At 42.0% G+C, this 288,358-nt stretch overlaps 9 protein-coding genes across 15 annotated transcripts in view; 5 read left to right on the top strand and 4 right to left on the bottom strand.

The window, feature by feature from the left end:
• abr (ABR activator of RhoGEF and GTPase) overlaps positions 1-94,162 on the bottom strand; it is a 122,420-nt gene extending 28,258 nt beyond the window's left edge. Inside the window, exons 1-16 of one of the 3 annotated variants that reach the window (XM_084564068.1) lie at positions 93,126-94,162; positions 48,000-48,166; positions 38,078-38,176; positions 35,777-35,962; positions 29,751-29,858; positions 28,761-28,821; positions 24,511-24,563; positions 23,534-23,674; positions 22,784-22,905; positions 20,331-20,499; positions 18,610-18,729; positions 18,365-18,440; positions 18,142-18,246; positions 15,135-15,209; positions 10,003-10,100; positions 9,772-9,903 (exon numbers count right to left, since the gene is read on the bottom strand). In XM_084564068.1, coding sequence (XP_084420194.1) covers positions 9,772-9,903; positions 10,003-10,100; positions 15,135-15,209; positions 18,142-18,246; positions 18,365-18,440; positions 18,610-18,729; positions 20,331-20,499; positions 22,784-22,905; positions 23,534-23,674; positions 24,511-24,563; positions 28,761-28,821; positions 29,751-29,858; positions 35,777-35,962; positions 38,078-38,176; positions 48,000-48,166; positions 93,126-93,939 — 2,526 coding nt within the window. In that variant the 5' untranslated portion in view covers positions 93,940-94,162. Of the gene's footprint in view, positions 1-9,771; positions 9,904-10,002; positions 10,101-15,134; positions 15,210-18,141; positions 18,247-18,364; positions 18,441-18,609; positions 18,730-20,330; positions 20,500-22,783; positions 22,906-23,533; positions 23,675-24,510; positions 24,564-28,760; positions 28,822-29,750; positions 29,859-35,776; positions 35,963-38,077; positions 38,177-42,587; positions 43,415-47,999; positions 48,167-71,865; positions 72,558-93,125 lie in introns of those variants that run through there. The other 2 variants (XM_084564069.1, XM_084564070.1) reach the window with 2 other exon arrangements.
• Positions 94,163-96,958: 2,796 nt separating this feature from the next.
• Positions 96,959-108,358, bottom strand: aspa (aspartoacylase). Its single transcript, XM_084564411.1, has 6 exons — positions 107,786-108,358; positions 105,069-105,267; positions 101,823-101,916; positions 100,661-100,768; positions 98,593-98,702; positions 96,959-98,433 (listed from the first exon to the last, which is right to left on the bottom strand). Exons 1-6 carry the CDS (start codon positions 108,025-108,027, stop codon positions 98,242-98,244), a joined length of 945 nt encoding a protein of 314 aa, XP_084420537.1. The 5' UTR covers positions 108,028-108,358; the 3' UTR covers positions 96,959-98,241.
• Positions 108,359-108,655: 297 nt separating this feature from the next.
• LOC311502268 (uncharacterized protein) lies at positions 108,656-115,390 on the bottom strand. The gene is made up of 5 exons (XM_084564410.1): positions 114,994-115,390; positions 114,640-114,886; positions 114,424-114,548; positions 112,254-112,299; positions 108,656-112,171 (listed from the first exon to the last, which is right to left on the bottom strand). The coding sequence occupies exons 1-5, from the start codon at positions 115,182-115,184 to the stop codon at positions 109,886-109,888; spliced, it is 2,895 nt and encodes a 964-aa protein (XP_084420536.1). The 5' UTR covers positions 115,185-115,390; the 3' UTR covers positions 108,656-109,885.
• Positions 115,391-115,918: 528 nt separating this feature from the next.
• On the top strand, positions 115,919-119,199 carry cUnh11orf54 (chromosome Un C11orf54 homolog). The gene is made up of 8 exons (XM_084564510.1): positions 115,919-116,089; positions 116,183-116,281; positions 116,447-116,520; positions 116,616-116,717; positions 117,591-117,767; positions 118,029-118,178; positions 118,260-118,376; positions 118,489-119,199. The coding sequence occupies exons 1-8, from the start codon at positions 116,023-116,025 to the stop codon at positions 118,660-118,662; spliced, it is 960 nt and encodes a 319-aa protein (XP_084420636.1). The 5' UTR covers positions 115,919-116,022; the 3' UTR covers positions 118,663-119,199.
• A 1,343-nt stretch (positions 119,200-120,542) lies between these two features.
• akap10 (A kinase (PRKA) anchor protein 10) lies at positions 120,543-137,421 on the top strand. Of its 3 annotated transcripts, none has more exons than XM_084565081.1 (15): positions 120,543-120,748; positions 123,947-123,994; positions 124,753-124,938; positions 128,515-128,997; positions 129,907-130,005; positions 130,219-130,303; positions 130,461-130,584; positions 130,826-130,962; positions 132,216-132,360; positions 132,766-132,933; positions 133,147-133,253; positions 133,567-133,649; positions 136,005-136,057; positions 136,150-136,242; positions 136,327-137,421. In XM_084565081.1, the coding sequence occupies exons 1-15, from the start codon at positions 120,727-120,729 to the stop codon at positions 136,330-136,332; spliced, it is 1,839 nt and encodes a 612-aa protein (XP_084421207.1). In that variant the 5' UTR covers positions 120,543-120,726; the 3' UTR covers positions 136,333-137,421. The 3 variants fall into 3 exon arrangements, with proteins under 3 accessions (XP_084421207.1, XP_084421206.1, XP_084421208.1); XM_084565080.1 differs by having other exon boundaries at positions 133,144-133,253; XM_084565082.1 differs by lacking the exons at positions 120,543-120,748; positions 123,947-123,994; positions 124,753-124,938 and adding an exon at positions 128,177-128,222 and having other exon boundaries at positions 133,144-133,253.
• A 1,397-nt stretch (positions 137,422-138,818) lies between these two features.
• On the top strand, positions 138,819-243,179 carry lhfpl7 (LHFPL tetraspan subfamily member 7; the record flags this gene model as incomplete). Its single annotated transcript, XM_084565446.1, has 3 exons — positions 138,819-140,043; positions 168,997-169,135; positions 242,953-243,179. The coding sequence occupies exons 1-3, from the start codon at positions 139,675-139,677 to the stop codon at positions 243,177-243,179; spliced, it is 735 nt and encodes a 244-aa protein (XP_084421572.1). The 5' UTR covers positions 138,819-139,674.
• A 2,181-nt stretch (positions 243,180-245,360) lies between these two features.
• spata22 (spermatogenesis associated 22) lies at positions 245,361-248,284 on the bottom strand (the record flags this gene model as incomplete). Its single annotated transcript, XM_084564270.1, has 7 exons — positions 245,361-245,848; positions 246,097-246,194; positions 246,279-246,402; positions 246,514-246,877; positions 247,202-247,379; positions 247,901-248,032; positions 248,245-248,284. 7 exons carry the CDS (start codon positions 248,282-248,284, stop codon positions 245,657-245,659), a joined length of 1,128 nt encoding a protein of 375 aa, XP_084420396.1. The 3' UTR covers positions 245,361-245,656.
• Positions 248,285-252,543: 4,259 nt separating this feature from the next.
• Positions 252,544-259,945, top strand: stip1 (stress-induced phosphoprotein 1). Its single transcript, XM_084565515.1, has 14 exons — positions 252,544-252,694; positions 254,874-255,083; positions 255,180-255,321; positions 255,641-255,782; positions 255,982-256,147; positions 256,231-256,357; positions 256,643-256,745; positions 257,312-257,432; positions 257,549-257,645; positions 257,734-257,858; positions 257,970-258,006; positions 258,127-258,230; positions 259,289-259,461; positions 259,583-259,945. The coding sequence occupies exons 1-14, from the start codon at positions 252,686-252,688 to the stop codon at positions 259,653-259,655; spliced, it is 1,629 nt and encodes a 542-aa protein (XP_084421641.1). The 5' UTR covers positions 252,544-252,685; the 3' UTR covers positions 259,656-259,945.
• Positions 259,946-260,094: 149 nt separating this feature from the next.
• On the top strand, positions 260,095-275,906 carry rps6ka4 (ribosomal protein S6 kinase, polypeptide 4). Of its 3 annotated transcripts, XM_084565513.1 has the most exons (18): positions 260,095-262,570; positions 263,459-263,530; positions 264,216-264,283; positions 264,590-264,740; positions 264,877-264,992; positions 267,675-267,782; positions 267,928-268,008; positions 269,485-269,588; positions 269,754-269,904; positions 270,004-270,165; positions 270,337-270,462; positions 270,965-271,098; positions 271,209-271,302; positions 271,451-271,621; positions 272,649-272,840; positions 272,933-273,092; positions 273,298-273,461; positions 273,569-275,906. In XM_084565513.1, the coding sequence occupies exons 1-18, from the start codon at positions 262,483-262,485 to the stop codon at positions 273,788-273,790; spliced, it is 2,364 nt and encodes a 787-aa protein (XP_084421639.1). In that variant the 5' UTR covers positions 260,095-262,482; the 3' UTR covers positions 273,791-275,906. The 3 variants fall into 3 exon arrangements, with proteins under 3 accessions (XP_084421639.1, XP_084421638.1, XP_084421637.1); XM_084565512.1 differs by having other exon boundaries at positions 267,931-268,008; positions 269,754-270,165; XM_084565511.1 differs by having other exon boundaries at positions 269,754-270,165.
• The last annotated feature ends 12,452 nt before the right edge of the window (positions 275,907-288,358 follow it).

Here is a 288,358-nt window from a genome sequence, read left to right as displayed (position 1 = left end):
GCAGCATGCAAGAAACTGCACAAAGTAACCCAAAAATAACAGCTGCACTACCTCAAGCTACTGATTAAGAGTCAGCTACCGTTTCATCTTCAGGTGGTGCAGAGGAAACACGAGCTCAACACCAGGTATTAACCAGAGATTTGGGAAACTTGGTGATTTCATGGTTTTATCATATTGTCTCATTAGAAATTCTGAATACTCTTGCAGCACCAATGTGCAGATAGGAGAAGCATTGTATTCTTCCTGTTATTGCTCACTAAAGACTGCCAGCGTGAGAGCTTTTGAGGCTTTAAGGGCCAGGCAGATTATAGAAACTATAGAAGTAATGGCTCATTGAGGCTTACACACAGATACCATATTGGTTTTTCAACAAAGACCGAGGGGTTAAAGGACAAGGAGCACCTTTGGAGTGAGTATACACCCACTGTTCTTGGTAGACAGCAGGGGTGAGGCTCATCTTTCAAAAACTACTGGAATTTTAAACAAGGACGTCAATGAAGAATAAAATGGAAGTGTGACTGGAAAGTACCGACAGGCAATATCAAAACCTCATGACCACGATGCCGTTCCTGCAACCTTGTTGGAATAAAATGTATGTAACTGCCAACAGACTCATGGGGACTCTTCTGGGAAGTCAAAGCAAAAAATAACATGTACTGTTTAAAGTGGATTCATGCCTCTGTGTCAGATCTACACAGGAAATGTGTTAGCTTTCGCCAGTGGCCTACATGCTAATAGCATTTATGCATCTATGTTGGTGTTGGCATTGTTCTTTAATTACACTGTTAAAATTCGAGTTGGATGCTAGTCAATCATGTTGAGTTTTTTGGTGCACTTCAAATGATAAACTGAGCGGCTCATGTTGGAGCGACAACAATTCAGTCTGCATAGTTACATTATTGGGGACATGCTTGTCAGGCTAGGGCACGGAACATAATCTGTGTGCTTAACCAAGATCCAAGATTTATGTAACATACTGTTTGATAGATAGGGATGCTCCAATCAGCGTTTCTGGAACCACTCAACGATGATCAACCACAGATACCAATTACAGAGTTTTCTCTGAAGCATCTTCAAAAAGGGCTAAATAGACCACTATAATGTGTTTCTTAAACATCAGTTTCTTTGGAATACTGAACCTGTGGATAGTTGATGGAAAGTTTGTAACGCATAAATGTCATTTGAGTTCCTCTGGGAAGTCAGGCCACCATGTTCTTCTGCTCCTGTCGGGTGGCCAGGACGTTACAAACATATGAGGATTGAGTTCATAGTTATTCTTGCTTCATCTGATTGCCATTTACAGATGTAGTCGATCAAATTATTTAGTCTGCTGAAAACCATTGGTGGCTGATTGATCAGAGCTCCCCAACTGATAGATAACCCTAAATTCCTTGTTGAGAGGAAAAGCCATAAGAAGCAATGATGCCATGTACAGTACCTACCTACTCATTTTAGAAACCCAGTTTCTTCAGTAGTCATGTTTAAATGTCTACTTGAGATACTACAAATGAATATGGATTACTATGACATATTTCAGGTTTAGACGGCTAATCCACTGTCTTCTCCACCAAATCTGGAATTCCTAAAAGAAATCAGACCTCATACAGGCCCCAGTGAGGATCAACCATTCTGCATAATGGAGTGCAGAACCACAGTGGGCAAATACTTGCTCAATCTCAGACTCTAGCTCTAGCCATGTGGAAAGCATTGAAGTTGCAGTTAAATCATCATGTCTAAACAAACAACTGAGGAGGGCATTTGAACAGAGTGGCATTTGAGTAAACATTACAGCTTCATAACCATCCAGCCCGATCAGCCCAGCTTCCACAGGGTAGTGTGGGATTCAGAAAGCAGCCCAGGGCGAATGTCCGCCTCAGATGGATATCCATCACATTTCACCACTGCAGGAACGGCTCTGGTGCCCTGACTGACCACTTGAAAGCCAGAACAGGCTCTCCAAGCTGGGACACAGTGTGTTGCTGAGCCTCATTTACTTTAATATTGGCCAGGAGGCTGCCAACAACAACAAGAGGAAAAGGGAGAAAGTAGTCTGGTCTCACTGGGGCTTTGGGTATAAAAAAACCCAAAACAAAACAGGGTTGCATCTGGTTTGTTTAGAGACTTGGTTCTGACAGTGATGTGAAATCTGAGGGATGGACGGAGCAGGACATTTAGAGGACAGAGGGGAGGATGTATTGATGGAAATATCCTTATTCACTTTGTTGCAGAGACTTAGATAAGAATTATGTTAGTCCATTAAATATAAGTAGTGGTGAAGAATACAGCAAGCCACTATATAATAGTGACAACATGGCTACTTGGTTATATCTGTAGCTAGAGAAGAGCAGCAGCCATGGATAAGAGATCAGAGGCCAGAGTCATGATTATCATGCCTGCTAGACTTTACGATTTAAATACCAGATTAGAAAAGCAACAAAAACAGTAAACTGTGGTAACAAACTAAAGTGGACAGAGCAGACCCAAAGTGCACATCTCTAGGCAGACATTACCACACTTGTCCACTGACCACACAGGGATTTGACAGACCAAAAGCCGAGGTGAACCCCGCACAGTCCATGGCGTAGAGCCTCGCAGTGCGCTGGCAGGCAGAGCCAAGCATGAAATGAGCTTTATCCCTCAGAGAGACTGGGACCGTGATGAGAGGGATGAGGTGATTCTTTCCCCCAATGTCATCTGTTGTCTATAATTCCACAGCTTGAGAACAGCCAGGGGATGTGTGTATGCAAGATTTATATGCGTACTGGAAGAAGAAAGGAATACCCTGGACAAAGGTTACATTTGTTCGCATGTCCTAGGATGCAAAGCAAGAAAACGGACGTTTCAGAGAACCACCTAAACTAAAATGTATTTTGTCACCATTTACTGCTTTTCTAACCGTTGTCCCATAGGATGAAAACTGGATAAACGCTGCCTATACTAAACACAGCAGGGGGACAAAGACTGCACGAGGTCGGGGCGTTATCTAAGAGTCTACTTGTCATTACTAATGACCACTTCTGGTTTCTCTCTCTGCTCTTGTCTCCATCTGCAGTATTGTTCTCTTCAAGAGTCCAGTGTTACTTAGCACGTGAAACAATGAGAGAAGAACTGGGACATTTTAATAACACCTAAGTTAACTGATCCCGATTAGCCACAGAACGACAACAACAGAAAAACTCAAGCTCTAACGGTTGAACTAAAAGGCTCTCATTCCTCTCAGGATTTTAGCTGAACGTGGCATTGATGGCCTCTGTGTTCAAATATGACACTCTTTGTATTATCTGAAACCCCCACTTCAGACTGTTACCAATTATTTCTGAACCCTGACTCTTCAATGAGACAAAAGGGCGGTAGTAACCTCGCGGAGAGATTCACGGCGTCTCTCTGGAGAGCATTTCATTTCTCCGGCTGTGATGAGCTCCTTTGTTCTCACTTTAACTCCCAGCATCATATAATTGGCCACCATCTGGGGCTCTCATTCCTATTCTCTTCCTCCATTGCTCTCTCGCTTCTATGTCTCTCCGACCGCCTTCACCACATGTGCTACATGTGCACGTTCATGGTAGGAAATCATAAATCTGTTGTCAAAGCCTTATACTTTCCTGAAAGATTATGTAATGTTATAATGAAGACCAATTACCCAGCCACTCTGACATCTCAGGGGCTCATTGGAAAGCAGTGTGTTTGTACTTTCTGCTGCATAAAGAAAGAAAAAGAGCGAGAGAGAGAGAGAGATGAGATGGCGAGGGAAAAACAGGCAGAATGTGAAGGGATGTCCCAAAGAGATCCTCTGTCCTTTAAGTGGCCTTTTCGTACTGTCACCCAGTCATCAAAAAGCTACAGCAAAGCTTTTCCGCTTTGCCCTTCCTACACGGTTCACAGTTCAATCTTTATCCTTAGCCGAATCAAAATCTGTCCAACGCCTCCGACTGGAACAGACACCAACAGCTTCTGGCATCTCTTCACTTGCTCAGAGATGCAATTTAACTGGATATTTATCATCACCATCAAAGCTGAAAACCATGTTTTTAACATAAAACAAATTAAGCAGAAAATAAATACAAAAATGAATAGAAACACAAATAAATACAGAATATAGAAGCAAATTAAAACGAAAATATAAGATGATGCTTTTATAAAGGAATTGACCCGCTGTGCTTCCTATGCTTACCCAGCTTAGACCATCTGAATCAACACACACAAAAAAAGAAAAGCCTCTAGTTGGATGACAAATGGTGCTTACATGTGTCCGTTTTGTCTTCATCCTCACACACAAACCAGCTTTGGCAGGTCAGGGGCTTTCCCTATTCTACTCAAAGAGGAAAAAAGTGGGTATCTGCACGTTTGCACAATCTAGGAATGCGTGTAGTTATTTAGGGCACGCAGATCCCAAGCGGCAGGGAGTGAATTTTTTAAGTGGGAACAAAGGCTTTCCAAGTGAGGGCCGTGACGGAGGAGCTTCTTTGTGGGAAGATGACAAGGAAAAGATAAAAATCCATCAAAACGGCGCTATCAGCTCCACTGATCAAGGATCGTCTGATGAGGAAGTCGGCTTAACGCGGGCTCATCAATAAAAAAAAGTGCCATATGTTCAAACACGGAGACTATGAGAGATGAAACTCATTAAAAACTGTGGATAAAAAAAAAAATACATATATACAGAACATAAAGAATAAAATAAACAGGATAGGAGGAAAAGAGCAAAACGAGTGATCTTACTGAATGAACATACACACTCCATCTATCTACAACCCTCGACCCCCACTACACAAACACATACCTAGCCAGACAAAGGAGGCATAAGCTAATAACCACCAGGTAATATAGCAGGCTGAAGTTATTGATATCATTTACAATGCATTAGCCCATCACCCAGTAGTGCGTGTCTGTGGTTTATCCCCAGGGGGCCTGAACACACACACACACACACACACAGAGCAGAGCCCCATCTGTTAGTGCTGCAGACAGCTGTATGTGTGTGTATGCATGTTATGTCCGCAGGGGGTGTACGTAGTGGAAACATGACAGATCGCAGCCCTAAATGACAGGGGGAAAAAAACAAAATAGATGACACCATCTATTAGACATTTATTTATATGAATGCCTACACACTGGAGCATGGAGACACACACACACACACTCACACTCACACCCCAATTAAAACCACTAAGCTCCATGTTCAAAACAAACACCGCATGAAACAGCAGAACCCCACATGGCCCAGAGGGAAGACATTTTTTAACAGAATTACATCCCAGAAAAAAAAAAAAAAGCTGGGCGTGCTAGGCATAATTTCCATAAAAAAAATAAAGGAAAAAAACTCATTTTGTTCTCATCAGTGTTAATAATATGCAAGAATACAACAGAAACTAGAAATGTTTTTCTTTCTCATAAACAAGAAATAAAGAATCCTCTAGTCTTTGCTAATGGAACCATTTGCTTACAAGCTGTTTTCCTGGTAAAAGTCATTTCTCTGTTAGAGCATAGTGTACATATTTCTAAATACACTCACCACGCTGTATTTTATTCTCATGACAGCCTAATGTTGGCATGATGTCTGATGCAATTCTTGAGAGATTAGAGCTCGAGGCCTGCACTTTTTGCACTGGCTCGGTGCCACTGGTCCACAAACTTCACCACTAATTCTCCAGATGGCCAGCTTACTATTATCCCAAACAATGGCACTTTCGCCAATAAACCTTTCACATAGCATGTAAAGATCAAACTTTGCGTCTAATGTCTCATGTGGAGGGAAGGGCTTTGGCTCTTAAGTGGGAATGAGAGTGCATAGATGCTCGCCTCAAAGTTTACAACCCCTCTGCACCCGGAGCTTTACAGTAACGGCGGGCTAATGCGCGTACCCCTGTCCAGCCCCTCGGCCTCCGAGAAGAAACTAAGAGCTGCCGGGAACAAACAACTTTATCGCCCCCTTCTCTTTTTGTGCTTAATGCCCAACTTCTCTGGCTCCCATTATCTCCGGGAAACAGTTCAAAGCTATCAGGTTACTGCTTACTGAAGCCTGGTAACTCAGAGAGGCTGACACGCGCCCAACCTGGAGTACAAACCAATAAAAACAACCCCCAGGATCGTGCAGCAGGAGGTGGGAGAGTGTAAAGTGTGATGGGAGAAGAGGATTGGAAGTGGGTGAGGTGGAGCTTCTCTGCTGGGAACAACTCTCTGCTTGAGATATTACAGGACTCCTGAGCTTAATAAGATTAACAAATATGGATGCAGCAACAAAGTATGTACGGGACATGCAGCTCTTCTGCAGAAAAAAAAAAACACACTGAGGAGGACATTTAGTACAGCACTTAAGAGACAGAGTCTCAGTGAGAGCCAGCAATGTGTAAATAAAACTTTTCAAACTGTGGGTCCTCCTCAGACAAAACTGAGGACGAAGGAGAATCCATTTTGAGGGTAGCTGCATAAATGGGCATTTTAAAGTACTTTAATTGTGACAAAATGTCTTACCCACAGCTGACTAGTTTACAGAAGAGCCAAACTGAGATATCTACCTTCCCGATGGTTTTAGAACACCATCAATTGCCTGTCCCTTTCATCTCACACTTACATGTAAACCTCCAAAGGCGTCAAACTGGAGCCTTAAGAAAAAAAAAAAAGGATCCCATTTCCTCTTTTATAACAGTCCTCACCAGAGCGACATCCGACAGACTAAATGACGGATGGTGCTGGTGGGTGTATGAAAGACAACAAACTCTTCCCCCGATAAGACAAGAAATAAAAGCCTAGGATGGGGTTACCAGATGAAAGCATTTCTGCTACACAAAGCACTGCAGCAGTTAACCTAAACAGTTACATAACCGGTCCTCTGAAGAGTATTACAAGCTATGCTTAGAAGAACTTGTCCAGTGCAAGAGGCAGAGGATGAATAAGAGACCAGGAGAGTGCAGGGCCTGGTGTACTGTTCTAACAAGACTGAGCCGAATCCTGGCATCCAGAGATTTGTGAAGAATCACCACATGCTATCAGAAAACTACAAAATCTGATAATTAAAAAAAAACATCCATCATCACTGTTGGAGCATTCAAAATCATGTGCTGCCGTTTGACAGCAAAAATAATCAAAGCCTGAGTTCAAATAGTTTTCTTAGCCAGAGGACAATCGATGGTTTCGGAGCATAAATATCAGTGACAGCATGCCAAAGAATCTTTCTTTAACTGGCAACTTCGGGAGCTGATACTGATCAATTTCCCAAATCGCCTGCTCAGACACTCAGAGAATCCATTTGTGTTGCCAGTTTGAAAGACACAGAGCGTAACCCCGAGTTTGTTGCCATTTAATGGAGGATTAGCAATGCGACCTCTGAGATCAGAGGTTATCTGGCCGGGGGATGGCTGTCGGGCGTCGGGCTGGAAATAAATGGTGGCATTCCCCATGTGGACAAGCAATTCAATCAGGCTAACATGAGCTGTGCTACTTTCAATTTACTCCTGAGTTTTCTTTCATATTGTTTAAGGATGTATGTGCAGACACAAAATATATCTCCTCTACCTTCAGTAAAACTATATCATGATTCATTGAAATGGCTGTAACTATAACCTTAAAATGAAATAAAAAAATCTCTTGCCCAAATGACGATCGACTTTCTCATCAGTAACAAAAGTGAAGTAACAGCAGAGGGTTAAAAAAAAAAAAAAACTTCCAGCCCAATATGCCCATTTACGGTCCGTCAGTATTCCTTGTAAAGCTTGTTAAATAAATCAGAGGGTCTCCAGAGAGGAAAGCAAAACACTGAAGGCTCCTTCTAAACTCAGCTTCACCAGGAAAGCAAACAGCTCAGGTCCGAGTGGAAGTCTCTTTAGGTATGCGCTCTGTGCGATTCTCGGGCTCCCTGGCTGCCATGTCCACATGATATATCTGTTTAATGTGATGAAACACAAGTCCTACCGTGTCTGAAGCATTCCATTAACAGTGCGGTCAAATTAGAAAAGCTCTTTACTCAGGATTTTCATCTTGCTTTAGTGATAATAAACCAACTGTAAACCAGACATAACATATATCTTTCTGGTTAATGCAACACATGTCCATACATTCAGAGACGTAAGAAGGCATAGGTGCAGATACACTGACTGTATGTTGTTTGTCGTCACTAGCGTCAGTTTTACAACTACAACCCTTGACATCTGTGATCCTCTGTCATCTTTAACAGCATTGATGACAGCTTCTACCAGCTACACATCCACGATCGCATCAACATCCTTTATACGACATATTCTAAACTATTCCCACCCTCTGAGAGTCTGGGAGAGAACATGCCATTCTTCATTTCTATCCCCCTCCTCCTTCTCCACAGCGAGCCAGTGCACATGTGGCGTATTTGTTTGTGTTTTTTTTTTTTTCTTTCTGGGCTGTTGCTGGCTGGAAGTGGACGTTCCCAGCAGCAGCAGCCGCATTCGTCTCGCTGGCTGGCAGCCTCAGCAGTGAGGGTGGGTTTTTACTGTCATGTAAGATATTAAATACTATGGTATTCATCTGTAAGGTTCTGTGTGAAACACTGCACACATTCAGTACATATATGCATGTACAAAGTCCAGTAGCTGAGCCTCTTAACCCAATCACAAAGCAAGGTACAGCAAGTTGGTTAAATCCTAAAGTCTAATTACTGCCAAAAACAAGTAAGGATAAAGATTGTTGTTATTTTTTAGTTATTTTAGTAACTCTGTGCCTCATGGCAAGACACAAAGATTCCATATTAACAATGCCATGTGTGGTGAAGCCTCATTCTCAGTCCTTTATTGCTTTTCAGATGGAATCAAGGGCGACACTCAAGGACACAAATCATCAAACTGAATGAAAAACGTGGAATGTGACAAACAGGAAATGATACAACAAACAAGTCATGGGTGGGATTTTTCCCCCTGAAGTCTGTCTGAAACATGCACGGCAGGAACGTGGGGTCTGAGGAGAGACGACAAGCTTTAAGAAGGAGTTCCAAGATATTTTTGAGATTTCCTTTAAAAATGCATTATTCATGCGGTACATGTTTGCCCCACTTTTTCGATATCTGAGACAGGAGATTTGTATTCCCAGAGCAACTTGTCACTGATACTACTTTTACCCTTGACTGCGGCAGCCGCAAACAAATCTTTAACATTTTTAGCTGATTTGTATCTTGTGTTGAGTCTAAAGAATATCAGGTTCAGAAATAACCTGCAATACCTCTGACACAGATATACGCCACTTGAGATAAACATGAGGGCATTAATTGATGGTAAGAGCACTTCTTGGAGCTGATGTGAAGTAATAATGTGAAGCTCTATCGATTACAGTGGAGCAGAAGAGCAAACTGCAAAAGCAGCAATTTGACTGAATTGCAGGAAACTGACAGGAGTCAAGCTTCACTTGACCATACAGATTTTCCAGAGAAGTTCTGGAAAAATGGAAATATGATACCTCTGGAAGCTGCATAACCTAAACAATGCTGCAGAGTGGAGAACAGCATTTTGCCTCAATACAAGAAACCACAGATTCCACTCTGTAGGCTGTATCACATTAACAAGACTGCAAAAGGGATTTTTATAGAAACATTTCTCACAAAAAGACAGAGGGAAACCCCCTTAGACAAACTCTCCTTCAGACTATTAATCCAACCGGCGTCATTAGAGGCCACCATAACAAAACCACTCAATTGTGCACAGAGGCTAGACATCTAATTAAAATGAGTCACATGCTGCACAAAATCTCCCCAAGAGGACACAGACATCTGTCTTTGTGTACGGCCTGTTTTGTGAGTAGAAGCTGTCCTCTTACCTGGACCTGGCCTTTGCCCATGATCTTGTCCACAATCTCGTTGTCGTCCTTGTTGAGCATGCTTTTGTCGTAACACTTCTCATAGCACAGGATCCGCAGGTACTGGGAGCCCTCCAACTCGATCTCAAACTCCTGAGTAGGGACAGAAAAGGGAAAAGATGAGTAAGATGCTTTACTTTGCATGTGGAGACAAAACAGTGCGCTGTAAAACAAGATGTCTTTGTGACTGACTTCATTCCACTGAGGCTCTGCGGTGTCTCTGAAGACTCTTGTCTTGGCCTTGCTGACAAAGTATCCATACGAGTCCACTTCAAGGGTGCAGTACAAATCTAAAAGGAAGCACAGAAGATAGACAGAAACATCAGATAAAGAAATAACCCTGGATACTAGAATGAAATGTGGGGCACGGAAAGCACCAAACAAACATTTAGATTTATTGACAGGTTCATCATTGTAAACTAACACATCTGAATAATCAATATATATTTAATAATATATAATGACAACCGTGTTCAGTAACCCAGTGCAGTCAAATCACAGGCCTCTATTGATTCCATGTTTCTCCTCTTGTAAAAACAAAGCCATTTAACAGGCACTAAACACGCTTTTAATGGACAATGATGTCACCGCATGGAGATCATTTCTTTTCATTTAAGGTCAACATAATTACAGACTAATGATATTTCTTGTTAATATGCCTCTCAACACTGAAGTTGTGCTGCCAGCTGCCACTAATAAATCTTTTCATTACTGAATTATCGACAAATGTTGTTGTTGGGTGTAAAAAAACACCAGTAAACAGCGTAAAATGCGACTCCAACAATTGATTGTGTTAAAAGGTTTTCGCCAAGCAGAAGTTAAAAAAATCCAAGTTTAAAAGAGAGAAAATACATAGCAGAATACTAGCAAATCATCACATTTAAAAAGCTGTAATAGTGAAAGCTGGAATGACTGAACATTTCATTGTTACTACGTCACCCAGTAAATTAACTGCTGCCATCAACAGCAGTCACACATATAAAATATAAATGCCATTCATAACTGAAGCTATTTTCAAGCAGATACGTCTAAAAGTATAATTAACTTTTAAAAGTAAATTTCCCAGTGGCAGTCTTTCTAAGTAATGTGCATTTAAAAGATGAATAAGGTTACATTCCACCACAGTGAAATAGCCCTTCACTTTGTCAATATGTTTTAGTTGTAGTAGTCAGCTGACAGACATCAATCTCCTGTCTGTGTACACAATCAGCACCACCGGCACTCCTCCACTCTTAACATCCTCACACGGCGGCCGTGGCTCCCCCGGGACCGGCTCTCGCTCGGCTCCTACACGGAGCAATTAAGTCTGTTAATGTGTTTCTTTAAACGCCGCTGAAGCTGTTCCCGTGGACCGCGCTACTGGCTGTCTGTGAAGCGTCTGCGGTACGTCCCGAAGCCGGGACCCGGCCCCCAGGGCTAACCTCTATGTGACAGCATGATGGATGGGTGTATGGTTTCGACCTTTCACCAGGACAGTCACTAAGACGGCTTGATGGGGGGAGCTGGGCTTGTGGTGGCGGTTGAATCTCACATACATCTAAATACACGCTTGCAGAATGACAGAGAACGTGATGATCAGAAACAACAGCCTGACCTGATCCTGTTTAAGGATAAATACCAAGCACACTTGGTGATTGCCTCTAGCAAACATTTACACGTGAATCAGTATAATGAACAGGGCTTTACAGTATAATGGAAACTCATTCCATCTGGTTTCATTCCTTCTCTGTTTGTTTTCTCAGCATCCTGAAAGGTTCTGCCATAATTGCTCCCAATGAGGAAGAGATTAGCAGCAATGGTATGAGGGAAGTTCAGTGAAGGGGAATTCAGTGTGACCATCTGGGGGTTATTTATAAAATGAAGCAGTTATCGGACGCTTCCGCCACACACGGAAGCATAACAGCTCACGGCCGTCGCTTCTGGTTTGACATCCGGCATCATAAAAATATACAAGCTACCTATCAGGGTTTGATTCACAGGGGAGCTGGGATGACACATTTTGTGGCAACACAAGCGATTCAGCGAGTTTAGTTTTTACAGCAACAAAACAGCTTTTGTTTGTCTTCAATTGAGAAAAAGCAGAGCGGGCGTTCGCTTGAGACACTAATGTGATTTAATCCTCTCTCTTTCCTCTAGCTGTGGAGAAGAGGAGGGTTTATTCATAGTCCGGAGCAGCTCCCATTTTTCTCTGGAAGTTGATTTCCTCTCCATCTGAAGTAGGTTTTTGTGCCCAGACCTAAAATTTAAACAAGGCCAGGGAGAGCATATTTAGAGAGGTCTTTTTGTGTCCTCACAGAGGATCCAGGAGGGCGTTGAGAAGTAGGACACACTAAAATGAGGCCTGGAACTCCATGAGTTTTTATTTTCCTGGCAGGTCACCATCCCACGAAGAGTATGAGGGGGATAAATTGGTCAGCATGGGGTTTCTGACCCCTAAATGCAGGGGTTAATGGATACCATCCTTTTCCGTTAGCAGACAATCACAATTAGCAGAGGACTGCAGCCATTGTGGTATGTGTGTTCTTGTACAGGAGGCTAATCTTTGCTCGAGGCTGTGCCGAACGCTGGGTCAAACAGCGGGTTCACAGAATTAGGAGACAGAAAAAAATCAGTTAAACTAATCAGCGTCCCTACAGTTACAAGTCACAGCTACAAGAAGGGAAGGTTGTCTAGGTGGATTCAAGAGAAAATATTCTTCGCACAGAGCAAACAAAATAAGCAGGGAACAGGTTTAATTGAACTGTTTTTAAAAAATCCAGAAGGAGAAAATTATAAAAGCATGGCAAACAATGAATGGTAACACAAGCAGCTATGGCTGGATTGGATTACACACCAAAGCCACATGAGTCCTGAGAATATGTGAACAGTTACAGCAGCGTTTTGCTTTTAATTTGTATGGGAACAGCAGTGAGAGACAAAAAATGTTGGTTCTGACAAGCATAAAAAGCAAACGTAAGCTATTTAATATTCTTTTATCCTGTAGCGACTGTTCTAGTCCCCAGTGAGATGTGGGAAAAGCTCATGTATCTTTCAGCCTGTATCTTTTTATCTGGATCTGTTAATGCTGCTCCTTTAAAGTGCAGGCAGGCAACTACAGGTTATAGCACTGAGCTGTGGTAGCTACTGCATTCTTATAGAGGGAACAATGCGTACTCACACATGCACAAAAATAAACCAACTTAAAGAGACAAGAAATGATTTCCACCTCTCTACTAGGTCATGATTTCCACAGATTTATTTATTTATTTTTTTCAAACAGTTTTTTTTGGGAGATGCTCGACTCTCAGCTTCTTCCTCTGTGACCCAGTTTGACTAACTTTGCCCTGGGCTGAATTTAAAGCCCTTTCCCACTGGGGGGGAGAGATTGTTGTGACACAAATAACAGCTCCAATAAGATCTTCTATTCCATGCTTATGTGATTTTTCTATCAGAAAAGGAGAAACAAAAAGAGACCATTGTAGAGGATGCCACGTCTGCTTAACAATCTGAACCACTGAATAATGACCACTATTTATAATAATTGCACATCGATATGTTAATTACCATATGCAAAACAGCAGCCAATTGTTCTAAAATCCTTGAGAAAAATGCACGGCTTGCATGAAAAATCCACAGAGAGAAATGCTTTGAGCAGAGACAGTGAAGGAAACGTCAACAATGTAACTGAAACCACATCAGGCCTATAACAAACACAGGATGAATTACACAAGAACACCGCCGCGCAGCTTCTATATGAAAAGACAAATTAGATCCCATCATTGCTACATCTGCACTTTGACTAATTTGTGGCATTGGAGGGAATTATACAGGCAGAAGACACATTGCTGAAAACACAATGTGTCCAAACAGCTGTTTTCAAAAGCCTGAGAAATTCTCCTTCATAGGCAGGACTCCACAGAGACGACACAGGGGTATACGGAAAAATACATCCATTTCTGAAAGTGGTAAAACAGTACATCTTTAACCTGCAGCACAAACTGAAGTCAAGATTTTCAAAACAAAATTTAATACTGCTTGACCTAAATATATGCACTAGACACTACCTTAGACCAGACTATGCAAGAAGGCTTGAAGTAACATTATGCACTGATTGCATGATAATATATTAGAGGCAATACACATTTTATATCAAATGTAAATGATGAGCAGCAGCAGTGGTAAATAAAATCACCGTAATGCCTGCACCGACTCACTCAGCCTTTTTATGGATCAGAATATATTTTATGCAGCATGTTTTAAATACTCTCAGACTGCCACTGCCATGTCCGTCTGCTCCATCATCGTTTCTGCTATAAAATGATGGCTTGTTTGTTGCTGGTTTTTGCAAGCAACTTGTGAGAAAGCACCAATGTGTCTGTGTAAATGCTATTTTGGACAATGTGAGATTGATAAATGACATTTATTTGCTTTGACACTTCACTCTAATCTTGGTAAATTCATGATGTTGACTCCTGACCAGAGACGTTCTTTTTTGTTTAAGGGCATCTCTATAAACGGCCTGATGATCACGGAGACCAGAGTGGCCCCAGAAAATACCAACATACCCCCTACCCCTAAATACCTCCGTGGCTTGCATGCCACACCCTGCTTCTGTACACTCCACCGGCCACACTCACATCAAACCGTATCAGTGAAACTATCCAGCTTCCCTCCATACTCGCATAAACACGCACTTTCTTCATTTTTAAACCCCTCGGCTCTCTGTGCTCCATCGAGGATCAAACAGGCTTTCAGAAGAGAAAGCTTTCCAATCCATTAACCGGGAAATTCTAGTGCTACAGTACTGAAGGCTGTCATGGTAACTGGGGAAATCATATTTCTCTGTCTCCGTATCTTCTCCTGATATTTGATGTTTGAGCTGGTGCCTGTGCATCACAGGGCACAGAGTGTACCGGAGCAGCTGTCCACCGCTGACACATGTGGCACAGCCTTAACAAGGTTCTTCACACTTGGCTGATAATAAGCAAATACACAAAGCTTCCTCTACACACAGAGGCAGGGATTATCAGAGTGTGTGAACAAAGGGTATTTTTGTATAATTTGGGATGTCTGCTAAATGAATGCAACATCAGGAATCCACTTGGCTTCCACTGTTCATCATTCTCTCTCACTCCGTCCTGCCCTTTTCCTGCATCCGCCCATCTCTGCTTTGGCCATGGAATGATGGAAACTGCATGTGCAGGCTTTAGTGATTGACTGCATCATGTGTTTTGCTGGCAGACGAGTTTATGCACGGCAGCTATGTGCGAGGGGGATGCCGAGCCAGAGTGTGTGTACAAGTGTGGTGAAAAAAAAATAAAAAGCGCTGCTTCTGGCCAACTTACTGGCTGACTCCTTGAATCCCTTGGCAGAGTGGACGATCACATGCAGAAAGCCGTACAGGCCAGGAGTCTCCTCATCTGGAAAACAAGCACACAGAGCAGTTAGTCCAGTAGCAAGTAAAAATGTGGTGACACACTGTCTTTAAGAGTCAGAATGAGAGTTTGTGCACATAAATAAGCGCATGACTGTCCTGCTTCCTGTCTGCATCAACACTAAGATACTGGAAGAGAATGACTCATGGAGAAAAAAACAGAAAGGGAAAGGGAACCTTCCCACTGAGCGCTAGTGTACCTGCGGGATTAATTTCAATCACATTTCTGTCCTAGATTTTTGCTATATACTGCCAGTTAAAAAGAAAATCTGTAATATTTTGACAGAGGAAAGGATACAAATCCTGACACCTGACAGTGTAGCATCACATATGGTCTGTGTGACAGACCAGTTGATGAAATTTCAGAATATGAAAATGGTCACGATGCTCGTTGTCTCAACCTTCACTTTTGAAATTTGTGTAACTTTTGTGTAATTTCCGCCTCATCATCTACAACCATTCGACATTAACTGCTCAGTGGGGCAGGCTTGGATCAGATCAGAGGGAATCGTGGGCTTTTCCTTCCTTGGGTGGTCCAAACTGCAGATAAACTTTATTATTTTAATTATTATTCAATCCAATAATTTCTCTCACTCCTAACATGTTTGGTTTTTAAATTTTAGATGAAAAATGCATCATAAAAATGTCTCTAACAGTTACAACAACCCTTTGTCTGATCTGTATCTGACCACACATCAACAGGCACAGTCCTCTGCCATAACAAGTGAGCTGGACGCTGAGGGGGAGCTCGTGGGTGGACCCTTTGGGTGGCCCGATGTACCCCTCTCATCACAGAAACACAGAGAGAATACACTCTTGCTTTGGTTGAGGCCTGTGAAGCCTGGCTGTTTCCTGGTAAATAAACTACGATGGAGGGCAGCACTGGGACAGGACTGTTGTGAGCTCCACTGTAGGCGGCTGAGAGGACAGCAGTCAGCCCCCAGGGTTAACTTTGTGAGTGTAACACGAGTTTCACAGGGAGACAGTTCATAGGTTCAGCTTCGAGGTGGCCTGTCTGCTGCTTTTAAAGTGAAACTGAGAGCCGTTTCTTTCAACAATAATATTAATCTATTCCTTTCAATTAGAATCCAACTTGAACAATAAATTGTGGAATAACGATTATGTGATAAGAGATAATAATTCAACCAAAGGAGCCAGGTGAAAGTGTGTATTTAGGGGTCTGTTGTGTCATCCATCCTCTTAGTTATGAGAAACATTCCTCCAGCAGCTGGTCTCCATTTACACCACTACTGCACCCCTTGCATCACGTGGCGCTGAGGTGTGTGTGGATCTACGTTTGCTTTATAATGAGGAGTGGGTCAAAAGTCTAAGACGAGACGCAGAGCCCGGGCCGTGTTTCAAAACACAAGGGTATCACCTCAGTGGAAAAAATGAGAATGTCAACAAACTTAGGCAAAATGACGCTGTTGGAGAGGAGATGGTAGCAGTGAGGTAAACACAGTTAACATTATTCCCCAAACCACTTTCATTATGAGCTGCAGGGAAAATAAGTTTTGGGGGAACGTGGCGGACTTTCTGGGTTTTATAAATGCTTTCTCATTTGGTCTGCAGTCCCTTTTAAGTTTTTTTTTTTTTTTTTAAAAAAGGGAAAAAAAAGAAATGTAATATAATCTTTGCATTATTTATATATTAATTTGATCTTAAGCATTTTTCTTATATGGGCACATTGACCCACTTTATTTGTACAATATTACTGTTTTATTTTTACATTATTCTTTTGTATTGGGGTATAAATAGTGAAATAATTTTCTTTGGAACATTGGACTGGTATATAATAATAGTACTGTGAGAGAGAAGATTTTTACTAGTGTAGTGTAGTTTCTTGTGTATTTATTTATTTATTTTGGCAGGTTTTGTTAATTCCAAAAGTCCAATTAATAAGTCAGACCTCCTGCTGAGTGTGTGCTTACCTTGCATACCATGCATGTGGGACGTGGACAGTTCAAAATTGAATTAACCAAAATAAAACTGTACTCTGGAGATCTATTAGACCACATTCTTTCCTGGAAAAACTTTTGCAATGCCCCTGAAAAATACTTCTGGAATGTGCACTGACGTAGTAGGTGAATGTGAGACTTCTAATTTGCACTGTCATGTCAGAAATCCTGATTAAAGCCATTCATCTTCCGAAACCCTGGCTTATTTAAACAGCATGCAAACATGTTTTTAAAGTGTTAAGTTCTAAACCTGTAATCTGGTAAAACCTCACAGCACTGTTAGGTGACATTCAAGACTCTTGGACAGTGTTCAAAGACTAAAGCAGTGCACCATGGTGCACCAAAAAATGAAATTAGATTCAAAACCAAAAATTCCAATGATCACCACTTTAAAGGTATTCAGTGTCAAAAGAAAAGCTCAAATAGAGATCCCATTATGTAACAAGAAAGCACTGAGGTTTTTTGTTCTGTATGACGCGGAAATGTCTAAAACAATGTGCCTTTCAGTGTACTGAAACCTTCCTGTCAGTGCTGTGGTTCTGCGGTATCGCATGTGTACTGTGTGAGCACTGTGTGAGCCCCTCGTGCTATCCGAGGAGATCAGAGTAGGTCGGCCAGATGGCTTTAATGTCACCCCCCAGCCTCTGAAAGCGGTTGCAACGTGGAGATCTGGAGCAAAAACAAACATATAGAAGCTGAGAGCCCACCGCTGACACACTGCGTGGCACTGACTGCTACGAGCTAGATGAGAAACATATTGTAACCTAGATTCATCTCCTGCTAGGTCCCCCCCTCCTTTCATTATGTGGCTTTTTTTTTTTGAGCAGCGAGTGTAACAGGCACTTTTGTGTGAATGTAAACTCAAAGCAGAGCAGAGAGGATGGAGTATGAGGGACTGTGTGACTGCATAAGAAAGAGGGGTGTTCAAACAGAAGAAGGAAAAAGATGTGTGTTTCATACCGTCTTTGTTACTGGTGACAGGAATGTTGTGGACGGTTCGGAGCTTGAAACAAGAGCTGGTCAGAACCTGGAGCTCTACAGAACTTAATACACACGACTGGAGATCTGAAATAAAAAAAAAAAAACGTGGAAACGTTACCTTTTATGTGGTGAAGCAAGTGAAAACTACTTCAAGATAAACTACAAAAAAAAGGGGAACAACTCCTTTCAAGCCTGGCGTTACCTTTTTTCTGGAGTTTGTGGATACTTTCCTTCCACTCTGACCGCTCATAGTCAGAGGAGAGGAGGAACAGGTAGCTCTGGATACACACAGAAAATAAACTGTTAAAACACTTCAATGGTGTGAAATCACATCTCTCATTCGGTGAGATTTATGACTCTTTGAAAGGTACACATCTCCCTCTACTGGCGGAACTTGTGCGCCGCAGTGACATGGTGACAGGACGGATGGATGGATGGATGGAGTACCTTTCCGTGTTTGTTTTGGATGCGGAAAGGGATGGTGGGCGAGTGCAGGAGCAACCAGGACTCCTGCTCGTTCATCTTCTTCCTCAGGCGCTCCACGCGGCTCTGACCCTTTGGTGCTTTCTACACAAACCAAGACAAGAAAGTTAACTGAATTTTATCTTGTGCTCAAACCAAGAATTATTCATTAAAATGGTAGAGAGTAGAGTAGTGTAAAATACTAAGCATTGCTCTGTAGCATCTTTTAGATTGTGAGTAAGTGTCAGTTTCAAGGTAGGCTGAAGGTATGGGGGACGACGCGGTCTGACTTTGAGAGCTCCTTCTCTAAAATGTAATTTTAATTATGTTCTTACTTCAGTATGACTACAAAATGAATGACTTTGGGACTTTTTCTGTTAGTGGATAAAACATGGTTCTAGTAATGTCTTGATTAATCTCTAGAATCTACACATCGCTTCAGCCTTGGTTTCATTTTGACATAAACATACAAACATTTGGATTACAACGAATATTGTAAAAAATTAAAAGCCGCTTAAGTATGACATCTGATTCTTGGACTTTACAACAAGACTGTTGTAGCTGTTTTGTCCAGCTCTGAATGAGTGTTTTCCTTTTCCTCACCCCAAAAGATTCTCTATGAATATTTGGGCATCAAAACCATTTGTGCTTGGTTTGTTGGATATTTTCAGATAAAAGAGCCTAAAAACAAAATCAAACTTAATGTTGAGGATGACCGCATAAGCAGTTAGTGTGCAGATCCTCAGTTCAATTCCTGACCTGGAACCTTGTGCTGCACTCTCCTGAATTTCTTCTCTTCCCTTTCCATCTCAAAAGTAAACGCAAAAAACGTCATGAATAAAAAAGAACTAACACAAACCTGCATTTACAGTCCAACAGGAACAGATTTCTACATAACAGAGTACTACACTGATTAAATATGTTTACACTGAGATAACAATGGTGTTAGTATTGATGATCCACTTTACAAAACACTTCATAATGTCCTCTTAAATGAAACCAGCCAATATCCACTGTCAGTGAAGACTGACAGTGCTGGATTATTGATATTTTTCCCATTTTCCAGGAAAAGTCTGCGGTTGAGTTTCTCGTAGTGAGAACCACGCTGTGAGTCTTTATATATAATTCAGGGATCTCAGCTTCTTGTCAGTACATAAGGAAAACAAACACACACATACTTCCAGCCCTCACCAGGAAGCCATGAGTCAGAGCCTCGCTGGCTACAATCAGCTGAATCTCTCCCTGCCCTGACCTCCTGTGACTCTAAATACCAGCCGTGGTCACTGCTGTGCCCCGGGTGGGTGAGGTGAACGCAGCGTGAGGGGAATAACAGGAACTCTCTGCTCCTGAAGCCAGAGGCGTGGCGGTGTGTTAATGGGCGCACTTGTGACTGTAGGAAGCTTATAACGTCTTTTCTTTTAACCGCTAAATTACTAATAGCAAATCCCAATACCTTGACACCAAATGTTTCATATTTTCACTTGTTGGTTACATTTCACTGATAAATACGACTTTCCGAGACTTTTAAAATGAGCTTCAAACCGCGCACTTGCTGATTCTTTGCATTGCTATATGATTAAATTGGTTTCAGTCTGGTCTCAGAGTTAAACCCTCGATAACTGACTAAGCCTTTTTAAGCTGTAAGAATACATTAAATTTGGCTCCACACGCCAGAAAATAAATAAATAAACAGAATGCAGGATTACCCTTTCTTTCTGTATCTCGCTCTTTAAGACTGAGATCTTGATCTTCATCTCCTCGATCTCGTGCTCTGGCATGACTTGGATGCTGTGGCAAGAGTCGGAGTCGTCCAGGGCTGTGAAAGTTAAATCCGCCAGAGGGGTGTACCACTTGCACTCATACTGCTGTTGGCGACTGCAGATGGAAGGATGCAGGAGTGAAGGAGGAGAAAATAAAACAAAATCAGTCAGAAAAAATATAGGGCTGACATAAAACATGCAACAACCAGGTAACTAGTCTAATGAGAGCAGTGCCATAATCTGAAGCGATTTTTCATTCAGAAACGTGTCTCTTTGACCTTGAAGCTAAACTGACCCAAACACAATGAATTATTTTCAGCCTATTCATGTTGTCACAAAGCTATACTAATGAAGGTGGTGAATGCAGAGCCCTGCTTCCACCAGGCCAGAGGAAACTAATGTATATTGTCACTAATGAGACTTTAATTAGCATCTGTGAGTGCTGCACAGTCAGCTCATTAACAGTGTGAAACCTTCATCAGACGGATAATCTGAGCAGCTTGATGATGAAATTGATGCATACTGTTAGATCAGTGGCAGAATGTAACGTTCAACAAAGTACATTTGCTCGAGTATTGAATTTAGGTACAATTTTAAGGTACTTGTATTTCTTTTTATGTTATTATTGTTTTTGAGGGACATATTGTATAATATTGATTGACATACATGTGTAAATACAATCCAAATAACACACACAGGCCGGCATAATATTCATGTACTGAGGCCTTCAATACAAAAAATACAATAAAGGACATTTATTGTATTGTATTGTATTATACAACTACTGTTAGAACTGAGTGCATCTACCACTGACAGCCTAAAATTAAGTTTACACTCACTTGCCAGTCCATTAGGTACACCAGTGAAAACAAATGCATTCTAATATAACAGTCCTGCTCTAAACCCCCTTCATGACTGTTTTAATGTTCAGTTTATGTTAAAACAGCATCAGAAAGGTGGTGATTCAGCTGTATGATCATTGTGGAGGATGTAGTTTGTGGTCCTGAATTAAACACTAAAGTGTTTCTGTTATTCAGCCTACCCCAATGACTAAAATGGGGTTGTCAAAATAATAGAAACATGCGTCTGTACAACACAACACAATTCAATAGTTCTACAAACTACAGTCTCCAAAATGAAATCTCAGTTGAATCAACAGCTCTCGGTTATTTGAACTAATGCTGAATACCATAACATTCATGAAGCTAAGATTTAGTGCAGGACTGTTATATTAGAATACAATCGTTTTTTTTGTACCTAATTAACTGGCAAGTGAGTATAGTTTCAAAGAGATTGTTGGGATGGTTTCAGAGTGAATTGGGTGTATTTCAGATTAGAAGAACACAGATTTTAAATGACACTATAAAACACTAATCTTATTTAGTGCACATAATTATTATGTTCTTGCATTCCACTGGGACAGAACCTCTTTCTGTAGTGGCAGCAAAAAGAACAAGAACAATCACTTCTATCATGTGTAGTTGAGTCTTCGTGAGTTCTCCGAATGTGAGAGTTGGGCTTTCCATTTATTAATAACCTAAGTACAATCATCCCCCCCCCCCCCCCCCCCCCGGTTATATTCCCCTGATCACCCACTCTGTTATTGTACCCCTCTTGTCTCAGTGCTCTGGGGTCTTTTGGGAAATCTCTTTGTTTTACAGTCCACTCATTTCTATATATTTTTTTCTACACACACACTTAAACACACCGTCTTACAAAGATACAAAAGTAAAGGGTGGGGTTATGTTTAATACACGACTGAGCAGAATATGAATAAATCACCATAACCAATCCCCTGGCCTTTTAATAACAAACAGCGAGGGTGGAATATGTATATAAAGATAATGAAATATCCAGGATGTAGAACGTGTGGTAATCATTGTAAATATGACGGTTTCCAAAGCGACAGAGATAATCATGGGATTAATCAGGGATTAAAGCTCCTCAGAGATTTAACACAAGGTGATTGAGTTTCAGGATGGCTGCTCTGCGCTGTGTGAGTGCAGCCCCAAGGAAGCCTGCTGAGATCACATCCCAGATCATAATAGTCAGATTTACAGGTCTGGTAGCTATGGCAACGCTATAATCGATGGGTGGCTGAAGGTGACACAGACAAACGCATTTAGCTGTAGCATCACACACAAACACTCCCGACTCTGTTTTAGTCGCCTCTCTTTACTTTGCCTTCAGATCAAACACTGCACGTTTATTTTCTGATCAACACCTTCAGCCTCACTCTGTGTTCAGCTTGTGTACTTGGTACCATACAAGACAGGAGAAGGAGAGAAGATCTTCTGTGAGGTGCCAGGTTCATCGTTTCCGTTTCACAGTCTGGGTCTGACAGGGTGATGTAGAGGGTGGAATAAATAACACGTAGGTAGAAACAAAGGTGGACTCACCCCACAGACGTCTTCTTCATCTTGGCACAGAGCAGCAGGTCGGTGAAGAGGAAGACGTGCCGTAGCTTCCTGGAGCTTTCCGCCACCTCCACCAGAAAGCCATCCTTCACCAGCTGACGGGCCTAAGAGAGTATCTGGGGTCAATTCTTGCTTGATGTGAACAGAACGCTGGCAAACTGGAATCAAAGCTGATGTTGAGCTTTTGCAGACAGAGATAAAGAGTGGTGATCACTTTTGAAGACTGTAACCACTTGGACATGAACTGACAGCTTGTTTGAAGTGCAGGACAAAAACTATTTAAACTATAATGTGCTTTAGAGCAATAGCTGTTCTGTTTTAATATTCACTCAAAGAACACAACAAAATGCCACGTTTCAGGGGAAGCAAAGGAATGCCAGGCAGAGGTCATGAAGATGTGAACAGAATAGAGATCAGTCAAGGGAGCATACAGAGTGTAACGCTTATTAAGACTGGCTGCCTTCATATATGCCGAGGTCTTTTTTTCCTCCATTCAAGATCTTTGCATTTAAAGGCACAGCATCTAACATCAAAGGCAGTGATGAAACGGATCATTGACTTTGCCTTCAAGCTCTAGTTTATGTTGTAACCAGCTAAACAGAAAAAAATGTGAAAAGACAACAATTAGGTGTATTACCATATTCAAAGTTATTAGATAATTAAATGGTTGTAACTTTGCAGAGAAGATGTGACTCAAGTACATGTAACTGCACACAAAATAATCACACACACCTCTCCCTTGGGTGTAGTGACCGCGGTCCGTCGAGGGTCAATCTCCTCGTTGATGGAGGAGAGGAAGTTCTGAGATATCCGCAGAGCGTCCTGCAGGAGAGGGAAGTCTGGGTGGTCCTTAGGGGTGTGCTTCAGCAAGTCCTGTGAAAGCACGCAAACGTGCAATTGTTGATCAAAAATGTAAGTAGTTGACGTCTGGTTCTGTGTGACGCCAGGTGTCAGTTCTCGCTTTCTAACGAAAATCCATCCAAGCATAAACACGACTGCTAATTTAATTTTATCTTCACATTTAAAACGCAATGATCACTTATAGAACACTAAAGTCATCTCTGGAAATCTCATTTCCTTGTTTTTGTTGAGGTTGTTTTCCATCCGCGAAGGGGGTGAGGAACAGGGCAACCGAAAGAATGAGCATCGCCAATTTTCTTTGCTTTGTGTTTGCATAAGTGACAAGAACATGGTCTCTGTTCACACACACAATAGAATTGGATGCGCACAGCATGTTGTTCTTCTGACAGTTTTATGCAAACACATTCATGAAATACATTCCCAGACACATCCAGGCACCTCTCTCACTTAACTGGCAAATTTTATTTTAACATCACTCATCCAAAAAAGGGAAGCTTATTTAACACTGTGATAAACAACAAAAAGGCTTTGACTTTTAAGCACTTAAGCCGACATGTGGAGTATCTAACCAAGATATACAGTATGTATAAAACTCTAAAGGATGGATTTGCTGTAAAATCTGTTAATTTAGCTTTGATTTAAGTTTTAATTTGGTTTTATTTCCTCACATATTAAGATATCTGTCTCAGAAATGTCTGCTTTCACACTAATGTGACAGAAGTAAACAGATTACAAAGATTAAGTCTCTAATATTCTGCAGCAGCATCTACGGAAGCAGTGTCGCTGTGATTTGTAATTCGAGTTTGGTTGATCCTTTGAAGCCGTGTAAGACTAAGCTGCGTACTCACATGAAGGACCAGGGTGCTTCTGGTAACGCGGTCGATCGGCTTGTAGAGGAGAGCTGTGGGGGAGGAAGAGGAGGGCTCTGAGTCAGTGTTGCTTACAAGTCAATAAAAGCAGACACACACAGTACGTCACAGTTTCAGTGCTTAAATATGGACAAACACTGCTCACACTGAGCTAAACACATCACTTATTGTCTGACTGATGATGAGGTTGACATTCAGCTTAAGGGCAACAAGAGTTCACACTGCTCAACGCAGCCGGCGCAGAACTTTGACCTTGGTGGAGGGGAGAAAGCGAACAGTTTCCACGTGGGAGGATGTTTGATTATTGTTAAAATGTGACAATATATATGTCGTTAGAGGAAAGGGCATGCAACATGCACACACAGTCTGTACACCGGCTGCTTAATATGCAGTCCATCTCTACGGTTGATGCTGCAGCCTTGTATTGGTTCTCAAACACTTCCACTGTGTACTCAGGCTGTTGCGAGGTAAACTACACTCTCCCTGGACAATGGACTTACTCTCTCTGCAGCACATGGATGCAAATACAACACAAACGGTTTGATGTATCTATAAAAAGTGCATGAAGACTGACACATGCCACACGCCAACGTTCTTATCTCTAAGTCACGGTTTAAGCCTGCACCACCACACTTGGCAGGGTTCCCCAGGGACGGCTCTGCCGCCGAGGTAGCGCGAACAGCAGCTACTGACATAGATGACAGCTTGAGGTGAGAAACTCCCACAGACAGGGCAGAGGGAAAGTTGGAGAGAAAACGGAAATAAAAGGGAGTTCTGGAGACAGGAGGCAGGAAAGAAGCAAACACATATATGGATGTAGGAGGAGGAAAGGAAGGTGGGGAGCTGAAGGAGAGAACTTTTCTTGTAAGTATCCTGTCAGACCTGGGCTCCAGCAGCCGTGTAATGAAAAGCCAAAACACGTCTCAAGGTCTCAAAATAATAAAGCCACTGGCGCCATGGGGTATTGTAAAGACATGTTTAATAATGTTGCTCTGCACATGTACATGTAAAGAAAGGCAACTAAAATCCAGATGCAGAAGGGTATAAATATTTGGAAATGGCTGATGTTCTTCACGGTGATCAGTCTCATTTATTATAGTGAAAATAGCAGATAAAAAAAAAGTGACTTTCAAACTGAGGTGAAGAAAAGCTAGTCAAGTGAAACAGAGAAGCTCGTCCCAGACAGATGCTCTTCTTCCAAAGAAACTTAGGACAACTATAGAAGGACAACTATCCTTCCCATTAAATGTTACCCTCATCTGTTTAAATCTAACTATGCTCCCTTCAGCAGCACAGACACGTTATCTCTCTCTTATTCATTCCGTCTCTTCTCTTACTTTGATGTGTTCATTCTCCTTGTCCTTTTTCCTCCTTCCGCTATAAGAAAGGAAAGCGTGAGCGCAGATATCTTTACACGCTCCATGCTCGAATAAACGTGCACACATGCAGCTACTGTATAAGACCAAAGAGAATCTTCTAGAGGCCCTTGCTGATGCTCTTTGAAGTTTCTCCACCCTTTAGTCATTTAAAATGCGGCCCCCATCAATGGTCCTGGCTCAGTGAGCCAATATTGCCACCTCCAGGAGGATTTACTGCAGAACCTGCACTGACTGCAGGAGCAGTGACCATCTAATTATGTGTGTGTGTTCAAAAAAATAGGTGCTTCAGGACAGCTGAGCTCAAAACATTTGAGCTAATGCTGGAGCTAGATGAAAAGTTAAGGGATCATGCAAGCTCTGCGTAGAAGGGCCCCAGCCGGCTAGATTCAAACCCAGAACCTCCTTGCACTATACACCATGTTTAGGCATATAAAACATACAAGGAATTAATTCTCTACATGTAACCCGTTTGCACACATAAAGATTAGTGAGCATACTTAGAGCAGTGGGAACCATGCTAAGCCCCCTAGTCTTTTAGGTGCTCTGTCAGGGCGCCTCAGCCAGGGACATTGAGGGGATTCAAATCAGTCCTACAGTTGCTTCTCTGACTAGTCCAACATAAAATGTGATATATGAATGATCAGACTGGGTTATTGTCAAGGGTAACATCATATCAAATACAAAGATAGGTTAAGGATCATAGCCAAGATGTTAATGTATTGTAATGCACTAGGGCTTTTCCTTTTGCGTGTATTTTACAAACAAGGACACAGCCAATTTCAAAGTCCAGCCAAGAGCCAGGTCGAAGGGGGTAAGACACAAAGAGAGAGTCAGATAGACAGAGGATTATTGGAAGTCGATGTCCTGTCACAGTGAGGTTCCTCTGATTGGTCTCGTCCTCAAGGTCGCCTCCATGCTTGGCTGACGTAGTTCATGTTTTGCTAACGAGGGGCTACACCGTGCGGGCATGGTTGAAATTGAAAAGGCTCCACATGCACACGGCTTTGGGTCTACAGCCAGGACACAGGGGCTGCCAGCTTTCAGCTCTCAGAGTCTGGCAAGACATTCTACCAGTGTCAGGCCCGAGCCGTGAAGGAGGAGGAGAAGGACAGGACAAGACCGATAGGAAAGGGAAATGAAGAAGGCAGAATGATAGATAGGGATGGGACATGTATGAATTAAGGAACAGAGAGAATCAGGAGCAGTGCAGAGCAAAAGCCCTTATCTACATGGAAAGCAGGATATCGGACGCTTGTTTGATTTAGTACTTGTGGCTCAACTTGCATCCATTTATCAAGAGGAAGTTAGGAGATGACACTATATGTAAACAACTCTGACAAACTGACTCACTTCAGGGAGGAAAATACACAAAATCAAGATGAAAAATGTGGAAAGGTGGATGGATGAGGTCTCAAAAGAAAGGCAGGTAGCATGACAAATTAAAAAACAGAAAGAGGAAGTAGAGCTGAGGTGGAGAAATCCCTCGACTGCATCGCCTGGTAATTAAAGAACTGTAATACAAACAGCAATCAGGGCAGCTGCCTTGGGTGCTGACCAGCCCTGATTGTTGAGGGAGTATGAAACTAGTTTCATGCTACTTTACCACCATTTTAGACCAATGGTAAAGCAGGCACATGGAATAGTGCACTTGTATAAAATATTATGGAGTTAGAAAGATGAGAAAAGAATAGAATCAAAATAACCTAATTTACGATGCATAAATTAACACTTCACAGGTACATGCCGCACGTATAAACACTAACCCAGCCTCTCTGAGCATAACAAAGCCACACCATTAACTCATCACATCTCATAATAGTTCTATTATTCAGACAGCCCTCAACATTTCCAGCACAAGGTGGTTTAATTGAGCACGGTCACCTCAGCTCCAGGAGAGTTCAGACTAATAAAGACACAGAGATCAGACTTGCCCCGATCCTCTGGTGGTAAGTATTCTCTGTAAGGGGCCAGCCGTCCTTCTACAGACTGAACGTGCCCTGCTTTTAAACAGTGTCACGCACACAGAACATGCTCTCTCCTTGTATATTCTATATGTTAAAAGACACCGTATTCCAGAGGATCATCACACAGTAACCACACAGAAGACATGACGCTTCAAAAGACACTAATTTCATCAGCACATAAACGGCAAAAGCAAATTCAAGCGACCAGACGTTAAATTCACATCCGTGAGTGTGAAGGTCCGGATGCCAATCTGACAGTTTATCAGTAACTGTCCCAACTTCACAGAAGACGCAGCGCGCTAACAATCTACTGTGGAATCAAAGGCTTACATATCCTGGCCCACAGAACAAAAATGACAGCAAAGACAACACTCCAAGTTGCCCACATGAATCGGCGGCAGCAGTCGTTACCGTATGTGCAGTTACAACACAGCCTGAGGACCAGAAGCACCTCCATATCCCTCTTCTCCTTTCCTGACTCTGCTCTCCTGCTCAGTGCCTCCTTTCTCAGGCATAGACTCAGAGTGAGGTACGGAGAGAGAGAGAGTGAGGTACAGAGAGAGAGAGAGAGAGAGAGAGAGAGAGAGAGGGGGAGAGTGAGAGAGAGAGGGAGAGAGGGAGAGGGAAGGCTAACACATGCACCAGAAGCCCACCACTGCATACACAAGTAGAGAGAGGCAGGACCAGATTCTTAAAGCAGCAAACCAGCCTAGACAGACATATATTTACACTCACTCTTACATACATACACACACACACACACACACACACACACACACACACACACACACACACACACACACACACCCACACACACCCACACACACACAAATACATACTTATACACTTATACACATACCATTTAGAGACACACACAGAAACTTACCTTCCATTGAAATGTTTGTGGTACAATCCTTGGAGTCTTTAGGACCTTTTACTTTGAGGTTCTGAAAGAAGCAGGAGTGGAATGATCAATTGAATTCATTACGCATGCACACGCACACACATGCACACCCATACACACACGTTCTGTACTTGCTTGGCTGAGGTTGATTAAACTAATAAATTAATCACTGCAACAGACTGAGACAGCTGAAGTAGGGCAGACAAAGCAAAGTTCACAAGTTTCCCCGACAGTTAATGATGCCACATACACAGGCACACTCTATAAGGCATGGCAGGGAAATAATATTGATCAGGGTTTTAATCAGAACCCAAAGAGCTTCAGTTGAATAATTGCATTGGTTTTTAGTTTAGAAATATAATTTTCTTCCTCATGTTTAAGTGCCTCATTATTTTTGACCACATCTACCAGCATACAACACGGTAACTGCATCTTGTGCAGATTTTTCCTGTTCAACAAAACTATCAAGAAGAATTACTGTCATTACCGGCCCCTTCTGGCACATAGTTTCTGTTATTTCACATCTATAACAGCGTAGTAGCCACCAGGATGATGTTTAACTATCCTTCTAAATACTAATTACATCCACCACACTACAACTATGTGCTGAAGCACAGTAAACCTTCAGTATAGTCCAGACTGTCTCTAGTGAATGGCTCAGCACTAACAAGTGTCAAACTGCTAGCTTGAGAATATTTTAAAACATACATATGTCTGTTAGCTGTGATTTCTACAAATGTTCATCAAAATAAGACCACACATCCCATAAATAAACTGTTGTTTCCTGTCTTCTTCACTTTACGAAAAATGATTAATATGATTGTCTGTTGCACTAATTATGATATCATGTTATAATGCAACACAGAGCAATATTACAGCAACCAAATTCAAATGAATGCGGCACATTTGATATTCAGACATGTTCTCTGTCCATCTGCTCCCTGATCCGCTCATTGTGAAGGATGAACTTACCTCGGATATCTTCTGGAACTGGCTGTTGGCTTGGCTGCATTTCTCTGCCGTCTCTAGTGCCACTTTGTAGTTGTCCACAAACGCCTTGTACACTCCCAACCGGCTGGCCTGCAAAGAGAGACAAGAACATCAGGGTAAAAAGTGAGACAAAAAAGGTGTGAGGAAACGAGTGACGATGACGATGAAATTAATCCTGCTAACAAACCTAAATACCCCAAATACAACTTGTTATCATCTTCATTCATCACTTCCATATTTTGTGCACCGCATAGTTAAATTCAATTTGATATACAGCTTTGGCAAATGACTTCATTTATATTCTCATCACAACTCTGCCTGCAGCGTACACGCACTATTACACACATACTGTATAGTCAATGCACACAGTCTAATCACATTCCCATAGTGCCAGTCCACTGGTGGCTCTGTGCAGCCCTCCAGATTCAATAGAGTCCCTCTTTTCCTCTTCCCTTTCATTAACAGCCCTTCTCTGCAGCACTGTATGTGCATTGTAACACAAGCTGCAGACCAGCAGCGCATGAATATGCATCCTGCTACTGCTATGGTTCAATGCCTAGGCTGAAGAGCTGACTGCATCCTATTAAATTAATGAGACTGGATTCAGCTGAATGGAGGGAATGAGCAAGACTTGTTACTTTTGTCCTTAAACTCTTGTCCTCCTATTTTCATTTCCTGTGCTTCCACTTCCCCTCAGAGTGTGAAGACATGAGGGGCTCATCCGGCCTATTTAATATTAAAAGATGTTGTGAATCAATATGTTCTTAATAAAAATAGAGGTAAAGGAAAGTCAAACTAAAAGTTTTGTGTGATGTGATTTTAGCACAATCCCGACAAAAGCATTCTAACATAATGACTTAAACAGACTGGAGGTCAAAAGTGTCACTGTCTCATCATAATTAGAGGCTTCATCATGAGCAACCAGAACTTTGGACAGAGAGGAGAAACTGACATTTGTGATCACCGAATCTCCAAAGATAGATTTTGGCAGTCTGGCTGGAAAGTACAGACCAAGCTGAATGACGTTATGATATTTCACCAGTTCATCATGTTGCTTGGACACGCTCGGTCCGTCACTCCGACACCGGGCTTTGAGCTCCACTCTGAGCTAAGTGCTTTCACTTCAGACAACAACAAGCTCACAGGTCAAAGTGAAGAGTGGGAAAACAACAGCTTCTGTTTGAGAGCGGAGGTGGGACAGAGAAGATGATGAGGCACAGAAAACATTAGGAAACAGAAAGAGCTGATTAGAAATAGCCCTAGCTCATCTTAATGCGTGTAGATAATTTATTACTGACATACTGGATCGTAGAGAAACCAGCAGTTCAAACCATATGTGGCCGTAATCCTGATCACTTAAAAACAACAAAGACAAGCACTTAAGCAGCAATTAAACTTGTGGACACTGAAGCTACCAAAACCAAAACCGAAAGAAATTTAATTGTTTTAATTGCCTTTTACACATTTAGCACATACATTTATACCATTCATTATCATACCTAACAGTCAGTCAGAGCGGAAACACATGTGAGCATATACATATATTTAGCATCTAGCTACCATGCTGCATGTGCTTGACTGCAGCTTTCCGACCTGTATTTGAATTTCAGAATAAAATCCCAGCACACGGTTAGTTTCACAATCAAATACTGCATCGATGCGTGCAGCATTATGTGGGCCATAGTTCCTCCTGTTGCTGAAATACATTATTCCCGCTTGATATTTAACTCTCAAACTTCAGTCAGTTGTGCACATGTGACTGCAGAGTACAATTAAACCAGTGAGATTTCGCCATAACACTCACTCTGTAATGGTGTAACCACTGGCGTCTCTGAGCAGCCACAGCATAAATTAGCCATAAATCCAACTATCGAATGATCTCTAACCCAAAGCAGGCTGTAAATATCACAGCCAACGTTCTGACATCCTCTGCTCACAGTTTTATTCTGAATAGTAAATAGTAAAAGACTAAAGAGCAAAAAGTCTGCATCATAGGATGAATAAACCTACAGTAAGAGTCTACAGCCATTCCAGTTGCTTTAGCGTGCCAACATGCCACCAATGCAATGCTAAAATGCAGAAGTGTTTATCATGTTCAGCCTCTTACATCTCTGTGTGTTAACATGTTAGCTGCTGATTAGCGCTACAAGTGCACCCAACCACTCATCCGAGTGGCTTCTTCAGAACTGAAGAAGCCACTCGGATGAGTTGTGAAACATCTTCTCAACTCTACAAGTCCAGTTGCCTTTTTTGGATATACCATGACCTGAATGACTGAGAACTTTCACAGACAAGTTTTTTTCATGATTTGCTCATAAAACCTAAAACAGTACTTGAGAAATAATCAAATGATGATTGATGAATAAAAAGACATCTCTCAGATTGTAACAATCTATCCTGTGAGGGACAACAGTAAATGTCTGTAACAAACTGATTCATGACCAACAATGGTCTTCTATCTCTTAGCACAAAGGTCTGTGTAAAATCTGGCAATCCATTCAACAGTTATTTCATTCAGGACCAAAGAGTTAGTGCTCACCATTAGCATGACACTCAAAAGTTTGAAGTTGTGTTTTAAAACTAGAACCATACTGAATTTAAACGCTTATGACCTTCTGGCTCATGGGACTTTATTCATTTCCTTGTCCTGACTGCAACTCACAGGCTGCAGCTGAGCCCTTCCTTTGACTGAGAAAGGTGAGAAATCTTGGAGCTTTGGCTTGCTTTTATACCCTTCCTGCTTGTTTTCCCCAACTCTGTCCCTCTGTGTTGCTCCAGTGGCCTCCATGCTGCCGACAAGTAGCGGCAGGGAGTAGACCAGCTAATTACACTGCCATCTGTACTTACACGCTGCCACGCTGACTAAATGTTTTGCTGCCACATGACATGTTCATGTACGCACATATACGCAGCACAGATGGGAGCTGATGACTACAGTAATAGGTGTCACTTGGTGGTGCGACTCCAGCGATTCACTAAGGGGGGGTTACTGAAAGGAAATACTTTCTATGTGTGAGCTGCATTCATGTGCTCAGCTGGTAAACATAAGCTCATGGAGCACTTCCAGTCAATCTTCCTGAGTTACTTAAACATTTCCCAGTATGAGTGTTAAATACAATCAATTATTGATAAACTGTTTCGCAATTTTAACTGCTGCTTACAGTTGACTCACGGGCTTTCACGAGAAGTTTAATGGCCAAACAGAGACCACAGCTCTTGAGCCAAAATACTTAGCTGTGGGTGGGTATGATTTATGATTCTTTTTATTTTACACCTGACTTTCAGTACCAACACCAAAACAATACTCAAACAATCAGACCATCCATTTGACTGTTTTTAACACTCACAGTTAAAGTATTGTAGTTTGACACAGCAACATGACTAGATGTGGCATGTGGCAACTGTACAGGAGGTACATCTTTATATCAAGGCCTAAAGTTATGCTAACAAAGGGCGTGTTTACTTTTTGTTCAGCTCCCCAGCTGTCTCCCTAGACGTCACCCACCCACCTCAGCAATTCTTTGTCTATTTTTGAATTAGTCCACAGCTCTGCCAACATGGCAACAGATTGAGCCACCACAGTGCCACAGAGCCACAACAGCTCTTCGGGGAATCTGTAGGTGACATCATGGAGGGATCATCCACCGTGGTTGTGACTGGTAACTCATCATTTGGACAGTTGTGTTAGCTAACTTGGGTAAATGTGTTGTTGCAGAGTTGTTGTTCATTGCAATATTTACAGTAACTACTTGTTACAGATACAGTTGTTTTCTCACTGAAAAAAAAACCAAAACATTAGCTTACTACCTAACAGCATCTACACCGATCCGCCACAACATTACAACCACTGACAGGATAAGTAAATAACACTGACCATCTTGTGACAATGCAATGTTCTGCTGGGAAACTTTTGGAGCTGGCAAAAAACATAAAAAAAACAGCACAAGGTGTTGATCTGGCCTCCAAATTCACTAGTTCCCAAACTGATCAAGAATCTGTGGGATGATCCACAGAGGCCCCTCCCCTCAACCCATAGGACCCAAAGGCCCCCACTAACAACATTCTGTTGCCAGACACCACAGGACACCCTCAGAAGGCCCATGTCCATTCTCTGATGAGTCATAACTGTTTTGGAGGCACAAGGGAGACCTACACAATATTAGGAAGGTGGTCATAATGTTATGCTTGATTGGTGTATAACCTAATGCATCTTAATCTCCAATATATGGCACATACCTTAGAAAAATGGCAAGGTGTGAGTTTTGGGCCATAATTCAGGCCAGATCTTAAGTTTGTGGATGAAATAAACAAGATCACAACAAACCTCCACCTTTCACCTATTACAGGTGAGTATCAAGCACTAGTCGTGTGACTTTTAGGTGGGCACCACCCACAGATGTTCCTACTAAAAACATAAACTTAACCACCAGTCATTTAGAACTGAAGAACCTACATGGATGAGAAGTGAAACACCTTCATAGAAAATCAGCTCTGCTTGGATGTTTAAGTTTTATTTTTGGAAATAACATGATTGACTGACTGAGAGCCTCTACATACATACTGTTATATACAGTCCTGCTGTGTATACTTTCAGGACATTTTTGTACAAAATCTTAGATAGAAAAAAAAGATCTAATATTAAATAGATATTCAGACTTGTTAGGCGCCTCGATGTCTTGAATAACTGCTGAATTGTAAGCTGCAACCTTTAACCAAGTCATTGTGGCTTAGTGCTATTAATAAGCCTGAGAGCGTTCTTTAACTTTTCAAAATGCACCTGAAAAACAAAACTGAAAGATGAGATCAACATGGCAGAGAGGCCTGCGAACCAGGTTCCTCATAATGACACCATGCACTTTACTCAGTTATTCTTGCAGGATTGTGTTGTGTGCACATCTGCCACTTCAGTGACTAATGCCTCTATGGCATTATAAATATACTGTATTTACAGCTCTAAATCAAAGCTGTCAACTCACAGAAACAAACTGTGAATCAGAGATCAGAGGAGCCAGAAACATTTTACAACTTCATAAAGTCACTTCTCTTTTTTGAAAGACCAAAAGAGACGACAATGCCTGGGTGGAGCTGACAAAGCGCTTAACAACAAGGTGCTAATGACTTTGAAAGACCACAGATGATCTCACAATGGCACATCTGATTACCTCCCAACTGATTAGAAAGCATAAAGTATGTCTTTATGGTTTTAAGGATATGTAATGCTGTGAAATAAACCTAGAGAGAAATAAAGATATATTGCTCTCTATCTTCTTGTCATCTGCTGTAGTTCCCAACTTTAGAGCAAACCCAGTTGTTGTCGTTAGGTAGCAGGAAGTTCCAGCAGCACTTTTCTAAATATAGACTTTCGAGTTTCCAGTGCAGAAAAAATTAAAAACCACAATATTCTGCTACCCCAGCCCACGGTGGGATGCACTCTGTTTGAACTGACGAGTCACTGCCTATTTAGTTCACTCATACTGACTACACTACCGGCTGTGACACCAAATTACATTCAAACTGTTCGACTGGGCCGCTGAAGTCATCGGGATAACTCCCTCATTAGGTTAATTTCTATGTGGTTTCATTTTTCCTAATATAACTCCAGCTTCTCACATTGCAGTTAAACGTCTCGATTACAGCATGTTGCATCAGCCTATCTGACATTTGCTTAACAAATGCACATGCAATGTACTGTATATGAACATACACAGGATGTAACAAAATCCACAGTAAATCTGACACTGCACTAATCTAACAGTCTCTGAGACAAGCTTATGTCTGGACCCTTTCTAATTCTACACAGATACATTTACACATACACAGGGGTAACACACAGTCACTTACACGCCCACAGTCTAAATTAGGCAAGTGATTCATCTAGTCAAAACAGTGTGAAGCATGGAAATCGTGGAAATCGTGTGGAAATTCTCCTTTACATGCAGTCTGCAAATGATGCGGCGGGGAAATAAACCCACGCACAGTGTAATATCAACGGGCCACGTCAAACTCACCAGCTTCTGGAACAAATGTCCCACAGTGACCTTCTCGTCCCACTGCTGGATGTTGGGCTGGAGGGCGTCGTAGAACTCCTTGTGGATCTCAAAGATGTCCTGGATTTTGTAGAAGATGGTCTCGATCTGCTGGATGGTCAGGACGGGCTGGGAGGTGGTGGCCGTGGCTTTCAGGGGCCGCATGGGCTGCATGGGGAAGAGACAGAGGGAACACAGACGGCAGACTCAGTGAATGTGGCTGGAAAATAAGAGCGCTTCATTAAATGAATCAAGAATTAGAAATCATTTGTCAACAACATGAGGTTTACAAATACCGCTAAAATGTGTTGAAGTCACGTCTAATTTCAGAAGAGGCTGTGAGCACAATTTACTGTTTATCGGCCATCGGTGGTCTGATTGAACACGTAGACTGAAAGAAGACAGTTCCAACGTGTCACATAGTGTTAGGTATGTAACTTAAGCCTTGCTGTTCCGCAGCGGGGTGACTCTCGTCTCAGTTAATCATAGAGATGCGTGGAGTGGTCAGAGTGTGCCTGAATTAGAGTGAAAACGTAAGGGCTTTCACGTCAGTCCTCTCGGGCTGCTGATGAGTCAGTCTAACAGTGATTGCAGGGGTCACATGAAGGCGCATCAGACAGACTGGCTCATGTTCTGAAACACTAACAACGGCAGCAGACTCAACACCCCCAGTGTGGTCTACATATACAAACAACACCGGGTTGAAAATTCGGGTTCAAGTTAAGAGCAGGAGTTAAACAGATGTACTGATACGCAGACATGTCACCTGCAAGAATTCATCTTTCCTGTTACATTACAGTGAGAGGTTAGTTTGTTTCAGTGTGTTCAGAAACAAACCAACTGTTCAATAGGTGATAAATGAGACATAAATATTCCTACTGGCGCTGGAGTGAGACACAATGTGTCCTGAAATGTTGTAGTTTCTGTTCAAGCACATTCCTAGAGAAAAATCATCATCCTCTCCATACAGGACCTATACCTGACACGCTGTCTTAGCATAGCCAGCAAGATAGTCAGACACTCCACCCTTCCTGCCCATGGACTGTTTAACCTTCTGCCCTCTGGAAAACGCAATATTGCCAGTCTCAGCAAGAGCTTCTTCTCTCAGGCCATCCTCAATTCCCTTTAACAATATACAAGGACGGAGGAACTGCTGAACACACACAGACTGACTGTGTGAACATATTTATTCAGCTCCAAAATACTACTTCTAAAACATTTCTGATTTGTGCAATAATTCAGTGTTCTTCACTGCTCTGTTGCACTGCGCAAAAGCCAACCACTTTGAACACAGTGTGGCTTAGCTGGTCTTTACGTCTGTCTGTGCTGTCTCACATGTATTTGTTTGCATGTTTAGGTTTGCACATTGAGCTTGTTGAAACATGTTGTATGGTCTTAATAACAAGAAAGTTGACTTGATTATTATCAGTGAAATGGAAATCTTTCTTGCGGATTAAAAGATCAACAAAGTGTTTTATCCCATCTAAACTCAGGAGTTTCCCTACCAGAAATGATGCAACTGTTCTTGGGAATTCTCCTTCTTAATCTCCGGCATTTAATCCTCTGTCACTCCTTTAATTTGGGGGATTTGACAGATTTAAACACAGGTTTGTGTCTGAACCACCTAACTAAATCCAGTTGTTCTCGTCCTGATCGGTGCAGTCAAATTCACCACCGTAATTGTTCACACAGTGGATTGAGATAGTATACAGTAGATGGTTACAATATACTTATACAACACATGAAGTGCTTCTCTCCAAATCCTGATCCCGTCTAATCTTTTATGGTAATCGAGCCAAAGGGTGATGACCCTGTATGTTTGAGACATTGTCTCAATGTCTGAGGAAGTGGAGAAGGACAGGAACAAGCTCTTTATTGGTCAAACTGTAAAATGACTCAATGTGTCGTCACTGAGCGCTCAACTGGAAGGAACTGAGAGTCAGACCAGTACTGCTGCCGTCTTTTGTTTAACTCACCTCTAACTAAAGCTTCTTGTGTTTTATCAGTGGAGGTCTTGTGCTGTAGCTGTTGTGTGTCTGAACAGTTTGACGGTGTACTTGAATTTGGCATTTGATGGCTACATGTTGGTCAACTTGCAGCATGTGTGGCAGGATATGACATAGTGGCTCAGCATGGGGAAGCAGTGTGTTTTTAGTATGACCATTAACCACCAACAGTTCACATGGGTGTGGAGCAATGCAAACAGCGGTGGCTGCACAATATGGAGGTGCTGCTAGAGTTTGCTTATGAGGCTTTTTGTGTGTGTGCACCTGTGTGTCTCACCAGTAGCAGGGCCTCCAGTTGGTTAATGTAGATCTCCTCACTGGCCAAGAAACCAGACAGCACCAGTTTCTTCATCTCCAGCCCTTTCTCTATGTCCCCCTGCAGAATAAAACACACATTTCACACACGTGAACATATATACATACACACACACACCAAAAATTGTATCCAGGGTTCCTTCTTTCACGAACACGACATGACTCAAGCTCATTTCCTGAATGATGCCAGACCAGTTACCACATCAGGTAAACACAGGATTAATACACACACAGTCAAAGTGCGTAGGACTGCACAGCAGCTGTGTGTTGGGAATCTCATCTGAAAACATCTAAATGGCTCGCTTCCTCTGTGGAAAGTGTTATTCCTATGGCTTCCAGGCAGTTGTTGTATTTTGACTTCAATATCAGGGAAGTCACCGCCCTAATTGTGTGTGAGAAAAACACAGAGCGGAATGTAAGCAAGACACTTTCACTTTTATGTCTATATTTTGCTAAAATGTAATGATTTGATCAACATAACTGAGACATAAAAAGAGAAACCCTTTGGGAATATAGCAATGAGTGCTGTACATGATCATGGAGGACACCTCAAAAGTCCCGTTCAAACAGTGTTGTGATACATCAGTACTTCCTGAGGGTATTTTTGACATATTTGGACAAGCTAAGTTGGAAAAAGTAAGCACACACTTGGCCTTAGAAGAATTTCCTCCTTGAACAGTAGCAACTTACAGTAACTCACATATGATATAGAAATTATAGTTGAATCATGCTGAAGACATCTTTTTGCATTAAACATTTGGGAGACTAGTCATGGACAGACCGGCCTTCTGAAGCCCTAGAGAGTTCTTTAGATCTTGGCATGACAGCACCGCAATGTTCAGGACCAAGAGATATCAATATCATTAACTGTTAAACTAAGGATCAAAAGATCCTAGATATCAAAGGTTTAAACACTCTCTAAAGAGGTTCAGATGGCATCTAACCTGGTACCCTTGATTCTAATTTTATGGATTTGAGAAGTTTTTTACAGTTTTATAATCATTTAAATTATGAAAATGACAACAGTGTTGCAGTGACACTCTTTTGAGGACTACCACACGCATTTTAGCCAGAGAAAGCAGATGGTTTGAAAGGAGAGTAAAGTCAGCCACCTATGCAAAATTGAAAAGGCCTTCTCTAACAGAGGAGGTAGGCTGAGACACCAATTATCAGCCACTTACAAAACAGTCTTAACATCTCTGCCCAGAAACTTTCAAACCCCATTCACATCTTGGGTTTGTGGGCATTAAAAGGTCATTAGAGTACCGCTAATTGTGAAAATCAGGTTCTCTAAGTCCAGGTGAGCATCTGGTACTTCCATTTCTTGTTACATTAGTTTCACACAATCGACGGACGCTGCACATCAAAAGCTAAACTCCACCAAACCACAGCCACAAACTCCCCACCAGTCATTTAGAAGTGAAGAAGCCACTAAATGAGTGTTGAAACGTCTTCAAGGAAACTCAAACAAGTCCAGTTGCTTTCGTTTTAGCTTGGTTTCAGATATATCAGGACCTGGACGACCAAGAAGCTTCACACATACTCACTCCCATTCATACATCTCTAGTCCACCTGACTTATTTTCCACTGTGCTGTGAATTGTACGATGGTGGCGTTATGATGCTTTACTTTAATTCCTGGAGTGCTTATTTATAAAGCAAGTGTTAGAAAGTTATTGACTGAAATGATTAACAAATCCTCCTCCTTAATAATTACGCAAACCTTAACAGTAAATGAACATCGTTCTGTCATAAAGCACCATTTCCCGTCCAGGCAGTCATTCAGTCTTTGCCCTCTGCTGCAGGGGCAAATATCTAACAGCAGTTAAGTGGAGAAAGTGATTCATACATGTGTACTTTAGGCGAGGCCGAAGAACAGCAATGAGAACTGAAATATTAATTATTAACACGGCTGGATCCTTACAGTGATATCAGCACCACGACGACACTGCCTGATAAGACGAGGAAAGGTCCATGACCTCATTGCTTTAACCCAATCATGACTGACATCCGCCTTCTGACACTGATGTCAATCCTCAAGGTAGAAGGTGTACCCTATCACTGCATGTGCATTAGATACAGGGTCATATATGAACATGTTGTTAGAATTGCACCAAATCTAATTGCAATAACAATGTGTTTCTATAGCTGGCTGTTAAGATGTATAGAAGCCGCTGTGTAAGTGTCACTTTATGTTCAGAGCCTCTTCCTCAGTGATTTCTTCTTCTGTACACCTTATACACTGCCTGGTGCAAAAAAAAAAAGTCACCACCTGGATTTAACTAAGCAAATAGGTAGGAGCCTCCTATTGGATAATTACTGCATGGGTGATTATCTTTCAGCTGAGAACAAGTTATTTAACCCCAACTGATGCAATGAGTAGCTTCTCATTTCTTAAACAACCATGTCTAAACACACATCCTGTGGTCGTGAAAAAGATGTTAGTCTGTTTGAGAAGGGTCAAATCATTGGCATGCATCAAGCAGAGAAAACATCTAAGGAGATTACAGAAACTACTAAAATTGGGTTAAGAACTGTCCGACGCATTATTAAAAACTGGAAGGATAGTGGGGAACCATCGCATCAGTGTAAGAAGAGAGGCAGATGAAGTAATGCACCCATCATGCCTAGTGTCTACTGTACAAGCCTGTGGGGGCAGTGCTATGATCTGGGGTTGCTGCAGTTGGTCAGGTCTCGGTTCAGCAACATTATGTGTCCAAAGAATGAGGTCAGCTGACTACCTGAATATACTGAATGACCAGGTTATTCCATCAATGGATTTTTTTCTTCCCTGATGTTCACGGGCATATTCCAAGATGACAATGCCAGGATTCATTGGGCTTAAATAGTGAAAGAGTGGTTCAGGGAGCATGAGACATCATTTTCACACATGGATTGTCCACCACAGAGTCCAGACCTTAACCCCACTGAGAATCTTTGGGATGTGCTGGAGAAGGCTTTGTGCAATGGTCAGACTCTCCCATCATCAATACAAGATCTTGGTGAAAAATTAATGCAACAGTGGATGGAAATAAATCTGGTGACATTGCAGAAGCTTATGGAAACAATACCACAGCGAATGAGTCCTGTAATCAAAATTAAAGGAGGTGCAATGAAATATTAGAGTGTGGGACCTTTTATTTGGTGGCAACTTTTTTTTTGGCCAGGCAGTGTATATTCTTTTCGCCCCTTTTGCACACTTCTGAGGTATGTGTCACGTTTTTAATCACGGTTAGCAGTGTGTCACCTCAGCATTATTCAACACAACGCAGAAGCTAAACAGTTACATAAGCCAAGATAAGAATTAGTTCTGGAGATAAAAAAAAATTCTGCAGAAACTATTACTACACTCAACTTTTAAGATATTTATCTACATTATGAACAAAATATAGTACAGAACATGTAGCAACCATGCAGAGAGAAATGATGTGAGAAGTCTTATGTTGATGAATGTAACAAACACATGTGTAGACCCTCTCAAGTTTATCAGATGAAGGACTAGGATAGGAAGTTGCAATGGCGATATACATCTTAACACTCCACTCAGAAAGAGAATCAGTCAGGTTGCGTGGTTTACATTATCACCACGATAAGTTAATGCAGGATCTGAACAGCACATGTGGAGCTTTTTGCAACGTTTGAGTTTTGTTTTAATGCTGGGTGTTTCCTGAGAGAAAGCGTAGCTGAAAACAATAGCCAAACACTTCTTTTAAGCACCACAAAGCTTACAGGACATCTCCAGACAAGTCACGCTTCTTAATAGCTTGTTCAAGTTATGGTGCCGTGTAGAGACACTCCTTTAGCGATTAATGTGTCACAGCAAGATGAAAAAAGAAGAAAAAAAAAAATGGAAAAGAATATTTTCCCTCTGCTGTACAAAGAGCTACTGTGTGGCGAGAGGCAAGATGAGAAATGCATGAGCAGCGAAAGGAGTTTTTCCACAGTAACCTGCTCTTGTGAGCGCACTTCCCAGTTATGCTTTACATGCAGGGAAAAAACAAAAAACAAAATGCCACACGCTTTCCTGTGGTGCCCGCTGTTCTCATTCTGCGTGATAACAGAGCTGATATCATGAGTGACGGGGAACAGCGTAACGCGGTCCTGCTTTCTGTCACTTCATCGACTGGGAGGAGCGCACGCAAACAAACACACAAAGACAGAAGTTAGCGTGAGAAACAGAAAGCGGCCGCTTTTCAGAAAGCGGCAGAGTGAGCAGACATGTGCTCCGGAGTAACTCCTCATCAGGACGCGCCGAGATGCCGGGGGCTGTCACACAGACGCATTTTGCAGCACAGATGGTTCATATGTAAACGGAGAAGCGCATAGTGACACCTCACATCGTGCCAAGAAACCAATGAATACTTCGCCGTGTGTTTATAGCCAAGCTTTCAAGCCTGGTCAGGATAGTAGTACTCCTAATGTGTGTATGTCTGTGTGTTTTTCCTGCATCCAGCTGTCCTACCCCGTCCTCACCTTGAACTGTCTATGCTTCGGAGTGATTGGATCCAGCTCCCCATCTCCATAATCAAACACCTCCTCCTCCTCCTGCAACACTCTGTCCAAGTAGCCCAGCACCTCCTCCTCTTCCTCCTCCATGGTTCCCTCTTTCTTTCTTCTCCTTCCTTTCCTCTTTCTGCCTCCAATTTGCCTTCTTCAGGGCCTGCCTGGACACATCAGTGTTTTCCCTTCAGAGCAAGTCGTCTGGACACCGAGAGAGGGAGAGAGAAAGGGGAGAGGACCCCGCCTACACAACCCCACCCCCTTCCTCTGCTGGGCTTCCTGGTGTTAGCGAGCGTCCTCCGTGTGTGTGTGTGTGTGTGTGTGTGTGAGCCACTGTTCCACCTCGGTCGATGAGGTCTGCCCTCCCTCTACATCCGCCCCTCCCCTCACAACAAACACACTATCCAGCCACTTCCTTGATGGCTACACAGACCGTTTCTTTCTGTGCCACGGTGGGAGAGTCAGTCTGCCTCATTCTCATTATTGCTTCTTTAATTTTTTTTCTTTCTTCCGTTCTATTCAGGCAAAAACCACTTCCTCATTGAGCAAACACGCAGTTTCTCTCTTTCTCACACCAGTGCGTACTACAGAGTTGATCTCTCTCCCCTCATCTCTGACCACCGTTTCTTTATTGATCTGCTGAGAGCCTTGGATGTTGCGGAGGGAAGAGCTGATGTACTCCTAGTGCGGCTGATTCTAATTACAGGTCACATAATTCATATACATGGTATATATTCTTGTTAAATTCTACTATAACAAGGAAATTTCCCATATGTGGGATAAATAAACAGTGTCTCTTATGTCTTATGTTACAGCAGAACATAGTGTTAAAAGAAATCAATGACCTGATTACTATAAATTAAATAAAAAAATATGAAAAATAAGTCAAACTCCTAATTATTCATCTTTGTGGCTGTGTGTATTTATGAATGAATGCAGTAGACTTCCCGACCTCAAGGTGCAACCATACAGGAAGCAAGACCCACCACTGCTCTACAGAACTCTTGCTTTCCAATTTCTCTGGCTGTCACTTCTTCTGCCTGTATGTGGACACGCTAACCTTGCTAACCTTGCTAACCTTGCAAAATCTAGTTGTTCAAGTCACTAACTTCCTAGTCAACATTATGTAGGTCAGGCATATTTTACAAGCCAGTGGTTAGTGTTTGTGGCTCGCATTTGTACGTCCGCAAGGATTTAATATTGGCAGAAAAGGTCTTTTAAGCAGAGGACAAATTAAATGAAACAAAAAAACAGATGGAACAAGCAGAAAATGACGAGAAGGACAAAGCGACTAAATAAATTCAACAACCTCCATCCTTACACTCTCCAGTCAAAGACTTCTTTAAGTTGAGTATATTAACGATGCTCTCTTATGCATTTACACACAACATGCTGAAACGCATGCCTTTTGACGGGGAGGTGTCGGCGCTGGCGCTCTCATGTTAGCAGATGAAAGACCGGTGCCAACTCAGCGGAAAGGAGAGCCATCTTAACAAGCGAGTGAGGAGAAGAGTTAGAGCCTGTGAGGCAGCAGCGTCAGACATAAATCCTCCACAAACAATCTTTTACTGTGACCGCCCTGTCTCAGTTTGGGAAAATAACTCAATACTGCCCAGGCAACAAAGAGCTTCATTTATTTCAAGAACATTAAAAAACAAAAAGGGTGCAAAAGTTGTTAAAAGCACATGAAGTCATTTGGACTTGTAAGGCTACACCTGAACACTGGCCAGGGTTACCAAAACCTTTAAGACACCATCTGATCTAAAAATCTGGATAGTACATTTTGCCATTTTGGAAGGATTAAAATGTGCCCTAATGAAATCCCTATGAGCTCAAACCTGGTGATTTTCAATCATAAATATAGTTAATTTATAGCTCAAATCCATTCCTGATTTACTTAAATGTGACTAAAGAATCTTTTCTCTAACCAGTTTATTTATATTTTCAGAAGAACTAACCTTTTAGAAGGCTTTATATTATGTTACACTGTTGCTCATTTAATTATATAATTCTGAATAAGTTGACTCAGGTCCAGAGGTCAAGCTTCTAAAAAGAGGTAATTGAACCATTCTTTCCAAATGCCGTTACATTTGAAATATTTTTCCTCATGTGAAAAAGGCTCCAGCTCATCTGTCCTTACCGCAGCTCGCCACTAGATGGAGACATGTTTTCATTTACATGAGCTGACACCACAACAACTCACAGTGAATCCAGCACATTAATAAGCGTAAGAATTCTTCCATCCCCTCTGTTAAAAGAAAACCAATTACCAAGGCAACATTGTATTCGCAATACTGTGACCCTACAGTGATAATGTTTGGAATAGAGATAAAAAATAAAGAGCCAATGAAAGAGAGACAGCAGGAAGATTTACAGAGGAAGAAGAGCCGGTGCTGGATGAAGAAAAACTGAGTTTGAGATCCAGGATGAGAGAGACATTCTTTAAAAAAGAAGCTTATTTTCTGGGGCTATAGATAAACACGTCTCATTCCTCTAGAGCTATGAAGGCATAAATCACTCACAAACATCTAAGTGCAATGCTCATAATTGGCTTTTTCATACTGTATAAAATAACTGCTGCCATGTGCATGAAAGCCTGCCAGCCATTCTTTCTTTCGGTGAGCGTGAGGGTCAGTTAAGGTTAGGGTCAACATGGCTCCTCCCCAGGGTGCTGATGCACCCACTCACACAGGGCACCCAGTGAAAGTCATACAAACACATAAACACCGCTGTGAGGCATGAAAAGATAACTGCTAACCTCCGACGTACTGATATGAAAAGAGCTAATGACTACACGACAGCGCCTACTGAAATATGCAGGGATACACATTCAGAAAACATTTTTATGGAAGTAGTACATGTCTGTACTCTCTACCAGAAATGGATCATGAAAATAGCTGGGTGATGCTTGGGTGGACTTAATTGTGAAAATCCCCTGCAAGTGTTTCATTTTTCTAGCAGCAGTAATCAGAAGAAGCTTACTTGGAATAAACACAGCTACATCTATTTAAATTCCAAGCCATGCAGTGTGCAATAAACTGCAATTTCAAATGAACTTGTCAACAGACAATAACACTAAACGCTGAGGGAGTGACAAAAAGACGATCAATGCAATTAATAGTTAAAAAACATTAGAGCTTAAAACAAAAGTAACTTCCATTTCATCACAACCAGATTAGCAGATAGTTGTGGGTGGCGTTAATGCTCATCTGGGTCAGTGTTCACTTCCTGCTGCTGTGAATGCACCACCTGCAGTGCAGCGTGCTGCAGGCAGTCCAGCTGTTGTGGCTAATCGTTAACAATTAAAGGTCAATTCTGGCAACAAACCTTAGACAGAGACAACATTTCCAACACACTATTTTAAGTTTATTTGTATTCTCAATCACACTGAATATTAATTAAAGTATAGTTTAGATTTAGGTTAAAGTCACATGACTTTCACACACCAAATGATTCACATCTATTTTTAAGTTCATCTCAAAAGAACTTTGACACACGTATGTGTTGTTTGGTTTCTCTACTAGTCAGAGGTGTAAAACTTTGTTACTATCTCTGGACTTAGTGGTGGCTTCTGACAAATCTAAGGACAATGATACTATGATGGTTCAGGTCACCCATTCTATGGGTAAATTAACAGCAGATTAACCAGATACTGTCACAATTCACTGAATAATTGTTGTTTTTGCCGTTCAGCTTAGCAATACCACAGTACATCACATTTCATTTGAGGCGCGGATGATCCAGAATTCAGGCAAGTGGCTCTGGGCTTGATCATGTCCAATGAATTCAAACATTTACAATCAAGCTGCAATAATTATATATAGTGTATAATAAGTGCAACACATAACTCCTTCATACTGTATTACACACTTAAATAAGCAGTTACCCTCTGACTGAAATCAGGCATGTTCCTGAATAGTTCATGCTCTTTAGAAAGCAAGACCAGTACATTCATATGTTGCTGACCCATTACGTTTCACAGGGATGACTTGGTTAATGGTTTAACTGTCTGCACCAACGATCATTGCATATGACTAAAGCACATTAGTGCAAGCCCAACAGGAACTCATTCAGATTGTATTACAAAAAAAACTGTCTTAATATGATGCATGTATCTGTGAGAATGATCTGGGTAATTTGCAGCCGTATTCAAATCACCCTAATCTCTCCCTATCCATCTCTCTATGTATCTATTTTAATATGCAGCATTCAAAGGAACACAGCTTCATGCTGGCTGGACTATATTCAGAGACACAGGAACAGTCTTCAACAATGACAGTCATTAACAGCTAGCCAAGCACCGTGGTTGGAAGAGGTACAACTCCTTTCCTTTTCCCAACACTGTCCAGGGAAACACAAGAACAGATAATGCAATAAGAACACCAGCTTTGGAAGACAGCCCCTTGATTTGACTCGGTTTAGCTGAGCCACAGAATGTGTACTGGCACAGAACGAGGACAACATGCATTCTTTAGGGTCAGTACAAGCAGGAATGATCACAGCGACCAACCATTCTTTAAGTCCGTACAGATGCATGCGAGTACTGTATCAGACTGGAACATAATAGGGACATTGGAAAGAACTGCTAAAGCATTCTTTAAAAGATGCATCTACTAGGGTGAAGTAAATGTCAGAGATGCTTTGCTACAATCTGCAACTGCAGGAACTAAACTATGGTAATGCAGATCTTCTTCTGAGATGGTATTCCTCTCTCTATCCACATTGTTGGAAACCCTTCCGCATTGTCATCTCAGGGTCACAGGTGTTTCGCCCCTTAACCTGTACACCTCGCCTGAGTGGGGCAGCGAAGACTGACGAGGCTTCACCTGCACGAGGGTTCCAACTGTGGGCTCTCTTCAGCCACAGCAATCTTGAGCTGGACTCTTCAGCTGTTGGGCTTCAGCCCAACCCTCTGGAGCAAGTAGCGCACCGATTTTGCTTTGAAAAAACATAACATGACTCCGGATTTACATGTTTTTGCATAGAAACAGGAAATTAGGTCATATGCCAAACACTGGACTTTCCTGCTACCAGCGTCCACTGATTAATAAACAGATAGATGAGCTACTTCGAGTGTCTTGTGTCATAGCAAAATAAAAATTCAGTTCACTATAATGTAGAATTTCATTCAAGCAACGTAAGTACTTAAAGTTCATGTGAATATACCAAAATAACTACCTGCAGGACTTTGTCATGTTCTACTTCAGGAGGAGAATCAATCATCTTTTGTGTAATCAAAAACATGAAGCAAGTGATTTATGTTGCACATTCCTCCTCTCTCCCATCTGTTTCTACTATTCCTCTGTCAAGCAGTGGGAATTTTTAAGTGAGGAGGACTGCCACTAAATAGTACCTTCATCTGTATATGAGTGCATGCGTTCTTACCCCCAGGTCTGGTGGTGTGGGGGAGACTCCGTCGGGGCCTTGGGGCGTGCACAGCTGGGGCGACATGGTGGGCGATTCATCTATAAAGGGCAGCGTCTCCGAGCCATCCTGGGACTTGCCATCCTCTGCTCCGTCCCCCTCGTAGCCATCTGTGTTATAGTTAAAGTCTGGAGGACGGGGAGACAGAGACAGAGAGGAGGGAAGGACAGGCAGTGAGGGAGACGGGGGGGAAAAACAGAGAGATAGATGCCAGTTAGCATTTCACTGGAAAGAACAAGGCCATCGCTCATTTGACTCACAAGCACGACTCAGTAAACCACAGAGAATAACCCAGCATTGCCTCAATGCCATTTTTAAGTACTGACATCACTATCTCAGGCAATGACAGAAAAAAGGCATGTTGTGCAGGAGTCATTTTAAAAGTTGTAATTAGTTACGGTGCTAAAGATAGAACCAAAACACAAGGAGAGTGATATTTCCAGATATTGTTCATACATGTTATTTCATACAATCACAGACTGATGCATGACAGTAGTAGCAGGTGTAAAGCTCAACCAGACTGAAACCCTGCCAACGGGAATATGAAACAGACTAGAATTGAACTGGTGCCAGGACCAAACTATGACTGTCAACACGGTCAAGTATCAGTAAACACAGCTGACGTTGACTGATAGTATAACGTATCAGTCTACGCCGGTGTTGGGGAATATTCAAAGCAGCAAATTAAGCATGTAAATATCCAGATTTAGGGTCAGTTTGTGTCCGTGTTATAGCAGTCTTGACATTTCATTTATTAGGCCTGGTGTCAGCATTCAGGTCGAAATGTCCTGAGATAACGCCGACGTTCAGGCCTGAGTGGCAGCGCCAGCGCCAGAGAAAGAGAGCAACGCTGAAACGACTCCTGGTCTGCCTTTAAAAGAACACTGGTGGAGAAAACACGGAATAACACAAAGGCACTGTGTCAGATTGAAAAAATAGGCTGACATCTTTTATTAGAGTACATTTTTGACAAATGGCACAGCACATACTGTAAGAAAAAGGAGTAAATAAAAAAACATTCTGTAGTTAGTAGCTCAAAAACCCACTGTCCATCAATCTGTCAAGCTATCTCTCTATCTCGATCCATCTCTTTATGTACCTCTCTTTATCTATCCTTCTCTTCCTTTCTCTACCTACCTATCAATGATGATCTGTAGATGCAGTAAGGCCATGTGCACTGCCAAAAAAACAAGACTGATATGGAGTTACTGCATGTGGGTTGTGTGTGTAGGTGTGCCTATCTGCCTGCATGCAACCCACACTGAGCACAAACCATCACTTTAAAGCAGGGCTGTGTGTCCAATCACCGCCACCGCACAAATATGCGCGTGCCCCAGAGGGCGTGTGTGTTTCTTCGAGGGTGAAAAGAATACCAGACAACTCTAATGAGACACAAATGAGAACTAATTGGAAAATAAAAGCAGGGGTCAGTCCCCACTGGGATGACACACACACACACCATCGAGCTAATGTTGCTGGGTGCCTCTGACACGCACCACAACCCACAGTCACTGGACCACCCACCTGTCAGTCAAAAATAACAAATAATAAAACCTCCATCTGTTAGCTGCATGTAAGTGTGGGCCGTGCAGAGTCACAGCTACCATATGGTTGGTTTGTAGCTACTGGAACCAAAGATCAGTGAGGCATGTGCCCAAACCGCTGATTATGCTGATGTGCTGTAAGATGATGCGAGTACAACATTAAGTCGGAGAGAGAGGGTTAAGACGCAAACGTTAAGTCATTTTCCCGACTGTGCTGTTATCGTGCCATAAAAACGATCCGCTCTTTCAATAGGAAAGCCTGCTTGTATTTGTTTTTTTTCTCCCCTCTTCCCCATCTGTTCATTCTCTGACTCTCCTGGACACCTTCTGGCCTCCTGTCAGGCTCATTTATCCTATATGTGAGAGAAAAACAGAGAATTCTAAGATATTTACCTGGTGTAATAGCACTCAACAGTGTATGCAAAACCTCAGATTTGCTCCCAGCTCATGGCTGCTGTTTTTCGGCTTTACTGTGAGCTGGCAGGATGGATGGATAGCTCAGAAAGCCTTACATGGTGCACTCAACAAACGATCGTGTCTAGACAAGTGTCAAGGTCTGTTCCCTCTTTTACAAAGATGTAAGCCAGGATTTCTATTTGCAGAAATATCAATAGGCAGCAGAAACCATTCAGAAAGACATTGGCCTTGGTGTACTGAGCCAGTCGGTCAGAGAACAGAGTTGGTGCAGCGGAGACAAAGCAGAGCAAGTACCTCTGAAAGAAGACTCTTTGGCTCCATGTGCTTCTGATCTATGTGCTGAACTCTTGTGCATTTGCTTATTTAATGTTGGCTATAAATGCAGAGTGTGTGTGAAGCTGTTAATGTGCGTTATTAGAGCCATTTTGTTTTTCTATGAATCAGTCTGAGAGCAATTTGTCGTGTGAGTGGTCATTATTCTTTCTCATTATCTCTGATTAGCCAAATTAATGCCAGACAAACGCAGACAGTGTCTGATTTGCTTGGACGAGCTGGAGCTGGTTCCCCTTTCAGCAAGGAGATCAGGCTAGGGACCGCACCCAACAAAGGTGATCAGAGAGATATAAGTAAGGGTTACAGCCATACACTGTGTGAGGTGACCACATCTGTAGGTGTAGGTCATATTTAAGTCATATTTAATACAAACTGCTCCTGCACTAAGGTAAGAGGTCATTCAGGGACAATCACTGCAAAATCACACTATTTTTACATTAATATATTTGATGTAAACAACAGCAACACTACTGCTCATACACTAGCATAAATGCAAAGTTAATGTGCATGTCACTGCGTCTACTTTTGACAAGGCCACAGGAACAGCTGCTTGGAAGAAACAAATAATTGGTTTACAATAAGGAGGCATGCAGCAGAGCACCGCTATAAATTTGGTTAGGCTGCATTCATTGGGTCATGTACAAGAGGTGAAACACACGGGAACAAAAAGGCAACTGTGCATCAAATTTTAGGATGATGGCCAGTCACAAAAGATGTGGTTCACTCCTAAACTAGTTTTTTTTCTTTTTTTGTCTGCAGTCATGCAAGCTCACAGTGATTATGTTAGCATATACAGTATATATTTTAGAACTAAAACAAAGTAGAGCAGCTGAGATGCTGGGTCAAAGGTCGGGTGATCAGCATTTACACTGCTCCCTCTGGGGACTATTAAAGTAATGTAACAAGATTTCAATGCAATCCATCCTACACTCTAGCTGGAGGTATATTTGAAGAAAACGTATTTTGACTGTAAATCAAGTCACTCTTCTGACCTATTATTGGTGTTTCAGTTAAAGTCAGGAGATCACCACAGTCATCATTAGAGCAACGTTACTCAAGGTCACTAAACAGCAAACAGTTAATAATAATAGTCCTTTTTAAGCCAAGCGAATCGCCTTTTTGCATATCTCCTGTTAGAAAAAAATAAAAATTACCCAGCACTTTAACAATCACACAAGTATTGTATGTAGTACTACTATCAGAGTACTCTTATCAGAGCAATATTACCAACGTAAAAGAAACAATCATTTTAATGTACATTTGTGGACAGTCTAAATTCTAAGTGAATGTCTGTGCTATCATGTATCAGGATTTACATTGCAATCTTCATACATCTCTGACAGCACTCTTGTCATTTTACAGTAACTGAGCTACAAGGACAATTAGTATACTGTTAACACATGACCTCTGGTTTCTTCATCCCATCAAACATCAGTTGGGTCCCTTGTTGTTTAGCCATCTTTCTACCACACTCCAAATGTTCCCATGTGCATGAGCCAAAGACACAAGAGCCCTCACGTTTATGTGAACACTCTGACAGGGTAAAATGTGGGTTGCCTCGGTCAGCTAATGCACTCTGACAATCCCCATGCGGGATAAACACAGAAATCAATACTGCAGTGTCAGTCCATGGCGAGGGGATTTTTTCAGTGGAGAGGATTCATCAGCGCTAACCTGTTCTTACTGTTCCCCCACACTCTCACACACGTTTTTTGTCAAGGAAAACGACTGACTTGCACAGAGGGAAGTGAGTATTAACACACATATCCACACACCAGAGAAACTTTAAACCAGCGATTTGACTCACCATTGTGGGAGAAGAGAGAACGAACAGCACACACAGCCTCAAAGAAGAAAGCCATGAGTGCGTCAGTGGTTGCCTGAGTGTAGTCTGACCAAAACTCCTCAACCATCACAGTTGGGCAAACATTATGTCACATCTGAAGTCCCACTGATCCGATTTCTTCGACTCAAATCCAAAAGAGAAAGCAGGACGTTTAAATGTAGCCTACCGCAAAAACTGGAAAATGAAAACAAGAGAGCCAGCCTGGAGCTGTTCAGCGCTCAGCGCGTCCAGTGTATTCAACCTTTCAGATAGCACTCATTCAAATGAAGGCAACAATGTTGTATTCAAGAGCAGAGCCTAGGAGGAAGCCACAAACGCACAAACAGCGGTTACTGCATGGAAGCTATAAAATGAATTCAGAACTTCAACTTGCTTCTCTGTGCGCTGAATATTGTCACGTCACTTTCCAGCCAACCAGCATAGACCGCCCTGTTAAGGTGTCACAGGGCCATGCAAACCTCTTAAGTGTGTCTATGTGCCTGAATTTCAGGTACACCCTATGTATTCTATCACAGGGAATCAACCAAAACTGGATCTCTGGCCCAAATACTCAGCCATTCACCCACGTGTCAAACAGCACGATAGAAAGCCAACTGCCCAAATCTAATTCTGAAGCCTACAAGCTGCAGCAGTGAAGCCAGCCCCGGATTACATTTTGAAATTATTCAAATCGCCATGTCATTGCAAGTTTCTGTCCAGTAAAGACACAGACTGATGAAACAAACTGTGCGTAACTATTTGTAAAAACGATTTGAATATGTTTTTCCAGCAAATAAAACAACCCGACTCTCCTGGCTCTTATTGATAGTGAACAAGGTACATCATATAGCCATTGACATTCTTCTGTAGAAATTAAAAGATTATACTAAGATTATACTAAGTGAGATGGCAAGAGCTGACCTTCATGGCCTTGACGGCTGACCTGTTAGTCGCTGGGTAGATGAACGTAAAGCTAAGAGCTTCACACGAACATAAAAACATATTCCTTCAGTGCCACTAAAAAGCATGACTTGAGCTGATGGCCATTACGGTACCATTAGCTGAACTGAGAGCTTGGATGAGCAAACCAGCAGTGGAGACCACAGGAAGATAAAACCACATACAGCCTGTTCCCAGACTGCGTGTGCTGACAAAGGAATAACTAGCGTGCCAAGAGCTTTAAGGAATAAAAGCTTTCATTAAAAACAGGGATTCAAGCTTTGCTGAGGATTCGACTTCAAAACCTGACATTTCCACTGATGTTTTATCCTAGTCACGTTATGAAAATGTGTGGCCACTATAAATACATCATTTATTACAAGTATCGCAGGGTTTATTTCTCCTGCTACTACTACTCTGACTACCAAACACACTAGCCTGTGTGCTTCGTGCTCTGATGCTGCTTTCTCACTGAACTTCCTTTGCACTTCGCATAATGGTTAGGGAAATTAGTGCAGCCCATGAGGAAACACAGACACTCTCACTGTGTCAGTCACACCACGGATACATGCTCTACACAATTACTCATAGGCCCTGTTGCGTGTTGATGGGGTTGGATCAATGAGGCCACAGTTAATATGGAATGGCTTGCACCGGAAAGCCTTTCAAACTGGGCAAATGCACACACACACACACACACAGACCACACTGATCTGCAATTTGAGAACTGCTCACTTCAGCTGCTGAGTGAGTGTGTGTGAAAGTGTGCAAATGCAAAAGCCAAATCTGCCATCTGCACACAGAACTACCTCTGCAGTTTCAGAGTAAACTTCCACATGTGCTGGGAAAAAAAATAATTATGATACAGGAAACAAATCAAAAACAATGATAAATATGCTGAAAACTGTGCCAAAGAGGCCATCAGACAAATTTGCTGCGCAGTCTGCTTTATTAAATGTAGAACGGCGACCATCAGCCCAGATGTCTATGAGACACAAACTATTTTTATGGTGCATTCAAGAAAGCTCTGAAATGTGACATTTAAATGTCTCATCAGTGGAAATAAAAATAACTCTTTGGTTATTGGCAAATGTAAATGAAACACTTCTCAGGTGCAGTGCCAAAAAACAATAAAAACTAAATAGCAGTCTACATGTTCAACGCCAACGGCCATACCAACAAAGTACTTCCTGAAACCCAGAAGCCATGAATTGTTTTCACCGATGTTTGGAAGTAAAGTTACATTACTAATAGATAAAGATATGAATCCAAACATAGGTAATCCTTTTAAGAGGTCATGGGTGAAGGGCTGAGTGGCAGATTAATGTTCAGACACCGTAATGAGGAAGTGCTTTCTGATGTGAATTTGTTCACTGGCTGCTGGCTGCAGAAAAACAATAGATGGTGGCCTCTCCAGAAAATCCCTGCTGTCGTGTGTGTAGCAGCAAAGATTAGTCCACCTTTGTTGTTGCATAACCAATCACTGCATTCTGTCCCCGCCACCCCCGCCACCCACTCGCCCACCCAAAGAGCCCGACCCGATGTCAGCTCACGTCGCTCTCGCCGTTAACCTCTCCTGACAGACAGCTCTAAATCCACCTGTCACTCTCAATAACCGGCCCGCGTCTCCATGGCAAGGACAAAGGCTGCCATGACAACGGGCCAGGTTGATGAAAATGCTTCCTGCTTGCCAATAACCTTCTGTGATGGTGTCTGGAGGTAACCAGTGTTCTGGCAGGACCAGTGGAAGTTTTAAAACTGAACATCCTGAGTCATACCATAGCTGAGGGCTCCAGAGAGAGAGTCTGCTAGGGTGTTTAAATCACCCCAACCTCCGCACTAAACAATAAAACTCTGAAGGGATGTACTAATAATAATATAGTATATATAGTATACTATAGTATATAGTAATATAGTAATAACATAGTATAGTGAACCTCTCCTTTATGCTCCAGATGTGTACATTTTATTATCTCTATTTTTAAGAGTGAGCTGCTGCTGTGAGTGCATGCAAGAGGGGCTACAGAGAGCTGCTAAAGCATACATCACACAGCCAACATGTCCACTGGGCTACCTGGAACTGACAAAGGCATCCATCACACAAGCACTGAGACACACTGCAGCAGCAATACACAAGCAGGCAGTTCACAAGAGAATAAACGCACACATATAAAATTGTCTGTCAGAAAGAATAAGATATTTACACCTGCAACTGCCAGCCATCCTGCTCTGTGGAAACATTATAAATCTCTAAGACATGTTGGCTTGCATGTTGAGGTAACTCACTTTTTTATAGCTCATGTCTGACTGGACTATTTGACAAAGTTATGATGAACTGTGCCTCACCTGGAAAGGTGGCGGACGCAAAAAGCTGAACTCAAGTCAGACAGTTTCCTGCAGCCTTCAGTCTGTGCAGGAAGTTACAAAACACACACATATCCTGCGAATATGATCCTGATTTAATAAAATGTTTCCAGAGCCATACTAAAACTTCATTTTACGTGTATTCTCACGTACTGCACATCAGCGCTGTATCATTTAGCCGCTGTCTGTAAATCAGCTGAGCTCACCTGTAGCTATTCAAACTTTCTATTGATCACGTATTTAGACTGCCAGCTGTATAATCCTCACATACCAGATTTATAAAATTTATATACAACAGACTGGAACTGTGCTACATGCTGAACAACACAAAAAACAATACAACAAAAATGAAACAATTCCCTAAAATGTCATATTGCTGAGCCGCCATTTAAACAAGGAGCCAGCTAAGCATTTCCCATCATGCCCTGAGGTCTGGGTCACATGAGGTTATCGTTGCATGACATCAAAGATCAAGCCAGAAAGAGAGAAAGCTCAAGTCAGTAGACAGAAATCAAACGTATTGTGATGTGATCGCCGTTAATGGATCCTTCCTGGCTAATGTCGAACGACCCTGAAGTGTTGACACTGATGGCACTACATTAGTATTCCCACGTGTGGTGTAACTATACTATGTTGTGACCCTTCGACAGATCAATCAGAACTAATGCAAACATATTTTTGTCCTCTGGTAAAGTAATTTCTTCTCGCCTCCCTTAACAGGTTTCTGATGATAGAAATGTTAAATGATGCAACTAATGATTATTGTCATTAGAAATTAAGATGATCTTTATCTTGTTAATAAATGACATAATTCACCTCTGAGGGACAGTGGTGCAGTGGTTAGTCTGTAACCTCACAGCAAGAAGCTTCAGGCTTTGAACCGAACAGCTGGCTGGGGCACAGATAATGAGTTTGCATGTTCTCCTTGTCCCCGTAGGGAGTCCAAAGACACGCTTGTGGGGTTAACTGACGGTTCTAAATTGGCCGTAGGTGTGCATGTGAGTGTGAATGGATGTCTGTCTCTCTGTGTTAGCCCTGTGATAGACTGTCGACCTGTCCAAGGTGTACCCCGTCTCGCCCAATGTCTGCTGGGGTAGGCTCCACCCCCGGCGAGACTCTAGAGGATAAGCAGTTATCGATAATGGATGGATGGGTGGATACGTCACCTCTATGACATGCACAAATAACTGAAAAATCTCTATAAGGTCTTTTATTGCAAGGTGACATCTTCATGTGCATTTTTTTTCATCTGGCCAGCAACCCAAAATATTTAGGTTGAAGAAATTCTTCTCATCTGAGAAGTTAGAAAAGAGAACTCTGAGAACATGCGTTTAAAAGTGACTTGATCAAATAAATGCTGTAAAATGCACCACTGGATCAAATGTTGCGGGGGTGCTACAGCCTCTGAATACAAATGGATTTAAAGAGAATTCTTAAAAACGCATGTGTCATTTTCCTTTTCATTTGTCTCAAAGGAATTATTTGTAAAAGAAATCACAAATGAATGTGAAATAAAATCAATGTATTGATTTCTTACATTAAAAAACACTTATTTGGTCAAAAACAGAAACACAGTGGGCAGTCAGATAATTTAATAAAAAGTAAAAATCCACACAGGTAGTAAATAACTGATGCCTTGTAACCAAAACCTCACAGTGTGACATAATGTAAATGGCCTTCACCTTGGTGTAATGCTGCCCAGCGGACATGCAACTGCATGTTGGTATCAGCAGGAAGCAAAACTGAAAGAAAAGTCAATGCAGAATAAATACACCGTCACCCTCCCAGCTGTCTCTGGCTTGTCCATCTATAGGAGTTTGGACTCGCTGTCCCCACTGCAAACTAATAAAATCAGGGGGAGAAAAAGTTGCTGCTGCAGTGTGAGAATTCAATCAGGGAATTGCACTGCCTTGCTCAGCAATTTTTGCAAAGGAAAGGAGGATTACATCATGCCCTGCAGTCAGCTAACACTGTGTGGGCACCGACAAGAAGCCTTGCGAGCCACTTCTGTGCAGGGGGCATGTCTGCAGTGAATGAGCACACACACACACTTTTTTACAACAGAAATGTAAAAAACCTGAGCTCTGTTTATGAGCCAGAGCTCAGGGTAGTAATAAAAGAAGGACAAAGCGTGTGTGTGTGTGTGGGAAAGTCTCAACAGGCAGTTTATTATTCAATTTTAACTGTACATATACCGGTACACGGTGTATTCTGTATTTGTGAGTGTGTGCGTTTTGTGTGGATGACAGGATATTCCTCTGTGTCTCCGGTGCCGCTCTCAAAAGATGTAAGTGAGCTCAGCCGTAACAGATCCAACTCTCCAAAGACCAGATAAAAGACAGAGAGGTAGGAGGAAAACAAAAAGACAGCGTGCAGCCTCCTGTGGTCTCCTGCTCAGCTACTGGCCTCACCGGCCTCGTGGAGCCATGACAGCGTGACAGCACATCAGTGGCTTGACAGGTGTGTGGTCACTGTGTGTGTTGACGTTGTACATGTAATCTTTTACACCTCCCTGTCCTGCAATTAACAACCAGGGGGTGACACTGGGGAAATTAAAAGCCTTTATGAAAGTCTATCTTCACAGCCTGGGCCGGCTACTCCAAGTATTTCAACAGCAGCAACATGACATGAGGCTCTGACGACAGAACCAGCAACAAAAGAAACCTCTTTATGAGCTAACATACGCAGATCCTTCAAATAAAAAAATAAATAAATCCAAAATAAAAAGGTAAGCTGTGTATATAAACTAATTTAAATGTTCATATCTATTCAAAAGTTCAAAGTTAGCTTCATCTATTTGTACAGTACTTTAAGTTGAGAAATGAAAAACGATGCTCCTGATTTTCTGCATCATTAGCTTTTAGAGCCAGGAATAATCAGGCCCTCACAGGCTTTTCCGTTCACACCATCAAGAAACCAAATCTAAAACTGTTGGTTGAGAATTAACAGCTGCCAGCCACAGAGGCAGATGTAGAGCATTGAAATGAGGTTCTTTACTACGTGCTGCTTCACCCTGAGCCATCTCAGCTGTGATCAATCAAGCTTAGGTAGAGCAGACACTCCCATCCTATTTCAGAAGCGCGCACACACGCGCGGATCTCGCACAATTATATGCACTGACGTTTGAGAAAAAACATCGCCACATGTTCACACGCCGACAGATGCGTGGAGAGAGCATTAAATTTGAATTTTATTTGACAAGGAAGTCGATAGCTCAGAAGTGACTGACAAATGGGTGACGCAGAAGTGTGCTGCACAGTGATTTACAATGCAATCTTAAATCTTAAAAGAAGAAATACTCAATACCTCATTTATTACCATGTGCAAGACATTCTCTAAACCATGTAGGTTTAAGTTTGTAATTTAATTTTTTATTAATAAATGCATTCATGGCTCACTGCATCACCACCGGGAGATCTGTAAGAAAAGCAGGCAGAATGGTTGGAAGTCTTATCTTTCGGGGAGCCCTTAATTGCCAGATCTGCTTGTGTTCACAGGTGAGTTCAGCGATGTTTGGGTGACGACTGCCAAATATGTAAAAGAAAATTCCAAAAAGAAAATAGATCAAAGCAACCTATGTCCTCTCCCATTCCATTTGAGTCTTATATTTTTGTCACATGCAAGAAATGAAGCGGCAAACAAAATGGCATTTAATGTGAGGTTCTCTAACATTAAGGCAGAAAAACAACAGCAAGTATTGGAGTACACTTTCCTGACAACACACAGGATCAACTTAGGAACATGTTTGCTCCTAAGCTGAGGATGCAGTGAACATGTGCAATACAGCGAGGCGTTCACAAGCAATTCAATGACAATGGTAAAGAGTATCGGATTTCTGGTACGTGACATCTCTACAGCCTACTCTACTCAACAGCCCTACATTCATTGTTGCAAGTATAATAGATAAAATCCATATGTATCGTGCTGTAACTGAATAATGAGGACCTGTACACTGATGGCTCTCCAGCTGCAGGCATCCACTCCAGAGTGGAGGATCAAACAATCTATACAGAGCAGGTAGTGAAGATGTCAGCAGCAGTGTGCGTTTAGGTCCTAATGCTTTAAAAATAACCCGCTTCGTGAAGAAAATAACCAGCTTCATGAAGAAAGCCGGATATGGCAGGAATGCACGTCAACAAACACTGTAACACCGTAAAGAGGTGTGAATGTGTCACCTTCAGCACACACTAATAACAGAACATCAACGGTGCATCGTCATTACAAAAAAGGTGTTTTTTTTTGTTCTTATCTGTAACTCTGAGTTTAGATTTCTATCTGCAAACTCAGTTTTGGAAGGTTGCTCATTTAGTTTCACGCTTGCAAACTAATTAGGTCACTACATGGCTGCTGCTAGCTAGGGCACCCAAGCTATAAGCTAATTAAAGTTACGATTACGCTTCAGTGGTCTGACCACTGAGTGGGCAAAGCTTACGACATTAGTTACAACACTTTCTTTGATGTAAAGGTTTTTCAATGGGGGGGTATTGCTTTTTTTTTTTTTTTTTTTAAACTGTGGGTTCTATTTTATTTCATATTAAAAGTCAACTAAACATGTTCAGGTCTGTCTGTTTATTCAGACCTGTTGTAATTAATTCTCCCTTTACTGCGCCATTGTCCACACACCTGCTTCCTTCAGCCCTTAAATCAATTGTTTCCATGGGTGCATTAATACCAACGGCTAGTATTGGAACAACTGACATGTGGTGGCACTGGCAGTGATGAAATTTACATGAAATCTACATTCGAGTCTTAGTTTGCCGCTAGCCCGTCTAAAAGTGCTGCCCCCACAGCTGAAAACACACAAGACGGATAAGGTAGCAGAGACAAAGGAGACAAGTGAGGCAGCAGGTGAAGCCAACAAAAAGTGTACATGAACGGTTAGCAGAGTTTCCTTGGCTGAGATACAGTCAGGAAAAGAACAACATGCCTTGTGTAAACGTGTGGTGCTGGCAACATATAGTCTTCTAACACCCTCAACAAACTAGAACCCCAACAACTTCAAACGTGCACAGTGACACCATGCAGCTCAAGTAAAGCACAGCCTGCAGTAAGCAGAAACTCTTCCCTTTAGCTGTCAGTATCAAGACAGCGCTAACCTGGGGAGTGAAAACAGAAGGAAGAAAATTCAGCACAGCATACCAGATCACCACTACACACAACATTTAACAATTCCTCTCCAAAAGCAAAACTGGATGCCATTATGCATTTAAAGTTTGTCCAGGTATGCGTTTCCGTTCTCAGCTTGACAACCTACGAACTGACTTTTGCTAGTGATGCATGTTAATGGTGTAGCACTTCGTTCATGCCTCTCTCTCTCAGTTTCATTATAAATATATTCATGTCTAATGGGTACGTTTTTACGAATTGTAATCCAATTTCACATGAGACACGACATTTTTATCTCTCACTAGTAGCAACTTACTATCAAAGATTTTCAAATTATAGAGATTAGTTAATATAATCTCTTTACTGAGCTTAGTCTCGTATTAGAACGCATTTGTTTTCACTAGTGTACCTAATGTTTTGGCAAGTGAGTGTACGCCAAACTTGTGAAGAGAACAGCGATGTAAAAATGTCAACATGCACACCTTCTGTCTCAGCAAACATCATCGTCCCGTGACTTGAGGCTCCAGTGATGCTGAGTGATGCTAACTAAGCCGTCGTCCAGAGCAGTGAGCAGCTGCGGTCTCAGAGACTGAGTCATCCAGTTAAGCTGAGGTCTTTGTTCCTCCTTTCCCTCATCCAGCCTGATCGGGATGATAATGCTCGGCCTCTGATAGAGCTAACCACTGTGCTCAGGAAGTAGGCTGCGCACACTTAAAAGGTCAATAAGCTGCAGGACTCCCACACATTAGTTACTTGAGAGAGAAAGAAAAGCGGAAGGAAGCATGGAGAGAAAGAGAGAGTAAAAAACGGAGAGATGCTTCAACGGAACAAGAAAAAAGAGAGACCGTATGAATCTGAAATCAAAACATTCCACTACAAATGTACTCAGACGAGGCTAATGTAGAGGTCTGCCCATTATCTGCTCCACAACCTGTCCGCACACATCCAGAGCTCTATCCAGCCAGGAGAGAGCCCAATAAAAGGCAGGATTGTCCCTTAATACCTCAGATGAATGCCAATTCTACTACTGCTGCATATCTTCATGTGCCATACGCCTGTAGGTAGGAAGAGATAAGGACCCCCTCCACTGCAGACCCACATGCATGAATTGCTGTTACCCCCTTGTCCCTAAAGCCCCCAAACCCAACCAACCATGTTACCATGGCAGCCAGCCACTATACATTGTAATTAGCTGGCCTAAATCCCCAAGGTTCACACTGGTTGGATATAACCCACTGCTTCCATAGATTAGGGCAACCACCGTCACACTAACACATACGCAAAGCCCGAAGCTGTACCTGCCTGCGCACGCACAAACCCAAACATCTACACAACCCTTACCAATCACCTATATTTCACAACCCACTACCCAGATTACTCCCCGTGTTTGTGAGCAGGTACAAACACAATCCTTCACATGGACTGTAGAGCCGTTCCCTGCCAACACACCCACCTTCAGCACAACAGCTCTAATGCGTGGGCATCCATGCTTCAGCGTACCCTGTGCGTACCCTGTGTGTGTTCGTGGGCATGTGCTAATGGAAAGTGTATCAAACCGTGCAGTGAAACAAAAGAGCTACAATGAGTGATGCTATTAAAATGCAAGCAGTTGTCAATGGCCCTCGGGGCAACCCTTACCAGTGATTGTAGTGTCTATTTATTGCACTCCGCAGCCCAATTAGGCGAATATGATGCAGATTAAAGGCAGCCAGCCTGATGCTTTGTAGGTGTGTCAGATAGAGGCGGACACAGTGAACAGCGGCTCAGTGAGGTCATCCAAGTGTTTTACATCATAATAACACCATTATTATACTCTCGATATCAAAAGAAGAGACTGTGTGTGACAGAAAATGGTGAAAATGTTTGTGACAAGGAATGAATTGATCTTGACACGAATCATACAAAAAAGGAGTGGTGAAGAAACAAACTTAAATGCCAGTGTGTGGGAGTACACTCTAAGCGAGAGCACATGAAACTTTCTGCTGGATCTAACTTGCCATTTCAGCAGAGCGAGGAGATACTGAGATGGTAGTTTTCTGAGAGTTTTTTTTTTTTTGGCTGAGGAGAACATAAGGGCCAAACTGCTGGTGAAAAAACTAAGCAATTTAATTTTGAAAATGTGTCAACATCCTGTTAAATTATGTTATTCAGCTAACTCTGAAATGCCACACAGGTCTATGCATATCAGTCTTACTAATGTGAAAACAACCATACCAAGCCAGTTCCTTTTACTTTCAAGCTTTAAAAACATGCAACACAACAACGCATCCACTTTCAAATAAGGCTGCTGGAAGTAAGTTGTCTCTATGAAACAATATCAAACAAGGAAAACATCCCTGCATTTTGGTGTGACCTTGTTATAAGACAATAATGTAAGCTAGAAAAACAGATTACTGCCTCCAAAGGCTTTCCAGATAGCAAAACACTGCGCAGTGGCTGGGATTATGCTGCTTTCAAATGGAACTTGTAATCTTGTGGTTACAACACGGGGAGTTGTGTAGACAAAAGGCTTGGAGCTCAAGTGGTAACATCAGCCGGAAATTGCAAGAGCACAGTTGCTAGGCAACTAATAGCGTCTAGAAGTCAGAATGGCTAACAAGGCTAACAATATAGGAAGCTAACAACCAGGTAACTTTATGCATGAAATAAAAAGGCATTAAAAAAATCAAGGATGAGGCTGCTGGGGCAACACATCAGAACTTGTGAACCCGAATAGCTATTTTATCTTTAGCAAAGACAATATCTATTTAAATACACCCACATCTTGCAGAAAAAAAAAGTTAAATTCTTTATGGAACAAGACTTAATATACAGAATTAAGTTGTTTCTTCACAAATGTAAAATGTACACAATTTACAAAGGTAGGGGTTGACAACAATCCCAAGAAACACCTACATAAGAGAAAATGGCAAAAATGCAATTAAGTACGACTCCTCCAAAATAAACTGTGAAACTAATTGAAATGGGGTGCCTGCAGATTTCTATTCTCCGCCCATACGCACCAACCATTAGCAGACTGTTACCGATTTATATGTGCCAAGCTGTAAAAACAACAATGCGTCTCACACATCACCACCCATCCATGTATGAATGTAAATGTAGCAGAGACTATGCAGACAATGAGGCTGACCTTAGCATTTGTTGTAGGAGTTCATTGGAGGACTTTTCTATTAAAAGAGACACTGGAGAGAGTGACAGGAGAGATAAGAGGGGGTGCGGGGATGCAGCATGACGACTGATAAACCGAGAGAGCACTCGGAGCACAAGGCCAGCTGGCACGATGTTTGTGAGCACGCTTCACACACACGCGGAGTGGAGAGGGGCCTTGCGGATATCACTCCATTGATTTTGAGTTTAGTCTATCCGCTAAAGGTCACCGTTAAGTGGTAAATAAAAAGTGGACAGGGATTTAGAAGAGTGGCCTCGCCATAGAAAGGAGATGAAGAAGATTAAACAACAAACAGCAGCGAGATGATGGGCCAATATTAAATGAAACTTCACGGTGATAGCAGAAACATTTTATTTAATCTATTTTACTCTGGATTACAAGATCACTAACTGGAGTTGCTGCTGCGAAGCTAGCATGCAGAGAAGATATAATGGTTTTCCAGCGCCAGCACATTAGTCCTGGACAGGGATGAGATGTCCTAGTGCTGTTTGGATGGAATCGTTTTCATTACTCTCAGACAGCTAGAGGACAGTGAGGAATACAAGAAGGGACAACAGTGGCTTACTCCGTCTTCACCTCAAAATATCCCCTCATGTCAAAGGGATAACCAGGCTGAAGGTGAACATCTTCTTTTGACCCCAGCAGAAAGACAACATACTGAGAGCAGAAGGCCAACGCTTACTGGGGTCGTTAATCTTTTATGACACACACGAACACGTATACACAAAGACACAAAGAACGAGACAGAGAGAAAGGACGACCTGCATGTTAATGGATACAGTCTGAGGGTAAACATGTAACCGCATGTGTTTACAGTCAAATTTATACCCATGATTTAGGACTGTGAAACACGCCCAGTTTAGAAAACCTGAGGGAATATATGACCTATATTTGTTCACCTGAGCCTGAGTGACCGGTTGTTGCTCGAGTGCATCCATCAGCCCTCTCAACTCATAATGGCCTCATCACCCCTTCCTGTCTCCACCTCTCCTCCATTTTTGTTCCTTCTCCCCTCGCTTCCGCTCGACTACCCTGAATGCTTAATGATGGCCCCTGCCTTCCGGGAGCATGTAAACATGTCAGCCGTACCATTGGTCGAGGCAGAGGAGTCAGTCTGCGACGATTGGCTGAGGCGAACAGGGCATGGGTGGCAGAAGAAGAAGAGGTTGGTGGTTACCATAGCCCTGCAGGATGACTGCAGTCCATAGAAACATACCAGACACACACACACACACACACACACACACAGCTCCAACCCCTTGGGCCATAGTGAAGGTCCCCACAGACTCCCAGAACACAAACACACTCAGACACATGACACACCCTCTAACATCAAGCACAACAAAGGATTTCAGAGGTTCACCCACATGAGGTAGCAAGACGTTTGACACTGAAAGTAACACTGCTAGGTTATAGCTCGATCATAGCTCAGCTTAAAGTAGTGATCCTAGTCAGTTTGTAATGTTGTCATGATTAATTGGATCGAATCTGGAGTCAACCAGATATTAAATACCGTACACGCATGGGAAAACGCCAGTTAGGAAATCCTAAAAATTATTAAAATGTCAAACTGCAAAAGCTCTAATATCAACAGCATACATACCAAGAGATGACAATCTAAATAGTGAGTTTTGCAAGATAAACTGTTAACAAGTTTGGCACAACAAATCTCGCAAAACTGCGCAACGAGATTTGTCCACGTGTAAGGGAGATGCAAAAAAAAAGAGGGAAGCTGCACGATGAGATGAGCTTTGAAAAGCAGTTTGCTAGATGTCCCAACTAGAGGTAAAATATTGCGGTTAAGTTTCTGGAACCAATAACAACATTAGTTTTGAAAGTGATATACATATAAAACTTAGACAAAAATAGTTGATTTTTACATCAGTATTGAAATATCGGTCCACGTGTCAAACAGCATGTGGATGATGTTCATCTCTTTGTCATACATTAGGTCTTTGCTTCAAATTGTTTGCCGTATGTGAAAGAGCCATAACAACACACTAAGCTGAGCCAAAAGCTTCATAAATTATTAAGATGTCATTGAATGAACCCACGCCGCCATCAGAACCCCAGCAGAGACAGTGTTATGACTTGATGCCAGATCTCTCCTTCATTCTAGTCAGCTGGACTCACTCAGTTGAAACGATGAGAAATTAACCATATCCACATTTTAATGTTTCACTGCAGATGCCCAGTTACTGTAATTGTGATAACAGCTTTTGTTTCCAAAAATATCGAAATGATTGAATGAATGCATCTGTAGTTACTGTATGTTAATGGATTGTCAGGGTAGTGGTAATGAGATGTGCTTCTCTACAGCACAAAATGTAACATGGGCTGTCTTCTGAAGTGGATTCTGACACAGTCCTTAACTAAAACCTATGATAAAATATTTGATGGCTCTATATATGTTATGTAGGTTAGACATTCCCATCAGTGTTTCCAGCATCGTGCAACATTACATAAGCATGGAAGTGCAATGGGAAGAAGATGCCTCAAAACAAAGCAGAGAAGCATGGCATTGTAGAGAAACTGTATTACATAACGACAGCGCTTTTGGCTGACTCAAGATTCTTTCTCCCTCACAGTGTGTGTGCGCATCTGACAACAGTACTAAAAGTCTGTTTCTATAGCTACAGTACAGAGGAAGGAATGAACAGATTGTGTATTGATCAGTATGATGGAGGAGACAGTGGGAAGATACTGTTTCACTCCTACAATGCAAAACAGCAACTGAATGATTAATAATGGTTTGATCAGGCGTTTACTGACATTTATTGTTGTCACAGAAGGTTAGTTACACTTTTATTATTATTATTTTTCAAATACAGTTGTAATTGCAGACAGATTCTTTAAGTGTTGTCCTTGTGACCTTTGCTTCTTTGAATAATTAATGTTACATGAATGGAAAATCGCTCCAACTTTGTACCCACAAAGAAACCATGGCATCTTCATTAAACAATGGGGTATTAGGGACACTTTTTGTGCTGTTATTTGCGGTTAAGCCACAATTGGCCTGTTTGGAAACACTATCACATGCCATTGATTTGGATTTGTTCCAGGCACTGCGGGGACTATTGGAGCATGGTGAGATTGAGACTGATAGAGGTAGTGTGGTCAAAATAGATTTGTAGGCTGTGATAAATGACACATCCCTGGTGGTATTAAATTCACCCAGGACACTGTGCCAGAAAGCTATCCAGAATCACTCCGCTGTGGCCCCTTTTGCTCAGGCGAGCCTTGTGACAGCCAACAAACTACTAACATTAAACACTTAAAGACAGAACTGGGGCTGGGTCGGAGTCTGTCAGGAGCTGCTAGCCAGCAGTGATGTCCATCCATTACGGTTTATGTGCTGCAGAGGTCAAACAGACCAAAAACTTTAACAACGTGAGAAACGCAGCGTAATGGAATGAGGAGGGACAACCAAATAAGTGGTATTATTTCATTCTCATTAATGATTCATTTTGAATAAGCAACATAATCCTTTTTTTTATTAAAGCATCTAAAGTCCCAACTGTGACGTGTTGAGTGTTGAATAAGTTGGTGTCCAATACAATAATTAATACATGTTTGTTTAGATGCACAGTTACCAGGTATCTGGAGAATTCGCCATGGGGATTACTGCTCACTTGTCCAACATTAACTGCAAACATAATCCACTTCAAACCTAGGATTTGTAAGATTCACGAATCAACACTACATCAGTTGTCTTTATTTTTGTTTTTTACAGTTTATGATTAGAGTGCAGCAGAATATGCAGCAGATTACCTCTCATCCATGTTTTTCTATATTACTATGTGAAAGCAGAAAGAAGGGATTATGCAGCATGTGTTAACCCTTAAAGCACTGCTAAATGCCCCATCCTTACATAATAATATTTTATAATGGTTTGCTGGGCAGAAGCCAAGTACTTCCCAGCAGTGACAGGATGTACGAAACTGAGATTGGATTTGTTTTAATGTTCCCTCAGTGCGACCCAGATTAGGGAAATTCATTTTGACATATGTGCATGCATATGTCTCTGCATGCGCACGTGCCACCTTCGCTCTGCCATGCCAAAGTGCCCAAATTCTGGCTATTACATAATCTAGCAGTCCTTTGATGTTGCTTTGACAGCACGAGGCACTGGAGCAAACCAGAGACGAGCCTGGCTAATTCTCTGAAGGTTACAGGCTGCCAGTCAAGAATCAGAGTCCGTCTGGCACTCAGGCTGTGGAGGTAGAGGCAGAACTACAGTTAAAGCACATATATGATGGACTTGAGGCAAACATGCCTTTGAAACTGAAGGTTTCCAGTGAAACAAGTGAAAATCAGGGAAACTATACTAATCCCACTGCAAACCAGCGTAAAAGCAAACTAAACCTAATGTAATAATTCATCCATATGGATTCATATCCAGATATCTGTTCATAAAGATTTCATTCACACTAAGTTAATACAGTATTTTTGGTGCAAAAGTAACTACAGACTCATTTCATAATAGTGGAAATACATAAATGCTATATCTTCATCAGCTGATCATAGGTTCAATCAACATAGTCTAATAGTCTAAGATAGATAATGACCTAACATTTGCTCTAAATGACATTTTTTTGAGATTTTGTTAAATTTTGTGAAATTTCTGTGAAATTTGTTGCTATTGTCCAAGAACTGTACTGGTCTAATTCTTGGGGAGATTAGGAGAAACACATTCACACTTCTAACATTTAAGAGCAACAAACAACAGGACTAAATAGCCACTGTCCACAGACTGCTAACAAAGAAATAAAACAACCAATATGATACACAATACCAGGCTAACTGATTGAGTAGGGATTTAAGACAGAAAGTGGAGACTGCACCAGCAACGAAATGCTTCGAAAATCAGATCATGGGTAGAAAAAAAAACCTTTTACCACACAGCGAATTATGAGAAAAGTGATTAGTGCATGTGTGAGAAACACACTTGAGACAGCGATGAACCACTCAGATAGAGACGAGAAGAAAAATAATAAAAAAAAAAAAGAGAGACCGACAGGATGCGAGGGAAATAGGTGTTTTTGTTCAAGTATTTGTAACTGAAACACACACAAATACGCACACACACTAATAGCCGTCTGGGAGTCTACCACTTATGCTGCTGACCGGACAAATGGGGCAGAAGATGAGTGATGAGAGGTCTGGGCTGGTGATTTTGTTCGGAAGTGTATTTGTGCACCTTCCCTTCAGCTCATGCAGCATATTCATTCTCTATTTACTTTTGCTGTGTGTAAGTACGTGCTTGTATTTGTGTTTCAATAGAAGCATTCGCACATCAAACACAGGGCTCCTGAGAAGATGCTGGGGAAAAGAACAGTGGAGCTCGGCAGAAAGACTGGAGGTTCTCGGGGGAACAGTGTTGCTGTGGCTCTGACCACTCACCCCCGCTCTACTCAGGGAGTTAAGGACGTGTGGTCACTGTTTAACGCTGAGCCATTAACATGGTTAGAAGGCTTTAAAAAAAAGAAAAGGATGCAATTGCAGCTCATATTTAGTGATCCACTACAGCAAAATGCCTTGTGAGAATGCAAACTGGTGAATAGGCTGTTTCAGGGTCAGTGTAGTAGCACAGAGGAAGCACACTTAACAGTAGTCCCTTGAAGGCTCACAAAAGTGGAGGAAGAGGATCAGTCCTTCAGCCCGAAATGCACCAACTTCATATCACAAAACACACAAGGACTCAAGGGATTGGGGAAGCAAAAGGATGGTGAAATGACAGGTGCATAAAAACGAATGTGCCCTTTCCTCTGAGAATAGGTCATTGTTAATCCTCCATCAGGTCTGTTGTAATGGTAATGGCCCTGTCTCTTAGTGTGCACATCCTCTTACAGAATTACCAGTGTGAGAAAACACCTCAGAAGTTAAATGATGATATTCTCTTCACAGAAACACCCAAATAGAATATGTGAAAATAGCACAGAGACCGAGTATACAGCGCAGTCCCTGACGGCAATAATTCATTATCATTCAGTTACACTGACCTGATCCATTTCTAAAAAGTGGACTAATGAGAATTTCCACCTTTGTGATGCGTTCACGGTTACCAGTAACTGGCAACACTGACCGGAAAACGGTGACATTTGGGAAATGAAAATGGATTTTTATTTAATCCAATTTTATTTACATGGCGTCAATAACAATGTCGCCATGGGAGACTCAATTATGACCTGCAAGTTAAGGGTCACATGTTCAACTGTGGTAGCCTCCAATCAGGTAACATACTGTATAGTGCAGGCTGACAGCTGCTGGCTGACATGACGGTCTGAGACATTACAAAGTCACCTAACAGCTGACTGTAGATTGTCTTATTAGTTTTAAGCTACACAATAATGCACAATGGACGTATTTCAGTAGGAATAGGATATTTGAAATTGTGCTTGTTGACTTGTAGAACAACTCTGTAATAATATAACTGTAATATTTCAAATGTATCTTATTTTGAAAGGATCACTGTGTGGTTATCACACTAAGACAAACAAGAAATAAAGTTTCTATTTATGTTCTTAATCAATATAGACTTTGAAGAGAGATTGGCTTGCTACACAGATAGTTTGTCTTGTGTTTTTTTTATATATATATTAAAATTTACATTTTTCAAACCTCAGTTTGTCAGAACTAAATAAAGGCAAAAGAAAAATCCTTTACTGTGTCTACTGTGTCTTCCTTTCCTGGCAAGACTTTCACTAATTAAAAGTTAGCTTCAGGCATCAGCTTGGATTAAACTAAAGATTTATCATATTAACCAGTCAGCTTTAAAGTTGGGTACAGGTGGATTTTTTTGATTTTTTTTTCAGGCATGCTCCTGCTTTTATACTAAACTAAAACTAATGCTGCTCTGCTGGATCTCTATACAGCATCAGTGTGTAGGCATGACAGTGGCATCAATCTTCTCCTCTTGGCAACAAAAGGAAAAGTGTATTGCTCACAAGCTCAACCTACTCTGACTTTAAAGCTTCTCTGAAAATAATACGGCATCATACAAAATATGTCTTGGACACGTGACAAACCACAACCACATGTGTATTTTGCAGTAATTCATTTTCATACATCATTCAGCTACAAAGGTTAACATCCAGGTACAGTAATAATAATGTACCAAATCATACACCTGTTCAGTACGGTGCAGTGATTACATTATTGCTCATGTAGCTGCCTTCAGCGTGTTTACAAGAGTTCTAAGAACTTATCAACAGCTGGCCAGCTAATACACTTCTGAGAACACTATTGTACATTGTGTTTCTTCTTTTTTTCCTCTCCCAATCACTAGCGCTCTGCAGATTAATGCAAAGAAACAATGGTCACACGGCAGAGCAAATCCCAAAAGGCTGTGTCATGTGCCTAATACTCCCAAAGCACACACAGCACCCAACACACCAACAAGGAATCACAGCTGTGCCTGGCTGGATGTGTGTATCCTTTCAAAGAGCGTCACACAGTCACTACTCTGAATTACAACACGCAACATGATTCTTCATCTACGTAAATCATCCTCATTCAATTGGTCGCGCTTATATACGATTTTAAACAGTAGGGTCTCATTAATCAGCATTGCAACTCAAAAACAATGTCAACAGCTGATCTGATCTGACCCAGCGTACAGTATGTGTAACATGTCACACTGTAGCAGCACAGGATGAAGACCACCATAAAGAAAAGATTAAAAATTCAACATTAGACAGCTTGCGTCCTCGATAGGATGGAACATAAAGTTCTACCTCCAGGTTGTAAGTATGACTCACACTCCGTCGCGCTATACATCTCCAGGCTTTCCCCTGCCTCTGTGCCTCAAAGCCAGCAAAGAGCCTAACAGCATCCGACACGAGTTGTTGCCACTATCAGGGAACGGAGGCAATAAAAGTGCGTGTTTACGTGGGGGGATTTGACCGTCTTGTTATAGACAGCCACAGTGATGCACACTAATTAGAAGTCCTGAGAAAATGCAAAGTGTTCACTGTGTGCATGCAGCTGTGGTTGTAACGAGAACAGGCAGCGCATGAGATGGAGAAGAGGGGGGTGCAGGGGAAAATGGCTAGAGGTAAAGCCGAGCGCGCAGATAAATGAGAGGCGATGAGTGGAGAGGAGTAAATAGATGGATGGTGAGATACATACTGCTGTAGAGGGTGTCGATCCAAGAGAGCCGGGGCAGGCCACGAGCACTGAGGGGCTCCATCCTCCTCTACCTCTCACTATCTCTGTTACTCTGCTTCTTCCTTCTGTCCTTTTCTGTCGCTGCTTTTCTCGTCGCCTCTCTTCTTTTCCTTATCCTTGAAAAACAGCTTTCATCTCGCGGGGAGAAGCAAAAAGGACCATTTGTCACCAAAAAAAAAAAAAAAACGTTAAAAGACACCCCGGGGTCCAACAGGCTGACGGGCGAGCGAGTCGAAGGAGTGTATGAGTGAGAGTCCGTGTCTGTGTGTGTGGGAGAGCGAGAGAAAACAACAGGCTGGAGACGGACACCGCCGACCGTTGCTAGGGGAAGGGAGAAGCACTCCCTCTCTCTCTCTCTCTTTGGCTTGCTCACTCCCATCCACCCCTCCTCTCTCTCTCTCTCTGCGCGAATAGCTCTTCAGACTCTCTCTCTCCCTCTCTCTGAGCAGAAGCAGGAATTCAGAAGAGGTGCATATTAACTGACGAGGTTTGTGTGAGATGTGAATTAACTTACAAACTCTCTCTCTTGCTCTTCCTGCTTCTCTCCTCATACTATGACACGGATTCACAATTTATTTCGCTATCTAGACCCTTTTCTTTCCAGGTTTCACTTCACACTCAAGCTTCTTTAAAACTTGACAGTGGCGCAACTCTTTGTTATGTTCCTTCTCGTTTTAATTAGGTAAAGGTCACTGAGGTTTCAACAGAACACTAGTGAGGAAGAATGCGTAAAACCAAGCATTAAACGCTGAGAACAAAGACCAATAGCTTCTTCCTGTAAGTAAACATAACTGTCACATGCTACAAAGACCATAAATAGCTCCCTGTGTGTTCAGACTAAGACCAAGAAGAAGATTCTATCAAACTTACAAGAATTTAAGCACTTTGTGCATCGTGCCATGTGTAATGGGAGGCACTGTTTTCAGTCACTAATGCAAAACAATGAGCAGCTACTCAGTTTAAGGCAATATTATTTGGGATTTCTAAAACATAATATGCACAGGAAATAGTGAGTCTTCCTAAAGAGAGTGTTGCCTTCTCTTCAGGGTGGTTTGATGCAAATTGTATTTTATTTTGCTACAAAATAAAACAAGAGAATAGACTTCTCACATGTATCACGACGCATGATTATCACTAGGTGCACTACATGATGAGCTCTTGATTGCTGCTGCTGCTTCACTGCCAAACACAACAATGAGCTGCTTTGTGTGAAACCGAGTCAGTCATTGGGGTCAGTGAGACAGAGGAGAAGAAAGTGAGAGAGCCAGTCTCTGGTTCACATGTCATGTTTTAAGCTAGTCCCATTTTCTGTTCCCGTGGTAACTGACTGTGCCCCCAACTCAGCTACACAGACACGTGCGAGAGATGAGAGATGCACACACGAGAGCTTGTGTGTGGACTCAGCTGAATACTGACTGCTGTATCAGCTGATAAAATACAGAACTGTACTGGCAAACACCAAAATTATGTACACTCTCCAAGGTATTTAAAGGGCATGTTGCAGTCTGTATCTTCTCTATATGTATATTATTAAATGATAAAAATGTACTTTCGGGATAATCTCAGCGTTAAAGCTATAACCATATACCCAGAAACTTGTGACTGTACAACCAAAGCCGACAAACAAGTCACCATTTTATCACAATTCAGTGCAATTCAAAACTTTATAGTCTGCGCAAATGATTTTCAAATGATCTCTGTCACGTTTTAATTGGTGAATTAGCTCGTTTGGCACATTAGTTCTCCTGTTGCACGTGATTCATAGAAACAGCACTGACAGCATCGCCACACAGCACCCTTTCTTTTCATCTGGCCTAACTATCTCTGTCTTTATGAACGCATGTGATACAAAGGAGGGCAACGAGAGACAAGCATCATGCCAGCGGCAACAAAGCCCGATATGAAAGCCTCCCCTCAAACCTCTGTCAGGTCCTCTCCTCCCCCCCCCGTTCGTCCTCCTCTAACCAGCATGGGGGAAGGAAAAAACGGGAGGGTTGAGAGGCAGAAAAACTTCAATTAGGACACAAAGGCTGACAGGAGGAACCCCGCCAACACTCCCCACCACTTCACCCCCCTATAACCATCGCAGGAGGAGGACGGGGCCCCGAGCACCTCTCTTTGTCTGAGCTGGTATGTGCCAGCTGGGGGAAACGTACACACATTTAACGACAAGGTACCCCAAGAGCTCATCTAGCCAGAGGTCGTATCTTTGTGTGTGGGGGTGTGTGTGTGTGTGTGTGGGTGGGTGTGTGTGTGTCTCAAGGCATTTAATGCATGTGTTAATGCATCTTATGATTATTAATGACTATGAATGTGGCAGTATGATGGCGGAAATTCACATAGGCATGACAAAAACACACACAAACCCACATGCACAGCTTCACGTAAAGCGAAAGCCAAGCAGACGGAGGTCGGTGAGTGGCACTTCATCAAAAATAGATTGATGTACTGTACAGCCTTACACCTCCTTTGTCTTAAATCTGGGACAACACACACCCCCACACACTCATACACACTCACAGACAGACACCTGACTTTGGGCTTTTGAGAGCAAAGCTGCCCACCGCCTCCTAAATACCTCATCATTCAAGGGGAATAGCCAAACAAAGGAAACACAAGTGCCACACACACAATATTAAAAAAATAAAAAAAACACAAAGCTGCCTGCTAGTCTTCCTGGAGCGTCACAAACCTACATTTATCAAATATTAATAAGCCGTCAAGCTGTGTGGTAAAAAGGGCCATTACTAACTGTCTCTACAACTCTTTGCACCCCCAACAGAACACACAGTGAATACATTTGGTTCAGGTAGAGTAGAAAGCAACTGAAGTGTCTGTATGCCTGCCTCTTTGGAAAACAACCAATCTCAACACATAAGCACCGGTTCATTCCCTGGAAAGGTCAACATTCAACAAACTGTGCACGTGTGTGTGCTTGTCTTGCTATCGCTGTGACGATCAAGCCTTGATGGAACACCAATGTTGTTAGGACATTTGTGGTTGCGAGGACATTTTAGCTTTTCCTCACAGGGAAGGGTTAACACTTCTCTAAGAGTTTTATTGTTCAGGTTACAATTAGGATGAGCTTCTGGTTTGGCATTTAGTTGGGATGATTAGGGTAAGGATAAGGGGCTAGGGAATACATTATGTCAATTGCGGGCCTAGGGTTAGGGTGAGGAATGTGTGTATAAGTGTATGTGTGTGTTAGCATTAATGGCAAACCAACTGGAAAGAGTGAAAGGATAAGATCTAGGCTTCAGGCTGTCAGACTTTTAAATGTCTCCATACAGCAATTGGTTTTTCCCAAGAGAGGTGCATTGTGTTGATCCAGCACAATGCACAAGCCCTAAAAAAATCTACTCATAATCTTCTCCTGTATTTGTTCACATTTTTAAAGAATAACATGTAACAATATGGCTGCAACACAAAAGGGCAGTACATCATTAGTCAGTAAAGCAAGAATTATAGACTACAGCACAAAAAAGCTGACTAAAATCAATGCCTGCCTTTGATCATGCATGTCATCCCACTGTAAGCGAATAACACGTGAACAAAGGACATGACTGGATCATTGTATTGCATGATGCTCAATGGCATATTTAGGCTTTACAAAATCAAAGTTGGACGTCGGCGTGGGATTTACTGATGTGACTTTCTGTTGGAAGCTTTAGTACGCCAACTTAAAACGTCATCTTTTGACAACATAAACTGGAAAAGATTTATTATTAGATAATAATTTCTTGCGTAGGAAGATGGAGCTAAGGTAAGTTGGAGTTAAAATATGGATCTAGCCGACGCATCCAACATGAACAGGATGTAGACTGATCCATTTTTTTATCATATCAACTGGTGACTAAAGGAAAAATACAAAGACAGTTTGGGGGGGATGTTGGAGTGGTCACTGCCAGACCCTGCGAGTCTGTCGTTGAGTAACTAGGCACTAGCCAATCAAGCTGTCATCCACCCTGTTCTACCCAGATACCCCTGCCCCATCTCACTCAACAAACCCCACCCTCATTTACCCCTTTTAACCAACATTTCAACCCCAACCATAGGCCTGGGGGATGATTGGATGATGGGTGTGTTGTGGCGGGGTGGGCATATCTCAGGAGGGGTGGCAGTGTGTGACTGTGTGTTGTGAGCTACTCTGTTCCCCCTGAGTTGCCACAGGAACATGAACTGGTTGATGAGAATAAAGTGGAAATTAAAAAAAAACAAAAAAAACCCAATGACAACCTAATCTTGCATAACCTCCCACTGACTGTCTAACACTTGTTTTCTAGCATTGCTTGTTTGTATGTAAAAATGAGTAGGGCTGCACACGCAGGAAATAGACAGTTATGAACTGTTTCCATTTGAGCGGCTTAAAAAAAAAAATGCCTAATGAAGCATTGGATTGGAACAGACTTCACAAATATCAAATATAATATAAAAACAGCCCTCTCCAGAAAATAGAAAATAATGGATCTTTTATTGTATCTGTAAATGTACTTATAACATAGAGTAAAGCATGATCTAAAAAGTTTATTTTGTTTAAATAAAAGTTTAAAACACACCAAAATTAACCTTTTAATACTATGCTTTTTTCTGATCATTAAGGGAGGAATTTCATTTGAAAACACAGCTGCATCAAGTTACAGCAGGGTGTTATGGTTGGCACTGAACATGACTGCCAACCAATGCCAAAGCCAAAACACTTTATCTTATAAAGTACCTTGACTGAGGTAGTATGAACCTCTGTGAGAAAGTGTTGACACCGTCCTTCGAGATTGATGACGACATTCTCTAGCTGTATGTTTTTCCCACACATCCCTTTGTTTTGGGGGTTGGGGGAGATGGCGGCTGGGACGAGCAATGACTATGCATTATTAAAAAGCTCGGAGTGCACCAGTAATGAACGTCTGCTTGTTAAAAGGGAAAGACTGAAATCATCTGGGGCGTTGTTTTATTGTTGTTACTGTCTGATAGTTGCTTTGGAGCGATAAGCCCCTTGGGGTTTTCCTTTTATATCAACTGCACAAACATTTAGGTTGCTTCCAAACACTGTACACTTCCTCCATCAGTTCATCATTTTTAACAGTGTCAAATACACAAAGAGGGTAATCCATCCTGCAGCTACTACCTTGATTCCCCTATTCTTCCTCCTCCTATTCCAACTTGTGAATGTGTGTTATAGAATAACACTCTCACCAGCTTATCTATTAAATTCACAAAACCACTGTCTACACAAGAAACCGGGAGAGAGTGTGTGTGTGTGTGTGTGTGGATCACAGCATGTGCTCTGGCAGGCGAGATTCCCTCTCACCTCACTTGCCCTGGATCTCCCCCCTAACTCCTTCACCATCCAATTATGTGGAACGACTATGTCTAGCAGACTACTGTGAAATGGCTGTGTGTGTGTGTGTGTGTGTACGTACTGTTTCTATACGAAAGTTGCTTCTGATTTATGATAAGAAACAGCTTCCTTAAACACAGTCCTCAGCCTGTTTGTGTCAAGGAGAAAGACAGAGGAAGGGACAAAGAGATTGATATATATGTGTGTGTGTGTGTGTGTGTGTGTGTGAGACAGAGGGAGCGCTATAGAGAGACAGAGTATTCATCCCGTGCCAGCTGAATTCACTTTGATCTATTGAGGTCAATGTGGAAATCATCTGAATCATGCTGTGATTGGACAGACACCAGATAAAGAGCACTGCTCCGTCACACACACATGAACATGAACATGCACTCAAATGTGCACACACACTGTAAAATATTTTGCTCATCATTGGTGTTTGTTTCCTGCAGGCAAGCTTCATTTTCTCCGTTCCACAGATAAACATTTGCGCAGGGGGTTTATTTGTCAGCATGACACTATCCCAAAGAGAAGATAAGACAGCTCCATAAATGGATTATGCATATAAACAGCAAAGCTGCTATACGGTTAAGGGTTTCAGAGGCAAAAACACACAAATGCATACAAACACACAATGAGGTTAAACAAGGTTGCTTCAGAGAAGGGATAATGTATTGTTGTCTAAATAAAGAACTACTGCACTCTAGTGTTTAGCTTCTGTCAACACACACTCACGGGACCGAGCAAAGGCCTTCAGTCTGTGAAGTGTGTGAAGAGAGAAGTGTTATAAGGGAAAGAAGAAATTGATAATTATAAGTCAGAATGTGAGATTTTTCTTAACAGTTATTATTACAATCTGTGTCAGACAAATAATTCAGAATGTGAACAGCATTAATGGAAGAGGTAAAGGAAAAACTAGTCACTGCTATATGAGCAGAAATGTCTCAAACCCGTTACTCTGAACTGCTAACAGTATCTCAAGGTGGAACTCCAGCTATTTATAGCTGCACTTCCATAAAGATGGGGGACTCACAGGAGACAGATTGACAGCAGAATGTTCAGTCGGATTAGCAGAGGCTGAAATATCCTGACATTTAGTCCATATCAGTAGAGCTCCTACCGCAAGGTGCTGTTATGAAAGAGTGGAAGTGCCAAAATAGTTTATTCTATTGTATTCTATGGTAAAACACTACATTATGACATTAATTGATGTCATTTGGGTTTTGGCACATTCGAGCGAGCTTCTTCAGAGATATAGAAAACTTTTTACTGCTTACATTCATATTTGCTAACACATAAGTTGTAAACACAACCATAACCCATACTAAAAACACTGAAGCATTACAGAATGAAGACAACATATTATAGTTGTCCACATGAGGGTGCTGTGGTCACCTCCACAGCATCCTGCAGTCCAACCTTCAGATAAGGTGAGCTCTCACTGACATTACTGTAGGTCTCATGCAGATAAAGGAATATTGACCTTTTAATCTTTGGGGGATTGTTTGGGGTAACAAGGGTATGGTGGTACAGGGAAGGAAAGACAAATCAGCAGCACACATTGAAGGTCTGAGAAGTCAACTACTGTTTGCCAAAGTGATTGTCAAAGCTTCACTTTCAAAAAGAAAAGGTAATACGCTGCTCAACAGAGCTGCACAAATACAGACTATGAAGCACAAAACCCTGTGACAAAAAACCTCTGTGTCAGAGCCCTTTGGAACCCGGTTGGCCAACCTTAAAAATTGTGTTTAAAGACAACAACCGATGTTGTTGTGCTTGACATATATGCACTGACATTGTGGTTTTGAGCATTAAGACCTCAGCATATCATGGTCCTCTGGTGGTCTCTACCTCTTCACCACAACAGAGAGAGAATGAGAGAACAAACCAACAGGTGAAAGAAGCAACAAACACAAAAGCAAAGATCCACATGACAAACTCTTCAACACGGATAAATCATTGAAAAAACCAAACAACCGTTAAAATGAGTCCAATAAAACGTAGGCGGTGAAAGTTACACAACTATTGTGGCATCATATAAAATCCTGAGAGCGAACAGCACAACACTGCATAACTTTCAGTTCATTTGCCAAGGCCTCTGGGCTAGAAAGTAATTATGACAGCGCACTTTAAAAAAAAAAAAAAAAAAAGTGACTTGTTCTACAGGGAGCCTTCAACACTGAGCAAAGAGCATGGACTCAACCAAAGGAACTTTCTACTTTCTTTCTACTTTCTTCCTCTATGTACAACACTACACCTCTTAATCCACAAACATGCAGGCTCTGAGTAGCTTAGTAGTGTTTCCACATGGGACTATACACAACAGGATCTCCTGAAACGAAAGCTTCCAGAAGTTTGGACACATCCTCTCACTTAATGGTTTTTCTTTATTTTCATGACTATTTACATTGAAGATTTTCACTGAAGACATCAAAACTATGAATGAACACATATGGAATTATGTAGGAAACAAAAAAGTGTGAAATAACTCCAAATATGATTCATATTTGTAGCCACCCTTTATTTGTTTACAGCGCTGCAAACCCTTGGACTTGCCTCAATGAGCTTCACGATGCAGTCCCCTGAGAGGGTTTTCATTAACGTTGTTAATTATTTTCTAACTTAAGGATGGTTGACAGGGCAGGAGTAAGCTGCTGTAATGTTGCTCTCATCACATGTTTCTGAGTCAGCCTTTTTTTTCCAGGTACATAAATCCTGCGACTTTACTGAGGTCCTCTTTTATGAAGTCACCACATGAGGAAGCGTTTCCAATCTGCGCAATGACTTGAGTACCTTGGTATCAACTGTTGCGGTATTTTCCTGTGTTTTGTTAGCGTGGATGAAAACGGTTGTAGAGCTTGCAGACGAGCTGTCATTTGCTTAACTTTCTGCTCTTGTTTGGCAACAGTGTAGGTCTGACGTTTGGTTTCACAGTGCCGTCGTACAGTTTCATTGCATATCAATCAAACACACTTCTGTGAAGAAGTATACATTTTTCAACTGTGTCTGAAGTTTTCCACACTCACTTGCTATCTTGCATTTCTTTGGTTTCGGCCATTTATGGTCACCTGTGGCAAAAGTCCTCTTTGTTTAATTTTGTTTTGTGGAGAAGCTGCAGCGTTCAAGACGCTAGTGCCACCTACTGTCCATGTGTGGGCCATATTCCATTATGTCTTTAGAATTTCCTGCTGGAAATGGACCACGGGCCATAGTTTTGACACCCCTGCGACATACAAATTAAAACTCCAACTGTGTTTATTTGTCCAACTGTTTCTATTTCCACCGATAATAAGAGGAAGTGAAAGCGATGAGCGTGGTGAAGGATGTTCTCAAGACAAAACGAAAACAGAACAAGAACCAGAGAAACTGTGGATGTCTTTGTGTTCTCGGTACAGGTGTCTTAACACTTCACTGTTGAGTAACCGCCAGAGTGTCAGCAATTCCCTAGTGGGTAGCCAACAGCAAAACAACACTATCCTGAGAAGGTCACACAAGGGAAGCAGTGCCAAAGGCTGGCAAGACATTCTGTTTTACAGCGCTGAGACGTAATACCGTTGTGTTCAAGGGAAAAAGAAAGTCAGGTCAAAGAGAACATCTCCTGCTGTGACAGGTATGAACGCACAGAGCCTGAGCCAACCCTCCTTTGTTCTTTTGGCCTTTTTTAAATACTCATTTGTGAAGAGAGAGACCGGAAGGAATGAAGAAAAAAAGAGGGGACAACATGCCACAAACCTGTGCCTCTGAGGTGAGGTATGTACCAATCAGGTGAGTTATAGCAGTGCCCCTCAAAGCTTCATCTTTATTAAGGAGTTGATCCAGGACAATCTGTGACTACATATATTTCTTTCTCAGATTTCAACATGACACCGATCTGACACAGTTACCATGAGGACTTCACACTCCAGCAGGGAGAATGCAAGCCCAACCACAAGTGTGTTCACAACTTTCTACTGCCATCCTTCACATCTGAGATTTAGGTGTGAATAATGAAAATACTTCAAAATACTACAAGGATCAGACTATGCTGTGGTTTGCCCACATTTATTTTTTGTTTCACTGAGCTTTCTACTGTCCTGAACATGTATCTAAAAACATTGTTTATTAAGATTATGTTCTCCTTCCTGAAAAGTCTGTGTCAGCAGATATCGTTTGCATCCAACTTCCTTCTGCAACATGTGACTGTTAGACACTGGTACAAACCACTGATACAAAACCCTAACAGAAACCAAAATGGTATATAACATAGAAAAGTAGCCATGTGCAAAATGTTTCTGAAAGGAAACATTTTTCCAAGTTGTGAACCTGAAAAACATTTCGATTTCCTCTTCTCTCTGAATAAAACCAACAAGCTACGGTCCCAGATTGCATTGACCACGTTTTCCTGGCCTCCAAATTCACTACATCTCAAACTGATCAAGTATCTCAACCCCACAACTCATAGGACCCAAAGGCCGGCACTAACGATACTCCTACATAATATTAGGCAGGTGGTCATAATGTTATGCCTGATCAGTGTAGATGAATGGACCCGTGTGTAGGATTTAGCGGCATCAAGTGAAATGTTTACAGATTGCAACCAGCTAAACACCCCTCCCTCAGCCCTCACCATCCCCTTTCCCAGTGTGTAGGAGACCAAAGAGATCTAAAAGTGGCCAACACTTCATGAGTAATGAGTGCAACAACACCTAAGGAAATTCCTTGTATGTACAAACATGCTTGGCAATAAAGTCTTTCCTGATTCTGATTCACTTCAGCAAAATAATAAAGACCCTCTCTAGAGCTAGTGTTTGTTTGTCCGTTCTGGGACAGCACAACATGGTGACACCATCGATCGTGTAAATATGTCAACTGCATAGACGTCAAAGCGTCTCAGTGTTTACTAAAAAAACACATACCAGTGTCAAAAGTGAGAAAGTTTATTAGAGAGAGATCCAGATCCTTGAGACACAGCTGCCAGAAGCCCTAAAGAAGAAGACAAACTGGCTGCACACTTACTAAACTTTAAACTGCTCCCAACTGTAGCTGAACCGTTAAATATTTGGACCATTACAGTGAATTTAGTCTGATGGTTGGTTGGTGGTCCAAGTAATTTTTGTGTCATTATAATACTTGTTTTTGAGAAAAGAAGAGGCTCAAGAGGAGATGCTAAGTCTGATGCTAATGGCTAGCATGGTAGCGCTGCTTTCCAGCGCTTTGACAAGTTGTAAGCAGATTGTTTCCGCACATACAGACCTATAAAACTAAACAACATGACCTTCAGTCAACGTTACGCTGTAACTGGGCAAAAGCATTCTTTAGTGTTGCTTCACAGGAACCTGCTGGATGAGTTGGGTCTTTCTATGCAAAGTTTGCATGTTCTCCCTTTGTCTACTGTCTTTCCGCTCACATAGATATGCATGCTAGGTTAATATGCGTATGAACAGTGAATATCTACAGCTGCATTTCCAATTACAATCAGCACAAGTTATTGAGGTTAAATCACACTCAACACTATGTATGCTAATAATGACAGAGTATAATAAAAACATCTTATTTACATTCAATAAATCTGAACTTTTGTTGAATAGTATCATTCAGTAAAACTTCAATTATAAAATGGATTTTTCATTCATAGATATCATTTTCAAATATGTCATGTTTATATTTGAATAAAATCTAATAGGCATTCTGTTATTCTGTCATATTTTAATAGTTAACCAAAAGATTTAACAACTACTCAGAAAATAGTAGATACATTAATTGAAAAAAATAATCAATTGTTTGTTGAAGCCCTAATTAATATCAGGGCACTGATTTCCTGCATTGATTCCATTCTGATTCATCAACTCATTGTCGATTCATTTAGAGATATTTCTAATATTTCAAAACCCTTTTCCTTAGTAGTGAGAAGGATTTTCACAAAACCAGTGTGACTGGTTTCAGAGGTGAGGGGTATTTCCTCTGTCGTCATACTTTTTAAATCCAAAATGCTGCCACGTGGTGCTCTCAGCGTTGGAACTTTTGTCATGGTTTTGGATCTCCCTCACATGTGGACTAATCTGGTTCAATTAGTCTACAATTAGTGTCTACGTTAGTTTTACAAAGGTTTGGATCGTTCACAAAATTTCCACCACTTACAGCATAAAGTATTATTTACAACTGGGGTTTCATACACACTGTAAACTGAAATCTGAAACCAAAAACCAGTTCACTTGACAGATTTGGGTGATGTCTGATGTAACTGCCCGATAATGTGCAAAATCATTAGGGAGTAGTAAACTGATATATGAGGCCATGAACACTCACTGACAGTGTGCCAGAGAAGAATGCAGGGCCCAAGCACCAAGCTACAAGCACCCCAGTTCGTCACCACACATGTACCACACTGTGGTCTCCATAGCAGCAATAGATGTCAGCCAATCAGATGTGCTCTCAGTTCAAAGGAAATGTTTTGAACTATTAAAAAAACTGTTTTTGCAAACCTCTATATGCAGATATAAATACTTATTTTAGGTTAGGTGACAGATAGCATGAGAAAAGCAACCTTTTCATCATAAACATGTAGCTTAGCTTTCATTCTACAAAGATTTACAATGACTGAGAAATGCCTACAAATCTGATATTCGCCAACAAAATAAATCAAGTATCTATCTATCTATCTATCTATCTATCCATCTATTTATGAGAACCATATGTTCCCACAGACTGAGATCTGAGGGGAATTTAGATATTGCAGACCCTTCAGAGAAAGCAAGATAAAGTGGGTCCAAATGTAAGTGGTGACTTAAAACGATGAGCACATTAATCGATTGATAAATAAGTGCAGTCCTGCAACCGTCTTGGTTTACAAGTGGTTTGTACGTTTAGCAGAGCTGTGACAGAGCTACATCAATCAGTTAACTGACAGGAAAACCACGACTCTCAGGCGCTCCCCGGTCTTGCAGCTGCTCTTCTCATCTTGATTTCAGCTGAAAGAACTTCACATCAAGAATGAGTTTACACTTCCTGACCATGAACTCCCCTGTGTAAAAATCCTAGATGCAAGCCATAACCTGAAGGAAACTCAATGAGCGAGATACAGTGGCTGTTTTGTTTGTCTCGGCCTTTGTTTATAAGATGGAAGTTGATTCAGGGAAAGGCAGGGTGAGAATGACGGTCAATCTAGCACTGCCCTATCCCAAGGGAGACGGAAACAAAATCAGTAGCCGGGATTTATTTTTTATAATTATTAGTGAATGGCGCGCACAGCCGTATCTAGATGACCATCACATCCAGTAGCCTACAGCCTCTTCCTGTTTCTCTCTTCCTCTTTCTAGCATAGCCATGTCCCTATTACGAACCCCTGGGAGGTTCACACCTTTGTTAATTCTAGGAATGGACATGCGCACACGTGCAAAGGACACCGTCCTATAAACAATGACCTATGGGAACTCAGGTACAATTCACAACATTCTGCTTTTATGGCCCTAACGCCGTACTGTAATGAAGCCACTAATTATGATAATAACTACAGTCAGACACAGTCTTCACATTCTCTACTGAATCCCTGTCATAACAAAACCTCCATCATGCATCATCGGCCACCTCGCCCATTGTAAATCCTCGTCACAGTTTCAGCTGCTAATGGGTGTGGCTGCTGACGTGAGCAGACTTCAGGGTGACACTGCATCACAGGACTTTCTGTGAGGTAACAGCAGCTACACTGTGTGTCATTTACACCTAGGACTGCATCGAGGGGAAACCTGCAATGGTGAAAAAAAGTACCTCACAAGAAACCTCAAGTCACCAGGTCAAGTTGAGTGTATCACGAGAGACTGTGGTGACAAATGGAGCAGTCTCATGTGATTTAGAGAAAACAGAGTGATGAATGGTATTACCCCCACAGGGATCTCTATCCCCTCGATCTCAACAAAGGGGATTGTTGAAGGAGACAAGAGACTCAATAAATCCAAAGAAGACCTGTAACAAGTTCTACAAGGTGCTTGAAACAACAGAACTGCCAAATTCCCTGGAATATATCTGCAAATACACACAGGAGAACTGTCTTAAAGGCAAAGGGTGGTCACAGCAAACAGCAGTGTGATACTGTACTTTAAATAATACCTGATCAGCATATCAGTTTCTGTGCATATGCATGTGTGCATACTGTGCTAGATGAATACCTCCTGTATATGCACTGCAAGTCCCGGCTTTGCATTTCACACCTCTGAAATAGAACTAAGTTCAAGGCCTCTGTATACACACAGTATTTAGACCTGCATTCATCTCAGAAACCAAGGCTGATGCTGCAGAACCCACATCTCCTCCTCCATAATAGATATATGCCGCCTGCTTCCCTGTGCAACCACAACGACACTTTCAATAGCAAAGTAGCATGCAACAAGTCAGGACATAAATAGTGTAAGTATTTATTTGAAGATTTAAAGATAAGGTGACTTTAAGTGGCTGCATGATGGAAGAGAGTTCAGATTTCAAGAATTTGAATTGCTGCTCCACAGGAGGATATAGGGGTATAATGGAAAAACTGGATTACATGACGATTCAGTATACAGAATTGCTATGCTAGACTTCCTACTTAGGTGGATCCCAGCAGTATGAAATCAAAGTTTGCCAGTGGGTCAATAAGCTACAGTAAAACTGCACACTTGTTTAGGCTACAAGAAAAACATCAACATTAAGGCCTGAGCAGTGGACCCTCAGTATCACTGCCAGCTAGATGGACCATATGCTGCATAACATTCCCTTATACAGTCTCACAGTTCCCTTTATCTAGTTGTTGTGCCTTTACAACGAAGACGAAAAAGGCCAAAAATCAATCTTAAAGGGAAAAAAAACAACAACACCAGAGCTGTCTTGAGAAAGGCCTTAGGAAATAATGCTAATTCTAATTATTAAGAAATGTAGATAAGGAAAAGCGCCCATGACAATTTCTCCAAGGCCGGGTGATGTCTTCAAATAGCTTGTTTCCTAACCAACAGTCCAGGGATATTTAGTTCACTGGGATATCTGACAAAATAAAAAATTCAAAATGCACCATACACTCATATTTGAAAAGTTAGCACAAGCCAATGTTGAAAAAATAACACTCATCATCTTCCACCCATCACTACATAAAGCCTGCCAAAATGATTTGAGCAGATTTTTGCCAGGGCATAATCTGTTTGCAACAGAGGGGTTCCAGACTAAAATAATGTAAGCAGGGAAGTTCTGGCCTCAAGGCTACCACAAATTAGCCAATATTTCAAACAGGTAACTGGTGAGTCAGTTAGTCTTGTAATGCCAGAAAATAGCTCCAATGGACAGACAAATCTAGAGAGGCAAGGGTGATGTGTTTTGTTGGATAATTCTTTGAGCTAAACTGAAAACACAAAGAGGAGACGTTAGATATTTGTCAGAGCTCTAGGGTAGCATTGCCAAGGAAATGACTATGATGAGCCAGAGTTTGGGGAGAGATTTACTCTCATTTGTGGGGATTTTCTCGCCTACATTCTCTGTGCCATGGCGTAAAAACCTTCACTTGACAGTCAATCACTGGACTGACTCAAGATGTGAAACAATGCCGTAATAACTCATACGAACCAGAAGTGAGAACCCAGCTTATACACTGAGGCCTGAAAGCTGTTATTCACAGGTTTATGAGAAAGGCACAAAGAAAGCAAATGTCTGAGCTCCCATTTACACCACAGACTGCTGAAATGGAAACAATATGACAGGCTCATAGTTCCCCTGCCGCACATGCTATGCAGGACGGGCCTGGACAAGCCCTGCTTTTCTGAGGGAAGACAGAGACAACTCAGGAAAAAAGAAATATGTGTGTCACGTTCAACAGTCACTGTCTAGCAGAGTGACAAAAACCTGCCTTTACTCCAGGTTGAGCATTTGCTTTTGATATCAACCAGACATTCAACAGCTTTTCTAAAAAGGATCCATGTTTTCTCTTTTATATTACGCCTAACATTTTGTATTTATATAAACATGGAAAGAGAAACTGTTAGCAGCATGACGTGACGTCGAACCTGTCTGGAGATGCAGATGACTTCATTACACTACAGCAGGGGTTCATTGTGATACGACGCCCTGCTGTAGAAACATGTGAGATGATTTCCTAATCTTATAAAGTACTTTCTGAGAATGAGTGATCTCATTTTGAGGGAAATGGCAAATTATGAATTCTTTTCCTCATCAGTTCCGACTCAGTCATCTTGAATTTATCATCATCTCAGTCTGTAAAAATACCAACAGTCTCTCTGCTGACACTCTGGGTTTAATATTGTTCATAAATAAACCTATACTGTATACTACAGTGCTAATGTATGGAACTTGTTGGATTTTTTTGACATTTGATTCTCCTTAAAACAGTCCCTGTTAAATGTGACACCACAAGGATATAATTGATTCAACAAAAATATCAATAAATAATATTCTCCATAGCCAGATTCAGGTCTTACCAGAATAACAGTCTGGTAAAAAAACATTTGGATTTCATTATGGGGCGTGTTTCAACCAAAACAGAGAAAAAAAAATACCTCTGCACGAAACTGGATAGTCTACAACCAATCAGAGACATTTTGTTCTATGTAAATTCCACTCCACAGTGCTTAGGTGACACATAAGACTATGTTGTTGTTCTTCTGCCCATCAACATATAAAAAATATTCAACAACCGGACTGGCCTGGCAGATCTATGCCAGGGGGTTCCAGACCTACTTACTTTCTTTCAAAAAAACATAACAATAAAACAAAAAATTCCTTCGGATGGAAGGTCTTTTCTAGTATTTACTAGCTCAAATTTGCTTACACCATTTCAATAGGACTACCTCCCATGCAAGTCCAATCTGTGCAGTCTTTTCACAACTGTAGATACATGAACACACCCGACACCATGGCAAGAGTCGCCTGCAGATTCTGGTGGGATTTTAACACTGCTTTTTGTACTCTTTAGCCCGATCTGGACAAAATGGTAGGCCTCAGAGAGCTTTTGGCATCTTGGCATGATGCCCACGCAAACTTCAAAAGCAAGGTGGCATGGTGAGGTTTAAATAAAACTGGTAACCCATCACTCCTTAAGGAGGTTTTTATCATGTACAACTCATCTAGAAGCCCTGATTTAAATTCAAAGGATCTGGATGGATGTGGATTTTTATGATGAAAGGTTTTCACTGAATCATAAGTACATTTTCAGTAAGAGGATAAAGAGTTTGTTTGTCTAAATCTGTCTAAAAATGTAATTGCATATCATGTGACGTTGGATACAAAGACTTTAATTAGAAAATATATGCGCACAGTCCAGGACCAGAATAGATAAGGCCACAGAGTATCTCTCATCAGTGTTGGTAGTTATTATTCAGTGGCTCATCTTATCACGTTGTCCAAAGGGTTTTTAAAATAGCAATTCCTATATCAGGAATATCACATCTGAATACATCATCTTCTATCAAACACATTTGAATGTAACACCGTTTCTCTCCTGGCTATTTTCTGAGCTACCGGCTGTTTAACAGTGAAATGTGTTATAGGTAACAGAAGGAGGAAACGGCGCTCTCAGCGTGGCCATTCTGTTGGCATAGTGACTTACGTTGATTAACCAACAAGTCACTTAGCCTTGCTGTGAGAAATAAAAAGATGTTTCTCTGTTGGGACCAAAGTTGCTTTTAGCTAAAAATAAGATTTCATATCTGCTGCTTACACTGCTTAGGTATTTCAGAATTGAAATGCTTTAAATGGTGTGGACTAATTTCAGTTCTGAGTTCTGATTTGCTTCTGTAAGAATTTGGACCTTCCAAAATCCTTAAAAAATACAATGTTTATTGCTACAGTCTTGAAATGACAATGGAGTACTCTAGGTTTATACCAACAATGCAGTGAATCAGAGGTGAATCAGGGACCATACAGAGAGGCCAGAGCGACGGCCCCAGACTCACATGACCTGATGGACGACCTCTTCCCAGCAAACGGAAGTTACACAAAGGCATCGGCATGAGCAAGACCCCTGGCATGGGCTTGTGTCCGTGCAGGAGTGGGAGTAAAAGAGGAATTCATCCCATAAGGCTGAGTGACCAGGAGGCCAGATTTCTTCTGTTACTTCAATTGAAATACCTCAGAGCCAAAGAGGCAGAGGCCCCCGAAAAGGCCCCCTGTTCTTCCCATAGCTACACACCCTCCATTGTTTTTAGCGACAATTAAATTCTTTCCACTGATTATCCCAGTTGTCAGAGCAAACATCAATATCCTGTTGGATAACAAAGATGGAACAGATTAAAAGAGTAAGTGCTGTCCCCTGCTGACCTACAGGGGGGTTTATGGGAAAATACGTCCCCTCACCAACTACAATAGAAGAACCAACAGTCTGACAAGAGAAAACCCAGGGGTTTTCCTTTCTTTTTCCTAGTTTATCTATTTTTATATTTGAGATGCAAAGCCAGCTATAGAGACAAAAGACGCAGTCCACTTACTTTTACTGGTAGATCATCTTTCCACACATTTTGTCACTTACAAAATATAATATCAAAATTAAATTTCCCACTTTTGCATAAAATGATTTCAACAACTAAATAAACAGAGTGCCTTAGAGCCAGCTTTAACAGCACTCATGCCTAGTTGTTTCATTTACTTCTCTATTTCAAGGCTTTTGACCCAAACTGTAAGACTCGTCAGTTCCCCATGTCCTTTTTTCATTCAGACCAGTTAATATGCAACAAATCACGTACAGGTCATCATGTGAACCTTAACTCCAAACTAAGCCAACCATAATAATCTGATATTAAAAAACAACAAGACAGACTGGGGAATGGGACGTGTCACTGAAGAACTTTGCTCAGAGATCCTTCCTCAATCTTCACATGTTCAAGTTAGTCATTCCCTCTTGACTCACGATACGCAAACAATCTCAGTCGATATTGCCACACTTTTTTGAGGAAGCCTCAAAAGTGACTTGAGTGTGAATCCAGTTTCCAGGCATAGTCTTGACAGTCATTTTTCTCCAGCACTGTGGAATAAATAGATCTTTTAAAACCCCACGTTACCAGCTCGTATAAAAACGAACTACGGCTGCTACTAGAAATCACTGACTTTGCTTCACATCACTGTGAGCATTCCTGATGTGTGATACCTTCAAAAAACAGTTTGACACTGTGGGAAAGCTACTTATTTGCTTTCTTCTCATACCGGGTATAGGTAAATATGAAACTAGAGCGAGAGGGCTGTTTGCTTAGTTTTAGCAGACAGACTAAAAGTAACAAACATCAAACAGGGCTTTGTCTAAAGATAGCAACATCCACCTGCTGCTACCTTTGAAGCTTACGAACTAGCATGCTATATGCCTTTCAATGTGACTGTTTGGAATAACTATCAACACTTCTCATTTCTGAGAGGGTCAGACAGCATCACTTAAAGGGGAACTACTGTTTTTTACAACCTGGACCTTATTTCTGGCATAAAATACGATCGTTTACTCACCCATATAACTTTCGTGTCATTTAGATTCGTTCGGGAGATAATTAGATCAGCGTATATCCATATAGTGGGAGTAACTGGGGCACCGAAACGCAGCCTCTAAATAACGCATTATCTGCCGTAAAACTCGTTCATTTCACCAATATTTTGTTATCAGTGCTAGCTAGTGCTATTCTCCGTTGAGTCCGGAGTTACCTGTTATCATCATCCGGGGTCTGTAGATTGACCTACAGACCCCGGATGATGATGACATTGTGCAAATAACACAAAAGTTATATGGGTGAGTAAACGATCGTATTTTATGCTAGAAATTAGGTCGGGGTTGTAAAAAACGGTAGTTCCCCTTTAAGACAGCCCTATTATACACACTTCCAGCTCTATATCTCTAATAAGGGAATCTACTAGAGTAGCTTTCACTCCTCACTTTATTTATCTTATACCAGACCTCTGTGTAGCCTTTTAGATGAACCACTGTCCAAAACAAGCTGTTTTAGCCCCTGTTTCTATAAGGCTCCCTCCTTAAAAGCCCACTTTGTTCTGACTGGCCAACCTCCAGAGGCCCAGGCATGTGAGATGTACTGTCTGCACTTCGTAGCCGTGTTGTGCCTGCAGCAGATGACCCTCAGCAATGCCAGATGCATGGATAGCACTTTTGAAAATATAGTTACAAAGTGCTTAACAGAACAAGATATTTGTCATATTGTTATAGTTAACTATTATAGCCTTCGCTGAAAAGCTACAGTACGCTTCTCTTTTCAATTGTTTTATTTGAGTGGTTATGTGCATTATAACTTTCAAAACATAATGAATTTAAGCCACTTGTACGGTATTCCCAGCATTTCTCATCAGGCATCGCTGAAAGCTGATGTCAGATCTGCATGGAAGTAGAAAGTTTTTTTTTTTTTTTTATAAATGCTCCCCTTTGATAACAAGTTTATAGAGGATGTCAACCAGGCCTTATCTGAAGTAAAGATTCCTTCACCAATTAGACCATTGGTGAGCTTTAAGATTTGCAGATTTAGCTACCCTTAGAGAGTGCCATGCTAGCTGTTTCCCTCTGCTCGTGCTAAGCTAAGCTAAACAGCAGCTTCATATTGGGCGCGCATTATGGTGTCAGTCTTCTGGTGTTTGGTCTCATAAAATGCATAAAAAATAAAGTGGCAAGACTGGCTTTTTGTGTTACAGCATTGAGATCCAAAATGTACATTGCCACATCCATGTTGGTTTTCAGGTTAATGATACAGGACCTATCATAGGATGATAACAGTCATCCTCCAAATGTAAATAAGTCATGTTCAAATAGCTATAGTTTTAGGGTGGCAACATTTTTTTTTTTATATATATTGATTCATCTCGAGTGTTTTTTAAAGATAAAGATGATGACTTTCTTTTACTAATAAGAATGTTTTATGGTGGCTTTTATTTCACTTGACTGCATGTGACAATCTGTGCGCTGTTCGTCCGACCACTGAACTCTAACAGGATATCGTGTCAAGCAGCATCTCTCTGACATCATACCAGGAGAAAAAGACAGCAGAGAAAGATCCTGAATTTTACTAGCGCAGTGAGTTAAATGGCAACAAAAGTATAAGGCCAATGACCGCCTTGAAGACTTCAGCTCCTTTATGGCTGATGTCACACCACTTAAGAATCTTCATTTTTGGGCCTTAGCAACAGTTGGGACATCTGTTCCCAAAGGTCAAGTCTGATGTAGAACGACTTCACACAAAGAAATGACTGCATGCAGCAGTGGAAACGGCTGACATATACAATACAGATGACTATTCTGAGAATAACAAACAACTAATTTGCACAGCTAAAAACAAGGTGTGATGCGAGAGCAGGGGTTAACAAAGGAAATGACCGCTAAACCATGGGTGCTATTGTTGCTTACTTTTCCTGTTTGTTTGAAAGGTTTCATGCTGCTGCAAACTTGTGGGTAATAGACCTTAGTTCCATTATGTAAGGTGTGCCACTGCATCTCTGACACATTTAGTTCACCTTAAGTACGAGCCCAAGACAAGGTTAGGCAGGGTGTCTTTTGTTTGATGGTGTCTGCTGCAAGTAGGCTAATCTGGACAGAAGGAAGTAAGACTGAGACATAAATAAATCACATAACAGTGTTGATCAGCTGTAGATCACTGAGGACAGTGATTGATATAAAGGTGAACAAAGTCTAACATATGGCTTGCATTGGCTGATCAAAAACAGTTCTGGATGTTTCATTCAATCTGGAGCACTGTGCCCTGAGTAGGAATGATTTATTCCCCTCATCATTCCGCTCATCAGAGCTTTTTTTTTTTTTTTTTTTTTTTTTACACAGTAAACTATCACTGATGCAATGCTATTTTGAGTAATCGTATTTTGTTCCCTGAGCCATTTTTTTTTATGCTTTTCTTCTTTTTTTTTTTTTCTTCAATGTTTCATTTCAGAACTATATTTTAATTAGCATCACCTGCAGAAGACGAGTCGTCGTGGTCGGAGCTCAGGTACCCATCACTCCTCCTGTCAGGGGTGCTGCACCCGGAGCCGCGGGAGGGTCTGCGCTGAGTCTGGTGGTAGGACGGTGACAGTCTGCCGTCGTCGGAGTCGAAGTCCCTGCTGTAGCGGAAAGGCCGCAGGTTGTCCCGGTAGATGTTCGACGTCCTCTGGCCGTCCCTGCCGGAGCTCTTAGGGACCAGCAAGTTATTCCTGACGAAATTCTCATTGAGCTCCGCATCCTCGTATTCTCTGTCGCTGCCCTCCTCGTTGTCATTCGCTCGACAGACGGTGCCAGTGGCCGCGTCCTCTCTCTGGAAGCTGGGTTTCACTGGCGGGACAGGGATGGGGACGGGCTTACCTGTCTTTCCGCCGTACCTGTTCCATTCCCGGCCGAAGGAGCTCATGAACCCCGCCGTGTTACCTGCCGCGTGGGGCTTCACGCCTCCAGAGTCGGGCACCCTTGTCCTCTCCCCGTCGCCCTCGTCGTCTCGTCGCAGCGGTTTCCTAATATTTCCCGTCTTGGAGTGGCCAAAAGTGTCAGTGTTAAAGTTTTCATCGTTTCCTCCAAGCCTTTCCGGGTCGCTCCTCTTCTGTCGAGCCATGGTGGTCTGCAGGTAGATCACCTTGAATTTCTCCTCGGCTAGAGACTTCTGGAGCTTCTTCAGGTTGGCTTTGCATGTCTCCAGCTCCGACTCGATGTCGTCTATAGAGTTCAAGTCCATTTGGGGTACTTCTCCGTCGGGAAATTCATTTTTCCAGTGTTTTGCAAATTCCTCCTGTTCCCACATATTGATGTTCACACGGGGCTTAGCGCCAACCACGGAGAAACTATCAAGCTAACTGGTCTGTCTTCACAGACAGTCTGTCTGTCTGTCTGTCGCGTATGTTCACCTTGCTTCCTCTCTGTTTTCTCTTTTAAAAAAAAAAACGCTCTCGATATTAACTTAACCACTATCTGAACACCTTCAACCTCCCACACACCAAACTAGCGGACGCACGTCTGCACGGTACGTGCGCGGTAACAAGTTGCTGAAAAGTTTCGAGACTTCCTGTTTCCAGACGTGCTGCCTTCAAGTGCCTCTGGGACAAGTGGGAAGTGTAAGTTGTTCGACGACTTTTCTAAATCAATGGCACAGACGTCTACAGCCGATTTTAAAGCAGAAGCTTCCGAATTCAGAAACAAAAAAAATTTGTTATATGGATAAATTAGAATTCTAATTAGAAAGGTAAAATGTTGTCAATTTAAAACAGGAAAAGCAGAACAATCTTGAAATCACAATAAATGTTCAAAGCGCTTGGCTAAAAGGACAATAGACTTAGACTTAGACTTAGTACTTCTAAGTACTTCTTTGCTATTTCATTAAGACGTTCCAGCTCTTATTCAATAAAAAGGTGGGCACTGACCACCCAGATAACAGTAGTATTTACAGTATCATAGTTATAGTACTAAAGATTGACCATCAATTGTTCATACTGCCTGTATCTCCGGAACAAATATCTAGTGTAACCCGAGTACCACGCAATATTTCCCGTTATACTCTCAGTTGAAAGAATTCCGACAGCATCTGAATGCAACAAATATTATCGTTGAAGTCATTGTTAATGAGATTTTATCTGTTCATCTCGCTTCCCTCTTGAGAAAATCACTTTATGTTTGGTTAAATGTTACATCGTTGGAGAACAAACTGAGATTAACTCGGTGGTTTGTGTGTTTGTCACAGTGGAGCTTTTTTTTCATTGTTATTGGTTATTGGTTTACAAGGGACAGGTGAATATTTTTTTTTTCTTCTTTGCAGAGAAGCTGCATGGTTCAGACTTTTTAACTGAAGTTGATTAACTATTCATGCCAAAATAATCTGTGTTAAACCTTTTAGCTAGAGCCTTTTAGTTAGAATACTGACCTATGTGTCTCTACTATTCTTTTGCCTTATTTAGGTGAAGAAATTGAAGACAGAAGTCCAAAACAACAACTGATCTTTATAAACACAGTCAGGTTTTCTATTGTATCGCGTTTGATTTCTATTCATACATCACCGGTGGCCCATCGTCCAGTGAGAAACCCAGGCTCGAGGGCCCTCTTGTATTAGGTTTACACAGATCTATTTCTCCTTTCATTATGTTACCTAATATTTTAACTGCATGGACGGGCATTTCTGAAAGGTACCAGTAGTCATTCGTCAACTCTGCACATGACAGAGGCAGGCTCTGACACTAGCCTCTTTCACTCGGGCTGGTGGTTTTGGTGGTTTGACATTAAAGAAGGGAAGAGCTCTGAGTGTGTTCGTGTTTATCAGGCATCTTGCTATCACCCTTCAGAGGAAACACATACTGCCAGCACTGTAAATGCACATGTACCTGTCAGTGCTTTTTTCATGCATTTGTCCACTGGACACAAACGCACATGATCACTTAAAGCAGATAAACACATCCTCATTCTTTCAGATATTTAGATTTTTGCTATCTCATCTCTGCAAAAAACTAATGTGCTGAGATATTATGTTACAGCTCCACCCTCTTGATCTCTGCTACTTCAGACAAGCATTTGCCATGCATTTACTAGGTCTGTTTATTGTTAGATTTAGCAATGGAAATAGTAGACAAATCTTACCTTGAAATCTTTTGATCATTGTGATTTTCATATTAATAAACATCATCTCTGGCACACTTGCTTGCGGAAAGGCGTGAACCTTAAAACGTGGTCATCTTAATCTCTGCAAGATCCAAGCAGCTGTGTCCAGATTAGAGGGGAAAAAAAATCTTGGTATTCAGCCAAGCTGCAGACTTCCTGTAAAACAGGGCTGTAACGCTATACAACCCAGAGGAAAGTTATCACAGACATGGAGGGGAGGGGGGAGGCAGAGATGGACACTGGGCATTTTTGAGTGGCCATTTGGATTCTTGCCCAGAACTGAAAGATCATTCTCCTAAAAGCTCACAGTAGCCATCGAATTGATCCGCACTCGTTGCAGGCCTGAGAGCCCTGATTAGGTTACAATAATGAATAGACTAGAAAGGCAGGGGCCTGGAGTCGATGAAACTGAAGTCTGATATGATATAACAGGAAATGCATGAGGTTTTCTGGTTAATCTACAAGTGCTCACTACGGTCTGCTTGTGAAAGGAGTGTCCAGCTGAGAGCGTCATACGTCTTATGCTTCACTGATATGATCTCATATCACTAGATCAGAAAAAAAAATAAGTTTAATCAGTATGCTGTAACTGTGTGCTGTGGAAATGGTTCGTTCCTTCTTATCACACAACACTGATATGAACAAAAACCTACAACCACTGAATTAATGAAAGTCACACCATTCAACACATAAATATTGCATGTTTTTCAACCCATCTTATGGAACATGTTCTCCAGCGCTTCGCCACACCCCTCAGCCTCCGCCAACTCCATCTAATCCAGATGTTCTGGATTCCTGAGACGTCTAATCTGGCTGCTGCTGGAATTCAACGCTGCCAGTGACAAGAAGCGACCAACCGGTGCGCTATAATTGTAGCATTTACTGAGAGTGTAAACACATGCGTGTGTCTTCTGGAAACAGTGACAAGCTTAGCTGCAACATGTTGTATATATGCAAACACAACACTGTATGTCAGCAGTGTTGGGTTTAAAAGCAGTTTCTGCTAAGCTGATAATCGGCATCTTGGAAGACACAGATATTTGTTGAAAATTACACAAATTAGCTTAAGCTTTACTAAATGGCATTTGCCATAGATCCACTACATTTCTTTTTCAAATACAATATATATAATAAAAAGGATTGTGCAAGTATAAGTGAAAATAACAAACAAGTGGAGCTTCTGCTGTGATTCTGTTAAGCTTAATGCAGTGGGCGTAGTATATCTGAGCTAATAGGTCAGGCGTTCTAGGGCAGCGTAAACTCATTGGATAACTGTGCGCTGGCCACAAGGTATTCATATGCACATGCACCAGTGATGGACTAAGGAGGCAACATGCAGCACTGATAGCCTGCCTCTGTATTCTGCAACAGACTGCATCATGAAAACTCCAATCCTTGGATGTGTGATGCCCTCTTGTGGCTGCAGGTGCGACACTGCATGACGGAACATGCAGGAGTCAAAGCAGGACAGCGCTCTGCAAACAATTCAACGGAAGTACACTGTATAGCATTATGCTACATTTATTGTTTGTGTCATTTCCACAGGACTTCTAGGACAGCGATTTTCATGGATCATACAAATGGTGCAAACAGAAATATTGCTGAATGAATTACTGTCAGACCACAGCGATACACTTCGAGACAACATGGACATAAAAACATTAGAAAGTACATATGCCTTCCACGGTTCGATAGGTCCAATACATCACTTACAACCAAACGTACAGTACGAGAATATCAAAATAGACACAAATATATCATTATAAAACACACTGCATCCAATTTCTGTAGAGAGACAGAACCAATGTCGATTCTTATCAAAATAATATCTTGTCATCCGACACATTATCTACAAATTCCGCTCCGAAGTTGTTGTGCAATTTTCCTCTGAAATATCTATTAAGGCAACAATAGGACAGCACCACAGATGCAACCACTGGAGTTACAGGTAGGTAGTATCAAAGGCCACGAAACACCCTTTAAAAGATGTTACAAATATAGTTCCAAAAGAAGACAAACGACTAGAGTTTTGGGTCAAAAGTAGCAGGTAATGATCCTCAATGGCCTTCCTGAGCAGCAGTAGTAGGAAACTTAAAAAGAGTGTTTATAATGATTGATAAGTCAGTGATTAGGACTGGCCTTTAATATTATAAAAACTTAGTTGATTGAATGTAAATATAGCTTTTAAATAACAAGTGTATCATAAATACCACAATATAACTGCCTTCAAATCAAAGACTCTCACAGTGACTCTTTGCAAAGCCTCCATAAATGTTCTTTGCATAGTTAATTGATCTTCTGATAGCATAAAAAACTAAATCAGTGTGTAAAAGATGGTAGCTATTCATTATGTGCAGAAAGTCTGTCATATGCTAACAGAGCAAAGTGCAAAATCTATACACGGATTGCTGCCGTGGCTAACGCGTAGTGGTGATTGCCATTAGCCTTGCGGAGCACTCTCTCATGCTTTTCTGACCGCACTCGCTACCAAGGTTTCTCGCCTAGTGGTTACAAAGGCCTGTTGTTTCTCATAATAGGCCGCCTCGTTAATAAAAGTGGGATAGACGGTGCCGGAGCCTTGGTACTGGATGGTCTTTCCGTCAAACGTTTGGAACATTGGGTCACCGGGGTTCAGCGGCTCCCAGTCACAGTCCTGAAACAACAAGCAATAACCACAGAGAAAATAACTTCAGTAAATTCAGTATGTCAACTAAAGAAGTCTGATTTCCTTTTTTATTATAACTTCTATTAATAGGTTCAGTAGGTCGAACATATAAAGGCTAGAGAGTGAAACCAGACTTCTCATATTTACCTGCAGGTTGGGGTGAACCATGGCGATGATGTTTCCATTAGCATCTCTGGGATAGTCGACCCTCTCCAAGACCCGGAAAACTTCCACTGTACAGGGAGGGAACTCCATTCCTGCAGAGTCAGGAAAAAACAGAGAGGCAGTGTATGTGTGGATTTACAGTGCATATACTGTAATATAGTGATGGTTGGGATTAATCAATAGGGGCCATATGTTCATGCAAAACATTTGCCAAGTTAGAGGGCTAAAGTCCAGACAGGGTCATGTGGCCACAGGCTAATAAGAAGCTTAGCAAAACAGAATACATCTGCACACAATGCATTATGAGGAAATTAAGAAAAAAAATATTAAAAGACTTAACAAAACAGCTCCCAAGGGAGAAGTCCTTAAAAAAAAGTAATCGATTGGAAGAGCCTTAACTAGAAGAGTTAATTATTATAATGCACTATTCACAAGGTCGAGGAAAACTTTTACTGATTTCAGTTATTTTATAACTATAAGGACATTATCAGCTAAGATAATACAAGATTAGCTGCGCTGTTCTGTGGAGTTTGCTAAATACTGATGTCAGCATGCTAACATACACCTATTATGATAGGTGGAAAGAAACCACTTAGCTTCATACATAAAATTAGTATGCAGTAAAGTATATTATATAATCTTAATATAATCTGAATATATATGTAATATGTATATGTAATGGTCAGATCCATTTGCATGCATTATCAAACCCAATGTATTCCACCATATATAGTCAGTATTGAGACAAAATGATTAATTAGGTAGAACTATATATATATATATTTTATTTTTTTTCATTAGTTGGTGTGTGTGTGTGTGTGTGTGTGATTTTATACTAGTAAGTATCTTGTTTTAAATAATTACCATGGCAATTAGAACTGAATATATACTAGTGTGTCTAGCTTGACTTGCATCCTAAGTGATCTGATCACAAGTATCCAGCTTTAAGTACAGTATTCAATGAAATAAATGTGGCAGCTAACTTGTGACTGTGTTAATATATATATTAGCGGAATAACATGGAGTTTTTAAAGTGAAGTAAAGTAAAGTAAAGTGAAGTAAAGTGAAGTAAAGTGGAAGTGGACTGGACTAAACTAAACTGAGAAGTGAATCTTACACAGTTATTTAACAAGAAGCTGGAGAATTTCACACATGCTCAAAATGGCCTTGCTCAACCTTCAAAACTAGACAGGAAGTGTGGGGCTGTTTGCTCAGACATTCACATTAAGCAGTTTCTCAAATTAACTGCTGAACCTGTAAGACCACTGAGCTACAGTGACGTGCGAGTGACACCACAAAGCAGGAAGGACAAACGCTTCGGCAGCCACTTGAGTCAATGAGGTGGTTTATTCTTCAGAGCTGTTTGAACAAAAACGTCTTCTAAAAACTCGCCGGAGTTGTTTCTCCATTCTGTTCGGCCTCGAAGCAACGGGAACACCGATTCATCACCGTGCCAGGGCATTCATTCGCACCAGTGTGGTCCACAGACAGAAGATTACCACACCATTGGCAGCAGACTCTAACGACATGGAAACTGACCAAGTCCCAACAAGCGAGCCATTCAACAGCCGGACAGTCAGGGGAAACCAACAGACTGCAACTCACTCTTGGCACGGACCGCTTGTTTACGTAAAAAGAGGAGGGGAAAAGCTGCCCTGCACTTAAACATTGCAAATGTTATTCAGTGCCTTGGGGGAGAAAGGGAGCAGAGCGGAGGCACGATGAGCCAGATGCAGATAAATTTAGAGATCTGGGCGTCGGTACATCTGGATGAGTCAGAGTGTCACCCATGGGCATGTTGTCGTCACAGTGATGCAAACGACCTATTTATCTATTACATAACGGATCATTTCATATATATATATATATATATATATTATCTGTGTCCAAGCACAAATAATTATCTTATCTTGGAAGGAAGCCTGATCTATTTCAGTGGTCCTGTGCCATGTGCTGAATCTGTAGCACACGGCACAGGACCAGATTCTGATTTGGCATGTTAGGAATGGCATGTGGCTAAATGTGTCGGGCTATAGCTGAAAAGTCCTACCTTCGTTAAACAGTTCAATGAAGTCCAAGGCATGTTTCAGTATCACTCTCATTGCTTCAAAGATGTTACTCCTCAAAACGCCTTGAGGTTGAGGACCCACTTCCAGACCTGCAAGGAAACGACCAAAAGATGCATTGGCATAATAACTGATGTCTTTTTCATTGTATAGAGCCAGATGCATTATTAATTTAGGAGAGGCACTGACTGGTGTCTGTCAGAGGGTCATAGGTAGTTGGTTTGTTAGAGGATCAATATTTCTCCATGGTTATAGGCTTAGGGACTTACTATAAAGAGACCAAAACAACAACAAAAACACAAAAAAGGAGCTACAAAGAAATACAAACTGACCACAAAGAGATCACAAAGACACTACAAACAACCAAAAAGAGACAAAAATGACAACAAAAGGATGCACAATGACCACAAACAGACTAAAACTGAAAACAGCCACAGAGACGAAAACAAACAGACAAAACTAAACAACGCAAAAATATCACGCACAAAGAGTTGACGACAAAGACATGCACACTGACCACAAAGGGCGCAAAAGGAGACAAAAAAAGGAACACAAAGTGATGAGAACTGATCACAAAGAAACACAAAAGCGACCCAACAAGACGCAAAAGGAGCACAAAGAGACTAAAGTCGACCAAAGGAAAAGGCTAAAAAAGGCAAAAGGATGCACAATGACTGTAAAACACAAACAACCACAGAGACACAAAAAAACAGCAAACAAAACAACAACAAAACAAGCTCCCACACAAAGAGTCGCACTCAGCCAGACCACAAAGATGAACAAAACGACCACACAAGTGAAAACGGGCTATCAAGTGAATAACTGGCTAAATTTGTTAAAAAGATTCATGAGATTGAAACACAAATTTTCTGTTAAGATAAGGAAATTATTTAAACATATTATCTTAAGCAACCATTTATTGCCATTTTTCATAGTACAATATTTAAATTTGCTCATTCATCTGTCCGCTGTTAAACTGAATCAAAACTGTAACTATTAATAGTGTAGATTTTTTCTTTTTACAGTGTAAAACCAGTCCACTAAACTTGAGCCGTGACATATTTTTGCTCAAACTGTGACCCGAGTGTATGAACCCAAACCCTGCCGCTGTCCTCTGAGGAACATGGCTTGAACAGAGACACTCACCAACGGGGTGCTTGGCTACAGAGCGTGAAGTGGAATATTTCAGAAGAGGATGTTCATTCAGCAGAACGAGACAACTAGCTGGAGAGATGGCTTTCTGTAACACAAGACCAACAGAAACAGTTTCTCAGCTGTGGATAGAAGCACACCGCCTGACACACAAAGGCGTACGCAACACATCAGGGTTCTGCTCTACGGGATGGAAAATTTAATCTGCACCTCGTCACGTTGGATCAAACATGACAGCTACGGTTACAAAACAGACAAACAGTGAGCATGTGCATGAACCAGGTCTAGGCTGGTAGCCTGTCCTGGCCATCAGTGAAAGCCCAAAGTCAGTTTCATCATGCCTGATTCATGTCTTCAGGATTTATCAGATAAATCATCATCACGGTGGACTACAATAAAATTAAGCCAGATTAGATAACAGTATATTGCGCTTAACTGAATCTCTCAAGGGGCTGTGTTGCCTTAATGGACACTGCACCTAGCAAACACCTAGATCTAGTAATCAGTGTTGGACTTTAACAGTCGTCTTTTTCTACCAAATGTGTTTCAAATAATCACCAGAACATATGATGGGAGAATTTCCAATTGAATTAAATCCTAAACACTGATTTCTTTTTTTCTTTTAGTGTAGCATACGCAGGGCAAAGCTTCTAAAACCCTAACCCCTAAACCTGAGGCAGTCCTTGAACACAGAAGGAAGCCAATGAGTCATTAAGTAACTAATGTTTGACAATAGTATACCAAGCGTGTAAGTGGTGATTTCTGAAGTTAATCTGCAATCTGTCGTGTCTCTTTGTGGCAGTTTGTATTTCGAAGAGCTGTGAACACATTTCTCATGGGTTCTGTTGTTTACAGTCGCAACAAGTGTGCTGCTTTTGGCTCCATTCTCACCCCCCCCCTCCGGTGCTGCTCACCATGCTTGAATGAGACAAGGAACAAGAGGCCAGTGACAGACCAAGAACAAACAACCTATTTTTAGCCATTGTGCATGTTTAAGGTGTCATTTCACGCAAAAAAACAAATGTTGATTTTTCACTTTTTACAGGCAAGGCAATAAAACAGACCAAACTATCAACTGGTCAGTCTTGATCATGTGCAATTTTGTATTCAAGTAAATGTGGACCCTTATTTCTCAATATAAGGAACCTCAGCCAACTCCTCACACACTACCAACTTGCAACCAGATGTATTGTGTTTCACTTCTTTTCTGGCTAGACACTGTGTCCTATTTTTATGGAAAATGTCAAAAGCTCCATCTATCTATCTCTGTGGCTAAAAAATGTTGTGACATACCTGAAGACAGAAAGGGGAAGCTTTTCAGTAAAAAGCAATTCTTCCAATTTTTATCTGAAATAGGGCTCTTTTATAAATTACTTCACTTACTTGTCAAGCCTGCCTGCTAACTGACTGGGTAGTTTATTTTCTATTCTGCACTTTTGATTTATTTATTATTTCCTCTTTTAATCCACCATGTGCTATTAGCTGTGTAATGTGCATAACAAATGTGTAATTTCTTTTTCTACAGAGACATGTTAAGTAGTTTTGTAGTTTGTCCTACATTTGTCAAAAAACAAAACAAGGGGTAGGAATGTATACTTATATTGCTGGTACTGTAATTTTCCTCAATACAAACAGTATTTATTTATTTTTTTAAAGTAGTAGATTATTATTATTAAGTTATTGGGACACTTCTTGGTTCTAGACCTATAGCTTCTGGTGTCCCTCAGGGGTTTGTCCTGGGTCCATTTTTCCTTTTTATTCTATAATAATACATTTTTCAAGTGACCTCTCTCATTCTGAAATTCCTTCTGTGCAAAATACGTATAGAGGTGGCTTTTGCTCTTAACATAATGAACTTTCTCTTCAAGTCAAGCTAAATAAAAAAAAAAATCCAAAACTCTCAATAACAATAAAATGCTGTGAATTATTGAGTTTGCATTTTAGGTAATCATCACCTGCGGCATTAACTTGCAGACTGCTCAGAGGAAACCTGCTAAGGTCATATCTAAAAGTCTCTCCCAAGACAAATGTAACACTGGAACACTTTTGAAATCTCTTTGCAAATAGCGCAAAGAAGAGCACTTCTTTGCATAACTGCAGAGCTCTGGGGCGGCCAGCTGAGAGGGGTTTCTAATTTCTGGTGTATGAATTGCCAGTCATTAGTCTGTTCGTCTGCTCTCGTAGGTCTTGGCTATTTGCTTGAATGTGTTTGAGTCTCTCTCACTATTGTAAGAGACGCCCATTACCACTGTTCTGTCTTTTACATTTAGAGGTTGACCTAAACTCGTGCTCCCTGATGAACCGCAACCTCCTTACCACCTCAACCCTACCCTCAATTTGCACAAGTTGGTTGTTTCAACTTCTGACTAGCCACTGAAAACCTGATGCAATATGTTAATATTTTTTGTACCGTAACATATTTGTCTGCCTTATTCTATTTTTTGTATCTTGCACTGTTGTTCCCTGCCGCTGTAACACCCTAATTTCCCCACTTTGATGTAAAGTGCTTTATAAAAAGTGCTTTATAAATAAAATTTATTATTATTATTATTATTATCTTATCTTATCCATGTGTAGCAACACGTACCAATCAGACTGCTGTCCTGATCAGGAGTGCCGTTTTAATAGCCTCATTCTACTGCCATTTGAGGCAGCTGTGTGGTATGGAGTCAGTTTGTCATTGAAGTCTCGCTGTTCACTGCATGTTTTCACCTTTGTCCACTCTGAAGATTAGAAATACCTTCTGCTTAGTATTGGAACTAGGGCAAGGTTTAAGTTTGTCATATACCTCACCTCTTGCTTTCACGTTTCATGTTTAGATACACTAGGTTTAGGGGTGTTACTCCCATCTTTTTTATGTTTGGTTGCTAATAATTTACATAGGGAACTTTGTTTTGTTTTAGCATAGGCAAGTTATACTTGTTATGTTTCTTTTCACTGCCAGCTTCTGCTACTCCTTATTTATGTGCTCGTTTTGTTTAAATCTACTCTCTTTTAACCATCACCATCTAATACTCTAACCTGTTGCCACCTGGTTGTTTTTATGTTTCACCCCCTTTACCCTTAAGTGAGCCGCTCACTGATGGCGGGTATTAAATTTCACTATTGGACTTTGGACTTGTTGTCAAATGGAAACTGCTCAGCAGCTCCTGAAGACAGCCGCTTTGGCTTTGACTGACTGCTCCTATCTACTGCGCATAAGTGTGTTTGTGCTGTAATCCGTATAAAGTACTTCTCCACCTTTATGTAGTTCATCATCTGCAGATTGAAGTGGTCTTTGGAGCTTTCCAGAATCAGAGTGCAGCCCATGTTGGAGGTCGTGTTGTGGAGGTCGAAGATAACATCGTAGGCGTCCGGGCTTCCTTTGGGCCCAAATATCCTGTTGATCTCCTGGGCTCTCTGCACCTCATAGGGCAGCTCCTCCTCCCCTCCCCGGACACTGCAGGTCACACACACACACACACACACACACACACACACACACATCATTAGAAAGATGACAGATGCCTACGCATTCACAGCTTATTGGGCATTTCAGCTGAAGGAACAATGAGCAATGAAGCATGTTAATTATTTACACAAGGGTGTCAGACACGTCATGTAACACTTTAACCTAACAGCCGGCCAGACGGTCTCCGTGAGTAACCACCTGGAAGTTAACAATATTAGAAAGTACGAAGAGCATGTATCAAAAGCTGAGAGATGACCGTCTTTGTTCAGACAGTAAATAGTCCACATGTGAGTAACAGGAAAAGACTAATAACTGTTAATAACTGCCATGTCACCATCTAATTTGTTAATATAGAAAGTAAAGGCAGCCACTACGTCAATGCATGAACACAAAGGCTGGATTCACTGGGACTGTGGCCCCTTTTAGAGAAAGTTGAGAAGACATTTTATCTGTGTTCTCCATGTCTTGCGTGTCTGCACTAAAGGAGGCATGCTTTGTCCGCAGGCTAAACTTGCTCTCCACACACTCTGACCATAGAATACGAGCTGCCTTCCTTTTTTACCCCCCTTTCCTCTCAGCTCTTTTAAAGCATTTCAAAATAACAACTAGTCTAGGACGTTCTCCAAGCTACAGCAGAACAGCACCTCTGCCGCACACATTGTCTCGCCTCCCTCACGTCTGCTCTTTAGACCCCATTTTTCAGCGGCCATCCGGTATTGTCTGGAAGGCCTGGGCGCGGGTACACAAGCACGGAAACAGCTGATAAAGTGGACTCCAACGCACTGAGCTCAGCCGAGGGGGCGCGTCGGCGCTAAATTTGAAGAGGAGCCGAGCTGTCAGTCTAGCTGAGTTGATGAAAGGCACGCGGTGAGCTGTTTTTAGAAACGGTCTGAAGCTGGTTAATCTTCTTAAACGTCGTCTCCAGAGGGGCCAAACAGTGCGTAAGCTGAAGATCAACTAAAATCTGAACGATGAGGCTTGAACACACACGCCAACCCTCAGCATCACTTTATCTTCCCCCTATAGTTAAAGTACACATTATATCATAAGAATTCATGTAAAACAATTAAGTACAGTTTCTGTCAATTCTGGATCTACATTCCAGTGTAGCAAGCAGTACTCTGCTCATATACTTAAGTATCACACTATAACATACTAAAATATTACAAACAAAAGGCCCTACATTCAAAATGTCATGAGAGTGAATAAACAAAATAAAAGCATTAGAACAAAAAGTATATAAAAAGTATGTTACTGGATTGTTATTACTTGAATGTTTGCGCTAATTTAGACTTCTTTTATTTCTTTTATCTAGTTTGGTACTTTACACTTCAGTAAAGGGGCCGTATGAGATACACTGAGCACATCTATTTAACATTTTATTCTGAAAGTAACCATATGTTGGGTAATACATTTAAGTTTTAATATTTTTTCATTCTGAAATTGTGAAAAGCAGCACAGAGGTAGCTTAAGTGTGTACCTCAGTGGAACATACTTGGGTTAATGTCACCATTCTGGAAAACAGTGAATAAATAGGCATATATAGAAACATTATGGTGATGAGACTACAAATACACTACAATAGCACAGGGTGCATTAGTATGGGATGTGGTGATGATGAGTGGATAACGGGATTCTGTTATCCAACCACACCACTAAATGGGCTGCTCTGTGTGTGTTCATGCACACTAACTCCATGATCCAGCGTTTGCGTAGGGGGGACTTTACATTCCGCTGTGGTGCACACGAGAAAAAAAGAAAAAGAAAGAAAGAAAGAAAGAAAGAAAGGACGGACGGGGGGGGGGGGGGGGGGGGGGGAATCGTCTTAAATGATTTGCAGCTCGGTCACGTTCCGCTCACGTTTTTCCTGCTGGCGGACAGTCAGATCAAGTCTGGGAGGAGGGGACACGCTGCTCGGCTGTTATTGGCGGGGGTGGCGGTGGTGGGACACGGATGACGGTAAACACACATATCCCAGTCCCCGAGATAGTAACGTTCGGATGGAAATATCCACGTGACGAAACAAAGAGTCAGTCATATTTTAAGAGATATAAACGTAGTAGTAGTAGTAGTAGTAGTAGTATTTATTCCATGAGTATGGAGGCGTTTATGTGTGTTATGTTATTGATCATATGATATTTCTCTCGTTTTTGTGTCACAGCACACACAGCATGTCAATAATATTGCGTAATTGCGCGTTGTTTATCATTAATGTAATATATATTGAAGAGTAACGCCGTAAAATAACAACGTGTTACAGTCAGTACAGTGCAAGGATGCGCACGTCTTTGCTTTTTTTTTTTTTTTTTTTGGCTCTAAATTGCCATTTCACCTCAAACGTGGGTCTGTTATTATACGCGGATCTGATTGTGGATCCGTGCCAGCAAAACTTTCCATTCAGCGTGTACATGACAACACACGGCAGCAGCAGCAGCAGCAACAACAACAACACAGCGGCGGCGGCAGCAGCAGCAGCAGCATAACGACGCTGTTCCAGGGTGCTTACCTGAGGTTTTCAGGGGTGAAGGCTCGGTTCAGGTCCGTGTCCACGTATCTGGCGCACTTCTCCACAGCCTTCGGGTTGGTGATGAACGGCCTGGCCTCGACTCCCTTCCTCTGGATCTCGGCGCCGTTCTTCATCCACAGGTTCACCAGCGCTACGCCTGACATCTCGTTTCCGTGCGTTCCCCCGAAGATAGCCACTCTCCGGGCCTCGCTGAAACGCGCGGCGTTGTTATAAGAGGACATGTCTGGCCGACGGAAGCTGCTCGAGGAGGGTGGCCGAAGGTGCGATGGTGTCAAGAGTCTTCAGGTGCGGAGGAGAAAGTTTCCAGCTGGAGCTCCACAGCCTCGCTGTTTAAATGCGTGATGAGGCTGCGCGCTTACGTAACGACCCCGCTGCTTGTCGCTGCCAGTCACCGTGCGTAAAATTGCGCTTATTTGGGAACGCGCCTCTGGAGCTGCAGGCGAAAGTCGTTAAACTGATTCCCTCCTCTGTTTACCTGTCATCATCTGGAAGTACGAGATCAAGCACAAGTTTCCGGTGCAGTCCTTCCAAAATAAAACGTGACTTCCACGTTTACGCGCCTTAATCCATTAATCCATGCTTGAAAGGATACATCACTTCCGATATTGCTTTCCAAAATAAAACAATTTCATTAACGTGAGAAATTCACAACATTGGTAACGAAATACACGTTAAATGGGAAGACAACTTAAATATACAACTGGAGTGTTTTTTTTCCTTCTGGAGTTTCCACTTCTCACATATGTAGCTACATATATATGCAACAGTTGACTCCCTGACATCTGTGGCAAAGGCAAGGACTTTAAACTGGTGTGGCTGGTTGAGGAGGTTGTTTGTAATTCAGGCCATACTGCTCTACAAGCGCTGACAAGTACCTGAAATGTAAATGTGAAAACTGGTGTTTCTGTGTCAACTGAACAGATCGTTTGTAAAGTACAGGTTGCTGAAGTGGAGAGCGCCTCTAAACAGATGCTAAATGCTAACATTTCCAACACAGACATCAACAGCTACAGCTTTACCACCAAACATTAACGACACTAGTTTGGAGTTTGGTAGGCTTGAGAATTTAGCTTAATAATCCTCAAAGTTAAACGAAGATCTAGTTCCAGCCTATTGTTCTGAAAAAAGACCCTGCCTTTTCCTTAAATGTCCATTAGGTGGCAGGCTAGGGATTTAGATTTACTCAGCCACAACATTAAGACCCCCAACATAATAATGTGTAGGTCCCCATTTTGCCGCCAAAAACAGGCCTGACCTGTTGAGTCATGGGCTCCACTGGACTTCTGAGGTCAGCCTCCGTGGAGCGGGCTTATTTGTCCTTCACATCCCAAAGATACTTGATTGGATTGAGATCGTGGGGAACTTGGAGATCAAGTCAACAACTTGAACTTGTGCTCCTCAAATCACCCCTGAACCATTTCTGCTTTGTATTATTCAGCAAAAAGATGCAACACTGCAAACATAGGTTCTACATGTCAAAGTAACATCCACACGAATGGCAGGACCCAAGGTCTCCCAGCAGGTTACACTGTCAAACATCTCACAAATCCTTCCACATGCCCATTTATCCTCCTTCCAACACATCAATGTTGTGGACAAAATATTAATTTGCTGAGCTAATATAGCCCACCCATGGACAGGTAGAGATAATCAACGTTATTCACGTCACCTAGCAGTGTTCATATTGTTATGGTGATCAGAGTTTAACCGTGGTTGGATTAAAAAACAAAATAAAAAACCTATTCTGAATATTTTAAGTAGTTTTAATGTCCAAGCTTGTAATGGTCTCTTGCAAATAATGTAACTTGCATATTTACTTATTCACTTTTATTTTGAAAAAATACAGATATAAAGAAGTCATTACAGTTTGTTGTGGAGTGATAACAAAAACGCAGGTCCCATTTTAGTAAAAATGCTTTGATACAAAACAAAAAACTCTTTAAAAAGTAACTAAATTGTCACGTTTCTGCCTCATGGCTCTCAAAGCAGCTTTACTGGGTGTGTGATCAGTGAGAAAACCTCTGCTGGTCAAGCTCCATTGTCTGCCAATCAAAAAGTCATCCAATCGGTAGGTTCATGCTAATACTCTGTGAGGAAGTCACCACTTTGATTGTGAAGCTTCCGCTTGGCCTTCCTGAGCTTGGTTTTCTGGTTACTGTGTGTGGTGGACATTTCAAGTTGTGAGAGAGGAACCTTAGATAACTGAGGGCTGAAACTGGAGTCAGCCGTTTCCGTCATTCCTTCCTCCTTGGTTCTATGGGCCTCTGCGTTAGGAGTCCTGGTAAATGATTTCCCTTCAAGCTTTCTCCTTCTTTTCTCATCTCTCACGTCATTTAACGGCTGGTGCACAGGTGTCTCTAAAGAAAGCGTTTCCTCAGTCACTTGAGATATTTCAGTGCTGCGACTGTGTTTGACCTTTGAATCCACGTCTAACCCATTTTTCTTGTGTGACACGGAGCTACAAGAATGCGGTGTCGATGTTTCTAATTCAGTCTCTTCAATGGAAGATGGTGGAGTCCCCTTCTTCTTCTTCTTTTCCTTTTTCAGTGCCGCAGCCTCATCAGCTGAAATCTCCCATCTTTCCATGCCGTTCAGCGACTCGCTTTCATTTCTCTTCCGTTTCTCTTTTTTCTTGAGCCCGGTTTCAGCTTCAGTCCTCTGGCACATCTCATTTGGTTCCTCAAAATCTGGGTCGTGATCGGCTGAAGTCTCCCTCTTCTTTTTCTTTTTCTTTTTCCTGACCCCGTTGTTAGATTCCTCCAAACTTCCTCCCGCAATTTCTGCTGACTCGGTCGCAAACTCCCTGTCGCTGATGTTTTCGGCGCTGCAGACGTTAGCAGCCGCTGATGGCGAAGGAGGATGTTTTCCCTCGTGTGTCTGAGCAGCTTTTCCCTCTGCATCAGCAACAAGGAAGGAAGAGGTCCTCTTCTTTTCCTCTTTCTGTGCAGACACTGAATCATCAGTTTGCGCCACAGTGTCACTGGCCGTTTCCATGCTTGATATTTCTCTACTCTTCTTTTTCTTCTTCTTCTTCTTCTTCTTCTTCTTCTTGGTCGCCACTTCAGTGTCTTGTTCTCCAAGGTCCTCTGTTATTGTCTTTGTATTAAGTGAATTTACATCTTCCTCAGGAGTGAAAGAAAGGTCTCCCCTCTCAGCGGTTCTTTTCTTCTTCTTTTTCTTCTTGACTAAGACTCCTGTACTTTCTTCCGTGGTTGTAACATCATTAGAAAAGCTCACATCCTGACAATCACCTTCTCCTACTTGAGTATCATCATTAGAAGCTGTCTGGTGTTTCTTTTTCTTTTTCCTCTTTACAAAACCAGCTTCTAACATTTCCTGAGAAGCTTCAGTATTTCCTAAACCTTCTCTCTCCTCCTCTAACTGTTCGGTTGATGTTTGAAGTGAAGTCACATCAGATCCTTCTTTCCTTTTTGTCTTTTTCTTCCGTATCTCTGCGTCACCATTTGGAGGTTCGGCAGCCGGGCTGGAGTTTAACTGCTCGACGTCATCGTCAACATCGCCGTTTGCTAAAAGCACAGGTTCCTCCTTCACCCTCACATCAGCCTCTCCGACTCCATCCACCTCCTGTCTCACATCTTCCGCTGCTGACGCTTTTCTCTTTCTTCTCTTCTTTTTCTTCTGCTTTGAATTGGAACCGTCCCCCTTCTCCTGTCTCGGCCTGTCATCGTCACCATTTTCATTAGGCTCTGGCTCATCTGTGGTTAGCGACAGATCGGGAGTCACCCCTGCGATTGCCACAGCAGCATCCTGACCCTCGGGCTCTTCCGGACTCTGGCCCTTTGCGTCTTCTACACTTTTATGATCTCCGTTGTCTCTTTTCCTCTTCGTATCATTGTTAGTGTCACTCTGGAGGAGATCTGGGGTTTCAGGTTCACACTCTGCCTGCCCCGTTTGTGACAGCACATCTGTGTAGGTAACATCCGCCTGAGGCTCTGCTACAACTGCAGATGCTACATATCCATCTGGACTTGGCTCACAGACTATAGCATCGCTGTTACACAGATCATCTTTCCTTTCATTTTTCTGAGGAGTAATCCTTTTCATTTCTCTGGCAAGATATCTCTTTGCCCTTGGTGTTAGAGTTTGGTCCGGGACCCTTCTCTCACTTGTCGGAGTTCTACAAGAAGAATCTCCATCATCAGAGCACTCTGTACCTGAAGATGACGTATCCCTCGATACGGTTGTCGTAGCTGGTCTTTTACGTCCCCTTTGTGAAGTTACATGTGTGGCGTTAGTGGGCGTCTTCCCCCTCTGCTGTTTCAAATGACTTTCCCCCGTCGTTGGAGTGTACCAAGGTCGTGAGCACTTCTTCATTATTGATGTTACCACCAAACGTCCCCGCGGCTGTCAGATGACACACAGGTTATAATCACACTCACAAAGTCCCCCCGACGTCCATTATTCTTGGTGTCGACAGCCTGCTTACCACCACTTTGATGTCTTCGTTTTCTGACTTTTCTTCCTCTTCTCCTCTGTAATGGATTAGAAGCATTTTATTAGCAACCAATCAAACTATAGGACAATAATGAAAAAATCTCAACTGAGAAATAACACATATGGAATCATATGGTGAGCAAAAAATGCAAACTAAGCAAAATATGTAAATAGTACACAACTTTTGGTTTGATTCTGAAATGTCTGCATTTCACATGTGGCCTGTTCAGACCTGGTGATAACATGCGTTCTGGGTGATCTGATCACAAGCGGTCGGTACAGGTGTGAACACACCTGAAACGCATTGAGGAAGCATTTGATCATCAGTAGAGAGATCCTTGTAAAATATTCTGTCCTGGTAGCCAACTAAACTATGAAATGCAAATGAAATATAAAGCCCAGCGGGGCTGGGAAGAATCAGTGATTTTTTTGCTCTTAAGAGACTGCGGGGCTTCTGCAATGTCATGGAGTGTCAGCAGAGGGCAGATGATGGTCCTCTGTGCTGTGTTGATGACCTGTTGTAGTGCTTTTTGATCAGCCTGCGTACGGCACTATGAGGCAGTATATTAATATGCGCTCTATAGCAGAGCGTTAGAACGCCACCTACGCCCAAACCACAAGTTATTTTTCTTCAGGACTCTCAGGTAGTGCGGGTGCTGCTGTACTGTCTTCACAACAGCTGTGAATATGAATAAATCAATCTAAACCTCAAATTAAATGATCAAATATTAGTAATAAGCCACATAGCCTATTACCCGTGTTTAATTAGTCATGTGTTCACGCTGAATTACACAAAGTAGCCATGCAGAGTTAAATTACATAATTTCACGCCACAACAAGGACATTACCATGCATATGGATGCCAGGATTCAAGTTATCATCTGAGCTTTGTGCTCGTCTCTAAAATACCTAACACCAGGTCAGAGACACATAAATAATAATTTAACGTGTGCTTTCTTGAGGAGAGACACTCCACCATTCATTATGTCCCACCGTTTATATCACAGTTGTTATCATATCCCAATTTCTGGTTTTGAAATGCTAAGAAGAGAAACAGAAAAGATGAAACACGTTTCTGGGCACAAGCAGTTTTCTTCTTGGCCTCACTCAGCATGTTTCTTTTGGCAGCAGTTTGACTTTGGGAAGCACTGATGTCGAAGATGTGAAGCTGGTAAATCTAATGAAGTTCTCCTCCTCTAAAGCAGGAACTCTTGATCTTCTATTCCCGGGGCGGTCCTCATGACAGACAGTTTCATCACAGTGTTTGATGGTCTTTGACAGTCTGTCAAATTCTTGAAATTTTCCAGGCTGACTATCTCTCTGTGTAGTTGTACCAACTCAAGGTCAAACAGAAGCTGAGCATAATAAAATTGCAGAAAGTGATGGGTGCACATGAGAAATAAAACTGATAAGAATGAAAGGATTATAGACAAATACCAAAGAAACTTAAAATTGAAATAGAAAGGAGAAAGTTGAATATTAAAGCACAATTTCAATAGAATTTAAAACAAAAAGTAAAATTTAAACTGACCTAAATATTACGATCAAAAGGAAGCATCAAGTGCATGTTTAAAGCTACCAACACTTTCAGTGGCTCTTGCAGGACTTGCTCTGATCCTCAACTACAAAGTGTGCAGAGTTTTAAAATAGCTGTAATTTCATCTCATCACTGTTCACACAAAAGAAGTTACTGATTTATGATTGGTTTTGTTGTTGTTGTTGTTGTATAACTGACTGTACTTTGGTGGTTTTCACATGATTAAAAGCAGATTTGATGAGCTTCATGAATCATAAATTGGAGGTCTGGGTCAAAGACAAGGTTTAGTTTTTTACCTGCTGGTTCAATGCAAGTGTTTCATTTTGGCTCCAGAACCAGAAATAATACCATTTTCTGCGTCAATTACTCACGTGTCATTAGGACACATGGGCAGGTAAAGCTGAGTGCCATCGTCATACTACCAGAAAGAGATATCGCATCTCCTGATGACAGCAGCAGTGGATTGAAAAAGCAGTGGCCCTTAAATTGATCCTTGTGGAGCCCCATAAATTGTTCATATATCTCTATACTATGTATGTAGGCCAGAGAGTTAGAGATTGTTTTAATCATACATTACTCCGAATAAGCCTGTTTTTTGTTTGTTTGTTTTTTGAGGTCGACTCACTCTGATATTGGAGATATGCTCTCCCCATCCACGTCAATTGTTGGTAAAGATGACTCCACATCTTCTCTTTGATAGTTCTGCCACATCTGTCTGACACTTTCAAAAAAGCCTCCCATTGCAAAGTACTGTAACAAAATGAAAGGCTTCAGGTCGAAATACATTCACAAGCATGTCTCATTTTTAACAAATGTGTATTTTATTGTTGGCATTCCTTACATGTAGTCCAATATTCTGATGGGAACGTAACACGGTCTTCCTGGACCTTCCTTCTTTGAGGGAAACAAAACTGTGCTTTGGTAGACTGAACCTCTTCTTCCTTTTGGGAGTTTTCGATTTTCCATCGGAATCTGAGAGTAATGTCTCAGCCTCGCTTCCATGTGGGGATGTGGGGGCTGTTCGCCTTCTTGATCTCACAGCCTCGGGTACAGGGACTTGAGTGATGAACAGGCTGTTCCCTGAATCACTGCACAGACACAGTTACACCGTTAGAGAGTCAGGCCTGATCATGTTGATGCTGCTTTTACAGCAGATGCTGCAGCATCATTGACATTATAAATGTCCTCTCCTCACCTGTCTTCTTCTTCCGCAGGGTTTTCAAATGCTTCATCCCGTCCGCTCTGTCCGTCAAGATACCGCGATATTTTCTTCACATAATCGGGAGGGGATGTTTCCAGCACGATGTTGCACGACTCCGCGGACAAAACGTCTGCAAAGGCATCAGACTGAGTGCACGGTGCTAGAGAGTGGCGCACGTTAGTCATCGCAGCAAAAGGCGGCGATCGACGTCGTGAAAGTCACTTTTGGTAAGAAACAGAAAGAGACGGAAGCCCGTCGGGGTCTCTAACTAAACCATACATAATTACGATAGTGATTAAACATTAAGCTCATGTCTTATAACAACGGAAACTAGCACCAAAACAGCTAAAGAGGAAACCGTAAACAACACACATGTTGCCGAGGCTCAACCAGGAAGTGTTTAGACGTCACCGTCATCTGACCAATCGCCAAAGAGGAGGCAGAAGAGACTGAAAGAAACAAGAGGGTTCACTGTTCCTACTTCCGGTTTCGACTACACAGGTCGCACATAGTAACTAATTAAGCAGAGATTTAACGATTTAACGTTTTAATAATAATAATAATAATAATAATAATAATAATAATAAGAGTAACAACAACAACAACAACAACAACAACAACAACAATAATAATAATAATAATAGTTTGGATTGACACATTTATTATCCCGTTATGTTTAATGAGATTTGGAAAGCAAACAAGTACATGACTCCTCTACCCGCTTTTCTATCTGATAGTTTTAGATAAATATGGCTCAGTGGGATAAAAAAAAGTGATTAATAGTGAACAGATATGTAGTTTATTCTATGATTTATTAAGTCGTGGTAACCCGCTAAGAAAAATGTTATTAGTGTGACCGTAAACCATTGTAAACTTGCTCCGGCGAGGGAAGGCTTCCAGAGAGAGCAACTATCTTGTAATCCTGTAATCTTTGGTTGTACTTTAACCATAAAGACATCCGTTTTAATCGACTTTTCCTGCAGCTTTGACAGTCTTTCAGCATAATCAGCAGCAGCTGGAATCATGGCGGATATCAGCAAAACCGAGAAGGTTCAGCTGCACGCTCCTGATCTGGAAGAACTGCGTGGTGGTAAGAAGCTTTAGCTTTGATGTAGAGAAAACAGTGGCTCGGGCATGTGTACAGAACAGCATTCCCAAAGACATTATTGCTGATTGGTTGCAGTATTACAAGCTGGACTGGAAACCAACTTCGCTGAAGTCAAGGTGAATGTTGTGGAGTGTCCCGATCTCACCAAAGAACCCTTCCAGTTTCCTGTCAAAGGTAAGAGACTCAGCAAGTACACCTCATGCATATTTCTAGCTGTAGTCTAACATGGCAAGTGGGAATGCATGCCATACATGCATAAATTTAAAACACAGGTTTAACACATTTGCAGCCTTGCATCCTTGTCATCTTTCTCTTAATGAATCTGTCCTCGTGCTGTAGGCTTGTGTGGAAATCCTCGCATCACTGATGTCGGTGGCGTACCATACTTGGTCCCTTTGGTTCAAAAGCACAAGGTATTTTGTAATAAAAATATTGCTTAGCGATATTATGCAACCACCTGTAGTAAAAGGGTTTATTATACCGTTGTTCCTCTCGCTCCTTCTCCTAGGAGTACAACATGAACACTATATCAAAGGAGCTGGAGCTGCCGGGAGCTTTCATCCTCGGTGCAGCAGCTGCCCCAGGCAGAATTGTTGGAATGAATGCAGAGGTGAATCACTTGGGAGCACAGCAAAAAGAATGGTCTGCAGCTATTCAAACGATAATTCACTGGCTTCTGTTTAGATTAGATAACACAACAGGTCATGCACACATGAAGTCATTACTGGTTTGAAGAGGTTAGCATCTGCAAATCATCAAAACTAGAGTTTAATTTTCATTTCAGCTGCAAGCCTGAATAGAGACTGTTCTCTCTACCCCCTTACCTTTTCCTCACCTTTCTGTGACTGTCTCTGGCGTTGAAGCTGCATGTTTCTAAAGTGTGGTCCTGGCCCCACCAACCTGCCCAGAGTTTATTTCTTATAGTTATCCACTCCTGACTAACTGTTACATAATTCTCCAGTGTGTTTATAATCTTCCATGCATACATTATGTCAGCCTATTCAGCTGTAGTATTATGACTGTAATCTTGGATATAGTTGTCTGCCTCTGTGCGCGTTACTGTTCTCATAACAGAGCAGACTATATACCCACCAAGCTGATCTATAAATAATTGTTTGGATCCTGGCTTTCTCCGTCTTTTTTTAAATCTATTACCAACCTCCCTTGTATCATGCATCACCTAGTATCATGTAGTCTTATTTGCATCATGTATATCTGCTGCATGTTTCATCTCCCTCTTTTTTTTTCTCTCTTTGCCACCAACCCCCTTTAGCTTGCTTTGGGGGTTTAGTGTGTATAACGCAAGACGCTGCATGATTCCTAGAGTATGATCTGAAATGGATACTAGGATTAAAAAAAACATCTTCTCTTCCCCATAACGGCTTTGTAATAAATCACTTGATAATCTGAAAGTAAATTATTATATGCTTGAAGAGCGGTTTTGCAGTTCAGGACGTGATTGAATAAATAATCTCGTCCACAGCTGATGCCTCTGGTTCTGACCGAGGCGGGGGGACGGCCTGCAGTGAACAGCAGCTACTTCTCCTCCATCAATCCAGCCGATGGCCAGTGTCTGCTAGAAAAATACAGCGACAAATTCTCAGACTGCAACTTTGGACTTCTAGGCAACCTCTATGCTTGTGAAGGGAAGCCCGGAAAGGTAAATGAATCTTACCTGATTATACCTGATGTGCAGCTTTCTGTGTCAAAATGGCGTTGTTGCTTTGAATTTTGGAAAATAATCAACATGTCTGGTTATATATGAACTTATACACAATTATCAGCAAGTTAATAATATTACTAATGTTTCTGTGCGTGAACTTCAGCCCCATTGCATGTGTGCTCACAATATTTAAAAGAATAAACATTAATGAAAGCACGTTGACTGAAGCATATCCTCTTCACCCGTGTGCTTCTCTAGGTCATAGAGGTCAGAGCAAAGAAGAGGACAGGAAGCCACAGTCTGGTGACGGCTTTGAGGACGACTCTGGAAGGTCACTACCCCGACAAAAGCCTGGCTCTGGGAGGCACCTTCATCATCCAGAAAGGGAAAGCTAAAATCCACATTATGGTAAATACTCAATGTGATACAAAGCACATTACTGAAAGCAATATGCACCAATTTACTCCCTATCTTTTGGCTTATCATTAGCCAAGAGAGTTCTCGGTCTGCCCCCTCAACACCAACGATGACGTCAACAACTGGCTGAAGCACTTTGAGGTCAGCGCTCCGCTCATCTGCCAGTCGGTGCTCGTGTCCAGAGACCCTGTAAGTAAATGAAACACACCTCCTCTGAGTGAGGCATGTTGAACAACCCCATCTGTTGTCATTTTCCAAAGCAGGCTTCTTTGTAACGTCCATGTGGTTGCTGTGTTTCCAGGGCTTGGACCTGCGCGTGGAGCACACACATTGCTTCAGCCACCACGGAGAAGGGGGCCACTACTACATAGACACTACACCCGACAGCGTGGAGTACCTGGGCTACTTCATGCCAGCAGAGTTTGTCTATCGCATCGACAGGCCCAAAGAGACCCACACAGTTGGGCGAGACTGAAAAATCTAATATAAGCACATAGGTTCTCATTTAAATCAAGCAAGCAGTGTGTGATTGATATAAGTCTGAATCAGTACTATTCATTTGAAATCACAGCTCACATTTTCTACATACAGGATGATTACTGTAGAAGTAATGAATGCCACTGAAGGGAAAAAGTATAGTGGATGTGGAACCTTGAACTACTTAAGTGCCTGCCAAATCAACTGTTATAAAATACATTGTGCAAGACAATGTAATGTCTACGTGCTGCTTGAATAAAGAGAAAACTTTTTAAAGACCTCGATGGTCCACCAACCCACACAGTGTTTTCACCTATTTGTTTGATTAGACCTCTCAAAGACTTAAATCTTATTTGCTCTTATAGATATTCTGAAGATATTCTGTGTATTCAGTACAGGCTGCAAATGAATAACTATTCACCATCATTGTGGTGTAGGATTTAAAGCTATACTCAGTTTTTGCACTTCAAGCCAGCTTTGGTTGGCTGGATGTAGATATATTTCAAATAAACATGTGGATACAACTACACTGTTGTAGTTGTGTCCAATATATGACTTCTGGGCCACCACAAGCCAAGAAAGTTTTATAAGTCTGACTTCCAGTTCAGTTTAGTTGCAAAAGAAGTAAGAATCTCATCTGGCACATTTGTCCCTCAAATTCATAGTTATGGAAGGCAAGTCCAAAACTGGTGACAAACTATTAATATGAGATAAGATAATCCTTTAATTTATCCCACAGTATGGAAATCTGCAGTGTTACAGCATATAGTGAAAGGCACTGCACACAAGAGAAGGAAAAATAAACATTAAAAAAATATAAAAATAAGCTAATTGAATACAACTGTAATGGTCCACTGGGAGCGGGCTTGGTTGTACAGCTTCACAGCAGCAGAAAGGTCGGCCGCTGAAGGTGATGCCCAGCGCTGTTACAGCGCCATGGAGGAGGTGGGACTGGTTTTCCATCAGGGATGACGGCTTTGCTTCCATCCTCCTATTACCCACCACCTCCACACACTCAACAGGGCAGCCAAGAACAGAGCCAGCCTTCTTCACCAGTCTGTTCAGTCTCTTCTAGTCTTAGATGCTGTTGCTCCAGCAGACCACTACATAGAAGCTGGCTGATGCCACCACAGAGTAATAGAAGGCCCTTGGGAGTGCTCCCTGTACTCCGAAGGACCTAAGTGTCTATAACAGGTAGTCTACACTGGCCTTTCTTATAAGGTGTCATTGTGTGGTCTGTCCAGACTATTACAATAGTTGGGTTAGGGTTTTTAATGTAACTTCAATAACTTTATTGTAGGGACATTATTGTAAAAATATAGCTGGGTAATAGTATAGGTAGTAACAGTAATACTGAAACCTTTATAACATTAACATTTTTTGAAGGATTAAAAAATGCCCCAATATGTCAATTTAAGCAAATCATTAGAAGAATATGTTAACCTGCACATTAAAATATCACTAATGACAGCACAGTAGCAGCACTTCTCATTTTTTTTGTTTGTTTTAACAACTACCTTGTATTTTGAACGAGGGAGCTGGAGTTTCAGGCTCTGTAAAGCTTCTTGATTTTGATTGTAAATGGTACAGTATTAATGAATTTTGTTTCATTAAATAAAAAAATGTGAAGGCCTTTCATATGTCTATTTATAGTTTTTGTTTTGTTTTGTTTCATTATAAATAAATTACATCAAATACAGTATTTTTTTGTTTTTGTTAAACACTATATTACTTTACGAAATAATTTGATAAATAAAAAAGTTGATCCCTGACGTTGCTCATGTACAAACGGCGCCCTCTCCTGACCAGAGCGGCTAATACACTATTTCCCACAATGCTGCTGCCGCAGCAGTCCGGAAGTAAGACGTTTATTGACAATATGGCCGCCAAGCTGGGTTTGGATTTGGGGAAAATTGTGATTTGACAGCACACACCGGGACAGCGATAGTAACCCATTTCAACCTCAGGAGGATACAGAACAGATGCATTTGAATGAAGGGACCCGCGTATCAACGGGACGGTGTCAGTGAGCTGAGGAAACGTCCAGAGTGTGAACCCCGTCATGTCGTTTTTCAAGAGGAAAGGTGAGGAAGAGGCTCCCACTGAAGGCTGCAACGTCAACGGTAGCTAGCAGCAGGTAGTCAGGCAGAGAGGAGAGAGGTCCTCGATAGGATGCAACTAATGGGCGAAATTGCGGCCGCAAGTAAATTAGCCAGGGACGTCGCGGTGTGTGAGGGAATGTGTCTTCCTGCTGCCGCCGTTCACTGCAGTAACATAGCTAGCTTAGCGGTGGCCTCTACCCTCCCTGCTTCTCTAACCCAGTGTTAGCCAGGGCGGCATTAAATCAATCACACAGAGCTGTCTGCGATAAAACCAGTTAGCCAAGTACATGAATGTGTTTATGTTTGCACAAAGCAGTGCTGCTACAAGATTAAACGAGTTTTATTATCGGCAGTAGCTAACACTTGACACAGTTGTTGGAAGGTGCTATGGCAGCTAGCTAGCTTTATGGAGACATGTTTAGACAGCCTTAATGAGCAGGAAATGACAGAAAATTGCTGCTTGTATATGAACCAGACTTGTTAGCTGTCCTAAAGAAAATCCACCTAGATAAAGATTGTCTTCCCATTAAGACCAAAGGGCTAAAAAAAATGACAATACGTTAGCTAACGTTGGTAAAGTTGCCCAGCATCATCCATCAGTAACCTGTCATCAGGACCTGTCTTTGAGCAATGTTACTTGTGACACCAGGTATTTTTTCTCACTGTAGGCTGCCTTCACTTGTTTTTGTGGTCGTTTTGAAGTCTGTGTTTACACTGACAGGTGCCTCTTATATTTTATTCACCTCCAATCAGACACTTCTCAGTGTCACAGCTGAGCATCAACACAACCTACAGTCTCAGCAGTGACCAGAAATGAACACTGCACTACAAAATATCTGCTAAAGTAAACATTACAATCTGTCATGCTCTTACGCAGTGTGTAAGTGTTAGCACTTGAGAAAAAGAAAGCTCTTCATTTTCTCAGTACGTCATGCCAGTGAAATTATAAGCGACCTTTACACTCAGCCAAGTGACAGACAGCAACAATATCTGCTTGTTTTGATATAAAGTAATTGGGCATATTGGAGAGGTAGTGATTGTGAAACGGACGGAGAAAACTCAGCTCATGTTTCCTCAGGAAATCAGCACAGAAGCTTCCCACTCTAACCAGGCCTTCAGTTGTTCTTCTAAAATAGTGACATTGGTGGTTTTACACAGTTGGCTAAAGCAGTCAAACAGCTGACACAGCAGCTCCAAAAATGAGGAAATATTAAAAGGGTTCTCTGAATCATGGTGGTACTCAGGACTAGCACGAAGTGAATGTGCTCCCTGAGCTAGGAAGTTGGAAATTTCTATTGAAGTGAAAGTTTTGCAAAGAAACCTTGTAGATAGAAAGATGGATAGATACTTTATTAATCCCAAACTGGGAAATTTCACTGTTGCAGCCACAATGTTCAGACACTCAGCATACCATACAGAATATATAACAATAGAAGAATAATAAGATTATTGAATACTAAAATTGCAATGAAATGAAATAAATTACACTAACCCAAGAAAAAACAACTGTAGCTTTCCTTGAGACCATAAAGTTGTCTGAGCCTTTTAAGAAAGTGCGCCATTGTCTGTCTGTTATATGGTAGATGAGTCAAGAATGTGGTAAATGGTAAATGTTATTTTGTAATGACAGTGTTATTATTGTCTTTGGTTACTTGCGCTTATACAAGTCGTCTTTTTAACAGTTTTATGGTGTATTCGCAGTTTTTTTGGTAATTATTGTTGTTAATTGTGATTTGTCACAACCAGAGCCCAAACACCTAATACTACTTTCTGGTGAAGTACATCAAAGTTTGTTGCAGTTCAGACTTTTAAAACAGTCACGTCTATTGGCAGACAGTGTCTCTGTGCCAGCAGACTCTTGGCTGACACATGCAGTCACAAACAGCTGCATCCAGAACGTCTTCAAGGAAAAAAACATGTTCTGTACCATTTCCCCAATCCTCTCAGTCCACTTGTGCTTGAAATTGATACTTGGCTCAACTGAACTGTCTAATCTCTAGATATGACTGTTGAGTCACTGTGATGAGTGGTTGCCGCTGTGTCAGCCACTGTGCACTCAATCCACTGCAGGGTACATATTTCATTTTTTATATGACAGTTAGCCACAGAGCTTAGGAGTGACTTCAAAGTGTTGAATTATTTTGCATTAGGTCACATCATTTTAGCTGCACCACTAAGTTCTTATAGTGTGTCTGTGTGTGTCTTGCAGACAATCAGTAAGACTCAGAGGGCTTTATCTGTAAGCTGGCTGACAAGAAAACCAGAGCTGATAGACCAAGGTCACAACTCTTAGCAAGGACTCAGTCTTGACGTTCATTATGAAAGCTCTTTGAAAAGGTTCTTTCTATAAATGTCTCAATGCTTTTACTTAAACCAGGTACAGGTACTCATTTTTGGTTATACGTCGTTACAGAGTCCCAATTTGAGTACTAATAATCGATCATAGTTTTAGCAATGACTTTCAAAATTTGCACTTAAAATGTTTGGCTTGTATCGATATCATCACTGTAGCGGTGTAGATTTTTGAGAGTCAGTTGGAGTATAAGTGTATTGCTTGAAATGAAGGTGTGTAGACGTTACATTCGAACCTTATTTACAGTAGGGCTGGGTATCACTACTGATTTCTTGAATCAATTTCATTTTGATTCAGTATAGATTCTATACTTGCTGTTCTCTTCTCTTCTCTCTTTGCTGTTCTCTTCTCTCTTTCTTCTGTCTGTACCCGGCTGGCCTTAGGCAGATGGGTCCCTCCATATGAGCTGGGTTCTGCTCGAGGTTTCTTCCTGTTAAAAGGGAGTTTTTCCTTGCCACCGTTGCCTTCAGGCTTGCTCTGGGGGTTTCAGGCCGGGTTTTTGTAAAGCGTCTTGAGACGATTTGTATTGTTATTGACGCTATATAAATAAAATTGAATTGAATTGAGATTCATTGAGATGTGTTTCTGTTCGAATATAGCTGTAGTAGTGTTACTGTGTAACGTCTACTTATATCGTTTTCCTGACTATGTCATAATGTAACTAGATATTGTTTTCCAGTCTTTCCATTACACCACAGCAGCCATTTACCTCACCCCTGAATGAATCCCACTCATTATTTTTCTCTCCCTGGTCTCGCCCAGTACTGTGACTCAAAATGCTGTATGCGTCTCCACTTACAACTCTGCTCTCATCTTTCTCCCCGCAGCCAAAAGCAAAGAACCGGAGAAAGTGACAGATGCTAAAGTCAATAGAGGTGAGTTCATGTTTACTTCTGAGGTTATGAAAGTGTCACATAATGAGCTTAAATTGAAAATACTTCAGACACTGGAGTTTTATCAAATATTGTGGTCGATGCATTTGGAGAGCCCTTGGTCACTTTCAGATCTAATATAGATACATTAAAATGTACTGCAGGCCTGAATAAAATCTCAAACTTTTTTGCTCCAAGAAGGTCTTTATTAACTGCTGCCAGCTACAGGAGCTAGGATAATTAAAGTATTAGTTAGCTGCCACCTATCCAGGTCATTTAAATTGAATAACTCCATTTATGAGTTTTTTTATTACTAGTTTAGCTCAGAAGTACTATCGATAAAGTTCATATATATAATCAAGAGTTGCCTTCTTGTCCTCACTGGTTTTCCGTTATTCATTTATTTTCATTGTTTGATTGATACAACTGTAAAAATGTCTTTAATGAAAGTGATTGAGTTTACTGTTTGCTTATGTTATTTGGTTTAATCACTGCTGGTTAAATCATCTGAAGGACCTCTGGTTATTAAGGAAACACACAGCACACAGTCAAACACTGAGCAGTCTGTCTTCTCAAATATCTTTCATGCCCTGAGGCCTCTGCACACCAACTGTGACCTCTTTCAAAAACTAAAAAGGCTTTTTCATACGAGTCACACTGATGTCATACATTCAGGCCTCACAGAACTTTGATTGTACCCATTGTACCCTTCTTGCTTTATTTGTTTTTCTAATTTTCTGATTTCTATCCTCCACTCACAGCTCCAGTCAGCCCTCACTCTCCATCACAAGCACTGAGGAACCACCATGCCATCCACGAGGCTGCTGGTCCCAGCCATGTGGCCATCAACGCCATCTCTGCTAACATGGACTCCTTCGCCCGCGGCCGCACCGCCATCCTCAAGAAACAGCCAAGCCACATGGAGGCTGCGCACTTTGGAGATCTTGGTACGGAGCCTGCCTTTATGTGTTTGTATTTAGTTTTTAGTTAAATCTACAACCAAACATGTGATCACATAAATATGAGGTACATAACAGTCAGAAAGATAAACTGGTTAATAGTTGGAAAAGTCAGGGTTTAACTGATTTCATGTTTTACCTCATAGGTTACTGTTACTACTAAGAACACATTTCTAGTTTATGTTTATTTACTGCTGGCTTGTCATTTGTCTGTTTAGGATTGATGGGGCTGGTGGATCCTTGTTGTAATTTGACTAAGATTTGAATAAATAAAAATTTGATTACAGATGCACACAGTACACGACAGATGGAAAAACATCCATAGGAGTTGCACTACAACTATTGATCACTTTATAATCTGCTTGTAGTTCTCTGGATTATAAATATAAATAATCGATGTCAGTATTTATGGTGACGCTAAACCAAATCTATTTCAGTTACAATTACATATTAGTATTGAAAGCAAGACATTCTTATATTTAAGAAGCCAGTACCACAGAATATTTTAGTTTTTGCTTGAAAAGAGACTAAATAATTGATTAATTATAAAAGGAAGCCTTAATCCTCTTGATTGACTTACTGATTAATTAACCAACTCGAAAAAGATCATGTTTAGACAAAGTGAAATCAATACATTAAATAATTGAAGAAGAAAAATACATCATGTTTACATCATGTTTGTATCATCTGCTAAATTAAAAAAAATATATAAAAATACACAACCCTTTGAAAAGTACCAAAAATTGAAGTTTGAATCTGAAGGTTTTATGTAACTTCAAGGGTGTAATTAGGATTCTGGTGCTGTAGCCACATGCATGAGTGTAACTCTTGCATCACTGAAATAGCTTAAATATCCCACTGCCTTGAGCCAGTGGCAGCTCTCCTCTCTCCTTCATTAATCCTGCGTGAGGCGATCACATGCGTCAGTTTTGACGAGCACCCAGACATTCCATATTCTGCCGGTGTGGCGTTGGCGTTACAGAGCTTCTCATTCAGTCTTATCCTGAAGAAACCACTCCTCTCTTCTTTTTATCAGTGCTCTATAATTAGTTTGTTTGCTGGATGCCGTGACGTGGGGCGGAGAGTGCGTCCTTCAAAGTCGTACGGCCAACATGTATAATGACAGGAGTGAAAGGAACTGTACGAGCAAGTTGTTTAGAGAATAGCAGGCGTGAGACAGAAGGAGGTGGAGGAACCTGTGCTGCAGCCCGGACAACAAAATCTGAATGAAACTCATCCGGTGCTACAGATTTCTGGGCTGCGGTCTTAAAAGAAGGAAGACAAAGGAAGTGGTAAAGGAGGATTTCAAGAGGCAAGGAGGGTTTGTTTAATCGTTAAGCTTGTAGTTAGCCCTCAGAGTTCAGACTGGTGTGGACTGGCAGCAGGAGGCGTAATGTGAACACGATTACAGGATTTCCCTGGTCTGTTTTGATAGTAGTTGAAAGAGTATAAAGCAGTAGCACATATTAGGGGACGTTCTAACAAACTTTGACTGGTTCTGAAGATATGCAAGTGAACAGGAGCCTTTGATGTCGACTCAGACAGTTGCTGCTCTAGTTGTTATGATTTTTAACAGCTTTCAGGATTGAGGTAGATAAGACTGTGTGATCTGAGAGAGTCTGAAGAGGGGGAGTGAAAAGCACATTGCACTGGGTGACACCTCTTCAATGAAGCACCATCTTGTTTTCAAAGAGAAAACATAACACCTCAAAGCCACAGCCCACGCTACAGCCTAGCTGTGGCCGATGTGGTCTGATTCATTATCCAGAAAGTGTCAGTGCTGTAGTCAGTGGCCTCGTTCAGACCTTGCATTAACATCCGTCCTGGGGAATCCGATCGCAGGTGACCAGCTGGTATGGCATGGCTGGTATGGTATGGGTGTGAACGCATCCAGGACGCATTTGAATGATCTGATCTCAGATCAGATTTGGAGGTGATCTGGGACATATTTGACCACATTCTTTTGGTAGTGTGAACACACATCCTGTCACATTAAAGACCTCCTCCTACTGAGCAGTTTTTCCTCATTCATTCATAAAAAAAAAAAAAAAAAACACACAACCATTATTATGAATGATCAACTGGAAAAGGAGAGCGCACAGTACATAATATCTGTTCAATAGTATGAGAGTCTTTTAAAATATTGTGTCCTTGTAGCTGTTGAGTAACTAAATAATAAATAAATCTCAACAAGAAACAACAAAGAGGAAACAATTATTTAAGATGAGTACACTGTGTGCGATTCAATCATTAAAACAAATGTATTGACATGTGTTTAATTATTGATGCGATCGTGTTGATAGAGACCTTAAGGAGCCGTGTGGAGTTAATTTAGTATTTCCTCTATCACCGGTGTCTTTATTTACCTGATTTACCGGAGATTACGGTGCTTATGAGAACTCCCAGGGCTGGAGTTATAATCTGAGCTTTGTGTAGGTCTCTAAAATAACTACCGTCAGGGTGGACATTAATAACTTAGAGTGTCTGTGCCCAAGTCATGACGCATATACAAAAAGCAGATGTTCAGCGGCAGAGACCCATTAGAGACAGCAGCTGTTACAATATTCTACCGCGCACCAAATTATGTTGATGTTTATTTGCGTACAGAGCACAAAACTCAGATGGGATCTTTAGTGCTGGTTGGGGACGTATGTGGAGACGCATTTTAATGCCAGGTGTGAAAATAGCTGGCCACGATTGGACGGTCTGAACGGGGCCAGTGAGCACGCTCCCTCATTTATTTGGTTTCCTAGGACTGTGTATGTCGTTTGATAGAGGATGTTCCCCAAACAGAGAGTCTCTATTTGAGACATTGTAGAGCCTAATAATATGGCATCCTTACAGGACTATTTGTTCAGTGTTCAGATGGTAGCGTTTGCAGTATGTTGTGATTGGACTGTCAAAGGTTGCTGTGGATGCCACTGTGATAGCTGACCACTTCATGCACGCATGAATGACGGAACGGACAGGGCGCTAAGATGCTTTTGAGGCACGCCTGTGAAAAGTTTGTCTTGGGTAAATCATCTGTGAAATTGCATAGTCTGAGGCCACTTTTAGACAGACGGAGAGCTGGAAATTCACAAGACTTCAAAACAAATATCCAGGAGTTGAAATTCAGCTCACGATACTCCTCAGCCTGGACCAAATGTTGAGCTGAAATAAATAAATAAGCTGAAGATCCACCTTTTATCTTTCATTTCATGTTGCAGCTCCCATCAATATACTGCACAATTTATCTTCCTTCTGGTTCAAACGTTGAAGGCTGTAAATAAGTAAGTGCAGTGCTCAGTCTGTTATTAAAGTTGAGCACCTTAGTGTTTGTGTGCCAAAAGGCTGTGTAAATCTAAGTTTATAAACTGTGAAATACTAGTGTTTTAAAGTTATACTCACAGTCTTCTCTCATCTTTCACCTTGTAATTACTGACTTAATTCAAATGCAGCTTTAAGGAGCACCACAGGGTTAATACAACATCTACTTCACCTATTGATTTAACACTGTATTTGGATTGAGAAGTTGTACATATTTATGCTGAATGCTCATTTGAGTGTATTTTCACGTTCTAGGTCATTCCAGTGTGAACTATCAGCCCCAGGAAACCCGGTCTCGGCTGTCCAAGACGGTAGACCAGGTCCTTCGGGACAATGTGGCAATACCACACTACATGCATTTCATGGAACTAAGAGGCGCCGACCACCTTGTTCGGTTCTGGTTGGAGGCTGAGAGTTTCCGCTCCACCAGCTGGTCTCGTGTCCGAGCGCACAGCCTCAACTCTGTCAAACACAGCTCCCTGGCCGAGCCCGTCCCTGCCTCTCCAGATGGCTCACAACTCGCCCAGAACACACCCGCTGCCCTCGGTCAGCACAGTAGCAGTGAAGGCCCTACAGTGCTGTCTGAGAGGCGGGACTCCTCCAGTTCAGAAGCGGGCCTGAGACCCAGCACACCGCGAGCAGAAACTCCCAGCCGGCAGGTGTCCTCCAGGACAGGAACTCCGTGCAAGGTGCCGTCAAACACCACCCTGCAAGGCATCTCTGACACACTCATGAAAAGTGAGTCAATAACTTCTTTCTATGTATTTGCCCAGTTGTTTACATGTTATGCTCTGTGGATTATATATATATTATATTTGAATATATCAAAAAAATAATTAAGTTGCTTTCCTGACTAAATTGTCAAAACTGAAACCAGACAGAAATGCAGAAAGCCATTATGTCAGTCCTGTTATTTTTTCCACTTATATGGTTTACTGGTCCTCCTTTAATGATGTAATCTCTTTACGCCCTCCTTCTGTTCTGCAATGGTTTAATACCAAAAGAGCACCATAATCAGTCTATTCTGATGCATCCAGCTCTTAATATTCTCATAATAGTGAGTGAAAATTGACTTTAAGGTAGAGTTTACTCCTTGTCTTGGATTTTCTGGAAACTTGGTTGAAATATGTGCTACATTTGGGAGCACATGACTGTTTCAGGGGGAAACAGTCAAGACAAACTCTTCTGCTCTTGCTGTGAGCATTGAGCTGAGCATTGAACAACTACAGTGATGTATCTACAGGCATGTTAATAAAATGAATCACACCCTCATGATATCTATTCATTGACAGTATCTGTAGTTGGATAGAACCTTGAGGCTTTAATCCTTTAATCCTTTTGTACTTGATATCTGGAAGCTGTCACTATGTTAAAAGTATCATTAAGTCTATTTCATCTCAGTATATCTGCTTTACAAATGTCAATGATAATGACAGTGACACTCAAAAAAGTGAAACAATAAAGTGATTGCAGTAACGAAGAAATATTTTATAGCTTTGGTTTTATGAATGTGTTTGGGCTAAAAGACATTAGTAAAAGGTTAGATAGTTTGAAAGAGCGGTAAAGGAAGCTATATATGTAAAATTGGAGAATAAGTTTCACACATATCCGTCTGCATGATGAGCTGACGGCCTTTTTTTTTTTCAGGTATAGAGAAAGATGCTGTTACCATCTTTACCAAGTACATCTCTCCAGACGCTGTGAGGCCCATTCCCATCACAGAGCAGATCAGAAATGACATAGTTGGTAAGACACGTTTTGTCAGCATTTACACTCACCTACCAGTTCATTAGGTACACTAGCGAAAACAGAAGTATTGTAATACAGTTCTCCTGCCCTAAATTTTAGCGTGAAGGTCATGAAAGTCACAAATCTTTTGTAATTTGGTTCCTCAGTTTGATTTATGATGTGGGTGCATGATAACCTCTTGTTGAATACTTCTTTTTTTCCTGTGTGTAGCTAAGATCTGTGGAGAAGATGGCATGGTGGACCCAAACTGCTTCGTCATTGCACAGTCGGTAGTCTTCGGCGTCTTGGATCAACAGTGAGTTTCTGTCCATTCACGCGCTCGAGCAGTTAATGCTCACACAGCCATGTTTTGATGTTCACATTAAAGCGCAACTTGTGTCCTTTGTCATTTTACCACCTCGACATCCTCGCCAGCGCCTGCATTCACCTCCCACGTGCTCTTTGCTTTCCAGGCACTTTAGTGAATTCCTGCGGAGCCATCATTTCTGTAAATACCAGATTGAAGTGTTGACTAGTGGCTCTGTGTTCCTGGCTGACATCTTGTTCTGTGAGTCGGCTCTCTTCTACTTCTCAGAGGTACGTGGGCCCTGTGGTTCCTAAAACATCATGTATTTGTGGCACATTTTGACACTTTTTTTTTCTTTCACACCCAATTTGTGCCTCCTCTTGACTTCTTGTTATACACTTGGCCTCAAAGACAGTAAACATAACAAAACATGACCTACTGATAAATGTCAGCGTATACACAGATAAAGGTATCGCAAAAATACACTGTGACTTTCATGGAAATTTATTTTGTTTATCTTCGTCCTTGCAGTACATGGAAAAGGAAGAGGCGATGAATATACTGCAGTTCTGGTTAGCGGCAGACAACTTCCAGAACCAGCTAGCAGCTAAGAAGGGCCAGTATGACGGCCAGGAGGCTCAAAATGATGCCATGATCCTCTACGACAAGTAGGTCCTCTCTCTACAGTGCTATTGTGCTCCATAACACTCAGGTATTTTTAGGTCTCCGAGTGGCAACAGCTGTGGATGCATATATTATGCTGCTGTTCATCCATCCCATTCTTTTATGAAAGTAATATCTCTGCAGCGCCTTGAGGGAATTTTGTCAAAGGTAGCTTAGGTGTCCACTTGGGCTCAAGAGTGAACTAATTAGAATTACCATATTCTAATCAAAGAATCAAAATTTCAAACAAATGTCTGACAGGATAACATGATGACGTGATGATGGTGTACATCAAAAAGATTAGTGGTCACCATAACATCATAATATCAACGTCTGTTACAGTTACAGATGATTTGAAAAAGGAGTCAAAACCCACGACTGAGACATCATTTATCAGCCACTTACAGCAGCCTCAATATGCTTACCCTAGCATTACCATCCCCTCATTCATTCCTTGAGTCTGGAGTTTCTGGCCGTTAATCGGTTACCACTAATTGTGAAAAAACACGATACTACTAATTACAGGGGAGTATCTTGTCTTTAACAGTCCGCAGTCACCAGTCTTTTACACACTAGAGTCAAATATCTTCAAGAAACCCCAACAGGTCCGGCTGTCCTTATTTCAACTTTGTTTTAGATATACTCTGACCAAGATGACTGAAAAACTACAGAATTTATTTTTATAGAAAAGGGTCTCTCATCGTCTTCATTGTCATTGTCTGGCAGCATGTAGTAATTTGTTCCTTCATTATACATGTTGATCACTGTCACTTTAAGGTGGAGGTAATTAATTCATGTAGTCCATTTACACTTTTGTGAGGAAACTGTCTGAAATCACTGTGATATCATGTTTTACTGAGTTTCTTTGAAACTGCTGTATTCATTGCACTCAGAGTATGATTAACTGTGCACATAGTATTTCATTTTGACGAGGTAAAAGTAATTTGTCATTTGTACAGAAGATGGAAGCTTGGTCTTGCTTCCTCTTTTTTCTAATGTCACTTTATATTTGTTGCATTTGTTGGGGTCTATTTTGACTCTTTTCATTAATGCATTTCTTAGTAAATGCCTCCTTTTTTGCACATGCTTACCATTGGCAGAATACATCTTCTCCCCTTTGGGATGGGAATATTACCAATTTAAGATATAAAATCTTGAGGTTCCGTCTGAATTTTATTGCCTATTGGGTACTGATTCAAATCTTAATATAGGTGCCTTGCCCTGAAGTCATCCTCTCATTGCTCTGCCCCCCCCTCAGGTATTTCTCACTCCAGGCCACCAACCCTCTGGGCTTCGGCGACTCTGTGCGGATGGAGATAGAGTCGAATATCTGCCGAGAGGGAGGCCCGCTCCCCGACTGCTTCACCACTCCTCTCAGACAGGCCTGGACAACCATGGAGAAGGTCAGATTATCTGATAGCCGCACACCAAGGATCCCATAACTTTCAATGGAAATCTGTTACTATGTGTAATATAGGTATGTTCAGATGTAAATATAAGTGGGAAGCCTTCATTTGAGTTGCATGCCCTTTAAAACATTTAATTAGATATTTTTGAAATCATCTGCTTGAATGTTTTTTTCTGGAATTTAATAGGATCCTCCCTAAAGGTTTTGTGTTGTAAGTCACTGACAAATTGTCCCATTACACCACTGACAAATGCTCCTTCCTTACATTAATGGCCTGTAAGTTGAAAACCATTGTTAGCACATAAAGGCCAGAAACAAATCTTTGTATCTTTTAGCCCAGAGATATATCAGGGAGCTCATTATTTTCTAACGGAGTTGACCCTGTTTTGCATTTGTTCAGGTCTACATGCCCGGTTTCCTGTCTAGCAACCTTTACTACAAATACCTGAGTGACCTCATCAATTCGGTGCGGGCGGATGAGTTTGTGAATGTTGGCACTCTGGGTCAGGGTGGGCCCGCAGACAGCGATCGCTCAAGTTCAAATGCCAGCGAGGGCTCTCAGACTCAGGTGACCTCCCAGCATTTACCGACACCTTCTGCCCCTGTGGGGATGTTTCTCTGTCTGCTGACATTTAGCCATGTCCTTCCTCGTTACACGAATAATGAAGATATTTCTGTTAATGCCAAAGGGTCGTGAACGTTCCTGCCATTTAGTGAGTAATAAAAAAACAACGCTACCTGTAGTGCTGCTAAACCTTCAGTTGTGTCTTCTCTACAGCAGGCAGCCAAAAGGGCAGCGATCAAAATTCTGAAGAACTTCGATGAAGCCATCACGGTGGACGTTGCTAGCCTGGATCCGGAGTCCTTGTACCAGCGGCCTTATGCTGGGTGAGTGTTTGTGCCTGTACTATACAGTCATAAAATCAGGATTATGATCTCTACATCTTATCACAGATTTGCGCTTATCTAATTTATGGTTTGATAGTTTCCCTTATTGCTTATGTTATGTTTCCCTCCTTTTGCCTCAACATGCTTTCTGAGCTTGTTCTGAAAATTCCTGAACAGAAATAATTTGAAAGGACTGTCTTATTGAAGACAAAGTCTGTCAGATTATCTTATTGTTGAATGATGTTTGAATGTGGTGAGCGTCTGAGCTTTCTGTCAGTTGCCTTTATCGGCCGCCTCTTCTTTGTCTCCTCAGGAAGATGACGTTCGGGAAGGTGAATGAGCTCGGTCAGTTTATCAGGGAAGCCGAGCCTGAGCCGGATGTGAAGAAGTCCAAAGGTATGATGTCGGGTCACAATTATTACCAATCATTCACCTGTATAAAAACAGCTAGTTTAACTAACACACATATTTCCATCACTGTTTCCGCATCATTTTCCAATGTGACAAATTTTACTGGCATTTTTTAATGACATCTTGTTGCTGTCTATTCTCATTTGGTTTAGTGGCACTTGAGAGGAGAATGAATCTCAAACGTAATCATAGTACTGGTCAACGGCTTATGGAGTTAAACCGTCGAAAGCATTTATACCTGTGTGTGCTGGTGTGTCTGTATTGTTATGTAATTACGCCACCAAAACACTAGGCGGCGACTAGCCAGCTGTGTCACTGTACTTCACACAATGGCAAGTGGAACTGAGCAGCTCATGTTGGAGTTAAAGTTAATAAATGTGGATTAAAAGTTAGTTTCACTTATATTTACTGCAGAACATAAAGAAGATATCTGAGAAGACACTTTGTATGAGCCTCAACAAAGGAAAACGTCTGCGCTTGTCCGGCTGTGGAGTCACATGAACAGAGAATGCATTTCACAGCCGTTATAGGTGATTTAGACTTCTGCGTTAAGGTGACGCAGAAGCTACGGCGTCAGCACAGACCCCTACGCAGACAGTGCGCAGACCCTAGCGCTGTAACTGATGTGCACCTCCCCAGAAAACTAACTACGAGCCACGGCGACGCAGAACACAAGAGCTGTGATTGGTCCGCTTGGTAGTAGCGCGTTTCCGCTTTAGTATTCCCAACTGCTTCTCCATCTCTGCAATTTTCAAATTGATTGTTTTGGATCAATACAGATGGAACACATCGAGGAAAGGCTAATTGAGGAGGTTCTGAGATACATACATGTTTGACTTTTGGCGAAAGTTTCAGTCACCATAGTTGAAAGTAAAGCAGGAAGTAGAAACAAAAATGAACCCGACTGGCAAAAAAAGACACAGCGGCGACTAGCGTTTGGGTGCCGTTGTTACAGAGCGAGCCAGACTGATGAACGCAAAAGTATAAATAGCTCATACTGGCGCTGGCTGCATGCATAAGTTATGATGCAGTGGTTGGCGTCACCGTGATGTGTTGTTACATTTCTGGAGGTGCACTTCAGGTTCCGGTGGTACGCTGTTGCTATGCCATCAACTTGTCGCGGTACTGTAAATTATGCTTCACTGTTTCTCTCCAGGCGCTTAGTGTCAAATATCTGGACCACCTTATTCAGATGAGAATAACATTATTATGCTCCTGAAGGCGTGAGATCCACAACATTATGACTATAGACACATTGCCTTTAATTTGAGCTGAAACAGTAGTTGGTTACTCCTTTGGTTAATGTACCACCAAATAATAATCAGAACTTCCACTATTAAACTTTCAATCATTTAATCAAACATTTCCCCATGATAACATATATTATTTACCTGATCATACAATTCTTTCCAAAAATTAAGATTTATGTAGTGTAACTCTTGTGCTTGTGCTGATTGTAATTAGAACTGGAGGATGTCTGGCAGGGATATTTGATTGTATTCCACACAGATCGTATTTACATATCTGATATCATAGTTTATTAACGTGTCAGTGCAGTCCTAGTTTTAATCCAAATAAAAAGCGAGAGACCAATAACTTGGAGAAAGTTATTTGCCTATTTGCTAAAAGATGATCAAAAGGTATAAAATCTAAAAAAACAAACAAAACCAAACAAAAATATCAGATCCACCATTAAACACAATTCCCTAGCTTTAGTAAGACAGCCCCAGAAGCAGTTCATACCAGCAGTTGGTTATTGCTGTAACTTACTGATGAGTGCGTAAATTTAATAGTGAGAGCACCAGATAACACACGTTAACAGACAGAGGAACACAGCACATACTTGATAAATACAGTTGAAAAACAAGCATTTAAAGAAATGCTGCAAAAGAAACAACCCTGAGGCTCATACCTTTTCTCTGGCTCTCTCCCTCACTCTGTCATATTTTTATCTCTTTCCTCGCGGTGAAAAACATCTTCTCCAAGCCCATGAATATAAACCTCCCCGTCTGCTTCTATTCTCACTACAGCTCGTAGTCTTCTGAAATATTTAAGAACTTTCCCTTGGGAAGAAAAACAGCACTCTGTAGGTCTACAACATACAAAAATCTTTTTTTTATCATGTCTCTTAGAGTGCTTTCTCTAGGACTGGAGATGAGTACCAGACCCAAGTTGTTCACTGTGTTATTCAAATATCAATAAATAGATTATTTTAATAAGAACCTAAATACTTCTTGACATAATTTTACAAAATTGGATTAGCTTGTAGCCTTGTTTATGATTTGTACTTTCTGATGCAGACTCTTTGTCTCAAGCAGCCTTCCCTCTCCTCTCATTTAGGTTCCATGTTTTCTCAAGCCATGAAGAAATGGGTCCAAGGCAACTCAGACGAGGTGAGCTTTCCAGATGTTAAGTTATCATAAATGATTCCATAGCAGTGCTGTAAGAGAAATAGGAGTAAGTGCTGTGACTCTTATGATCCAAGGCCCAGGAGGAGATGGCATGGCAGATTGCCAAGATGATTGTCAACGATGTTGTCCACCAGTCACACCATGACAGCCCCGGCAAGTCCACAAAGGTAAAATCCTTCACAATGTACTCTTGTTCCTGTGAGGGATCATTACTGATCTACAGTTAAACGCTGTCTTTTGTCTGTGTGCAGTTATGACCCCGCTGAGGAACCAAAGGACTGTCTCCCTGCAGACGCTGGCCAAGCCAGTGATAAACTGTACACAGGGTCCACACTGCAATGAACTGCTTTACTCTGAGAACGAACAAGGCATTTTATCACCCAACCTCCATGTGTCTGTGTGTGTGTCCCTGCGTGAGTGTAGCTGTAAGCTTGGTTGAGTGATTGTTCACGCATGGACTAATAGAAAACTTGAAGTACATCACTGTTCCAATCTTCCAACTCCATAACACTATAAAGGTACAGGTGTAGTCGCCAAAAGTGAAGCAAAGCTAAGTCATCAAACTGGAGGAAGTCACTCCCGAGGAAGGAAGCCTTCACCATGATACCAGAAGAAAACAGCAGCACGTCAGTCAGGATTACCACTGCTTTGTCTCTTATCCCGGACCTATGGAGGATGCGTCAAAGACTGAATTACGTTCACTCCCTCCCTTGGCTTTTTATAACCATTCCTTGTTTTTACATAAAGATTTCTCCTAAGGGTCGGCTACTTAAGGAGCGTTGTACAGTTTTTTTTTTTTGCAGACGCTTCCCTCAGCCTGCCAAGAGTGGTTCTGTCAGCCGTTCACTGATGCTAGCTGCCTGACTATGGCCGTTTACGTACTGTAGAACATGTTGAAATGTGACAATGAAACAGAAGCAGAGCTGATTCAGCTCTTGGACTGGCTGACCTTCTGTATGAATTTTGCGGCACCTTTACAGAGCATAGAAGAAATACTCCCTAAGGAACTTTAGTGCTCCAGTCTTGTTGGAAAACTCTTGCCCTAAATGTTATATATATATATATATATATATATATATACAGATATATATATATTTAGATTTCTGGTTTACCCCATATATCAATGTTAGTCCTTTTTTATGGTGATCACTGTTTTTTTTTCTCTTCATACATCGCTAAAACAAACTCCAGTGATGACCGGACTGTTCAACTGGAAAGTGTGCTCAGTGAATGAAACATTTTTTTTTTAATGTCTTTTGAGCCTTATTAGGATGTGGAAAAGAACCAGAAAAGACTCTTGGTACTATGTACCACTAATGTTTTCTGACATGTATGTGTACTTAATCTATAATATATTTAAATTGTGTTTGATTTAAATACATATATTATGAAATGTTTTTGTCTGTCCTCATTGTTTTTTGTTTGAAGTAGTTAAGCTAAACTGGTGGTACATTATTGCACTCCACTGTCATCATGTCATTTTAATACAGAACAATGCATTATGTTTATAGGCAGATGGATTTTGATCATTCTCAACAGTATTTTTAAAATGTGGTGAAGGGGAAAATCTGTCTCCAACAGCAGTATGGCGGACTGTTCTCACCTCCAACCAGGTGGGGGCAATGTTGGTTGTTTTGCTACTTAAGGGTAAAACTGAAAAAAGCTTCGTTGGCACAGTATAGCAGTTTTACTATTACCAAAGCTTCTCTGGTCTGTCTTACAGAAAGTCAGAGGGTCCAGGAAAGTCCTCAAATAGTAAAATACAGTTCAACCTAAAGGCCTCCATCAGCACGGTATAAAGCGTTTATTATCTTGATTTCATGTTTAGTGTTTTCACCAGTTGCCCCTTATTGTATGGGAAGGCAATGAAAGTAACATAGCTTCTATACGTTGTACAAAGTAGCTGGGTTTTATTTGTGGTTAATCTCGTTGAATTGTGTGCGTTTTTCTAATGAGATAAAATTAACCTAAAGGGCAAATAGTTGTGCTGCGTGCTGGTTAAAGCTGAGCTAGCTTATTTCCGTTTCAATTCTGAAGTTACCTGCACGTGAAAAAGCAACGCCCACCTAAGAACGCCAACCTCAACGCTGATTGGCTGAGATCATACGTATCTGTTAAGAGACGACAACGATATTTTCACAGTTTGTTTGGCGGAAAGGAGCATTTCATTAAGATTAAAAACGTTCAGTGAATCATAAAATGTATGTTTTCTTCTTTTTTTTCTTTTCTTTTTTCTTTTTTTTTTTTTTAAAGTGATGTGCCCGAGTGTTTTATTAGAGCCGTATCCTCAAAATATTCATTAAGAAAGTGCGGGGAGCACTTGGGCAGACGCCCTCCGGAGCATGTCAGAAGAGATGCTGTACGAAGCCGGAAACCAAGGGGTTGGCCTTCAGAATAAAAGTTAAAGACGCGCACAAATCGCCCTGGAACACATGGAGGTTAGTATCAGCGTTTACAGGTGCATTCCCTGTATGGAAGCTCTGAGGTCTTTCTACCTGGCTAATGCTGGCATTCTGATGTAACTTGTGTCTGTTAGTAGGCTGGGGATACTGTAACCTTTAAAGATCCACATCACCTTATTTTATGCCATTCACAAAAAAATCTTTTTCATTAAGTAGTTCAAATAAATCTTATCCGCTTCTCCTCATTTACATTCACAACTAGGCTGTAGTGAGGCAAATTTAAAAGCACTGAATGTGACCCACATCTCCTCCAACCCACAGACTTACTCATCACATATTTATACGGTAATAATGAATTATTCTTAAAGAGTGATTTGGAAATGCACTTTCATGAAATTTTAGGACTTGCAACATACCCACTGAACAACAAGGAATGTGAATATCACATTGAATCCCTGTTGGTTTGAGTTCCTCAATCCTACATTCCCTACAATGCTATCAATAAAACATCAGACTTATAATATCAAATATTTATATGAATAATAATAATAAAACAACTTCAGACGTACTCAGTACTCGTCACGGTGTCTAATCTGACATTCATGCCTCTCTAATCATAATATGTAAACTAATTAGTTGTTATAAAGTGTATGGCGCACAGACATCCATACCTCACCACGCCTCTTCTGGAGGGATTTTACTCTGAAAATCAACTCCGGAATTGCGCCTCTTAACTTGCGTGAACTTGACGTCATCCAGGCGCACTCGTTCGGAGAAGCAAAGTGCGTCTGTGTCCGCGCTGAGGCTGAGGCTGAGGCTGAGCAAGTAGCTGGGAGTAGCAGAGCAGAGCAGAGCAGAGCAGAGCGGCTCCAGGTCATGTTTAGGCTTTGTGCTCTGAGTTGAACTGCTCCTCCACCTGTTTCTTGTCTGACAACTGCGCATCCAGTTTTGGGTGTGACAAACATCTTTGCTGTCAGTTTCGGGCACTGTACCAGACAGTGTGAGCGCGGATGACTTGACTTTATTCTGTCACTATCACAGTTTTTTCTCAGTGGTATGTTTTTCCCCCGGACCAGATGTCCCGGGGACACGCGCTCTCACGGCTGCTGCGGACGCCCACTCCACTCTCTGCTGATGTAGTAGTGCTGATCAGGAGGCTGAAGTTGGAAGTCTCGCTCCTGAAGGCGTGAGATCCAGATGCATTCGCTCCTGGGCCGGGAGAAGAAAGAAGAAGAAGTCGGGTTTGGGTTCGATCTGGGTCTGTCTCCGGGCTTCCTGCCCCAAGCTGCCACCATGTTCAGCTGTGTGGGCTGCTTCTGGGTGCTCCTGTCCTCCGCTCTGGTCGCCGTCTGCAGTTTCAGCTTCATCTCTCCCGCCTGGATTGTTAAGGACCAGCTGAGGAACAGCCACCAACACCAGCACCAGCACCACCACCACACCAGCAGCAAGGACTCCGTGAGCTTCGGCTTGCTGTGGCACTGCTCGGAGTCTCTGGATCACATGTACCGGTGCTACACCTTTGGAGGACTGGGCAAATTCGCAGAGATCCCCTCCAGCTCCTGGCAGGTAGTTACGCACACACTCACACACCCATGTCCATCACATGTGGATGGACGAGAGCATGTGGAGCATCATCCTTGAATGGAGGCAACCACAATACAAATGAGTAAATAACCTAATCTTATTCAAACTTAGTTATTACTATTAATACATTATATACCAGATTCTATAAAATAGCTTATGATTTCAGTTTTTTGTCTACATCCACAACAAGTCATTTACTCCACAGTAAAGCCCTTTAGATCAACATACTGGTTTAAATAACTTGCTGTCATATATTTTATCTTTATTATTATATCCGCCATTCACAGAAATCCATTTGATGACAAAATGTGTAGAGACTTCTGGTTGCACATGTGCCACATAAACAGAATGGCACCACAAGGCAACGATGGCCCTCCTGAGCATCAGAAAAACAAAACTACACGTGTGGGATGGTGCAGGTCTTATTATTCAGAAGAAATGATTCACTGATCGGGAGGAAGGAGGGGGGGGGGGGGGGGGCGGTGGTTCATCACAGAGAGCAGCATCTGCAGCACAGCACGCCAGACGCGCATCAGAGCTGCGAAAAGTAGGCAGCAGGTTGCCAGGCATGCTCGTGGATCAGGGGCTCCCTACACGAGTATAGGAGGAATTTCAATTCCGTCCCTCTCTGTCGGCGTGAACCTGCTGCGAGCGGACCACACGTGTGATCCACACAGCTGCGCGGCTGTGTCCAGTGACAACAAACATCCTCACAGACGGGAGTGTGTTTGAGTAGTGGGTCAGCACCTGTTTGGAAAAAGTTTGGAAGTTTGCCTCAGTGTGCGAGCTTGTCAGAACACAAACAGCTGGCCTTGTTCTTGTATCTGGGACGCCTCAGTACAGGGGGGCTGTTTGTACCCCCAGCCCTGCCCGCCCCACTCTAAAACTCTACAGTATACCAGCCACCTCTGGAGTTATGATTTATGCATGAAGGGGAATTAGCATTTGAAAGGGAGATATTAATAAGTGCTGCTTGTGTGATTGTAAGCATCTGCATGGAGGGAAGGAAGAATGCAGGGCCTGGGTTTCCTTTCACAGGGAAAGCACAGGTGTGTGAGCTGCACACACAGATTGGGATCTCTCTCTCTCATTTATACTCACACATTAACCACTGCGTGTCCTTTGCTCAGTTTTAGTGCAGCCTAATGTACTGTGCCGGCTAAAATCAAGAGCCATTTAGCCTGTTAGCTAGTTGTCAGTGTGTTAATTAGTGTCCTCCCGGTTATGAGCTCCTCTTCCAGTGCGTTAGTGGAGCTGATGGAGCTGATGGAGCTGCTTCCCACTGCCATGCCACTTGTGTTATTGCGGCGTTGAACCCGAGCGCACGATCCTGCTCCCACAGCCATTAATAAAGGTGAAGGGGCCATTAAGTTTTCATCAGAGCCTCTTTATTACTCCACCACTCCTCACTGATATGCACGTCATTTTGCTGATGCTTTCCAACTTGTCAACAACACGAACCTGTGCAGAACATGCGGCGTGTTACGCTCGGGGCAACAGCGGTGTACAGCGGAGGCGTCTGTGATACAGCGCACAAACTCACCACACAAGCTATTAGTTCCACTCTGTGTTTGTGTTGGTGGAAGCTGACAACTATCAGTGTACGCTGAGCTCTGTAGTCTCCATCAGAGTGGAAGAGCGTACTCCTGGCTCACTCGGAGGACTCGGGCTGAGCTCTGCGGATGCTGTGTGAGTGAACCCGGAGGAGGGTGAGGACAGGACAGACGAGGAGGAGGAGGAGGAGGAGGAGGTGGGGGAGGAGGCTCCCTGAGAGGCTGGCCTAGTTGTGCTGTAGTTTCTGTGGGCTTTTTTTCTGTTGTCGCTCCATGTTGTCACAAGCTTTCGCTTTGGACGGCACCACGGCTGGCGCTCAGGAGCTCGGCGCCAGGCTGGCAGGGCCACTGCCTCCCTTGAGGCACACACAGACAAAACCCCTGTGGGATGCAAAAGTGAGCTTATGTTGTGTTCAAGTCACGTGGGAATGATTACATGACCTGGAAAGTGAGATGTCATACGTCTACGTTTGTTGATGCATCACTATATGTTATCTTTTGTCTATTTCCCTGCTTTATAAACCAAACCATATAGAAGGAACAATGTGAACTACACCATTACAGCATATCAAATCAAATCAGCTTTCTGTATGTGCACACATACAGAGAATTTGTTCTCTGCACTTAACCCATCCAAGGGAGCTAACTTGGAGCCATGCAAGGCTGTCTAAGGAGCGTTTTTTTTGTGCATGTTCAATTCACTTCAGCATGTGCAAACCCCTCTTCCAAAGTTGCTCCTTTCACCACATTTCCCCGGTAACTTTCCTCGAAAAAGATGCACTTCATCCAATATTAGACATCCATATTTGTTCCCTCGCACCTCCCTAGCCAGATACACAATAACTTCCAGAAGAATTAGTTTCTGTGCTTTAATAAGTTATCCGATTTCGAGCTGGATGTTTATTCCCCTTCAGATTTCACTTGATGAGCGGAGAGCATCAGAGGCCAGCGCACATTAAACTTATTGCAACATGAAAGCTCTCTCGGACGTGGTGGTTTATCCACATAAATTATTCCAGATATTACTTCTGCTTGTTCCTGCTGCGCTGTGAGACACGCGCTGAGAGCAGGTGTAGGGCGGCGTAGTAGTCGGTGGAAGTGTGGAAGCGTGCGTGCAGCGGTGGTGGTTTGCCAGGTTGGACATGTCAGTGTAGGAGGTGTGTGCTGTGAGCTGCTGTTAGGTAAAGTGTGAAGGAGGAGGAGGGTGCCCGCCAGAAAACATTTTCACCTTAACTTGTTAACAGCTTATGTGCGTCCAGCCGCTCCGGAGCACTAAACACTGGAGCTGGATTAGCTAGGCCTCTGCAGTGAGCATCCAGCAGTCTGGCACACACGCACAGCTGCATGTGTGTCTGGGCGAGGAGGTGCTGCGTCTGGATGCTCTTGGACTTCGCCGCACGCGTTCCGGGCTCCTCTTACACTACACGCCCGTTGAATGTCAAGGTCGTCCCGTAGCCTAAATGAGCGGCGGCCGAGCTCCAGGAAGGCTGATTGGAAAACGTCCGACTCGGTCCTCATCTTTTGTCTCCCTGCGCGTGAAGATGGCAGCGCGTCAAAGCGGAGATTCTGGGCTGTGGAAAAGGGCAATGTGATTGGCTTCCGTCGAATTCCTCTGACACATGAGACAAAACAGTCTGCAAATGTTGTCTTCCCCACGCACCAAGAAGATGAATTGCAGACGTTACTGGAGATGCTTAATTGCCACCAACCTACGAAGTACACTTACTGGTGCATAAACCATGCTAGGTGCTCATTTCACCACTCAGTGAGCCGAAACCAGTTTTAACTAGACAGATAACTCATTTAATGAAATTCACTTATGATTCTTTTGTCTGGCTGTGACACACCTTCAGTCTCCAACCTCTTTCACTAATGTCAACAGAAGATTATAAAGGGAAAACAATCCTAGCGGGGAAAAGAACGTTGCCCCCATGATTTCAGTGCATTGTTTCAGAGTGTGGGTGCAACTCTCCGTAACAGTTTGTTTCACACTCTAAAATAATGTAAAACTTTTAAAGGTCAAGTTGTAATATTTATCGTGCGCTTCGACTAGAGCAATATTACACTTAGCCCTGGAAAAAAACAGAGCCTGCAGTGGAAACATATGCATATTGCTTGTGCCACGCTGTCTACAGAGAGGAGAAGGTAATGAAGCAAAGGAAGGCTTCAGTTTAACACCCAAATAAAGTAAGATTACCTCAAACAGTGAGTGGAAGAAAGGTCTAAAGACACTAAAGAACGACAGCAAAGCCACAAAAAACACTAGTTCTTAATTAAAAGTTACTATTTTGCGCGCATCTGCTTTAAAGTCTGCTATTGCTCGTTAATGCGGTTCATTAGGTACACTGGTGAAAACGAATGCATTCGAATATAAACAGTGTTGCTGTAAGTCTTCCTTTATCACTGTTCTAATGTTCAGTACAGCATCAGAAAGGTGGTGATGCAGCTGGATGATCGTGGAGGATGTGGTTTGTGGCGCTGCCCGAGTAAACATTAATGTGTTTCTGTTGTTTAGCCCAGGCCACTGGGGTTGTCCAAATAATAGAAACATGTGTCTTTACAACACAACACAATTGAATGGTAGAACAAACCACAGCCTCCAAAGTTACAACACATTTGAATCAGCAGCTCTCCCAGTTATTGGATTGTGAAGCTAAGATTCAGTGCAGGACTGTTAGTTTTCACTGGTGTACCTAATGAATTGTCTAGTAAGTGTATCTTTACATAAATACACATTTGCCTTATAGTTGAATAAACTTAAAAATACACCTGAAAGACAAAGACAGCATTTCTGGTTCTGCTTCTAACTGGGAGCTTAATGTCCTCCTGTCCTACAGTATTTTATTATATTGTAGAGACCTGGATTTCGTAGTTCGAGGAGGGAAACATAAATCACCAGTAACCCTGCTGAGGCGGAATACAAGGTTCAGCCTCCATTCGCCACCACCATAATCATTGATTTCTCTGTGTCTCTTTAAAGATGTTTAACGTCTGTCCTTTCAGTCTTTTAAAATCGTAACCACAAGATCACACCCAAGTAACCCCTGGCTACCACTGACATATTTTGAAGACGGTGCTGTTTTGGTTTCCGGCCCTTCTTTCTTCCAATCATTGATTCACTCAGTCAGGGTTTTGTGTTCCTATGATCTGCTCTCGTAACTCTAAAGACCTGCCGCTCCCAACTGCCCTGCTGTCCCGTCTGCTCCGTCAACTGATAAACCCCGCCCCTCCGCTCACCTGCAGCCGCTACACTGATCCCCCTCTGCCTTTGTCTCAGAGTCGTGTGCATTAGCTTCATCATGCTTTAGACTTTTACCTCAGCTCGTTTCTTTGTGCTTTCTTTGCCTGATCGGATTTTTGTAGTAAGGACTCTTGGGTCTCTTTATCTGGGAACCATGAAGGCTAAAATAGTTACAAAAACATCCTTTTTTCAATTTAAGAGCGTGTTTTTATTCATTCATTATCTGTTATCGCTTATCCTCTAGCCAGGGTGTCAAACATACAGCCCCTCAGAAGGTCTAACCTGGCCCACGGCATGAATTTGCAAAGACTTGAACTGCTATTCCTAATTTGTCCACTGTTTTAGTGAGAACACAACACACAGAACTAAACAGCAGACCATGTGCTGAAATTGCGCTTTTTCTCCTTAAGAAGTTGCAGGTTGCTCTTGAAATGTTTTGTAAAACATAAGTGTTCCTTAAATGTTAAACGTTCCTTAACATTTCTGACTTTTTTGACATAACGTACTTTGACTTCTATGCACTAAATCAAATGGCTAGTATGCTACTGGACTGGTCCAACCCGCCGGGAAATTAGATGAGTGACACGTCTGCTCTAGAGGGTCGTAGGGGGAGACTGAAGCCTATCTCAGCTGTCATTGCAGGTACACCCTGAACAGGTCGCTAGCCTACCACAGAGCTATCATAGACAGAAAAACAAACATTCACACTACAGTCAATTTAGGATCACCAATTACCCTAACAAGCATGTCTTTGGACGGAGGGAGAAAGCTGGAGCACCCAGAGAAAACCTCCACAGGCACATTGAGAACATGCAAACTTCCACCCAGGAACCTTCTCCCTGTGAGGTGTCCGTGCTAACCACTACACCACTTTAGGGTTAGTTTTATTTCATTGTGATGGTCATAGTTTATTTTTCTTCCACTGCAGCATGACTTGAATCCAGAAAATCCTTTAAGTTGTGGTGGTACGTTGTGGTGATTATTGCTCTCAGTTCTGAAATGTTTGTTTTATACCCTGTAGACCAGAGCATGGCGGCATGCTTGAGGTGAAGACCAGACTCACTGGTTTATTTGCTGCCTAATAACAGAATGATGGACAAGGTCTGGCCTTTATCCGTCTGAACAACATGAGAGAGAAATGAAAGGTCCGTGCTCTTGAATTGGCCTCCTCCACATTCGGTGACACGAGGTCCGGTGTTCCCGAGGGACTCTGTGTCCCCGGCCGCTTTCTGACGAGCGCGCAGGCTCAGCAGACTATCAGAGGTTCTGCGAAATCTCTGCCCAACAGAAAGCCGCCATCGCGTGCTCGACTCCAGTTGCTCCTTAGATTTACTGTAGCAGTAAAGCTTCTCTCTCCCCTCTCCGCCTCTTACAGCCTCTCTCCTGTAATGCTAATGGTGAACCTCTGTGGTGAAAGCCATTTGTGTGGAAGTGTGTCTGCCTGTTATAAATGATGTTATGGGGTCTAATGCACATGTTGTATTGCTGCTTTTTCTCCCCCCCCATGGGGAGCCCGCTGCCCGGCTTGCATGAGACAAAAGGCGAACTCGTCTGGCTCCTTTTTTCCTGCCGACCTCATTCTGTTTAAAGCTCCACAGAGGCACGTTCAGCACGCACACACACAAGTACGACGCGCTGTGCACGAACACACTTCTGCACTTCTACATATTCACGGAGTGGGATGAAAAGATGCAGCTGCAATAGGGGAAAAAAAAAAAAAAACGTCAGATCAAAAAAGACATTGATGTGCTGTACAGTGGCTGTCCATGTCAGCACTGATGCAGTAATTAGGAGTTCAGGGAGGGATGGCCGAGGGACGTCTGGGAGCTGAGAGAAACAGAAGAGACTCAGTGAGTCATTTCAATAAAAAAAAAAAAATAAATCATTCTTTTGTTACCCTGCAAAAAAGACACAGCTTTAACCGCCGCTAAAACAAGTCGGCTCCCACTCAAAACCAGCGAATCTCCTCCATCCACCCATTTTCACACTCGCTAATAAACAGAACTCCCGTTTCCTTTTAGCTGATATCATAAAAGGAATTCCACCTGCGATGTTCACCCTGCTCCCACCCCACCTCCACTGACATTTAGTGCAGCATCTAGCTCCGGACGCTTTTACGCGAGAAAGCGAGAGCAAGAAATAAGCGAAGAGTTCAGGAGGCAGAACGAGCAGGGGAGGTCAAGAGTCGTGCTTTACTAGCGTCCCTTCCGCCGAGCTGTTTTTCAGGTGGCTGCCTCGGAGCGGAGCTGCACGTCATCTTCCTTTGTGCCTGGGAAAGCGTAGAGCCGCTGCTTTACGAGACAAACACATCCTTGGCCCCTGGGCTCGACCCAAATGTAAATAAGTAGCGTTTTTTTTTTTAGTGTTTGATTGTCTGATCACCTTGAGTTATTCCAGGAACACGAATAAACTCATTGGAAAAAAAATAAATAAACGGATGTGGAACTGGAAGGAGAGATAGATGTTTGGTCCTTTGACAGCAAGTCTTGCGTGAAATGTGGTGCGCTGACTTATTATCATACAGCGCGTGTTTGCTTCACGGCCACCGTTTGACTGGTGACAGAATTAATGGCAGGCAGTGTGTATACAGGGGAGCGTTCACAGTGATAGATCTGGGGATGAACAGGCCATTTGGATGCAATTCTCATTTTCACTCCTCGTTCTGCAAGTTTTTCTCTTGTTGGACCTCAAATTATTCTGTTGATGGTTACGTAGTGTCATTGGACTGCACTGTCTGTTAGATGAGATAATGGGTTAGACGTATATAATGGCCGTCTGATATGCCAGCCTGTTATTTACCAAACTGAGCCAGACAGTGTTTTCTGCCTCTGATGGGAGCAGTCTGTAGAATTCTGGTATTCTATGGGTGGCACTTAAAATATAATCATTTTAAGTGCCACCCATTAATCGGAAATCATGTACATGTGTTGAAAGTTTTCACGCGTTTTTTTTTTTTTTTTTTTTTTAAATCTGTGCAGCTGGTGACGTTTTTTTTTTTTTTTTTAATCAAATCAACATCTGCAAAAAATAAGTTCTTTTGTTTCTATTAATTACTGTGTTTAAATCATGTTAGCGTGTGGAAGCTCTGTGGCAAACAAAGGCTCCTCTCAAGGCTCGTCATGCCGGTGCCTTCAGGGACGCCCTGACATTTGAGACTTGTGAGTCGGCCGCCTTTTAACTATCCATCTTACATCGTCCATTTTGTCGCTCTTTGTCCTGTGCATTTAAATTCACAACAGCACGCAGCGGCTCATACGTGTTTTCATTTTGCACGTTAGAGGGCCCTCACACACTAACAAGCTTTAGTATACTTACAGCTCTCTGCAAGTTCATTTTCATACTGTTCTGAGTAGAATATATATATATATATAAAAAAAAAAAACACGGCTGCTTGGGAGGAAGGAAATCAATTTAAAAGGCTTTAGAAAATGTTTGGCAGCAATGTTGAGAATGCTGGATTTGTAGTCCATTCAATTCACTTTAATGACCGCATAGCTCTGCTGGTGGAATCTGTTATATGTGTAGTTTGTAGCAGCAGCATTTGTGCAGATGCGAGCACAGGAACACAATCTACATTCGACGTTTCACAAATAGACACAGCATGGTCCTTTTTAAACTCTCTCTCAGCATTATTTTTGTTTCTATTGGTAGCAGTGTATAGAGTAGTTATGATTAAAAATATAATGGAATCATTTGACCTTTGTCCAAAGCTACTCGCATTTTGTTGTCGTGCACAGACGTGACAAGGACACCTTGACACGTGTGGTGTGGAGACTGACCCACCAACCTACTGCCTGAGTTACAGCCGCCCACTGCATGTCTCAAAGATTTGTCCACTTGATTAAAAAAAAAAAAAAAAGATTTCTGGGCTGCAGCTGGAGCTGTGGAGGGGTGTGTGCTTCCCCAAAGCAATCGAATCTAATCTGTGGATTTTGACACAAACTCCTGGGTGCGAGATTTTGGGCCTTTGCGGGGAGCGTGTCGACAGGCGGAGAAGGGCGAGAGGTCAGCGCCGCATATGGAGGAGGAATTGAAAGTGTAGAGGAACACCTGTCCGGATGATGGATAGAACAGGTGGCCCAGGGAGAGATGAGGAGGAGAGAAGGGAACGTGTTGATCTGCATTTTATCCCCATCTCGTTGAAATAGAGAGGAAATCAGTCTGGCCGGGAGAGAGGAAGGATTTATGATCTCATCAGCCTTGATGGATGGATGTTACCTGCGGTGAATGATCGTTTTGCGCCTCTTTTCATATTGGCTGTTTGATATTCTCAAAGCAGTGGACGCAGCAAAACACTTGCCGCGATGACGTGCACCTCCGGAGCCACCGATGGGTCAAAAATGAGATATACTCTTCCAGCAGATAGAGATGTTTATTCAAACGCTGGCTGAATTCCCAGCAGCAACAAACATGTCGAGGCGGTGAGTGTTTATCTCTCTTATGAATTATATTCTTTGCTTTGGCGATATTTAAGAGCCTCTGATCAGCAGTTCCCAGGTAGACACGGCGAGCTGTCTGACTGATCGGAGAGGGTAAGGGATGGGGCGCCGTAACGGAGCGCTGTTTCCTTCATCGGGGATCGTGCTGAGTCAGCGGGCCCCGCGAGGCCGCCGTCCATTTGTTAAGCGGCCTGTCACTTCCTCTGCCTTCACTGTGCATCCTGCGCGTGCTTTATGTATTGATTTAACAGGCAGCCTTTCTCCATTTTTTTTTTTAACATAAATGATGGCTCACTTGGCTGGATGCATAGAAGCCAGTTGTAGCCATGTGAGCCACCATCCGTCGTCAACGCACAGGGTTTGCCGGCTAAAAGCTAAAACACTCGCATAAAACTACACCCACCTCACTCTGAAGGCCAACATCCTGCAGAGAGATCGTCTCAGTTTAAGAGAAGATGCTAGTCTGATGAAATCAGATATATTTTTGTGATTCCCCACTGTGTCTCAATATAGTTTTACTGCTCTACTTTTTCCCCGCTTCTCCCAAATTCTTGCAACATCAAAACACTGCGCTCCTGGGACCCAACCAGGCTCCCAAACATTACTTCTCTGTTGAATGTGGTGCAAGCTGTGCAGCATACGAGACAAAAATCCACAAGCCCCGCTGTGTTTGCGCTTATTTAGAGTGGTATAAATGGAAGTATCATTGCATTAAGTTTACAGTGAATTAGCTGCTGGTCTGGAGATGAGCAGGTTTTGAAAAATCCTTCTGCTGTGCAAAATGCATGAGATTATCTGATATCTAACTAGCTGAGGCAAATATTTACCTCTACTCTCACTGTAACTTGGTAGAAAAGCAGCCTTTGAGCTTTTATAGCAACTCACGTTAGCTGATACAAGCAAGACCACATGAGAATTCCTTAACCACATCGGTTCGAACCAATCAGCGTCTTATGAGGGTCGTTGGGAGCTGGGGGAGTGTTTTAGGTGTGACTACAGAGTCGACAGCAAAAAGCGTCAGTTTCCATACGAGTGACTTTTATGCTCCAACTGTCCTCACAAAAACAGCAAAAACTGTCTACTGTTACATACAAACGCTGACTTCTTCCCAGTGTTCAGTACGCCTTTCAGGCCCAACTACGCTCTTAAACTAGTAGCTTCTGTCATGTTCTGGATCTCTCTCACACGTGGAGTAATCTTATAGCGCGGCCTTGTGAGACTAGCCCTGTGAAGCCGGTCTTGAAAGGACACATCGAGATTTCTAAGAAGAGGATGCAGGGAATGGCATATACTTTAAAAAATCGATCCAAGGATTTTATGAATTCATGTCGGATATTTCAAAGGAGGATCAATTTGATTAGGAAAATCTATTTTTTTTATAACTCAGCCCTACCGAAAGATATTTCCTCATCCTTTTCTCTCAGTGGTCAGACAAGCACAGAAAATTCTCCCTCCTTTTGCCTGCTACACAGCACTACTTTGACATCATATCTCTTTGGTGAGTCGCAGTGATTTCAGTCAAAGTAACCGTTGTTCTACATTTATTAACTTAAACTCATAACAGCATAATTGGCTCAGTTTCAAATCACAGTACACAGAGAAACTATATAATGATGTGTTTTCCTTGTCAAACGGATAAAAGCTTTGTTGTTCAAGTGTGGTTTAACTAATCCAGGCTAAATGTTTGTTTGTCCTCATTCAGTTAATTTAATAGCTCCAATTCAGTTTGGATTGCTTCTCCTTAGATAAAGTCATCTTGAATAAACAGTGCGCTCTTATGGGCAGTTTATACTTCTGCTAATCTGATGCCGTAGCTGGGGTGACAGCCCAGGCCCTATGCATACCCTACGCAGACCCCAACGCCATAGCCTGACCTCTCCAGTAATGTATTACGCGTAAGAGCTGTGATTGGTCCGCTTGGTAGTAGTGTGTTTCCACTTTAGCATTTCCGGCTGCTTCCCCATTGCTGCAATTTTCGATTGATTTGTTTTGGATCAATAAAGATGTAACACACAGAAGAAAGATTTACTGAGGAGGTTCGAAGGTACAAGCATTTGTACAACTCATCTTTTCGGCGAAAGTTTCAGTCACCATTGTTGAATTTGAAGCAGGAAGTGGAAACCCGAACGTTTGGTTGGTGTTTTTACAGAGTGAGCCAGACTGACGAGTGCACAAGTATAAATGGCTCCCACCGGCATAGGCTACGTGCGTAGGTTACGTGTGTAGGCTATGTGTGTAGGCTAATGTGCGTAGGCTACGTGCGTAGGCTGCTATTTAGGCTGAATGTGGTATCATGTCAACAAATGCCACACCAGCGCGCAAGTGTAAATGTCTACAACATAGTAGACCACCCACGTTGGCTATGACAAGGCTCTGCGAAGATCTGTCGAGAGAGTATAAACCAAGCTTTAGACTGTACCTTGTTGTTGTGTTTCCTCCCCTACTACATGATACGGCTTGTTGAGCTAAGTGGTTGAAATTAGCCTGGAGTTGATGATGGTAGACAGATGGTTCATCCAGTCACCTGCCAAGTGCCTTTTCCAAACTGCTTGCAAGGACGACTTCTCCACTGGTTCAGTGCAACAACCCACCTGGCATGATAGGTTAGGGAGAAAATACTCAATAAAAAGTTAATTTCCTGCTTGGCAAAACAGAAGGCTTTGAGACTGCTGGGCTAATGTGAAGCTCTGCAGAGAGAACACAATGAAGAGAAAGGATGAGTACGGCAGCACCCAGTGGGACGTCACTTATGAAACTTATAGGAGGAAACAGATGTATAATAAAGCAGTTTGGATGCAAGGCAATTTGTTCACCGGTGTAACGGCTCAGACTGAAGTCTAGATTTTACATTTAAGAATGTTTGTGATTAATAATAAACACTTCAAGGCTGCAATTTTGTATTTATTAAATTACTCATTAGTTAGTAATTAGTAAGGACTGTAATAAGCATTAGACGCTTACTGTATATTCTCATTCTAAAATGTAAGAGCACCTAAGTTCATCTTTGACTGGGCGCCTTATAAATGCTTATACAAGCTCAGCTCACTTATCATTTATTGGTGTTGGCCCAGCAAGGCACAGCACATTACCAAACGGGATTAATTACGGACCTGCTGCGTAATGACTATCTGTCACCCTGCAAGATGAAGCAGCTCACAAGCATGTTGTTGTCCAGTTACATCATTCTTCCTCTGAGCCTCTATAGACTAGACTCTCTGCTCCTTTACATGCAGCAGATGCTCTTTCTGCCATGAGGGTGATACATTATAAGACTGATGCAACTGTGATCCAGACCTGGCAACCGACTTTACTTATTAGCCCTGTGGAAATCTGCTTTCTTTTCAATTTGTGAGAAAAAGAAGAATTCTAATTTATTTAAAAGCACTGCTCCACCCTGAGCCACAGCACTGGAGTGGTTTGACTCAAACTGAAGGTATTAATTTGGTTATTGTTGCCCTGTAGGTGGATGTTCAGTGTTTAGGGTCAGGGAGCGTGCTGTAATGTGAGTGTAACGCTGACCTGTCTGACTTGCTGATGAAATGAAGCAGAGAGGTGGATGCAGATATGGTAGCATTTCCAGTTGCTACAGTAGAGTATGCATGAATTATGAAATGTGCTCTTGGGACCAGCAGTAGTGCCAATCATGCATAAATGCAAGAGCAAGCTGGGCTTGTGTGAGTTTTTGAGGGTGTAAGTGTGCAAGAGGTTTGCTGTAGGATGGCCTGCGCTCAAACCCACACGCTCTCTTAAACTTCTCTAGTACAGGTGGAGGAGGCCACTTTTATATGGAATATAAATATAGGAAAGACCTCTGCTTGTCCTCATCCAGTGCAAAACAAAGTATGTCTACATATTTGTTTAAACATTGTGAAAAAAACTACATCGCTTCTTTTTCATACAAACTCAACAGTCAGTTGGTAGTAGTCGTCTGGTTTGTGGAAAGTAGTTAATTCTTTAGAAGATTATTGCTTATTGCAACTTTATATTCACTCGCTGGTACCTTCTCATCTAACTGGCGATATGAATATCAATAAGACTTCCCTAAATGTATTGTTTTTTACTAACTTTTGCTTGTCCTAAGCTAGGGTTGGCTAACGGCTTGGTTACAGGCTTTTTATCCTGTATCATAGACATCTCTATTATTAAAATTAAATTCTTCTTGGTCTTCCAGCTAATAGTTGCTCTGCTGGTTTTAAGCAGCCACAGAATGCAATACGTGCAGCTGTTGACTGTAGGCTGTATGCTTTGCAGCATGTTCAAGTGCAGACTTCTGACACAGACACAAGCTACGTGAGGGGACATCACTGTAGGCCTTTGTTGGAAGTTCTTTGATGTCCCTAGCTCAACAATAATGCAATAATGTGAGCTGTATCCTGTTCATGACAGAAGGGCACTGGACTTGTTATATAGTCGTTAGTCAAAATATAACATGCGTTAGGACACACTGCGTGCAGCATATAGTTTGTCTTGAAATGAGGCTGTCATATTTAATAATAATAATAATACATTTTATTTAAAAGCGCTTTTCAAGATACTCAAAGACACTTTACATAAAAAGGACATCAAATTAGCAAAACAATGTGAAATATAACATCAAAAACACAATAAACTGAGCTAAACATTAAAAGCAATTTTAAAAAAGGTGTGTTTTTGTCAGAGATTTGAAGGTAGGAAGGTCGGTACAGTCGCGGATGTGTTTGGGGAGAGAGTTCCAGAGGGAGGGGGCAGCTGCAGAGAAGGCTCTGTCGCCCCAGGTTCGATGCTTGGTCTTGAGTGGTGGAGTAAGGAGGTTTGCGTCACATGAACGGAGGCTGCGGGATGGATTGTGGCGATGGAGCAGGTCAGTGAGATAGGAAGGGGCCTGGTTATGGAGGGCTTTGTGTGTGAGGAGGAGGATTTTGAACTGAATACGCTGTGGAACTGGGAGCCAGTGGAGTTTCTGGAGGACAGGAGTGATGTGATCACGGGAGCGGGTGTGGGTGAGCAGACGTGCAGCAGAATTTTGGATGTACTGAAGTTTATTTAAAGTTTTGGATGGTGTGCCATAGAGGATGCTGTTGCAGTAGTCAATTCTGGAAGTGATGAAGGCGTGAATGAGGGTTTCAGCAGCAGAGAAGGAGAGTGATGGACGGAGTCGGGCAATGTTCTTGAGGTGGAAGAAGGCAGTTCTGGTGATTTGATTGATGTGATGATCAAAGGAGAGGTTACTGTCAAAGATGACTCCGAGGTTGCGGCTGTTGGGGGATGGAGACAAGGTGGAGTTGTCGATGGTGAGGCGGAAACTGTCTGTGGTGTTGTTGAGGGATTTGGGGCCGATAATGATTAGGTCTGATTTGTCACAATTTAGTTTGAGGAAGTTGATCTGCATCCAGGATTTGATGTCAGCGAGGCAATTGGAGAGAGTGGAAAGAGTGGCGGGAGTGATGGAGTTGGTGGAGATATAAAGCTGGACGTCATCAGCATAACAGTGGAAATGGAGACCGTGGTGGCGAATGATGTTGCCAAGGGGGAGCAGGTAAAGTATGAAGAGGAGAGGACCAAGCACCGATCCCTGGGGGACACCTTGGGACAGAGGAACAGTGGAGGAGGTGCAGTTGTTGATGTGGATGAATTGTTGTCGGTCAGAGAGGTATGATTTGAGCCAGGAGAGTGCAGTGCCAGTGATGCCGAGGGAGGACTCAAGGCGGGAGAGGAGAATGGTGTGATTTATGGTGTCGAAAGCTGCAGTGAGGTCCAGGAGGATGAGGATGGTGAGCTGGCCGGAGTCTGCGGAGAGGAGGATGTCATTGGTGACTTTCAGGAGGGCTGTTTCGGTGCTGTGTTGGGAACGGAAACCGGATTGAAATGGTTCGAACAGGTCATTTGAGCAGAGGTGGGCTTTGAGTTGTGTGGCGACAATACGCTCCAGTATTTTGGACAGAAAGGGGAGATTGGAGATGGGCCGGAAGTTCGACAAGATGTCAGGGTTGAGTCCAGGTTTTTTGAGGATGGGGGTGATAGCAGCCAGTTTGAGTGAACGGGGGACTGAGCCAGACCTGAGGGAGGAGTTGATGATTTCTGTGATGAGTGTGGAGATGGCTGGTAAAGAGTCCTTAATGAGGTGAGATGGGATGGGATCCAGAACACATGTAGAGGTTTTCATGCCTATCATAATTTTGGGCAGCTCCCCTGGTGACACGGGGGAGAACTGAGACAGAGGCTGAGAGGTGAGGAGGGGAGGAGCAGGTGAGGGAGTGGGAGTGCAGGCCGTGGGGGCAGGAGAGGAGGACAAGTTGTTGTAAATGGTGTCGATTTTTGTTTGGAAGAATGAGAGAAAGGAGTTGCATTTGTCAGTGGTGAATGAGTTGGAGGTATTGTCGCTGGGCTTGAGGAGTTTATTTACTGTAGAAAACAGAGCCTTGGGGTTGGTGGAGCCAGAGTGAATGAGGTGAGAGTAGTAGGTGGATCGGGCAGTACTGAGAGCATCCTTGTACTGCTGAAGGTAATCTGTATAGGCTTGTAGATGGACAGTTAAACCGGTTTTCTTGTGAAGTCTTTCAAGCTGTCGTTTTTGTGATTTCATTTTGTGTAGTTCAGGAGTGTACCAGGGGGCAGAGTGGGTGAAGGAGACAGTTTTAGTTTTGATGGGGGCTAGCTGGTTGAGACAGGAGGAGAGTGTTACGTTGTAGAATTTGGTGAGGTCAGAGGGATTGTCAGTTAACGGAGGGGGGGAAGCAGATATTTTACTAGCAAGAGAGGCAGAAAGGGCTGAAGGGGAGATGGATTTGAGGTTTCTGAAAGATATTGTCCGTTTGTCCTTAGCGGTGGGAATGGGGATGTTGATGTCCATGATAATTGCCAAGTGGTCAGAGATGTTGAGGTTGACGCTGGAGAGGTGATGTAAGGTGAGACCAGTGGAGCAGACCAGGTCCAGGATGTGACCACGGCTGTGGGTGGCAAAGTTGACGTGTTGAGTGAAGTCGAAGCAGTGTAGCAGTTCCAGGAATTCAGTGGCAGATTTGCAGTCAGTGTCAATGTGGATGTTGAAGTCCCCCAGAAGAAGAACGGAAGGTGAGATGGCCGATAACTGGGTGAGGAAGTCAGAAAAGTCAGAGAGGAAGGAGGGGTTTGGTTTGGGAGGGCGGTAGATGATGGCAGTGACCAGAGGAGTGGGACCAGAGAGTTTGAATGTGAGGTGTTCAAAGGAGCGAGCAGCAGGGATTTACGTGTTAAAAATGCATTAGCGCAACTGCCTTTAAAAACCATACACTTTTTTATGTGTGATTAACTCAAGCATGTTCTGTTTTTATCACCTCAGCCCAGACAGTAGTTTGAGAAATCAGGAAACGATCAAAGCAGCTGTAACTTTGTGGAAAGCAAGCAGAATTTGAAGTGCACCCATAGTAAATAGGTTTACCCTAAGAAGGACAATAATATCCACACTAGTGTCAAAACTACCAAAAATTCCAAAAGAGGAAGAAGAAAGAAGAAAGCAGAAACAAGCAGAAATGGATAAAGTCTTTTTATGGGTGTGTTCAGCTTCAAAAACCTGCCAGTTGCTTCTCTTGTCAAGACCAAAGTGATCTGCATTTAATGTCGATGTGAAATCAGTTGTGAAGTGAGTTATGAACTGAGCAGGGAACTTTCTAACAAGCTGCTACGTTAATGAGTGTAACATGGTCTTGAGAAATATCCTTCCAGGTACATTTAAAAAAAAAAAAGTGTGATTAATTTGCGTTAAGCACAATTAACTATGGAAATTATGTGATTAATCACTATTAAATATTAGTCCTATTAACAGCCGTAGTTGAAATATCTTGGATTGCCTGATTTTGGTATGGAGAATTGCGCCAAATGTTTGGTATCTTAACAACCAGAATGACTAATCTTAATGGTTTCTCTAACTTCCATGTTCTCATCTAAAGTCAACATTACGGTATTGGACCAGCTAGCTCGGACTCAGTGGCTTGTAGAAGAACAAGAGAAATCTTCAGTCTGAACAGATGCTGCGTTTGATTTACAGTAGATAATGTAAACTTGTCGGTTTCCATGGGCTTTACTGTTTCTACGAGCTGGTGTAGGTGGATTGACAAAGAGCTACTTCATGGGTAAGACATACACAGATGGAGCCTTACTCTATGTGGGCTGTGGTGTTATCGAAATGTGTGAGTACAGTATTTCTTTAAAGATTTTTTTTTTAATTTTTGTGCTCTTTCCTCCCTCTTCCCCAGATCTCTTCTACATTTCTCTCACACACTCCCCCACTGTCTCATCTCGCACTCTCCCGTCATCTCTCTCTTCCAGTCTCTCCTGCAGTGCAGTGTTGTTTGATGTGAAAAGATCATCATTTCTGGATAGGGCGCCTTTGTGCGCCAGTTATGCTCTGCTGTTTGTCGGGAAGCCACAGACACAGGTTTCATTCTAATTAGCGAACGGGCTGATTAAGTTATGTTCTCTTATTTTCCACTAAATTTATTCGCAGCTCCATTTCAAATTTTAACACTGTGTTTCTCATCCATTTCTTATTAGCGGGTGCATTCAAAGACAAGAGATATAACAAGACAAATTCCATAGCTGGGATCTTTTGAAGAGACTGGGGTGGAGGGGGGCTTTGGAGGGGGGAGGTTGGACACAAAAGTATCAGTTGCGCTATAATTCAATTACAGCATCCATTGAGAGTGAAGAGAAAAGAGAAACTTTGCCTAGGGGTTCCTCTCGTTTGAATACCCATCACCCCTCCACCACCACCACCACCACCACCACCATCACCATCCTATTATGAGAGAGACTGAATAAAAACCTCTGGCCTGGTTCTGAGGATGTCATCATTAAACTGGGGCTGTAGGGATCCCATGCATTTCAAACTAGCTATTTGATCCTCCTATCTGATCTGATCCGTTTTGTGATCTATTATGAACGAGAGCGCAATGAGAGGAGAGAGGTATTAAGAAGTTTCTAGTTAGATGGATTTTTTTCCATCTCATCAACTATTTAATTGAGATCAGAGAGCGATCAAGAGGAAAGAAGAGGTAAACAGAGGGCTAGTGGATGCTGCTTGCTGTTCGGGTGCTCCCCCCTCGCCAGGTAGACGATGATCTGAGGTTGCAGGGGCACATGGAAGCAGAAGGAGGTGTAATGATGACAATATAATCTCTACAAACACTTGGCTTTGGTCAGGGAAGAGCAGATATGAAAGCTGCTGCTCTGATCTCTGCACTGTAGGAAAACAGTGGGAATCAGTTGTGTAGTGATTGGCGTGTGTGTGTGTGTGTGTGTGTGTGTGTGTGTGTGTGAGGGCAGGTGGTGCTCAGCACTGCCAGATGGACACTTGATCATTTATCATACAATTCCTGATTAACCCATAAAGGAAACCCAGCCCTCATCATCATCAGCATCAGCGAATCATGGAGGAAATTGACTTCCCTCTTAAAGTCTCTTTTTGATTTTCACTTTATTGTGATGTGAATGAACAGAACTACAGGTTTTCACTGCTTCATGTGGTTTTAAAAGAGAAATTCTCTCTCTCTCTTTCTGAACAATGCCCAAAATAGAGGTTTTTCTCTGTGGCCTATAACCCTGCATAACGTCTATTCCACATGAGTCACTGTCTGTCGGCGCTGCACCACCTGAGGGCTTCATAAAGACGATTTTCCTTTGGGATCCTAACCGGCATGCATCTGTTTCCTCTTTCTGCACGGTAGCTGATGTGAAACTGGAGCTCTGGTTTATGTCTTTCTCCAGCAGTTTTGGGACCACAGCCTCACTGAAGTTTTTTTTTTTTGGCAGGTTGGCAGGTACCTCAGGCGGCTCATATTCATACAGCTTCTATTCATAGACTGAAATAAATCTTTTTCTGAAAGTCTTTTTCAAAGTGGCAAACTTGATAGAATGTAACAGCTTTTATTGTGCTAAACGCTCTAGTAATTTCTCTCCAGAGTAATCTTCAGTCTTAGTCTCTCTGTGTTTGTGTGGAAACATTTAGGCTGTGATTTTGTACCTTTGAACACAACTGATGGGCTGCCCATCACATATAGTGTCGCAGTATGTTCTTCCTACTGATATTTTATTGTGCACTGTTTATTTATTTGGAAGCTGAGATGGAGAAAATGAGACTCAAAAATGTCAAAAAGAAGCTTGATGGTGCAAATACCAACATTTCATAGCTGTCGAAAAACGTATTTTTAGGGATGCACCGAAATGAAAAATCTTGGCCGAAACCGAAAACCGAAAATGACAAGCCCTAAGCCAAAACACCGAAAGAAATTATTAGTACAATTGCATTTATGGCTATGACTGTGTACTAATCTCACTAAAATCAAAGCATTGCAATTGCAAAAATTAATAGTAGTGTTTCAAAGAATAAATCAGTTACAAAATTATGAAAATATTTATTATTAAGAAATTTTCCAATGGCACGCAAATACCGGTCGATCCCGATCGACGTATCAGGCACCCCTGCACCATCACTGGGAAACTTCCGTGCTTGGATGTTTGGATTTCAGGTGATAAATTAAACCCGACATGGAGAAATTCTTTTCAGATGCACACCTCTTGAAATTTCAGCATTACACGTTTTGCAAATCAGTGGGTCTTTATATAATATTTATATAATACTTTATATATGGAAATATGTCCACACGGCAGACATGCCCGTGCTGGCTGCAGTTGTTGCTTGCGTCATCCCAACATCCTGTTTCAGCCGCGTTGTTTCGGTGATAAAAGTCTTTCGGCCAAAAATGCACTTTTGGGCCATTTCCGGCCGAAAATTGGCAGAATATTTGGTGCATCCCTAGTATCTATAGAGATATCTACTGCCACATAATCTGCTCACAGTGGTGATTAAGAGCAGTACCATCAGCTGCCCACATTCAGACTCACTGGTGGTATTACACTGGCTGCGAACACCGTTGGAGACTTGTTGATAGTGACAGGTCGTAGTGCATCTTTGGCTCATTGATCAACAATAATTTGGGTTTTATTCATCACCCTGGAGTCCACAAGTGAAATGCCTTTGGTCTCCAGGTGGTGCAGCAGGTGGTAGACAGTGGCCTGGCAGGGAAGCAGCTGCCTGCAGCTTTGGACAAACTGGAATCAGGCCAGATACACTGGAGTACTGTGAGCTCAACCAGATTAACCCCTTGAAAATGTGTTGAGCCTCTACAGACTCCCTATGTTCAAGCTGACGTCTTACACTGGTCGCTACACGCTGTGGGAGACAAGCGACATAAAAGTTGAGCTGGCTTCATCATTTTTCTTGTCACTCCAGTGACACGGTGAGCTAATCAAATGCGTTTGCTTCACCTGTTACCGTGTTTCCTCACTCGTCACTGCGTGATGGGTGTGTCGCGTTGCAAGTCAAAGTGGAATTGTTCTCAGTGCTCCAATAATATGGTGAGGCATCAACGTCAATGTGTTTGTTTCAACTATTACGCTGATGAAGACGCAATATTGACGTGCCCTTGAGCAACACCTTAATGACAGTGTTGTGAACACAGTATTAGTGATGTAGTGATGATTAGAGTCCTCTGTGTGACCTGTAACTCTGCTTAAATGCTTTATGAACCTCTATTAGACCAGGAGCTTTAAGGAACTTAGAGGTTCCACAGTTAGCACTGACACTCCTCTTGTATTTAGTTAGGGGCAGCTCTTATCTTTTGGATATATAGCAAACGCAACCCAAGGTCTTGTAGGATTAGGCAATTAACGGGCTGTCATGTTCACAACATGGTTCATATGATGTGGAACAATGGCTTTTGGAGTCCTGAAGATCTGGGCCTCTGGGGCAGTTTGGTTGGTAGTCCTGCATTGACTTTGGATCTTGAAAACCATTATATTTACTTCCAACAGTTTATTAAAGACTGAAGTTGGATTGTCAGGTGCAGTGGTTGAACCAACATCCTTCCCTGAACTGCGATCCAAATCAAACATCCCTGCATACCACATGCAGTACATTCCACATAAAGGGTTGTATAAAGAGGTGTGTATTTCCTCATCTCATCTGGAGTGTTTCCTGCATGGGCTCATGCAGTGTTTCAGCTGCCTGTGTGTGTGTGTGAAAGCAACGCTCTCTCAGTACGAGAGATTCCCACCGTGTTTTCATTTAACATGACACCAAAGACTCGACACCACATTAAAGCGTTGCTTTGCAGCAGGGAGCGTCCTGTGTGGGTTCCCTTTGCCAAACAACGCTGGATGTGTGAGGGATTCTTTTTGTCTGGGCAAAGTTTAGAGAGCTGATCAATAAAACAAGCTGTGGAACCAAACATAATGAATGCCCAAACAGAACTGAAGCTTTTGTTGGGAGTTTTTATGAAGGCAGACGCACAAGTATTTAAACACGTTGTGGACTGAGCGTACACGTTGTGTGACATGTCACAGAACAAGCACCCAAGGTAAAGAGTCCCAAACAGCCTCAGTAAGTGGGCCTGTGTGGTGAGATTAGTGCAGAAACTTGGCTTTTTTTTAGACATCACAGAATATGTGCTGAAACTCTCAAATCAGCCCCTTAGAGCACAGATTTTGAATTATTCAAGTATCACATTTATAAATTATTAATTTTAATGTCATTACTTTGATAAAAATTCTTCACATCTCCCTCTACATAATGACATTTAAGCTGGCACTTGACCTCACATACCTCGCTATGAAAAAATGTCTGATGTAAAGTTTCGCAAAGTTTTAGCGGGATATGACTTAGTAGTAGTTATATGAGCTTTCTGAGCAAAGCAGAATCTAGAAAAGATCTAGGGATTCAGTTTGCAAGTAATGAACTGACACCTGGTGAAGAAAAGCTGGTAACAGATACATGCAAGAGGCTCATCACAGTCCAGTGATGGCTCCAGTCAAAAAACCCCCAAAAATATATTCAAGTTATTTTAAGAAATTGCATTTGCTGTACCGATTATTATGTACTTGGAACGTTTTCCTGAAATGTGTTTGTGTGCCAGACAACTACAGTGACACATTTTAGAAACTGGCAAAGGATGTGACGCTGAAACAGCAGAGAGATTTTCCATTTAGGCCACTGAGACCACACAGACATTAGAAACGATGCGTCGCCGCTCCTATGTAACCTTGTGAAGGAATGAAATTATGTGCGAGGCGTTTCTTTCTTGCAAACCACTGCTAGGATACACAGCAGGAGGAGAGACTGGCAAATTACAGTAAATTGATCTTGCATAGACACCAAATGTCTATTTCCATTTGGAAAAACATTTCTCTGAGAATGGATTCTCTAATGTTCCTGAGGAGAGGCATAAAATGCAGAAAATTGTGTCTTAGTTCTATTATCTCAAAGAATGCATAGAACCCTTAGACTGAAGGTCTCCTGGTCGTTTTCCCCATGAACAGTGCCTCTTATACGTGTTTACGTCCCTGAGATCTTTGCATTTTTTCAAAATATCAGCAGATTTTCCTGAAAGTTGACATAGAGACCCAAATCAAACAAATGACACTAAAAATATATACTTGTGCATTTATTTACTAAAGAAAATTAGTCATTTGTACATATGTGTGAGTTGCAAAAGTATGCAAACCCCTGTTTTCAGTATCTCCTGTGACTTTGCGCTTTTTGGAGAGCAGTGGCTTTGTCCTCTGCCATGCACGCCGTGGTTATTCAGTGTTCTCCTGATGGTGGATTCATGAACATTAACGTTAGCCAATGTGAGAGAGGCCTTTAGAAACACTTCTGAACAGATGGACTCTAATTTGGCCTTGAAATGAACTTGTAATCTTGGAGGCGCACTTACTTTTGCACCTCACTGATATGTAATATTGGTGCATTTTCTTGATAAACAAATACACAAGTATAATATTTCTGTTTTATGTGTTTGATTGGATTCTCTTTGCCTATTTTCAAGGCTTGTGTGAAAATCTGCTGATGTTTTGAGTAATTTTTATGCAGAAATGTAGAAAATGAGGCGTACAAACACTTTTAAGATGCACTGTATATACTGTACGCAAACTATTCAGATATGCTTTATTATATTGGATTTATAGGGGTTACTCCTAGCCCAGTTTTAACTGCAGCTCAGGTAACGAATAAGTAAGCGTGGTTTCAAACAATTCTAGCTCATTTATTAGTATTACATTTGAGTCTCAGGGATTGCTTTTTGTTTCTCTGCAAGCTTGAAACTCCCAGAACCTCATTGCTCAGAAGGCAACGTATCAACACCTACTTTAGTTTTGACTCAGAGCATCTGGATAAAAAACATTTAATCTGCTGCACGTAAAAAAAACGATGTGACTGAAGGTGAAAACCGCTCCAAGAGTTGTGATCATTCTAAATAAAGTTCCTGCAATTTGAACCTATCTCAGGGCTATCACAGAGAGACAGACAACCATTCACACTCGCACCTACGACCAATTTAGAATCACCAATGAACCTAACCAGCATGTCTTTGGACAGTGGGAGGAAGCTAGAGTACAGGGAGAGAACCCACGCAGACACAGGGAGAACATGGAAACTCCACACAGAAAGGCCCAGTCGGCCCATGGATTCGAAGCCTAAAACTTTTGTCCATTTTAAAAGAATATCCTGTACTTAGCTCTACCAGCCATCACACGTTCAACAAGTGGTTTTCTATGGCTGATAGTATTGTGTCTGAGCCTCTACCTTTACAATTAGTTTGTTGGAAGTACCCGCTAAAAGTACATGTGTTTGTATGTATGTAACACTGGCTGACTGGATATATTCATCTGTGTGTGTGAAAGGGAACAGCAAGCGCTCCCATGTCCTCCTAAGTGCTCCTGAATGTCACATCCTATCTGCAGCCTGTCCCCGAGGCACAAATGGACACTCCATCCACTTGTCAGGTGATTAATCTCCGCTCCTCTCCCTACCTCGTCTCCTCTCCATCTACTATTCACTCTGTACACACAGCTTCGTCAGCCATTCACGGGACCGTCACACACGCGCATACTTATCCAAACGACACTTCCTCCACCAGTCACTTCCCGGTGAAGATCAATGAGGGGATGGATGTATAATTCAGCACATCAATTTAGAGGTGGAGGGGTGCTTTTGTGCATTAGTGCTCAGAGTGGTAAGATAATCAGGATCCTCTAAAAGATGATGAAGTCACACAATAGTCAGAGAAAGTACAGGCGAAAAGAAAAGGGTGTACAGGAGAGAGGACAGGTGACATCTCGGCTAATTTCTTATGCGTGTGTGCGGCGGCTGAAGCAGAAACACCTCTGGAGGCTCGGAGATGTCCTGGGAAGCTGTGTTACAGTGCTAATGGCCTTCTGAAGGCAGAACATGTCAAGGCTGATGCTTTAGTGTGACGGCTGGGCTCTCACGCTCCTGAATGCTGATTAGTGAAGGGAGGGCTGAGGCGAGGACGAGACGGCAGCTGAGTGCAGATGGCATACCTGTATATGTCAGCCATATACTAAAGGACACACACTCACACGCGGGCAGAAAGAGCCGTCTGGCAATACGGCAAACTCGTCACGTCTGCTTATCGGTGGATCCGCAGCGCTCTCGCTTCACCTCTTGTCCTCTATAAAGGCGAAGCATTCGATTGTAAAGTGGAGGGGTTATTTCTGTCAAGGGCCGGCGCTGAGCATTAACTGTCTCCTCTCCCTGGCTGAGGAGCAGACGCCCTCCATTTTCCGCAGCTCCGTGCTGAAACATTTAGCCTCTCAGTCCGGTCTGGGAAAGGCAAAGTGCGTTTAATGAGACATGCCTTGTCATCTCCATCTTGTAACTCCCAATTGAGGAGACAATGAAATTTCACTGGCCCGTACAGTGTAATCCCTGACTTCCTTAATGTAATTGGAAACGAAAGAGTCCCCTTTAGAGTGTCCCTTTATTACTCAAAGCATCTGAATGGAGTTTTTATTTTTTTGTGTTGGGGCAGTTATTGGTCTGCGACAGCCTCAGGATGTGGATCATTTATTGTGGGAAACTAATAAAGTTTCTTCATGACCACACCAGGTGGTTTTACACGAATGAGTGCCTATAGCTTTTAGCTTTATCAGCACTGTAGCATGGTTACATTAGTGGCTGGTAGGATTGTGGAATTAATGGTGCTCAGGTCAGGTTTGACACTTATTCTCTGCATTAAATGTAGTCGTGTTGTAACGGTAGCATATTTAAAGAGAGGATTACTTTCCAAAACACATTTGTAGAGTACAGCAGAGTGAAGGACAAAGGGATTAAGACATGTTTGCTTAATCCAATTTACATTCTTCCTCTCAACAATAGATTTCTCCTCTTCACTTCTTTTTTACCACTCTTTCAGCCCCCCTTTCTCTCCAGCTCCAGCAGTTGTGGCGGCTCGACCAGATATTCACACATAATTACAGTCTATTTAGGAAGAATCAGTGAAAGGACCAGGGCTGTTAGCGGCTCATTTTCTACTAAATTAACTTGTGCCCAGTTGAGGAAATACCCCCCCCAAATGTTTCTATACTGTCTGTAAATAAAAGTCATAATAAGTGTGAATATATATATTTTCAACAGACACAATGAATTGGAACACTCACTAATTGAAAAGGTTGTTTTGTGTGGTAAAGCTTTCTGTGTAGCGCACTGATGGCCTTTATTAGTCTCTCAGGCTGTGTTCAAATGTCATGGTATAAACGTACTACCGCTTGCTGATAATTAAGTGAGTAAAGAAATGGGAAAAATACATAAATGAACAGTTTTTACGGTTTTCATATGGAAACACGTCGTATCACTGTCACATCCAGCTATGCGGCTACTGGTCATGGTTAATTCTAGCTCTGTTTTTTGGGCATCTGTGTCCCTTCCCACTTTGCGAGTTCGTTTTTGTACTTCATGGGTTGATTTATATCGTCAGTTAAAGTGTACCTCATCTAGCCGAACATGGCTGTCCTGGACCTCTCAAGCTCCGCTCCCCTATACGAGACACGGTGTACCTCTAATGTGTTGCAACGGATTGAGAACAGCAGGGTGGGAGGTAGGCTGCACACTTTGAGCCCACGAGGCACGCCGAGATCAAGCAGCGAAGAGAAAAGGAGACATTCCTCTGCATACATGAATATCATTGTGGTGAGAGAGGAGGAAGAACAAAGACCCCTGAAGTTAATGGCTTTTCTCTGTCTTCAAGTGCGTCCGCTCCGTCCTCTTGTAGCCACCAGAAGCTCCAGGAGGAGTTCTTAATGGCAGTGTGTTTATTCCTGAACCTGGACTTGTGGCTTTCAGACAAAGATGGGGACGTTTCTGTGTTTCGGCCAGACTCAAAACAGCATTTCATTCGGGAATTTTGATGGAGAAATCTTTTTTTTAATTATTATTACCCAATATGGATTTGTTCATTAGTGATTGTCAAAATGTGGTATTGACAAAAATATTTTTTCATGTCAAAATCTGCAGGTTCTGGATATATTTACAGCTTAAATGGTGTTGCAACATTTTGACCAAACAGCAACTTCACTGCTGTGCACCAAACACCATTCAGACTGTTTGTAGTGTATACTGATTCTGATTAATCATACGAAAATGACTGGAGTAACAATATTTGGTAAATAGTGCGGTAAGCACTGGGGAAAAATGCGAATGCTGCTTAAATCTGACTGAGTCCACAAATTTACAACAACTTCTGCTTCCTGTCGAGTACAAAAGAACCAGAGAGGACGTTTTAGAATGCTCTCTTTTAAAACGGTTGCTGCATTACATTTAGAAGACGTTTTACCAGCTCCTTCTGTACCTAATACATAGGAAATGTTCGACTTCAGTGGCTTCCTGAGTCACAAAACCTCTCTTTATTATCCTCTGGAAAAGCACTTTAAATCTCATTTCCGCTGCAGCATTTCTGCATGTAAGTTGTGTTTTCCGTATCATTTCAGCAACATGTTTTGCCAAACTGCGGATGATGATGCTTTAGTTTGCTCTTATTTTCTTAAACTGCATTCACATCAGCTTCTGTCACAGAGGAAGCCCATAACACCAGACAGTATACCGCTGGAGGACTAAAAATGATATGAATAATAAATCTAATTAATTCTTTAATGTTTCTTGAAATGATTTGGATTAAAATCACATGCTCTATTTCTGCACATGCTCCTCCTTTGCTTTTAATTGCTGTGGTCAAAGTGCCCTTTGGCAAGATGCTTGGCTCCCAGCTTCTCAAGGAGCTGATTTGTAACCCAGATGTGAATGCGTACGACTGCACTGTTTATGCATGCCTGCCGTTTGTGAGAAAGAACACGCGTGTTTAGCAAATCTGGACAAATAAAGGTCAAAAGAATAATGATCATCATTGCCACCAACATCACGGCACTTCAGTATTTCCCCCGCTCCCCTCCCTGCCTTTCTGCCAAACACCCAGAACAAGCTAATTAAATCTTCTGTCAGGCATGGAAATCGCTCTCCTTTCATCCTCCCTCCATTCACGTCAGTCACATCAGGGACATACATAATGACACGTGTTTTAGGGCTGTAATTCCCTCGTGCGTGTTAGACGTTTCTCTCTGATCGCCCCCGCCTGCATGCTAATCACTAATGTGGCGGTTGTTTTCAGACTGCGCTCGCCTTGCGGAAGACGGGAACCTTTTTAAAATGTGTTGAGGAGGATGTGTGAGTGCTTTCTTAAAGCTGGAGAGTCAGTTTGAGAGGCTATGCAGATCAAACGCCGGGCGCACAGGTTGTTGGAAACAATCACGCCCACACAGACAGACTCATATTTTTATCTTTGGAATGACTTGCCTTTGATATAATGCATTCCCTAGCCCTAACCCTAATGCGTGGTTTATAGCTACGGTAGCTACGATGACAGCCCAGACCCTACGCAGATCCTAACGCAGTAGCCTGATGTGCACCTCCCCAGAATTGTAACTACATGTCGCGGCGACGCAGACCGCGAGAGCTGTGATTGGTCCACTTGGTAGTAGCATGTTTCCGCTTTACTATTTCCGGGTGCTTCTCCATCTCCGCAATTTTCTAATTGATTGTTTTCATAAACAATGAAACAATAAAGAGGGTTCGGAGAGGTCTTTGGCAAATTTTAGCCCTCTAAGAGTTGAAGTTCAGTTCAGAAAACATGAGCAGTTCCCGCCCCACAACACACACACTAACACTCTCTAAGGGCTAACTGTTTTGTGTTGCTTTAAACTTTAAAAACCAGGAATGCACACTTTCCTAGGAGTCCCTGTGAGAGCGGACCAAGAGGACAGTTCGGCGCATTGATCCGAGCGAAAGCCAGTCTAACAAAACAAGCTACGAGAAACCAATCCTCCTCGCAGCTGGGGGATTAAATACAAACAAGTATGAATACATTCATAGGGCAGTGGTTTATCAGAGAAGTTGTGAAAGAAATCTGTGATGTGTGTCGTTAAACATGCCTCTCTCTGCCGTGGCGTAGCTCCTCTAGCTCTCAGCATGTGTGTGCGATTAAGCGAAGATGTAATGAATACGGGCAGTCCCCTGTTGTTTGGCCTTGAAGTGCTGTTTTTCCAGCTGAGAGAGCTATTAACCTGTTAGTGGGGATCGGCTGCGAGGTTACATAATCTGACCAGGCCAAAACACAGACTTTTGGCCTAGGGGAATGTTTTCAAATGTAGCAACGAATCGTAAATCTTTGACAATAACGTAAACAGGTGTAACTCTCTGCGGCTTTTTTGTCCAAACAAGCAGCCTTTCCACATTTTCTCAAACGTGGAGCCGGGTCGGTCAGTATTCTGCCCAGGGTACTACCTTGACTTGAATGCATTGAGCTACAATGAAATTGTTCTGTGTGTTTTGTGTGTCTCACAGACCAGTGCGGTGCTGTGTTCAGGAGGCTGTGCTCTGCTGGCTGTCAGCTCCCTGTTGGCCATCATCACCATCTTCCTGCCCAGTGGAGGCTGCGAGAGGAGGATCTGCACCCTGGCTGGATACATGCAGATGGCTGCAGGTCAGTACAGGCGTGAATACAAGCAGTCGACACAGCGGCTCATATTTTTATTTTTCAGATAACGCACTTCCTTTTCATGAATAGCTCGTAGAAATCGACAAAAATGTTTGAATTCCTGAGCTTGTGAAGCCCTACATCAATTTAAAATGAATAACTTCCAGATTCTGCCTCCATGGTATAAAACATCCTTCACAATCCCATTTCTCACAATTAAATCCACTCTGCAGCAGCCACTGATAGCGCTGCCGGTTACCAGAACTATAAAAAAGGAGCTGACTTTGTTGCCCATCAGTCAAAACGGAAAACAAAAGAAACAACTCGAGGACGGCTGCTGCTAGGCAACCGGAGTCTGCACGGAAGGGGCGAGCCAGCGAAGGGAAGGCATGGATAGATTTAGAGCCTGCTGTAAAAAGACAATTACGCCTCCTTAACACAGGTCATTGGTTCAGGGCTACATGTGACTTATCAGGCCGCCGCTTTCACTTAACGGAGAAGGAGCCCCGTAAACACGGCGCGGTCTCGTCGTAGACTGAGCTTTAAAAACCCAGTAATACACCACGGCTCATGTCGCCGCTTAGTACTGGCCTTCACGCGCTTGACTTGTGCATCGGACCATTTTAATTGCAGTCCGTGCAAATGTGAAGCGTTTGTCTGTTGTTCTAGGAGAGGATGCGGTTCACGTGTGCTTTAGTTAGAGCAACACAAACCTTACTGTGTCCCTAATGTCATGTTAATAAAATAATAAAGAACAAACTTTTTTTTAACAAATAAAGCCAAACTGAATTTTTGAGGTACTAAATACCTGCAAAACTAAACATAGCTGTCCTTTCTTATTTTGTGCTAATTAGCAAATGTTAGCATGCCACGCTGAGAAGGTGGGATAACACCATTAGCTTTTGGCTCAAAGCAACACCATGCACAGTGCTTCCTGCTTGACTCCAGACTCTTGGCCTTGTGTCTCTGATATTTTCTGCCTTTCTGATGCTCGGTGATTTAGTGAGCCTCAAATCACTTCATCACCCCGCTCTGTTCTCAACACGCACAAACCCTTAATTGTTATATTTTGCCGCTTCTCATTTATATAAGTAACCTCTGTCCTTGAGAATATTGAGTAGCTAATTTAAGTCCCCGCATGTGGCATTTAACTGAGCATAATTAGAGCCTGAATTCATTGGGCAGGTTAAATCTTTATTGACAAAGCTGAGACTTTCACAGGGTATGGTTAATGGTGTGTTTAAAGTGGTGCTTATTGCTTACAGCCAGACTCTCATACTTCTCTGTCTGACTCCAGAACCAGATCAATGTTGCTTTGGGAAAATGAGAACAGTGGCAAAGCAAGAGTGCTCAGTCTTGCGTGTGTGTGTGTGTAATCCTGTTTTGTGCGTCTTCAGACTTTGCTAAATAACAATGCAGAGCGAGGAGCCGGGCCTTTGTTCCATTTCCAGGTCGACTCTTGTCTAGATAGACGGAGGTTTCACAGAGAGCCCGCAAAGCCCCGAGGAGTTCAGATCTGAAGAGTGTTTGTTTTCCCAGCGCTGCAAGCATGTGTGTATGTGTTGAGAGAGTGCTATCAAAGTGGGCTGATAAACTGTAACAAGCAGATTAAGAACAATGGGCTTCTTTGTGGCGTGCATATATCGTCGGTGTGGCTTTTGTCGGTGTGTGTTTTCCGGCAGATTGGGAGAAACGAACTGCTGCTTGTCAACTTTCCCTTTGCAGCTGGATGCGATGTTTGTTTTGATCCCCATGTGTTCTGCAGCATCTGTGACTGGCGGCAAAAGGAGATGTCAGCATGTGTGTGAAAGGTCTGAGAGTCACTGAGAACGTACTGTATAATAATACAAACTGATGAAAATAAAAATTAGAGGATGGCATTGTGCTGATCATTCTTCTCTCAGAATTAGGATTGGTAAAAGATGAGACTATGTGGAGACCCCCAGTTTCACCTGTCTCTCGTTACCCTGTGTGTATGTATAATCCTGTCTTTGGCCTTGACCCTGGTCAGTTCCTCTGTTCTTGTCCTCTGGAGGGTCGTAGGGGGCTGGAGCCTATCCCAGCTGTCACTGAGTGAGAGGCGGGGTACGCCTTGGACAGGTCTTCAGTCTATCACAGGGCGAACACAGAGAGACAGACAACCATTCACACTCACATTCACACCTATGGCCAATTTAGAATCACCAATGAACCTTACCAGCATGTCTTTGGACGGTGGCAGGAAGCCGGAGGACCCTACTATGATGCAATATTTGATTGCGATTAATCGCATGATTTCCATAGTTGACATGCGATTAACTCAAATGAACCACAGTTTAAATGTACTTTGCTTGAAAAGATAAAATTTTATGTGGGTGATGGGGTTTAACCATCCTGTAGATGTGTGTTTCAGGTTAAAGTTAGCCAGCTAAAGCATAGCGAAATCACTGTTGTTTCCTGTCAGACAGTAAACAAGCACTCCATGCTGGAAAATGACAGTTTAAAAACACTGTAAAAACAAAAAAGTTGTGTTGCAGTTGTTGGGATCTGAACCTGGTGGTGCATAATCAGGTAACCACATGGCTGCTTTTGTCTTGGGAACAAAGGAGCCCTGGAAAAACTCTATTACCCACAATCCTCCAGGTGTGAAAAACTGACCAAGCAGTTCACTGGCTGACAGTGGCATGTGACCTATGAGGTCATCAGGTCATATAAAATGCACCGTTTGGCCTTTGTTCTCTCTCTTATTCTCTTATCCTCCTACCCTCTACAACTCCACACCTCCACACCTCCACGTGGAGACCCCCAGCTGCTAAGCTGCAGCTGGGCGCCAGGTAGTCTGCTAACAAAGAGCAACTACTTGCAGGCCTGTTCTCCATACAGCAGCGAAGCGAGTTCCTGCTGAGGAATCTACACCAGCTTTTTAGCCAACAAACAGAAGGTTTGCAGGCTAAACTCCCAAACGACAGGAGCCACACGGCTAGTTAGCACCGAGCTGCTAACAAGCCACTTCAAAGGACTTCAAGGAGCGGCCAGTTTCCCCTCCAACGTCTGCCATCAGGAAAACACAGCAAGGACTACAGCTTTTCCCAGTTTGGCCTTCCATCAGGAACTGCCAGCTAAAGGAGCAACACACCAGAAATTGACTTTTCCACCAAATCTGGTAGTATGACCTGGGCCTAGTTAAGCTAAGCAAAGCATAGAACTTAAACTTTGATTTGATGTGATATTTGTTTTATTGAGTGTTTAGTATAGTGATTTGATGTTAGTTTAGATTATGCAACACATAGACTCAGGGTCTCTTGCATGCTAAACTAACCATCCTTTCTCTAACCTGGCACTTCTTATCACATTCTCTTATCACATTCCACCAAGGCATTTGGCCAGCACACGGCACATGAGTGTCCCCACTCAGCAGCCATCTTGTTTCCTTTGTGTTCAAGACCTCAAGGCCCAGCGGCCATCTTGACACGCCCACAACCGGCGGCCATTTTGGCTCACACACAACCAGCGGCCATTTTGGCTCACACACACACACACACACACACACACACACACACACCTGTATTGAGTACACTGTAGTTAGCTTGTATGTTTACTTTTATTCTTGTTAATAAATGTCTTTTAAACATACCTGTCTGTTTAATATTGCACAAGAGTGAATGTTGCCAACCTCTACACTGCCAAGAACTCCAAATTCCTTCAACTGTAACTAGTTGTTAACGTGGTAATTTTGGTTATAGTTATTAAGTTAATTATTAATCCGAACTCCAAATTGACAATTTAGTATAATTTATGAGACTGTTTTGATTAATTGGCTATCTTTTCCCTTCCTAGAAGGGTGGTGCCCCGAGGTGATCTAGTAATTCAGATCCAATTATTTAATAATAAATAATTATTTTTGATAATTATTAATTATTCATGATAGCCAAACCCCAATACTGAGTGCCTTAGTACCAGGCCCAACAAATGGTGCCCCGTGTGAGGCAGAGTACTGTTGGCAATTATTCATAATTGTGCAATATTAATTTCAGCATAATTTTGGCCAAAGCCAAAAATATTTTTGAACAACTTTTAGACTTGCCAGAAGTCTTAACGTTCAATCCCACTAGTCTACCACAGGAGTAGATATCCAGTTGTACTTACGAACAGGTGCAGTGTGGTGATAATTTATGAAATTCATAAATCAATAATTTATTAATAATTCGTTATTAATAACTACCGTTCAGTCCCATTGTGTTACATTAAGAGTTGCTTTTGCTGCTAGCTAATTCAAGTTGAACCTACTTTTCGTAGTAAGAATTTCTGCATTCGAATACCACGTATTCATGCAATCCAGTCAAGCTGTTTCCTGTTAATTTAAGTGTTCCCCTGTTGAATTAAACCACAGCGTGCCACCGGCCCTGTGTGAAAGAACTTGTGCCAGCTGTTACTGCCATGCATTTCAGCCTAAGTAAGATAAGGAGTCTGAGATAGAGCCACAGTGTGCTACCAGCCCTGTGAAACAAAGTTATATATTTAGCTGTTACTGCCATGCATTCCAGTCTAAGTTAACTTTAAGAATCACGCCTCTAACTGTTACTGCCCTGCATTTCAGTTATTGCATGTTGAGTTTTGGTGAGTAAATTTGCATTTACTGTTACCAAATTTGTTGTGCCCACTAGAACCACTAGATGGTGCCATAGCTACCTTTCTAGCCTCTCTCTTAGAAGCTACATAGCTACTTAGCATAGCATTGCTAACCCCATTGCTTTGTTGTTGTTGTTTTTGACACCTCCATCCCACATAACAATGGAGAACCCCTGTGTAGAGCAATTCATTTCTTCCCTTGCACAGAGCCTAAACCCAGGCTACCCTGAATTCATTAACAAGTTGAATTTCAGTGAGTGCAGGGAAGAGATAGATTCTCTACTGAAGGACAGGTGTGATGCACAGACTGCATCCAAAGGCCCATTGTTAAGATGTTTGCTTCTGAACTTCCACAGGCAATCCAGCCTTGCCTCTCAGAGCAAAGCAGCCTTAGAAAAGGAGGTAGCGTCCCTTAAAGCGCAAACGGCTTGCCTCCTCCATGAGGTACAAATGGCCAATAAGAAAGCTATGCGCTACTTAGCAGACCTGCACTCAGCAGAGTCCGATCTTTGTGCACACAAAGAAGAACTGCTAAGGCTTAAATCAGGTTGTCTTTCTCCACCACAGTCATTAAGCCAATGTGATTCTGGTTATTCCGATTCACACTCCTCCTGTAGTGAAAGGTTAACACCCTCTACAGTTAGAAGATGGGAACAATTTCCAGCCGACCCTAAATTCCTGGGAATGGAGTCAGCTCCTCATCCTCCTCTGAGAGACCGAGGTAACAATTACCTGACGTCCCATCTCTCTGACATAGACCGTGAAGAGACATGTAGTTTATCCTCCAGAAGATATTCTGCCCATTGTTCTTTTCAGCCTATGATATATGACACTCCCATCCGTGCCCATCTCTCCGAAGGGGGGACTACAACACCACAGGTTTGCCCAGCCCCCGCCTTTCCACCAGAGATAATTGTTGCATGTGATGCACCTGCCCGGACACCACAGTGTCCCCGCTTTAAAGTGCTTGAGTTCCTTGCCAAGGACATTGAACATTTTGATCCAGACAGCTGTGATCATAACGTTGACAATTACGTTAGGGATTTAGACCACGCCCTAATTGATTTGCCCCATGCAACCCAAAGGGAGAAGATTAAACTTGTATGGAAAACAAGCTCTAAAGCTGTCCATAAGTTTATCCAGTCACAACCTCCCACAGTCAGAGATGACTACACAGAGCTCCGTCAAGCACTACTAGAAGAATTCTCTTCTACTGCTGATGAGATTGACTCAATGGTTGCAGCCCTCCAAATTAAACATACCCGTCATGAGCATCCTAGAGATTATTACAAACGTTTGAGAGATGTGTACTTTCAGGGCAAGAATGCACCAGGCTTAGAAGAGAACTCCACCTTCAAGTCTTTATTCTTGCAGAACCTGCACCCATGTGTACGTACTCACGTTGTACTCATGACACGCCAAGGTGACCCCTCGATGCAGGACATCAGGAAGATGACACAGGTGGCTTGGGAAACTGTTGTCACTTCCAAAACAAGAGGGAAGACAGTTGAGCCCTCCAGCTCAACCACCAAGGCATCATCCCAGTCTACCACCTTAAACCATCACCCTCACAACAGACCAAAGGGGGGTGATAAAGGGCCACACAGGGACACTGAGCGTAGCCGCCATGTCCGCCAACTTCCCCGAGATAGGCATTCACACAGTCGGAGCTGTAGAAAGCCTTACTCCGAAATTATGGCCCAGCAGTATGATCAGCCAATAGACTGCTCAGATGATGATCGCAGCATCTCAGAGTGCAGTTTAGATGATCATAATTTAGCAGACAGTGACAATGCCTCTGAATACCTCTGTGCCTCTGGCTACACGGAGCGTTACAGCCCTGAGCCACGAGTTCAGAAGAACTTAAGGCAACACAAGCTCAGAGTTCCTTCCTCACGGAAATAATAACACAGTCCATCCCTGTACTGCCAGTAGGTACTAAGTACTTTACTTTCTTTGCAGTAAAGTAGGCAAACTTGTTGATTTGTTAGCAACAGCAGCAAACTCCATAGTTTTCAACTCACTAACAGTCACACCTGCCACTATTAGCTGAGAAAAGCCTAAATTCTGGTTGGACCCAGACCCACTGTCTAACTTTGCAATTACACCTGAACCAACTCCTTGGTAGTATTTTGCAATTTATACATGTCCTTATCAAACACAAATTGTAGGACACATTCGAACAATGATACATACCATTGACAACCAAGATTTTTAAAATGTGATGACATCCTTCCGCAGCAACATCTGCATGAAGGACAAAATTGTTATTTCTGTTAAGATCAGACCGAGTACTGCTTTGAATAATAATTATTCTAATAGGATCCAATGAGTAAACCACAAAACTCTTGGACATTTGGAAATGGTTTTATCATTGTAGGTGCCACTCTCTTTCTGCATCTTACCCTAACAATTTACATCACTGACATTCTTCTTTTCCTCACTAACACTGTTAGTAACTGTCAATGTGCTTATGTGTATTTCAGTTTTTCACCTGATGATTTTGTTTTGCTTAGCTAAGATAGTTAGCATTTACCACAGCCCAGTTGGTTAACAGACTGCCCAGACGTCATTACTATGAATGAACTTTTCCAACTTGGATTACGCACGGACACTTGTGCTCTCACGACCACACATCGAGTGAGATCGTGAGACCAAAGGGGGGAATGTTGGGATCTGAACCTGGTGGTGCATAATCAGGTAACCACATGGCTGCTTTTGTCTTGGGAACAAAGGAGCCCTGGAAAAACTCTATTACCCACAATCCTCCAGGTGTGAAAAACTGACCAAGCAGTTCACTGGCTGACAGTGGCATGTGACCTATGAGGTCATCAGGTCATATAAAATGCACCGTTTGGCCTTTGTTCTCTCTCTTATTCTCTTATCCTCCTACCCTCTACAACTCCACACCTCCACACCTCCACGTGGAGACCCCCAGCTGCTAAGCTGCAGCTGGGCGCCAGGTAGTCTGCTAACAAAGAGCAACTACTTGCAGGCCTGTTCTCCATACAGCAGCGAAGCGAGTTCCTGCTGAGGAATCTACACCAGCTTTTTAGCCAACAAACAGAAGGTTTGCAGGCTAAACTCCCAAACGACAGGAGCCACACGGCTAGTTAGCACCGAGCTGCTAACAAGCCACTTCAAAGGACTTCAAGGAGCGGCCAGTTTCCCCTCCAACGTCTGCCATCAGGAAAACACAGCAAGGACTACAGCTTTTCCCAGTTTGGCCTTCCATCAGGAACTGCCAGCTAAAGGAGCAACACACCAGAAATTGACTTTTCCACCAAATCTGGTAGTATGACCTGGGCCTAGTTAAGCTAAGCAAAGCATAGAACTTAAACTTTGATTTGATGTGATATTTGTTTTATTGAGTGTTTAGTATAGTGATTTGATGTTAGTTTAGATTATGCAACACATAGACTCAGGGTCTCTTGCATGCTAAACTAACCATCCTTTCTCTAACCTGGCACTTCTTATCACATTCTCTTATCACATTCCACCAAGGCATTTGGCCAGCACACGGCACATGAGTGTCCCCACTCAGCAGCCATCTTGTTTCCTTTGTGTTCAAGACCTCAAGGCCCAGCGGCCATCTTGACACGCCCACAACCGGCGGCCATTTTGGCTCACACACAACCAGCGGCCATTTTGGCTCACACACACACACACACACACACACACACACACACCTGTATTGAGTACACTGTAGTTAGCTTGTATGTTTACTTTTATTCTTGTTAATAAATGTCTTTTAAACATACCTGTCTGTTTAATATTGCACAAGAGTGAATGTTGCCAACCTCTACACTGCCAAGAACTCCAAATTCCTTCAACTGTAACTAGTTGTTAACGTGGTAATTTTGGTTATAGTTATTAAGTTAATTATTAATCCGAACTCCAAATTGACAATTTAGTATAATTTATGAGACTGTTTTGATTAATTGGCTATCTTTTCCCTTCCTAGAAGGGTGGTGCCCCGAGGTGATCTAGTAATTCAGATCCAATTATTTAATAATAAATAATTATTTTTGATAATTATTAATTATTCATGATAGCCAAACCCCAATACTGAGTGCCTTAGTACCAGGCCCAACACAGTCAAGTCTGGTGATAAAAGCTCACAGTTGCTGGTTGTCATCGTACCATAAGGCGCTTGCTGTGATTTTTCCACAGTCAGGAATAATGGCGCCAAATCATGGAAATGTTTGCCGTTGTAAATAGGTTTCTAGGAAACCCTGATAGCCCTCAACACTGTATGACAACTGAAGAAAAAAATCACTATGAGGGGCTTTAAAAAATTTGGGAATCAGTACAGTAGAGAAAACCTTCATTATGTCCGGCAGCATTGAACTGTGGTTGTATTTCATAATAAAGACATCTACAGATTCATATACAGTAGCTGTTAGCTGGGTAGTTGGTGATGACCCTCTAAGTACAGAGAAGGAAGTGTGTTTACTGTTTTTTTTGTTGTGAAACTGCGTATTGTCTAACGTGGTCTCTCTCAGGAGGTAAACAGTGGCTTCTCAGAATGAAGTATCTGTTCCCAACTGCAGACGCATAGCAGGCCTTGACCTTGTTTTCACTCATAGCTGCAAGACAACATCAGCTAGAGGCTGACTCACTGTAGCACCTCTTCTTCAGAAACACATATTGCCAGGGAGATTGTTCCAAGCATCTTGGAGACCTTGACACCGTCCTTCTGTGGCTGGTTAGGCATCTAAGCAACTATTGTGCCTTTAACTCTAGCACAGCACTGCATACAGCCTCACATCAGTGCTGCACATAGACGTTGACGCCATGGCTTGAACCAGGAAAAGCCTTTCTTGAGGTGAAGCTGCTCAGCTTTTTCCTTTCTCAACCCAGCTGTCCCGCGGGTGCGGTCCAGAATTAGATGTGAACTTGCTAACCCTCCACTGGTTCAGCTCAGCTCTCCATCCAGTGGTTCAGCTGCTGCGCCGCAGAGCGCTGCCGCCATCAATGTTTTACGCTCCAAGTGAGGGACGCAGAGCATCTCTGTGTGCTACGGTGCGGAGCTTTTTTCTCCTGTCATGCATATTTCATCGGTTGTTCATCTTAGTGGCCAGGATCCGTCGGATTGGTCGGCTCTTTGGCTGCGTTCTTTGTGTATGTGTTCTTGAAGGGAACAGGGAGGAAGACGTGCAGGCACACATTTAATTCTATATACCGTTTATATGTAATCTTTCAACCTGTCCAGCTCTGAGTAACTGAAATTTAAATTTGTACACCTCAGTTTACTCAGAGGCAACTGTAGAGTTATGTTCAGGGTTTTGTCGTGCTACAGTGCTTTGGCTGATTCTTGCAATGCAGTTATCTGTTCAGGGCTGAAGACATGTCACACTCCGCTGAATGTACAAGCATTCACTGCCATACAAGCATAATCACGGCTGTTGCTTCAGGGTTATAGCCACATTAACATATGGAGATCATTTACATTATGTGCTTACATAAAAACGGCCAAGAGAGAGGTTATTTGCGTCATTGATTACATGTTGTTTCTCTTTTTATTGATTTGACTGCAAGTGAGTAGCGCTTCAGTTCAAAAAATGTTGAAAATGGATCTTTGATAGCTTCATGGGTGGAGGACTTGAAAGGGATACCCCTGAAGGCTTGTTTTTCTGCTCTTGAAAGAAATATGAACCACGGAGTGTTTTTCTTTCCTGACTAGTACAGTTGGAGATGTTTGCGTTGCTCCATCTGGAGTAGCAGCAGCATCAGCAGCTTGTGGGTTTTCGATGTTTCACAGAGAGATAAAAGGAGGGAAATGGCTGTTTGTGCTAAATAGGGAACCATAAGTAAAAACTGGCATCACTGTGAGCAGATTTGGCAGTGCAGTTTGGGGACTTTTTTTTTGTAAACACAAATGGTCCATTGGGGGTCTTTCTGAGAACAAGGTATCCTATGGTCTAAGTTTTTGTTGTTGAAAAAAGTCCATCCTTCACATGATGAATAAAGAAATCAACAGTTTCACTGGCTCAAAGCATGCTATCTGAAGAGACACCTTTACTGACGATTCGTCGATGTCAATACTTTCTGCATTTGAAGTGTTTGAAACTATTTACAGCGGTAGTTCCAAATGCTTCTGGCTTTCAACCCTTTAAAACAAAGCAAACTCCTTTCTGTGAGCACTTTGAGAAAAGAGTGATTGATATCATTTTTATTCACGCTAGCAGTGTGGCTGCAGGCATGGAAATATTGATCCGCATTGGTCCAGACTGCATTATCTAAACAAGTATGGTAGAGCTCGCCAATGTTGTGATTTTTAGCATGGTAGTATTTGCTAATTTGAAACAAACTTCATGTCTAAACGAGGAAGACGTTATATGTGCTTAAAATCTGCATGTTAGCATACGGATTTAAGCATTTAGATCAAAGCAACGCTAAGCTGAAGTGCAGACTCACTGAGCTGAGCACGGCTGCAAGAAGTGAAACTATTGAGGATTTCAAAAACTGTAGCTGTCTGAGCATATATTTTGTGAGCCTCTGTGGGTCTTAGCAGTGTTTGTTTGCAGCAGGGTGAGTAGCTTCTAGGCACACTGAAAGTAAGCTCATGTTATCCAACAACATCATTAACAATAAAGACCATTCTTCAGATATCTGACAAGATCACAGTACGTTACTGTACCTCAGCCTCAGGGCTGTATTTAAATTTGAACCATGACACTACGGCTGCACTTCCCTCTGAATGAATGAATACTGCTGTCACAGCAGGATGAATGAAAAGGACTCTGGGAAGGGAAGTTATCCTTTGCTCTGTGGGCCAACTTTTAGCTGAAAAGGCTTTCTAAATTGCAGCTAAACTCCACGCAACCTCAGCTGTACCCGGTGAATATTTCCCTTAAGAGATGACTCCTGCGCTGCCTTCTCAAACTGTGCTCTCTTATCTTCATCCTCATCAGGGAGAGTCCTTTCGGTGTTTTTAACCTGACCCTGGCTGCTTGAGAAAGTAAAGGAAAGGAAAGGGAGCGAGCATTCCTGTGTGTTCCATCATGTACATACACACTCAGTCACACATTGAGTTTCATTGTGCTGATGCTGAGGAAGCACGGCCTGCTGTGTCAGCGTTCCCTTGGGCAAAGCTGCTATGTAGATGTCCTCTGAAGCATGGTGATGAAAATAGGAAGTTGCTTTGATCAAAGCACCTGCTGAGTTATTTGCTGTGTGCTGCTGTCACCGCCGGAGTCCATATGGTACCTGTGCCAGGTGTCAGTCATTCCTTCCGATACAGATGAATACGTTTTCCATATCGTACTGGATTAGACCGGCAGACTCTATTAGCGGAAAGTGTTCCTCCAACAATTAAATTACACTTAGTGAGTTTTTCTTTCATCACTGCACAAGGAAGGATGATTGGATGACTGCACGTCACTATTAGTATTCAGAGAGTTCTTCCTGGAAAAAAAAGTCTTGGGCTGAGGGAGAGAACTTTAGTTGGAAAGCAAACATTACCAAAGCACTCTTTGATTATCTGTGCCATCTCAGAAATCCTTCCAGCTGCCTCCAGGCACCAGATGTAGCCGTTCCTTCCAGTTTTTCACATTTCTGTGTGATGGGAGCAACTTTAGGTCAAGCTTCTTGCTCAAGGAATGCGCCTTTGGAATTTTTCATTTCTGGTCAGAAGCTTTCTTCTCCGCCCTTCAGACTGCCACAGTCTCATTCATTATACCGCCTGAGTGTGTGTGTGTGTGCATGGTGCAGTAAGTCCGTGCTCCTGTTTGTGATGTGTCTCTCCTCCATCTTTTATCCAGCCTCTTCTATTGCCCTTTCCTCTGAACCTCTCTTCTCTTGCAGAGTGTTCCCTATAAGCGTGACTTTATCACAATCAGGACCTCAAACTTGCTTCAGCTTTGTTTCTAACAGTCGCTGATATTTCATTCTGTTTCATCATGAGTGGGCCGGCTCGAGGCTTTCGCACATTCAAAAGTACTTTTTCGCAGTGTGAACTTGTACACTGCCGAATCTCGCTGATCTCCCAATGAAGTCAGATTCAGGCTGATTAAGCTTTTACATGTACAGCGCCCCTTAAAAAGTTTTTGCACCCATTGACTGGTTGATTCAAGAAAATTATGAGTCTGTACATATCTGTGAGTTGTCCTTTGTGTGACCCAACTGTGTAGCAATGACAGCAGCTAAATGTTTCCGGTAACTGCTGATCAGTCATCTTCAGTGGCTTGGAGGAATTTTAGCCCATCCCTCACTACAGAACTCAGAGATATTGGCGGGTTTCCTCATCTGAACCACTTGCTTCGGGTCCTTCTTTGTCTACTTTCAGGACTTGTGTGAAAATCCGCTGATGTTTTAAGTCATTTCTATACGAAAATGTAGAAAACCTCAGGGGTACAAATACTTTAAAGCGGCATTGTAAGTGCTGGCTCTGTTTTGTGGGTCTGCTTGTGTGTGTGCTGACACAACGTGACCCAGTTTATGCAGTGTGATGCTCTCACCCGCTCACCTGCGTCTCACATCGGGCTGACAATACATATTAATCATAGATGTGCGTCTTGTCAGTCAGAGCGCGCGTGTGTGTAAGTGTATGTGTCACTTCTGGTGCGATCAGAGTGCGCTCGCCCATGACAGTAATGTGATTGGTCACCGTTGCCGTCTCCTGCACACACACACACATGCACACCCATGCACACGCGCACACACACAAACAACAATCTGCATCTTTTCCTTGTGTTTATGCTCTCAAGTCTCATTAATTAAACAGGACAGGGGGCCGATTTTCACAGCCATTATTAATATTTCCTGGAGAAACCCAACACAGACACTCTATCCTGCAACTCGCCAAAGCATTTACAAATATGCATCATGTTTGATTCATTCATTAATATGTTTTGCTGCTGTATTACGACATCTGTCACAATTGTAAATGTACCCAAATGGATAAGCCAGGCCTAATGTCTACATATGAATCAAAGCCTGTCTGCGTTTGTGTATTTGTGTACTCGTTGGTCTAATCTGATGTCTACTGTAATTATGAGCGCAGCGGCACTTGGCTCTGTTCACTCACTGATACATTACCCACAAAAACCACAGTAATTGGTCCACCAGTCAATTAGAGCCGGACTGTAATTAAGACTGAACTTTCCTCCTGTGCAATTCATCACCTTTTTTTCCCCCCATTTATTGGAAAGCCCTCTTATAGGCGTTGTGTTGAGGCAGTCGATTTTTTAATCTATCTTTAATGTTGCCTTTTGAAAACTTCAAGAGGCCTCTGTGAAGAGGCAAGAAGACCAGTGTGTTTAAGATTTTTTCTCTGATATTAATGATCTTAATACACTATTAATTAACCCTCCTTATCATGTGAATATGCTTCTTGATTATCTCTGCTTCTGCACACCCTCACAAGCTTAAACTGTCCTGCCATGATTTTACGCCTTCCCGAGTGGTGTCACAGTAGCAAGTAACAAATGGCATGCTGACGGAGGAGAGGAGGTGAGATGAACGCAGGGAGATGGAAAGGAGAGGAGCCAGAAGTGCGGCACTTTATTTATATTTTTTTGAACTTTTTCGTATTTGTTCTGGTGGACCGCTTCCGTCCTTCGCTTCTGTCAGATGGAGGAGGACCGTAGCAGGGTCCAAAGCGTGTTTGTCTGCTTCTTATTCCTCCCCTGTCCCCCTCTCTTCCAGCTCCTCCGTCATTCTGCCATGAAAGCGCCAGCAAATGCACACACACACAAACGCACACACACACTCAAAGTACTAGTGGCTATGCATATTACATGAGTCCTCCACCTCTGAAGGCCTCTGTGCTTTTTTCATTTTGCGACTTACAGCAGGGATGAGGTGGAAGCCAGATCCTGCACTTAAGGGCTGGTTCCTTTCTTTACTGCCAAAGCTGCTGTTTATGGCTAAAGGATGTTGTGTGCAGCATTTTAAAATGTTCATAAGCATCTTCATGAAATGATTATAAACACTTGAGACCAGGAAATTATTATTAGCTTATTAATGCGATCTGCGAGATCAATTTAAACCCAAACGCGTTCTTTTGATTTCTCGCTTTCTTTTGAAGATGTTACACATGTTAATGGGGATTTTTTTAAACAGCAATTTCTCCTTTTTTGCCTTAAATATATTTCCCCAAAAAATATTATCAGAGGTTTAATTGGAACAAGCAAGCTGAAGTGTAGGAAAAAGTGTAGAGGTGTTTGCCATGGTGTCACTGATTTCTGTGATGAAGCACATGTGCTAACATTCAGGTGTGTCCTGGATGTTCGACTAGTTTTTTAGTAGTTCTACAGTAGATGCAGTAGTAGATACAGTCACGCTAGCAGACTGGCTCAGTTATGGTCACAGTGACACAAGTTGTGTATGTGTTTTTGTGTGAGTGTGCGTCTCCCAGGAATTCCCACCAGCGCCTGTTTGACGAGAACAACAGCCAGGATGACTCATTGTTGTGTCTGTGGCTGTTGGATTGCAGCTGCTTCAGTACACCACGCTGGGCCTTTAGCTGTGAGCGCACACACTCGGATGAGTGTTTGTGTGCACGCGCTTGCTTATGCGTGCTTCCCTTTCAGTTTCATTTCTCTTATGTCGTTTTATCCTCTTCCCTCTCATGCAGTGATTGATCTTCCGCTCAGAGGTTTCTCTTGACTGTGCGATGATGAGTGAGAGCTTGTACCACTTTGTCGTGTTTTTGTTTGTGCCATCTGTGTTGTTGGGGATTAGTTTTTGTAGGCAATATGAAGGGTTGAGACCGCCGGTACCTGTCACACCCGCACCATGATTGATTAGGCAATGCTGCTCAATTGCTATTGCTGTGCTTGTGTTTATGACTTCCTCATTTGCATGAGGTAGATGAATGCGTTCGCTCTGCTAAGTGAATTAAAAATGCTGCATCTGAGATTTGTGTGTAGGCGTGTGTGCATATGTGTGTGCTGACCAACCGATTGTGAATACCCATATATACAGTCACTTTCCAGTTCATTGGTTGCACAAGTGAAAACAAATGTATTCTAATATGAACAGTCCTGAACTAAATCCTCCTTTGTCACTGTTGTAGTGTTCAGTTTTTGTTGAAAGGCATCAGTAAGGTGGTAATTCAACTGTACGATCATTTTGGAGGATGAAGTTTGTGAAACTTTGTGTTCTGTTATTTAGCCTAGCCCACTGACTAAAATGGGTCTGTCAGAGTAATAGAAATGTGCCAGCACAGTTCAATAGTAATGTAAATTCTTGAATCATCAGAGGTTATTTTAAGCAAAAGCGTTGTTTTCAACTTTTTGGGTACTGTACATAAAATATGTAGCTAGCAACTAGCTACTGCTAGCAACTAGCTGCAGCTAGCAAAGAGACTAGAGCAGAGAGAAAACAGCTAGCATGGTACTTAGAGGTGATTTAATGTGTCTAAAACTCTAAAACTCACTAATTAACATGTTGTTACTTTACTGTAACATCCAACCTGGGCAGTCTGGTCGTAGTTCGCGTGCTTAAAGTACTTGTGTTCACATCTGGCGTTAAAACGTGTCTTCACATGTAACTCCAGTCAGCACGTCCAATCTCAGTTCTGCACTCTGTATGCAAATAAACACCGACATAATTTGGGCCACATATAATATTGTGTACAGCTGCTGTCTCTAATTGATCTCCACCGCTGTATATGTACAGCTGTGTGTGTGTCATGACATGGGGCAATGGGTAGGATAATCTAGAACAGGCTGTGAAAGCTCTTTCTCACTAAAAGCATACACGTTATTTTATTATTTAACGTTTATCTCTGCCCTGATGTTGGTTATTTTAGAGACCTGCACAAGCTCAGATCCATACGCGCTGTAATTTAACGCTTCTCTGTCTGAAGCAGTAATATCTGGTTAATAAAGATAAATAAAGACACTGGTTCCTTATACATCAACATAACACATCAATAATTAACCACATTCTGATACGATGTATAATGATTTATTTAGTTAACATCTACAAGGGCAGAATTAAATAATTATGAATTAACTAATGACGGACATCACTTATGGTGCTTTTTGCTTGTTCTAAAAACTTAGAGTAAACAGTCTCAACTTGAATGCAGATATTTCTGCTGTACAATACTGATATCACAATATATAACAGAAAAATAAATAGTTCAGTCCACTCTGCTGAACTAGCAGAGAATATTTTCCCTGCGAGTACTGTTGCTGATCCAGCAGGTCTGCCCGAATGAAAAAGAAAACAGAGCAGTGATCCAGGACATGTTTGAGCTTTCAAGTGTCCACAGCAAAGGTAGAGATAGCTGCAGAGGGAATATTTTCTCACAAGGACATCAGAGGCAGAGGCAGCAGACTGACTGGGGACTGGCTGTACATTCAGTCGACTGGATAAGAGCGGGTGTCAGGTAGATTCGGGGGAGGATGTCGAAGGGCGGTCAGATCAGCAGCAAAAGCAGGTTGAAGTTGGTTGTTCTTTCTTTGAGGGAGTGGTGCAAACCCAGGGCTGCATGGGAGATATGAACAGGAACTGAATTGTAAAGTGAGAACTGCGGTGTCTCTGTTTTTGTACATGCTCCTATATACATTATCTATGTGTTTCAAGCCCATGCCATGTGCCCCTCGAGAACATCATTAAATTTCATGAGTCCCTTTAACACGTGAAGGATCTTTGCTCATTTATTGCTGTTCTTTGTTTGAATCCATGTGTCTGCTACAGCTGCACAGGACGGATTTGCAGAGGCACACTGGAATGTTTTCCTTTTCCTTAGATTCCACGTAAACACCGTGTAAATGTACAGTAACTCTTTGGTCAAACCAATCCATCTCTTGTTTGCTCCATCAGAAAGGAGCTTATTATTTCCCACTCATTCTTTGATGTGAAACACACAGCTGCTCTCACTGCTTGCATGTCCGTTATGTGAAAGTAACTCATGTCTGTCCGTGCACTGAGCCTGCTGACGACAGTATATTACACCAGTGAAAGATGGCTGGCACTTATTGAGATTAGAAGATAACTGACAGAAGTGTGTGTGTATTCTGATGAGGTGCTCCAGTCATATTCTAACACTTAGTCTTTGTCAAAACGATGGAACTCACAGGTGCATGTTATCCCCTTGACACCCCCCCACCCCGCTACCCACGTCACATACCTAATGATACAGAGAGAGAGCTCCACATTCCTGTCTTGACCCCCCGGAGTCCCACATATGCTCGCCTTGATGCGTCCTTAAATCAAACACACACTTTTTCATTGCCCTCTTCTTCACACAAACCACGTAGACGCTTCCAGCTACAGTGCCCGCTCTCCGTCTGGCTAATATATCACACACACACACGCAGTGCAGCTTTAAAGTTTTTGCGCCCTTCAGAATTTTTTACATCAAAACATCAGCGGAAGTTTTGAAAGTATAGACAAAGAAAACCTAATCAAACTAATTAAGCAAAAAAATTTTGACTTGTTTTCTCAGGAAAACGAGCCAATATTACATATCAATGAAGTAACCACGCCTCGTGTTTATTTCAAAGGCCAAATTAAAGTTCATCTGTTCAGAAGTCTTTCTAATTAATGTTAAGAGACACAGTGTCATTCAGCGCCTCATTTTGTTTTAAACAATCTGTGATTTGTCACAGTCCGATCTTCACAGCACATGTTTGTGGAAGTGTATGATGGCATGGACAAAGAAACTTTCTGAGGATAATGTTGTTGTCCTTGTTTGGGCCTGTTTTGTTGTATCTGGGCCAGAACACAATTCTGAATTATAAGAGGGATTTCTAAAATAAAATGTCAGAACATGTGTCTATGAGAGAAACTGGGTCATGCAAGCAAGACGTGAACCCAAGCAGCACACAAATCCTTCTACAAAAGAATGGTAAAAGAAGAAAAAAATGAATGTTTTGGAATGACCAAGTCAAAGTCCTGATCTTAATCAAATAGAAATGTTGTGGAAGGACCTGAAGGAAGACGTTCATGTGAGGAAACCCACCAACGCCTCTTAACTGAAGTGGTTTTGTACTAAGGAAGGGGATAAAATTTCTCCAAGTCACTGTAGACGACTGATCAGCAGTTACTGGACTCTCTGAGCTTATTTGCAAGCAGCTATTGTATATTAAGGTAGAGCCGAGACCACACACACACACACACACACGTGTGTAGTGATAGCAGTCCATTGTGGATGACTCTTTCTCCCTCCAGTTATTGATTTCATCGATCACTTCTGTAATGAAATCCGTCCTTATGTTTTATTCCACAGATCCTGTGTCATAGCTCTGGAGCTCTAGGTGTGTTTAGATGTTTTAGTTATATGAAACTGACATGCGGGCCATCAGGGTAGATTCAAAGTGAGTAATAATGAGTGAAAGGGATAATGTCAGGTGCTTATTTTAGGTAGAAGTCGCCTTGTAAAAAATATCTTTAATTTAATATACCGACCGCTTTTAGTTGAGATACATCTCTATTTTCTGCCTTATTTTAATGCTTTATCCAGCAGTTCTTTCGCTTTTTTAAACTCTTATAGGTTCAGCTGATCTGACATAGAGAAAATATTTTTGCCTTCCATGACACAAGAGCCTTTTATAAATCAGGTTTGCAAAGAGTTGTAGAACACACACCTGCAATATACAGCATCCCAATCTAATTGATGTATCCTCTGTAGGTGGGGCTGGTCACTTTGATTGATCTGCTGATGGGACTGATGCTCCCCAGTTTGTGATCTAATCTGCTACAGCAAAGAGGAACACACACTGAAGGCAGAGAGAATAGAATTGAAAAGAGAGTGAGATATGTCTCGTTCCTCTCCTCTCCTCTCTCTGTGTCCTAACACATCCCTCACCTTTCCCCGGCTCCCCGTGATTACAGTTAAAAGCGGGCACCTCACAGGAACAGACAGACTGGAGGAAGACGGATGAGGCGGGCAGCCAGCCTGGGACCAAACAGATTAAAGCCCGGTCTCACCCAGCAGCCTTTCTTGTTCATTTCACATCTTTCAGCGTGTGACTGCGAGGTCAGGCTGAGGCTGCCGGGCTCAAAGCGAAGTATGGATAAGATGGGATAACCCTGACAGCCGCATTCCTCAACCACACCCTTTACTGTGTGTTTAATTGTCTTGTCTTTGTCGTGGACACTGGATCAGCTGACACCAGAGCCTACTGTCCTTGCTGTACTTTCCCCTCCAGTGAGGGATCATTTCAGACATAGATAGTACCGCTAAACTGTTAGCTGTAACCTCGTAGTTCGTACTTTGAGGATTTTCTTCTAACTTAAGTAAAGAAAAATGAAAAATGTAAAGTAAACTTGTACATCATGGGTTCCTGTTAAAAAACTGTCAAACATGAACAAACATAGCAGGTCATAGCAATGTCACGGCCCAGAAAAGAATATTTCTTCACCTTAAATCAGGCCATCATTGTCATCAGACAAACTACTACCTACCCCAAGCCCCCGACTTGGCACTGACAGCAGTTACGTTAATGATACAGCAGCAGTAGGATATGTGATGCAAATTACTGCAATTGGGTAAGATATTTAAAGTATGTTAGCAGTTTCAGCTGTGTTACAGCCTCTGAAGAAGGTCTGCAGCTATTATAGTTAATGCATCGGTAAAAGGGCCAAAGTGGGCCCGGGGAATTTTATATTGATTATCCCGTATAATCAATATATAAGTGCTATGATTATTTCCAGTGTTTTACTGCATTTTATAAGCATTTGCAGCATGCAGGCATGATATTTATATCATTTTATATCACTTTGTTGTAGCAGTGTTGCCATGTTTCTATATTCTAGATGAATACTGACCATACTGGCCAAACGTACAAAAATAAGACTCATTATATGTATATATATTTTTTTGTGACGAGGTAGAGGCACTGAATGTCTGTTAATCACAATTCTTGTTGTCAAGACCGCACAACCTAATCTCATAATCCGTCCAGCTATTTTCCCCATTATCCCTTCTCACTGACAAGCAGATACAAACTACCTCAGTGGGGGCTAATACCGTGTCAGTGGGCCCGAATCACCCGTCCAAGACGGAGATGCGTGCCATCTGCTGTGTTTACACTTTTAGACGTTCAGATGGTATTCTTTTGACAGCCTTTGATGCATTAATGATTTCCCTTGTCTCTCGGGCCTCTTGGTTCGGTCGAGCCCTGTTTACTCTGGAGTTAGCTGCGCTCTTTCATCATAGCTGGAATTCCCCAGGTTCTCGACTTCCAACCAGCACGTCAGAGAGAGATGGGAAATACAGAGAAAAAAACTGTATTTTCGGCGTAGTTTGAGAAAGGCGAGCTGTCATTCCCGTCTTATCAGTCTGATGTGTTCAACAGTGCTCATCTTCAGAGCCTTTTAAAGATTTCTTGTGTGGAATTCCTGCCTTGTTAGATGGAGTAACAATGCGATCCATGAGTTTCCAGGATTGTTTGAATTTCTACCTGTTGATCATTCATATTCAGAAATTGAATTATTACTGCTGTTGTGCCATTGGAGAGAATGCTGATTCAGGAATTATCTGTAATACTTGCAGATACGTAGCAGTTACCCAGTACTATACTGCACTTCTTGCAGAATGTAGAGTTGGTCCAAAAATACAGTTGCTGGCAAGCCTCCTACTTGAGTCTCTTGTGATGAGATATAAAGTGTGGAAACTAACTTCACATTGCTCCTCTTTCTCTCTGTTACACAGAGGCAATTTAATGTTGGGAGCAAAGCTCAAGTTTTCTCTTGTGAGAAAACAAACATGAAAGACAAAACTAAACCAGACAGAGGGAGAGATAATATAGTGGGTGAGTGTAACACTGTAGAAACCCATGCTATCTTCTCTTTTCTGTTTGCTGGGGGCAAAGTAGGCTGTATCTGTGAGTGCAGCTCCCATTCAACAGGAGCAACAGGAGCAGTGGGCGCCATTGCTGCCCAGAGTGTCCCGACACCCTCAATCTGTCATCACATGTTCACGCACACAGAGCCAACACACATCTGCGGGGACACAGAGAATCCGACTCAACCCCGTCGTAAAAAAATTGTTTTTCCCTCTCTCATCCCCTCTAAGGAGCTAAAGAAAAGAAACTGATGTTTTAAAATTTTTTGATTCTGTTCTGACATGACGATAAGTTTTCCCTCCAGCCATCATAAAACATTAACGACAAATATAGTGGCAGCCTGGAAGTAACATATTTGGTCTGAAAAATTAGATGCCTTTTAGCCATACTAGTGCCACTCGTGGTCTCCAGAGGATAAATCCTTCAAATACGTCCGTGTAACATCACACGCAAAGTTACCAAATGTCCCAAGCAAGCATGCTTCATGGCCTCATAGCTGCAGCACTATAAACTACACTGGAGAAGAAGAGGAGGAGTTCTCAGTGTGACAAGCACAGTTCATGATAACAGGTGACTGCTCCATTTATATATAGATTAGATTCAACTTTATTGTCATTTCAAATAGTATGAATATATTCACAACAAAATGCCGTTTGGCAGCAATAGCATCAAGTGCAAAATTCATCCAATAATAGAGAACAGCTGCATATTACCAATGTTAGCATCCTAACATTAGCATTAGCAGAAAATAATGAGCCACAATGAGCCAGTATAACTGTTGTATTCACATCATGTTGGCGTAACTCTGAATGCCAGTTACCACAATAGCATCAAATCACATTCAGTCTGTTGTTTCGAGTGAAAAAGCAGATTTTTGTAAGTAAACAAGAACATTTGTTTTTACATTTAGTGTTTCATATAACAAAGACAGTATTATTTTTAACCAACTCCAAAGTAAAACAGTTGTCACTCAAATAGGGGTTTTACAGACCAGTCGACAAGTCAGATTGTCGACTTCACTGCTGTGCCATGACACTTTAAGTATCATGTCGACTAGTCACTAATCAGGTGACTATAACAACACGACTCTTCCCAGAAGCCAAGTGAGTCATTGCAGCAAACTAGCAGCGGTTCATCAAGTGAAGATGATGCCCATACTACCGTGACATGTCAGTTCTTAAGTACAACAAAAGTACAGCTGCATTGCACACTCATCTGAAAAGGTATCCGCTAACGCTAGCAGAGGAACAGACCAAATCCTCACAACAGCAGGTATTTCACCAAATGCCCCGTGGTAACAGAGAGAAGGAGGCTGTAAATCAACAATTTGCTGGTGAATTTCATTGTCAAAGGTATTAGGCCTGCAGTACACCGAAAAGGCAACAGAGAAATTTCATTTAACCCTGCTACATTACCCCATTTTACAACACGCTGTGGAGTTCTATTAAATGCTATTGATGGTGCTGAGTTGCAGCCTGTTTTTATACAGGCTATACATATCTGCAACGCACAACATTTAGCACATGAGCTGTCTGTTCTCAGCATATGTATTCAGGTCAAGAACTTAGATATTGTTGTTGCAAAGCATTACTTTCTACTGTGTTTTATTAGTGACGTCATCGCGCTTTCATCCCATAGGAGTTGACTTGAAAAAATTTGAACTCATGCAACCCCGACAACACACACCCACACATGCATGATTTTAAGAAAAAATCCTCACATTTGTGCTTCTCCACTTTTTTCTGTTTCTGAATTTAATGTGCTGAAAATCTTCATAATGAGACTGTAAACTGCCACCTTGAGTTTCTTGAGTTTTGAGATGTGAATGCACATTCTCTCCCATATACAATATCTTGAACACAGCATTAGTCTCGTCATCAGACAAACTAAGCGTTCATTCATATTGCCTTTGTGAACTTGAATAGACCTCGTTGTTTAATTGAAATGTTTCATATTTAATTTATTTCATAGTTATGAAGTTTTGTTTCTGTATACAGAAAATACCATGAAATAGTAAGCCTTAGGGATCCTTGATGGAAATCAGAGAAGAATAGTCATATAAGTTTTATTAATAAAGGACATTAATAAAACAGTATTAAAGGTTATAATGCAAACGAAAATAGATGAAATCTAGGGCACTGACTTTATAGGCATAAAATATGGCTCCGAAATGACAGAAAAGAAAATTGGCACCATGATGGTTTTTGACAGATTTACAGATATGATATAAGAATGGAATTTATCGGACTGGAAACACATGGGTCTTTGTGATGGAGACTTTTGATGGGAAACAGGAGACACAGAGGTCCTAATCCCTCCGTTATCCCTGCTTTGCCTTTTATAGCCAGGCTGTTTAATACAGTCTGGGCATGAAGAGGCCAGAAGAAGTCAACGACCCTTGTGGGAGGTCACAAGGACAATCAGCACTTTGTATGACCAAGTAGAGACACGTTATTCATCTAATCCTGAGAAAAATACTATCTGAAATAAGAAATGAAGTAGTTTGACTGCTTCTGAGCGTGCTGTTGCACTTTTATTCCACCTTAGAACAGAATTACAGCCTGTCAGAAGCTGTGACATAAATAAACATCCTCAGCGAACAGCCTTCAGCAAGAGAAGAGAGGGATGTGTTCTTTGTCAGAGGACCTGATCATGATACGTTTTCCACCTTTTTCCAACAGCAGGACTCAATGACTGCATGTGTTCTGAACAAAGGAAAAAGAAATGGCAAAGAGGAGATCTTCAGAAGAGACCACCGGCACTCCTGACAGCAAGAGCGTGGATGCAATTACCAACAGGGTGACTTGCCTGTGCCTCAAAGAGATATGCAACAAGAAAAAATGCCTATTTTTTTCTTCTTGACAATATGTTCCCCCCTTACCCTCTATGCTTGGGTCTTCCTTTCAACTCATTCTTTTGTTCCTTCCACGCCTCTTCATCTCCCTCCCAAGCCCCCCATCGGACTTCTCCTCCCTCGCCGCCTCCTCACACACATCGGCCCCCGAGAATCAGTTCTCTGAAATTGAAATGTATAGTGTACGGCCCTGCACCGAACACCTGGGAATGGAATAAGTCTTCTCTCTGTTTTCTCTGCAAAGGTGTCCCTTGCATGTGTTTTCGCTGCCGTCCTGTTGCATCCCACAAACAGTATGTATGGGCTATAACGGGACCGTCATTAATCTCCTTGTCCCGGGAGAACCGTGTTGTTTGTGTGAGTAATGAGCTCTGTACATCCACGCTGTGTCTCTGTTGTCTATAATTGGTGCACCGTGACTCTATTAGAGGGATCCAGTGTAATTAACGTCCTCCGCAGAGTGAAAATCTAACCTTACTACTACATAGGCCTCACTTGTTTTTAGGGGTTCGCAGGGCTGATTTCCTTGGGCATCTGATGAGTGATTAATAGCACTAGGTACAACTTTTTGCAGATTTTAATTTATGAACAGCAACATATACTGTCGCCGATCAAAATGTTCTCTGGTGAGTTCTCAGATAATGCTGCCAGCAACGAGTGTTCTTGTCCTCTGATAGCTCCCAGACAATGATATCATCAGGGACCTCACATATGATGCCAGACTTGGAGGGTTGTAGTTTTCCTTTGTGACCCCATAATGATATCACCAGTTCAGATATGGTAATTTATAAATTTATCTCTAAAAGCAAGTATCGAATAAAGTCGGGTCGACCTGGCTCCCTTAGATGGAATGCCCTCGATCTACACCACTCCTTTAGTGGTGAACAAGTTTTGCCTGTGTGGTGTAGGACCCCAGCTGGTGGCACTACATTCGTAGCTGTAAAGACATTCTTTCCAATTGTATTTAATGCTTAGTCCACATGAAGTGTTGTTCTTAGTGATAAAGTCACAGGTCAAGTCTTATTTCAGGTTTGTTCTAGCCAGGAACCCAGCCTGACTTCCCCCACCCACAAAACATTTGCGGTGGAAAGTTGTTTCTGGATTCACTCTGTTGGGAACTGATTATGCCCTGGCAAAGGTCTACTGGACTAATCAAATCGTTTGGGTGGGCTTTATGTGGTCGTTAGAGTGCAGTGGAGTTGAATTTGCGTACATCAAAATGGCTCTGATTGGTTGTAGGACTATCCAATTATGTGCGTCTCTATTTTTTTTTCTCTATATCGGTTGAAACACGACCCATCATGAAATTCAAATGGCGTTTTACCAGACTCGTACTGTGATGAGAATTGAGTCTGGCTTTGCCTGACTAGGTTTGCTGAGTTCTCAACTGGACACACATTTTCTTCAGCCTCTCAGATGACGCTACATGTGGCCTCTGTGACCTCATTATTATGTTTCCAGTTAAGATGTAGTAGTTCATAAATAGAACTCTTAATGCAAATAGCGAACGATCTCAGCTCACAAAATGTGTCAAGTCATTATGTTTCTGTGTTTCATGCTTTTGCAAAAACATTTCAGTGTTTTCGTTTCAGAATTCTGTTCTGTGTGTCTTGCTCCTTCATACATATGTGTACCCAGGTGCGTGAGAGATGCCATAAGGAGCTAATAAATAATAATGATACTGCCGTCTGTCCCCCGGTGCAACTTTTTAATCAGTACCTTACATAGCTGCTTGCACGTTTAGTTTCTTGGCTTGTGAGAGAAGGCAAACCACAGTGTTGTGTAGATTTGATAAATAATTATTAATGGCCGTGACAACCCACACGGAAAGAACCTATATAAACATATAGGTTATAGGTTTTGAATGTATGTGACATACATAAAATTACCCGTTTTCATATATATGCATATATAACGTATATATGCAGCATATATGCACAGATAAACTGCATATAGGTTTCATATATCCTCATATACCCACACGGAAAGAACCTATATGAGGATATATGCGCATATATGAAATCTATATGCAGTTTATCTGTGCATATATGCTGCATATATATATAGCATATATGCGTATATATGAAAATGGCCAATTTTATGTATGTCACATATATTCAAAACCTATATTAAAACCTATATGTTTATATAGGTTCTTTCCGTGTGGGAAGCCAAAGGTCAGACAGATTTCAGTGTTGGGACATGATCGTCTGTGGCCCGAGCTTGTCTTTTCTGGTCTCGCCTGAACATTCAAATACGCCATTATTTTCACAACAGCATGATTGTTTAGAAGGAATAAACAGTGGACCAACTGATCAGCATGATTCAGGAGAGGCTGAACACTGTTCTTTGCAGCTCTTCCTGTCCTCTTGGCTAATCGTAGCTCTTCTAATTTCCTGGAAGAGCTGTTTCTGTTCACACAGGCACAGAACGTTTGTGACAGCTTCTTTGTGGTGAGTTCAAGGAGAACCTTTTGGCTCAGACACAGGCGTCATGAGGTTACGTCACATTCGGCCTTTGCTGTTGGTAATTCTTTGAGGTCGTTGCATTCAAGGTCTAGACACTGTATCATTTACTCTAGTTTAGTTCTTGATTAATTTAATTTTGATACCACATTAAATGTCTACTTCTTTTCCACATTCTTACAGTCAGGGCTTTGGGGTTAAGGACGTAGTTTTAATTAAAGAAAATATTTATTAAATTAAAATCATTCATTAAAAAGTGTCATTTTAATATTTGCTTATTTAGTCATAAATGTCTCGGTTTAAATGTCTAGTTGTTTATTCGCCATTCATTCCCATTCATACTATAGTATGCTCTAGTCTTTGCTACAAAAACTGACAGGAAGGACATCCATTCACCGTTCACTAAGCTCGACCGTGTAAGTGCTGAAAGCAGTTTGAATAATTAACACCTCTGTATTTTGACTTTGAACTGAAGGCTCGGACTGGTAAAAGCTGATCCACAGCCTCTCCCGCTGATTCTCTGACCTCCGTCTGATTGTGTCAGGTCACAATTAGCAAATCATAATTTGTGGTCTGGCTGCGTGAGGCCACTAAATACGCTTGAGTGTGAGGATTGTGGGGTTTGCTGCTGTTGCTGCGTGATTAATGGATTGTGATGTCTTTCAAGCTATTCATTCATTCATTCAGTTGGAAGTTCGGTGTTCTGAGCAAAATAAATAGACGGATCCCACTTCTTTCCTAATCTTTAGGGAATGCTTTGGCTATATGTATGTACAGTATCCATCCCTGTTAAGTGATCTCCTCTCGCATCAAGGTGAGTTGGATGGGTGTTTTGGGTGAGGCGGGAAAAATGTTTGAATAAAGACGTCAAGCATCACTGGCAGGTTGGGGACTACTGTGCTTCCTGTGATATGACTGGCAAACACGCTCTCTCGCCGAGGCCTGCGTCTCGCATACACACAACACAACTAGTTCAAATAGTTGTAGTCCCTCTGTGTGCACTTGTGTGTTTGTTTATGTGTTAGTCCTTTCTTTTTCCCTCTCTCTCTCTCTCCCTTTTTCTCTCTCTGATGATTGAAATCACAGTTGGCCTGGCACAGCCTTGATGTCACTGCCATGCCAGCAATCTGAAATCTGAACCTCCCTGCTGCCCAAATTGGCCCGTGGAGGGAGTAATGGAGGGATGGGTAGAAACAAAATAGAGAGCTACAAAGAAACTGAGTCAGACAATGCAGGACAGAGGTGAAGAAAGAGAAAGTGGGATACTGCTCCACCACGTACATCTGAATAGATAGATAGGAGTCCGTGCAGGCTCTTAGTCCTGTGTTATTTCTCTATCCTGTTGTGGAGGATCCACTACAGAGGATGAATAGTCAGGGATAATCCCTGAGCTGCTCACGGATAATCAACTTACACCCTCTCATTGCCTGTCTGGTCGCGCCCTGTGTCCAGCACCGCTCAGAGCTATTGATCAAAAAGCTTTACTCTTGTTTATTTTACTTTGGAGCTTCACTCATTTTATTTGTCCTTTCACACATGCACACATGATCTGCACACTGTTCTCTGTCAGTCGGCAGAGGGTCATTGAGATTTGTGTGTGTTTTCTGCTTGTGAGCGCCTCCATTAGATCCATTTAAATTGTGGTTTAGTGTAAATTATAGTTTGTGAGTTCTGTGTGTGTAGTTGCTTTAATTGCATCCCTAGTTGGCTAATGCTGTAACCCTCGCCCCTTCTAGGATGTTCACACATGCAGGCACACTAGCACACACACATTCCCTGCCGCCCCATCACCAGGATTTATGGTCTGTCTGAACTGCAAGTCAGATGGTCTGACAGCACTGTAAAACTCCTGTCCTCAGATCAGTCAGAAGTCACCGTGTCTATACACTAAGCATAGCCATCACAGCCAAATGCTTCAGCGCAGCCCTTACCTTGACCCGAGCCTAATTCTATCCTTAACTTTAAAACTACATCTTAATCCTTTAACAGAAGTAGACAAAATATATGTCTCAAATGTAGAAATGCCTTCATTACAATGGTTTGGTACCAAAAAAAACAGTCATCTACAAAAACAGACACAATGTAAATTCTTCAGTTTTAGACTGTATTTTAAATAATGTCCTAAGAAACACATGAAGGCTGTATCCGAATGAAGTTTGTCAGCTTGAACTTGCAAGTTCAGCATAATTTAAATTTCTGGACTCTGCAGTCTGCAGACTGTAAGGGGACAGTTTGGATTGTCTTCGAAGCCATATAAATAAAAACAATGGAATTGAATTGAATATAACAGACATGACATAAATGCATAGACATGCAATTATAAAAACTGCTCCAAGGAAAGATCATGACCTTTAACCCGTCATAAATCCTCTCTGTGTGGTTTATTTTTTTCTTCAGTGCTCAATAAGGACAACCTGAAAAGGTGAGAAACTCTATACATTTGTGCGGCGTCCTCTGGTAAACACGATAACATCTATTGTTGTCGACAAGCACGTGCAGTGAATTTCTCAGTACGATAAAAACATGAGATTGTGTTCTTTGTAGTTTAGAAGCTTCTGAACTAAATGAAACACAGCAACAACACAGACAGACTGTAAAAAGAAATAAAAGAATAAAAGTTTTTTTCTCTTTCTACCGGTGCATCAGTCATGTCATATAAATGGAACCAATAATGGAAGTAATAAGGTTTTAGGTTTTGTGGATGTAATTACCACTTTACCCTATGGCAGCTCCAGCTATAAACAGCCCTGAATCTCTTCTTTTTTCTTTTCTTTTTTAACAACAAGAAGAAACGCCAGCCTTTCTGCCCCTCTGACAGATTAACATCACTCCACTTTTTCCTGCACCATCACTCACTTGACTGGATGTATCTAACAATATTAGGCCTCTTGAAGATTGGCAACCAGTCCTAAGGATAAATGATAACCTGTGGCAGTGGCGGTGCTCTTAATCAATAAACTCTTTGTGAATTTAGTAGAAATGATAAATTAACAGATTAGGCTGCTGTCAGTCCTGTGAATTTGATTGACTCACACAGGTCCATGTGACATTGATGATTCAGCACTATGTAAATGAACTGCATGTCAATTCTGTATGCAGTCCATCGTGTTTACAGCTCTTGGTGTGTTTTTAAAATGTGTGAATAGAAACCAGAATAATCTCTGGTTCAGGTGACATGAACTGCTCCAACATTTAGTTTCATTAAAACAAACTGACAACAGCAACAGAGTTGAACCTGATGGAATTGATTAGTATAAAGTTCATTCATTTATTTCTATTACCGCTTACCTTCTAGAAGGTTGCAGGTAGCTAGATCCCATTGGGGAAGAGGGGTACACCCTGGACAGGTCGCCAGTCCATCACAGGGCTAACACAGAAAAACAAATAACCATTCACACTCACAGCTAATTTAGAATCACCAATTAAACTAACAAGCATGTGTTTGGACAGTGCGTGGAAGCCCAAGCACCTGGACCCAGCTGGCTGGTGGATTCAAGCCCACAACCTGCTTGCTGTGAAGTGTCAGCCCTACTGTGCTGCCCTGATTTGTATAAAGTGTTTACACAGATCAGCCACAACATTAAAACCACTGACAGGTGAAGTAAATAACATTGACCATCTTGTGACAATTCAGTGTTCTGCTGGGAAACTTTTGTACCTGGCATTCATGTGGATGTTACTTAGACATGGCACCCCCCCAGACCAGGCACCCCCACCCCATAGATATGACACTCCTCGATGGCAGCAGCCATCCCCAGCAGGATGCAGCCTGACACAGAAACGCACACAAAAACGGTTTAGGAACAACTAAAAAAACATGAAGAACAGCACCAAATTCACTAGATCCCAAACTGATCAAGTATCTGTGGGATGATCCACAGAGGCCCCTCCCCTCAACCCATAGGACCCAAAGGCACCCACTAATAACATTCTGTTACCAGAACACGTATAACTTTAAGTTTGATTCAACAGACTCAAAAGTAGATTGTTGTCCTGAAACTAAATATCCATATAAAGAATATTGGGACCTGTCCTTTATTTCAGTTAAGAAATGCCAGATGCCAGGACAACTACTAATTGCTATCCAATTGCATGCAAAGCTATTTTTTTCTTTTTTTTCAGTTGAAACACTCCCCTTAATGAATCCAAATGCTGTGTAACCAGACTAGGCTTTCTCCTCTCTTGAAGTATGTAAACCACTACTGGAGAATTCAGAGCATCCGTGTCGTCATGTGAGTGCCACACACTGACACCTGTGCTCTCTCCAGTCTCCCACCCACACACGACACACTCACCCATGGCTACATATCACATCCACTTCGTGTAAAACCTGCCACTCCTCATGTACAGTTCTCACACACGAACATATACCCTCATCCTATCCAGTCCCCGCGATGACAGTGATGCCAAGTCCCCCTGTCATGTACAGTCAAAGCCAGTTACACTCACTCCTTGTCAAACAGTGCCAAGGCTATGAACCACCTAACACACCAATGGGCAATTTGTGTGTATGTGTGTTTGAATGCAAGTTTCTAATGTGGCCTCGCTGCGCAGCAGTGGAGTGTCTATAAAGCAAAGATGGATAAACAGCTCTCCTTTGTTTGGCTCTGAGCGCTGGCTACAAAGAATCATTCCACACACTTTGACTTTGTCAGTATGAATGCGTGCACACACAAAGACACACACACACACACACACACACACACACACACACACAGATAATGTTTATTGTCTGCGTTCAGTTATCGTTTCTGTAATGATGGCCCTATTTTCCCCTCAACTCAGCATGCCCTCAACTTGGCTTCACAAACATCCCATTTTCTACGTGCCAATTACTTTACACACATATACACACACACAAACACGCACACATGCAGGTGGATTGTTTCCACTAAAAAGACAAAAGACAAGTGGAAATAATTGCAAAGAAAACAAAGCGTTGGCTTCGCAGTGTTGGAGAATAAAAGTGCTTGTCGTCTTTATTTTTTTTATTCCAGTTTATTCTGAAATGTTTAAGTGCAGCTACATTCTTGTATATTTACACTTCTTCAAATGTCGAGTGAAATTGTTTCCCGACTAGGAATTATTTTCTAAAGGCCTTGAGCCGCCTGGAGAATTTTACCGTACCGTGGGTTTATTTAATGGACATTGGTTTGAATGATTTCTGTAGTTTCTGAAATCTCACTGTGTCCTGTCAGTTTCCCGGTCAGATGCCGCAATAATAAACCACCTCCACCGTCATTATAGAGGATCCTTAAGGCGTGACTCAGTTACAGCAAACTCAAAACCTGTGGAAGTTGCAGTTGGAAACAAAAAGTTGCACCATACTTACCGAATCTATCCGAAACCTCTCCGGAATCAGTAAATGATCTCAGTAAATGTTACATTGGCACACATAAACTTTCATTGAACAGGACTAAAAGTTTTAAGGGAAATAAAATGACTTTTGAGAACACCGGGTGCCTTTTTACAAATGTGGTGAAGTCTTACAAGCAGTTACATCATTGGCTTCACGGGGAGGAAAAGCTCAGGTCAAACTAATTTAGCTTATGATTCAGTTCTGTCAATAATAACCTAAAGCTAGCTCTGCTAAACTGAATGCAGTTGTTCTTATTGGTCTCAATTACACCAGTGCTTTTTCTGCTACAACAAGTCAACATGTCTGTAATGAAAAAGGTGCGTTGATGCATTTGAGTAAAGGGGACATCGTATATTGATTAACTGACATCTCTAACTGCTCCTGAGGACGGTTTCAATGTAGTAATTCATCAGTTTTATGTCTTTTTTTTATTTAAAACCTCCCTCAAATAGTTATACTGATTCAAATCCGCTTTTATTTGCTATTATACGCAATTCTAATGAACAAAATCAACACATTAGCAAGATTAAGAGCTGCTCACATGTTGTTTCAAAATTACCAACACCAACTGGAGGACAGATGGAAGCCTGACTCTAGTTTAGCGTGACTCTTTGAACACGTCACGCCAAAGCTGCTCTTCACACAACATCCCTGGCACGAGCGCGTGTTTGCGTATGTGAGAAAATGCGCATGCTCGCATTTGTTCGCCTCGTGGCGTTGCGTGTTCTCACGTTCGTCTCTAAATCAGCGAACACATAAACAAAGTGAGCATTCGGGAATGCTTAACGAGAGGATTTAAACGCTTGTGTCTGTGGACTGTTCGACACCGTCGCTATGCAAATACACGGAGAACAATAAAGCCTCTAAAGCAGCGAGATGTTGTTGAGACGCCTGCTTCATATTATTGCTTTCCAACAAACACTCTGATTAACCCTCTCTCCCACTGTGCCTGACTGCATAAAACAGAAGGGGAAGGTGTGTGCTCTGGTATTTATCTGCGTTTATGAAAATCACACTCTCGCACACACACACACACACACACACCCACCCACACACACACAGTATGGTATGGTTAATCATGTGTGTTTTCCTCAGATGATCAGAGAACAGACTGAAGCTGCTTATTGAGATATAGAGCCGTATTAGCTTCAACTGGGGAAACAGGGACACATATGCTTCAGAAATACAAATACCCCGAGGCTGTGTGTGCATGTGTGCGTGCATTTGTGTGAGGGTGAACCAGAATCTGTTGGTCTCTCCATGTGTTGCCACAGCAGAATTATGCCTCCGTGCATTGTGTTGTTTCTGTGTGTGGGTGCTTACTTTTCACCGTGCTACCTTGACAGTCCACAAGCAGACTGTTTGTATTTAATATGCTTTTTTTTTTTTGACAAACTTCAGAAAAGCTTGAGCTTGAGAGACCTGATCCAGAGTCGTATAATATAATCTGCTCAGTGACCAGTTTATAATAGAAATTCCCCAGCAAAAAATATTTGGTAGCCTACTGGTTTCATTTAATTTATTCAGATTGGGTCTTAGACACTTTGACGAAAGCTTGGGTTGTATTTACTGACCATTCAAAACCTAGTTCAACTTTATTTTTTGCACAAAGTGGGGTTTTGTGCAAATTGTGCAAAAAAAGAGTTTGCATACCACCGAAGCACTTCAACCCTACGGTGCCATCTAAATGCAAAGCATGTTGCAGTGAGCACAGAAACCGCCGGAGCTATTAGCGCTAGCATCCCTGATCCGAGTACAGACAAGACGTGTCGGCAGCCCAATAACAAATATTGTTATGCGATTAAAATGCGATTAACCGAGATTAATTAATTACAAAGACTCAAATTAATTCGATTTTTTTTAAATCAAGTCCCACCCCTAATTAACCTTTAAATCCCTAACATTCCTTTACATATTCAAATAAGTATGTTGGGGTCTTAAACTGTATTCACACCATAAGCAACAAAAGTTCCAAAACGGCCAATTGTGTTCAGATACATTGCCTCTGAAGCGTTGACAGTGCTCATTGACATTGTTAAATGTGACCTTCCGACTGGTGAAACAAATGCATACGACTGGTTGAGGCATCACTGGAGCTTTGAAAAAGGTTAAACCCAGCTGAGCTTTGATTTGTAGGGTTTGTTGCTCAATGTTGCCGGCTTCCTTTGAAAATGTTTTGTTGGTTTTTTGCTGTTAGTGTGAACACAGCACTAGTCAACCACAAATTATATGTAGATTTATATACAGTTGGTTATAAGTACGTTTGTAGAAGTAGTTGCTGCTTTGAATGCCACTTCAGGATAATGCTGAACACAGGACGTGGATGGAGTAGGAGGTGGTGCAGCAATAGATAAGACGTTATTGATCCCCGAGGGGAACGTTGGTTGTTACAGTAGCAGGGCAAGACAGTGCAAAAATGCAAAGTAGATGAAAAACAGAGTAAGGTAAGAGAAGAAAAGCTCCATAGGTGTAAATATATTAAGGGTACAAGAAATATTTAAAGTCGCTGTACCAAGCTAACCACTATGACTGAAGTATCACCAAAAAATACTCAAACATCTGTACTCAACAATCGCTTTAAGATGGTTTCTCCAACTACAAAGCCGCACTGCTGCATAGGTTTATGGTTGCCATCCGTAAGGTGGCTATCATCTCTCTGATCTCCATTCCCAGTGGCTGCCATCTATCATTCCCTCTGGTGCTCACCTTTTTCTAACACCCACTGCGTACTATCTTTCTCCCCCGCTCCTGTGTCTAGACTCCTCCTCGGCTTGGGATTTAGTAAAAGATGGGAGGATGGATGAGAGCCCCGTCATAAGAGCAGACGTGGGACTGTTTCTTTTATTGGGCCACACCGAGGCAGAGATGTGGGAAATTGGATTCAAGCTCCCTCTCCTGCTCCTGGAGATGTCTTACTTTCTGCTTGTTAGTGCCGGTGCCACACTTTGCGGTGGGCGATTGTGTCTGTGTGCGATTGGTGGAGATTACACTGAAGAGGAAGGTGTGTGCGTGCATCCGAGTGTATTTGTAGCTTGTATTTACGCAACACCTCTTTTCCTTTGATAGCTTCCCTTAAGTCATTGATGCAATCTCTGCAAGCCTCTGTGAAAACACGCTTTTTTTTTTCTTCCGATGCAGAGCAGATAGTCACAGCTCACAGAGAGCTCAGAGGAGTAGAGGAGGGATAATCAAAACAACAGCACGCTACACACCGCATCACATCCTTGACTACTGGAGGCAAGGAGGGGATGAAAGCAGGTGTGTGCCCCCTTACGCGCGTGTGTGTGTGTGTGATGGTGGGTTCCGACAAAAGGGCTGTGGAACATCTGGATGCCGGTGATAGCTCTGCTCACACGCGTTATGAGTCAAATTAATCAAACCTGGTGGGGAGACAGTCAAGTGTTTATGTGTTTGTGTACGTGACGCGTATTAGGAGTCGATCCACGTCCTGGACAACGCAGCGCCGACGTATAGGAGGGGTGGAAAGAGGAGTGGAGTGAATGTATAAATCAATGGCTTGATGTCTGCAGGATGACTACACTCAATACCGGAGTTAGTCCGAGTCAGAAGCGAAGCAGACACATTATGTTGTGTCCTCTGTTGCATACTCTTGGCACCATCGAAAAAAATCTGATAACTGAACACAACTCAATCCAAGACAGACTTACATTACACTTCCATTCTTGCTTTTTAGTCAAGTTGGTGGCTCCAAGGAAGACCTCTCCAATTTGATTCAGACTGACATATTTCTAAAATATAAAATATAAATCTTTGTACATTCATATTACCCAGAAGATGAGTCCTGACTTTCCCATTAGCCTAACTGGCAACCTCTACAACTATTAGATGGGTTACAATTATAGTTAGAGCAGACATTTATATAAAATCCTGTTGATTTAAGCCAGAATTGCACCAGTTTGGACAGTATCTCAACAAGTGTGTAAGGGGGTTATTGCTTCCTCATTGAGATTTTAGGGATTTGGCTTCTCTGTGGGTATTCTCAACCTGCAGTTGCTCAGCCCTCCTCTCCTCTCTGTGTAGGTCTGCGGAGACGTTTAATTAGAGAAGATTAAATCCATCGTCAGGTAATCCCCCAACATTTTGTCTTTCAGCACCAGCAGTTTTCTTTGAGGATTTGGTCGACACATTCACGTCCTGGTAATCACATAACGTTTCTTCGAGGGTTAAAACGTCTTATTATGTCTAAGAACGTGCAAATCTGAAAAGCAGCTTCAGCTCCGCTTTGTGTTCCGTGATAACTACCCCGTGTGTGGACGGTACTGTAGGCCAAGTTAACGTTAGCGTTGGCATTACAACCATGTTAGCATGCTGATGTTAGAATTTAGCTCAGAGCGTCTTCTCCTGAATGCAAAATTAAACTCAACAAAGAGAAATTGTTGTTGCTGTAATTGTGGACCCCCGGCTGGACCCGAGTGGAAACCACTGAGGTAGAGAAACCGTGAATGTGATTAAGCCAGAGGTGTTTCTCCACTTTTCTTCTTCCTCCTCCTCCTCCACATTGTGCATGTCCCGGGAAGGCAGCAGGGATGGACCACCATCACTTATTTCCCAACTTGACTGGAGGGTCGATGAGAATTAGCATTCCTCCCCAAAATGAAACTGAATTTGCAATGCACCGTTCCAGTCCTCTGCCTCACTCGCAGCTATTAGCAAACAAGCAAGCGTCCTCGTTGCTACTTTTGTTTGATATGATAATGAATCGGCGTGTAGTCCATCCAGAACACCTGCTTAACTTGCTGCTTCTACGCCGTAAGATCCTTTGATGTGCAGGAAGTGAAATGCTTATTAATGGAATGAAAAAGAAGAACAACTGAGGTGTTACTTCAGACTTGGCCTGTCTCTTTCATATGCCGCCTACATGCTAACTATGAGGGAACATGACATTTGCTCTGCGTGTGTGGAGTTCGTCTGTGGCCTTGCATCCCCATGCCATGTTAATGTGAGTGTATTTTATCAGCATTGATTTTCTCCCCTGCATTCCGTCTATCGACACGCGAATATATCACGTTAACTGCTGCAGCACGCCAGGTCAGGGGTTTATGCAGTGGTCAATGCAGCATTGGGAGGAAGATAAAGAAACTGCACAGACTCCATTCTCAGCGGGTTTGGCTCACAGCCTCTCTTCAGAGAATACAAATTTTCTTTAGCCACATAACGTACAGTCTAAGATTCTTTAACTTGTTGATTTTAAGAGGGAGGAGGTTACATTTGAAATGATTTGGGAATTTTCGATTTTCTCCACTTGCATTGAGAGACAAAGTGATATGTACAGTCGATAAGTGTTCTTCATGTTGGCAGCCCCACTCAAAAGGATGGTGTGTTTATTGTCATTATTTATCTCTCTCTGTTTTAACCAGCCCTCCCTCGCATTCTCTCTGCGTCTGTCGATGAGGGCAGGTAGCGCTGACGGCTGTGAAATTAAATTAAGCGTCCCCCCCACCCCGTCCTCCTCCTCCTTCCGTTCCCCTTCTTCCTCAGCCGCCTCCTGACATGCAAAGGTTTTAATGATCATGAAGCCGGGAAGCATTCCAAATGGCAAACGCTTAATTGAGAAAAATGAAAGGGACAGCGGCGCGATTCATTCATCTAAATGGAGGAACGCGGGGTGCAGAGGGGTCCCCCCGTCTTCAATTTCTCATTCCCTTTCCCCTCTCCCCCTTCAGCCAGCGTGCTCAGAAGGGAATGTGGGAAAATTTCATTAAGTGAGGTGTGGGATAAATCATCATGACGAATCTCTCCGCTCACCTTAATTGTGTTTTGCTCAGCAGAAAATCAGACAGGGGCGCTGCTGGATGCTGTGGATGCTGTGGATGCTTGGGGGAGGTGATGAGTGGCCGGAGCTCGCGCACATGATGCTTGTTAAGAGTTATGAAATGTAGAAAGAGTGTCTGCACTTTTACACTTGAAGATGGGTCCCTAAAGAACATTAGATCATTACAGTAGATGGGTTTATTTTACATTTAATTTCCAATGTGTTTTTGTGACATTTGTACACCGTATTAATACACAGTATTAAAACTGATATTTATGTGAAAGACCAGCATGAGTGTCATACTTTATCAGTGTGTTTTTTAGGGCAAAGTGAAGAGCCCGGGTTCAAAGGTCTGACCTGGTAATGAACCTCTCATTAGTGACATCATTAGACGCTGCCTCCCACGGTTTGGATCACACTTCGGGGACAAGCCTGCAGATCTGCATAAGAGATTAAGCTCTGTTCCCCGTCTCTTCTCTGACTCTGCTTCGAGCGTTTCATGGCCTCTTCCGCCAGCCAGGGGTTAATGTGGGTGAACCCCCCCACCCCCACTCACACACACACACACAGTCTCCTCCAAAGCACCACCTCCCCCACCCTCGCATCCCACCCACCAGCTTGGCTGGACCCATCACTCCCAGACGACCCGGCCTAATCTGTGATTATGTGTCAAGCAGGAGGCCATTTATTCCGGATTAATTTATTCATCTTCGCGCCGTGACTTCTACTGCGGGGGATTGATGGCGCAATATATCTGAGGAAGAGAGGGCAGGAGAGGAGAGAGAGATCATCCGTTTCTATCTGGGGCTCGGTGTGAAGGGAGGATATCAGCCTGTTTTACTGCGAGTCTTCCCTCTCCGTCGTGGTAACCCCGCGTCAGGCCGCGTGTGACAGACAATTAATCAGCTAATTAAAGAAAAACTCTATATCGGTAAGGTTCACCAGCCTGTAGCTTCATCTCAGTTTTAATTGTGCTTCGCAGATGGGTTATAATTTACTTGATCGTTAGTGTCAGTAGTTCTGTCTAATAGGAAATAGAAAAGTGTCAGATTCAAAGTCTTAATATAAGGCAATCCTCCGCTCTTCCACCTCCTCTGCGTTCTTCTCTACATTAAAGACATACCCCGAGGTTTTGGAAAGTCAGCCCTTTGATCAACTTAATATTGTGCAGCGAGAATATTGGTAGCCATTTCACGTCTCAGTGTTAACTTTCCTAGTGCTATGTTGCTTTCAAGCACTCACATGTTACCATACACTCCAGATAAAGGCAGTTTTACAGCGTAGCAGATATGTGCAAACTGTCTGGAGTTCGTTTTTTCCTCATCCAGTGAGCGCAGAGGGTGCCGAGGCGAATACAGAGCATTTGTGAGCAACCAGTAAAGGGGCTAATTCATTCATCAAGGTGTTGATGAACAGCATAAGACCATATGTTTTGTTTTAAATAGTATCTGCAGGGAGGCGGCAGTTTATTTTCTGGCCTTTCTCTCTCCTCACCTCAATCCACAACACCCCCCTTTTCTTTCTCCTCGTCTCTCCTGTCGCTAATATGCTGAGCTATGACGTGAAGTGGATTTTCAAGACTGTGGTGGCTCATTACAGAGTGGTTCCAATCCTGTAGACGTGTCAAAGCTGGCTGATAGTTAGGAAGGTAGGTTTTGATTGACATGCTCGCAGGCAGTTCTCTCCTCTCTCCTCTTTCTTCCACACAGTGGGCTTTTTGCATGTATGTTTGCATGTGCGTTTTGCAGAGGAATGGTCTTACTCTTTCTTCAGACGGCCCTCAGTGGAGGTATTGATGCAGTGACGCAAGCGCAGCGTCTAGGCAGAGAGATGAGGGACCGAGCTCCCAAGAAGGGAGCTCCCAGGAAGGGTCCCATGAAGGCCTGGCCTTAAAACTGTGTAGTAGGAGGAGACACTGATTATGAATCTCTTATTTAATCCCATCTAAACTTTCACTACTTTATTTGTAGTCCCAGAAATGGCAACCCAGTGGTTCTTTTCAGGATGAAAAATGTACCCTTTCCTAATTGCTCTCTGAAAATGTTCACACATTCTGTTTTCTCCACTGATCGCTTGCTCTATTTTCTGCAGCCGTGTACCCTGCTGCAAGATCACTTCATGGCCATAGAAATACTGTGAAGGCTCTTGCATTCTTTCTGTGTTGTGTCATGTTGCGTAAATGTACGTCTTTTTGTGCTTACCGCCCCACTCATTGTAGGTTGCTGCAGGTGAATGCATTAGCTTCAGCATGCGGTGCGAACAGGAGAGGGATCAAATCCGTGTAAGGAAACTTTTCTTAGACACAGAAAAGTCAGAGAAGGAGATGATTTAACAGGTGACTCAAGGACAGAAAGTTATTAAAAATGTATTTCTTCAGCCATATGCTTCAATACAAGAGAGACGCATTGAGTGAGACTGATGGGAGAGGCTTATTGAAAGTCAAGCCAAACATTCCTCCATCCCTTCCTCCTCCCCTCCGTCTCTCCTGTCTGTCTGCTTGTATCTCTTCCTCATCGCTCCCTCTCCGAGCCGCCGTCTCCTTTCTGCTCTGTCCTCCCAGATGTGCCACATTAATTCCACAGCTGCTGTCCCCATTAATGTTCACCGTCACAGCTTGCGCACCCACATTTTCGACTTTTTCAGCCCCCCCCTCACCGCCGCGTGCGTCTGCAGTGCGTGTGTGCGCTCACGTTGGTGTGTGCGTGTAACAGAGAAGTGCAGCAGCTGGTAGCCCTCCACTTCCCCGGTAAAACTATAGTAGCAGCGGTGTGACGGGGGAAAAGCAGCAGATTTACTCGTTCATGGAGGTGTCATCAGCAGCCGCACTCATGCTTGTCCGCTGCTCTCGCGCACAGGGACACACGCGCGCACACACCACTATTCCCTTTCCCATTTAAAACAGGCTTGCCTGAGAAGATTTCAATAATCCCCCCCTCCACAGTGGGCTGTTTTTCCAACACATTGCTCAGGCCAGTCGAGCCCGATGGACAATATCTGTTCTTTACCCCCAGGCACCCCTTGGGCCTACAGTGCCCTCCTGGACCCCCCCCCCCCCATTTAAAACACAGTAGGGATATTTTGTGTGTTTGACGGCTGCAATGCTGCCTCTGCACAGTATCTCCAAATACAGATGCACACAAATAAAAAAAAACATTTAAACTACATAATCTATTGTTAGTGATCCATTTTTAAAATCCCATTGCATGCACATTAATCATTAATTTGTTTACTTAACAGCTTTTTCTCTCTTGTAATAATGACCTGATGGTTAATATGTAAATGCCTTCATCCCGGGCTCATCAAAGCCTGCCGTAGGTATTAAGGAATTAAACTGATTTGTGTGTAACTTTGTTCTTCTGCATACTTAAGTCTCGTTGCCTGTTTGTTCTGTGCAAGCCTTTAATTCTCTCTCTCGCCCTCTGTCTCTACTGTTAAAGATGGTTAATTTGAATGCGGAGGGGGGTAATTGAAGGTCACACCTTTGTGTTGGCTGCCCGGCTTAATGAAGGCTGAAGCAGTCTACAGGAAGAGTGCAGCTCAGAAGCGGTGGAAACTCATCTTGTCTGCATATGTTTTTAGCATGTGTTATAAACTGGTGTAGAGTTTGAAAGATGCTGGATCATCCCTTTAAAGTTTCCATCAGCCTCGAACGGTTCAGTGCCGTTTGATTTGGAAACAACTTTTACTTACTGCGGGTCACAACAATTGCTTTTTATAATAATAATGTTTCTTTTTATTGATCCCTCATGGAGACATTTTGTTTTTCTCTGCATTTAACCCATCCATTCACACTCACACAGCGTGCAGCAGTTTGAGGATAAATCGCTTGCTCAAGCCCCCCTTAGCCATGGACATGGGGAGATGTGAATAGTTCTGTTGTTTCGTGAGCAAGGGTGACCTGACTTTACGCTGTGAGCAGCAGGACACGGTGAAAAGTGTTGGTCCCAGAGATGGGACCAACAGGCTGAACATGTGCAGCCTGTTGCCTGCAGCTCTTCATCTAACAGCTCACTGCTGCTCCTTCTTGTTCAGTTCCTCCTTGCATTATTTTAAACTGATAGTGTAAAGAGATACGCTCACTGACACTTGTTTGGCCTGACTTTCAGCAGACTCATTTGATGATAGTGGCTTAACAGACATTTGCTCTTTGGGATTTTGGCGACATCCATGTCTACCATGGGAAGAACAGCAACACAAGAGGTTCTGTAACTCTGAGGGCAACACACCAGCCTGGTGTCTTCTAATGTATGGAGCATATCAGTAACAATGCTGGTCATGTCACGTGTTTGTTTGTGTGTTGAGTACAACAAAATGTACTACATTTAGTACGATTAGTGAGCTTCACTTTTGCCACCATCCAGTGATAAAATACAATCTGATTTGGTGCAGGATGTCTTATTAGCAATATGTTAATATCACTCTGATATGGCGTGAAGAGAGGCTGATATCAATGAGATTAAGTTAAAATGGATTACATGATGGATTACATGCATGTTTCTTTACTTGTGTACCACTTATTTATGTGAATCCAGTGTGGGAATGACAGACTTTTCCCATGAAGACCACTATATAGAAAAATAACTACTGAGTGCAAATACATTGAATGGCTATTGTAGAGAAATATCACCATATGTAGTCGTGAAAACAAGGTACGGTTCTATGAAACTTTAAAGTGAGCCCTGACTGACAACATACGCAAGTGCATGCGTGTGACAGCCACCACATCCATATTTTGCTGAACTGAGCAGGCGATGGGGCCTTGCGTCCTCCCCCACTCGTTCCTCTCCAAGTAGACATCTCATTTTTTAAAGAACCTCATGGTCCTGTTATTGCTAATGGCTGCCACTTCTGTCATACTGCTTCCTTGCAGCTGACAGGATCTTAGCTCTGAAGGATTACTGCGCTGGCTAGGGGAATCCTCAAACACAAATAAACACACGAGTGGATGTGCACATACACACGCATGAACAAACAGCAGTCAGGACTGGGGTTAAGTGTCGGACATGGGGAATACGGGACTGAGGGGGCCTATTGTATCTGAAGCCGTGACCCAGCCCTGCCTGCCTCAGATAACAGAATTACTGCAAATTGAACTTCAGGGTTTTCTCTCTCACTTTGCTCTTCCCTCTACCCAAATCACTCAAATCTTTCTCACTGCCCGTGTCAACTCCTCCGCTGCTTTCTCTGGGATTTACGAGTTCCCGGAAAATCATCCTCTCTGCTGTTCTCTTGGAGCATGCTGCCCCTGAAAGAAAGAAAAAAAACAAACAGGAGGCAGGAGAGAGACGGAGAGGGAGTGAAAGATGGAGAAAGGCACAAAAGAGATGGCTTTGCTCCTGGATGGACTGTTAAAAAAGAAGGAAACAGAGAAAAGCAGAGGAGAGAAGAAAGTGAGGCTGAAGTGTGAGAAACAAAAGAGGCAGAGGATGGGGGTAAAATGATCGCAAGGAGAAGAAATCCAGTCAGGAAAAACGACTCGAGGGAAGGCTCTGCACTCCCCACCACCTTCCTTAATTAAGAAATATAATATTGAGAGAGGATTGAGGTGGATCAAATGCTGGAGATAATGGTTTTATCTGTGGCCACCACAGACTTATGGATGCAACTGCCAGAGACCTTTCCAGGTTGGCCACCTGGAGTGAAAGGAAGTGAGCAGAAAAGAAAAGCCTTGGGCCACGATTTGCTGAGTGGAATTTAACAGAATTGTATGGAATACTCTTGCATTATTAAAGCCCGCCATTAAGGACAGAAAAAGGAGAGTGTCTATTAGCATAAAAGTGGATGTAGACCCTGAAGGGACATGCAAAGGCAGTGAGAGAAATTCATCAAACCAAATGCTGAATTCGGACGTTTATTGTTGAATTATAAAGTTGTGCGAATTAGCGAGTGTGACTGAGCTTGCACCTAAGGAATATTTTTTATTCTTTATTAATATGTATTTCTTTAATTAATGAATTAATTATTCAGCTAGTCCGTTAAAGTGGTAATCCAGTGATGTAGTGTTGCACTTTCATAAAGTTTCAAAATGTGTTAAAAGTTGAATGGTAGCAGTGACTTTCAGTTCCTAGTACGTGTCAAAAATGCCACTCCAAAGCATCATCCTTAAAAGAATCCTTCATTATTGAAGCAGTTTCAAAATCTGGTGAAATGTTTCAAGACAAATATGAAGTGTCATTCTTAGGCCCGTTTCACTCGGGTCGGCCACACCCTCCTGATCCTTGTCCTCTTTAGGTCAAAGGTGCTGATTGTTGGTCAGTCAAGGCAACATGTGCTCCTACTGATACGGCAGAAGACAGTCTAATGTTCATCCCTGAAGCTCCATTCAGGGATCTCTTTTTACGACAGCTTTAAGTGTGTCCTATCGAGCCTCCGTGGTCTGTTCAAGAGCTTCCTCCTCTCTGATTGAATCCTAAATGGATTTCTCACCCATAAACTTCCAACATTCACAATAACCTTGAGTATTACTACACCGCGTGGAGCATTTTTATATATGCATAGCACTCTCCTTTCTTGAAAGGTGCTGTTAAATACGGCGGTTAGCATTATGATTGCCTCCTTTCATGGAACTATTTGAATTTCTCTTTCGGGCTTGAAGGAAGAGGCGAGTGGAATGTGAGTTGTGAAATGGCTCACAGCATTGTGAAATATTTTTTAGCGAGCCAAACACCGAAAAACACTCTGTGTTTTTCCCAGAATCCAATGTGGGGGAGCTGACCAGAGTGGCAAAACTCCCGAATGGGCGCTCAGCACCTTGGGTTCATTTTGAGGCTTTAGCTGCTATTTTCATTCTCCGCCACTCTCACAGCTCCTTTGCTTTTTCCTTATTGTGTTTTTTTCACTCTGCTTCATTTCCATCTGATTCTGTCCGCTGCCAAGTGGGAAGCTGTTGTCATCGTAACCACAAGTGTCTCTGGTTTTCTCTCTCCGTCCTTGTTTTCCCGTTCTGCCTCTCTGTCCGTCTTTCTCTTTTTTTTTTCTTCCTGAGACGTGATAAATATTTATTTCCACGCCACTTGAGGGGAAGGTGGGAGGTATGGCGAAGAGGGCTTGAGTGGATTTTAAGGATCTAACCGAATTGGTGACTCGTTCCCAGGTATGAGGACAGGCCACACACACACACACACACACACACCCACACACACACACATACACACACACACAAGGGTGCTCAGAAAACACATACCTACACACACAATGCATGGGCTGAATGGAAGGGAATTGATTGTGGCGGTAGGCTCATGGTTTTTATTTTATTATTTTATTTATTTATTAATTTTTTTACAAGCCCGTCTCGTTCACTGAGGGAGGCCTCTGGCTGCTTGTCCTCCCTCCCAGGGGGGTCTTCAATATCTGTTATGGGTGGGTGTGGAGGCCTGCACCGTGTGCCAGTCAATTTTAATCATATAAAGCTGTCTCAGTCCTTCACTGAAGGCACGCCGCCTTTATATTCCACTTCTCCTCATTCGAAATAGCACTTTTGAAGGGAGTGTGGAGGTTTTAACATGCAGACTGCTTGGAGATTCAAACTCTTTTAGACATATTCAGAACGATATTACAAACTGTAACACTTGTCTGATTTTTTACTTATTTATTGCACAATACCAGACCATATCTAATTCTGGACATTCTCTGGACCGTGTGTATTTTCATTCTTGAGGGACATTTTCATGAAAACAAACTCTCGTGGCTTTCAACGTGAAATCTTTTACTTGGCTTTCTATTTTAAATGAGTGCCACAAACTCCTGCAACTAAGTCTTTCAGTCTTTCCACTGTTTTCTCAGCGAGCCACAATTACAAATCTTCCTCCCACCATATGGGCCAAAATCCTATAATAGCCCGAGCCGAGAGAGGTGTGTTTGCTCACAGTCCCTGTTCCTCAGTCGCGCAAAAATTACACGCATTAGTAGCTGTGGGACAAAGCAGGGCTAAACAAGTGGGGGACCTCCTTTAGGTTGCGATGTGATAGGGTGCCGGGTTGGAGAAGAAGCTGCTGTTTTGCATGGCAATAGGCTGATAGTGTGTATGGATGAAGTCATGGGGCTGGCCGGTCATCAAACACAGCTTGAATGGGAAGGAGGCCGGGCCCGGGCGCTCCATGGCTAATTGTGTTACCCAGAGAAAGCTCGGGCCAGCCTGTTCTCAGCTATTGAGGAGTGGAAGGTTTGAAGCCTTTCAGTATAAGGTAGAATGGTCCGGTCAATGAATGGACCCTTCCAGAAAGTGAGAATGGCTGGAAGACAAAACCAGAGGAGGAATGTGATTATTGGATTGGACCTTTTTCCCAGAGAGTAAACGGTGTTGGCAAACACACAGCTGAAAGAGTTCACTGGTGCTTTTGAGAAAATGATACTGTCTCAGCTCAGTGAGTGGTGGTGTAACATTCGCATTGAAAAGCTGGCAAAAGAAAGAATGTTTTCAGCAGTCCTCACTTCTTAGACTTCCCCGCCATGGTCATGATTAGCCTTTGATTACCTCCTATTGATCCTGAACCTTTGCTTACTGCTGTGCTTTCGTAGCTCACTTAGCCACCTGGAGCCTGTAGGAGAACTGGTTAATGACCTTGTCATGCTAGATCAAATTACCTCCTTTTAAAGGTCCACACTGGATATACAGCACCTGAACTCAACAGTATTTACAACTGAAACACACCACCCTCACATAATCAATCTATTCTCACCTCTGCGTTTTTGTCTTTTACCCCTTTTCTCTCGTTATGGTCATAATTTACAGTGACCATACAAAGAACAGGATTTACATCCTTTGTGTCAGAGTCTGTGTCTCCCTGACAGGTTGGTGGTGTTGCAGAAAGAAGCACCAATAACCTCCCTGTATCATTTCCTCCACCCTGACTTGCCTGACCTTGGATGCAGGGATATTTAACCACAGATATCCTTCAGCTTTGCTATTTTTATGTCTTTCCTAACCTTTTTGAAAATGTTCTCCTCGGCCACTGCCTTAGTTTACAATCTCCATCAATCTCTGTCGGCCGGCAACAGCACCCCCGAAAGACATAATCGGATTTGGGAGGCATTAAAGAGCAAATAGCTGCTGTCACCGGACAACCTGCTAGTAACCAGATTTAGAGGTGAGCACCACATTTGTCAAATGTCACTGCTGAGGCGCAAACACCAGATATGGACATGTACTGTACGCTCACTTCTTGGTCTCATAGGAATCCACACAAGCTGTTGGGATGATGAGGGGGGAGCTCATTTTGTTCACTGTCAAGCTGGATGTGTGAGTTAATAGGGTTTCTTAAGCCGAAATGAACATTTGAAATATATGGGGTTTCAGTAAGTTAACCTCTCTGAGGGTCAGTGTTGCCAGAAAGCTGTTCAAAAAACTCCTCACAAAAGTCCTCAAAATATTAGATTAATATTTTCTTCTTATGCTAGTGTAGGCTTTCATAAAAGGCCCTGCAGTTGAAGTATAGACATCATAAAAGCAACAAACCGTCGCAGCTAACTATCAAAACTACTCCCATGTAGCTACTATGAAGCCTTTTGATGACGTCATGTAGTTAACTGAAAATCAGATGGAGAGCTAAATTTCTTCTAATTGATGTTAGATATTATTTTATGTGATGTTTTGCATTGATACGTTCTGTTCGTTTGTAAATGATCTTACAAGAAGCAGTTCTCAACTTGACACTTGGTGCCCCCTGGTTAATGCAAGTGCAATTAAGAACCCACAGGAGAGGGTGTGCATTGGTATAGGCAAGTACAATGGGACAACGGGAAACGGGAAAACTCCTGCCTTATCCAGATTAACACAAGACAGACACATGTCTTGGAAAGAGTTACTCCAATTTTTGTTTTGAGTCAGTATTAAAAAATCATTAGAATGAGCCAAACTGAGCCCAAATTGTGTTCACCCGCTCAACTTTGTTTTTACCCACGAAATAAGATTCAAAACCACCCAACTGAAGTTGAAAGTGCCCAATCTGGCAACACCGCAGAGGGTGTTACTTAAACTTCATGAGTGTTAACTGACAACATTTTTTTTTAATGTGTATCAAGCGTTTTTTATATTTATATTTTACTTATATTGAATCAAAAGCATTGCATTGACGCAATCCATCTAACCTATGAGCAGACAACCACTGTGTCACCAAACTAATAATTATTATCATTATCAGTTACTCTGCTGATTACTTTCCTGTTTTAATCTATTCAATCATTTGGTCCACAATACAACAGAAAAGAATGGAAATCCCAGGGAGACGTCATCAAATGGCTCCGTTTTCTCATTCTACTATAATGTTTGAGAAGCTGGGGGCCGAAGAAGAAAGAAACAATCAATCAAAGCGATTAAATGTATCTCCCAATAGTTGCAGTTCAAACGTTGTGTAAATTTAATGACAACTTACAAAAACAGGAACAAAAGGGTCTGCAGGGAAGGCAGGGTAAGCCGAAAAACACCAGAGAAATAAAAGAAAAGTAAAATAAAATCGAATTTCCATCAGTTTGTGCAAAACTGCAGGATATATTCGGTGTATTGGTATAAAATTGTTTAAAATTGCTTGTTTCCCACTCTGACTCTATATTCCTGAAGAGCCGTTTTCAGACTCAGTGCCTGACCCTCCTAACTCCCCGTTAGTCCAAAAATAGGCAAAGAGGTGGAGCGTGAGTGGAGCTAAGGTGGGAAAATGACGTCTGTGCAGACAGCTAGCAGCCTGCGATGGTGCCCACCTGTCACTTGATTCATGCCAGCCCTTAATATGCAAAACTTGAAGTCTTTATAAAGTTTAAGAAAGCGAGTTGTATAAAAATGCACCACCATACAGTTGTCACGAGTCCAAACTGTTATTTGTACCAGGCTGTAAACATGTTTATATCTGCTGTAAATCTGTGCATTTTAATATGGAGGTCTATGGGGATGGACTCGCTTTTGGAGCCAGGCTCATGTTGCTATTTGAGGAACTGCAGTTTTTGACAGCCATGCGTAGCATAATTCTTCAGGTTGTCACTTGGTTTCTAATTACACCATCATTTAGGAAAGATACCAGATGGTTAATCCAGTGTGGTGGGACTACTACCAAAATAGGTCAAATTAGACCTGGTGTTACATATTTGTAATATGTAAGGAATCAGAACAGTTGTTTCCTTATGTACAAATGGCATATCCTCCTGCCTGCTAAGAGACTTGTCTTGTCTGCGGCCTTCGGCGGGTGATATTCATTTCAGATGTCTGTATTGTTTGCTCTGGAAATGAGAAATATGTATCAGGCCCCAACGATGTCTTATTCATCACAGTCTACAGCTGTCTGAATATCTCTCCACCAAAGACAGATAGATATGAGTATTGTCTGTGGCTGACGCGGTTGTCAGAAGCGGTCATTGTGGACGCGAAGGCGTCTCTTTCCAGGCACAGATAAAGCTGAGCCCCCTCTCTCTCTTTTTCCTCTGTAATTGTATTCTGTCTCCGTGCGCTGGAGATGTGAGCATCGGATGATATGAGTAATGAAAGTCCTGAAATGAGGTGCTTTCCTTTCTCAAGTGCCATGCACAAACTTGTTTGTAGCCAGTCAAATGATTACATGTGTGTGTGTGTTTCTAAGGAAGGGGAAACAGTGATTGGTAATCATTTGGAAGGGAGAAATGAGGCGCCTCATCAATCACACGGTGTTCGTTAAAGGTTACGTCGCCACATCTGAAGGAACGTATTCAGCCTTAGCGAGGGGAATAAAAAAGTAATTATCCTTTATCATCAGCCAGAGGAGACTTGACATAATTAGGTTTTTTTTTGTTTGAAGCTGATTTGAACTTCCTGTCCTTGGGGATTAAATATATCAGCCAATCATTCGACTGTTCAGCAGCCATCGCGTCGTACAGTCACTCATCTCCAAACAGTCTCCCTGAGACCGAGAGCGGTCCATGGCCCCGTCTTCCAGGCCCCCTATTGATCAGCCATGATGATCTGTGTTCCACCTCCACTCCTGCAATTTATCTCTGGCTCCGGCTGAGCCCCGTTGGTTGTCATTTCTGTCTGTATGTGTTGTGTCTTCATGGCCTGACATATAATGCTCCCCTGTCTACACTAATGCGGGGGATTTGGGGATGGCAAGGATGATGAATTCACCCTCGGGCATCAATAAAGAATCACACTATACATTAATAAAGAAACACTACTCAGACCTCATTTTCACATTAGTTCCATCTTTCTAATTGAATATTACAAATGCAATTGAAATGGACATCTAATATGTCCTCATGTCACCTTTTTTTTTTTTTTTTGGAAATGGTTGAAGGTTCACAGCTTCGGCATGCACCCAATACAGAGCCTCATTTTTCTTTTACTTACTGCTCCCTGAACAATCCAAACATATTAATATTGTTTCACCTGATTTAATACAGTGCTTTTTAAGAACTATGTTATGCATGGTTGTGCAGTTGTTGTTAGCGGCAGTATTACTACACCTAAAGACACTTTTATTTCCTTACTAATTCATCGTGTAGTATGTAGTGTTTTCTTCTGCAGGCGTAATTAATAATGCAGCCTTTACTTGCCACTAGGAACAAGCTGAGCCTAACACTGATACATGGACCGATCAGCCACATCATTAAAACCAGTGACAGGCGCAGTTAATAACATTGATCGTTTTGTTACAATGCAGTGTTCTGCTGGTTGCTGGCATTAATGTGGATATCCCTATGACATGTACAACCCACCTTAACTTTGCTAAAAGGCCAGGTGCCCTGCCCCCCATGACAACGGCAATCCTTGATGTCAGCGCCCCACCCGGCAAAGACTATGTGCCACTGCAACAACTGCTCAGGAACGCCTCGAGAAAAACAAAAAAGAACGCAAAGTGTAACCCCGGTCTCCAACCTCCCCATGTCCTAGTCCATAGAGGCTGCTCCAAAACACACAGGTTCAGAAGGATCCTTTGCCAATGACCCAGTACCAGACACCTGAGCTGTTTTTGCAGGATAAGGCAGGTGTTAAAGTTGTTGTAAACCGCCTGTCTGGCCCTAAATTCATTCCTCATCGGTAGCTCTAGTTTTGTTCTCCACCAGCTTCTAAGGGAAATGTCTGGTTCTTTAGCTGCTAAATGCTCCACTTTCCACCAAAGCAATGGGCTGAAAGATTCTAATTTTCTGGGTCCTACCGTAGTCTCATAACCCAAATTGGATTACCATAACAAATTGGTGGCATGCTCCTCTAAATGGAACCTTTGTAAATGATTAACCCTTAAAACGAATTAGTACATCGAATTTAATAAGACTTTAGAATGATGGGACTGACTTGAAGATAGTGGAACACTATAATTTTCAATTGTCAGTCCAACTTTCACTCGTGACCACAGCAAGGCTGAGAGTACTAACAATACATAATAGTATGTAAAAAGTTCCATCTAACTGATGGTGAAGGTGTATTTCTGTTGAGAAGAACAGTAGTAGAAAACATGTGAGCTAAAATCAAGTACATTGTAAAAAGTATTTTTTTGTGGTTAAACTCAGGTCATCCATGCACATTTGTTTTCATCTTTTTTCACTACCTGAAGCGAAGCAGTGGCTATTCTTCCACCATCACGACGTCTCTAATTACCTGCCATCGTCCTCTTTCTCGTGGACTTCACGCTGGGCTGTAAAGACAGAGAAAGAACGGGAAGAGGGGAAGAATTACGGAAAAGGGGTTCAGAATGAAGGAAGGGGGCTGAGAGACTGTGAGAGAAAGAGAGAGTGAAAGCCAAGTGAAAATCCATATACATGATTTATACCAATGCGACTGTGCGCGGTAGGCAGGAGTTATCTTTTATTTATGAGGGCATCAACGGCAAAGCGCCCAGATGTTAAGCTGTGCGGGGATCTCATCTAGCCAGAGTCGCTCTCTGGCAATAAAGCTGGAAGGTTGGCTGTTCGGAGAGCTGAGGAGGGCGGCGTGAGGACATGTGTGGAAGAGAAACAAGGCTCTATCTTCTCTGACAGAAAGCTTTAGGCTAGATAGTTGTGGCTGTAAGCGGAAGCCTTAAAACTTCTGTTAAATTTGTGACATTTTGTTAAACTGGAAACTCAAGAAAGAAAGACAAACACAAGAGCTGATGGAGTCATTTACTGGACTGGCTCATTTTCCTCTCTTTCATTATTTATCTGCGGAAGATACTTGTTGTTTTCTCCTCTGTCAACGGCTCATCAAAGAGGCGCTGAGGATTCATTATGGAAATGAAGCCCTCGTATTCAACCTCTGCAAATCAGATGCAAGATCTCCACTCCGAGCATCATCATCATCAATCTAAACTCACATTAACAGAGCCTGGATATGAAAAACACGTCTCAAACACTAATAGCGCTAATAAAGATGGGCTGCTAATGTTGTGCTGCAGCAACCGGAGGGTGGAGGTTGCTGTCAGGGCAGCAGCTCATGCTTTTGCATGTTTTCAGACCTTTTTCATAACCAGGCAATATTTGTGACAAATGCTTAACAGCCCAGGGGCTGAGCTCTGAGAGGATTGCGAACTGTAACAGAAGGAGAAAGGTTACACTATGACCGGGTCACAGAGACCTTCCAGCTTCCCAGCATTTTGGCTTAAAGGTGGTTTCTTTACAACTCCAGCAGCATTGGATTGCTTGATACTTGATAAGCACATTTAAGTAATCGTATATTGAGAGTGTGTTGGTTTTCTAATATTTCTTCTAACGTATACTATATGTATGTGCTGCTCTTTGGGTTTCTGTGCATGTGTAAGGGATGTATGGATTCGGCGTTAGCTTATATCTTCAACTGGAATGATATATTTTAGAGCTGACTGCGACTACAAGGTCATATCAGATGTTGTTTACTGAGTGTGAAACAAGCCAAGACTGGCAAACTAACCTTGAGCAGCTCCTGAATGAGGCCTGTGTGACTGAAAATGTTCAGTGTCGTCTTAAGTAAACGAGTTGGGTGTCTTTGCGAAGAGGCGTTGGGACGTGATCGTGCCCCCCGCCCCTCCTCCTCTCCATTATCTCAATTGAAGCAGTGAGTTACAGTAAATGGACAGTATTAACGTGACATTTCTTGGCTGCTGGAGCAGGTGCTTACGTTTTAAAACGCTTTCAATTTCAGTGCTGAGCTGCAGCTTCTTAATAGCTCATTCCCGATTATTAGCAATTACTGAAAATGAATGAAAGGATTGGTCAGAGTGTTCTATACTGCCAGTTCGGGATTTTAAAGTGTCTTCATCAACCTTAAATAGATCAAAAGGGGAATGGAGGTATCCCCAAACATTTCCAGTTTTCCACTCGGGCAACCAGGGGCATCCGCTGTTTCATGTATGATAACAGAAATCCATATAGCTTCCATATCAGCTTTGCTCCGCTGCTGCTGAAAGGTATAATCTCAGTCGCTGACAAATAGGCACTGTCTCCTGTCTACTAAAGCAGCGTTTCAGTGTGTGTATGTGTGCATGAGTAACACAACATACTGAGAGCAGGCTCCAGACAAAGAGCCACTCCCTGCTGCTCATTGAAGGCAAGTCCCGTTAAAGCGCTCAGGAACATCTCTGTCTCATAATTTAAAATAATAAATCCACAGCACCGGGGGTGTAGAGTAATATATCACATTTTATTGTTTATCTTCTGTCTCGGGGCTTCTTTTAATATCAAGAACTGCAACACGCTATTTTGTAGTCAAAATTAGCACAGACAGATCTCTCCCAAAACAGGTGATAATGAAAGTTTTGGTTACTTCTCATAAATGCAGAACAACACAAGATGGATATTAACAAGTCTTTTTTAATACTGAAAGTTTTACATGATACAATATCCGAATCACCCAGTTTTACTATATTTAAAACCACCGTTTAACACTTTAACATTCATATTTCAGTGTTAATACCCTAACATAAATTGTTATAATTTGTTCTAATAGTGTTAAACCCCCCAAAAATCTGATAGTCCGGTTCTGTACAAATTTAACGAGGCTTGATTTCCAGTATGCCTTTAAGCTCAATAATTATTGTGTTTGTATATTTTCTGTAAACTCCATAGTGTAAAAACAATTTCTGGTTTTATGGTGTGGTCGAATAAGGGACTATTTCTTGCCCTTGTGTGGCTTCCACAATGGAGATAAATGATTTATAAATGTTGAACTGAATGATAATGGATTCAATAGTTCAATTTCAGCTGTCAAATTATAATTTAATTCATTTCAATTTCATTTTAACTAAATCAACAGTCCAATATATATATAATGCAATATACGTAATGCAAATGCAATCTGACATTCATACCTGCATTACTTCACTTCATCACCTCCGGGAAAAATAATCTGTTGGGTAAGACAAACTGTGAGGAGCTATTATACAGCAGAGAACATAAAATCTGATAGTCTGGAGAAAATGTTCAAGGTGCAGCGAGCCGAACCTGTAGCCGGGCTGCTGTTATTGTATCCTCAGACAACACATCATCCTGTATGGCATCTATTCCCCGTAGAACCTCTATTATCATAATGTCCCTGGGCTTAGCAACCCCATCCCAAAGGCCAATGGGGGTCTCCATTTCCCCACTCTAATAATGGAAAGTACCTCAGCGCCTCAGCAGACCTCCAGGTTTAGCCTGCTTAGTGTTGGGCCATTAGGGATATTGTGAGAAAGCGTGATACATGTGCATATGTGTTTTTAGCTTGTATTTGTGATTGTGTACATAAAAGCCAGGACAGATGTAATACAGGAATTATTCATTGACACTTAATGGGATTTCAGTAGGAGCTTGTGTTGTTGACAGTTTACTGTAGCTGCCTACCTCAGTGTGAATTATTAAACGGCTGTGAGTTCCTATTAGTGGTTGTGACAATGGAGCCGGCCAGACAAAGAGCTGGATTCACTAACAGCACCCACATACACACACACACACACACACACACACAGAAATCAGAGAAACACCTCTATGTTACTAAATTCTCATAATCACACCCAACTGAACACACATTTTTTTTAGACATTGTGTTTGGCACAAGCAAGTTACATGATTACTCACATAAATTCGCATTAAAACAGAAATTAAACAAGCTTAACAAGATTTTAGGAAAGGCATGAACTACAACAAGACTGAGGAAACAGCACTTCTTATGTCGCATGGAGCCTTAATTTAATTTGCCAGTGTTTGCTTCTAGATGAGACAAGGTCATTTGCATTCCCTCTCTGAGCACAGCTACTCAGCCACCAGTAGAGCAGAGACGCACACAGGGCAAGGAAAAGGCACCAGAAAGCTTAGGCTTAAATTAAAAAAGCATTGTTTTGGTCTGAGTGTGTGTGTGGGTGTGTGTGTGTGTGTGTTGCGACTGCTCGAGGTTGTCTGTGTCTACGTCTTTGTCTGTCTTATTATGCAAATGCACAAGGTTACAGTGGCTGCCTGCTGGGTGTCAGCGTGCATTAGTTGCAGTGTTTTACTATCTGCTCTCAGCTTTCCACATGAGCATGTGCATGGCGGACAAGACTATTAAAAGCCAAGGTGTGCCCTCAACCGAGCTGTCTGTCAGCGTGATTGGCTGACTCCTTGTAATCGATGGAGCCTGGCCCACAGGCCAGCCACCTAAATCCATACAGACGGTCGGGAAAGATGAGACGGTAGTGGGAACGTGGGCCGCAAGAAGACTGTCAGACACACACATGCAAACGTCCTCATACAGAGCCCCACTCCTTGTTTAAATGGCCCCCTACAGTTTAAGACCCCATCAATCAGTTAGTGAGCGTGTGGCATTTTGACTGAAACCATGCATGGTTAATGGGCTTGGCAGGCACCATACAGATAGGGACAGCAGCCCAAGGAAGAGGCAGAGAAGTGGGGTGTAGGGGTGGGAGGGCTAATTAATACAGGGGTGTGCCGTCATGCCGTGACATTGCCAACAGGCTGCATCTGGATTGGGGAGCATCTGGAACCTCCCCCAGTCTCTGGCCCTCCCCTCTTCGAGCAATGGTCTGGCCTGGTCTGGTGCGGTTGACTGCCAAGGCAGATGGTACATTGGGCGGGTACAGCATGAGATGTGCTTGGGCAGTGATGTGGGTGATGGAAGCACACAGACAGGCTTTGGCTTGCACTGGGCACGCTGGTCATATTTACTTAGCGGGAGAGTGTAAAGCAGGATTCATGGTTGTCCATCGTGGGTGACTTTATGGATGTGAACATTGGGGGGATGTGGGAATTGGTGGCCTCTAATGATTTTCTGTACAAACCTGGGATCATCCTGCAAATGGCCCAATCCAACAGAAAAACAGCACTGGCCTTGACTATTTGTCCTTTAATGCTGAGCACTTCCTCGCGTTCAACTCGTTCAGTGAGACCCCCAGACTGGCATCTCATAATTTGACACTGGGGCTGCATTTGATCAAGTCCCGGCAGCTCCACAATCACATGTTCTGACATTGCGACCATCCTAAAAGAGAAAAATGTTGGTCCACAAAGAATGACATGATGTCTGACTGCTTTACCACACGTCACACTGTAATCCCATTGCACTCACTTTAAGCCCAGTTAATTGGACAGAATTGAGGCCACTGCTCAACAAAAGTTTGCCTCATTTGCATGTCACGCTGTAAGGTATGAGTAAGAATCCAGCCAGGTAATTACTGGCCAGTCAGTCACAGTGACCGGCTTTACAGATGGTTTTATGGTGATATTTAGTCCACACATTCATCACTCTCCGTGATCCAGACCTCTGGCTGCGGGTCTGCATATTCAGTTTGTTTTTGCTGTTCAATCAATGACCGCGTTGACAGGGTCTTTCACCTCTGATGCATCAGTCCTGCAACACCTCTGTCTGTTCCTGCAAAATTACACCGTCATTACAGACTAAACACACGCTCCCCACTCTCCAAACTCAATGAACTAATCACACACCCAGTACAAGCCAACCGGACATCAATGCGCCACAACTGCAAATGTCAGCGCTAATAAATGTAAATGTATTCAGTGTAAGTTTACACACACAAGTTAAGGGTAGAAAGGTGCAACAGTTAGCAGAGAAGTACACAGTGCTGTCCCTGAAATAGGCAATTCATCCTTTTTGCTCAAGTGTCCTAGTGCAAGACTTCCTCCTCCAGCTGCAGCTTTACCGCTGACCTTCCTGGGCATGTGGCAAGCAAAAAAAAAAGAAACGTTCTATTGGGAAGAGGGAATGATTTTGACTCAGTAGTAGATTTGTGTTGTCTTTTCTAATTATACAGATTCTTTTCCGCATATACACTGTCTCAGCACATCACCCCTCATTAGCCAAGACGGGCACCAAATTGAGCTGCTTAATTATCCCAAAACAGAAAGTGAAGGAAATTGCTAATGACAGGGAAGACGATCCGCATTACTACAGAGCGTGTGCACATGTGTGTGAGTTTGTGTGCTTTTGTTAAAGCCCATTCTTTTTAATTGTTGATGCACAAAATCTGGGGCACATATGGCTGCCTTCTTACAAACAGCAGACAGTTGCCTTCTAATTAACCCAACAACGAAATTAGAGGAGGCCGCAGTTTGTGTGGGTGTGCTGGACCAGCACTGTGAAAGAGAAGCCTTATCGCGGTCTCATTTGCCGGGACCTGAACAGTGGAAGGAGACATCTGATAGGCTGACTGTTCTCCCCGCCACGAGGATCCTCTGAGCCTGAGCTGTATTGTATCAGCTCAGTGGGGGATTGTGGAGGAGAGACAGTGATGGTCTCATAGCTGTATTTTAGTAAATGCTAATGGCTAATTAGGCATTTCATGACTAAAGCTGCATGGTTATTCTCATTACATGCTACTCAGTACTCCCAGAGTGCCGTAGCATTATGCTGAGGACAAGGAAGAAGGCCTGCTTCGATTTTCACTGTCTCTGGTTCTAAATTCTTGGCATTTTGTGTATTTTTGTAACCTTAACACTGACCACATTAGCTGGTTATTCATATTGCATTGTAGGATAATTGCAACAACACATCTCCCACTCCACAGATGCATATTTGACTGTTCAAAGTCTTTCTCCCTGACACGATAGAGGCCCCTATAGATGTTTCTGTCAGCTTAAGTCCTCACCAAGGCTCTGGGTCATTAAAGCGCTGTCTGTCAAACACCCTCCAAATTAGACCGGCACCATTTCATTTGAAGGGACAGTGTGTGAGTGTGTGTGTGTGTGTGTGTGACCCTCTGTAATGGTGTGTGTTTGTAAGTCAGAGATTGGGTGGGTGGGGTGTGGGGGGTTTCTGCTGTTGCTTAGCGATAAACCTGTTAATAGAGTAGCCCCTGAAAATGTTAACCAGTCTTTGTGCTGCGTGATGAACGCCCCAGTTATCATGATAATTTGACACCAGGGAACACAGCACGGTGTTTATGTGAGTTGGGAAGCATCGTGTGAGAGTGTGTGTGTGTGGGTTGGAGCGACCTGAAGTAATACAAATCCTGCATCATACTTATTTTTGGTTGCCTGTGTCACTCTGCTCAGACAAAGGGAGTTTTCCATGAGATGCTTTTGGGATGAGGGAGTGTTAGTACACGGTGCTGATTTAAGGCTCTAATAACAAGGACTGTACCTTGTTATTGAGGTATGACCAGTCAGTTTTACACCTGGCTTTGTTTTCTGCCTATTCATCCTCCTGCAGACGTCATGGCAACCAAATAGGCCTGCCTTTACCTTTGATTGCTGCCCCTCCAAAATAAAGTGTAATGTTTAAAAGCCTTCTGATTAGATTAGATTTTTTCCCCAACCAATTCCACTGTAAGTTAAAAGGCTCAAGAGACTGTTTGAGTGGAGATAGAGCTGTGTTTGCTTGTGTTTACAGTGCAGATGAAGTCCAAGATACATTTAGAAGAACAAAGTATGTATCACAAGCCCAACTGAAATTCATATAGAGAGAATATGCACTGGTCTCTGTGTACCTTGCAGGACACTCTGCCTTGTGCAGTATGTGTACACTCATGCAAACACAAACTGCATCAGCTCCCGGGAGAGATAACAGCTCTATTTATGCTACCATGGCTGCCTCACCATTCTCTAGTGATAACACTTAATAGATGCTCACAAGTGTCCGCCACCTCGCTGTGTCAGTTGAGTGGCCAGCACCAGAGGCAACCCGCGGATATCTGCACTCAGCCACAAAAATACAAACTACGGTTCAATTTTTGCCAATTGGAACCAGACCCGGCCTTGGAACATAAGCAGGATTCTGGTGTGACATTTTGAGCATTGGAGGTTGAAGGGTAAGCCTGATATTTTGCAGGCAGGCTGCTGTGTTTGATCTTCGATGTTATAATCGGCAAACTCCCCACCAGGCTCCTGCCCACCCAGTTCACCTCTCTGACCTAACACCCCAAGGCGATGATGATGAGTTCCCCTGCTCCTCCTGATAAATTGCTCAGCTGGGCAGCCTGAACAGGAGAAGATGTGAATTGCAGAAATTGCATCCTTCTCCACAGAGGATGTCCTTCCAAGTGCATTGCAGCTTTTATCTTGTGTTTTATCATGATTTCTTGTCCAATAGAAACACTTCGGACCCACCATCAAGAGCAGAGGAAACCAGAATACAGATAAATACAATTTCTGTTGTGGGGTGAAGAACCTAACACAGTGTGACTCACAGTAGGGTGCACCGAGCCATGTACAAAGACACACTGCATTTGGCAGATCGGGATCTGGTGCCAGGCTGGTTCACAAGCTGTAATTCTTGGTACCCAAAAAATAAAAATTCCCATTTCATCCCTTTTCATTGTACTCTAAAAATGTTTCCTGCAATGAGGCCTGTTGTCAGTATTACCTCTCACAGTGAGTCCACTCCAAATACCAGCGTGACACGGTTGTCGTGATTGAAGGACAATCAACATGTTCGTGTGAGTTTGTAGTGGAGGCGGTGTTCAAATTGGACTTTGACAACCTGCAGGGCAGAGCAAGGGCCTCCAGCCGATGACAGAACTGTTGTGTGTGCAGTTACACCACTGCAGCCAGTTACATTTGTGATCCTGCAGATCAGGATACTAAGTTTGTAAAATGGGTTTTATCTCCATCAAACTTTAACTTTGTGAGCTATAAATAGTAGTAATAGGCACATACAGTCACCCATTCTCCTTTTTCTCAAAGGGTGAAACAATATGTGTGTGTGATTAAGCCCCAGAGTCACGCCTGAATGAACAGAGGTCACCCTTTGACTCGGACCACTGACACCCTTTGTGTGTGTGCGTGAGATGGAGGGAAAGACAAAGCATTAAATAAAAGAGAGTGAGGCACACTGTTGTTAGCGTTACTCTGTTCCCAAGAAGGGTCAGATGTCACACAGCCACACACAGACCTCTGTGTGCGTGTGTGCGTGCGTGTGTGTTGCTGTAACCAAGGAAATACTCTCACCACATTAGCGCTCCTCTCCCTTGTGTCTCAGTGGTCTTCTAGATTACCTCTCTGGTCACCCTTGTTACTTAAGCCTTCATTTACAGATCTGAAAGCATGTGATCGATTGCAGGAGAAGCCATGTGTCAGTGTAGAGGGACTGAAGGTAGATTTCTGATTGGATCCTTAGATTAAAGGAAAGATGTGTGATTAAAGAGCAGGACGAGTCCTCTTTGCTTTGAGCAAGAAACTTGACAGGTCTATACACATAATAATATGGGATGAGGCGGAAGGGAACTGCTAAAGTAACTTATTAAACCATTAACATGGACGACACTTAAAAAGATGTCATTGTGAGTGTGTGTATGTGTGTGCACCTGTGTGTCACTGTCATGGCAGGCAGAGTGGTGAAGGGAGATGCTCATTAAAGATGTAAGAGATGCAGGAGGAAAAGTGTCTGACAACAGACACCAAAATCATCCGTAGAGATTATTTACTGTGAGGTCGCCACGTTAACGATGTATGAAACTCATATAGGGTCATGAAAGCTGAGTAGCATTGTCTGGAAAGTAAAAATATTCAGTCTTGTTGTACTTTAAGCTGTCGTGATAGACAGTGTTCTGATCAAGAATATAGAGTGCAGTTGAAAAAAAAATCAAAACCCAAGTCAGACCCAGACCCTGACCCTGTCTCCAAAGGGGACAAAGAATCAGATATGAAAAATGAGTCGGAGAGAGTATGGCGTGGGCCAGGATGTGAGGGAAAGTCGGAGCAGTTTGTCGCTGCTCCACAGCCAATGTTTTTGTCATTGCCTTGCAGTAAACTGTGTTAGGTTTAGGTCTGTTTTGTTGAATATTGTTTGGCCAACTTCTATGGAAAACTACTATTGTATCTATGTACCACTGAGAAATTTCCCAGATGGTGTCTGGCATCTCGTGTTAGCCTTGCGTAGCTAGACTCAGTTCTCGTCAGAATATGAATCTGGTAACTCATCGTTTGGATTTCATTATGGGGCATGTTTCAATTGATACAGAGAAAATAATACCTTTGCATGCAATTGGATAGTCCTACAAGTAATCAGAGTAGATCAGCATCATCTTAGGAGAGCTGACAAGACATCTTCATATATCGTATCTGGCCCTAAACCAAACACAGAGTCATCAGAGTAAAACACACACACAAATGACGTTGTGGTCACAAATTACATCTCAGCCGTTACACAGACTCATCACTTTTGCGCCTACCTGACAAACCTGTCCAATATTAATTGAAGGGCCATAAACACATATAACTGTGCACACAAAAAACGGACGTTTCTGCCTCAACAGTTTCTGTGGAAAAACATCCTCTACTTTAAAATGCTGGGCTCTGTCCAGATCTCTGGCTGCACACAGATAATTCTGCACCCTGAGCAAACAGGGAGGTTTGCTTCTTGGAGCTGACATTTTCTGCCCATTACTTCTGTAATTTGGGCAGTTTGTGGAGCCGAAAACAGGTTCTTATGTTGATTTCCACAGAATGCAACTTCTTCTACTCAAAAATAGCACTAGTAACATTTTGGATATTCGTTGTCGTTGCCGTTTCTTTCATTTGTTCAGCGTTCGGAACAACAGCAAAAAGAGGCAAGTAAGACTAATGAAAAGACAGCGGGAGGAAAAGCAGAGCCAAAGGAAAGAGCCCATCCAATCTGAAGGGTTCATCTGTGGCTAGCTGCTGTGGTGCTCCATCTCTTGTAATGAACTTGATCCCAGAGATCTGCTGATCAAATGATCTGCAGCCCGTGGCACTCCAATTTGAGAGACCAGCCAACAGTGGAGGATGATGCAGCTGCTGCAACCTTTTTAAAAACTTTTGTTTTTTTTATGAATTCTGCTCAAAAAATATCACTTCTCACAAGAGAATTAGGAAAAGAACATCCCTTTAGTTTTCATTCCCTTGAGGTGCAGTAGATTTCTACACTTGTGAACAATGGCTTCTAGATAGATCTGAGTATATGTGATAAACTGGACACACACACAGAACCTTTCCATTGGAATGTATGTGACTGAGAGGAAACATTACATATTCTTTATAATGTGCTCACTTTAGAGTACTGTGATCATAAGTTATTAATATTTTTTCTTTACCTTACATGACACACACACACGTATGCTACTCTATACCTTATCAATATTGTGACAGACATTTTCATCATCCTGTCTGCAGCCTGTCTGGTCTTGATTCCCTGCTGTTCACCATCTCTTCCTGTTCCCATTCCTCTTCCAACACACACACCTATGTCTGCTCCAGGTCCCTTCACTTGGTACGCTGCGGTGAAGGCTGAATGTAATAGTTTCCATTTTTCCTTAATGCCAGTGGGTCATGGAGTGATGGCAGGGCAGAGCTTCATTACAGCAGCCCAGCAGGGCCCCGTGGCTCCTGTAGGGATTCATTATGTTGCTGCCCTGCGTCACACACATCCTGGAATCTTCATAAAGGTTTCTGTATATCATCAGGTAATGATGTTGCAGGTTGCTGCCACAGCACAGGACATGAGACTCTTCTGTGTTGTGAGGCTGTAACTCACTTGTCACTTGTTTGAAGAAAACAATCTTCCTCTGTTGCAGATTTGACCTTTTTTGTTTCAGTGAGGATCATAAAAGCAAAGTCTGACCTACAAGAGCATTACATTTTAAAGCATTTCCAAAAGCCAGTGGATGTTGTCCAAAACTTGTACTCAGTGAGTCTCTGCACGCTGCTGAATCCGGAACCAATTGAGGACTGTGCTTTTCACTGTACAGCCACAGTTCATCTCCACAACCGGCGAACCACCTACTAACAGACAAAGAAAAAAAAAAAAACGTTTTCTCCATCCCAGTGCTTAGGTGATTCTACAGAACAGAAGGTACTTTCAGCACTGTAAAAGCCCCATATATTGCGTAAAATTGGCAAAGTGCAATTAAAAGGAAGTCTCAATCAGATCTCTTTAGATTATCCCTTTTTTTCCTGTGTGTAAGTTCAACCCTTCCTTCCCACAATAAAACAACAAAAGCTGAGAAATACTTATAGTAACGCACATACACCCTTAGGGATCAAGATTAATACACAAGGACATGCATTATTTTAAGATGCTCCATGTGCAGACTACACATACAACACAAAGAGGTACTATTTCAACACACACTCTCACCCACTGATTAATGGCAGCTCATATATAGTTACTGCGCCCAGGTGCCGGGGTCCTGATTTTGTTTTGTCTGAAGCATCCTTGTGAACATCACATTAATACTGATCCACTTCCTCCCCTCCGCTGCTTCATAAACAACTCGCTGCCAAGGCGACGCTTATAAAAACTGACTGCAACGGATGCAAAATTAATTCACACGACACACGTGAATTCCTGTAGCTGGGGCTTTCACATTTTCTCACTCGAGTTACAGGGTCATCTGTGCGCTGAGTGAGCTTTGTAACCCCAGGATGTAGTAAAGCCATTTAAAATGCATTCTGCAATTTGAAAAATGTGTGGCAGTCAATTGGAAAATAAGTACCCTGTTCTTAGCCCATCTCATGAATTCATGCATTTTGCCTTTCTTATTATACCTGTGGTGTTCTGTGGGGGGTGGTGAGTTCTACAGTATAGTCCATCAACTCGCTGGCATGCGTACAGTGTTGTATATGTTTATTCAGAGACATCCAATACATCTTCTCTGCTGTTTTCATGTAAGTTCTTAGTGGGGGTGGAGGGTAGTCATGTTGCATTGCTTCGTTGTTGTTTGGCATTGCATTTTGAACATGATGTCACTTAGTTGTCATTTTACGTTTACTTGTTGTTTTGTGTTGCATTTTCTGACTCCTTGCTGTCTCTTCGTGTCTCTGTGTAGTTGTTTTACATCACATCTATGTAGTGGTTTTGCGTCTCTGTGTAGTTCTTATTGTATGTGTTTGTAGTCAGTTTGTGTTTTTTTGTAGTTGTTTTGCATCTCTGCATCTTTGTTTTCAATTTGTGTCTCTTTGTAGTTGTTTTGCATCTCTACATCTTTGTTTTCATTTTGTGTCTCTTTGTAGTTGTTTTGCATCTCTACATCTTTGTTTTCAATTTGCGGGTCCTTGTAGTGGTTTTGCATCTATTTGTAGTTCTTATTTGTTTGTAGTCAATTTGTGTCTCTTTGTAGTTGTTTTGCATCTCTGCATCGTTGCTTTCATTTTCTGTCTCTTGGTAGTTGTTTTGAATAATCTTGTCTCTATATGTAGGTGCTTACAATCTCTTTATAGTTTTTATGATTTACATTGTAGTCATTTTGTGTTTATATGTAGTTGTTTTGAATCTTTTTGTAGTTCTTATGCGTCACATTGTAGTAATTTTCTGTCTCTTTGTAGTTATTTTGCATCTCTCTGTCTCTGTAGTTTTGCATTCCTATGTAGTTGTATTAGTGGTCATTTGTGTGGCCTCATTTAGTAATTTGCCATTACACATACAAGACGCTGTTTTAAAATGTTTCTTTCTGCCAATATGACACACCGATGTGAATTGTTGCCACGGTACAACAGGATACGCAGTTCACCTCCCAGTGTCACCGAGCTGTTCTGGCTTTTGCGGCTGACATTTGCTGATGGACCTGAGGCAGCTACTGAACCCAGGAGACGTCTAGCTTAAGGGGTTAGACTCAGGGCCAAAGGCTGTCAACACAATCAGGGGGTTTATGTCAGACACACGGCTGTATACACGCACACACATCACCTTTAGCAGCCATATGGAACACAAAGAGAGACTTTCTGGTTTCATTTTATCTTAAAAGACTTTTTCCTTACACACCATCATGCCACTGAATGCAGCATTTTACAGTTGATTAATGTCTTCAGTACAATCACCATTTTATCTTTTGCATTATTATTATTTATTCACCCATCCATGTACATGAGGTACTTTGTCTTCTGTGCTAATTCAATCTGCGAGGTCGGATGGCTGGATTGAGCGACAGATTAGGTTTGGTGAGGTTGTGCGCTGACACCACACGGCATGCGCTGTGGGTTGCCTCATAACAGATAAGGAAGTCAAGGACAAGCAATTTGTCTGAGGTGTAAATTAATTTGCAACATAAAAAAAAAAATAGATGGCGATTCGGAAATGGAAGTAATTAAGATGATAGATTGGATGCAGCTTGTGAGATTTATGTGTCATCGCTACAGTGCTCCCAGGATGGAGATCCACAGTCATAAGCAAGAGTTCAGATGGCTCAGCATGCGCTGGGAGCTCAGAGACATACACTTGAAGTGGCCTTTGTTTGGAGGCTGTGAAAACACTGTCCAACTAAATGGAGCCTATACTGCACCTGTTCTTTTCTTTTCCACAACTGGTGATTCACATTTTCATCTTATCACTAAATTCTGGAGCAACAGCTTTTTGTCTGTGCTCTTGAGGGATTTATTGAAGGGTTAATCCAAAAAGCAAGCTGAGACAATGGCAACCGGACTTGTAGGGGATTTTGAAGACATTTCACCATTCACTCTTGTAACGTCTGCGGTTGTAAATGACTCCACCGGCCTTCAAGAAATCCTACAAGTCCAGTTGCCCTTGTTTCACCTGCATGAATGAGAACCTTCACAGACATTTTGAAGGGTTAGATGTGAAAATCCTATTATTTGTTTAAGATGACCCAACCCTTTCAAAAGAATAGTTCTATTTCTTAAGTGTTATATGCTGGCTCTTGCATTCCTGTATTAAATTAGAGCCAGCAGCTAGTTATCTTAGCTTAGCATAAAGAAAGAAAACAGGATAAAAGCTAAGCTGATCACGCCCTAAGGTAAAAACGTATTTGGCTATTTGCACCTCTAGAGCTTAGCACACTGTATCTCGGTTTTTCAAGGCATACCAAAGGGACAAGCTGTGCAAGAAGTGTTGGTTTCATGGAAGAAGTCACCACACCCCCATAATAGGGTAATTAGGGTGCATAACCTTTGGTAATACAATGGAGTGTTGAACTTCCTTAGCTATGGACACGGTTGGGCTTACCCCTGCTTCCAGCCTTTATGCTAAGCTAGCAGCAAGGAAGCCTGGTTTCGAAGATGCTGCATTGCTCCTTTAAAGTGATCAAACACCATCTTGATGTCTTTGTTTGTTGAGGGCATTCCCAATATGACTAGCTCCTTGCCATCTTTAATACTGTGTACTAACATACCAAATACTGAGATACTTATGGTTTCATTTAAACTTAGTCATCTAATGTGATCTCCAAGATACCAAATGCTTGAACAGGTAAATATGACTAAACAAAACACTTACAGGCCCCGATGCATTGCAGGTGGAAGGCTTGAACCACCTGTGCTGTCCTCTGAATGAGCTTGGAGCAGACTGGATGACTCTGTGATAAAGAGACCTATTACCGAGCTCTGATTGACCAGTATACAGGCAGCCCTGTTCATTCTAAAGATAGCAGAAGCTATTTTATTGCCCCGCTAATCTCTCCCAACTCCCCGTATTTTATTTCCTCATCGGCTTTCTCTTTCTTTGCTCTCTCACTCTTTTATCTCTTTTTGTACGGCTCTCAAGGTCAACAGGTTTTTGCCTCCACTGACAGCAGTGGACCGTTTCCACTGAAAATGGTTTGATCTAATATTTAACGCGTCGCTTTCATGTGGACCCTGACATGTAATTCCACTGTGGATTCAGACGGGCTTTGCAGAAAATCCCTGTGGTCACTAAAGATGGACCCAGCAAATTGATTTTGTGTCATTAATCATTTTAGAGGAAAGTAGCAGCTTTGTTCATCACAATCTCGTCAAATGTCTTAATTTACAGACCACAAAAACTTTTCTTTTTTTTTAGCTGCTTTGTGAAGCTCCTCTATATTTGTTCCGTGACTTACCTTGATTAAAACTGAGGTCCAGCTGAAAATGTCCTCTTCACTCAGAGAAGCACTCTCTCAGTTGTCTTGGTTCTTCATTCCCTTTTATTTTTCAGCTCAAAGAAGTACTGTACAAATTAGCAATTACAACCAAAGTACTTCACTTCATCTTTGAAAACTTGTCTTGTCCTCTCTTCCCCGCCACCGCCCTCTTTCTCTCCTCCCGAACCTTTCTCAGAAACATTTATTACTGAGTTGTGTTTTACTTGACGCTCTGATCACCTCAAACCCAGCGTTTTGAGATATGTAGGTAGCTGGAGGAACGTCGTTAGCATAATTTCCCAGAGGCGCACTGAGCTTAATTATCAACATGGCTGTGTGCAGACAAGAGCAAAGCTCATCACATTAGGATGGAGTCCCTGCTGTTTATGCCCACGCTCCGCCAGATCCCAGCTGACTACCTGGAGATTCATTGCTGGCACAGTTCAACTTCCAGCTAGTCAGAAACTTTCATCTTCCACGCCACGTTTCCTTACCTTGAGCACGCAGAGGGGTCGAAATAATGGAGAGAAGTGAATGCACATTTCGGTATGTTTAGTCTAGTGGACCATATGGTTCTGTATGTTATTCCAACTCTTCATCTTTTTCAGATATTTTTATTGTTATCTCAGGGACATTCTCTCCTATTTGGCTTCTCCTTTACACGCAGTCACATCCATATTCCAGACAGGCCTCTGCTTCTTTCCTCATTGCTTCCAAACTGGAAGTTGTGGGGGAGAAAGTGTGTGCTCACTTTGCGAGAGAGAACAGAAATTATCCATCCCCATCTCCATTAGCCTGTAGATAGAGGGGAAATGGAAATACTCCTCGTGTGCGGCCAGTGAAAAGGCAATTTCCTAGAGACACATCACTGTTACGCTCAGCCCTTTGTTACGCTTTTATCATGGGACACGCATTTGCGGAAAGTACACAGTGACTAAATTATGCAGTTTGGGCCCCTATATGTATAAATGCAATCTAAGGCTGTGTGTGTGTGTTTCACTGGCTGTGTTTACTGCCAAAGGCTGTTGCTGTAAATCAGCATCTCATTTACATCAGCTCGCCTGATCACATCTGGGACATTATTATCTACATGGGAATATACATCAGTTCACCTGTTCTGTTCACAGAGAATGCTCGCTTGTGTGAGTAGAAAATATGAGACACAATGATAGAGAATATGGCGCTGTAGGAAAGCGCTGTAGAAGAACAGCAGTTCTGATCTGTAGCTTCGGGCCAGCATCTGTAATTAAACAATATTTCTCAGCTTTTCTCCGGCATATGTTTCCTGCCACCGGGTTTCATTACTGACAAACTTGTCCAACAACACAAACAAATGGCCGTCATGTTGGCAAATCAAGATATATTAGGCCGCATTTTGTTTGCTGCTGTTTGGAATTTGCCTGCGACGTTACCTGGAAGGAGGCAAGCCTTGACAGAGAAGAAAAATGTGCGTGTTTTCTCCCCCGGCCTTCGTGTTGATGTCTCCGCTATGCGCGGTAATGTGGCATCAAACAGGTTAGCGGTTATGTAAGGCCGCAGTCTAATGTGTGCGCTCTTTCGTGTGTCTTTGAAGTGAATGCGAGCAGCAGATAATGTTCCTGTTTGGACGGCAGCCAGATAAGAAGTTTCTTTCAGGAGTCAGAGTAAGAGGTGGGTTCTGGTGACACTGTGGATACGAGCGGCAACCAAAGACCCGCTGTGCTGCTTCTTTTAATGTTTTTGTATTCACGCGTCTGACTGCTCTCGTCCCGGCGGAGCTGGTGGTCTCCACCTGACTGCCTGTCTGCCGTGTAGGTCAGAGAAGATAAGGAGGGCATTAGTCTAATATATTCCAGCTCCTTCTTGCTGACTGCATGGCTTGAATGTATATTGTATAACCTGGCCCGTTTTATTTTTCAATGTCAATGTCTTCCTCTTGCTGACTCCTCATTATAAAACAACTGAAAGTGCCTGCCCTCTGAAGACGACGACACAAAGGCAGCATGTCAGTGAACTAAGCTGCCGTTAGACTTTAAATCTTCCCTCTGATCTTTACAAAATTCTAACAATACCATATTTAGACAGTGAATCAATCTGATTCAGCACTAGTGTTCACCAGCTTTTACAGGCGTCTCTCTGCCTGTGCATGGGTGACAATAATCACTGCACTTTGATGTAACTCTCTGTCAGGGAAACAACATCACGGCGAAGCTTGAATTAAAGAGTGCTGCATCCATTTCCTGTTTAATTCAACCCTTCCCATTGCTCGAAGAGTTGGGGCCGTTCGATCCAAAGCAGAGGGCCTGATATTGTCTGGAGTGTCTGGGACTATAATGTTAATTTCTGACAATATTTCTGACCTCTGGCGTTCACTGGTAACCATGAGCAATCCAGTGATTTCTTTAGGTTTGTGTAAGCCTAAGCCTGCGCTTTCTGTGCGAGAGGCCTGTGATGAAACTGATTCAGTGTCACGCTTCGATACCAGGTTATCACACACCTTCCTGCCCCGCAATCCCATTCAATCTCTTTCCCTCGTTCTCACTCCCTCAGCTTTCCATTTCCCTCTGCGCCACCGAGAAAGAGACCCAAGGTTAATCTAGTTCATTTACTTTGTAAAAAAATAAATAAGCCGCACTGCGTCTTTGTGTGGTTGTACAATGCTTTCATTTCTGTTTTATTTAATTTTGCTTCCCACCTCTGCTGCTTCTCCCGTGGATGCGCGCACAAAAAAAAAAAAAAACCTTTATACGGAGAGAGAGAAGCAAGCACATAAAGGTATTTGCTATTCATTACCCCATACAAAGGGCCTCGGCAGCCTTGCAGCAACCTGTGAAAACAGGCCGGAGCTGATCAACAATAAAAATCTAGTGCTCTTGGGTGTTTCTGGCAGCTTTGGCTTTTAAAATCTATATTTGACTCCCTCGGTTCTCAGACAGTAAGAAGTCTATATACACTTCAAAGCTAATGAAGTGTGCATTCCCCTATACTTTGAGTAGTAACCTGAGAAGCTCAAAGTATTGCTGAATAACTATTGGTCGGATGTGAAATTTCTGCCGGCTCTATGTGGAATATTTGCAATGAAACTAGGACACATTATATTGCCCAGCTAACTTGAGGCCTCTCCATTATTCACTGTCTCATCATCTCTGAGCTATTATGATGGCCTCATGTACTCAGCGGCACTCATCTGATTGGGGCTGACACTCTCTCTCCACAGCTCTTCACTTTTATTCCTCTCTGTGGAGAAAGGTCCGACCAAGCTAGACTTTTCACCCTGTGCTTAGCCCCTGGAAACGCAGGCCGTTGGTTCGGGGTTGGGAGGTTAGTAAACTGAATGCAAGTTGGGCCTAGTAGGAGGTGAATGATGGAGGGACTCAGCTTTTTTACTGCCTGGTAGCCACTCTGCACAGCTCTTTAGAACCCCTGTATCTGTGTTTTACTGAGGAATTTGAGTTGTGTTGAATTTGTTTACAACAAAATGTCTCCAATTCTCTACGTCATCTCTGTGTCAGGCTACTGCATGGAAGGAGTTGTTTTAATATTCTGCTTTCATGTGATCTCAGCAGCTCTGCCAAATGATCACCTAGTGACTAACTCTTGGTTATTATCTCAGCCAGTGATGTCAGTAACAAAGTGGTATTCAGTTTGCAACGTTAAGTGGGCGTCCTACAGTAGTTACTACGCACTGTTTGAACATGTTCAGGCGTCCGACTCATGGTGTCGTGTGCAGTGCCCAGGTTACTCTGATGTTATTGTACTTTTCTGCCCCTCAGATTGTTCTTGGAGTAGTTCTATACACCAATCAGCCACAACATTAAGACCACTGACAGGAGAAGTAAATAACATTGACCATCTTGTGACAGTACAATGTTCTGCTGTGAAACCATTGGACCTGGCATTCATGTGGATGTTACTTAGACATGTAGCACCCACCTAGACCAGACCAGGCACCCCCACCCCATAGCAATGACACTCCTTGATGGCAGCAGCCATCCCCAGCAGGATGCAGCCTGACACAGGCACACACACAAAAATCATAATGTTATGGCTGTAGGCAACCTCTTCATCTTTCAGTCTGTAAAGCCTTTGAAACCTTCGTCTATATTTCCTGTACAGCCAGGACACACCCTCATGCATATGCTGATATTACAATAAATGCTCTAAAAGACACTTTCTCTTTGAGAATCGACCTAATTGCAGAATTTCTTCAACGCATGTCAGCCCCTTTCATCACACTATCCATTCCTCGTAGGATTAGACCTCTGGACCATGGAAGCCCCTGTTGAAATTAACCTCGTCCACCCTGGAGTGGAGACTAGAATGCTGTTTCTCAGCTTTCTCGGCAAACCTTGAAGATTTGTCCCAAAAAGCAGACCTCATTGTGTTGCTTTACCCGTTCAGTATGCAATGGATGCAGCAGAGGTTCATTTTTATACTCCTCTAGCTTTAAAAACCGAGTCCCTGCAGTTACCCACAATGAAACTCAATTGCCAACAGTGTCGTCAGAGATTGTTGTGCACGGTAGTGGAAAACGTAGAGTTCTGGTAAGCTCGTTTTTTTTTTAAATAGTTACAGACTTTTAGTGTCAACTAATGCTAAGGTGACCTCACTTTTATCAAACTACATGGAGCCTCGTCCGGAGATACAAAGGCTTTATGCAACCTCTCACATAGAAGCCGTACTTGACTTTGATGCATAAAATCAGCGGTATTCTCCTTTAAGACCTGTGAATGCACTTTGGTTTAGCTTCACCCCTTTCAGATGGGAAGGATAAAACTGGTCCTTGAGAGTTAGCCTCTGATATGAGGGCGATGTTGCAGTTTTTCAACACTTCTCCTCTCATTAAAGGCTTAGATATATTATAGAGATCCATTCGGCCTGAGCTGCGCCTTATCTGATCCAGACAACTGCCGTCTTGTGCTGATTGATAAAATCCAGACCTCACCCTTCTTACTTGACACTGTGGCCTGGATTTTATTCTCTTATTGATTATTTTTGGGGTTGCGCTGTGCTGCTGTTCACGTGCCCGGTCTCGGTTTACTTTAAGTTTGCTAATCACATCAGTGTTGTGGGGAGGCGGCCGTGGGCTGAAAAGCGCACTCCTGTGTGTCTGCTCCACAAAAGCAGAGGATAGTTTGATAAAGAAGGTCATTAAAGTGTCATTAGGCAGTGAGTTCTGAGGCGTTGGGCCCTTGCAGATAAAGCATGGGGCCACTCAAAGCTGGGAAGGCTGGATACAGGTTGTGATAACCAAAGCTGAGAGGAAGGCCTTTACTTTACACCTCGTCTCTCCTTTACTCATTCATACTTCTGGCTTTGTTTATCCTCCCCTTCTCCCTGTTTTTTGGCCTAACAATAATTCCCAAAGCCCCCAGTGTGGAAGTAGAACATCACAGGAAGCTTTCTTCTTCCTCATCTTTGTTTGACTGCAACTGTCCACTGCCCACACAAACCATTGATTTCATACTCATACAGTTATTGCACTGCAGCTCTCATATGAGTGCTGCTTCCCATTCACTGTGAAACTGCTGCCCTTGAAAGTAGGGAAACTGACCTGTCGTGAAATCAATACAGCGCAATGAAAGATATGTTTGTTTTTGTTTTCTGGAGAGCTCCTCACTACCAAGAGTTCAAGCCTTTCCAGTAGCCTTAGCTAAAACGGCTATGACACCTGGAATTGTAATGGAAATGCAGCCAGTACTCAGAATGACTAAGAGCACCAATGATAGCCTGTAGCGCAGTCGATAACTGCTTGGCAGTACGGGCAGCGAGACTTGACTCAATTTGTAAGAGAGCGTTGCTCTCTGGCTGCATGGGGGCTGAGGATAGTGTCTGAGAAAACTGATTACTTCAGAGGTGCAAGGTGGGGTGAGAGGGGGAGACTATTTTATATGAAGCTCCGGAGTTTTGAAATGAAGAGTGCGAATAGGTTAACGGAGACGTGAATCATTTCGCATTAGAAGGTCGTCTGTGCTTTTGTTGTTTAATACATTAAAATATCTGCTCTGCCATTGTTGGACTTATAAAACTATCTAGGTCAAGATTTATTTTTATACATGTCACACAATGCAACAAATCATCATGGTCTGAATGAGTAAGTATTGTATTTATGCACTTGCCGCTTGAATCAGGTTCTGCAAACCTCTACTGCCACCAAGTGGTTCTCAGTTGGCAAACGTGTAAGGATACAGTACATACGTACTTTGACATTAGGGTGTTATAGGGTTCAGTTAAGAAACACATTTTTTTTCACATTTATGTGTTTAGTGATACATCAGTCAGGCATAACATTACGACCACTGACAGGAGAAGTGAATGACATAGACCATCTTGTGACAATTCAATGTTCTGCTGGGAAACTTTTGGACCTGGCATTAGTGTGGATGTTACTTAGACATGTAACACCCACCTAGACCAGACCAGACACCCCCACCCCATAGCAATGACACTCCTTGATGGCAGCAGCCATCCCCAGCAGGATGCAGCCTGACACAGGCACAATAACACTTAGGAACATCTCAAAAAAACACGAAGAACAGCACAAGGTGTTGACCTGGCCTCCAAATTCACTAGATCCCAAGTATCTGTGGGATGATCCACAGAGGCCCCTCCCCTCAAAGGCCCCCACTAACAACATTCTTTTGCCAGACACTCAGAAGGCCCATGTCTTTTCTCTAATAAGTCACAACTGTTTCGGACGCACAGATAACACCCACACAATATTAGGAAGGTGGTCATAATGTTATGTCAGATTGGTGTACCTAGTCATACAAACTGAAGTTGGATTTCATAAATGGGAAAATTTTCTCTTTGAAAGAAGCACAATAAAAAACATGTTTTTCATCTTGTGTATGAAACCTTCTACCTCTCTGAGTGTATTGTCTAACACACTCTGTCCTGTATTTTCTCTGCAGTGTTCATCATGGCTGCTGGACTGCTGGTCTACCCTTTTGGCCTAAACTCTTCGCTGGTCCGCTCCTTCTGCGGAGACTCCGACATCTACTACGCGGGCGAGTGCCAGATCGGCTGGGGCTACATGCTGGCCATAGTCGGAGTCATGCTCACCGTCTTCTTGCCCTTTTTTGCCAAATATGCACCAAAGGAGCAGCTGTCCCCGACCCCGTTGCCCACGCTGTTATAGTTGTGTCTTGCCCCCCTTACCTCCCTCCCCCCCGACCACTCTTGCTAACCCGGGCTTGATGTCCTGCATCGTGTTTTTTATAATACCTGGGAAGCCCCACTCAGCGAACCCTAGAGCTGACACTACAACGACAAACACCGTCTTCCTGCATCTGTTGTGTAATTATTTCAAGTTCTGTTAATTAAATGGAATGTCTTATGTCACTTTCAGAGACGATGCAGTGGGAAAATACAGTGATTGATAAATCGGAGAAACTTACCGCAAGCAGTTCCTAAAAAGTTAAGGGTTTTCCTGAGTTTCTTTTTTTCATTGGAAAGAATTCAACATATGTAACATTCCAAAACAGACTGGAATTTGTCAGCATTTAGAGAGTGGGAGCATGATATGGTATGTGGCAGTGTGACTGATCAGAGGTTTTGAAGAACAGCCGACCCGACAAGAGAGTCAAAATGAACAGTGGAAGATTGTGAAAATACACCTGACTCAACTCTAAAGGAGTTGCATCTACAACGTTTTGTGCTGGGGCATTTGGACTGTAAATATGGCGTGGATTTAACAAGGTGTTTGAGGTTTCAGAACATTGTTAAGAGAACTCTGACGAAGGTTTTTTTGTCCTTCTGACTTTTTCTTCTATCCAGAAAGCGAACCAGTAAGAGTCAAAAGACGTTTTCATTTAACTGTCGCAAAAAAAAGGACGATAGATACAGCATCAGACCTGCCGAGAGGACAAATGGAAATCTGTCTCTTCTTTAACCAGGAAGTTGATCATAATGAGTAGTAGTTTCAGAGCAGTGTTGTTAAAAAAAAAATGCAGGGATACTGCTTCCCTCAGTCAGTCTTTTTTTCCATGATTTGTTTGTGTAATGTTACTCGCTTGTTTTTCTGTCTGCAACACACAATACTAAACACTCTAATTCAGGAAAAAATTGATTGCAAAAGGCAGGGAGATGTAGGAACTTTGTCAAAAAATGCATAATCAGATGGGCTCAAAACAATTGATCTAGATTTTAAACGAGATCTGACCAACTTGTGCCTTTTAACATAACCAAGACAAGTGTTTAATACAAACATCAGGTAATCATCTTTTTCTGCTGAAAACCGTGGACCCTGTTGTGTGATTTGTTTTTAATTACATTTTTTTTTTTCCTCTCAGCGGTAAAGTGTTTTTCCTGTACTTGATGCAGTATGATCTCATTAACTTGAGGAAATATTCTGGAGGGACAAAAAAAAGATGTTTTTGAATCCTTGGAGATAATGCCAGAGAGAAGGGGAAAAAGGAAAGCAGTGTGTTCAATTATGCCCTGAGACATTTTTACCAATTATCTAAAAGAGATAATTCACACAAATTGCTCTATTTAAAAAGGTTGTGACATGCAGCTAACAGATTGATGAATGATGAATTCGTGATTTAGAATTCGAGTGGTGGAGGAGGGAGCTGTACAAACTGAACGTTAGCTACCGTTGCGCGACTGACGCATTATTGAGATTATGTGTAAAACAAGACCTTAAAATAATTTGCTCCTCTTCGCTAATGTGTTGGTGTGTTTTTGTCAACCCATTTCTCCTTTTTAGCGCTGGCACCGTTCCTGTCATGTTCCAAGGACAAAATGTCTACGTCTCCACTTACTGTCCCTGTACACTGCCAATCTCATCAAGCTAGCTCGACCCTTTTCTAGTGGGTGTTTCTGTGCGTATTCGTGTTTAATAATGCGTTGGATTTTACTAATGGGTTAAACTTTAAATAATTCCCAGATTTGGGTTCCCATCATGACATGTCCTGACATTAAGTAAATTACTGTGATTATGTTGCCAGATTTGAAAGAAGATCAGGAGAGAACTGTTGGTATTGTATTGGACCTCATACTGTGCTTGTGTGGGAATGACTGGCGTGACTGCACTGGACTTATTCCCCTATTTGTTGAACCATTGTGTGTAAAGTCTCAACACTGGTGAAACTGTTTTGGTAGTGTAGAACTATTGTTTTTTCCATTGTGATGTTTTACTGTAAATAAACTAACTGTCCTTGATATCACATGTTATTCTTAACTGCCCCGTTTTTCAAAGATATATTTTCAGATATTACCTCATCGTGTTTGCTTTACTTGGATTGACGCCTAAACAATGTTCTCTGTTCTGTGAATTTTCTTTGTAATAAAGACATTTCATAAATCATTAAAGTTACGTTTCATAATGAACAGACTTTCCGTTAAGGGTTTGGTTAAACAATTTTTATATGTGCACAAAAATAAGTGCAAAAACATCAAAGTAAGAACATGCAAGTGAATTCAACTGTTGCAAAGCACAAATGAACCGAAACTGCAACTTTTACAGGTCAGGAACTGTTTGTAAAACTACATGGCTTTCCAACCATAACACGTTAACAGTAGATAGCACTAAGCTAGACTCTCATGTAGCCACGTCAGACACTGGTATATTTTCTTTCTGTCACTCTTTCTGCTGAAGGTACCTACTCCTGCTCAGACTTCACTGAGTGATCTGACCAGCATCCTCATTTCAGCGTCACATGCTTTGACAACCTCCTGAGAATTCCTTAACTCTGAGGTCAGACCAGGCCTGACAGACACACACGTCAGTACATTTCTACTGCGGTCATAGTTACCAACACAGCGATAGACCTGACCACGGATGAGACGGGGCAGTACCTGCTCCTGTTGGACAGGGGGCAAAAATAAAGTTTAAGACAGACTGAAGTGTTATTTTATTGTATTAATTTGTACTGATGTATTTTGACATTTCTAAATGTACAATGTTAAAGCCTCTAAATTCAATATGCATACACTGTATGCATACCAACATGTTTACTTAAGTAGAGTCAGACCAAGTTGTTGTGTGCACATGTACATTATCCTTTGTTAAACTCAAGACATATGTATTTGTTTTTTTTCTTCCAACTCACGTTTTCATAAAATACACACTGCACAGCCTCCTTTCCGTCTCTCATGAGGAAGTTCTTGGCTCCGTAGCGACCCAGCGTGACCGCAGAGTCTAGCGTAGCTGAGGGAGAAGCACTTTCTGTCAGATTAATGGTACTGTAACATCTCCCCCTCCACAGACAAAATCAGCTGAAAATCAACTCACCAAATATCTCAAACAAGTAAGGCACTTTGTCTTTAAACTGGCCCCAGTGTCTCATGCCATCAATGACTGCAGTCAAGATTCTCAGTGATGTATCGGTGGCTGGCTTCTTTGGAAATATTTGCTTCTGAGGACAGTAAAAGAAGCTCACACACGTCGCAATGATCACTAACAACAGGATGAAACATAAAGAGCAGCTTGTGATTTATTAATAAATATTTTCAATGAATATTTCTACCTGAGTTTGAATTGGTAGAATGGTTTGAGGTTGATTTGAACTCCCTTTTCCCTCAAAGGAAGACCCTTGTGACTCAAAACTGTTAGTAAATTTCCAGGATTTGCTCTGAGGCTGCGCAGCATGAGCAGAGGGCCTTCTGGGCGGTGTGACAGAAGGAGGAAGAGGTCTAGACTGCTGAGAATTTGGATGAGTGGGAATGGCTGGTCTGTGAGATGACTGCTGACCCATCTGGGAGAACCTTATGGGGGGTGTTGGGTTGCTTTGTGCACTCTCGCTGCCACGAGGGGCTTCATAGTGTCTGGAATTAACACTGGAACTGGAGTCCTGTTGTCTGACTAGGTTGCTTGGCTGTCCCATCATGGAGCTGAAATAAAAATAGAATAAAAATTAAATAGAATAAAAATCAAACACACACTAAACACAAATCATGTTTAAATCTTTGAGATGACAGCATTTACGTTTGTTTTGTATATGATTTTATATGATGTCTCTGCTAGACACCAAACCAAAACTTACAGTAAAATCCTGGCTCAAACAAGTATATCAGCATAAACAACTTGGGTGCCTGACTAGAGCTGCTCTGCACCAGCTATTTTTCAGCAGTTTTCATTACTGATGAATTGCAGTATTACAAATAGGACAAGCCATGGATTACCATATTAATACTTAGACAGTCAGCAAAAGATACCTTCTGCTTCCGGCTTTATATGGATGTGGCATGGGCTCATAGGCTCTCACTGTAGGGGTAGGACCAGGAGCAGGTCTGTTGCTGCCATACAGCTGGGGTGGAGCAGATTGTGGGATGTTCTCTCTGTTCCAGTGGTGGTTTGGAGATGAGTGACCTGAGGCCCCGTATCCATAGGTGCCTGAGGAAAGGTAAATCTTAGGAAAAGAAGCCTCTACTCTCTGTAGCCTCGAATGGACATGTAAGTACCATTCCATACAGAACATGGGGTGACTGTGGCTCAGGAGGTAGAGTGGGTTGTCCACAAACCAGAGGGTTAGCCGTTTGATCCCCAGTGTATGGTCCACATGATGAAGTGTCCTTGGACTGGACACTGAGCCACATATTGCTTTGAGTACTTAACACTTGTGCATGAATGTGTGTGCGTTTGAACAAACCGTCAGATGTGTCATTGGGGCTTGAAGCGCTTTGAGTACCAAGAGGTAGAAAGGCGCTACATAAATACAAGACCATATACCATTTCATTCACAGGGAAGGGAAGCTTCATGTCCTCAAAAGTGTGTTGCAAGTAGAGATTGTAATTTTTAGCAGTCAGACAATAAACAGATTAATTTTAAAAACACCCACAGCATAAACTGAGTTTATATTTTTCCGTGGGTGTACTGCCACCTAGTGACGAACAGTGGAGCGTGAGTACTGCACCTGTAGAGCTGTGAGATGGGCTGCTGGTTGCTGTGTAGTCACTGTGGGAAAAGAATTCATGCTCGGAGGGAACAGATGTCAGAGGAACCCTGTTTCTTTTCTTATGGTTAAAAAGCGGCACAGAGAAGCTGCCTGACAGAGACAGCAGAGGAAACACACAACACACTGCTCAGGCAACAATGACAGGAATGATTTCACAGGTTAATGAACAAGTCACTGACAACACTACAAATACACCAACATAATACTATGCAAACATTAGCTAATATTTTATTTAACTTTAAAGTTGTATATGTATACATAGGAGCATTATTTTTTTTTGGCAGAAATCTCTTTTAAATAACCTGCTGTTGGCCTGGCCGGCAAGGCATCACGTCTCATCATCGTGGTTTTTCAAAATGGCGTTAATTCAAATATCAGGAGGCAACCCAAGAGAGGAAAGAGAAAGAGGGGACGACCTATAACAGGTTTCCTCTTTGGTGTTGGTTTCGCTTTTAATTCTAAATAAAAGTGGAAAAGGTTCAAGGTTAACTCACTTGGAAAACAGATATTTTTCAGTCAAAGCTCTTTTAGCTAGTAGCTGAACTACTGTAACATTAGCTTTTTGGGTTAGTTAGCTAAAAAGCGTTAACTGTTAACAGCTCATTTAGAAAGGAAAATAAATATTGCGCAGAAAATAGATATTGATAAAATATCGGTAGCAGTAGAAATTTGCTGCCCAAAACTGTTTTCTCTGAACGCGGTACGTTAATTACAAACTATTTTTGTCAAGTTAAAGTTAGCTAAATACGAAGGAAAGAGAGAAAGATACCAACGACGTTTCCGGGTCAGCACCGTCAGCACCTTGGAAAGCGACACGCGCCAAAAGTCAGTGTCTGGGATGTTGCCTTCAGGCTCCCAAAGCTAGCTCGGAGGTCGTAAGCTCAAACATTCAAATAGTTTCAACCGAAAATAGCATGATGACACCACTATCTCTGGGACCCGGGGAGATCATCTATGTCCCTCTTTACACTGATATAAATATTAAACCTGTGACCATCTATTTTATTTTATTTTTTAATAACAGGACACACATCACACCAGCTAGAATCAAATAGTTTTTAACATACACTGTCAGAGATTTAGTTGCATCTCAGTTGTGCTTGTTACATATACATATATGATTACACCAGGCTATTTGTACTAGGCACAGAGAAATGTGTTGTCAAGATCACAATAGCTGCACCATTACTAGCCACGTTTCACAATAAAAAGAGGGTTATGAATAGATTTGAGGGTGCAAAACATGACAAGTATGGATTGGATTATAAAGCAAGTCAAGACTCTGTGAAGGTTAAATTTCAGGGCTGGTGATAAAATGATTAGCACTTATTCACAGATGAATTCACATAAATGGACAAAAGGTTAGACCTAATAATGAAAGACCTTGTGAGCGTATTTATGTAATAATAACTTTCTGTCTACCTCTGTCAGCCCTGTAAGTGGAGATGGGAGAGTGAAATCGAGAACAAGTGAACAGTCAGCAGGGCTTCTTTGACATTTTTAAAATCACGGTTACAGATACAACTGTCAGTTTCCCTTATTCATCCTCTATTAGATCCTCCTAGCTTAAAAATTTCCATCTAAAGTTAATCATAGAAATGCAATGCATCAAAATCTGTCACATGTTATATCATTTGTCATAGTTCAGTTATGGCATGACCGTATGTGGAGCATGATTAAGTCTTAGTGGTGTTTCAGGGGATGAACTACAGCTTGTTTAGTTGATTCTACATATAAGAACAGACCAGGGCAAAGGCTTCAGGAGGACCAGCTCTTTCTCTTGTTTTGCACAGAGCCTGAGGCTAATCTAGGCCTCACGGGGACTGAGTGACATCCTTGCTTGGAGTTTGAAGGCCACTATTTGATCTTGGCTTCTCTGTCTTGTGTTTTCTGGGCTTGTGAATCCATGGCAACAGCAAGCACGAATGATTTATTCAGGACGGTCTCCACCACACCATTTGCTACTGAGAGGCTATGGATCAGCATAGACTCTTAAAGATCAGATTGTTCTGTGAAAAAGAAACTGTTCATCAGAATCAGAATCAGAATCAGCTTTAATGGCCAAGTATGTACACATTCAAGGAATTTGACTCCGGCAACTTTTCTCTCTAGTACAGAAACAACTTAAATAAGTGAAATAAAATAAAATAAAATAAAATAAGATAAAAATAAAATAAATCTCAATCTGTACACATAAAATATAGGAAAATATATACACCAAACCAGGGTTATTGTACAGTGAGTATATACAACAGTGCAGAGTTATTGATTATTGTTCATGTGGATGGTCTCACACTCTGTGACTGCTCAGAGTTCATCAGAGTGGTTTTGGCGTACAGTGCTCTGTAATGCCGGCATGAGGGGAGGAGTCTAAACAGATTGTGACCAGGGTGTGAGGGGTCTGTGGAGATTTTCCTGGCCCGCTTCCCGACCCGGGACCGGTACAGGTCCTGGATGGAGGGAAGATCGGTACCAATGATCCTCTCTGCAGACCTGACTGTTCTCTCTTCATGTGCAGCATCCCACAGTGTTTTAATAAAAAAGGGCTAATAATCACGATTAATGATGTGGCTGAAATCTGGGTGACCAAAGTCTACATCTACACCTGGTCCCCTACACTGGAGCTATTTTTGGTCTTCAGTACCTCAAATGTATTCATCATTTTCCCAGTACTCTGTACATGGCACTACATGGGCTATATTTTGCCTTGGGCACAGTCCTTACTTAGAACAGTCCTTATATTTTTTCGCATTTTTGTCTGCAACAAACAGAGAAACATAAAGCACCAAACACCACAGATAGATAGCTCATGATGAAAATGGAATGATTATATATGGAGGTATACATATATGGGATGCAGAGGCTTTGCTGGCCACTCACTGTGCAGAGTTTATTCACTGCTTGGCATCACGGGAGCTGCAAAAAGGAAAGCCATCAAGAACACCATGGAGGCTGCAGAGAGAGCCTCCAGATGGCTTTGGAGCAGGACTGCTGCTGGGACCTAGCCAGGGCCTAATCAGCCCTGGCTAGGTCACCTGAGGGAGGAGGTCTGATGTATCTTTCAGATGCTACTCATTTTATTTATTTTTTTTTTTTTTCCAGAGTGTCAGTTCAACTTCTGGGATATAGTTTAGTAGCAGAGGGGGTTGTTAATCAGTTTCAGCTGCTTTGGTGTTAATGAAATGAACAACAGGTGCAATAACGGGGTAACAATGAGACAACCCTTAAAACAGGAATGGCTTCACAGGTGGAGGCCACTGACATTTTTTCCCTCCTCATCTTTTCTGACTGTATTTTTACTTGTTTTGTATTTGGCTATGGTCAGTGCCTCTAGCATGAGGTGATACCTGGACCCTACAGAGGTTGCACAGACAGTCCAACTCCTCCAGGATGTCACATCCATACATACCATAACCAGAAGGTCTGCTGTGTCTCCCAGCACAGTCTCAAGAGCATAGAGGACATTCTAGGAGACAGGCAGTTACTCTAGGGGAGCTGGACAGCGCCGTAGGAGGTCCTCAACCCATCAGCAAGATGAGCACAGCCATGCTCTAGAATATGACCTCCAGCAGGTCACTGGTGTGAATGTCTCTGAACAAACAATCACAAACAGACTTCATGAGGGTGGCCTGAGGGCCTGGTGTCCTTTAGTGGGCCCTGTGCTCACTGCCCAGCACCGTGGAGCTCGATTGGCATTTGCCATAACACAAGAATCAGGTCTTCCACTGGCGCCTCACCCTGAGCAAGTGATATGAAAAGGTCTGGAGAAGTCGCGGAGAATGTCATGCTGACTGTAAAGGCTAGACAATGGCACCCATTCATTCTACTTCTGTAACCCCTTGTCCTGTTCCTGTGTGTGAAGGGTCACAGGGGTACTGGAGCCTATCCCAGCTGTCATTGGATGAGAGGCGGGGTACACCCTGGACAGGTCTCCATTCTATTGCAGGGCTAATACAGAAAGACAGACAACCATTTACTCACATGCACACCTACGGCTAATTTAGAATCACCAACCTAACAAGCATGTCTCTGGACAGTGGAAGCTGGAGTACCTGGAGAGAACCCATGCAGACACAGGGAGAACATGCAGACTCCACACAGAAAGGCCTCAGTCGGCCTGGACTCGAACCCGGGACCTTCTTGCTGTGAGGCATTAGTGCTAACCACCACGTCACTGTGCCGATCACCATTACTTATGGAAATAAACTTTAACAGTTTACATTTAACACAGAAATAAGCTTTGGTCACTGGTGCTGGTTATATTATACACTATGTAAATGTACACAATGCTTTTAATCTCATATATTGAGAACATAACAGACCTCTCTAATCTTCACCTCTGCTTGTATGGTTTTGTTCTTTTTCTTAAGTGTTATGCCTATTCTGTACATACACTGAGATAATGGAAAAATAAGTTATTCCTCTATTTTTGAAGAAGTACACACACTGTGCTTGGCCACTTAAATTGACTCTAATATGTATTAGTCAGTCCCTCAGCTCTGTGTGACTTGGAGAGCCTGTAACGCATATTGTGTAACACAGGGTCTTGGATTTTCCCTCATCTTCTGGAAGTTTCAGTAACATGGGTATATATGGTGCCTCTGAGTCCCCTAGCGGGTGAAACATTCAAAACGTCTGAGCGCGGATTAACGACTTCCTATAACCCAAACTGGCAACCTGCATGTTGTTCGGGGGGAGGCGCTAGTCCGCAGTAGTTTCTGGAAGGAACCTCATGCTTGCACCATGGAGAAAGTGAGTGTCATGCAACTCTTTTTAAGATTATTATTCCCTAACCAACATAGTTAACAAATATCAATAGATTTCACCGGGTAGCTTTAATTTTGAGTTTTCTTTATAACAATAATGGTGAGGTTTTTGTAGTTAGTCGCCTTTATGTACTGAGATTTCACTGTTTGCTAGTATTAGCTTGGTAGCTTGTTAGCTTAGCGTCATTCTGGCAGTGAGGTCTTAATGAGCAATTTGGCAGAGGGTTTCTGGTTGGGGTTATAGATTTTATTCAACACAGAATATTTTGACAGCTCCGGTTTGTACCGTAGTTGAACCTTGAGTTCCTAGCACGGCAACCTTGGATAGATTAACGAACTGTTCAGCTGTGCACGGTTGCGGCTAATTCAAAGCTAGCTAACCGCTAAGCTAAATTATATGATTTAAGTGTGTCAGTGCAGTTTTGCCACCGTAACTGTCGCACAGTTGCCTGCAGAAGTTGCCTGACACTGTAGCCATCACCCGTGCCTTATTATTGGAAAGTATTCTTCTGCCCCCCGCACGAATCACCGGCGAGGTACTCATATGTAACTCCCGCACATTGTCAACGCTATCATTAATTAGGTGACGGACAAATGAAAGTCGCGATTGCATCCTTTTGTAAAATAATATTGTCGGAAGACCGAACGTCTAAACTGCTGCGGTCAGTGTGTAACACAAGCTGTAGGAGTATGTTTTTTGATCGGCTTCAGTCTGCTCCCCAGCAGCCTGCACTCAGACCGGAGGATCATTCTAGATGCACACGGAGGTGCTGTCATGGCTACAGCCGCATTTTGTCGCCAACTGCCGCATCTTCTCCGATGTTCTTCAGTTTGGACGTGAAAATATATTCTTTTTGGGATTATACACTACGACTTTTTTTTTTTTATTTTTTTAAACTAAATATATTTTTAAACAAACATTCTCTGTATACCTCAATAACACTTAACAGGCCAAAACGTGTCGTACACCGTAAAAGTCAAAAGGGGGCACTGCACGGCTGTAATTGCGTTGATGCTACGATCACTTAAATATTTCTACATCGTATAAATTAAGTCATTCTAAGAGAACATTTTCACTCCTGTAGCTGGTTTTCTTTGCCCTACTTTATTACAGTCTTTTTATTAATGTTACAACTGATTACTATTGACACTGCAAATCATTAAATGACACCATTCATTACACTAGGCTGTATGCAATCCCACATTGTCTCTGCAGATACTTATATGACTAGTTTCAGTCATGGAATTATATAGAGTAATAGGTTTATTTAATAACTACATTGGCAAATTGATTGCACGTTGACTAAACTAGTCTTCTGGAATTTCCTGATCCACCAGTGCCTGTATCCAAATGAATGCTCCATCATCCAGAAATCAAACCATGCGGAGATAAAAATTCATGTCCGTCCATTGTGCACAGCCCTTGCTGGCAGTTTTCAAAGTCTGTATTGTAGTAATATATCCCCTTAATGTTTATGAATACAACCCTGGTTCTCTAAGAAGGGAACTCTTAATGCAGCCTTCAGTTATACTAACCATCAGTAGTTTTACTGATTAATAGTTTTTCCATTGCAACAGCTTACACTATATGTTAGATGTTCTACTTTTTATGTATTCACATATTTTAAGACGTTCAGATTAGATTGGGTCTGGATAGAAAACTGGATACTGGATAGAAAAAAATCTTGCCAATGAGCACTTCTTGTTCTTCAACCATCTGTTATATACTGTGGAAATGATGTGTTACAACCTGTCAAACTGCAACAGGCAGCCAACGTGAGTGTACTATATACTTGTGTTTTTTTTTTTTTTTTTTTATTCTCTGCAACCTTCTTGTTACATCACCAGCATGCCCCTGCTGACTCCTGTAAGCAGTTGCAGGGAACATGGTCTCCTCTTCTAAATTACCACAAGCTGCCTAATAGTAGATTGCACCTCCATGAAATGTGCATTAGAAAAGTGAAAATACATTTTCTCTGCACCCCTTCTTCATCCGTATGACATGAACAGCTGACTGGTCATCAATCCTTTTTCAGTTCTGCCAGTAGCAGCTGTCAAGGATTCTGCACTGGCAGATCTATATTGGGGAGTGTGTGCTTGTGCTTTTGTGTAAATGTTCATTTAGAGTTTGAGAGCTATATTGTAAATGTGTTTGCCTTTCACAGGTTTCAGCATTGAAAGACCAGGGCAACAAGGCCCTAAGTGCAGGAAACATTGACGAAGCTGTACGTTGCTACACTGAAGCCTTGGCTATCGACCCATCAAACCATGTCCTGTTCAGTAATCGCTCAGCTGCCTATGCCAAGAAAGGCAACTATGAGAATGCCCTCCAGGATGCCTGCCAAACCATCAAGATCAAACCTGACTGGGGCAAAGTGAGATATTCTTTGTTCCACCATCATTCTATTGATAACGCTTGTAGGAATTAAGTTTGACAAAGTTATCTAATTTCTTTCAAATTTATTTAACAGGGTTACTCCCGCAAAGCTGCAGCATTGGAATTTCTTGGCCGATTGGAGGATGCTAGAGCAACTTATCATGAGGGCCTTCGACAAGAGCCAAGTAATCAGCAGCTAAAGGAGGGTTTACAGAACATTGAGGCTCGACTTGCAGGTAGAAACATGAATGTGTAATGTCTTTTACACTACAGATAAAGTAGCGAATTGATGTGAAAAATGTGTGAGTCCATTTGTTTCTGTGTGGGTAGAGGATTTGAAGATAGCTGCTGACAGCAATGCCAAAGTAAAATTGCATTGCGTGTTCACAGGTTTTCAAAAAGAGAGTAGGCGGCCCACTTGGGTTTTGAGTGTTGTGATTCATTCAGACTACAGACAAGTAGTGGTGGTTAATGAGAAGTGCTGGTGCAGGACAGGGTGTGCATCCTGAATGCTCTTATGTCACCACTAATGAAAATGAACTTTTGCTTCACCAGAGAAAACCATGATGAACCCTTTCGCCATGCCCAACTTGTATCAGAAGCTGGAAAATGACTCTCGAACCCGTGAGCTGTTAGCAGATCCCAGCTACAGAGAACTGCTGGAGCAGCTCAGGAACAAGCCGTCTGAGCTTGGCACGTAAGTGATTTTTCTGAAGTTTGACATTGGTAACAACAACAATGTTTGATAGTCAAACATTAGAGGAGAGAGACCTAAATGAGTGTAGCCCCATTGTCATTCAAATCAACATATAGTAAAGTGAACTAACTGGAAAATGTGCACCAGCCCATAATACTGTGGTGTTTGATTTGCACTTGCTTGACTGATTGTTTTATAGGAAGCTGCAGGATCCCAGAGTGATGACCACACTCTCTGTGTTGCTGGGACTAAACCTGTCTGAGATGGATGAGGAAGAGGAGCCCGCTCCTCCTCCTCCCCCCAAACCCAAAGAGACTCAGCCGCCTCCTCCTAAAGAAGAAGACCTCCCTGAAAACAAGAGAAAGGTAAGTCATTAGCTTTCACATTTGATCCTCTGATTAATCCCTGAAATCAATTTTGTTAATCCTCTGTTTTCAACTTTTAACAGGCCCTGAAGGAGAAGGAACTTGGAAATGCTGCATATAAGAATAAGGACTTTGAGACAGCACTGAAACATTATGAAGAAGCTGTTAAACATGACCCTACCAACATGGCTTATATATCTAATCAGTCAGGTACATATTCTCACTGTTTGTAAAACTATTGCAAGCCTCATACATTTGAGCTGACAGACACAAAAATGCCAAAAAAACAAATAATTTAATATTTCTGCCATAGAATTTATCTGGGTGGTTCACGGAGAAAGACACAAGTTCTCTGCCATTAAAAAATGTGACATTTTTAAGTTCGAAATTGAATTGATGCACTGAAATATTGACCCAATAGTTTAGCTCAGCTGTTTTGACATGTACTTTAAATATTTTCTGTTAAATATGTTCTCCATTTTATTATCGTTCCAGCTGTGTTCTTCGAGAAGGGAGATTATGAAAAGTGCAGAGAGCTATGTGAAAAGGCCATTGATGTTGGCAGAGAGAACCGAGAAGACTACAGACAAATTGCAAAGTGAGTTATTTCGCCGCCCCCCCCCCCCCCCCCCCCCCCCCACACACTATTTAGAGAATCCTTTGGGAGCTGGAACTCAGAACAAATGTTATGGTCACAAAATATATTTAGTTTCATCTGGATGGAAAATGCATACTGCTAAGCATCTGGCTACAGTTGCGTTGTCTGACTAAATCACTCCCATACAAGGAGATGACCATCAGGAGCAATGGGCTGAGGCTGTTTGGCAATCTGATGAGCATTTCTGAAGAATCATACTGGCCACTTTTGGATTTCTCTGGATTTCTCCAGAGAACCCAAACATGAATCACTATGTGGGAGTTTTGCTGTATTGCTTCTCACTATGGATACATGTTGACTGTCCATTCAACTTAATAGTTTTGTTAAAGAATACAAAGGTGATTTGATGTCTGAAATTTGTTATTATGTCACAAATCAATGAGGGACTTTCACATTCTAAATTTTTAAGATTCTTATTTCTTTTAGTTCCAGAAATGAGAATGTAGAGGGACAGATCACGGCTTTCTCATGTGATAACATGTTGTCTGGCCTTTTTCTGTTTACAGGGCTCTAGCTCGAATTGGCAACTCCTACTTCAAGCAGGAAAAATACAAAGAAGCAGTTCAGTATTTCAACAAGAGCTTGACAGAGCACCGCACTCCTGATGTCTTGAAGAGGTGTCAACAGGTGCAGTAGCGTCGGATAAAGAATAAAATAACTTTAAAATTTGTTAATGCTTGTTTTGGCTACGCAATAAATACTACTTCAGTACTTGCAACCTGACACTATAATTGGCTCTGCAGGCAGAGAAGATATTGAAGGAACAGGAGAAACTAGCCTACATCAACCCAGATTTAGCCCTGGAAGAGAAGAACAAGGGCAATGATGCCTTCCAGAAAGGTGTGTGTAATTGTCATAGTGTTTGGTGTCATTTGATTGTTTGTTTGAGAAGATGTGTAAAGATTAACTCTTATTTTCCTTCCCACAGGAGACTACCCCTTAGCCATGAAACATTACTCCGAGGCCATCAAGAGAAACCCCAATGATGCCAAACTCTTCAGTAACAGAGCTGCCTGCTACACAAAGCTGCTGGAGTTTCAGCTTGCCCTGAAGGTACAGTGAACCCTTAGCAAGAACATTCACGAGTCTGTTCATGTGCTTCTGACCTGATTCAGTTTTATTGTACAATAATGATGACCTTGATAATTTCTTTTTATTTGTCAGGATTGTGAAGAGTGCATCAAACTTGAGCCCTCCTTCAGTGAGTACAACACTAATAACAATTTAACATTGTATTTGAAGATTGGTAAATGAGGGTATGTTGGGTTCAATTCAGTCAAGCCATGTGACTTTACAACTAATTTAAATGATCCATCCACAGTAAAGGGCTACACTCGTAAAGGAGCTGCTCTGGAGGCCATGAAAGATTATACTAAAGCTATGGATGCGTACCAGAAGGCTATGGAGCTGGACTCTTCCTCAAAGGTATTTAAAAAGGCACTACTTGGGTTAAAAATGAAAGAATCACCTGTATGTGTCTTAAATTTGAGGACTTTGAGAGATGATTCCGGTCCCATTCTGAATCATGGACTGTGTCTCAGTTTGTTTAGTTTCATGTAGTAAACTATAAACACTATGTACTTGTGTAGTGTCTGTGTGTGTGTGCGAGAAAATCGACTTGTGTTGCTTCAAATCAAGCACGACAGACTGCTTACTCACCAGAAATGATGATGCATCGTTTCAGTGGCTGAACTACCGAGCTAACACTAGCTGCAGCGTTTTGTGGTAGCATTGATGGTATCATCACAGATTGCAGATTAGCCTATTTAACATACTGATGGCTTGAAGTGCTACTTGGGCAACAATGAACACTTTGTTATGTGTAACATAAAATTGGATTGTTGTCACTCCACCTCTTTTATATAGCCAAGATTGATGATTGTTGAGAAGTTTTGTTATTTCACACAGAAGCTTTTACTGCCAAGTGCAACATATGAGTTCTGAGTGCTCTTACGCAGTCGAGACACGGCAGTAGTCTGTCTGTAGGAAATGTCTACCCATAAAATAAGAGCATGTGTTTTGTATCAGTCCATCTTTATATTACCGTAATAACGCGAATATTGGAGTAAGTGACAAATGGCAGCAGCTTGTGCCGTTCATGTACAGGAACACTAAACATAAGGCTGCTGAGATGTGGTATTCTATGGACAATTGTATGTAAGATTAAATAAAGAAGCAGTAGATAAATCTGATTGAAACAGTAGACTTCAAATCTAACTTTGCTTTCCGATTCGTTACAATACCATGGCGCAGCAAATTAAGACCTTGGCAGGCCGCCATAGTATTAACATTGTATGGGAAACACTGAACATGTGTACATCTAAGTGTGCATTTTCATGGAAATTATGAATAGGTATTTTTATTATACATATGGGTAACATACAATGTAAATAAAATCAGAGTAAATACTGACCATCAAAATATATAGTTTGCTTAAGATTTTCTTTTTCTTTTTTAACATCTTATGCAATCTCCACCCTCAGGAAGCCACAGAGGGCTTGCAGCGCTGTATGGTCAGTCAGACCACAAGAAACGACACCCCCGAGGAGGTGAAGAAACGGGCCATGTCTGATCCTGAGGTGCAGCAGATTATGAGTGATCCAGCCATGCGCATGATCCTTGAGCAAATGCAGAAGGACCCTCAGGCACTGAGCGAGTAAGTTTGACAACTTGTCTGTCAATCTTGTTTCTCTGCATTCAAACAGTATGGTGCAGATCTGCAGTGATTCTGTGAAATTCACGAGGATAATCATTGCCCTTCTCTGTTTAATCCTCAGCCACTTAAAGAATCCAGTTATTGCTCAGAAGATACAGAAACTCATTGATGTTGGACTGATAGCCATTCGTTGATGAGAGACCAGAGGCACATGTGTGAAGAAACTCCAAGACAAAAGTGGAACAAAATGCAGATCCCTTCAAAATAATACATCCTCTTGTTTTCTTGCCTTCAAATTCAAAAGTATACTGTCCATGGTCTGAGGCTTTGTTTGTATGTTATGTTTTTTTTTTAAATCAGTTTCAGTATGTTTGCATTGTATTTAAGACAGCGTCTTGTATGTGATGGAAAACTTCAGGACTTCATCTGAAAAAAAGCTGAATGCATAAATACATCTTTAAATAAACATTACAGTGCAGTTCAACATCATGCTCAGTGTTTAAAGGGGAAATCCACCCTGAAGCTGTTCTCATCTTCTTATTGGTTCATGGTTTAAACAAATGAAACGAGCAAACAAAAAAAAAAAAATTACAAAACTTTAAACACTCAATTTACATTGTAATAGAAATCACAAATGATCACTCTTCACCTGTGTGTTGTCTTAACCATGGTGTTTTAAGGTGGGGTGTCCAGGTATAACTTGTATTAAATGGATCTGTATTGGCTATTCTCAGCTCTGAGCAAGGGTGCGAAAGTGTTGACCTCACACAGAGTCACAATTTAGTAATTGTCTCTCAACGGAAGGTTTATTAAATCAGTCTCTATAGACACTTCTGGCTAATATTTCAACTTTCCCAAGCCTGAAACTAGAGGTTGGCTGCACAAAGCTCTTCTTTCCTGAATATTTCGAAGTAATGGGAATAGTTTGATCGTTGAAGGGTGGACTTGCCTTTCTAAGCATCAATTGCTTGACTAAGGGGTATTATCAATCTGATGCATTTTTAATGTTTATTGACTTAAGTCCTGGTGCTATCTGTCACTACATCCTAATGTTATCCAACAAAGCAATCCTTCAGGTGCATTATACGGGCATTTTTCAGGTTTTATCTCTAAAGGCTTACAAATTGTTAGTTCCTCACATGCCGATGCTGTTAGTCCCCCCACAGTGGCAGACCAATAATCTTTTTGCTTTCAGACAGAGCATATGTACCTGTTTACCATTTTGGCACACATGGCTTTGGATACCTCAAAGTCACCACGTTGTCGTAGTGTCTCGGTGCTTTGGTTTCCAAGAGGGACTCAAATATGTAAGAAATTGTAACTCCATTCACAAATCCACAGTAGTAGTAGTAGTTCTCTGGTATTCTCTATTACTTGTGATGCACAACAGAAATGGGAGATTTTTGATTATTTTTTTTTTTTTTACTATTCTAGTCCCATTGTAATCATAAACTACAAATGAGGATGTAAAAAAAAAAAAAAAAAAACTGTTCCAAGAAGTGTAATGTGGAAATATACTGTGAAATATACAGTATCTGAATGTATTATTAAAAGTCACTGATGGCTTTTTTGTGTTGTACAAGTAACAATGTTGACAGTGTTAGACCTACATTATAGTGCACACTTTAAGAGAAAAATGGTGAGATTCTACATATAAACACTTGGTAAATACTTACGCTTGACCAAGTTTAAACAAGCATCATATTTTAAACCGCTCACCAATTCCTCTTCAGGTGTAGGCATGTCAAAATGTTATGCCTTGTGTTGAAAAAGGGGAAAAAAACGGTTTTCCTAGTGGAAGAAGGACACCATAAAGCATGTTGAACTACAAGCAAAATAGTTAATAATATGAAAACTGCTCGCCTCTGGACCATGAATGTATTACATTAGACCCGCAGTTGTACAAGTTTTGGTTCCATATTGTTAAATGAATTACTTTTATATCGTAACGAAACCCCGCTATTTATTTACAATTTCCCATGTATAAGACAAAAAATAATTACCCTTACTGGAACAGGTCCGGATCGATCCACTTCTCGAACCATATCGCTCCTCCCACACTGGGGTGTTCACGTGACTGACCGTCGCCCAGGTTGTGTCGAAAGCATCCTGGTGTTAGCAGTTTGCTTGCCGTTGACAAAAAAAAAAAATATATGTATAAAGTGAGATGTAAATATTTCTATCATGGACGAATCATTCATTTCTTCTAGTGGAGACAAAGGCGGCAAGGGACGACCCAAACGGGCTCTAGCCAAAACGGTCTGGTAGCTGATGTCTGAAGAATCCAGTTAACGTAGCTAACTAAACACTGGTCAGCGGTTAGCTAACGTTCAAACTTTGACGGGCAACTGTAGCAAATCGCTAGCTAGCTGCTAACGCTACTTTTCCAATTTACTATTACTATACCAGCTAGCTTGATAACATGGTTTGTTATGGTAGCTGTTATGCTAACCACCTAGCGTTTTAGCCGTTAACCGCTTAATAACGCATTATTTTGATCAGTCGCTTATGTAAAAGTAGGGTTAACGTTATTACCAAGTAATGTCAGCTAACCAGTGAACAATTATTCCTGTTAAGGAGCTAATGCTAACGTTAGCCTCTTCAACTGTTACACTTAAACTGCAACTAACAAATACACAGTAACTCAGAGTGATTGGAGGCAGTAGTGATTGTCTTTGACACAGATGTGACAGTAGTGTTATAGTAAACTATAAATCAATAGAATCTTTTAAGTAGAAATCGGAACAGTTACACGGTTGTGTTTTCTGGTTGTGTTTTCTGATTGATTTCGCCCAATCACATGAGATAAATAATGCCAAACAGCATGAGGATTAGCGTTTGGGCAGCAGCATTGTCCACATCTGTCCGGTCATTTTGGTAATCCGTGGGTTCTTCACAATGCAGCCACAATAGTTTATTTATTTGCTCAGTGTTTAGTAGTATCATCTATATAGTAAACATTTGGCAACCCAGTCAGTCGTAAAGTGTGTGTATAGGCCATAGTCTACTTTTCTTGAAGTTATGTCTGGAGACACATCTGATAGTAGCGATGACTCCGATGGAAAAACAAATGAAAAGGCCTGTACTGTCAAGCATCAAATCACCAATGGTAAGTCAGTTTTACTGTAATCACATACACGCAGCATAACCACAACAGAAACCCATGTATGTTGTAATCAAGTTGAACAACACTGGTTTTGAGGTGTTGATTTGACTCAGTTAAAATCGCTCAATGTGGAATTTTGTTTTAGGATAGAATTTGGTTGTATTACATTGCACTGAGTTTTGGATTGTGTGGTGGATAGTGACAAGAGGAGAATGTGCGATGCTGCCTGTCACCAATTGTTGCTTCGTACTTGTGAATGTAATAAATCTGGAACTGTGTTGTAATTGTTTGGCTTTTCAAATGAATTCAAACTAAAAATGAAGAGTTAATGTACTTAAGGGTTTTTACCAGTAATTTGTTGTTAAGGTGCATAGTCCTTTTTGTCTTTATTATTAATTTTATTTGGATTCCTTAATGTGCACTCCGGACTAAAGAAAAAAGATCTATTGTTTACTTATAATGTTTATAGAAACTGTATCCTCAAGTGTAATTTGTAGTATATATTTCAAAATAAAGTCCACACAGATAACGTCACATAAAGCAGAGAACTGCTGTTGTATCCTCCCTCTGTGAGTTGAAAACTTAGGTGCAGATCAGCCCATACCACAAAACAGGTGGTCTCACTGGATATTTTTCATCAGCTGTCACACAGAAATGAATTATTATACTTACTGCTTATTTGACTGCATATATCAGCTCATCTGCAACAACCATTAAATCTACAGAGAAACAGGGTGGGCAAAAAGCACCTTTTAAAAGGTAGACATGAGAGACAAGCACTTTTGAAATGTGTCGACCTGTCCTAAAACAAACAAAAAGAAGTGTTTACAGTGTATGGAATTTAAGCTCTGTAAGTCTTTTATGTCTGTTTTCTTTTCTTTCTGCCTCTAGCTAACCTCACAGGTCACACTGAAAGGGTTGGCATGGAGAATTTTGAGCTGCTTAAAGTCTTGGGCACTGGAGGTAAGTGTCCGAATTGAGTATCCACGATCTTGACTGCTGTTGCAAAACTGTATGTTTCGCAACTATTACTCAAGTTTTTCTTATTCTGATGTACGAAATACAGACATTGGTGTTGTCAAACCTGACGAATAAAACTGAATAATATATCAGTATAAGATATACTTAGAGCCGGCTCGGTTTATTCACCTGCCTTGGTTCATAGGGAAATCTGTTTATAACTGATATTTACAGCCCGTCACTGAACATTTCCCTGAGGTAAAATATTTCTCGTCATTCATTTCTTGACTTGAAAGGTGCACGTGAAAACAGCATGATAAGTATCAGAATGTGTATCAGACAGAGCATAAGCTGTAGATCTCTCTGTTATTACATTTCATCTGTATTGAATACCTGTGGGAGATCACTGAGGCTGTTTCAATCAACAGAACAACACCTGATTGTTGGCAGGTGATTTGGCACAAGGGATTGTAACATCTAATCCTGTGTATTAATGAATTCAATGAGCAGGAATGCTTTGCATAATACAGCTGACTTGAATAATATGTGCACCTGTTCACCCTGTACTCTTGTTTTGAAGTAGCTCCACATCCAATCAAGGCACTGCTTTGTTTGTTGTACTTGTTGTTTTCCCACTAGCAGTTATTTCCTATTAAGTAAAAGATGTTTTTTGTGTTTCTTCATCTAGCTTATGGAAAAGTGTTTTTGGTCAGGAAGAACAGCGGCCATGATGCGGGCCAGCTATATGCTATGAAGGTAAGATTATTGTTAGTCTCAAGTCATAGTTAATGTGATCACAAAAGTGTTTCTCACATGAAAAGAGTTTAAACTACAGGTCTGTACTTCAAGTGCAAGGCATTATATAAATAATTTATTTTGGTTTTATTCAAAATGTATTTATAATCCTTGCATATCTTACGTGTCACTCTAAAGAATAAAAAGTAATGGAGAGAATAAAAAATATTCTTCTGGTCTTTAAAATGTATTCTATTTAGGATGTCTGGTTCTGAAGTCTTAAAGTAAATCGAAATTAAGTTCCATTCATTTTGATTACTGTACTAGGTGTTAAAGAAAGCAGCTATTGTTCAGAAGGCAAAGACAACTGAACATACTCGCACTGAGAGGCAGGTGCTGGAGCACATCCGCCAGTCTCCCTTCCTGGTCACCCTTCACTATGCCTTTCAGACTCAGAGCAAGCTGCATCTCATCCTGGGTGAGTGGTGGTACATGTTTTCTTCACAATTGAGTTTCCCATATGTCTTTTTATTGGCATTCTAAATATAATAATGTTTTTGTGTAAATCTTTGCCTATTCAAACTCCCTGTGTATTTGTCTGTGTGTGAGTATAGACTATGTGAGTGGTGGGGAGATGTTCACTCATTTGTACCAGCGGGATCACTTTCCAGAGGAGGCGGTGCGGATTTATATTGGGGAAATAATTCTGGCTCTGGAGCACCTGCATAAGGTAAGTGCAGCTCTTTCTAGCTTTGAAACTTAGAGCTACCTTTAAACAGTGTTTGACTGTGGAGGCCAGAATGAGCTAACAGTACACCATTCTGACATATGGCATTATTTCAAAAATGGGAGATCAAGTGAGAGTGCAGAATGAAAGGTTATTGTGGGAGCTTGAACTTGCAAAGTATGGAAGACTGGAACAAGGTCCTGTGCCCGTATTCCTAAAGATTCTTAGTGCTAAGAGTTGCTCCTAGTGACCAAATTCCTAGAATCATGATGTTTTCTAAGAATTTCCTCTCAAAGTTAGGAGTAGATCCTAGTAAAGATAAAAGGTATTCCTAAAGAATCTTAGCTCTTAAGAGAGCTCCTAAGGTGAGATCTGTTAAGAGCAGGGAGGAGGACTTTTTGGAGGCTTAGGAATTTCTTAAGCAGAGGAGAAAATGGCTGAAAGAAGAGGCAGGAGAGATATTCTCCAAACACTGAATGATAATCAAGCTTGTTACAATCGCAATATCACCGGAAATGAAAGTCATCACAACACTGAGGTATTTAGCAACAGGAAAAATGCAAAAAATGCAACAATGCAGCAGTGATGACTTGGAGCCAAATCTACGTGTCAAAACACTTTTATTCTCATTGACCTGTTGATCCAGAAGCAAACACTGTTCCTCTGTCCAGTTGGGTTTCCTACTTCATTTCTTCTCCATTGCTGTTCAGTTTGTGGAAGATTTGAACACCAACCAACACTGCTTCTTCTAGGCCGGTTAGCAATCACAGAAATTGATGAAAGCTGAGCCATTTTACCCTCGTTAATACCAAATGGATGAAGGGCAAAAATGACCAGCATGGTAAATGAATGGAAGCAAATAAATAGAACTATCAGCATGTGAATACTGTGGTGGTGGGCCTGAGTTTAATCACACATTTTATAGGATCATTTTTAAAGTATAGCTTACTATTTATTTATTTTTATGTAAAGTATTATTTATAATTCCACAGTCTTCATAGAGATTAGATTCTGTTATTAAGTCTATTGATTTGACGGTCGATTCTAGGCCCATTATCACCAAAAGTGTATTTTTATCAAGCTTTTAGGATCAACCAATCACACCTCTTGAAATGATGACTCATACCTAGCAACGGGGTCAACCACACCTCCTCACTAAGATAAGAGTTTCTGTCCATTCCTTGCTCAGAGTTCTCTGAGAATTTTCTGGAATCACTCCTAAGCTAAGACTCCTAGCTAGGAATGTTTAGGCTAAGATAGGAGCTCTCTGAGAGGATTCTTAGAATCTTTAGGAATACGGGCCCTGGAGTCTAGATGGTAGTGGTGGTGGTGATGGAGCAGCAGATGAAGTTGGCAGGTGGTTTATGGAGACCTCCGATGAAGACTCCTAGGATGAGCAGGAAGAGGTTGAGACTGGGAAGAGGAGAGTTGCAGGAGACTGTGAATTGATTGGAGAGACTCTCAGGAGGTGATAGCAATGGCAATACCTCCTTAGGAAACTCAGCCCCTTCAGAGTCAGCAAAACATTCTACACACTTTTTATTACACTTTCTCCATAACCTGTTGGTTCCACTCCATCCTCCATCCACTCCTCCAAAACAGAAACCTATAGCAGAGCACTGTTTCAGTTTGCTCTAAGATCAATGCCTGTAAGAACTATCTCACACATACATGACCAACAGAGACTCATCTTAGTGGGCAAGATCACCAAAGACCCCTCACACGTCCCCCACTCCGCATTTGAGTGTCTACCACCTCCGTGATAACATGCAAATATATAATCCCTATAATTCCTGTTTACATTTGCACCTTAGTGACTTTACTCATGCAGTCGTGTTTACGCCCTCCATGGATGGTTTGGAGTTAAACATTTATCTTCTTCGTCTGTAAGCGCTTGTCCTGTGAAGGGTTGCAGGGGGGCTGGAGCCTATCCCAGGTGTTATTGGGTGAGAGGCGGGGTACATCCTGCAAACTCCACACAGAAAGGCCCCAGTCAGCCCATGGATTCGAACCCATTAAGCGTTTATGGCATAGTTATTTGCATATACTTTGTATTGTTCTATTTTTTGTTTCTTGTTCCTTAAAAGTGTCTTGTACTTTCACGTCATTCTGTTCACTTAAATTCCCCCTGGGGACAAATAATGTTTTCTGAATCTAAATCTGAAATTGGCACAGAGAAGGTAGCTAAATATATCACTTGACGAGAGTGGTGAGTGGTGACATAGAAATAGAAAGTGATTTTGACAGCTTGAGAAAGCAGAAGAGATAACAAAATAGAGCAACAGGAGAAGGAAGGGAAACAGAAGCTGCTTGTTTATATATTAAATATAGAGCACCATTGTCTTCATATTTATGTTTCTGACCGCTCGACAAATTATTTAGTGGTCTTTTACCTTTAGCCTAAGTGTTATCACATGATAGTTGCTTACTGTGTCATTTAGAACCATTATGACTGTAGTCCAGAGGTTTTTATTAATTAGCTGCTGTAAGCTATGACCTTCAGGAGGTACACTTTGTTCACAAAGCAGTGTTTAAAGTAGTATGACATAGTAGGTTTTTGTAGTTTGTTTTGAAAATTACCATTCACACAAGATGTCAAAATTGGCTCAAAACCATAATGTTGACTTTTATGAGTTGATATCTCTATAAGTTGATTCACTTTACTGGTAACGTGTTTTTGTACAGCTTGGGATTGTGTACCGTGACATCAAGTTGGAAAATATTCTTCTAGACAATGAAGGACATGTGGTATTGACAGACTTTGGGCTCAGCAAAGAGTTTTTGGAGAAAGAGGTATGTAAGCCATATACTACAGTCTAAATATGAAAATAGGTGCACATATATCACACGGAATGTTTATCTGTTATCATAGTCAGAACACAGTTTTGTTTCTGTAAGATTTATTTATACTTGTTTTGTTCATTTCTCTTCATAACAGAAGGAGAGGACCTACTCTTTCTGCGGCACCATTGAGTACATGGCTCCTGAAATCATCAGAGGGAAGACGGGACATGGCAAAGTAAGTTCAGGACAGTAAGGAAGGCACCACTGGTTTTTGTTGTTTGGATAATTTTGGCAATGTTTAGGATTTTGAGTGGTAGGGCTGGGCAATATGGCCAAAAAATATCTTGACAATTTTTATAGATTCTGTTTACATGAACTCAAGACACAACATGAATCAAAAATAGTTTTCTTTATTAAAGCTATGTGGAATATATATAATATCATATAACTGTCAATATTAAAAAAATAAATAAAACCAAACAAAAAGGCCAAACACCTTGACAAAGTTGCCATTGTGCAGTATGTGTTAAAGTAAAACGTTTTTGAATAAAATAAAGTTCCACTGAGTGGAGAAACATTCACAATGCAAATATTACAACAACAACGGGTTAAATTTTGAGTTTTCGTTCAGCAGTAAAGGTCTTGATTGTGCTCGCTTTCACCAGAGTGTGTGGTTTTGTAGCCATGTACCACTTTATGTGAATAATCTTCTTCTTGAAGTGAAGAACGACAGCATGAGCATCACTTCCAGTCCCCGTCAGTAAAATGAACAGTCAGGCTCGTGTCAGGCTGCAATCTTCTGCTGGCCCACAGATCTCTTCTTGATGGGTCGAACAACGCCTTCTCCAGCTGCACCACAATCCTCCTTTGCGTTCTCTCAGGCTAATGCTTCCTTTGCAAAATATTTGTCAGTCAGTGGATCATACTTGGTTCATAATTTCTTATTTTACCGTATAACCATTTAAATAGGTACCATGTCTTTCCCAATATAAAACGCTAACGCTCTTGTAATTTCCTTCCACCACTGGCTTGTCTTGACCCACAGGTTGACACGATGGCAGCTGCAGTTTGTTGCTTTTAGTTGTGGTTTTGGAGCTGGGTTGGGAGCTGGCTTCACAATCTCGTAGAGACACACATTTCTCCAATTCTGCTACATGCTTTTGTGCAGGTGCTGCAATAGGTTGGTTGTGCTGGTACATTTAGTTTTAATATGGTATGAAGATTACATAGCCCAGCAGTCAAACATTACAAAACAAAACCGTTTCCATAACAGTGAAGTATGACTACTTTCGTCTGGTTGTTATCTTGTTATCTTCGGTAGCTGCGGCTCCCATTACTTTTCCCATCACTAAGCTTGTTGTTAGCAAAACAGCTGGCAAAAATCAGATGTACCAGGGACTTAAAGCAAACTTCAGTAGCCTACGTCACTACAGAGAACTAATCTCTTCTGTGATTTAGACATTTTTCATATTATTCAAAAATAAAAATTCTGATTAATGAAATCAATTCACTATATTGCCCAGCCCTAGTGTAAAGTGCAAATGATATCTTATATATCAGATGTTTCAGGATGACACGGGCATCCACTGTGGCTTAAAAGTATCTCATGACTAAGGATAATATACAACAACCACAGCTTTTTTTTTTTAATACTTAATTCATTGTTTTTCTCTCATATAATGTTCTTTTATTAACTTGTTTTCTGCTTCAGTCAGTAGATTGGTGGAGTCTTGGGATCCTGATGTTTGAGCTTCTGACAGGAGCATCTCCTTTTACCTTGGAGGGAGAGAGGAACTCCCAGAGTGAGGTGTCAAAGTGAGTGGTGCTGACGCCGTCTCCATTGAGTCTAACCTTAAATCTACCTGTCATATTCTGACATCTTCAGTAACGAGTTACCTTTTACTAATGAATCAAGCTGGAATTTTATCATTTTGACGGTGTATTAAAAAAAATGGCCATCTCTTTACCCCCTCTCCTTAGACGTATTTTGCGCTGTGATCCACCGTTCCCCTCCATGATTGGACCCACTGCTCAAGACCTGCTGAAGAAGTTGTTGGTGAAAGACCCCCACAAGAGGCTGGGCTCTGGACCACGAGGGTCCGAAGACATTAAAGCACATCCGTTCTTCAAGGTCCCCTGCAGCTCAACTGCCAGTCACTCATATCTCTTAGCCCCTTTAACCTATTTTCATTTGTCCATAATTCTTTCTATCTCTTTTGTTTCCTCACAGGGGCTGAACTGGGCTGACCTAGCACAAAAGAAAGTGCCAAGCCCGTTCAAGCCAGAGCTGAAGAGTGAACTCGATGTGGGGAACTTTGCAGAGGAATTCACTGGGATGGATCCTGTCTACTCTCCAGCGAGTACGCCTCCAAGCACAGACCGCCTGTTCCAGGTCAGCCCTCTCAGTCTCAACCACAAACCTAATAAAAGTTGTGTTGTGTCCTTTCACCATCTTTTGAAAATATTAACACATCATTCATTTTGTGTGATTTTAAGAAGTCTGCTTCCAATTTTTTTCACTCAAAGCAGACTACTCAAAGTGAATACTTCTCCTCTGTTTTAGGGCTACTCCTTTATTGCTCCCTCCATCTTGTTCAATAAGAACGCGGTCATGGGAGATTTTGTAGAATCCCAGATTGGTGCCGACCGACCAGCTTCTGCTTCTGTCCAACGCAGTGCAATGTTAGAGGTATGGATCTGGATTAACCCAGTTAACCAAAGTTGGCTTGCCTTATTTCACAAAATTGTATGTCAGTCTGTCTTGTTGATCTTCCTCATCTGCATGTTAAACTAAGTCAAACTGGACCTGCATTATTGTTTTTAGATGGGCTTTTTAAACATATCACATAATGCAAACACACAAATTTGACTGGTAATGATTTTATATTATTAGATTAATAATAAAACTCTGTATTACATCTTGTAATAAACAAAAGAATGGTTACTATTACCTGATTAGCCATCGAAATAAGTATAGTGGACTAAAAATGTATGTTCATGTATAAGTTATACTTAAATATGATTTTGAGTAAATGCACGTAATTACAACAGCTCTGTCCATAAATGCTGATTTTCTAGGTTGCTTGAATTTGTCAGTAAACCCCACAGTCATGTATCTTTCATATTGCTAGAAGCTATGTCCCTAACTAATTACAGTTGAATCCTCCTGCTATTTCTATTTCCTTGTTTAGGAATCCCAGTTCTTTCAGCACTATGAGCTTTGTCTTCATGGACCACCCCTAGGCGAGGGTAGCTTTTCTGTGTGCAGGAAATGCAGACACAAGCAAACTGGTCATGAGTATGCCGTCAAGATCGTCAGCCGTAGGTGAGTGGCGATGTGATGCTGCTGAAATGTGTTAGTACAGTATCTTTGTTGTAGTGCTGTACCATATGATGTTGTAAGTCAAAGAACGTGTATGTTCTGTTGACTGTTAGGATGGACGCAAACATCCAAAGGGAGGTTGCTGCCCTGAGGCAATGTGAAGCTCACCCCAACATCGTCAAGCTGCAGGACGTCTTTACTGATCAGGTACAACAGAGAATCACACAGTTACTGACATACAGTATACATACAATAGGTATTAAATATGTAGGTACTTTCAAGTATGTGAACTACTGGATGTGTGCTACATCAAAATCACCAAATAAAGCCTCTTCTCTTTATGGAACTCTCTCAGTTCCACACATATTTAGTGATGGAGCTTCTGCGAGGCGGGGAGCTGCTGGAAAGGATCCGAAGGAAGAAAAACTTCGGAGAGGCAGAGGCCAGTCAGCTGTTGCAGAGCCTGGTCTCAGCTGTCAGCTTCATGCACGAGGCTGGAGTTGTGCACAGAGATCTCAAACCAGAGGTGGGTTTATCACTTTTGACAATATGCTGAATCTCCCTTGTAAAACAAAATGAAAGAAAACACTCATACTGGGAGTAGTTTTGTATATGCAATGAATCGCATTGTATTGCCATTTAAAATACATTTCACTGACTGAAAACTGTAGCAGACAACCCCGGGAATGTAGGGGAACAAGAATAGGGTTAAGTTTATATTGTCTGTATACACTGTGTGTCCAGTGCAGCCTTTAAATGAATCATAATTCTAATCAACCTATATCATGTGTGGGAATCCTTTTCACTTGATATAATCACAGTAAATACAGTTGAAAACAGTGCATAATGTCTAACTTTTAGATAGCAGCGGTAACTGCAAACCTTTACCTTTGATGCACAAAATGCCTTATCTGGTTGGAAAGGTTCTGATTAAAATTGTCTACATTATTCCAAAATTCTCTTTTCTTCTTAAGTATCTTGTTTGCTCTCATAGAGAGAATCAACTATGACATATAGGGCTGTTGTAAAAATAAAAAATATTTTCTGATTTAAATCTTTATTTGGAAGATCCAGTATCAATTCATATAATCCTTAAGTTAGTTTTTTCTTAAATATACGCTGTTTCCAATGACTAGTCTTGCAAGACCTCGCGATGTGAATAGTCCACTTGTGAGGGAAGTGAAAATAATAGCAAAAGCTACAACTCTGAGTGCACCATCGGACCTGAAAGCTGCTGAGTGGCAAAAAGTGTGTGATTCAAAAAGTATGATGACAGAGAAGAACTGCACAAAAGCATCTGGTCAGAGTTCCATTTGGTACCACTTGCAACATTAGTTTTGTGAAAATTAATTTAATTCCAACACTTGAATTTTAGGGGTGAATTATTTGACTAAACCTACAAATGGTTTTCCCTCTACTGCCGAAGGTCAGAAACATGACTAGGGTTATTTACTAATGGTATGAACTAGTCTTTGGTTTCAAGAAAGATTGAGTAAGTAGTGTAAAGAAACATAGAGGAGGATTAAAATGTTTTTTGTTTGTTTACCTTACAGAACGTGCTGTTTGCAGATGAGAGTGAGGACTCTGCGCTCAAAGTAATAGATTTCGGATTTGCCCGCCTGTGCCCTGCAGGCAGCGCCCCTCTGCAGACTCCCTGCTTCACGCTGCAGTACGCTGCACCCGAGCTTTTCGAGAGTGCAGGATATGACAAGGCTTGTGACCTCTGGAGTCTCGGGGTCATCTTGGTAATTAAACCAATATACGTTGATTCTGTCACAGCTGCCGCGGTGAGTATAGTGCTAATGCCTGTGTTTGTGTGTGTGTGTGTGTCCATCAGTACACCATGCTGTCGGGCCAGGTGCCATTCCAGAGTGAGCAGCGTGGCATGACCTCCTCGTATGCTGCAGAGATCATTCAGAAGATAAAAGAGGGTGATTTCTCATTGGATGGGGAAGCCTGGAGGGGAGTGTCAGAGGATGCTAAAGAGCTAGTTAAAGGTACAGGATATGGTTTTTTTTTTTTTTTGAATGTGCCACATTATTGTTTCTGCTATTACTGTCTGATCTGTTGGAGAATGACATAGGTTATGGATTAGCTGCTGTTTTGAGGAGTTGCTATACATCTGGCAGAAAAAAAGCTGTTTTCCGGTGCTGTCCTATCTTTCTTATTTTTGTCTCTTTACTTTTCACTTTATAATTTAAGGCCTACTGACAGTTGATCCAGAGAGACGTCTAAAGCTCTCTGATTTGAAAGAGAACAGCTGGCTGCAGGGTGGCGCATCCATGTCAACCACTCCTTTGTGCACTCCAGATGTGCTTGAATCCAGTGGGCCTACTGTCCGCACTTATGTCAATGCTACCTACAAGGTAAAAGCTTTGTGTTGGAAATTTCTGAAAGCAGTTGTAGTGGATGTATTTGAAGTATTTTATCTAACTGTTATTCCCTTTCTTCTGTCATCTTCCTTTGTCCCCAGGCTTTCAACCGCGGTAAGAGAGAAGGCTTCTTTCTGAAAAGTGTCGACAACGCTCCCCTCGCAAAACGACGGAAGCTAAAGATGACAAGCACCGGCGTGGAGACCCGATGGAGTTCATCCTCTTCTTCCTCCTCCTCTTCTAATTCCTCCTCTGCCTCTGCATCAGCATCCAAAGCACAGCCAAAGCAAACTGTGAGCCCAAAGCAGAGCAAGCCTAAATGACAGGAAGGGAACACAGCACGGAAGTGAAGCGGTATGTGCTTTTACTGGCAGCATAATGTCCTCCAGTGGTCAGTACCAAAAATACATACTGACAAATGAGAACACTGGTTTAAGGTTAATTTAAAGTTTCCAATGCAAAGCCCGGATTCCACTTGTTTTAACAGTAATACACCTTCATTCCTCATGGCCGTGTTTTCCGTAAACCAAACGTGTATATTTTTTTGGAGTGAATAGAAGAGACGTTGTGGCCTTGAGAAAAAAAATAAAAATCTTATTACAGTATTAATTTGCCATAATTTGGTGACATCACACTAAAAGTTTAAAAAAAGAGCTACCTTTTATTTTCACTGTGGGTAAGAAACAGTGCCTGGCTTATAGGGAAAAAGGGAAAAAGGAGCCATAAATGAGCAGAAGCCATATATACAGCAAAAGAAGTAAATATTCAGCCGCTGAAAAGACACAAATTTGCACATAGCAAATGAACAGTCCTTCCAGTAAAGGCTTAGCCAACTGATTGTAGTATCTAGTTGTTCTTTAACTTTGATAGACATACAGTACAATTGGCAAAAATTTGAAAGTGACATAGAGGCACTCTACTCTGTACAGATCCGACTTTTACACTTTTTACATTAAGTTTGACTAGAAAAAAAGGTGTTTGCACTATTTGCAGAGAATGTAAGTGATCAAATGGTAAAAAAAAAATAAAAATTTGCTGGAAGGACAGGGTGAAAATCCCTGTGACATGTATGACTTATGAGAGAGAATAGGATGAATTATCATGTAGTAGAAATCTGCTGGTTGCAATTTTAACAGTCCAAAGGGCACCATCTTTGCAAAGATGCACCTTCAGTACACTACCAACTCCACAGACCCCCCTGAACACTTGTGGAGCTTGTGTCTCAGTTATGCAGCTCTGATGAAGTGTTTTGATTAACAGTCAGAAATTTACCCGAAGAGGCAGCACCTGTAAAAAAGACATGAAGACAAAGAAGCAGCCATGACTTCTGATATTTCTTGTCACACTCGCTGTATATTACTCGCATCATTGTGCCGGTCTGAAAAACGTCGAGCATGCTAATCCGTTGTGATGATGGACTTTTTTTTTTCTATATTTTGGTATCTGGATCATGTCAAAAGGTTTTATTATGCTACCAAGTGCGGCATGAGTGTTTGCACGTAGATGGGAGCAAAATCAGTTTTGGTCATTTTCAGCGTGCGTTGCCTTGACTTTGTAAAATTTTAAAGGGTATTACGGTTTTGTCCTCAGACCAGCGCCGTATGCGACTCCCGCAAACAGTCTGATTTGATGCAGTCAACTCTTGTCGACTGATTTGTTGTTGTCATCTGGCCTGGCATTTGTTTTTATTTTTTCCAGAAGCGATTTTAAATCATTGTATGCCTTGAAACTGAAATGATGTTACAGAATGATACAGTTAGTCTTGACTTTTTTTGGGAGACCATCCTGTGAAAGTTTTGTATATACTTATCATGATTTGAAGCAAAAAATAATGTATGTAATGATTTCATTTTTTGATTTGACAGCTGTTTTAATGGTATACTGTCTCCTGATGTTATTATGGTTTCATCTGACGCTTTTTTTTTTTACATGTTGCACAGTCAGTTGATCAATTAAACACATTTCAGCTTTAAAGGTGCTTTCATTGATATTTATTACATGTAATTGATTTTAATGCTGTGGTAATGGGGTTATCTAAATTTGGCTCTTGTCTCGTACCAGCACAGTGTGTGAGTGTGTGCGTCTGTTTGAGAGCTTGAGTGTGGCTGGGAGATTGGTTGTATTGATATTTCTGTACCAGATGAAGCATTATTGCAAGTTACTGTATTATTTTCCTGTCGTCAGTTGCCGCCATTGTCTGTTGAAAGGTAACTCGTTCGTGTTTGAACTTTGACATTTTTCTTAAGAAACTGCTTTTGTTGGTGTTGATATTTTTTTGTTGTCGTAAAAATGTTTTTTCTTTTTCCGCTCTCTTTTTTTTTTTTTTTGAGCTTTACTATTTTACTGAGATGCACTGTCGATGATGTCGTAACTGGGAATTTTATCTTTTGCGCCGACGTTTTTTTGGTCGGTGCAAAATAAACATTACTTTTAAATAGACTGCCGTGTGTGTTTTGTCTTTCGAGGGTTGTAATTGTTCTGGGGTGCTTGTAATTAGAGTGCTCGGCGCGGTAAGCAACGCAGCTAATCCTTCCGTGTGACAAAAGCCTTCTTACAAATGTCCCTCTTTGTTGACGGGAGAGATGCTCAGAAAAAAAAACATTCACAGAAGCTTTTAACCTTATTGAATGTTTTATCTGCTGAAAGATTGAAAGATTGTTACAAATATCGACTGAAGACAGCTGGTTTTAAAGGTCGCTAAAATCATCTCAATACTAAATGGTGAGTGCGGTCAGTGGGTCGTACACTCTGTCATTGCAGCAAAAGGCTGCAACACTTATCATTTTGACTCCCTTCAACTTCATCTTAACATAAAATGACAAAATATATTCAGTTCAGTTGAATTTTAATTTTAATAGTGATCAGTTTGTCTAGCAATATGGTGGTAAAAAAAACTTTCTGCAGGTCCACACATCAGAAACCAGGTAGCATCTTGGTCCAAGCATCAGGGATGGTTTTTACACTCAAAATCACGACCACCTGCCTATGTATTGGGTAGGTCCCTAGTTTCCCTCAAACCAGCCTCGATCCATCAAATGGTAAAAAGCTGTTCAGGGTAAAAAAGTCAGGGGGAAAAAAGTGGTTCCAAGTTAAACTATCAGCCAGCATTATGATGTGTCTGAACTGAACTTCACTAAACACAGTTCAGCAGCAGAGGGCGCTGTGAGGCCTTCTATGCGGGTAGGTTCAAAATATAAAGCTACAAGCAACATCTGATTCAAACAAACATGGGACAATGAATGATTTTACAATAATTGTGATTAGTAGATCTTTAAATAGTCTGGGATTTTTGAAACAAGTCTGTGAGGTCAAACAAAATACAGGTATTCTTGTTAGACCAGCAGCACACTTTTACAGCATAAAAACGGGACAAGTGTGGGACGAGAATCACTGCGAAAAAGGCGGGAATCACTTTCCACGTTTTTTTTTTTTCTTCTTCTTTTCAGCACGTATAGCAGCCTCACCTCTTCAGATTATTGTTCCAACATTTCTTTTCACGGTTTCACATTGTTGTCGCTGTCAAAAAATGATATAGTTGGTGTTTTTTTGTTGTTGTTTTGTTTTTTTTGGAGCAGTGTTATTTCATTTTACTTCAATTAACAGTGTTTGTTATTAGATTTTGAGCTTAAATGCTTGTTGATATCAAGGTCACATTATTTCATCCACTTTCTGATTTTGCCATAGAGAAAAACAGAAATGGTGAAAGGTGAAAACTGGAGAACAAGCGTCCCGCAATTCATTCTGAAATTCACTAATAATGCAAAACCTGGAGAAAATCAATCTGCTATGATGTAAAACAAAGACAAGCAGCAAATGTCCATAAATGAGAACAGTTGCCCTGGCTTCTACAGTCGCACAAAAAGATTTTGCTCTCTTTATTCCACATTCAGTTTTCTTTCTTATACCGTCATTGCAGTGGATTTTTGTGTACACAGTTGTATTCATTTTTTCCCCCAACATTCATTTTTTTATTTATTTTTTATTCTTTTCTGCCACCGCTCTTGATTAACTGCCCTCCAAGACAACATTTTAAAAGTTTCTCACCTCAGTGAAAAATCAGACACTTGTTTTTGTTGAAATCCATTAAAGTATGAATATATTCACGTATTTGCTTTTATATTCTTGGTCACTCAAACTGGCTGTGCTGTGCTGATGGCTCACCACTTTCAGGTTGGCACAAGCTAATGAGTGACTGAGTGACAGGTGGAACTTGTTACCCAGGTGTTTGGTTTCACGTGGATCGATCACATATAAAAGGCCAGTGAGGGAAGCTCCAGTTCTGTATTTCTTGTTGAAACGCTCGCGTGACAATCAGAGAAGTGTCTGTGATGGAAAATTGAAAAACTAGAACTTGTCTCTCACTTGTCTCTGTTGATGTGATACATGATCAGCAGGGGGGGTTCAGATGTGCGCACGCAGATTTTGTCCGGTTATGTAAAAATCAATTCCTTCAGTGATATTGGCTGCCCCTCATTCTACAACAAGACAATTACCCTGAAAACAACTCTAATCAGTGACAGAAACTGACAGAAACACTGGTTCATCTCAAGTGAAGCAACATTTCAAGGTGGATATTTACCTAAGTCATGGAAACACATTGCACAGATTTTGTCATTTTATTATACGAGTTTAAATAATATTGGTTCCAACTAAACTAAGAAAGCATGACAATGGGGAAAATCTGCCAAAGGTAACTGACCTCAACCTTAATGCGCAATTAAATGGCAATTAGATGTAATGATCAGATGTCTCATTAAGAATTAACATCTAGCCTGCATCTACTTATCACCTGAACTTTTATTACGTATAGTGTTAGCTTCTCAGGTGACAATTAAAACCTTCTATATTTGTGAACTTGACAGAGATCTGTGTCTGTTGTGAGCCGCACCAACAGGAGAGCATTTTTAAAAGCTGGACCCATTTCATGGCTCTTATTTAAATCATTCAAGTAATACACGTAATACAAGTACATCCCTTGAGTGAAGGTGAATATTACCTGCTGACACCAGTGAAATCTGAGCACCACTATGATATATTGTATTTTCTCCTGCATACTGCAATATAGGTTGCAAGTGAGAATCTGACCAAATTGAAATAGGTCATGTAGATTAGTCATTTTTTCATTTGTAATATAACTGGATATTCATCATCTTCTGTAACCGCTTGTCCTGTAAAGGGCTGTAGGGGGTCTGGAGCCTATCCCAGCTGTCACCGGGAGTCAGACAGGTCGCCAGTCTAACACAGAGAGACAGACAACCATTCACACTCACATGCACACCCGCGGCCAACTTAGAATCACCAGTGAACCTAACCAGCATGTCTTTGGACGGTGGGAGGAAGCTGGAGTACCCGGAGAGAACCCACGCAGACACAGGGAGAACATGCAAACTCCACACAGAAAGGCCCCAGATAGAATCGAGCCCAGAACCTTCTTGCTGTGAGGCACCAGTGCTAACCACCACCTGTCACCTCTCTGATATTATTGCTATAAATACAACTGAAGTATAAATTAGAGAGGGCGGTAGCGCATGGTTGAACTTTATTCATGTGTATGTAGTCCCTCATCTTCATCTTAATGCCCATGAAATTTCTGAGTCTCATGATCAGATGATTAACTTAAAAAATGATTTGTGAGTGTGTTATGTGTCAGGGAGGAAAGTCACAGGAGTGATTTCCGCCCTATCCCTTCTCAAAGCCTTTGTTTCTGTTCCAACTTAGCCTCCAGAACAGGTGAGCTGCTTAACTGTGGTGATCCCTGCATTAATGTTACTTCTGATTGTCATATACTACACCGTACTGCTGATGCTACTGCATTTGTTTCCCTGCACACGGCATTAAACTCCAGACTGTTTCCCAGCTGTCCCTACATAACATTACCTATTCTATGTGTGCGGCTTTCTGAACAGCTGCACAAATACTGCATTATGCATGTGCACAAACATGGCCTGATGATCCTTCAAATGTATTTCTCAGTTTCTCTATTGCTTGCGCAGCACCGCAGTATCAAGTCGATACTGTGTAATGAGTTCATGGTACCATTAGGTGGCTGCTGTGCGCTGTCTTGTGTCCTTGGTAGGGTGTTTTATCTGTTCCTCCATCTTATCTCGAGTCAGCTGTTCTCCCCAACATTTGACTGCTACTGTGGAAGATACAAACATTCAATTCAAATCAAAATCACATTTTATGCATCACGTACGAAATCAGAAACAGTACGACATGTAGCAAGCTGTCCTTGTTAAAAGAAGAATATACGGGGTAGTATAAAAATATACAAGTCAATATAAGAAACCAGGCAATATAAGAATGAATAATTCACCAGAAGACATATATAGGCAATATATATATATATATATATATATAAACAAGGCAGAATAAGAAAATTCAGGTGATACAAGAATATATATGGCTGTATGAGAATATATATCTATCAGCCACAACCTTAAAACCACTGACAAGTGAAGTAAATAACATTGACCATCTTGTGACAGTTCACTGTTCTGCTGGGAAACTTTTGGACCTGGCATTCGTGTGGATGTTATTTAGACATGTAGCACTAGCACCCACCTAGACCAGACCAGGCACCCCCACCCCATAGCAATGACACTCCTTGATGGCAGCAGCCATCCCCAGCAGGATGCAGCCTGACACAGACACACACACAAAAACATTTTAGGAACAACATGAAGAACAGCACAAGGTGTTGACCTGGCCTCCAAATTCACTAGATCCCAAACTGATCAAATATCTGTGGGATGATCCACAGAGGCCCCTCCCCTCAACCCATAGGACCCAAAGTCCCCCACTAACAACATTCTGTTGATAGACACCACAGGACACCCTCAGAAGGACCATGTCCATTCTCTGATGAGTCACAACTGTTTTGGAGGTACAAGGGAGACCTACACAATATTAGGAAGGTGGTCCTAATGTTATGCCTGATCAGCTTATATGGCAGTAGCATAAAATAAAAGCAGTATTAGAATATATAACGCAATATAGACAAATAGCTGATAATGTCGAAAAATAGAGAGTAATATGCAAAGAGTCCAGCTGAGGTCTTGGGTGTTAAGATGCGAGTCCAGAATGAATCCAAGCATTAGGTGTTCCCCTGGTTGAGGGCCCAAATGGCCTGCGGAAAGAAATTCCTCCTCATTCATATGCTATGGACTCAATTTGAAGGCACTTCTAAAATGCCTGACCTTGGATTACTTGATTTTTCTTTAACTCCTCTAAATGATGCAGTGCGTGATGGTCAGTAGCGGTGGTCTGAGACTGCTGCATTTCCCCGCCAGGCCTTCTGACACATTACTCAGTGCAGGACAGCAATTATCAGAGCAGGATGCACGGCTCAGGACACATTTGACGCAGGGCAGGACAATAAAGGACACTGCGTCCAACTAATGACACACAGGACAAGACTGTAAATTACGTCTTCCCACTAAATAACACAGAGTGTCACGGTCCAACTAACCAGGAGCCTGTAAAAGACAATAAACAGTAATGGTTCTGTAGCACTGAGAGAAGCACCAATCTAAGAAGCTTGCTATTTAGACATTGGTGTATGCTTATCATGCTATTTTAAATTCCTAGCCAGCTAATATTCACTTATTAGCACTAAATTTAACTCCTATTGGAGTTTGTTGTTGTTTTTATTCATGATATTCATGAATGTCAACATATATATATATTTATCCTCCTTTAACACTTTAACTCCTCAATCCAAATTGGTTGTTTCAACTCAGACCAGACACTGTGAATCTCTCTGATGCAATATGTAAATATTTTTTGTACATAACATATTTGTCTGCCGTACTCTATTCTTATTATATTCTATTTTTTTTTTTGTATCTTCTGCATCTTGCACTGTTGTTTCCTGCCGCTGTAACGTCCTAATTTCCCCACGGGGATGAATAAAGTCTTATCTTATCTTATCTTATCTTATCTTAAACATAACCTGCAGCTGAGTGAAACAGGAATGCAATTTGCTTTCAGTAATAGATTTTGTCAGAGGATCATCAAATTAATTACAACCAGAGTTATCCGGAGGACTTGAACGTCTGCACAAAATTTCACTCAAAATCATAAACATGAACCTGAAGGTGGAAATAATAATAATAATAAAAATGGATTAGGATACCTCATCCAGTAACTATGGCAGTGGTATAAACTTTGCTGTTGCATCCAGGAGATGTAGAAACAAACAGAAAGTTTGACCTTCTAATGGCAAAAAAAGGAGCTGTCAGGGTAATTAGGGTTCATTGCTGTGTCCAGATGTCATGGCAACACACTATTGATGCATTTTACTAAGAAATACTGAAAGTAGAGGAAAAAGTCAAGGGAACCTGTCGGTACAATGAACCCTTTGGGGACCTAGAATGTCAACACAACACTTCATATTAATCCAACCATGGTTTAAGAGATTTTTCAGCTTGGCTCAAAGTGGTGGACACGCAGACTGATTACAGGGCCACCAAAGGGAATATCACATTGGTGGCGGTGATGCATGTGGTAACACAAAAGCAAGGAGAAACCAATAAAACTGATTGGCATGCTTTGCAGCCCACTTATTGATCGTTGGCAGCAGATAAATCCCCCGCTGAGCCTCCAGGCTAATCAAACTCTCTGCTTCACATGCTCCACAGTCTGTGTGCTGCAGCAGAGGCCGCTGTTATTGGCGGCGTGTCTCCTACAAACAGAAGGGTAAGACTTTTGTCTCTGCAGGAAGAAACGAGTGTTTGCTCGTAAAAAAAAATAAATAAAAAAAAGTCACACTTTCACACAAACAAACTGGGAGTTAAATACTAATTACTGGCTTAAACATAAACATCAACTTAAGCATGTTCACAACTCCACAGGCACCTTTGAAAGTGCCATCAAAGCTGTGCTTTAACAGTCTGCCGTGAAGCTAAAATTAAGACTCTTTCAGGATGTGTGGGCTATATTTTTAATTGTAATGTGTTGCAAAGCTTTTTCTATAAGCTCTAAAAAATGAAATGCATTCTTGCATTAAAACACTTCAGCGTGCGAGCTTTAAATTAAAAATCCACCTCTAAGTGTTTTAACTGATGAGAGCACTTAATGAAATATTTAACAGCCTATTAAAATATGTGGTTCGTGGTAATATATATGTCAGAAAATATTGCCCACCGAGGACCCACAATGCTCTGTTAGCTCACTGATAAGTTTCATGAACTCTGACGCTGTCCGTGGTCCTGAGCCCTGCACCAGAAATTCCTCACCACCTGGGGTCAGTGCGGTGTTTGGCACTGCCAGCACAGGAGCCCCGATGAGCAATTGAGAAGCAACGGATAACATGAATATAATGTGTCACTGAGCCATTAATCAAATCAGTCCCCTCGTGGATGATTTGCACGGAATAAATGTAATATATCGAGCACGACGGAGACGGATCTGGATGGAGCACTTGCTCAAAATCATCAATTACAGTCGGTACGGCTTGGAAGTGACCCAAGAACAGAGTGCACTTTCTTCTAACGGCGGGGTACACACACACACACACACACACACAAAATAAAGCACGGAGACGTTTACCAGTGGCAAAATTATGCTGAAAATATTCACTTACTGATGAGTTTTTTAGTTCACAGATCACACATGCAACATTATATTATTAAACAGTTCAGTAGTTACAAAATAGATGGACAAAGAAGCAATATATTTTTATATTTGCACTATTTAAACCAGGAGCTACTGCCCACAACTTCGTTATGTTCTTACATAATGACAATTAAGTATTCTTGATTCTTGACTCTTGATTCTTGAGACGTCAATATTGACTCACAGCAAAATATCAGGCTAGAGAAATGTTTCATTCGAATATAAGATTCATGTGTGATTTGAATTGACAAACACATTTGAAAAGGGACTCTCCACCAATTTAGTGTATAGACGTGTCTTACACATCTGTATAATGTCTTTTGTGACTCAAGGAAGCAGCTGAAATGTTAGAGCTGCATGGTGTTAACTGTTGGACGTGGACCTTTTGAAGCCTGACCAGCACCAACGACTAATAGCTGGTATTTTCTGCAGCGCTGGTCCTCACCGTTTGTATTTTCTCTCCGTTTCAAAGTCACCCGTTTGCCTTTCTTAAACCTGCTGTGAAATAAAGCATGATTTTTCCTTAAAGCATTAAATCCCAGATCACAATGCAAGCTTTTTGCTGTCACTAATGTCAGCTGAGCTCCAAAATGTCAGGCGCTAGGTTTCTAGTTTGAGTGTAAGTCTTTGCTGTTGAGTGGGGTTTCATTAACCCGAGGGTCAACGCTTACAGCTTCTTATAATTGAAGTTAGAAAATAATAAAAAACATAACCAGTTAAGAGGTTTTAAACGGGCAGAGGCAGTTTGTAAAGGACAGTTTACAGCTAATGAGCGAAGGCTCTCTTTCTATGTACTGCAGGTGAAAGCTGAAACTTGCTTTGTCGTGTATGTTTGTAGGACTTCCTCTGTGTTGCACTGTATTCCTCCTCTGACTCAGTGGCATTTACATAACTTTAATTTTGCAGTAGATGGCGTCTGTGAATGGATCTCGGAAAAGTGATTCAAGCGAGGGAGCACAGAGGTGCGCTCGCTCAGTCATACAGGTCGGCCCAAGAAACCTTGCAAGGATAAAGACTTGTATTTCTTCAGCAGAGTGTTGTGTCGTAAATCTGACTGAGAGAATATCAATGAATCTGACACATTAGGATTTTTCTAATAAAGGGAGTGCACTCTACTTATGAATATGGCCAGTGTATAAAAGACACAGAGTTGATGGAAAGGTCCTTACTTTGTGTTTCACCCTTTCACCTCTGTTGTAACAGAGCCCTCACTAACTGACAAGTTCTCCGAACAGAGAAACTGTTTATTGATTCAGCGGCTAAAAAGGCTGCTTTCAATCCACACGCCATTCAAACAGCCTCCCCAACACTTTTTAACCCGCCAGTTCCATTAACCTCACCCTCCCCTCTGGCTACCCGTCACCCCTCTCCCTGTCTGTTAACCCTGTCCGCTTTATTCTGGCCTCATCATTTCTGGTTCAGCCGAGACACTACCATTACCTTTCCGCTCACGTCCATCTTTAGGCGTGATCGTGCTGCACTGCAACATTAAGCATGTTGTAAAATGTAAAACTGCACGTTGGTTTCCCGGCCGCTGATGCACGTTAACAAGCCTGCTCTGATGGTTATAGATTCAAGTAGCAGCAGGGGGCCATGTGCAAACAAATAATCCAAGTCTGTTAAAAAAAAAAAAAAAAGGTAAACATTATGCAGCGTATAATAAAATCCCACCAGGGTTTCAGCGGAGGCCAACCTGAAAAGATGACGAATCAGCTTTTAAATGTGTTGAATAACTCCTGAACCGAAAGCATGCAGAGTGAAAGGAGCTCTCACAAAGAGGAGGAAGGAGCAGAACAAACTGAAAGGGGAAACATCATTGAGGGTGCATTGGTATGACTTCTCAAGCTTTTGTGTAATATAAATTATGAGGCATATCTGTCTCTCCAGCATTGTTAAGTGCACCTCGGTATTTGATCTGCGGGGCTGTGAGCAGTTTATTAAAAATGGAAGTCGTTCTAAATGAGCCCGTAATGCTCAACCCTTTCAGGAAATCTTAATGGATCCCAGCCTATCTCTGACAAGGTTAAATGCTCGAGGAGACAGCCAGAAACGTTAACAGACTAGATTATGGAGGGGGATGAATACTAACCAGCGCACAGGGCAGATTCAGAGGGAAAATCATGGATTCATTCATGTTTACATGCACCAGATAGAAACAGTCCGTGAAGCTGTACTGCACACTGTACCCTGCATGTTATTGATTGTTCATATTTAATATTTAATATACTATTATAACCTCCTTGAAACAGAAGAAAAGCCCAGAGAGCTCCGTGCACTGCAACTTTAAACTTTAAAGCTGAACACAAAAAAAACAAACAAAAGAAATAAAAGAGAAAATACAGAAAACAAGGTGCAGTTGCAGGAAAACATGAATAGCAACGACTGTAAGGGACACGAAAATGTGAAGAGGCCTGGACACGTGGGCAACACTATATATTGGCATGGTTTGTGAGTCATGAAGTCAGCAATCTACAAGTGATGGAAAATAACAAATGCTATTCATTTTTGTGCAGATCTTAGGAAAGGCAAATGTATTCAAATGGTGCATTATAGAGTACACAGACAAAAGAACGAAAAACATATGCCATTAAAGAAGTAGCGCACAGTCTTAAAGAAATGATCATGGCAGATAAAAACAACAAACTATCTAATGTTAGAGAAATGTCCTCGTAGGTATTTAGCTTGGATATTAAAGCAGCCATCTTTGTCTCCAGTCTTCTGGCACATTTCAGCAGCACTGGAGCTCAAGGCGGCTTCACAATGCTTAGTGTTGGCTCTGGGTCAGGAGATCTGTTAAATTACTTGGGCTTAGCCTTTTTTCTGTTTTACTGGCAAATAAATAACCCATTAATTCAGCAAAAAGAAGTGAATTCTTAAAGCAGATTTCTGTATTTTGATGCACCGTTTTTATTTGGCAGATTTTTCAGTATTTGATGCTTTTGTGCTTTGCAATGTCTCTCTACTTTATTTTTTATTTTTTTTAAATGCCGTGCTCGTGCTGTCGGATTGATGAAGACGTACTCTTCATCTGTGTGTTTATTTAAGCTGCAGTCTCAGGGACGCCGTGCAGGGCTGCTCAGCTTCAGCATCTCACAGAGCTGCATTTTAAATAACTGCACTTTGGAGGAGCACATTTCTCAGCTCGCCGTGCTCGCCGCTGAAGCTGAGGCACGGTCCCGTCGCTCTGCAGCCAAGCTGTCACCGCTGACATTTCACCCTCGCACATGCCCAACAGTAAAAGCACAAAATGAGTTCCTGTTGATTAAAGATCACCAGAGCAGACAAATTGTTACCATTAGACTACTGCGCACAAGGTCACATGCTATTACTTGAACAGTAAAATGTAAATGCTCTGCCTCTCCACGTGGAGCATGTGTCCTTGTGATGACACCACACACAGGATAAATTCAGCCTCATTAACTCCGAATAACTCAGAGCAGGGAGATTTGTGCTACGGTTTCACAACATGAGACTGTCTGAATAATACATCATCATTGTTTGTTTGGCGAGGAGCTCCTTTAAAGTCTTCGAGATACGCTGTTCGTATGCATCTTTAATACTGCGCTCACACGTCCCCATGTATAATGAATAAATATAATCTGAATATGGGCACAGATGCCATGGAAACTGTGCTTAAGTTGACATTGTGGTGTGTGAGCACATCCTCAGAGTATTTTTAGAGCCACTTGTAACTGGAATAAGATGTTGGCTGGGCTTTTTGTGAATATGATGTTTACATGTCGTGAAGACAAAGCCACAAGGCCTGCACATGTGATCCCTCAATACCAGGTCTCTTCCCCGCGTGAACTCTTGAACTATGCCATGAAAACTGATGGTGTGTTCAAGCTTTGTTCGAACGTTTCAATAACACAAAAGCTTTGTTACTGGAGTTAAGCACCATATCATTATACGGAAATCCTGGGATGAGCAGTTGCTGACTATACATGTGATACAGTGTGGGCTTGTTTTTTTAAATCGGAAGAAAAACAAGGTGAAATTTAAAGAGAAGCTCAGACTGATGCTTCGGTCGTCATGGTATTAGACTTGGAGGCTGCGAATGGCCAGTCTGCCTTTTAGGACACAAGGCTTTCAAAAGGACAACCTGTCATGCATTATCATGTCTGTCTGTGATCTGGGTCAAGCCCTCGTAATGCATGAGTGCTTCCATAGTCGCACACAAGGCCGGCGTGCAGCACGCAGGAGCACCGTTGCGGATGAAACACAATCAAGTCTTTTGTGGAGTCCGCCCTGCTCTTATTAACAGTCTCCAAATCGCTCTGAGCTGACGCGTATGTGTACAGCAGCTCTCGGGGCGCCTGCAGCCATCACTCAGGCCACATAGCAGCGACGCATTCACGGGCTGCGAATTTGAGGAAAGTGGCACAAGCCGCTGAAGGAGACGTGGAACGCGTTCCTGCCCTTGTGCACAAACAGCGGAGCATCATAATTACCACTTGGATGCTTCCGCTGCTGCTGCAGGAGGAAGTTGTGGTGGCAGTGCATGCGTGCATGTGTGGGAGTATATGTGGGTATATGGGTGTATGGCGAGGGAGTGATAATGCACAATGTATGAAGAAATCTGCGTTGTGGTAGTTTCATCATAAATTTAGTTCCTCCTGTGCATTGTTTTAATGTATTGTTCCTGGGTTTACTTGCACAGCTAGAGCTTAGTATACATGGTTAGCATTCAGTATGTTCAGCAGATTGGCTGCTCGACTAAGTTATAGATCTGACGAAGAGCACTGTTAGTACACACTGTAATTCCTTAAAACGAAAACACAAATGATTTGATGATAACCGAAAAAACACCTTTTAGAAATTCAAACAATAAATCTGGTTCTGTAAAGACTTAAATCAGTATAAATTCACAGCCTGCGTAGGTAAAACCTGACGTCTCAGTGGCGCAGAGCTCCGAAATATTAAAAATACACAGCTGTATGAGCCATACCTTTCGCTCTGAGTAACATGCTCCTTAATTGTGATTAATGTGGGCACTGCAGGTTATTTGAGTTAATCCCATATAAACCACCCTGCTGCTAGAAACACGTTTTGTGCAAAAATTGTGCATAAACCCCTGCTGAAAATAGTCCCCGGTAAATGCAGTATTTACATCAGTGTGGAAGATGCCTGCAAGAAAATGCCCATCTGTTTTAAAGCCTTTTAGAGTACATAACTGTATATCTGTGACCTGTGTTTAAAGGTATAGCATTTCAGGAAAAACAAAGGGATTTCAGTGTGATGTTTGGTTCGTCTGATACTGACCAATGGGGGAA

Source organism: Chelon labrosus (genome assembly GCF_963514085.1).
Source record: "Chelon labrosus genome assembly, chromosome: 17".
NCBI classification, from domain to species: domain Eukaryota; kingdom Metazoa; phylum Chordata; class Actinopteri; order Mugiliformes; family Mugilidae; genus Chelon; species Chelon labrosus.
Note: the sequence above shows the minus strand (reverse complement) of the source record. Positions and strands in the feature narration are given on the sequence as shown.

Bases quoted from the DNA above. Each gene is read 5' to 3' on its own strand.
- akap10 (XM_084565080.1), top strand. From the start codon at position 120,727: ATGTCGTTTTTCAAGAGGAAAG. The intron at 130,006-130,218 runs GTAAGACACGTT...TCCTGTGTGTAG, and splicing joins GATCAGAAATGACATAGTTG to CTAAGATCTGTGGAGAAGAT. The intron at 130,585-130,825 runs GTACGTGGGCCC...TCGTCCTTGCAG, and splicing joins CTCTCTTCTACTTCTCAGAG to TACATGGAAAAGGAAGAGGC.
- stip1 (XM_084565515.1), top strand. The intron at 255,783-255,981 runs GTAAGTGATTTT...ATTGTTTTATAG, and splicing joins AAGCCGTCTGAGCTTGGCAC to GAAGCTGCAGGATCCCAGAG. The intron at 256,148-256,230 runs GTAAGTCATTAG...AACTTTTAACAG, and splicing joins TCCCTGAAAACAAGAGAAAG to GCCCTGAAGGAGAAGGAACT.
- aspa (XM_084564411.1), bottom strand. From the start codon at position 108,027: ATGTCCTCTTATAACAACGCCGCGCGTTTCAGCGAGGCCCGGAGAGTG. The intron at 105,268-107,785 runs GTAAGCACCCTG...TGTGACCTGCAG, and splicing joins TTCACCCCTGAAAACCTCAG to TGTCCGGGGAGGGGAGGAGG. The intron at 100,769-101,822 runs GTGAGTGTCTCT...GTTTCCTTGCAG, and splicing joins TGTAGCCAAGCACCCCGTTG to GTCTGGAAGTGGGTCCTCAA.
- cUnh11orf54 (XM_084564510.1), top strand. From the start codon at position 116,023: ATGGCGGATATCAGCAAAACCGAGAAGGTTCAGCTGCACGCTCCTGAT. The intron at 116,718-117,590 runs GTGAATCACTTG...TCTCGTCCACAG, and splicing joins TTGTTGGAATGAATGCAGAG to CTGATGCCTCTGGTTCTGAC. The intron at 118,179-118,259 runs GTAAATACTCAA...GCTTATCATTAG, and splicing joins AAGCTAAAATCCACATTATG to CCAAGAGAGTTCTCGGTCTG.
- LOC311502268 (XM_084564410.1), bottom strand. From the start codon at position 115,184: ATGACTAACGTGCGCCACTCTCTAGCACCGTGCACTCAGTCTGATGCC. The intron at 114,887-114,993 runs GTGAGGAGAGGA...GTGTCTGTGCAG, and splicing joins CCTGCGGAAGAAGAAGACAG to TGATTCAGGGAACAGCCTGT. The intron at 114,549-114,639 runs GTAAGGAATGCC...ATTTTGTTACAG, and splicing joins ATCAGAATATTGGACTACAT to TACTTTGCAATGGGAGGCTT.
- rps6ka4 (XM_084565511.1), top strand. From the start codon at position 262,483: ATGTCTGGAGACACATCTGATAGTAGCGATGACTCCGATGGAAAAACA. The intron at 264,284-264,589 runs GTAAGATTATTG...TTACTGTACTAG, and splicing joins GCCAGCTATATGCTATGAAG to GTGTTAAAGAAAGCAGCTAT. The intron at 267,783-267,927 runs GTATGTAAGCCA...TCTTCATAACAG, and splicing joins AAGAGTTTTTGGAGAAAGAG to AAGGAGAGGACCTACTCTTT.